Source organism: Carassius carassius, chromosome 3 (genome assembly GCF_963082965.1).
Source record: "Carassius carassius chromosome 3, fCarCar2.1, whole genome shotgun sequence".
Taxonomy (NCBI): domain Eukaryota; kingdom Metazoa; phylum Chordata; class Actinopteri; order Cypriniformes; family Cyprinidae; genus Carassius; species Carassius carassius.
In genome coordinates this window covers 37,239,427-37,525,972 of record NC_081757.1, presented here as the reverse complement: position 1 = coordinate 37,525,972, position 286,546 = coordinate 37,239,427, and the positions used below count along the sequence as shown (strand labels likewise).

Here is a 286,546-nt window from a genome sequence, read left to right as displayed (position 1 = left end):
TTGTGACTTTAATATTTCTAAACTCCCTCTTAAATTGTCAAAATTCCACCAGCAAGTGCTTTTAGCATGGAAAATTTGCTACTCACACAATTTCTCTCCTCCTTCACTGCCTTCATATGGAATAATATCAATATAACGAGTGCCAATAGATCTTTATTTTTAAGAAATTGGTTTAACAGGGATATTAATCATCTGATTAATATGTTTGATAATTTTGGAAATCTTTTAACTTATGAACAATTTATGCGAATCCACAATTTCCCTGTGCATTTTAAGGAATTTAATTTGGTCATTAAAGCTATTCCTCCTACTCTTGTACATCTGGTTAAAAGTCATATTCACTACAACTCTATAGTAAGGACAAAACCAAAATTAATTTTAAACGGTCTTGAACTGATTGGTAAAATATGCAATAACAAGCATATTTACACTATTTTCCAAAAACAAAATAAAATAACACCAAGTGGAAAATGTTTTTGGAACTCTATTATTGATAATATTAATTGGAAGACTGCTTGGTTAATCCCATTTAAATATTGTATTTATAACAAAACTAAAGAAATACATTTAAAAATTTTGCATACCATCTACCCTGTTAAATCAATAATTTCAAGATATTCTGATATTGATGATTTATGTTCTTTTTGTAAAAATGAGAAAGAGGTGTTAACACTTTTGTTTTTTGATTGTAAAATTTCCCAAAAGTTTTGGAAGGAATTGGCAGATTTCATTTTTTCTCTTGTAAACGATAAATACTATTTTTCTTTAAAGGATATTATTATGTACTATGAAAATAATGTAAACAAAGGTCTTGAATACATTGTTAATTTATTCATATTGCTGGCGAAATTCTATATACATAAACAAAAATGTCTAAACTCATCCCCTATATTTAAAGTATTTTTAATTGAATTTGATTGTTTTAGAGTCATGCATGCTTTTGTCTGATCTCGTTTGGACTATTGTAGTTCCTTATATACTGGGATTATCCTAGGTCTTCGTGTCATGGCTTAAAATGGTTCAAAATGCCACAACCAGATATTTAAGTGGTGTTCGTAGCTTGAACATATCGATCGGTGGCCAGTGCATTATAGGGCTGAATTTAAAGCCCTGTTGCTTGTTTTTAAATCCCTAAATGGTCTGGCACCTCTTTTTAAACCAAGATAATTTAAACTTGAATAAGTCGGTCATATGCTTGCAATCCACAGAGATAATTCTCTGTCCTATCCAAGATCAAGACTGAAGCTGAGAGGTGAGTGGAGTTTAAATCTAAGTAAAAAACTAAATTTTTATCCTTGACTTTAAGTCATCATAATACATGAACTTATTTTAACAAAATTACCCTTTTTATTAATTTTTATTTCTGTTAAGTTTTTTTTTTCTTATCTTCTCTTATGTACAGCAGAGTGGTAATCTTTTGTTGTGTTTATTTGTGCTTTATGTATTAATTAATTAATTAATTAAGGTAAGATAAGAACCTAACTTGTTAAAGATTTTTATTCGAATGAAGTCTGTCAGACTTTACAGCTGTGCTCTTTCTAATACTGTTCATGTTAAGTGCCATTTTTCTAGGTGACATTATCATGCTTCAGACATGTTCATAGAAACAGTTATTGAATTTTCTGTAATTGCTAAAGCTTTTGGAGGGGGCTAACACTAAAGTGCATGAGATGCGACTGTATGATGGTGATATGAGAGGGCTCAGGTGTGACATCACAGAAAATAGCATTTAATCTGGCCTGTACATTTCATGCTGATACATTGGCCATCTGTCCATCTGCTGGGAATTGATCCAGCATGATGAAATAAAAATAGTCCATATTCGCTCGCTGCCTTTGTGGGGTTAAAAGTTGTCAGAGTGCTAGTAAAAGGGTAGGCCTATATCATCGTTCCCAGCTCAAAGACGTGGTGAAAGGCCACTTGGTCTAATTTTATTTCTTTCTGCTTAGTGAGCACCTTACAAAATACTGTTCAATAATTCTTCAATGTATGCATCCAGTATTTTTTTTTTATAAATAATAAAATCACTGTAGCTTTGAGAGAGTTGGATGTGTCTAAACACCCAGAGCTTCTTTTTTAAAGAAAACAAGACCTGTGCTTCAGTCCTCATCCCCAGTGGATCTCACTCTCCAATCCTTTCTCCGTTCCTCAATCCATTCCAGCTCTGCCATCCATCGTCCGCTTCAGCTCAAGAATCTGAATGTTCCTCACCCACCCATGCTCCACCTATGCCACCAACTCACTGTAAACATTTGTTTTCTCTGCCAGCAATGGGAGCTGATCCTAGCACAAGGCTGGCCCCAGAAGTGACAAATGCTCCTATCCTGAATTTCCCCTTTTTCTGTTCTGCAATCTACTTTCTGATCTCCAAATGTTCCTGTCTCAGCCTCCACAAGAGGCAAAGGACCAACTCCTTTTCCTTTACACTGTACTTTGCTGCAGAATCGTTCTTTTTTTAAATAGAAGTGGTCTATTCGCAGCCAGCCATGATTTATTTATTCCACTAGCAAAAGTGTCTGATAATAGACACCTTAACTTTAACTATGTTTGTAATCGGCACCATATTACTATCCACCAGCCAGACGATAAACAAACACAGACCATGAGTTAACTTCTGGCCTCATGCCCTCGAACATGCGTCTGATGAAACCATCTATACGTATTTAGTCTAAGGAAGCATAGGTCCATAAAAAGATTATTCTGTCCAAACTTTCTGTCCTACAGTACTGTACCTGCCTGTCAACATATGTATTTGCATACTTCCACACAACCTGTTTGCATAGATGTGATAAGTCATAAGCACATGAGGGCATGAGGTGAGCGGCTCCATGAAAAAACATTTTTTTTTAAACACTGCTATTAATTTCTTTATGTTTAAAGCTTTTTTAATGAGCAAAAAAAAATCACAGAGTGCACCTTTAAGATGTCTGTTCTTAACGTGCTGAGCAGCAAGTTGCAGAGCTTATTCTGGCTGGCTCGGTGTTCAGTGCAGTGAGGTATCTGCCAAGTCTCTGCTCCTATATTTCCCACCAAATGCAGCACCAGGAACTGTAGGAGATAAAAGAGTGTCTGAGAGTCACTGAAGCTTTGTGTGGATTGGGATACCAGTGTTCTGCACTGTAGTACATAACCTTTTTTTATTTTTTATAATTTCCACAGTGGTAACATATTTAATGAAATATACAAATAAAGAGAAGTAGAGCTATTCTCACTCCTACTCTTTTTTTATTACTTAGAGGATGAATTGGATAAAGTTAGAAATTAGACTGAAAACACAATTTTTTCAAGGATTGATTGATTGATTGAATTTTAGTTTTTGCAGTTTTCAGTTCTATTCTTTGATTCTAGCAGGATTTTTTATGGGAGAGAGAGAGAGAGAGAGAGAGAGAGAGAGAGAGAGACTAAAACATGTAGTGCTGGAGGAGGCGGGGCATTCTGCCTTTTGTTGATGCTGCTGCATGAGACTGTATTCACTTCTGCCTGCGGGACGCTGAGAAAGTCTCTTTACGACACTGAAACCTACATCACCTAGAGCTTTTCTATTCATTACTGCAATTTAACTTTCATAGGAACATGGGAATTTGGAAATATACTCTTTATTTTACCACCACAACCTGCCTATGGAGTGGTAAGAAACCTAATGGATATTTAATTATTATCCATAACTTTGTTAAATTATTGGCTTTTTTTCTCTTTTGCTTTATTTAAGTTATTTTAAGTCAGACTGTTCAATAATATTTCCTGCTTACTTGTAAGATTAGTGTTACATGTCTGCTGTATTTGGATTTCAATATTTCAGCTGCTACTGTGTCATCGATTAAAATTGATGTTTTGGTTTGAGGCTTGTTTATTTGAGGATACAGGCCAGAATGCCAATTCAGGTTAATAGGTAAGGACAGTATCGAAATCCGATCAAATGTTAGGTCATTATGTTGGCAGTTGACATTTGCACATGTATGTATACCATCATTTTACATACAAAAAGTACTTTAACATCTATAACATAATATCTTCATTGATGAGTTACATCAAGTTCTCTAAGCTGTTTGCTGTTCAAATCTGGAAAAAGGTTAAAAATAGTTCAAACAGGGAGTTAGATGCATACTTAAGGAAAGTGGTTGAGTCCAATCAGTCAGACTTCCTGGTGGAGATTTAATCGCTGAAACCCAGCAGAAAAGCTGGGTTTCAGATCAATACGCGTACATCCAAATGAGCTGGAACAGCTGCCTCTGTTGATTTGCAAGCGTTTTCCTAAATATCTCATTCACTGCACGCTGGAAGCAGTTCACAGTGCAGAATGACTGGAGGTGAAACTCTGCAACCGTGTAACACTGTTCATTCTCTGACAGTGTCACTTCAGGGAGAGCATCAGAGGAGACTTTACAGAGACTTGATGAAAGACTATAACCCGCTGGAGAGACCTGTGTTCAATGACACACAATCACTCACTGTGTATTTCAGCTTCAGTCTCATGCAGATTATGGATGTGGTAAGTTAATTCAATTATAAAAGATGAAACGCTTAACACACCCTAAAAAAGTATTACCATGAACAATAAATTACAAATACATTTAAATACATTACTTTCAAGGTTTAATAGAAATTATATAACATGAATGAATGTCAGTATATTCGGCTTCACACTTTAACCACATTTAAAAAATAAAAAGTGATTATGAAATGATTAAGAAGGCAGTCTACATTTCAATAATACATTTCAATCTAATTGTAATTAACATGTTTCCTCTTTTTAACAGTATGCTAAAGCATTGTGTCTTAGGGATTACAATTTACCATTAAAACTTGTTTTGGAAGTAGTTCTTTAATCATCTATTCAGTGTTTTCATGAGAATGCATCTTTGTCCATCGACAGGACGAGAAGAATCAAGTGCTTACAACCAACATCTGGTTGCAGCTGGTAAGACACCAACACTTGTCGCTGTCTGACAGACCGCTCACCAGCAATGCAGTTAACGGTCAAGTTCCTTTAATGTGACTCGTAAGACTTCTGTGGGTCTGTTATTAATAGCTGAATGTTAATAACTGTGAAGGTAATGCAATGGATTTGACTCTGCTTCCACGAGAGTCCTTCAAATGCTGTCCTTGGTTAATGCTGTACACCAGCACCAGTGTGCTTATGAAAACCTTATTAACTGCATTTAAAGATCTCAGCAGTCAGGAAATATAAATTGCATATCATTTACAGAACAAAAATTGAATGAATTGTGAATTATAATTCATGTTCCATGTATACAGCTTCATAAAATTTCTCCTCAAAGAAACCTTTGTGTATCTTCTTGTATGTGCATGTAACCTCTTTAGATTCTGATGATTATTTGACATATTTAACGCTTAAAGAAATCTATGTATACAGAGACTGATGTTCAAATTCAAGTTAATATCATGCTTAATTCAGTTTGCACCAAGCATACATAAACTGCCTTGTTATTCCTGACTGACAATGATGAAGTGATCTTCTCTTTATTTTAGTACTGGTATGACTACTATCTTCACTGGAACATGTCTGAATATCCCGGAGTGACGAGTGTACGATTTCCTGACAGTCAGATCTGGAAGCCTGACATCTTACTGTATAACAGGTTTGTTATCTTCACACAGATAGTAATCGATAAACCCATATATATATATATATATATATACATATATATATATATATAGCTTATCAAAAAAAGTGTTCCATAGAAACCAAACATATACCTTTAGAAATTAAAACCCTGTTAGGGAACGATTTTGTAAATTGCCTGGGAAACAAAAGTGCTGGTAACAGTAAATGGACACTGAGTTTGCACTACAACATGGAAAACAAAGGTTTGGCCTAATCTGTCACTGTCTATTGGAAAAGCAGTGAGCAGACGGTAAAGAATCAGCTTCAAGTGAATTTGCCACACAAGATGAAGTGTTTGCCACTATATGTTGAGGTCAAATGAATCAAGTCAGTGAATCTAAAATGCATCTACTGGTATATTTATTTATTGAAGAAGCATTCATTTTGTTAGTGAATCTTGGTTATGTTGGTTTAGCAGCCTGGCCCACTGTGGTCCTTTCTATGTGAATTTCTAAAACTGAATTCTATATTCTCAAACATGCCTCCACTATCTGAATGAGAATGAATTTAGGCAAACACATTTACATAATTGGAACATAAACCTGAGCATGGCACAAGGCAATTTTGATTTGTCATTTCCCTGAAATTCAGTAGTTTCTGCACAGCCATTAGTGGTGCAAAATAATTCAGTGTAGATGAAATGCATTTATTTGTATTGGACTAATCGGAAGTGTTAATGTTCATAAATCATTGTGGTGTTCTTTTTAGTTAAAATGATTCTTGTGTTCCTCACAGTGCTGATGAAAGGTTTGATGCCACGTTTCATACTAATGTGCTGGTGAATTCCTCTGGTGCCTGCCAGTACCTATCACCAGGTACTTTTCAGATGTTTATGATGCCACAAGTCATTTTGCCCACTTGATCTGAAAAAAAAAAAAAAAAAAAAGTATTCTACAAGGAGAAGATTGCTATGAAAGCCTTTTTCAGATCAGAGTAAAAAAAAAAAAACACGTATTATAATCAGACTCTGGACCAAGTCACAGTTGAAAGATAAAGTATAAAATTGCAAAATTAAAATCGCAATTACAAAAAAAGAAAGTCAGAATCTAAATTTAGTCACAGTTTCAATATATAAAGTTGCAATTACTTGGTGAAGGCAGCCAAGTTGAGATGTACTCCACTACTCGATTTATCTCGATAACTGTCCAATTATAGGACACTTCTGGTTGCGGAAGTAAAATTTATATGGCTGACAAATAGGGTATTTATGCAATGGTGTGACAAACTAAAAAGCTTTCCTGTGGCAAGATGCTGCATCAGCATCATTAATATCAGTACAATCCAAAACCACTTTTGTGTTAGCCTACAACATAAAAAAAAATGCATAGTGCACCTTTAAACTCATTTATATTATGCAAAATCAGCAAATATGTTATGCTAATATGGAGAGCTACATATAACTTTTCCTTGTAGGTATGCCTTCCTGACAAACTATTTGATGTGAATGGAGATTTCCCTGAGCAGCATTCACCTCTAATACTGTACATCATTTACTTTTCTCCTCCTGTTTCTTGCTTTGAAAGCTGAAGCAGCCTCTATCCTGAGATAAACATTTCATGAGTGGATGTAGTCCAGGCAGTGAGCTTGCACTAAATTCTTTTTGTAGTGACATTGAAGAGATTGCCTTCTCTTGAACCTCCATAAAGCTTTGTCAGAAGCCTATTATGCTTAATGGCAAAAGAAAGCAATGAAACATAGAGGGAAGATGTATTAAACAATCAATGGTTTGAGCTAAATTACATGCGTATGTCTTTAGTGGCACCTTCAATTTATGTTCGTCTTATTGAAAAGTTCCCCAGATGTTCATTTTCATCACCATTATGGTTTATAGAAATCGAATTTTCTAAGTTCTCTTATATGACAAAGTAATATTACTCATAATTATGATGATTAACGTCAAGTATTTTTTATAGTTGTTAATATAATGACTTTTTAAGGGCTTTATTACTCTCCACTAATACGGTTCCACATCAGTCAGTTCACATTTCTGTTCGCAGGGATATTCAAAAGCACCTGCCACATCGATGTTCGCTGGTTCCCCTTTGATCTTCAGAGGTGTGATTTGAAGTTTGGCTCCTGGACGTATGGGGGATGGTCTCTGGACCTGCAGATGATTGATGCTGACGTCACAGGATATATTGCAAATGGAGAGTGGGACCTTGTGGGTAGGGTGATATACATTACACATTATAATGCGCACTATTAACTCTTATGCTATGCCGAAAAATCCATTACTTAATTTGGTGTTCCTGGTTAAAAGTGTCCAGCCTTTCGAAAATTGCTTGTCAGTCTCTCATAATGCTATATGTTATCACCAAATCTTGTATTCAGACTTTTTGTGACATTTTTTTCAATCACAACAGGTTTTGTATTGCTTTTTTTTTTATCTGATGGTCATATGCCTTATTGATCTGTACTTATGCACCTCAGTTTTGGAGTATAAAAAAAATAAAATAAAAAAAAGAGTAATTTATGGATAACTGAGAAACAGAGGCTCACACTGTAAAAAAATAAAAATAAAAACCTGTGAAAATACTACAGTACAAACCTGTTAAATGGTTAACGGTTATTTCAGTAAACTGACGTTCCCAGAATTCTCGTTGCGTTGCTTTTCAAAATGTTTTTTTAATTAGATGTGTTTTCTTTGAAATAACTATGTTTCTTCTTCATTTTTTCTCATCTGTTATGTTTATTAGGGTTGTATGTTACATATAATGTTGTTTAATGTTTATTGCATTGATGGTATTTAGTGTCTGTGTGAATGACACTGTGCACCTTCTATGTATCTTATTATTTAAAAGCTACTTGTGATGGGCTTTGTTTCATCACACTACTTTCTCATCACCACCTGCTTTTGGTGGTTATCAGTGTATTACAAAGGTACAAAACAGATTTCAGTACTTCAATAAATGGTATATTCACATTATATCAGTTAAATTACGGTATTAAACTGTAAATTTAACGTAAAACCGTTAAACCTAAAATTATGTTACCATATTTTTTACGGTATAATTCAGCTGCCTGTTTTTTACCGTATATTTTACGGATTTTTATTTACAGTGCAGATCAATGAGGCTCAATCATTTCCATAAAGAAATACAAAACCCTTTGCTAACTGAATGGAAAACAAGTGGATAAAAAAAGTAAATATTTGGTAATAATTTAGCATAGCATATTGAGAGATTTGCAAGAAATCTTTTTTGTAGGACAGCCATTTTTGACAAGGACCACCCTGTTTCAGTAAGTTTTATTCCAATGCAATATTCTTAACTAGTATTTTTTGGAAAAGAAAATATTTTCCAAGTCAAAATGATGGAACATACCATGAGGGTTAGAAGAGTCAATCAGTATTTTATTGTTTTAAACACATACAGTATTTTAGTAGACTTCTAGTGTGCTTAAAATCTCAATATATATATATATGTATATATATATATATATATATATATATATATATATATATATATATATATATATATATATATATATATATATATATATATATATATATATATATATATATATATATATGTATACTCATAGATAATATTGTTGAAAGCCCACTTAAAAATAAAAAAGAGAGTACACATTACTGTTTTTTTCATTTACAAAGTGCACTGTGCAATTTTAATACGTTTTATATTAAAATACATTTGAAATCATGCTTAAGTAACCTTTTGTTGGGCTTAATTAAGTATCAGAAACAATACATTCAAATTGCACACAGGTTTTTTATTTCAGTAATAAGTACTTTAGTATGCCGTTCAAAACCCATAAGACCTTTGTTCATCTTCAGAACACAAATATAAAAAAGATATTTTTGATGAAACTCGAAAGTTTTCTGACTCTGCATAGACAGTAACGCAACTGACACATTCAAGGCCCAGAAACTTAGTAAGGACATTATAAAAATAATCCTTGTCACATCAGTGGTTCACCCTTAATGTTATGAAGCTACCAAAATAAATTTTGTGTGCAAAGAAAATAATGGCTTAATTCAACAATTTCTTCTCTTCCATGTCAGTCTTTGATGTGTGTTCACAACAGAACCAGGACACAAGTGTGTGCATTTGCTAGTTATGGCAGTTTTAAGCACAATATATTGTTTTTGCAAACAATGTGAATGAACAGTAACAGTGTTGAATGGTAATTGCACAAAACATAAATTTTCTAACGTTGCCAGTTATATGTTACACAGAGGTTCCAGGTCGGCGGAATGAGAGATTCTATGACTGCTGCAAGGAGCCGTACCCAGATGTGACTTTCACAGTGGTGATGCGGAGACGGACGCTATACTACGGTCTAAATCTGCTTATCCCCTGTGTGCTCATCTCTACTCTGGCCCTGCTGGTCTTCCTGCTGCCTGCTGACTCAGGCGAGAAGATCTCTCTTGGTGAGCTACACACTTAGTGCCTTTGTCATCGTTTTAAAATGCTAATGTTAAATATGATTATAAAGTGATGTCGTTGTAATTTTTATGTTAATAATAGTTAACTGTATTCATTATTGTATTAATTTACATATCTGCATTTAGTTTGAAATGTAATGTTTTCTGTAACTTCCTTGGCTAGAATTGTCTTCTTTTGAGAAAGTGGCAAGACATGGAAGAAAATTGTACACACTTCACCTTTAAAAGGTTATTATGGGAGTTAAGCATGACCAGCCTCTGTCATAACCAGAAGTGCATAAATGTCAAGTTTGCCATTTTAAAAACCATTAATTTTATTTCTCACACCAGCGAACCTCTCCATCCGTCCTTTTTTTTTTTTTTTTTGCTGACTTAGTGAAATATCCCCATTTAAGCCAACATCATATGAAATTCAGTTTGGCACAGGCACACAATATATGCCGAAATCCCTGTAAGCTACTGTAAGTGGCGTGAAGTAAGATTGATAACTTGCCAAAGATCGCCTCAGTGATTAATGCAGTTGGAGAGCTCTGAAGGCCAAATGCCTGCTGGATTTAGAGGATGCTGCCACAGTGAATGAGGGAACGCTCTGGAAGAGACCGAACCTGAAGTCACAGCAGAACACAATTTATTTTATTTTTTCATTTTGTCATTCCTAAATGGTATTAGTGGGATGAGACTGCCAACATTACTTTCCACAGAGTGAGTCATTGGCTGTTCCTCTGTGAGTTACTCAAGATCAATACTCTAAATACCAGCAATTAGCCGTCTTTGTATGATAACGTACACTGAAGTTTCATTTTATATAGCTCTGCTTAATTTTTAATCTAAGTAGTGCACTGAAGGAAGCTATTTTCTGGTAACCAAATTAAGACTTAACCCTGCTTAAGACTTAATAGCTTTTTTGCATTCTCTTTCATCACTTTGACAGTAGCCACTTATGTAGTGGAGACTGGGGCTAGCTGCCACACTTTTTACTCCAAGAGAACATTTCTCATAGTGGGTCAATTTTTGGACAGTAACCACATATTAGATGGATAGAATGTACTGATTTAGTTTGTACTGGTTGTTTGAAACTGACATACTATATTTAATTCAGTCATGAAACTCTAGATGGCTCGAGCTGATACTGTAGCTCCTTTACATGCAAACTGCTAGCAATCACATAATTTACTGTGGGGCACAAGCAGATTGGCCACTGTCAGGGGCGCTGCCAGGAATTTTGGGCCCCATGACAAAAAATCGATCTGGGCCCCCTCTGCATGGATTAAATACTGACACACATTCAGTTTTCACACACCTGTTCACGTTCACTTAATCCATAACCTACTGTACTTACGTAAGATACTCTACAGTCTACACGATAAACATTAGGACTGTTGTGCTGTATGCGCGCTGTAACGGGACGTCTTTTCACCTCATCCCTGCCCCTTCGGGTGCTGAGGCCATTGTTTCAGATCGCTAGTTCGCATTTTGGAAGTCTATCCATTCACTGTTATATTTGCACTACATTGTTACTGTGCAAGTCCTGTTATAATTACTTATTTACTTACCATATTTACTTCAGCATTGCACTAAGTTCATGTTATGTGACACAAATAAAAAGATTTAGAATCGACATTGTTTTCCATCATTTATTCCATCATTTATAATAACAATAGTAATAATACATTTTATTTGTGGGTGCCTTTCATAGCACTCAAGGACACCTTACAGATTAAAACAGTTAGAATACATTTCAAGGAGGCAATACAATAAAAAAACTAGACAATGTAAAGAATAAGAAAAAATAAAATAGAGAAAAAAGAAGCAGTTAAACATGAAGCTGTTTGAAGGTGAAGTTATGTGGGGTAGGCTAAATAACTATTAACTTTAATAACACATGGTTAACTTTAACACATGGTATGCAACATATGCAGTTCATAAGGTTTATGGCATGTTTTATGGTTTCATGACAACACTAGGGCACATATTAGTCAAGGCACAGACACAATCTTGTCAAGGAAAATAATGTCCTCGTCTTCACATGGGAGCACCATGCTCACAGGTATTGTCTCATTTAGTATGGTGTACTTGTTGCGTACACATCCAATCACCCTCTCCACATGGACCCTGAGGTGAGCTATCTGCCTTGTCTCCTCAACATCTTTTGCATCCAACTGGCAGCGTCCTCTTGTGAATGCAGGGACTTTCACTTCTGCACACATAAATCCGACGCTGTCCCTGATGTCAAATCCCCGATCTGCCAACACCAAGTCTCCGGGTAATAATTTATTTAGAAGACCACTGTTCTCAGTCACATGCTTGTCACTGACACGACCTCCCCATCCTTTGGAAATGAAAGAGATAGCTCCCTGTGGTGTAATGCCAATAAGATACTTGAGGGTGTGCCTGTGTTTGTAATGAGATAATGTCTGTGCTCTAGCTTTCAGATTTGATGCTCTCTCAATGTTAATTTCAAAGCAGTCCACAATAACTGAAACACGACTGCCAAAAGCCTCAACAAACTGATGTGGCATACTACCTTGCAAGCAATGTCGCTCAGGCCAGTGCACCAAAGGGCTAAGGTGTGTAAACATTGTAGCTATGGTGTCTCTGAACGTGGTGGAAACAGTCTTTCGGCCTATGCAGAAGATGTGTGCAATGTGCTGGATTGGCAGATTCAGCCTCAGGCGCATCAGAGTTAAGACGAGCATCTGAAAAGGCGAAAGTTTTCGGACAGTCTGTGGCAGGCAAAGAAGAAGCTGCTGCAGCACGCCCATCAAAAAAGCAAAACATGGAAGCCCAGTGTAGTACTTTACCTTCACATCATCATCTTTAAAGAAATGCTCATCCATCTTCTTTTGGGAGAGCTCTTTCTTCAGTATCCTGTTCTCCTTCAGCAAGCGGTTAATTTCAGCACGCCTGTGGCTACAAAAACTGCATTCCTGCTGTTCTCTGTTGGTATCCTCCCGTGACCTCTGTGCAGCTTCATCTGGAGGTGCAGCATCATCCACCTGTGACCTCTGTGCAGCTTGCTGTCTCTTCGTCCTCCGGTTAAAACGCTGTGTGTGTGTTGTTTTGACTTCTGTGTGGCCAAGGTGTAATGATGGTACCCAGTCAGGATGACACTCCAGCATTTCATGGGCTGGTTTGCCTGAAAAAACGTACTCGGTTACTAACGTAACCTCGGTTCTCTCTAGAAGAGGGAACGAGTACTGCCTCTTAGCTAAGACGCTACGGGAAAAGTCTCTTTTCACGAAATACTGAAGCAAAAAATTATCCTTAATTTTTAATTTTTGTAAAGCGCATTTGCAGCAGTACACAGCCATAGGCGAGACGGCTCGCTCGCTCATTGGCTGCTCTGCAGCAAGTGCACAGCCTATCGAGCGCAGGCTGATGCAATATCAGACCAATAAGGGCGATTCGCACCCTTCACGCCACTTCCCGCCGAAATGGGTGTGGCCCAACCCTATAAAAGGCTGACTCACCTGATTTATTTAATTGCCTAAGCGAACCAGAGTGAATCGTACGCACGGCAGAGAACGCAGTACTCGTTCCCTCTTCTAGAGAGAACCGAGGTTACGTTAGTAGCCGAGTACGTTCTCTTACGAGAGTTCTCTCGTACTGCGTCTTAGCTAAGACGCTACGGGAAAAGTCTCTTTTCACGAAATACTGAAGCAAAAAATTATCCTTAATTTTTAATTTTTGTAAAGCGCATTTGCAGCAGTACACAGCCATAGGCGAGACGGCTCGCTCGCTCATTGGCTGCTCTGCAGCAAGTGCACAGCCTATCGAGCGCAGGCTGATGCAATATCAGACCAATAAGGGCGATTCGCACCCTTCACGCCACTTCCCGCCGAAATGGGTGTGGCCCAACCCTATAAAAGGCTGACTCACCTGATTTATTTAATTGCCTAAGCGAACCAGAGTGAATCGTACGCACGGCAGAGAACGCAGTACTCGTTCCCTCTTCTAGAGAGAACCGAGGTTACGTTAGTAGCCGAGTACGTTCTCTTACGAGAGTTCTCTCGTACTGCGTCTTAGCTAAGACGCTACGGGAACCTCATGTAAAACGCTGTGCGCGCAGGGATCACACACCAATAAACCTGAAGCAACGCCCAGGATTTACAGTGCACAGTCGACCGAGGGACTCACAGAGAGTCCAGGACAGGAGAGGAGGGGGAGCCCTCCGTCCCATATCTAGCAGCACCCGTAGACGCGGCAATACAACATCACACAGTCGAGGCAAGGCCTGACCAATGTGGCAATGCGGGTCTTACGCAATACTGCCCATATAACAGTCGGCAGTGCATAATGCTCACGAACTCAGAATCCCCATCAGGGCCCTGATTCGGCTATACCGACAGCAGCCTTGCTTGCAAGGCGGGAACCTCCAGGTTATAGAACCTGATAAATGCAGACGGCGAGGCCCAACCTGCCGCCATACATATATCCTGCAAGGGGATCCCAGTTTTACCACGCCCACGACGAGGCGACGCCCCTCGTGGAGTGTGCTCTGACGCCCAGTGGGCACTGACGGCCCCTGGAAGTGTAAGCTAACGCTATGGCGTCAACTATCCATCTGGATAGAGTCTGTCTTGAAACAGCCATTCCCTTGGAACGTCCACTGAACGAGTCAAACAGCTGCTCGGTCTGTCGAAAGACAGCGGTGCGAGACACATAAGCTCTTAAAACCCTAACAGGGCAAAGAAGACTCGAGTCTCCATCCTCTCCTGACACCGACAGGGCAGACAGGGCAATAACCTGAGCCCGAAACGGCGTGTTGAGGGACTTTGGCACATAACCGTGCCTAGGTTTGAGTATGACCCTTGAGTCATTAGGCCCAAACTCCAAGCACGACTGGCTCACCGAGATCGCGTGCAGGTCACCCACACGCTTCACTGAAGCGAGAGCCAACAAGAATACCGTCTTGAACGCCGCTGGATGCTGGAGGATAATCGATTGGATAGGCTCAAAAGGGGGACCCTTCATGGCCTCCCAAACCGCCGCGAGGTCCCATATAGGGACTGACGGAGGTCTGGGAGGATTCAGCCTCCTAGCTCCTCTAAGGAAGCAGATGACCAAATCGTTCCTTCCTATTGACTGACCGAGCGCTGTTTCAGAAAACGCTGCGATGGCCGCCACATAAACTTTGAGCATGGATGGGGCTCTGCCCTTATCCAACAGCTCCTGTAGGAAGGAGAGAACCTCCGTCACCTCACAACTAAGGGGTGAACATCCCCGAGCTGTACACCAGCTGGAGAACACCGACCACTTCGAGGCATACAGCCGTCGTGTCAACGGAGCTCTAGCCTGAGTGACCACTGAGAGATCAGCGGGTAACCGTTGAGCGCCCACACATGGAGGGACCACAACTCCGGTTGAGGGTGCCAAATCGAGCCCCTGGCCTGCGAGAGGAGGTCCCTCCTCAACGGAACTGGCCACGGGGTGATGTCTGCTAACCGCATCAAATCTGGGAACCATGGTTGGTTCTTCCAAAAAGGTGCTACAAGCAGTATTAAACATCTCATTTTCACTCACCCGTTCTATCACCTGCGGAAGGAGGGAGACGGGAGGGAAAGCATAAAGCGGGCAGCACGGCCATCTCCGTGACAGCGCGCTTTCGTTCTTGGAAAAGAACGCGGGGCAGTGAGCGTTTTCGTGGGACGCGAAGAGGTCAACCTCCGCCCTGCCAAATCTCTCCCACAACAGCCAGACTGTTTGCGGGTGTAGAGACCATTCACCCGTGGGAATGTTGTTTCTGGACAGCCTGTCTGGACCCTGATTCTGTAGCCCAGGCACATGAACTGCCCTCAGCGAGCGCAAGTTGCGCTGAGCCCAAACCAGGAGGCGTTCCGTCAGCCTGTACAGGTTTCGGGACCCGAGACCGCCCTGGCGATTTATGTAGGACACCACAGACATGTTGTCCGAACGGACTAAGACGTGGCGGCCCTTGATTCGGGGACAAAAGCGCGTCAGCGCGTTCTCCACTGCCAGCATTTTCAGACAGTTGATATGTTGGAGCTTTTCCCGTTCTGACCACAGGCCAAAGGACGGTCTGCCCTCGAGCAGCGCTCCCCATCCCGAAGTGGAGGCGTCCGTCGACACCATCTTCACTTTCGAGGAAGTCCCCAGGTTTACACCTGATTGGTACCAGTCGTTTGCTGTCCAGGGTTTCAGGGCTGTAACGCAGCTCTGATTGACCTTGAGACGCAGTCGACCAGATACCCACGCACCGCACGGTACCTGCGCTTTCAGCCAGAACTGCAGGGGGCGCATGCGGAGCAGGCCGAACTGCAGAACTGGAGATGCTGAGGCCATGAGACCCAGCATCCTCTGACATTCTCTGAGCGAAACGGTCGCGCCGCAGCGGAGAGAACTCGTTTCGTTTTTACAGAAGCCACGCGCAGTGTGTGACATAGTGTTTGTGGGCACTGAGGAGTGGGCACGTTTACTATGTGGTGCGCGTGACCGATCTGAGTCGATCTTATAGGTGCGAGCCCTGTGTGCAGGGCTGTGCTTACATGTGGAGATGGGCACTGAGGAGTGGGCATCGTCACTACATTTATAGCACCATCGGCCGTGGCTGGACGAACGTGCACGGGTTTCGTTTTTACAGAAACCATCCTCACATCCATACAGGAACGGGGGTCTCGAGCTGCGTTGCTGAAGCTGTTGTGATAACGGCTTTTGTGTGCAGGCAAGCGGGCAACTGTGCAGGCTTGCGCGTTGCAGAAAACGCTGAGACAGTCACAATTCCTGGAACTGACACAGCGGCGCGCTTGGGTGAGAGCTCGGCCACAGCGGAACTCCTACACCGGCGCTTCGATGAAGCAGCCATCGTGTGTAGTGCAGACGCAGCCTGCTCAGCAGCAGAAAAGATTCGCGCGAGCAGAGGTGACGTCATGCAGCAGGCTATAGATGGCAACACCGCTTTCGTCCGCCGTCCAGCAGAGGGTGGACAAAGGTGCGTCGCTATCGCCTGTTCCACCGGCGGAAGTGACTGGTAGTTCCTGTTTTAGCATCATCCAGTGTGGAGAATGCTAGTGAGACAGACGAATGAGTTCGCGCTGAATATGGAGCGTTCCAAGCCTTTGCCACCTCTTCGTGAAGCTCAGGAAGAAATGAGGCGGGCTTTGAGAAGTACGCACATCCGAAAGGAAACTACCATCCAGCCAGGAACGAGGGGGGGGGCGCTGGTGCAGACCACTCGAGGCAGAGACTCGTCACGGCCAGCGTGAGCACTCGCCTCGGCTCCTTCTCGATGTCAGCTCGTTTGCTGGGCTTCTGAGCAGAAGACGCAAGATCCTCGGAGCTCGCCCAGCCCTCACTGCCCGAAGCTAGCAGAGAGCGCGTGTCCTCTTCCCCCGATGCGGCCCTGAGATCGACCTCCTCGGATGACGCGGCGGCAAACAGCGGGCGCTGCCCATCGGGAAGCGACGCAGGGAAGGCCGGTGAAGCAGGGCGAACCGGCGAGCTCAGTTGAGCTGAAGACTGTTCCGGAATCCGCTGGAAGCTGCGCTTTTACGGCGCCTCAGCGCAGCGGAGAATGCAGGCTCAGAGAAAAAGGCCAAGCGAGTCCTCAGAGTCACCATGGCAACAGCTCGCAGTGAGGGCATCCGCCGCTAGCGAGTGCGAGCGCTGCATGATCTTCACCCAGGCAGGAGACACAGATGACGTACCGGTCTCCCTCGCTGAGTGGGGCTCTGACGAGCCGCAGGAAGGCATCTTAAAAAAGACGCAAGCTCTTTTATGAGTGTGTGTCGCAGGGCGAACACACACACACGCATAAAGAACAGTTGGATATAACAGATCTGAAAGGATATGTGCGCCGGAGAGCGCAGCAGGAACGGCAGTGGAAGGCGGAGAAGGCCAGCAGCTTCAGAAGTGGCTCGTCCCGCTGAGATGCCTATCAGACGCCGATTGCTTCCTTCATGATCCAGCGATGTGTGAGCTTCGCTGAAGAGATGAAAAATCAGGTGAGTCAGCCTTTTCGAGCTCCTTTTATAGGGTTGGGCCACACCCATTTCGGCGGGAAGTGGCGTGAAGGGTGCGAAGCGCCCTTATTGGTCTGATATTGCATCAGCCTGCGCTCGATAGGCTGTGCACTTGCTGCAGAGCAGCCAATGAGCGAGCAAGCCGTCTCGCCTATGGCTGTGTACTGCTGCAAATGTGCTTTACAAAAATTCTAAATTAAGGATAATTTTTTGCTTCAGTATTTCGTGAAAAGAGACTTTTCCCGTAGTGTCTTAGCTAAGACGCAGTACGAGAGAACTCCCATAAGAGAACTAAACAGAATTTCTTAGTATGTGCTTGCAGTTGTCTGAATACCTGCTCATCCAAATAACTCCACACTCAAGTGTAAAGTTGATCGGATGAACGGTTACAGATACATAATGTAACAGTTACATACGTTATAGAGATTCCTTTCTTTATAGCTTAATTTTATAGCTATGCAGCCAGCTAACTTAGTTTTGCAAAGTTATCTAGTTACTCTTTCGTAATTGAAGTTAATGTTACGGTTGTTGTGTTAAGACTTGATTTCCATTGTTTTTTTTTCAAGCGGGAAAGCTGAAAAATTGTACTCCATTTGTTGTACGTTTTCCACGCTGATCGTGAGAACGATTATGACAGTTTACAATGCAACATGCGTTCACCATTCTGTCGTTTTTCTAAACTGAATAAGCCTACTTCTAAAATATACAAATACGCTTCTCCCGTAACCTCCGTGTCCTAAAATCCCACAATGCCTTGCGTTACTGTGATCCGCTCACGTCACGATCCCGCGCTATATACTGACTAGATATCCAAACGGCCCTTATCCGATCGCAATCCAATGACAGGGACGCACATTTTGAAAGACAATAGCCTATATGATGCATTTTGAATGTCCAATAGTCCTCAAATAACATTATACTCCAATATCATCTAATTAACGAAAACGCGACATAAATTTCGTCATAATTTCGTCATCAGATATTATTTTTAGCTGGATCTGCAACTAACAAAACACCGTCACCGATGAGTGCACTAAGGCAGGGCCAAACCATTTCATGCAGATACAGGGGGGTGGTCGGTCAATATGGATGTTTTATTTTTTGGTTAATGGTGATATTTAACTTTTATTGCCAAAATAAGTAAAATCAAAGGCATCATTCATTTTATTATTATTTGAAATATACTCAATGATGATGTTTTATATAGTGTATAATATAATAAAAATTATACAATTAGTTTTTACCTATTTGTCGGGCCCCCTGTCAGTCAGGGGCCCTTGGAATTGTCCTAACTTTTCCCCCCTATATGGCGCCCATGGCCACTGCTGATTTTGTTGCTAATTGCTTGCTCACCATTTAAATAGCCTGATTCAGTGTTCGCTGTAAGCTGGTCCTTTAGAGTTCCTCTTAATCCCTCCACAGTGTTGGGAAGGTTACTTTGGAAATGTAATCGGTTACAGATTACAAGTTACCCTATTTAAAATGTAATAGTAGTGTTACTTTTTAAATTACTTTAATAAAGTAATTTAACTAATTACTTTTGAGTACTTTTTGATTACTTTTCTAAATCTCTAATGAATGTTTATTTGCAAGTGTTAATCATTTTCAAACATTTACACCATGCAGGTTTAACCTTACAGTAGTGCTCAATACTGTCAGATTTTCACCATCCTTCATCACTTGAATTAAGATGATCACATTTGAACACATCCACCACACAATCAGACTTTAGTATTGCCTTTTACTTTGAGATTCATCTGAAGTTCAATGCCAATTTAAAATCAAAAGAAATAGTTTATAGATACTGTTTCTGAACCCAAATATTTGCATAACTACAGGAAACACTGCATCTAACAATGGTTTGGGGATAAATAGTTAATAAAAAAATACAATCATATACATCAACTCAAATACGGTTATCTAATAAGCATGTGTCCTATTCTGCGAACTAAACTCCTGAAACATTGATGTCTTTTTGAAACACTGCTGTCTCTTTGTATATGATATGATGATAGTTTCTCAAAATAAGTCAAATGCTCATGAACTCACAGCAGTTCTAGAGATTATGTTTGTGTTCATATACTTATATATTGAGGCAGCAGAGGCTGAAAACACTGAAAGCTTCAGTTGGTCTAGTGTAGTTAATGAAACTGCATGTCTGCGCCATTCATTTCCACGAAGGGCGGACTGGGGGAAAAAAAATTAGGCTGGGAAATCTCACACTCATACACCAACAACACATTCTGAAACATGGACAACTCTATTTTGTTTATGGAACTGACATGAAAAAGATTTAAATCCTTAGGTTGAGGGACATGCAAAATAATTAAGAGTTCTCTCCTGAACTGCACCTTCACTTCCATTATCCATCCATCCTCTCATGACTTTAATACTGAAGATTTTTATTTGACTTTTACCATGTTTTGTAAGTGCATTTTAGTTTTTTGGCAAACTAATTACCACTTGTATTTATTTTTACTACAAATTCCATGGTTAAGCTCTGGTTAGTGCCATACTATATAGGCTAAATTAATTTCCCTAAGGGTTGTGTTTTTGTCTGCATTAGCTCCCCCTAAACCGATGCTAAAATATGATTATTTGTCTGCGAAATTATTATTGTAACATTACAATAGATAATAATGATGTCGTTTATACAGTATTTTGAGTGAGTGTGAGCAATGAGCTGTTGTTGCTTGACTGAGTAAACAAAGACAAAACTACAAGTATCTTTACAGATGAAACTGACCTGCACTTGAAACCCTGAACAGAAGTGTCGCTTTTCTTCCCCAGCTGTGCTCTTCCACAGTCCACTCCACTCTCTCGAGTCTCGCATTGATTACTCGGAGTCTGATCCAAACCGTTTGGCGGATGCGCGGAGAGCGCGCGAGCCCAACCATTGCCAGTCAACACTAACCGATTCATGATTTATTAGAGATTAAATTATCGAATGGCGGATTCGGAAATATGTACATTCGGCGTGCAATTATACAATAACAATATTAAAATAGCGGGCCAAATCGTCTTCCAGTCCACCGGGAATTGTCCTGGTTCTCCCCAGTCAGCGCCTGGTATCCACAGACACGCAGAACATGCAGGATTCATAGATTGTCGTTTTGCGGCTTAATATTCACAGACACTCCCATATCACGTTTTGATTAAAGTGTACTGACCTACTTTTTGTTTATTCTTCCAAATTGTGGCATATTCCGTCCGCGTTAGGCTGATTTCCATTTTAATGACTGGATTCTACGAACCAGACTGTTTTCGCGTCGCGGAGATTATGGGCTGTATGTGCAATTTGGGAAAGAGATAAGCTGTAGTGGATGTGTGTAAATATTAAAATGTAACCCCCTTTGTAATTGTTATAAATTTCATAAGTAACTGTAATTTAATTACTAATTTTTTCTTAGTAACTGTAACTGATTACAGTTACATTTATTTTGTAATTAAATTACGTAACGCCGTTACATGAAACTAGTTACTCCCCAACACTGTCCCTCCACCTCCTCCAGCTCCACTTCTTACATCCTCACATCAGTGTTTTTGTGTATCTATTGCCAGTAGAATGTCTATTCTAAAACTATTAAGAGTTGTCATGATTGAAACAACAAGCCTGGGTTTCCTCTTTATCTGTTTACAGTTTTATGGTTTCATGTGAAAATGTGTCTGTCACATGTACAATGAGGGAGTTATATATTTGTTTTGATTTTCAGGGATCACAGTCCTCCTCTCTCTGACGGTTTTCATGCTTCTGGTAGCAGAGATAATGCCCGCAACTTCAGACTCTGTGCCTTTAATAGGTAAGGCCAACCTACGATGTACATAATGATGTCAGACGTGTGATCGACTGAATTGAATGAATTGATGTGTTAGAATAATTTGGTCAAACCACTTTGCCTTATAAATCATTGTAAATTAGAACTTTTGTAGTAAAACTTCAAAAACAATTGGGAACTTATGAGAGCTTTAATAACTTACTTGGATTAGTAACTGATACAATCCATCTGAATACAGTCAGTAAAATGAACTTTGCAACATTACCGACCCTATGAAGCTGGAATAATTTAATCCCTTGATGAAAAGAAATTCACTTAATTGTAAATTGTAAATCTTAAACAATTTAGGGGGAACATGGTACAATAATGGTATCAGATGGTATTCAGGTAATACTTTGGGTTATATATACCACAGTATTAAAATTAATGTATGATGCCATTAATATGTTACTAATCTATGGTACAAAGATTTTTGCTTACTTTTTGTTTTACAAACTCCAAAATTTAGTCAAAATACATTTGTGGTAATCGACAGATACTGTCAGTAGATTTTTCTTTTATTTAATCTCAGTGTCTGAAACAAGTTTTATTTTAAGCAAGATTTTCTCTAGGTTGTTAAATGTAATTCTGTCTGTCCTTTGATTAGCTCAGTATTTCGCCACCACCATGGTTATTGTCGGCCTGTCTGTGATAGCCACAGTCTGGGTATTACAATACCACTACCATGACCCGGATGGAGGAAAAATGCCAAAATGGGTGAGGATCTCATTGCTGCTTTTATTTCTTCTTACCATACAAACCCATCTGGCTGAATATAATGGTATTTTGATTACTTCCACTGTTTGGAAAACAGTGTTATTTAGTAGTTGATTTTTCTGTCAGACCCGTGTGGTGCTGTTGAACTGGTGCGCGTGGTTCCTGCGGATGAAGAGGCCTGGTGAGGACAGAGTTCGCTCAGCTTGTCACAATAAGCAGCCGCGCTGCAGCCTCTCCAGCGTGGATCTGAACATCAGCACTGGAGCCGCGCAGTCCACCAATGGAAACCTGCTGTACATCGGCTTCCGTGGAATGGACACTATTCACTATGCCACTTCACCTGATTCAGGGGTGATCTGCAGCCGGCTCGTCGCCTCGGGTGAGGAGGATGTGCTGCTCCCTGGGGCTCAGGCATCTTCCTTTAGTAGCGGCCCTGGAGAAAGTGAACTGTCGAAAATCTTGGATGAAGTTAGGTACATCGCCAAACACTTCCAGGACCAAGACGAGGAGGAGAGTATGTGTAATGAGTGGAAGTTTGCAGCATCTGTCATTGACCGTCTTTGTCTCATGGCCTTTTCTCTGTTCACCATCCTCTGCACCATTGGTATCTTAATGTCTGCCCCTAATTTTGTAGAGGCCATTTCCAAAGATTTCTTTAGCTGAAGCCTTCGCATAGATGTTTGCACTTCTCAGAGCCTCTTAAGTGTCATAATAGATTTCTTTAATAGATTAACTAAAATTTTATTTGAACTAATTGTTCATCTAAAAAAGAGATTCACTTTGTATGGAAATGAGCAGCGTGAACATTTTGCTTAGGTTCTTCTTTAGTATTTCATGCAAGAAATTAATTATACAGACATTAAGATGAGTAAATGATTTATAAATCATGAACCATTCCTTCATGACTGGTCTCAACATATGTTTTTGAGTGTTAGTGTATTAGTGTATGTATAAATTGATGTATTAACTGAAGTGTGCACCGGAGACAGGACTGTAGCCTCATGTGCACTTTATAAAAGCTTATAATTTATTGTTTGTTTTCATAAATGTATCCATTTGCTTTACACACATATGCATCTATGACTTTCTGTATTGTTATATCTGCCATTATGCTTTCTCCATACTTCTCACTGCTGTTATATATAGTCTTTTATTGTGCGTCTTATAACTGCTGGAGAATCAGTCAGTGTATGCGATGATATGAAGGTGGATACCCCCCCACCCTCATTATATTGTATAGTATGATGACAAATAAACATATTTTTGTAGGTTGTTTATGATCTGATTCAAACTTAGAAAATGTGTTAAAATTGTTGTGACTGAAAAACACTACATTAATCACTCAGAAAGTGTTAGGAAAACAATATTGTCCTTTCTGTCTAACTTCATTTAACAACCTGTTCTCAGATCATAAATACCAGAATATTGTTTGACATGTAGAGAGAGTGTAACATCTCCATCTGGTGGCTGGTAATAAAACTGTGTAATATAAGGCACTGCAAAGCCAGGACATGTTGGGGTCATAAATGCTTCACACTATATTACATCACCATATGCCTTTATGAATTTTTAGATGCTATTTTTGAGGCATTTTTCTCTCTCTCTTTTTTCTGGTTCCCTCAGTGTATATCAGCCCAAACTTAAATTATTCATCTTATTATAATCTGGAAAAACAGGTTCCCATTTTAGGTCTCATTTATAGGTTATTTCACTCTAAAGATGATTCAGCAACATAAACTGGTATTTCAGTTAAAAAACAAGATGTTATGCATATTTACATTTATTCATTTGGTACACAGTTTTACGTAAATTAACTCGCAAACTTACAACAGCAATTTGTCATAAGATTTGATTTGTCATACGTTTAAAGTTAGATTAATACAGTAGCTGGGAAATACAGAAGAGAGAATGATGACATGAAACTGTATTACTGACATCACAATTTGTGCTACATGACAGTACTGTACATTGCTGCGTATGTTTTATGCTTATATTTATTTTGGGTGTTTCCTTCCACCTTTATCTGCAGACAAAATTAATGTAGCTGGATGAACCCTAATTCACTGATACAATCTGTAACATTTACTCAGGAAAAGATTGTGATTTATTTTTATTTATTTTTTTGTTTGTTTGTTTGTTTTCATAGCTGTTTAAACTATTCTGTTTTAAAATCAACAGAATTTTGAATAATTGTTATATTAGAAAAAAAAGTAAATGTATTACATTTCCTTTTTAATCCTTTAAAAAAAATTATACGTAAATTATTTTTGTCTACAATTTTTGGTTAGATGCAAAGTAAAAGAATGCTTTAACCTGACTTTTTTTACACCCTTAATATTTACAGATCACAGAGTTTCACTGATGATTCCTCAATAGCCCTGAACCCAGGATAGAGAGGCTGAGTGAATGTGGTCTGTTCTCTGTGGATGAGGGTCATTTTGTCAGAGACTCTATAAAAAGACAGAATTCCTGCACTGTGATCCACATACACTCCTATACAGGAGCTGGGCTCTAGAGGCAGTTTTATCTCTCTGTTATTGTGCAAGAACGAACAGCTCCAGGGATTACAGGAGAGTTTCCAGGACTGACCATTACATCCAAACAAAGATGCATTACCTGTGCCTTTCCTGCTCAAGCTTTTATATGCAACTGATATACCCACACACCTCTTCAACTCAACCTCCCAATAACAGCGTCCACACACTTTCTCTCTACACAACACCTGCTCCCAATGATCAAATCTGTCTGGATGATCAGGATACTTCTGGACTATATTCACGCAAGTAGCCATTCTGTTCCCGTCAGAGAGATGAAGGTTTTTATTCACTGTGTTTGGATCCAGAGTAAACTTGCTGCGATCTAATGGAGGTCCAAAAAAAAAAAAGAAAAAAAAAAAGAAAAGGGAAACACCTTAGGAAATGTTTGTACACATCATACATACACTTATATTGGTGTCAGCAGAATGAATGTGTGCATTTCTGAAGTCACTGGCTTTTCAATGTAAAGTACAAATAAAATAAAAAAATTAATGAAAACAAATTTACTTTTTTAAATTTATATATTACTTAATAAAAATAATTCAACTTAACAGTGAAAAGGGTAAAAGGAAATGCTTAAATAAGGGCATTTCTACCACAAAATTAAAACTATAGTTTTCTATTATCTTATTGTTTCAGTGCAGTGGTGTAACGATGGAGGAGACAACAGAGTGGGGATCCAATTGCAGGCTTTATCAGAAGAACGTGGTGGAAACAGGCAGGGTCAAACATCAGCAAACAATCACATCAAATGGCAAAAGAGTAATCCATGGAACAACAAACAATCGGAGTGAGGAAACAGTCCACGATCAAAACACCAAGGCAAGCCAAAACAAGGAACTCACAGGAAACTACGAAAACATCCAAACATTCAATCACCAGCGATGCGAGCATGTGTGTGTTGTTCTTATAATGGGAGACTGATGAAAGACAGGTGATTGCAATTGATGAGTCTGAGCAAAGGATTATGGGAAATGGAGTCCAGAGTGAAGTGGCAAGAGTTGGGAACGGAGTGCCCTACCAAAGCAGAGCAGACTGAGCAAAAGACCACCCGGGCAGATCAGAAGTCCTCCATGGTAGAGCAGACAGCAGGATCCCACCAGGGCAAAGCAGACGGAGCAGAAGACCACCTGGGTGAAGCAGACAGAGCAGAAGACCTTCGTAGCAGAGCAGAAGACCTCCATGGCAGAGCAGATGGAACAGAAGACCACCACGGTGAAGCAGACAGAGCAGAAGACCTCCGTAGCAGAGCAGAAGACCTCCATGGTGGAGCAGATGGAACAGAAGACCACCACGGTGAAGCAGACAGAGCAGAAGACCTCCGTAGCAGAGCAGAAGACCTCCATGGCGGAGCAGATGGAACAGAAGACCACCACGGTGAAGCAGACAGAGCAGAAGACCACCAGAGCATAGTTGAAGACCACCATAACAGACAAGACTGATCACAATCCCATGGCAGTGATTGGGGACTAGGAAAAACTGAGTCATATCAGACAGACGGTCTCAAGAATAGAGGCAAGGAATACAACAAGTTCATCAATAGTTTCCCTGGTGACCACTGAACGGGCAGAGAGTTCATAAACAGGCTCACTGACCGAAACTGGACAGCCATACATTTCAAAATCAGGCTCTTTGTTAGAAATGAGACAGACATATGGTTCAGAATTTGACTCGTTGAATGAGATAGAATAGGTAGACAGTTAAAAACTGGATGTATTGGCAAAGATAGTGTAAAAAGACTGGATCTAAACTGACAAACAACTCATGGACTGATACTGGGCAGGCATATAGTACTAAATCAGAATTTTTGATGGGATTGGAACAGGTGATTCAACATCAGTCTCACTGAGGGAAATGGGACAGGCAGATAATTCAGAAACAGATTCATGGATTGATTCTGGATAGACTGACAGTTCATAATCTTCTTGACAGTAACTGGCAAGACTGTCACAGCTACAGCCTCTGTAGCCATGATAGGACAGGCAGAGAGTTCACAGACGACCTCCACAGCTGTGACAGGACAGATGGGGAGTTAATTAATGGGCGCCTCAAGAGGTTCTGCAGCATATGCTACCTCCGTAGCATCCGGAAAGGGCATCACTGCCACCTCTGGCAATCCTTCCATGGACGTCGCTGGCTCTGAAACTTTGGTGGTAGTGAACGCAGCCCATACACACCAGAAAGCAATTCCTCATACAGGAAATGCAGCAGACAAGGGGATTACTAATGGGACAGAAGGGTCTGAGAGCGCTGGTTTAGGGTCCTCCAAGCTGGATGCCAGTCTGGGATACTAAAGAACAGTACTTGAGGATCTGGATGCAACAGACAGGACTCTGAGTGAACAAACGAGACGTGACTCAGGGAAATCAGCTGTGAGTCGACTCGACTTGACTAAGGGAGATCAGCTGTGAGTTGACTCGACTTGACTCAGGGAGATCAGTTGTGAGTCGACTCGAATTGACTCAGGGAGATCATCTGTGAGTCGACTCGACTTGACTCCGGGAGATCAGCTGTGAGTCGACTCAGCTTGACTCCGGGAGATCAGCTGTGAGTCGACTCAGCTTGACTGGCAGGCTTGAGGTGAGCAGGCTTTTGAATGGCATCCATTATGGGATGAGACTGATGACAAGATGGGAGCAATCTTGCAAAAGGTTTCTGGATTGGCAGCCATTTTGGGCAGAGACTCTGCTTCTCCCACAGTAAAAGGAACCAAATAATAGCGCATAGTCCATACTTTCCCTCAGACTACCATCAAACTCCCCTCCAGGTAAAAATGATTTAGTTGGTTTACCAGTGGTACCCCCAGAAAATTTAAATAGGGGTGGCCAGATGAGGCCATAGTAAATCTTGGGGTGGCACACCAAAATTAAGAAAAAAATATTAAGGGTTTGTAATATTGACAAAAAATCTGTGATTTCTGTGATTTTATCGATAACGATAAATTTACAATAATTGACTGAGTGTGTTATTGTGCTGATATCTTATTTCTATTGTGATGACAGCTGACTCCTTTTTTTTTTACCTTTATGCCATTCTTTCTAAAAGTGTGCACCATCTTTTAGGTCAAATTCTTGCATTTGGGCTGTTACCAAGCAAATGCAACCAGTATCAACAAAATGTATCTTTGCAATGCAGAGAAAACAGAAGCTGCATCTGAAGTGAAAGTTTTTACACACTGTTTAATGCAGCTCTGAGGGACATGGAATACTTTAACCTGCAGTTACAAATGAATGAATAATGTTTTGATATGTAAAACATAAAACATTGAAAACTGATGTTTGAAATTATAAAAAAATTAAAAGGTACCTTAAATGTGAAATTAAAACCCCTAGTAGGTGGGAGTGAGTCACTGTATATAAGTGAGTCATTGCGATTTAACCAAATCATTTAAACGATTGATTCATTCAGGAAAGAAACACTTTCATGTTGCTTAGAGACACAAAACAGTGACTGTGTTTGGGATGATTTTTGTTTTTAGGAATAGAATAAAAACAGGTATATGTTGCCTAAAACTTAAGTCTCTTAATATTAAATTATTTTTTATTGAACTGTTGTATAAAATCAATATCACATTTGTAATTATGTTTACTTTTGGAGACAAACGTAGCTAACTCTTCATGTGATAGTAACTAACGTTATATGACATTATATAAATTATATAGATCTATAAACTGTATGCCACATATCTTGAAAAATGTGATAATTCTAAATTTCCAGTGAAAGAACGCACTATAAATGCGTATGTGAACCAAAGACTGTATAGATGTGAACAAGTGTAGATCATCACGTAATATGCACGCACTCTGTGTTTTATTTGGGCAGATAATAGATAACAGAAATTATCTATAATTTAGATAATTATCAGATAACAGAAATAGAGCGCCAATCTGCACTCTATTTTGGTGGCTGCATCCGGTGCTGGAATTGTTTTTTTTTTTCAGTTCTTAAACTATTGTGAATTTACATTCAGCATTTAAACTAATACTACCCAGTACCCACTGAAAATCATCCTAGCCGTGGCCACCCCTTGGGGGGCGCCCCTGTGGTTTACGGAGTCCAAAATGGAATAATTCCTTAAATTAAATGTCATCAAAACAGTCACAGTCACAGATGACAACTCATAGAACCGGTGAACATACTCCTCAAGAGATAGGCCTTCTTGACAAAGATGTAATAGTTGGTCTACTGGGTCCATGGTTGGGCTGAGTTGCCAATTAAAGCCGCTAGATCCAGGTATGACTGGTGATTTTGTAACGATGGAGGCGACAACGGAGTGGGGATCCAACTGCAGGCTTTATTAGAAAAACGTGGTCAAAACAGGCAGTGCCAAACACCAGCAAAAATTCACATCCAAGGCAATGGCAAAAGATTAATCCATGGAACAGGCAAAGTTAAAGGCAGGTAGCAAACAATCAGAGTCAAGGAAAAATTCAACGATCAAAACACTAAGGCAAGGCAAAACTAGGAAACTTGGAAAACAGCCAAAAATTCAATCACCAGTTACATGAGTATGTGTGTGTGCTGTTCTTATACGTAGTGTGAGATTGATGAGGCGATGAGAGACAGTTGATTGCAATTGATGATGAGTCCAGGCAGGCAAAGGATTATGGGAAATGGAGTCCAGGGTGAAGTGGCAAGAATTTGGAATGGAGTGCACTCCAAAGGGTTAAGCAAAGCTCACGGGCACTCCAGCATCGTGAAAAGTGGTGTCCATACTTTGCAACAGTAAATATAGACTTTAAATATTAATAAATTATAAAATATTTGTATATTTGTATTCTGTATGGTAATAATTCGTACCTATTTAAAAGTTAACATACAATTTAATTAAATTGTTGTTTAAACAAACAAAAACGTTTTTTATTATATTTTAAGAAAAAGTTGTTCCTCAAATTTATCTCTGGATAAATTTAGCAAAATTGCATGTCTCACATTATAGTAGAGTCTGTGGTATTATGCTGATAACAGATTTGACCTATTTAATATAAATTTGAATTAAATTTTTCAAATTTTCCAATGATCTTGAAGCTCAGCCCCACATTTTTGAAAAGTCTGGATTTGTGCTAATTTTTCTTTAGTGATAATGCCTCCCTTGGTAGAAGTCAATTAAAGGCAAAAATGTGATTAAGCTTCCATTTAACTAAATACAACATATTTAACAAAATTTAAATGCATAGAAAAAAATTGTGTGGTTCAAAAATATGCATGTTTCCAAATCCTGCCTCATGTTTGCTACTCCGTCTGAACAATGACACAATTGCTTTCATTATTATTATTATTATTTATTTTTTCAGGACCAACTATATAAAACATTTATAACAACCCTGGCAGTGATAAATATTATCATTAACTGCTTAGGTTCAATAAAATAATTTGACACAGGCTGAAAAAACTGATAGGAAAATTTAGCCACTAAATGAGAACCACTGGTATATCTTTCTGTGTTTGTATATTTCTATATTAACTTACATTGGAGGAACTCTTCTCTGGTCTTGGGTTCAGGAAAGGAAATTACCTGGATGCAATTCACTATGAAAATCAACAAACAGAACACATTGGTGTGAAATCCACATTAATTTTATAGCAATTGCACTGTGTTTTAAAATATTGAGTGTATTTTAAAGTTTCCAACACAACACACAATCAGTCTTAGACTGATTATCCTTAATAAACCAACGCGTTAACCAATGTTCACCATGTTTACAAGACCTTACCAACATGTAACATCATGTAAATACGCATGAATACTGACCCAATTTGGCTCTGCACATAAATATCTTTATTGATGCTCTGGAAGCTTATTCATTGTGCATGACCTTTACACATTTCTTTACATTTTGATGATAAAACTGAAGAGAAGCTCAACCATTTATATCTAGTCAGTTTTCTTGTGATATCAGTTTTTTATATAAAAATTATTTATTTTATTTAATACATTTATAATATTTAAATTTGGCTGCATTTTCCAAATCATTGTAAACCAATAGTTTCTATGATCTATGACTTTTGATGGTTTTGGGAAATTAAAATGTATACACTAAACATACTATATGAGAAGCAAGTGTCTTATTAAATAAATTTCAAATAAAGAAATACATGTAAAATAAAGAAATAATTTTCAGCTTTGTACTTGCATATTGACCTATTTCTGAGAGTAAATACATCATCCAGTACTTTACCTCTACAAGACATTGTTTCTATCTCCTCTTGGCAGAAATCCTCAAGTTTCTTTCTTAGAAGAGAGACAGATTTTTCTACATTATCATAGGAGAGAAGAGCACTAATTTTGATGTTGGGTGAGTCCGGCAAGACAGAGAGAGACTGGAGACTCTACAGACACACAAACAACAGGATTTTCACATGAAAAGTGTAAAATATCAGTGTAACAAGTTTAAAATTGGTAAATTGTAAAATTTAGTATATTTAGTATATCTAATATCACTTTACTATCTTATTTTGGGTGAATTATCCCCTTAGCATATTGAACAAATTAAAACATATGGGCCATATCCCAGTAAACACTTTATTTTACTTCTGTGTATATTCAATTTAGAAACTAAATGCATAAAAACTTTAAACACCTGATGCCCTGTGCTTACTTCACCAGTTGCCAATCAGTGAGATAATAACAGAACAACATCATGTGGCATCACTTAAGAGAATTATTGACATTACTTTTTTAATATTAGCAAAAGCTTGTGTAATTACAAGACATTATTATTACCAGAGCTCTTGTTACCTGGAGGAAGCAGATGTCCTCAGTATGTGAAAGCTGTTCTAGCTCAGCTTCTTTCTTCCTCAGATCAGCAGTCTTCTGCTCTAGATGCTTCAAGAATTCTTCAGCTCGACTCACTGCAACCTTTTCTTGATCTTTTATCAGCTGAATCACCTCAGACCGACTTCTCTCAATGGAGGTGATTAGCTCTGTAAAAATCCTCTCACTGTCCTTCACTGCTGCCTCAGCAGAGCGCTGTTAGGAGACACATTATCATTAGTCCATTTAGTAAGCTCTTGCTGGGTTAATTAATACTCCACCTGAAAATAATTTTTTTTCATCATTAACTCTCCCTATTGCTGTCCCAGATGACTTTCTTTCTTCTGTGAAACACAGAGATTTTCTGAAAAATAATTAATTTCTGTGAGTCCATATAATGTAAGTGGATAGGTCCCATAAAGGGTTAGTTCACCCAAAACTGAAAATTTGATTTTGTTTCGCTAACCTCTGAACCATCCTAGGTGTATATGACTTTCTTCTTTCAGACGAATCCAGTCGGAGTTATATGAAAAATTTCACAGCAATTTTTTAAATAAACATAAGCATGTTTTTGCTACATCGGTGGTTCCCACCTCATTCAAAAAATCAGTCATCATCCCTGTGCCTAAAAACAATAAACCCTCTTGTCTGAATGACTATCGTCCAGTTGCCCTCACATCAATAGTCATGAAGGTCTTTGAGGGACTGGTTAAAAATGTCATCTGCTCCTCCATACCAGATACTTTGGACCCTCTTCAGTTTGCCTATCGCCCAAACAGATCCACTGATGATGCCATCTCTCACATCCTGCACTCTTCTCTCACACACATTGACAGCAATAACAGGAACTATGTAAGGCTGCTATTTATTGACTATAGCTCAGCTTTTAATACTATAGTCCCCATAAAGCTAGCTTCTAAACTCATAGACCTCGGCCCGAATTCTTCCCTCTGCAACTGGATTCTTGATTTCCTCACCGGCAGACCTCAAGTGGTGAAACTAGGCCAGTACACCTCCAGCTCCATCACCCTGAACATAGGAGCCCCACAGGGCTGTGTCCTGAGTCCCCTGCTCTACTCTCTCTACACACATGACTGCGTGTCTTCGCACAGCTCCACATCCATTATCAAATTTGCTGATGATACTGTGGTTCTAGGCCTCATTCACAACAATAATGAGACCGCATACTTGGATGAGGTAGAGAAATTGACATCATGGTGCCAGGACAACTGTCTCTTTCTGAATGTGAGCAAAACCAAAGAGCTGATTGTGGACTTCAGGAAGAAACAGCAGCAGCCCTATACTCCTCTTATGATCAGCGGGACCCCTGTGGAGAGGGTGAGCAGCTTCAAGTACCTTGGTGTAAACATCTCGGAGGACCTGACTTGGACTACTCACATTCAAACTCAGGTTAATAAAGCCAGGAAAAGACTGTACCATCTGCGACAGCTGAGGAAATTCAGGGTCTCACCAGCAATCCTGAAAACTTTCTATTCTGGGGCTATAGAAAGTGTATTGACTCAGTGCATCTCAGTGTGATATGGGAACAGCTCCAGTCAAGACTGCAAAGCACTGCAGAGAGTTGTGCGCTTAGCTGAGCGCATCTCAGGGTCTGCTCTCCCCTCTCTACAGGACATCTACCTAAAACGCTGCAGAAGTAGAGCTACTAAAATCATCAAGGACTCCATCCACCCTAGTAACCATATTTTCACTTTGCTGCCATCTGGTAAGCGCTATCCGTTGCCTGATGGCAAAAACCGAGAGACTCAGGAGGAGTTTCTTCCCCCAGGCCATCAGGCTCCTAAACTCTTAACCAGCACCTTAACATCCTCATGCCTCCACTTAATGTTCACTTTATCTTTTTCATTTTATTCACTACCTCACATAGACACACTGACAGTGTCACCGTGTTTGCACATTTGCTTCTTGTGTATCTTATATTTAAGACCACAGTAAAATGCATATATGCACATTGTACATCCCTGTACATCTTAATATTTAAGACTACAGTTTACGTTCATGCACATTATTTTGCGTTCTATATTTAATTCTACAATATACATCTTTTTTATATTTTATTCTTATATTTTTATTGTTTACTTTTATTTCATTCTTACATAGCTATATTTATGTATATTTTCATCTGTGTTGTTTTTCTTTAATAATTGCACTGTCCATGGAGCGGACCTGACTCACATTTCACTGCTGGTTATGTATGCTATATATAATTTAGTATGTGACGAATAAAAATCTTGAATCTTGAATCTTAAAGCATGACGTTACCAAATTGTGATACTCATACAAGAAGTGATGCAGAAACATGCTTGTATAACACTTGACAATGTGTTGAAGCAAACACATAATTTATAAATAAACAAATATAAGTATTTTTCCTTACGACCACTTATCATTTAGCTTCTGAACACATTATCAGCTTTGGTTGTATGGATTATGTTGAGTTTGTTTTGCATTGTTTTTAAAACCTCAATTTTAAGAGACCAACTTGAATTATATGGACTCATTGTTTCTTTAAAAATCTGTTTGAGTTCCACAGAAGAAAGAAAGTAATTTACATCTGGGACAGCATGTGTGTGTGTGTATGATGACAGACTTTTTCATTTTTGGGTCAAGTAATAGCCAGCAGTTCTTCTCATAATTAACCTTATGACACTTCACAGCCTCTCTCAGCTCCTGAATCTCTTTCTCTGTCTCCTGGATTTGCTGCTTCAGTCTCTCCTTTAAGTGTTTCTGTGAGACAAAGAAATAACCAGTAAACAATTTGTGTTTTAGTGCCATGGTGCATAAAACCAACAATGGATATATATTTTATTTCTTCGTTTTTTTTTTATTTCTGCGTGTTTTTTCATATTATTAATCTTAGTATCATGCCATGTAAGTGTATGCTATCAACTATTCATATGGTAAAATGTGAAGTATAATGCAGTAATTGCACAGGTCTCGGTTTTACTGATGTCATTTCTGCTTCTAAAATCCATGAGCATTGCCAACAGTATTGGGTCAGATGATTTTTAGACCATGTCAGTGTATAAAGTCAGTTCATACCTCTTGCACTGTCTTCTGTTCTGCAACTGTGACAGCATCATGGGTTTTATGTTCATTCATCATACAGAGCACACAAAGGCACTGTTGATCCGTACGACAATAAACCTCCAAAAGCTTATTATGCTCATGACAAATCATCTCCTGGAGTTGTCCTACGGCATCAGTAATTTTGTGTCGCTTTCCTGAACCTGAACGAAATTCTTCATGATGTTCAAAATGAGTCTGACAGTAAGATTCCAAACACACAAGACAGGACTTGACAGCTTTGCTTTTTCTTCCAGTACAGACGTCACACTCTACATCTCCAGGTTCAGCATAATGCTGAGCAGGAACCACAGTTTGGAGTTTGGGCTTTATCAGTTTCTCCAACATTTCAGCAAGCACCACATTCTTGCCTAACGCAGGTCTTGGACTGAAGGTCTGTCTGCACTGGGGGCAGCTGTAAACCCCTTTATGTTGTTCTCGATCCCAGCAGCCTGTAATGCAGCTCATACAGAAACTGTGTCCACAGCAAAGGGTCACTGGATTCTTCAGTAGATCCAGGCAGATTGGACAGCTGAACTGGTCCTGAGAAATAGCGGCCGCCATATCACTTCATGTAGCATAGCCTACACACAGATTAAGACAAACAATGGCTCAATATCCCTTAAGTTTCGATTTCTCTGAACTGATCCTTTGACACACTGCTTCTGTGTTGAGACAGAGACGTGTGCAAAACGGGGCTGTCTTTAAAGATTTCCGGTAACTGAAGTTATATTTCAGTCAAGTTGACTCAAAATGAGTATTCCTCTGAATATTTGACTAAAGCGGAAAGTAATGTGTACACAATTAGTCTATTTTACAAAAATACAGAAAAAGTATTATTAGAATTAATTTGTTTTTAAACACATTATGTTATATTTTGGAATGACAGGCGTTCATATTTTTCTGTAGGACTAACTAAAATAATGGTAACGGTTTAGATCACAACCCGCAAAGAACCCCGGAGTTGAGCTTCACTTCTCTTAAAGGCACAATATGTAATTTTTCTGCTTTAAAAATAGCAGAAATCACTATATCTATGTTATATATTTTTTTTTAGTTGTGTACTTACATTATCCCAACAGTTTCCACAAACTTTCAAATTCGGAGAAAATTATAGTTTAATTAGAAGACATGGCACGTCTTTCCGTTTTGTCGCCAGTCTATGGCGTCATATAACCTTTGACCCCTCTAGTTTATCTAACTTCCTGCGGAACGCCAAATACAAAGGTGAACAGAATAGTGATGGGAAGTTCGGATCATTTTACCGACTCGGACTTTTGAGTCTCGTTCAGCAAAATGAACGAATCTTTTTTCGAGTCATTTCGTTCATTTCGTTCATTTTAGCAAAATGTAATGAAAATGTTACGTGTTACTTCCCCAACACATCTAGTACTTACGCAAACGTTGATCACACTAAAAACAATACAAAACTAAAATGCTATAAGATACAGAAAAAAAATCATTCTTTACCTGGGTCTTTAGTCTGTGATTAGCTCACCTCACCTCTTATCTGACAAGAAATCCTCGGGTTTAAGTCATTCCTTAATCACGTGACAGCCCCATACGCAAAACGAACGCAGTCTTGAGCCGGAAAGAGAATTGATTAGTTCATCTCATGAGTCTTTCGGGTTTCGGGTCGAGTTTGACTCGTTCCTTAATCACGTGACAGCCCCATACGCATAACTAACGCAGTCTTGAGCCGGAAAGAGAATTGATTAGTTCATCTCATGAGTCTTTCAGGTCTCGGGTCGAGTTTGACTCGTTCCTTAATCACGTGACAGACCCATACGCTATTTCTGACATTTTCTGTCACTGTGTTTTTGTTACTGTTTGTTGAGGATCTGTGGTTTGTTATTGTTTTATAAATAAATAAAACCCTGTTATAAGTAAAATATTGATTAATTTGTCTTTTTGACTGTCTATCGGTAAATAAACACTAGGCTATATAATAATATAATAATCCAAGCTTACAATAAAAAGTATTTATAGACTAGTTTGTTAATTTTTACTCCAATTTTGAGTTTGCTGGTATAATAATTGCTTTTCCTAGGCAGACTTGACATATTGGTGTAATATATCTATAAGAAGATTGCTCAAAAAAGGACATAATGACATATACATTAAAAGCAAATAAAATTTTTAATTTGAATTATTAATGTTAGTTTAAAACATTAAGGTTATGATAACTTCAGCTTTAACAGTTTTAACCCAGCTAAGAGTGAGGAGGATACTTCAGATCCTGGTGTGACTGCCAGTGCAGGGGCCATGTTTTGGGAAGACTTTGACGAGAGGGTAGCAAGCTTGAGGCCTTTCGCTACCTCTTCTAAGACCTCAGATGCTATAAAGGAGATGCACTCTTACCCCGCACATCAGACCCTCTGGCCTGGTGGAGGAGATGTTCACCAGTATACAAAAGCCTTTCTGAAGTCACAAAGACAAGACTTTGCATTGTGGCCACATCTGTGCCATCTGAAAGATTTTTTTCTAAAACTGGGCAGATTATGTCAGATAGAAGAAACAGACTCAGCCCATCCAAGGTCAGGGAGCTTGTTTTGTTTTTAATGCAAACATGCCTTAAAGCAAGTCCTAAAAATATAGCCACAGTGTGTTATTTATTTTAAAGCTTATTTATTTTTCTTTATTTAGAAAAAGACTAGCTTGTTGTGCAATATTTTTGTTGTTGTTGTGATTTTAAAGGTAATTTGTTATTGTTATAAGGCTCTTAATTTTCATATATTTTTATTTAAATGGTTTAAAATTATTTGGGGAATAGTTATCCTCTTTGATATAAAGTTTTTATTTTGGCACAAAAGTGTTATTTATTTTAAAACGTATTCATTTTAAATTATTATATAAAAAAAGCAAATCTTGTTGTGCAATATTTAGTTTTTCTTTTTTTTTTTCTTTTTTTATATTGTACTTTTAAAGTTCATTTGTTAAGGTTATTAGACCCTATGGCTTTATTATCTTTTAATTTTAATTATTTACTTTTTTATTATTTTGATATATTTGGAATAGTTGTCCTCTTTGTTACAAAGCTTTTCTGGCACAAAAATAAACAATAAACAACAATTCAAAAGTATGTACACAGTGTTTTTTAATGTTTATAAAGTGTGTCATATGTTACAAAAGTATGGTACAGACAATCTGATTTAATTATTACTCTAGCCAATGTTGTCACATCACGGGACAAAAGAACGAAAAACCCAAAGAACCGAAAGATGAACTAATCAATTATCTTCCCGGCTCAATACTGCATTCTTTTACTGTCTATGGTTTTAGCGTATGGGTCTGTCACGTGATTAAGGAATGACTCGACCCGAAGACTCATGAGATGAACTAATCAATTCTCTTTCCGGCTCATACTGCATTGATTTTAGCGTTAGGGGCTGTCACGTGATTAAGGAACGAGTCAAAACATCTCGGTTACGTATGTAACCTTGGTTCCCTGAATAGGGAACGAGATGCTACGGTGACGTCACCACGTATGGGAACACCTTCGGTGTGACGAATGTCTGAAGCCCTATACCATCCCGCCAATCTTATTGGCCAAATAGCGCGTGGCACCGCCCAGCATGCGTAAGCATATATATACCTGGTGCCGCGCGCCATTTACCTCAGATTTCATGACGAAGAAGAAAGCTATCAAGGTATGGCACGGCCAGAACCGCAGCATCTCGTTCCCTATTCAGGGAACCAAGGTTACATACGTAACCGAGATGTTCCCTTTCGTAGGTCACTTCGATGCTGCGGTGACGTCACCACGTATGGGAACGCTATACCATCACGCCTGACGTACCTGATAGCTTGGATCCAAGGAAGCATCTGGTCAAGCGGAGAGAACCCGGGAGCCAGGAGCCATCCTCACATCCAGACTGTAAGACCTGATAAAAGTGCTCAGTGAGGACCAGCCTGCCGCAGCACAGATATCATCCATAGAAGATCCACTGAGAAAGGCTTGAGAAGAAGCCACTGCTCTCGTGGAATGACCTTTTACTCCTAAGGGCGAAGCGAGCCCGCGCGCCTCATAGGCCAAGGAAATAGCCTCCACCAGCCAATGGGACATGCGCTGTTTCGTAACTGCATGGCCTTATTCTTATGTCCAAAACAGACAAACAGCTGGTCAGACTCACGCCATGGGGCAGTACGATCCACATAAGTCTTTAACGCTCTCACAGGGCAAAGACTTAGATCCCCAGACTCCGCCGCAGCCGGAGAAAAAGCCTCCAGGACCACCTGCTGAAAGCGAAAGGGATAGATGCGACCTAGGGACATAATTAGGCCTTGGTCGCAACAACACTTCCACAGAGTCTGTGCTATAAAAGTCAGGATTTATCCGGAACAATTCCAAGGGCTCAAACAGATGCCCTGATAAACTATGCAACACAATGGAAAAACCCATGAAGGGACCCGCACGGGGCGGAAAGGCCTCAGCCGTCGCGCACCCTGTATGAACGAGAAACAGTGGAGGACGGCCCACTGAGGCACCATTTATATATTCGTGGTATGCTGAATGGCTGCCACGTAAACCTTAGGGTAGCTGGTGTCACTCCATCCGAAAAACGTTCCTGAAGGAACTCCAGTACTGACGCCACTGGGCAGTAAACTGGATCCATATTATGAGTTTCACACCAGGCCGTAAACAGTCTCCACTTGAAAGCATATAAGCGTCTCGTAGAAGCTGCTCTAGAATTCAGTATAGTCTCTGTAGTTTCAGCAGAAAGACCGGGACATATGAACTCACTCCGCTCAGAGGCCACGCCCACAGATTCCATAGATCTGGCCTCGGGTGCCAAATCAGTCCCTGTGCTTGTGATAATAAATCCTGTCTGAGGGGAATCTCCCATGGAGAGCCCGCTAACAGATTGATCAGATCCACAAACCACGGCTGTGTGTGTGCCACCGCGGAGCCACCAGCAGCAGCTGTTCCACCCTGTCCACCCGTATTCTGCATAATACCGCCGAAATCAGACAGATTGGGGGAAAACGCATACAAACTGGTCCTGGGCCAGTTGTGGGCTAATGCATCCAAGCCCAGGGGTGCTGGAGGGCATAGGGAGAACCAAAGCGGGTAATGCGTAGTCGTGTTTGACGCAAACAATTTCACTTCGCTTCCCCGAAAATCTGCCATAGGAGACTCACCGTTTGGGGGTGCAATCACCACTCCGCTTGCTCCAGAGTCTGCCTGGATACCAAATTCGCTCCAAAGTCCAACGTCCTGGGACATGAACAGCTCGGATCGATAGAATTTAGTTCTGAAAACAAAGAACATGTTTCGCCAGCCTACACAGGGGGCGAGAGAATAATCCTCTTTGATGATTCAGGTATGACACAACCGCTGTGTTGTCTGATCTGAGCAGCACATGACGGCCGATCAGCAGATTCGAGAAATACTGGAGAGCCAGAAAAACAGCCAGTAATTTCAACCTGTTTATGTGCCAACTCCCTTGACAAACAGCTCCCCAGTCGGTCAAAGACGCATCCGTCGTGACAGTCTCTCGGGAAGCGCAAATCCCCAGCCGGACTCCGGTCAGGAGAATTCGGTTGACATACATATTTTTAGCGACATCACACATCGCCGTGTCACCGGAATCGTCCGATGCGGAGACAACGGGGTGAACCATTCCATACGTAAGCCCAGGCTGTTAAATGATTCAGCACAAGATCCCCATGAGAGTGTGCTTGAGTCTGCGATTGCGCTAAACACCAGCTAATCGCCTAAAATAGTTCAAACACGAACGCCCTGGGGCCGCAACGGGGCCAGAGATCCATCCATGCACTTTGAGAAGTACTGATACGCTTTGCTCTCTAAAGCGAATCTGAGGAACTTCCTGAGTGCAAGATTCAGATGGTGTAAATCCAGAATGGGTCGTAATCCGTCAGTGTTTTTTTTTTTTTTTTTTTTTACCACAAAATGACGGCTGTAAAAAACCCCGCCTCCATCTGAGAGGGGTGTACTTCCTCTATAGCCCCTTTGCTCAGCAGAGTTGACATCTCCTGTCGCAGCACCGCTATTTCCATCGGCTTCGCCACCGTGGAAAGAATTCTGCGGAAAGGAGGCGGGCCTTATTGAAACTGAATGGTGTATCCATGACAAATCGTGCGTAACACCGATAGAGAAATGTCGGGCAAGCGTTCACACACGGCCCGAGACCATACTAGCGGTCTCAAAATTTCCACTTCCTGCAACGCTGTCATACATGTTAAAATATCCGGGCACGAAAAGCTTGTGGCGTTCGTGCACAGGGGAAGTGTATGTATAAGAGCTGTTGCGTCTCGTTGTGTATAATCCTGAAACGTGTCCACGGCAGAAATTAGGCCAACAGATGAGTGTCAGGAGTGTCTGAGGGGGTGCTCAAATGATAGCTCAGTTAAATGACGCTCGAGGTGCCCTTGCTGCGAGACAGTCAAATGTTAGAGTGTGGAAACTGCAGTGAGAGGCTTAGATGTGCATTAGCAGTCCAACAGCGCTCTCTGGAGGCGGGCACAGTCCTAAGCAAACATGAAGGAAAAACGCATGCGTCACATTCGCTGCGTTTCGTTGTGTATAATCCTGAAGCGTATCCACGGCAGGATTTAATCCAACAAGATAAACATCGGGCCACGCCGCTAGCGAGAACGCGGCGGCTGTGTGAACCGTCATACGCTGGCCATATTTGCCAGCCTCCGCGCCGTCCCTCAAACTCTGAAGGCTGGATTGTGCAGAGTGTCTGAGGGGGCGCGCGAATGATAGCTCTGTTCAATGCCGCTCGAGGTGCCTTTGCTGCGAGACAGTCAAAGTTAGAGAACATGAAGGAAAAACGCATGCATCAAACTCGCTGCGTTTCGTTGTGTATAATCCTGAAGCGTATCCACGGCAGGATTTAATCCAACAAGATAAACATCGGGCCACACCGCTAGCGAGAACGCGGTGGCTGTGTGAACCGTCATACGCTGGCCATCTTTGCCAGCCTCCGCGCCGTCCCTCAAACTCTGAAGACTGGATTGTGCAGAGTGTCTGAGGGGGCGCGCGAATGATAGCTCAGTTCAATGACGCTCGAGGTGCCCTTGCTGCGAGACAGTCAAAGTTAGAGTAGTGAGAGGGTAGATGTGTATTAGCAGTCTAATTAGCAGTCGTTGTGTATAATCCTGAAGCGTATCCACGGCAGGATTCAATCCAACAAGATAACATCGGGCCAAGCCGCTAGCGAAAACGCGGCGGCTGTGTGAGCCGTAATCCACCATTTGAAGAGCAAAACTGTTGATTAACGCGCTCGAGTGGGGGAGAGCGAGCACATGGAACTCCAGTGCATCACTGTATTCATAGTCAAGCCGCACATATCGCCCCTAACCAACACCTCGTGCGGGGCCTCGGCGACCGCAGAAGCAAAACGGTGGGGGTTAGACGCGAGGCGACTTAAGAAATACACTCCAGAGCGCGGATACTTCCTATTGGCGTTAGTGCACAGGGGAAGTGTATGCATATTTTACTGTAGCCATAGGCTATCAAGGAGAGAACCTGTAGAGAGGCTGCAACGAACCTCTCATAAGTGCCTCCTCGTGATAACCCATCATACGGCTCCTACCTTTCGTTGACTCATCGCGTCCGCGGAGAGGAGTATACTGCTCGTAGATGATCGCTGAGAACGTGAGATAATAGGGCACAGAAGATTCGCTTCGTACTGAAGGAATGAAATCTGAGGTAAATGGCGCGCGGCACCAGGTATATATATGCTTACGCATGCTGGGCGGTGCCACACGCTATTTGGCCAATAAGATTGGCGGGATGGTATAGGGCTTCAGACATTCGTCACACCGAAGGTGTTCCCATACGTGGTGACGTCACCGCAGCATCGAAGTGACCTATGAAAGGGAAACCCGATAGACCCGAACTATGAACTAATCAATTCTCTTTCCGGCTCAAGACTGCATTGACTGACAGGTGGATCACTACTACTAGAACAGAACCTATAGAATAATGCGCATGCGCGACTGAATAAATCACTCCCCGAGACGACTCGTTCTTCCCGAGTCACATTAAAGATTCGTTCAAAATGAACGAATCGTTCAAGAACGACACATCACTAGAACAGAAGCAAAGAAGAGACGAAAAAGAAAAAGTAGTAGCTAGCCTTGATCGAGACTATTATATTTTATATTTATATTGTTTATTTTAGTATTTATACCTCAATCGATAACTTAGTTATGGATCATGATTATGCTTTGCCTGCACGTTCTGTGAAGCGCAAACGTATGGGTGAAATAAATGACCCGAGAAGGTTTTGGGACAAGAGAAGAAACAAGACACGGGTAAATATTGGAGCTGCATTTCCAAGATGGAGAGAGCTTCGTGACAAGCTGAAACTACAGAGAGATGCCGAACTCGCTTGCATTCTAATAAACAGGTATGCATCCATTCAGCTGTATCTATCCGTATATTTTGTGAAACGATGATGTCTTGTGTAAAACGCAGACGGACTAGCTCTCATGTATAGTATAATGTAAATCCATATTTGTTCTATATCGTGCTGGATAAAGTAGCTTCAAATGCAGTTCACTATCTTGTTCGATATCATAGTATAAACGTAATTATAATTATTAACGAAAGGCGACCGTGTTTTTTAACCCTCTGAAGTCATTTTCTCCTGATAACCCCGAAAACAACTTAAATTACACTTTCAGTTTTGATCGTACATATAAGAGCAATGCATCAATTGAATCTGTAAAGGGTCTACTTTTTTTGGATAGAGATATAATAACAACAAAACTTTGTACTCTCATAAAATAAAGATAACAAACAAGGTGTGCTGTCTGCAGCCTTTGTCTGCGCTGATCTTCATTTACAAACACGTCATTAAAATGAACTGTAACTCAGTGAATACTCAACGAAGAGACATGAGAGAGATATCTATAGAAAGCTTGACATGTCTACTTTTAAACAAGTGCCACCGAAAACAGATATTCTGTGACAAAGTAATCCATATGAAAACAACGCGATGTCTGTTTTTCATGTCTCCCTTCATTATATCTAATGTGACCACGCCCCCGCGCTGAACGCTCTTTTCAAATTCAAACTGAAGCGCGCGGCTTGAATACGCCCATAACAGAAGAAAAAGCAGCCAGACTGTTCTTCAAGTTTTTTTTTTTTACTGTTTTTTACTGTTTGCTTCGTGATGAGAGGAATAAGACATAAATCACCCCAAAAAGATGCGATGTGGTTGAGGATTTGAGAAATGGATTTCCTCAGAAGAAAAAGAATGGAGCACTTTATTCAGCAGAGATCATAAACATGCAGTAAGTCTCTTTTTATTTATTTATATACTTGTAACGTTACTAGTTTTCACATATAGTGTAAACATTTTACTAGTTAGACTTTTTCCAAACTATAATTCCTGACTAAATGTATAATCAAGTGAAACATTATGAAGTTTCAATAACAATATAGAATACTATACCATTCAAAAGCTTGATGTAAATAATATAAATGTAACAAATAAATGTAACAAAAATGGTGTTCTTTTAATTTATCCCCCCTAAAAAACCTGAAAAATATTCTCAGCTCTTTTCAACATTAATAATAATAATAATAATGGTAATAATAATAATAACAATAAATGTTTTTTTTGTTTGTTTTTTTTGTAGAAAATAAGATTGTTAAAAGGATTTCTGAAGGATTGGGTGACTTGAGTAATGGTGCAAAAAATTAGTTTTAAAGTCAGCTTTGATTGTTCCTGATAAACTGTTTAACTGCTCCCCAAGTGGATATTAAATTATGTTGTGGGATAATTAAATATATTCTAAATAAACTACAAACATAAAATTATATACATTTATTTTGTTCTCACATTCTTTCTTTTAACACCTCCCTCACAGTGGCACAGCTGACTGAACGGCTCATTATGCAGCTCATTATGCAGGCCTTTTTCTGGGTGTAAATCACAATGATATTCATGATAGTTGACGCCTACTCGCATATGACTTTTACCAACAAAAAGTGTTGGTAAAAGTGTTGGTGAAAATTTAAATCAATATATTGTTTTCTGTAAGTGAGTAAACAAGATGATTTTCACATAATTTAGAAAGAAAAATTCTAGGCTACAAGCTCCAGTTCTCAAAAATCCCGGGAACCATCGTTCTTTATGTGTTTTTTTGCCTTATTCAAGTGTTTTAACATTTTTTGTTTTTCACTAACCATGCATAACATTTTTTTTCTCAAAAACAAAATCATGTACATACATGCTGCTCACATATTATTATAGCCCAGTTTGTGCTGATTACAGTGAGATTAGACTTTAACCATTTAGATATTTATAAGAAAATTTCAGGGCATGACAAAACTTCTCCAGGCCCCAAAAATACCCTTAGACTCCAGAGTGTTAACATATATTACTACTAGCTAGATGGAATATTGATTTGATAGGGGTCTGATAATTCATATATCTCTCTGTTCGAAAAGACGTGATTGTCAAAATACTAAGTTAGAATGAGTGCAGAATGTGGGGAGCGACAGAGCGCGTGTTCCAATGACAACAACTCCCATGAGCCCACGCTCTTTCCAGAGGTCATCAAAGTACGTCTTATGTTATTATTTTGATTGAGTGACCCCTGGTGGCCAAAAATCCCATACTGTACGTTTAACTCTCCTCGTTCATTTTCTATGGTAGCGCTTAACACTCTACGGATGCTATTTGTATTTGTGCCCACACGTAGATGTTGTGGCGCTGTTTCGCCTTTTCCGTGGCGGGGAATTCAAACAGCGGATAATAATGTCAATCATTCGCTTTGAAGGAGAGTTTTACGATCGGAAATTTCTTCAAAAAATTTTTTGTTTAAACAACATACACTGTAATCTACCTTGTATTTATTAACTATAAACTATATTTTTATTTTATTTACCTCAGAGATCAGCGCGATACTCTCACCAAGCAGATAAAGTGAATTATGTGCTTCTTGTAAAAACCACGCAGTAAACCGAATTCTTTATATAATGCAACTGCTTTATTTTATTTTAATATCTTTGTTTTTAAAGTTGAATGTTCATAGATGTCTTGCTTTATCATGTTGAACACAATAAAATCAGGTTAATAGTGTAATATAATATGTAGTGCGTAGTTAATGATTATTCGGTTAATTTAACCATGTGTGCTGTTCTATAAAAACAACGCGTGTGTGTGTGTGTGTGTGTGTAATTTTCAACATTTACTGTGTGGTACAATTTAAAATAACTGTTTCCTATGTTAAATTAACTTTATTCCTGTGATGGAAAGCTGAATTTTCAGCATCGTGTATACTTCAGTCTTCAGTGTGCCATATATGATCCTTGAGAAATCATTATTTATATGATTATTTGCTCACAAAACATTTCTTATTATAATCAATGTTAATATTATCATTTTCACTATAATGATGGAAGCACATTATTTTCTGAAGTATCACGTGATGCTGAAGACTGGAGTAATCATGCTGAAAATTCAGCTTTGCATCACAGGAATAAATTGCAAAGAAAATATATTCAAATGTAAAACAATTCTTTTAAAATTGTAAAAAAAAAACAATGCTACTGTTGCATATATATCCATATAAAAAAAAAAAAAAAAAATATATATATATATATATATATATATATATATATATATATATATATATATATATATATATATATATATATATATATATATATTTATATATATATGTACGTGTGTGTGTGTGTGTGTGTGTACATATAATATTATGAATTATAAAATATATTTGATATACAGGTGCTGGTCATATAATTAGAATATCATCAAAAAGTTACTAATTCCATTCAAAAAGTGAAACTTGTATATTATATTAATTCATTACACACAGAGTGGTATATTTAAATGTTTATTTCTTTTAATTTTGATGTTTATAACTGACAAGTAAGGAAATCCCAAATTCAGTATCTCAGAAAATTAGAATATTGTGAAAAGGTTCAATACTGAAGACACCTGGTGCCACACTCCAATCAGACACAAAAGGTCATTGCAATAGAGGCTGACTGTTCACAGAGCTCTGTGTCCAAGCAAATTAATAGTAATATTCTAATTTTCTGAGATACTGAATTTGGGATTTTGTATTATAATTATATGACCAGCACCTGTATTTTATTTGAATCTATATTTCAGGAATGTTTAGGTGATGCATGCTCTGTCAAGACCCATCCTCCCACAGAGCAGGTCACCCCAAAGACTCATTCCACCATAACATCACACCAGGCACTTTGACAGTGAAGGATCAAAGATCAGAAGTTTCTCTTCTAGATGCAGGTACATAAATTATTCATACAGGCACTAATGTGTGTTACCTGTCTGTCTCATATGTTCACTCAAAGACAAACATTTTAAGTAATCCCTTTTAATCTTCTGTAGAAGTGCTGAGCACCACACCATTGTCCGTAGCTCTGTCCCCGCATTCAGCTTGCACTGGACCCCTCAGAATACGTTGTCTTTGTGTGTTGTTTTTTTTCTGTTCTCCACAAATGTAAATTTAATTATTATTATTATTATTGTAGTTATTGTTGTTGTTTAATCTACAATTTTAAATTATTTCATTTATTTCCATTTGTTAATCAAAATACCATAAGTATTGACCTTGTTTGCACTGTATTTTGGCATGTTTTTTATTGACTTTATTGGCATTGTTATTTTATCTTGCTCAGTTTTGTAAGCACTAAATGTAACTGCTATTATTCAAATCTGTACATAATTATTTAATTAAAAATACTTCAGTCAAATGTTTTTCAGCAGTAAGATTTCTAATGTTTTTTTAAAGAAGTCTCTTCTGCTCACCAAGACTGCCTTTTAAATTTAAAATAGCTGCATTCTATGTGAATATATATAAAACTGTAATTGATTCCTGTGATCAAAGCTGAATTTTCAGCATCATTACTCCAGTCTTCATTGTCACATTATCCTTCAGAAATAATTTGGATATGCTGATCTACTGCTCAAGAAACATTTATTATTATTATTATTATTATGTTGAAAACAGCTTGAGTAGAATCTCAGATTTCTTTCATGAATGGAAAGTTCTGAAAAAAACATTTTAACATTTTCATCATCAACATTTTTCATGTTTATCATCACTTTTGATCAATTTAAAGCATCTTTGCTAAAGAAAATTCTGTAATTTCTTTCCCCAAAAAACATTATAAATTATACTGATTTCAATCTTTTGAATGGTATAATTTATATTGTTAAGAAATCTTTGGATCTTTCTATTCAAAGAATCCTGAATTTTTTTTTTACTCAACTGTTTTAAATATTAATAATAATAATAATAATAATAATAATAATAATAAATGTTTCTTGAATATCAAATCAGCATCTTATGATGATTTCGGAAGATCATGTGATTGGCTCCCAAACTCTGGAATAGCCTTCCTGATAATGTTCGGGGTTCAGACATACTCTCTCTGATTAAATCTAGATTAAAAACGGATTTACATCCCGTGGTAACTAGGATTTACACAAACTCCAGTCTGGATCCTGAACACCTGAGAAGAGATGATGCTGACCATCAGAGGACCCCAGATGATGCTAACCCTGAATCAACAAACAGAACTAACAAATATTGCTACAAGTGTGACTGCATCATATAATAATTATTAATTATTAATAATATTAATAATGCTCATCGTCTGGCTGACTACGTCTTGTATTAATTTTTCTAAAAATCCTGTCATACGTGCACAAACTGACAATCACCACTTATAAGCTATTACTAAATATTGTAGAAACATAATTTTCTGTAAAGTTGCTTTGTAACGATATGTATTGTAAAAAGTGCTATACAAATAAACTTGAATTGAATTGAATTGACACTGAAGACTGGCGTAATGATGATAAAAATTCAGCTTTACTCACAGAGATAAATAACATCTTACAATATATTCAAATAGAAAGTACTCATTGCTTTTGCTGTATTTTAGATCAAAGGCAGGCTTGGTGAGCATTAAAAATCTTACAGTTCAAAAACATTTAACTGGTATTGTAGATTTCTTTCTTTTTCTTTTTTTTTTATTCTGGGTTCTCCACAACTTAAGATTTTATTGTTGTTTTTAAATCTACACATTTACATTGTTTCATTTATTTCCATTTGTTAATTAAAATATCAAAAGTATTGGCCTTGCTAGCACTGTATATGTTAACGTGTTAAGTTTTTTTATTGATATTACATTTTATTGACTTACATTAATATCTTGCTCAGATTTCTATACACTAAATGTTAATAACTGTTACTATTAAACATACATAATTATTTAATGTAAAACATACACTTTTTTTCTGTTCTCCACATCTTTATTTTTATTATATTTGTTGGTTGTTGTTTAATCTATAATTATTTTATATATATTTATTTAATTATTATATATTATGGTTAGTACTATACTATAGTAATTACCTTTTTCATTTTTATAATAAGTATATTATTTTACTATAAAAAATGAAAAACTTGCTACCATTGGACTGGTTTGGATTGCTTTGTTTAGTTTTTTTCTCTACCTCACGTGTCTTCTCTGGTTCCCCAGGTGGCGCTCCTCCCCCGACGATAGAAGAGCTGCTGAAACATCTCACCGAGGTGAGCATCCGCCAGCAGCAAATTATGGAGCACATGGCCTCCCGGCAGGGGGAAATCGAACGTGAGTTGGCCACGCTCCGCCTCGCCACAGCCCCACGAACTCCGCTGCCTGACCCCCATGTCCAAGCAACCCAGCTGCTGCCCAGGATGACTGCCCACGATGACGTGACGATGTACCTTCAGATGTTTGAGACCGTAGCCACACAAGAGGCGTGGCCCAAGGAAGAATAGGCACGCACCGTTGCACCCCAGCTCACGGGAGAGGCTCAGCAAGCGTACTTCGCGCTTCCCCCGGGACTAAGCACCTCCTAAGAGGACCTACGGAAGGAGATCCTGGGACGGATGGGGTTGTCTCCAATCAGCGCTGCCCAGTTGTTCAATGAGTGGACTTTCGACCCACGGCAGCCAGCCCGGGCCCAAGCCGCTAGCCTCCCCCGCCTGGCTCAACACTGGTTGCTGGCCGGGGGTCCCACCGTACACCAGGTAGCGGAGCGCGTCGTGGTCGACCGCCTCCTATTCCACCCGGTATCCTGAGGCCATCCCCCTCCGAAAGGCCACGACGAAGGCCATCGCCCAGGAGCGCTTTCTCCTCTTCAGCAGGGTCGGCATTCCTTCGCAGATCCTGACTGACCAGGGTACCCCCTTTATGTCCCGGATGATGGCGGACGTGTGCAAGTTATTGAAGGTTAAACAGTTTCGCACCACGGTGTACCACCCCCAGACCGACAGGCTCGTCGAGCGATTCAACCAGACCCTGAAGCAGATGCTGCGCCAAGTGGCGGCCGAAGACAAACGGGACTGGGATCAGATGCTCCCCTACGTGCTCTTCGGCGTTCGTAAAAAATTCCTCAGGCCTCTACTGGCTTCACCCACTTCAAACTACTCTTCGGCCGACAGTCCCGCGGTCTGCTCGACGTGGCCCGAGAGGCCTGGGAACAACAGCCGGCAGTACAACGGACCACCATTGAACACGTGCGTGAAATGAGGGAACGGATTGACAGAGTGATGCCCATCGTCCTGGAACACCTCATTAAGGCACAGCAGGCGCAGCAACGACATTACAACCGGGCGGCCCAACCACGGGAGTTCCAGCGAGGAGACCACGTCCTGGTCCTTGTGCCCACAGCTGCCTGCAAATACCTGGCCACCTGGCAGGGCCCCTTTACAGTCACAGAAAAGGCCGGCCCCGTTAGGTACCGTGTGCGGCAGCCCGGTAGAAGAAGGGAGGATCAACTCTACCACATTAATCTGCTGAAGTGCTGGGTCGGGACCGACCCCAGCTCTCCGTCTACGCCAGCTCAACTCCCGTGGTTGTGGATATGGACCCCCAACTTTCCGCCGCCCAGAAGTTGGAGCTGCAGCACCTGGTCAGTCAGTTTACGGATGTGTTCTCCCCCCAGCCTGGGCGGACCCACGTTCTGGAGCATGATGTCTGCACACCACCGGGAACCATCGTCTGGCAGCGGCCCTACCATGTCCCGGAGACTCGGCGACAAGCCATCGAGGAGGGGGTACAGGAGATGCTGAGGTTAGGGGTAATCGAACCATCGTGCAGCCCGTGGTCCAGCCCCATCGTCATGGTTCCGAAGCCCGACGACACCTTCCGCTTCTGTAACGACTTCCGCCACCTAAACGAGGTCTCCGAGTTTGATTGTGTCATCTGGCCCTCGCCAAAGCCAAATTTTTGGGGTATCAGGTGGGTCGCGGCCTGATTAAACCTCAAGAGAAGAAGGTGGCAGCTATCCTCTCCACGCCACGACCCACCTCTAAAACACAGGTACAGGCCTTTTTGGGGTTGGCGGGGTATTACCGCTGCTTTATCCCTAACTTCTCCTCCTTAGCTTCTCCCCTGACAGACCTGGCTAGGAAGGGGCAGCCGGAGAAGGTCCTGTGGAACTCCAAGACGGAAGAAGCCTTCCCTAAGATCAAGACCCACACTGCACTAGCGCACCGACAAGCCAAGACGCTGAGCACAGGGCACCAAACCGCCCCACAGCAATGCCTTTCACCTCCCCTTTTACCAATAAAATCCACCCTTCGGGGGAACTTACCTTCATCCTCGAGTCGTGTCCTACTTCACCCCGCCACAATATATATATATTATATATATATATATATATATATATATTAGGGGTGTAACGGTACATGTTGTCGTACCGGACCGTTTCGGTACAGGGCTTTCGGTACGGTGCTCGTGTGTACCAAATGACCTAATGCAATATTTTGTGTGCGGAACATAGGTACATTTTCGTGTTTCCAAACAAACTTATTAAGTGGCGGAAGTCTCCGCGTTCAGCGGAAATCCCACCCTGCAGCTGATTCTAATGCCGGTGACACACTGGCTGCGTGGCTTGAGCGTGCCGTTTCTGCTGCGTGTGAGTTGTGTGACGGCTGCTTCGTGTTTTCTGTGTCTTTACACACCAGAATCGTGCCTGACGCGACGCTGGCGCGCTGCTGCTACTGTAGGTGACATAATAGAGGGAGACCGCCGACAGACCAGGATCTTGTCTTCACGACAACAATATCTATACTTCATGTTGAGCATAAATATAAAGCCTACTGATAAAGGACCCCGTCAACAGTATTGACGGCAAAATAGACTTTGTTTGACAGGTGCAATATGCCAGTGTGTCACCAGCCTAAGGTTTTCAAAAGGCATCACGCGAGTGTGAACATCATTACAACTAGGAAAAAAACGATTGTAATTCAAACGCAGCTCCCGTCGGCACTTGAACAGACCTTTGCTCTTAATTCCGATCGGTCCAACACAATAACGAAATCTGAGCAGGTCTAAAAACTGAAACTGTTCATGCTGCACTTTACACTTTGGAAAAGTTATATTTTTTAAATATGAGCAGGCCTACAGGCTGGGATTGGTAATGCTGCACTGTAATCATAGTTATTCATTTATATCTTTTTTTATTTTATATATATATTTTATTAAAAAGTATTTAAAAAAAAAAGTGTAAACAAATTGTAAAAAAAGTTTATAGTAATAAACAACCTGCAGTTTAATGTTTGCATTTCTTTCCCTTACTGTACTGAAATGAACCGAACCGTGACTTTAAAACAATTTTAATCAAAAAAAAAAAAAAAAAAAAAAAAAAAAAATATATATATATATATATATATATATATATATATATATCCTACACTTTTACACAGTAAACCAAAATACATTTGTCTGGTCATTAACCCATTTAATGATGTTATCCATGTTTTATTTCTCAATGACATGCAAGCAAACATCCAAATAAAGGATTTCATGAAAAAAAAGGGTATTCACTTCCTTCCTGTTACATGAGGCTTTTAAGTTCCTTCCCCTACTTCCAGGAAGCATGGCGAAGGCAAAACCTCCCAAAAAATTTTATTTTCATATTACTAATAAGTATTTCTTTTACATATAAACATATATATATATCTACATAATCATGAAGGTCTCTAGAATCATCCAAACAAAACAAATCTTGCAGGAGATCTATAGTTTTTTGTATAATTAGTCAAAAGTCCAAGCGGCAACTACAGTTGCCGGTGGGCAAATAACTTTAAATACATATCATGGGGAAATGGGGTATACTTTGTTAACAGGTTATTAAATCAAGGTCATTGGTCTTGTTTAGTGCTTTTTCCTTTCATTATATACCACCTAAAACATAACTTAACCCTTTAACTGACATCTACTGCATACTGTACAGTAGACCTTAATTTGATAGGGAATAAATCTGTCAAAAGGAGAAACTGAGAGCACAGCACTCCTTGTACGAATATGAAAACTGCTTACATAAGAGAAAGTTCACCCAAAAAATGGAAATCATGTCATCTTCAAGTTGCAAACTTATGAGTTTCTTTCTTCTGTTGAGCACAAAAGAAGATATTTTGCAGAATGTTGGTAACCAAACAGTTAAATGTGTAATTCTCTTTCACGTGTACCCTTTTTATTATATAGATGTAATATTTTCTGAATTCTCTTTATTTTTTATTTAACCATTTTTAATTAACTTACTGATACACAATACCCTGTTGGGTCAATTTAATGGCTGCTCTTTGTTTTTCTTAATTTTTAGGTTCATTCTGATCACCCATTCCTGAAACTTCTTATTCAGCCTGTGTATAATATTTATTATTGTGTACAATATTTAATAAAATGCGTTAATAAGTTAAATTTACATTAAGAATTTTACAATTGCAAATTGTATTTTACAACAATTACATACTGCATTATCCCCTACAATACAACTGAGACAGTGCCATCTGAGAGCGTTTGTCCCTCACAATAAAATTTATAGAACTTTGATCATAAAACAAAACATTTAAATATAATCTTATTATGACATATATTCGGGAGATATAAAGTGACAATGTTATTAGTAGAATTCTGCTATAAAGATCATGGATTTACATCAAAAGCTATCAGAATTCCATTTAATTCTGGCCGTTTAAATCAGAAACTGAACCAAACTGTTCTTGTTTATTTTTTTCACAGTTTGGGCCTCTGTGTATGTTTTTTCATACTATATGAGCCATAAATGCCTCATGCATTTATATGACTCAGAATGCAAACATCTTTTTCAGTGGTCCAATAAACCACTCAGCTGAAAATAAATGATTTTCTTACTCTTGTATTAAATGTCAAGATTTACATGCTTAAACATATGTACAACAGGTTTTTAGGAATCAACAACATCACATGAAAATGCACTATTTTATTGCCCATGAATTCTACAGCTTCGAGATTTAATGTTGAGCAAACATTCAATTTGACATAAACATTCTGCCCAGGTCACTGCCTTGAGTCGATTAAGCTGTGAACACATAGTAAGACTGATGAAGACCTGATCACACCACATGTAGACTGAGATATGTTCATAATGCTGTCATCTAAATCCTATTGGAAGAGCTAGGACATGGCAAGTGGCTTGCATATAAATAAATAAAACAATCTTATCTAAATGTACTGAATTAAATCCTGAGCTATAAATATTCAAGATATTTATAACCTATTGAAAGTCATTCCCCTGGTTTAATGTAGAGCGACTGATACATTTGCCCTTATTAGGTGACAAGTGACCACAAGAAGAGTTTTTGTTGATGGAAACAGAGCCTTCAGTGTAATAAACAGGGCTTGACGTCCACATTGACATCAGGTCCTTTCTTCACAGAATGAGAACACTTCCAGTCTTCTGTTCCTAAGTCAGGCTCATTGTTAACACAATCTGAGATGTACTTTGCATGAATACATAAGAGAGTTTTTTTGCATAGTTGCAAGGTGGCCACAGAGAGAGAGAGAGAGCGCCAGCGCTGGACCGACTTCTCTGTAAAGTGCAGTGGTGACCGTCAGTGGTTACCTGTGTGGGCAGACAGACAGCGCTGGTAAATGATCTGTAAGAGCGGAGTGACTGGCGTAAGACAGTGTGGAATTACATTTACCTCTCTCTGAGAGTCAGTGCAGGGTTGTTACTGAGGAAAGAGAGCTGCTGCTCCAGGCTGCAGACACGAAAGGCCAGGTAACACGACGACAGGATGAGCAGGATAATGCTAGGAGACAGAAGTCAGACTTACATCAACAGCTTGATTTTTAAATGGAAATAGAAGACCAGCGCACTGTAGCTATACGTGACTCGCTTGAAACTAGTTAGAGGGATGAGATCACAGAGAGCCTTTATGTGTGTTCAGCTGGACACTAGATGGCAGTGTTGTGAGTTTTTTTGTGATTCATAAAGGGGGAAAGGGAAATTCAACTTAAACATATATGAACACTACAAAGTCTGTGTGGGACCACCTCATTGGTGGGAAAAAAGCTCTCCTTTAATTATTATACACATTTTGTACACATTAAGTTGTTTATGTAATATAGGTTGACAATTGTAAATAGTTTAACTAATATATTGTAATATATTAATATAATATAATTTAATATGATAATAAATTGAATATTAACTATATAATAAATTTAATATTTACAGTATTATATTATATTATATTATATTATATTATATTATATTATATTATATTATATTATATTATATTATATTATATTATAACATAACCCTGGACTACAAAACCATTCATAAGGGTAAATTTTTTGAAACTGAGATTTAACAACTATTGAAAATCTGGAATCTGAAAAAGAAATCCTAAATATTGAGAAAATTGCCTTTAAAGTTGTCCAAATGAAGCTTTATTAATTAGATATGCATATAACTAATCAAAACCTAAAGTGCCCCTATTATGGATTTTTGAAAATGACCTTTCATGTAGTGTGTAACACAGCTCTAAGTGAATTAAAACATCCTGCAAAGTTTGAAATCTAAAAGTGCACCGTGTATAAAGTTGTTGTCTTTCCAAAGAAAGAGTCGACTCCGAGTCATGAAAATGAGTCGTTTTAAAAACTAATTTTGCGCACAGACCCGGGAAAACTTGTACCTCCCCTCCCCTATGTTCTGGCAGATCACTGTGGCAGATCATGTGGAGAAGAGCTGTGCTCTGCTCTGTGAGGGGAAATCCGTTTGGGTACAGTTAGGGTATGCGAAAAACTCCCAACTTATTTTCTCCAGCTACAAAATGGAGGAGAATAGTGTTGGGAGTTTTTAGACATACCCTGTCTTGGACAGTTGTACACAGAGTATGCATGCGCATTGCAGAGCTAGCCAAGACAAGCAAAAAGTGTATACATTTATTTTTTTAAGAAAATGACTGATCGTTAAGTTGGGACAGATACATTTTTTGCAACTGAAGAAAGGGAGAAATCTGGAAATTTATATTCTGAAAGTGGAGGAATTGTTTTAAAAACTGTTGCCGTCATTAACTCTGTAGCCTACTGTAGCATGCAAAATACGTATTTAGTTGTGTGTATTGTGTTCGCTCTGCACAGCCTGTAGGTCTCTGTCTAACATCAATATCTATTTACTGGCTATTGTCTAGAAATGTATGGATGAATAGTAAATGTTTGTCGTTGTTATTAGTTGTAATTCTTATAAAGAATAGAGCAGTCCGTTCGTGTACACACTGGACTGCTTTATCAATACGTTTCTGCATTGGACTAATGCATATATCATGGCTGTTTGGGTGTTTACCACTGAGCTGTGGGCTGAGTAATGGTGATGGGCGTTCTGTTATTGACATGCGCTGCACGCAGTAAACCAATCACATCAGACCAATCACCAGTTTAGGGTCACGCAAAGGATGGGTTTGGAAAGATTTATCATTAAACGAATGGTTTGGGAGTCATTGAGCAAAAAAGGATCAAATAAATGCATATTTTAAGACAATGAAAGTGTTTTTTGACCTTGCATGCATGTCAACCTGTTGTTGGAGACTCCCAAAACCAAAATAGGAACCTTTCATTACTCATAATAGGGGCACTTTAATATCCTAAGGAATTCTGGCATAAAAGAAAAATCTATAATTTTTACCCATACACTGTTGGCTATTGCTACAATAAATGCGTGCTTCTTATGACTGGTTTTGTGGTCCAGGGTCACATATGATACACATAATTGTAAATAGTTTAACTGTAATATATTGTTTTAATAATTAAGGTTCTGAAAACTGATCGTGTTTTTAATGTATTTATAAATACATCCTAATGTATTTGGTGGGGTGTTTGTTTGAATTTGTCGTTACAATCACTATAATCTGCAGGCCACAATTTGTCATCTTAATCTGTTGAGATTGTTGCTTTAAAACATTTCTTCCGGTAACATCTTAGAGTATTTTCTGAAATCAATCAGCAGACTCCACTGGCATGTGCACATGGCACTGTGAGATCCACTGGACAGACAGTTTACATGCATAGCAGTTTATCCCTACTGCACCACATAAACTACATAAATCAGGCCACATGACGATTGGGACGGATTACTGGAACAGGTGGACTGGCAACCAAATACAAATTTGTGAGCCCAAGTAATGAGAAAATCTCCCCTGCCTCTTTATTTGGTCTATTTATAGAGCTTGGGGAAAAAGTTGACTTTTTACTGAAGTACGTTTAAATGTGCATCCTTTTCTTCTTTGATTTTCAATGGAAGTATTTTGACACAGTACCCACACTTCAAATGAAAGGTGATAAAGTGATTTTTAGTGTTCAAAAATGACAGAAACCACTGAATTATGTGTCTTTAAACAACACACCAGTCTCTGTGACCGCATATAAGCACGAGTGAGAGAACAAGCATGACCACATAGTAAGGATTGTCCAGCCAAACTCACAGCAGGATGAAGAATTTCAGAAGCTGGTACTCCATCTGGCCCAGTTCTGGTATCGTCTCCGTCAGGAGGATCTTCTTGGTTTCCAGACTTTGATCTGAAAATGGACAGAGCATTATCACCGGATGATGAAATGCATGACACATTGATTAAAGTCCCCTTAATTGATTTTTACAATTTTTCTAATTCTGTTATAAATGCATAAAATTAGCATATTAACTACATGGAATATTCATAAAATATCTATATTATATGTGATCTACCCATAACCCTTAGCCACAAAAATGGCTTTTAACATTACACAAACAAGCATTTAAATGTATAGCATCTATTAGTCTTAGCAGAGGCTGGTAATGTTTTATCTCTTCTTTCTAAAATCTCCTTCTGGGCTTAATCCTGTATTGCATAATGGACCCGAGCAAACAGGAGCGTTTCCTGCTTCATGTCCACACACACACTGAGAGAACCAAGCACTCACAACATGAGCAGACACATGACGTCAAACTGAAGTGATCAGCTTGTTCCCCAACAGAACAAAATCATTTAATGGACATTTTTTCATTCCATCTGAGAAACATTTGATAAAATGCGCACATTAACTGCCAGTCTGGTCTGAGAAATTAATCTGCTCATGGCTAATGCATTCCCCGCTGCAGAATTTCACCTGGCTTTATCATCAGCAAGCACGGCACAACAATGACCCGATAATGTGCAAACCTGGGGGATTTTATCTCTCATTAGTGGGCAGTATGTTTATTCTTGTAACGTGATCTCATTACACTACATGTTTATTTCAGTAAGTGCTAGTCTAAAATATGCAATACTGAACATTTCTTCACTTCTATCCTATCATTACCCCATCAAAAAAGGCAGTGTGTGTGTGGGAGTATCATACTCAAATAGATTTTGATTGTCTTATTCATATTATATAAATATAAATATATACTGTATATACGCTATTTACATGTTTCTTCTAGGTACTTAAAAAAAAAAAACTTTTAGAACACCATAAAAACATTACTTAGTATTACTATGGCATCATTTTCAAAAATATCTAAATACCTTTTTTAGTCAGTCACTCACCCTCCAGAGGCTTGTCTGTCTGGAAGGGGGCGTCTACGGCACTCAGGCCGGCGGTGGAGTTTCCCAGTAAGTCAGGAAGAGATGAAGCTACAGACACAACTGATGGCTTCCTCCTCCACTTCAACACTGGAGGAAACTCATCTGGTACAGGAAAAGCTTCAGGGACAGGGAACTCATCCTATCCACAATGGAAATAAGGCCACACTAGGATTCACTAAGCAAGAATTGTGCCCAATTTTTTTCATACATCACTTTCATATAAAAATTCATTTACAGCTTGTTGTCATTGGGTGGCAATACTGTGAATGAAAATTGACCAAATGACAGAGACTTAACACACTTAACACAAGAAAAAACACTTTAATTTCACAGTCTAGACTCTCAAACCTACCAGAGATAAAGAGTTGGGTTCCTCCATGTACTGCTTGAGGCTTAAGATCTTCTTCCCATTGACCTGAATGTCAGACAGCAGCATGATAAAAGCCCACTTGTCATTAGGCTAAAACTGTTTACATGTTCTCAACATATTAGCCCAGAGGTACTGTCTAAACTCTCACCTGTAGATGTGTGCAGATGCGTCTCAACACATCATAAACGCTATCTCTGGACAGCAGAGACACAAATACATACTGTGGGTGGAAAGCACACAAACATATTATCATTAGAGTGAAGAAGTTTAAACAGAGACTACAATACAGTACATGGTGGATTTGGAAAGTTCACTTATATGCCTACTAGAAAATCCAGCTACAGATGGTGTTTTTTTTAAACAAGTTGGTTTCAAACTAGTCCAAGCTGGTCTTTAGATGCTTAACGGTGGAACTATGCTGGAAAATCTTGGACCTTCAAAAAAACAGCTAACATGTGTAAAACACAGCTTCTTTATGACCATAAGCTGGTAAAACCTTGTTATTTCAGCACCTTTAACAGCACCTAAACCAGCTTGGACCACACTCTTAAAAATATAGTTTCTAAAAGGGGATTTTCACAGTAATGCCAATATAAAAGAAACATATTGGATTCCCTAAAGGTGGTTTCAGTGAACAGTTCTTACATATAATCTCACTACCAGGAAAAGGATCATATTTTTAGAGAACATTAAGGGTACATGAAAGCCAATCTCATGAGAGGCAGAGGCTTTATGGATAAGTACAAAACAAATGCATCCTTCAAGTGGAGTCGAAAAATTATGAAATTATGTGCACATGAATGACTAAACAAATTCTCTAAAAGACCCAACTTCTGCATGCATGTTCACATGAAAAACATTTGAAAAAGCATGTTTGCATAGGGCACTGCTAGCAGTGGAAAATTTGCTTCCATTAGAAAAAATTTCAGTTAGTTTCATGCAAATGAATTCATTATTCATGTATAAATAATAAAAAAATCAGCCATGTTAATAATGTACAGTATATAGGTGGTGTATAAGAGATGTGGCTGTATTCACTTGCCTATATACCTGCATAAACGATTGCCAGCATTCAAACTTTATGATTTAGTTGTTTCGTATCCTTAACTTTAATGCATAGTAGTGGCTGCAATAACAACTGCCTAGGATTTTACCAGGTGCACTTCAAAGCAGCTATTTATTATTTTTCACAATGGCCATTTTGTTCTGCTTTCACTGTACAGGAAGTAAATGACTGCCTTAAAGAAATCTAGAATTACTGACTATTCACAGGAATTAATACTCAAAGCAATACCCAACAAGACTGCTTTCAACTGCTATATTCCACAAGTTCTTCAGTCACGAAGCCTTTACTGAAAAGAAGTTGAAGGGATAGTTCACCCAAAAATCTAAATTATGTCATTAATAACTTACCCTCATGTCGTTCCAAACAAGTAAGACCTCCATTTATCTTTGGAACACAGTTTAAGATATTTTGGATTTAATCCATGTCCAGAAAGGTAAGAAAAACATCATCAAAGTAGTCCATGTGACATCAGATGGTCAGTTAGAATATTTTGGAGCATTGAAAACACATTTTGGTCCAAAAATAGCAAAAACTATGACTTTATTCAGCATTGTCTTCTCTTCCGTGTCTGTTGTGAGAGAGTTCAAAACAAAGCAGTTTGTCATATAAGGTTCGCAAACGAATCATTCGATGTAACCGGATCTTTTTGAACCAGTTCACCAAATCGAACTGAATCGTTTTAAACGGTTCGTGTCTCTAATACACATGAATCCACAAATGACTTAAGCTGTTAACTTTTTTAATGTGGCTGACACTCCCTCTGAGTTAAAACAAACCAATATCCCGGAGTAATTCATTTACTCAAACAGTACACTGACTGAACTGCTGTGAAGAGAGAACTGAAGATGAAAACGAGGCGAGCCAGATAATGACTCGGTCTTACGAGTTTGGAACAACATGAGGGTAAGTTATTAATGACATAATTTCGCAAATTGGGCGAACTAACCCTTTAATGCTGGGTCCACGGATACAACCAACAGAAAGAAAAATGACACATGAAATGTCAGTGAATTTCCTCTAGAGATTAATAAGAGTAAATGGAAAAGAAATCAAGTCTGCAATCACAAGACCTCAAAATGAATTCAAACATTTGCATTTTGAACTTTCAAGACCAAATAATTTGCGCCATGCTAGTCGTATTTATAGCTGTATTCTCTTGCTATAGTCACTCTAAAAAATGCTGGGTTGTTTTAACCCAACTTTGGGTCAAATATGGACTAACCAACCATTAGGTACAATTTGTAAATGAGATTTTTAACCCAAAAGTTGGGTTAGTCCAAATTTGACCCAAAGTTGGGTTGAAATAAACCAGCATTTGTTTTTGTGTCGATAATCATTTATTGGAATTTCACTGAAAACGTTTTTGTTTTTCTCTGTTTCAGTACTACAGAAATCAAATAAGACACATACTGTGCACAAATTTGCCAAGATCATAGAATCTGCAAACTTTTCAAGAGATTTCGATCTCAAATGTTTCTCATTAGAATTCTACAAGACCAAATTATCTGAGCTATGTTATCCACATTCATTTCAGTCCATTTCTATTTATCACCAAGAAATTCAAGAAGAAACAGAGACATACAATTTGATCTCCATTAAGTTTCCTGAGCTGTGAAAGCGAAATCACTTGATCAAATCACCAAATAATAATTCATAAAGACCATAATATCTGATAACAAATCAGTCCTTTGCCAGTCCTTGTGTAATTGCCAGCCTACTGAATAATGGTCTTCCTTTCTAAACCAGTCATATTTTGCTGACTTGAATCAACAAAACGCCATACATGCTGACAGTTGTGAGATATGCTGACTGAAGACATAGATTCTGATAGTGCCACAGCATATGCTGACTAAGCTTTGTATTTCAATCTCCTGGTCGATAACCTGGAACCTTGTGGAAACGCACCTTCTGACTGCTGTCTGTGGTGATGGCCAAGCCATTGGGAACCAGACCTGCTGTCTTATGTTTCTTCACCAACCGCACAGACGCAACAGGAATGGCCACCTGAGAGGCAAGAGAAAGTGGCAGAAAAAAAGGAAGAAGTTCCTTGTTTCAGAGTCCATCTTAACTTACAAATTCTTGCACACAACATTTTCTCTTACAAGGATGGAAACTGGACCAGCTAAATCTAATTACTAAATAACATGGTGCAGAAAGAAACGATATAATGTTACGCTTAATTCAGCACAACAAACTGCAATGTGGCCTGCAACCAAAAGTACAAAAAAAACACTGATCACAACACAAACACAACAATGATCATTGCTTATGAATTTGTACATTTGTTCTATGTGATTATTACTATTGAGTTTGTTTTGATGCAAAAATTGTACTACCTTAACCAGAAACATGTCTGTTTGTGTTGTTTTCTGGGGCATTCAGACATTTCTGCACTGACCTTTACAATATTTTATATGTAACAGGCACAAAACTTAAAATGTAAAAAGAATTTCAACGGGTTCGTTATTTTTATTTTATTTCATTTTTATACTCTATTACAATATCTATATAATATTTGAATTAACAATTAACTTTCCATGTTTTGCAATCATTATTGTAATTATATATTGTATAATTATATATTCCAAGTATACAGTAACCTGATTTATTATAAAGTACAGTTAAATTGATACTTTCACAATGTACTCGGGTATTTATATACAACCCGAATTCCGGAAAAGTTGGGACGTTTTTTAAATTTGAATAAAATGAAAACTAAAAGACTTTCAAATCACATGAGCCAATATTTTATTCACAATAGAACATAGATAACATAGCAAATGTTTAAACTGAGAAAGTTTACAATTTTATGCACAAAATGAGCTCATTTCAATTTTGATTTCTGCTACAGGTCTCAAAATAGTTGGGACGGGGCATGTTTACCATGGTGTAGCATCTCCTTTTCTTTTCAAAACAGTTTGAAGACGTCTGGGCATTGAGGCTATGAGTTGCTGGAGTTTTGCTGTTGGAATTTGGTCCCATTCTTGCCTTATATAGATTTCCAGCTGCTGAAGAGTTCGTGGTCGTCTTTGACGTATTTTTCGTTTAATGATGCGCCAAATGTTCTCTATAGGTGAAAGATCTGGACTGCAGGCAGGCCAGGTTAGCACCCGGACTCTTCTACGGCGAAGCCATGCTGTTGTTATAGCTGCAGTATGTGGTTTTGCATTGTCCTGCTGAAATAAACAAGGCCTTCCCTGAAATAGACGTTGTTTGGAGGGAAGCATATGTTGCTCTAAAACCTTTATATACCTTTCAGCATTCACAGAGCCTTCCAAAACATGCAAGCTGCCCATACCGTATGCACTTTTGCACCCCCATACCATCAGAGATGCTGGCTTTTGAACTGAACGCTGATAACATGCTGGAAGGTCTCCCTCCTCTTTAGCCCGGAGGACACGGCGTCCGTGATTTCCAACAAGAATGTCAAATTTGGACTCGTCTGACCATAAAACACTATTCCACTTTGAAATAGTCCATTTTAAATGAGCCTTGGCCCACAGGACACGACGGCGCTTCTGGACCATGTTCACATATGGCTTCCTTTTTGCATGATAGAGCTTTAGTTGGCATCTGCTGATGGCACGGTGGATTGTGTTTACCAACAGTGGTTTCTGAAAGTATTCCTGGGCCCATTTAGTAATGTCATTGACACAATCATGCCGATGAGTGATGCAGTGTCGTCTGAGAGCCCGAAGACCACGGGCATCCAATAAAGGTCTCCGGCCTTGTCCCTTACGCACAGAGATTTCTCCAGTTTCTCTGAATCTTTTGATGATGTTATGCACTGTAGATGATGAGATTTGCAAAGCCTTTGCAATTTGACGTTGAGGAACATTGTTTTTAAAGTTTTCCACAATTTTTTTACGCAGTCTTTCACAGATTGGAGAGCCTCTGCCCATCTTTACTTCTGAGAGACTCTGCTTCTCTAAGACAAAGCTTTTATAGCTAAACATGTTACAGACCTGATATCAATTAACTTAATTAATCACTAGATGTTCTCCCAGCTGAATCTTTTCAAAACTGCTTGCTTTTTTAGCCATTTGTTGCCCCCGTGCCAACTTTTTTGAGACCTGTAGCAGGCATTAAATTTTAAATGAGCTAATTAAGTGGATAAAAGTGTAATATTTCTCAGTTTAAACATTTGCTACGTTATCTATGTTCTATTGTGAATAAAATATTGGCTCATGTGATTTGAAATTCCTTTAGTTTTCATTTTATTAAAATTTAAAAAACGTCCCAACTTTTCCGGAATTCGGGTTGTACATGCCTTAGTTCTTTTGCTGCTGTGCAAAAATATAATTTGATATGATGTTCAGATTGCAAATTAAATGTTTAAAAAATTGCTCTATTTTCTACCACAAATGGCACCTTTTTCCTGGGCATGAACTTTCTAGACATGTTTATAATTATCAGCATAGATGTGACGCTCACCTTGATGTCTTTACCAAAGAGGTTGGCGTAGAAACACAGCCAGTTTCGAGAGATGTAGAGTCGGCCTTGTAGCAGGATGTCTCGCAGCAGGGCGCAGGAGTAAACTAAAGGACGGGGCATAAGTGCACTTATACAAGAGATCTGCAAGTCACGCAAGATGATACTGAACAGCATCAAATTCTGACGTCTTGTTTCACTTGAACTAGCCCAAAGCATCTTGATATCAATGTCAGACAGACCGCAACAGCATAATATCACCAAACACCAACATGAAGATGAACATGAAATTAATTTTGGTCCAAGTGACTGAAAATAGGGGTAATTTAATCCTTGAAATAAATGTTTAAGGATTTTAAAACAATTGAAATATATAATATAATATAATATAATATAATATAATATAATATAATATAATATAATATAATATAATATAATATAATATAATATAATATAATATAATATAATATAATATAATATAATATAATCATCAGGTTTAATGCAATCTTGCGTTCATGCGGCTCCAGTGTTGCTATCAAATCTAAAGAAAAAAATCTAAATTAATGTGCATTTATGTACATAAGCATCTTATGGCAGTGTTATGCTGATAAAAAAAAAAAATTCTATAGATTTATTGATTGATTGATATTTAAACTATATTTAATTATAAAATTGTAAAAAGCTATTACATAGTGTTAAATATATTATATAAAATAATTACACTTGTAAATTGATAATATAATATAATATAATAAGAAGCATGATATGAAGCATTTTTAGTAATAGTTCATTATTGGTACATGTATTATTAAATAGTGTTTTCAGACGGTTGCCCATCTCTGTATGTAATGGACATTTTTATTAACATAGCATGTGCACCATTCTGATTTTAAATAAACGAAACTACTTTAAAGCAACTGCAAGATGTTTCTGAGGAAGCTAGATTATCTGATCATTTCACAAGGTCACATTACAAGGAACGGCAAGATGCAGCAAACTATTACGTAAGAGGATGCAGTGGAAGGACAGTGATAAACTTACCTTTCATCAGGAGCTCTTCTTTGGCAACGCTCTGGAAAAGCTTGTGGTACTGCGCATTGTACTTGCTGACGGTCTGTGAGGAAGTAGAGGAAAGAGAAATCAGCTGCTTCGCACAGCTCTTCTGCAGCCTGGCTCTTTCTCGTAGGGGATGTGAGCTCTGCACCAAGCTGAGCATGCTGACACGACACAAACACTCCACACCAACCGAGAGGCAGCCTCGCAGATACCCCGTTCCTCTCCACTGTCCCGGGACACAAGAGCCAACTTAGCTTCGTCCTCTTCCTGTGAGCTAACACAGAATTTCTTCTTACTTCAGAAGCGTCTCTCTCTCTCTTCCTCTCTCTCGCTCTTTTCACTGCCCAATCACAGACATGCAGCAGAAACACCCACTGCACCTTGACGGAAAAACTTGTGGGCTTGTTTCTAGCACATTTGTCTTCACCAGCGCTCTCTCACTCTTGCTTCCTGCAGCTCAGAGTGTTTCAGAGCAGACTGATGCACAACAGATCATTAGGATAATGGATGTTCATTATGTAGATGGGCTGATCCAGTCCAATTTTTAACCCTGCTTTTAACTACACTGTCTGTTATAAGCTGTAATAAAAGCAATGTCTTAATTCTATAACCAAGGCTAGGGGCCTGGAGGTGTGACAGTATCTTTCATTGTGTCACGTCACTTTTACTCAAACATCCTGAGTAGCAAAGCTGTGGTCACAGAATCTACTCTAAAATCTATCAAATTACTCTGTGACAGGCACCAAAATACATTTTTACGATTTTAATTTTAAAATAAATTTATCGTTGGCAAAAATGCTAGTCAAATGTTACTGGAATATGTTCATACACTGACATAAATGTGTAACGCAGTAATCTGCAGTAATTTTACACAAATAGTTATAAAGAATTGAGAAATAACACTGAAATATTATCTTGTAAAACATACTCCAATAATCTTTGTTTTATTTACAACTTCGAAAAAAAACTTGTTTTAAAGAGGTTAATGTGTTGAACGTTACTCTGCTAGGACACATGAGTGACACTTATCCACTAAAAACTCCATGAATGCTAAAACTGTTAGCAAAAATGCTGCGGGTCATTCCTTGTACAGTATGTGGGGTCTTTTCCACCTCATGACAACTAAAGATATGTTTATTGCTCAGAAAAGAGCACTGGATGTATAAAGAGGTTTTGTTTATCAGATCTCAGTCAAATTTTAAGATAATATTTTGTTGTTGTTTATGACCAGAGGTCAAGGTTTAGCTGCCTGCTGAAGTAAGTCCACCATCTGGGAGCAAAACAAATCTTTCTCCAGTTAGCATATTAACGGAAAGCTGTACAGCTCTTCTTTCTTAGTTTTTGCCATGAAACAAAAGCTGAGGACATGGGGAAATACTTAATCTGATAGAAAATGTATTATAATACTTACAAATATGTAATGTATGTTCCAATATACTTTCTTTTTTTATATTTACATCCAGACCTGTTTAAATATGGTTAAGTGTTCAAATGTTTTTCGGGTCACTGTATTTACAGGTTGGACAGAATGATTTTGAACTGTATGTCATCTGGTACTTACAGATCCACGGTAGCATTTCTTGACGTCCTCATATGACAGATCATCTATTAGATGCACCCTGTGATACAGAAAGAAATATGTAAGAGGATCTGGAAAAATATTAACCTGGATATCCAACATGATGCAGTTTAAATGGGAATGTAATGGTAAAAGCACAGTTTGTGAACTAAAAGGGATATTTTCCTCCACAATATGTAATTTAGTTAGGTAAGCATGAAAACAGTCAGGTTAACCTCAGGATGAATTCATGACAGACAAGCTGATGATCCAAATACACTCATGCTCAGGCCCGAGGCAGAGGGCCGTCCCATAACATAAAGCTCATGACTTTGACACACTAATAATGTTTCCAAAGAAGAGCTCAAGACAGTCACGTGACACATGAAATTGATTTGTGCACAAACTGATTTCTGTTAGACATATTGCTAACACTTTCTATAAAGCATGTATTTATAATACAGGGTACTTATAATGTTAAAGCATTATAATTACTTACACATTTGTGGTTAACTTAAAGAGTATGATTATTTGTAACACAATAAATACCTTATTAAATCTAAATAATTCATAATGGATTATAACGATTATCTCATATCTTGACATTATTTAAGATCATTAAAGATTATAAGATGTACTAAATTATTGTGCAGATCTTCAACAAAGGCAATATATGAGACTTACAATCATTTATAAATATCTGAAATATAATCCATTGTAGTTTAAGTGGATGCAACGTGTTAATTGCGTTATAAATCATCATACTCTTAATAGCTAACCACAAATAAGTATATTAAAACTGTTCTTATGCTTATTTATGAGATGATACAACAAACAAGAAACAAGGTTTTTTATAATGCATTATTAATTCATTGTAATAAGAATACCATTGTAATCTATCATAAACATCAATGAGTTTTGTTATTAAACACTTAATCAACCAATGTGCTTACAATTAAACATTCATTTTGGAGTGAGTTATATTTTGACATTACAACAAAACATGTTGTTTTATATAAAAAAAGTCACTGAGATTTTTATGGTGTCTGCAAACAATGACTGACTGTAGTAGATCCTAATGCCATCAATTTTGGCTAGTAGAATTCCTCAATGGCCGGTCTCTTAAAATTTAGCAGCAAAATTGGCTGGTCATTGCCCATTTGTAGAGTTGAGCTTGGTAACTAATGGGTTACAGGTTTGACATGTCAACTTTTGGCTCCACCGATCGTGTGATTTTAAGGGGGACCACAAGTATATCTGTCCAGTGACTAACCGGTTGGGACACCTGGTGTACTTGACCTTTAAAACTACTCTGCTGCAGTGGGAAGGGAACGTCCTGTAAGTTTCACCGGGAACAAAAGTCAACTTCAATGACAATCCAGAATGAAATAATGACAACTAAGGACATCACAGGCTATCAGAAATCAGATTACAAAATGATCAGTCATTCTGGACTCTAACACTCTTTATTGTACGGCCCCTAAGAGAAAGAGCTGTGGGAACACAGGCATGTGTCCAACAGTGCAGCAGAGAGTCCTCTGGCACAAACACACATCTCACTGTGCTGCTGCTGACAGGACAAATGCATCTGTTATGCTTTTACCATCATTCAGCATAACAGGGAACACCGCTACACCCACACTCGTGAACAGAAACATGTTTCTTTTCACACATCATTGTTGCCGAGAAGATAATATTATGTCCCCTTAGGCCGCTGCTGTTATTGCTGCACTGTGCTGCTGTATCCAATAAAAACGAGCATCTGAGTCTATTATAGATGATTCTATATTCCTTTTGTCACCATTTCAACAGAGAAACAATGCCTCATGTAGCGCTGAGTGAGCTGCAAACATTTGCATGCTTTAATTAAATAATAAAACCAAATAGAAATCGCCAGCAGTATCTCAGTAGTGTGTGAAACACAATATGCTGTGTGAAGTGGGGGTTTATTTTAGAGCAAGATGTCATGTGGTTTCCTGTGTGGCAAGCTGGTGGCATTCTACTCACTTAATGTGAAAGAATATGGTGTGCAGAAAATACCAATTGTCTGTACACAGTATGCACCTAAGTCATAGGTCTATTTGTAGTTTTTAAAATGTACTGTCTTTTGCCTTGGATGAAAAAATAAATTGAACATCAGATACACAACAATTGTGTATTTCCCCTCTCTTCATAACTTTTTGCCTTCGTCAGTACATGTCAATGTTATTACAGCCAAAATTACTTACTATATGCACATCCTGAATACTTTAAAGGGGTAGTTCACCCAAAAATGAAAATTATTATTATTTTTTTTTAAACATACCCTTATATGTCTCCATTTAAGAACTGTATGACTTTCCTTCTTCTGTGGAACATAAAATAATATATTTTGAAAACTATTCATGCAGTCGACATAACTAAATCTGTTTGGTTACCAACATTCATCAAAATATCTTATTTTTTTGTTTCACAACATTTTTGGGTGTACTATCCCTTTAATCATGCACATTGAGCTATAATATTAGTGAACTGTAGTATAGTGCTTTAAAATAATCTGTTTACTGTCTTGTACGAACTTATTTTAAAGTTTCAGCCGAGGTCCTGTCTGTTGGCAAATCTGCATATTGTATTTGAGAGCCATGGCCATTGGCTATTGCTCCTGAATATTTAATTAGGTTGGCCTGCAAGCAAGGAAGGCTTATGAGGACTTTAAATATTTATTGTAAATAAATTCATAGCAGTTATAGTTTTTCAGGGCCATATTTTTCATACTCAGAAATGTATTTTGTAGTTCTAATAGTACTTAGGCAAAGAAATCTCACTAACAATTAAAATTCTCAAGCTACCTATTATGTAAATGAGTGTGTTTCTTCATCAGAACAGATTTGGAGTGGAATGGGTCCTGTGAGAATCTTTCAGGGCAACGAATCCTCTGAATTGAATGGGTGCCGTCAGAATGAAAGCTGAAACAGCTGATAAAAACATCACAATAATCCACGAGTAATCAACATGACTCTAGTCCATCAGTTAATATCTTGTAAAATGAAAAGCTGCATGTTTGTAACAAACAAATCCATCATTTAGGTGTTTTAACTATAGCTTCTGGCCAAAATATGAGTCCATAATTCATAATGACGCTTCCTCAGTGAAAAAGACCATTCCCTGTTATTCTTTCACATCATAATCCACCAATATATTTGTTTAGAACTGTTTTTTCTTGTAAGGAACTAGATTATAAAAACACAGCTTTTCACTTCACAAGACGTTAACTGATGAACTGGAGTCGTGTGGATTATTGTGATGTTTTTATCAGTTATTTGAACACTCATTCTGATGGCACCCATTCACTGCAGAGGATTTATTGGTGAGCATATCTACCAGTCAAATGTAATGCTGTATTTCTTCAAATCTGCTCCAATGAAAAACTCATCCCATCATCTTGGATGGTCTGAAGGTGAGTAAATTTACACCATTTTTTTTTTATAGGCTTGGCTCTGGTGTCATGGCATATACAGGCCATCTTTAAAGACAACTGTGTCTAAAATTAAGAACAATTTATTCAGCAGCCTCAAACTACTTTTAAATTCAAGTTTTTCTTTGTTATTTAAGCATAGTTATATAATAATTCCGCTTCCAGATACCTTAAAAATGACAGAAAGATAGAGCGAGAATACAATTGCTGTGTGTTTTGTGCTATCCAGACATGAGTCAGGCGCTCTTATTATGCTAGGCTCAGGCATTGTGTTGACTGCAGCATGTCATGGTTGCAGGCTCATCTTGCCCTGCCTGCGGAGGTGGAGAGTTACCAGACTGGCAGGGTGTCTGTATGCCCTTGGCTGAGGTTCTGCATAGGCAGACTGATTAACAGCCAAACTGCATCTAGAGCCAGAAAGGGAATATGTCCCAGCGGTAGTGTACAGTCAATAATTCATCTAGAAGCAAGTAAAAGGGGACAAAGATCATCAAACTTGGATTTTTACAGAGGAAACACGATACAGCCTTTGCGATACTGAGCTGTTCAGTCATTCTGCCCTGTGGACGTCAGCTCTTTGAACAGAACAGATGACTGTGTGAGCACATGATATAGTGCTCAACTAAACCACATCTGGAAACATTCCTACAATTACACTCCGCCACAGAACAGGCTTATATAAGAAGTGCACTACACATATTATGGAAAGTTCAATACGAATTCTTAAATAAGTGAATCTTAAAGGAATAGTTTAACCAAATTTGATGAAAATGTACACCCCCTCAGGCCATCCAAGATTTAGATGAGGAATTTAGCTTTAAATCACTTTCTCACCAATAAATAATCTGCAGTGAATGGGTGCCGTCCAAACAGCTGGTAAAAACATCACAATATTCCACAATTAATCAGCACAACACTTATCTACCAATTAACCTTTTGTGAATATAAAAGCTGCATATTTTGCTGGCAGAAATAGTCCATAAAATAATAATAATGCTTTCTCCAGTGAAAAAGTCCATCCCAATTGTCCTCTTACTCATATATGTTTAGAACTGTTTTGGAATTTTTTCACAAGTAAACAATGCTTGATGTTTTCATATTTCCCTCCTGATTCAGACAAGATTTTTTTCACTGCATGGAGAAAGCAATACTGTGGAAAGAGGACTCATTTAAAGTTAAAAAGTCTTAAAGGGTTAGTTCACCCGAGAATGAAAATGTGTCCCATCTTCTACTCACCCTCGAAGCATCCTAGGTGTGTGTGACTTTCCTCTTTCAGAATAATCCAATCGGAGTTATATAAAAAATTGTTCTTGCTCTTACAAGCCTTTCAATGGGGATAAGCGGGTGGTTGTTGTCATCAGTTCAGAAGACATAAAAAAAAAACCGCATCTGTAATAAAACGTCCCTCACACAGACCGGGGGGTGAATAAAGACCCTAGAGTAAGGAATCTTTGTTTCCTTTGCTCCCACATTTCCCAGAGGCATGCGCTCGATGCATACATCTTCCATCTTCCTCCTGCACGTCTTACAGTTCCCAACAGTCAGCAGAAGTGAGAAGTGAAGAAGTTTGAAAATCTGGATATTTATCTCACAAAAAAGCATGGATTCACTACAGGGGGCCTTTATTACCCCCCGGAGCCGTGTGAGGGACGTTTTATTACAGATGCGTGCACTTTATTTCATGTCTTCTGAACAGTTCAGAACAAACACCCGCTTACACCCACTGAAAAGCTTGGAAGAGCAAGGATAATATTTAATATAACTCCGATTGGATTATTCTGAAAGAGGAAAGTCACAAACACCTAGGATGCTTCGAGGGTGAACTACCCCTTTAATGATGGATTTGTTTATTACAAACATGCAACTTTTTACCTCACAGGATGTTAAATTGATGAACTGATGGAATCATGTGTATTACTTGTGGATTATTGTGATGTTTTTATCATGTCTTATTTGAACTCTCATTTTGGCGGCACTGCAGAGGATCCATTGGTGAGCAGTTGTTATAAAGCTACATTTATTCACATCTTGCCCCATGAAGAAACAAATTTGGAGGACCTGCAGTTGAATAAATATTCAGCATATCTCATTTTGGGGTGAACTAACCCTTACATTTATGTCAGGTTGGATGAATTTACCATCAGTAATAAGTGTGACCAGATTTTTTACTTGGTACCACATCAATGTTAAGCATACAGTTGAAAGACTGAAGTTTACCATATGTAAACAAAACAGTAAGAGTAGATCATAATAAAATGAGAGCTATCTGTGAACATGCTTTACAGTAAAAATCATATTTCTTATCGTGGCCTAGTCGGGAAAGTCATGGCCTAGTGGTTAGAGAGTTAGACTCCTAACCTTAATGTTGTGGGTTTGAGTCTTGGGCTCGCAATACCACGACTGAGGTGCCCTTGAGGAAGGCACTGAACCCCAACTGCTCCCCATGTGTGCTCCCTCACGGTGTGTGTGTGTGTGCACTTTGGATGGGTTAAATGCAGAGCATGAGTATGGGTCACCATACTTGGCTGTATGTCATGTCACTTATCATAAGATGGTATTATATAGAAAGGACAGCTGATTAAGTAAGTGATTGTATTAAACCTACAGGCTGCAACAATATAATTTTTTTTGTTGTGAATGAATTATATGTTAACAGTCTAAAAGAATAATAAAAAAGATAATTTATCACATATATATATATATATTTATTTATGTCAGCATTTGACCTCCTGTAGTTTGTCTCCATGCCTCTAGAGGTCCCCTGTGTTCCCTTCTGTCTAAGTTCTTCTTTGTCTACTCTTGTTAGCGTTATCCAGGTCACCTGCAGTGTTGCCAGATTTTTGGTTTGGCGGTTTTCAAAAATATAAATTGTATAGGCTAATTGGCTAACAAACAAGCTCAAGTGTGCATATACTACATCCGAACAGTCATCACGTTGTTATAAACTGCAGTGCAGAGGTGCTGATGCTGATGTGAACGTCGCGGCCGTACTTTTAGCCAATCACTAGTGATCTACAGACACACGTGATGATTCATGAGCAATAACAGATCTAATTTTAAATGTATGAACTGTATGAGTGATCATAATGCCTAAATATATGTTACATGGATGGTAAAGAGTGGGAGAGTGTTTTAACACTCAAAACATGAATTACACCTGTTGCGGGAAAGATGACACCAAGACTCTAATATTACTGCAACTCCTAAAATAGAGCACAGTTAAATTATTTAATTTATAACATAATCTATTTATATCTAATCTATATCTAAACGATCTTGTCTTTTATCTTTTAAACAGTACAGATTGGTATATCTTCTTAGTTTTGACTGTGCAAATGTAATGTTCTACAATATGAACTTCACAAAAGACTAAAGCCCCTATTAGGACGGTATTGTTTCTCATGTGGACCGCTGTGAAAATAAATTTACATACCACCTCAGTGATAAACTCATGGATTCGGATGGCGATTATTATTGTTGTTGTTAATTTTCATACAGTATTTATCAATGAATGGCAACACAGTTTTGACTGTTATATGTGTAAATAAACAAGTGTGAAATACCTAATTACGTTGCTTTCCCTATATTGGACACTTATGCATTTAAATTCTGACTGTTGACATTGAAAATGATGCATATGTTTTTTCGAGGGTATCGGTAAATCAATTGTAAATCAATCAAATGTTTTGAAGGTGACTGCTTGCATAACCTATTTTAATCATATTCGGTAATTGCTTTAATGTAGCTATTTGCCACCATTTGATCCATGGGAAATTTATCTAACTTTATTATTTAGTTTTAAGGAGTTAAAATGGCTCTTAACAGTTAAAGTTAAAGTTTTGGGTGGTTTTTTGTTGGAGTGGGCGGGTTTTTGTGAGCTTTTGGGCTGGATATCGTCCATCCAATCTGGCAACACTGGTCACCTGTGCCTTGTTTCTTAGAGTATTTTTTTAGCTGAGTCTTTCCCTTTATTTGACACTTGGTTTTTGAGTCCAGGCTGTGTGCTACCAGCTCTGTATTTACAGGTCCTTCCAAGTCTTTCCATGCTACCCCAAGTATTCCTTGTTATTTGATTTTTCACATGCTCTAGTTTTGTTTTCTCCCCTCGTGGAGTTTTTATTTTCCCTTGTGGTTTTGTTTCCCAATTATCTCTCATGTTATTAATTCATGTTATTAAAGTCTGAGAAGAACTTTTGTTGGATTTTTAGCTTGCAAAGTCCTTTTTTTTTAAACCAACATTGCTTGGAGTACTGCCTTGAGTATTTCAATTGGGTCCAACATCTCAGCCTTTGTGGCCTAGTGGCAGATCTCTCAGCCACCACACCAGAGACCCGAGTTCTAGCTTTTGTTTAGCGTTTACTTAAGACCAGTTAAAGGAAGTGAAGCAAAACCAGATTCTGTAGAAAAGAGTGAAGTGATGTTTCCTTGTGAGAGTGTGTCACTTCTTGCCTTGACCATTTCTTATGACTTCCTGGTCACAAAAGCTCATCTATTTTCTAAATAATTTGTACTGTGTAGGGTCACTGACACTGAAGCATCTTATGACTGTGGGGAAAACCCAAACCTTCCAGGACAGGACATGCAAACAGAAAGACCTTCTGACTCAGCCAGAAGTCGAACCGCAGACACTCTTGCTGTTAGACAACAGTTTTACCAGCTATGCCAAGAAGCCACACACTTTCATCAATCACTAAAATACTTGAAACTTTCAAAATAGTTTAAACCCAGATTATATAAAGGCGAAGTTGAGTCTACCATTACCAGTCAAGTCATAACTTGCCTGAAGTGCATGTCATCATCCTTTGAGGGCTCTGACTGATCGTGAGGCGATAGGAGCCCGACATCCTCAGCCTGATCCTGATGATCACTCATGGTCTTAAGCCTGCAACACCCAGAACAACACATCACACACACTTCTAATGAGCCAACAAGAAAAGTCAGTCTTTTCCCACTGCTATTTCAGGAATACAATTAAAAAGGTGTGATAAATGGACCACTGCTGCACTGAATGTTGCTTGGGCCTCTTCTCTCCCTTGTTATTTTTAATTGGGAAGCTTCATTAGGATGTAGTTTAAGTCATCTGTGTGTGCACTGACAGACTGTTTCCTGTTTTTGAAGGTCACACCATTTGATCCGCTGCTTAATGCACCCCTGGAGAATTAATGCATGCTGCTACGTCACACATATATGCAGCTGGTGTACTGCACCTCCAAATCACTTAACTAGCAGTTATCCTGCTGACATAATGCTAAATGCATCTACAGGACAGAAATGAGAGGAGGGCTTGTTTTTAAAAATACAAAGCGAAATACACAAACAAGAGGATTAAACAGCCAATGCATGATAATTGTAAAGAGATGACAGTTAACAGTTAAACATTAATGTTTCATGGGCTTTAAGGGGTCATATCATACATATTTTGTTATTAATATATTCTTTATTATAATTTAGTTTTTTCATAACCCTTTTTTCACTCTCTCTGTTCCTTAGAATGAAGGGTATTTTGTGCTGCTGTGCCTTAAAAAAAGCTTTCCCTTCACACAGCAAGTTTTGCTGTGTTATATTATACTTTAAAATAATTCTTGGTCACTGAACTCTGATCTGTACTGTATTGAAATCCATGACTTCATAAAAAAAAGCAGATTATGTCATGTAAATAAACCGTGTTTTAGTGATGACATGATATTATGCGTAATTGCAGGGGCCACAGTTAATAATAAAAATTACAAAACGCACAACAAAATTACTGAATCTTAACTCTTAAAAAATAAAATATAAAAATAAAATCAATTTAAAAAAAACAAAATATCAGGAAAATAACACTGATGGAAATTAATAAAATTAAATATTTAAAAATATATATTTTTTATATCAACCTGTAATAACTTATACCTGGTAAAAACAGAAGAAAATAGATATTTAAAAAATAATGAAATTAAAAACACCTGTATCCTGTGCTCACAGATGACTAGAAAATGCATGTAAAGATGTCTTTTTTTTTTTTACTTATAATACAAATATAACAAAATTTAACTCATATATAAAATAGAAGAATCCTGCACACTGCTATTGCTTGCAAATCAATTTTAATGCAACATTTCAGTCATGCGACCTTTATCAGGTATTGTTTTCATAAACAAACTAACAATTTAATTTTAATTGATGATATTAAGTAATATAGGCCTAATTGTATTATTTTCAAATACTATTAGCTTCTGTGGGGGGTCTGGAGTCAAAAAGATTGATAACCACTGATGTACATTATAGTGTACATTATTGGCACACTGATAAACATGTCACAACTACATTTGTGAAGAGATTTCAGGGGAAGCCATGCTTTACGTGTAATCTTAAAAACGATCACCATTGCAGTGCATGCCATACATCTAAACGGCCAATCATGTGTTGCTGTATACATCTGTCTGGTGAAGAGGGGGTGGTTAGCTTCAGCAGATCCTATAGCTCCGGGTTCTGAACGTTTGTTTTTCATATTATGACCTGTTTTATTTGATGATATGAAGCCTTTAATAATGACAGAGCTGTCTTAAATGTGGAAGGTTAATCAGGGCCCTTCTTTCTCGCTATATTAGTGCGTGTTTACTAGGCTGTAACATCACAGGATAATTGCTAATCCATTCAGCCAAATCAACTTTAGCCTACAGGCACAGAAGCCTCTCTTAAAGACACACCGCCATTTTTTTGAAACCTGGCAATGACACGGATTACAAAATTGGCACATGCTGAAAAAAAGGCATGAGTGCTTGACAAGGAAGCAGTATTGCACATGTTTTGCAACTCTTCAGATACAATAAGCCACAAGCCATAGTAACTAAAGTGCTCAAAAATGAAATAAAAAACAATAAAAGAACTGCTGTAATTTGTTCATGTTAATGGTTTACAACGGGCAATGACGGGAGGTTGGCTGTATTTGTGTAAAGGGCCCTCAGGGGGGTTCACAGCAATAACAGAGAGGCAGCTGTACTGCAGGAGGCTAATGGGCCCTTTCTCATCTACATCTGCAGGCTGTAACTGCACCGCAGGCAGTTGACACACAAGAGAGCTTTCTGATGGATCCTTTGCAAGCCATCCACATTGTATTTTTAAGTTTTTTTTTTTTTAGTAACAGTCAACAGTTAAACTTTCATTTTGACAATGCTGGAGCCTGGAACACCTTCAAAAACATTTAGCTTCCTCTGCCCTTATAAACATGATCATATTTTCTCTCAAAATACCCATGGTACTGCATTTATTGTTATTACTGTAAAATCATAAATTGGGTCACCTTATTTATGATTTTGGTATTCTGGCAAAAAAAAAAAAAAAAGGTTATTTCTTGAAACACTGAACTGTCATATCTCATCTGGTGACATATCACTGTAAAGAACTGAGCAGATTCTCCCTGGGAGTGACCTACATTACCGTCTTAACTCAGTCTTAGCTCCTGGGGGCCTGCTCCACTGGCCTTTCCATTTATAAACGTTTATACAAAATTTGTATAGAGTGGATATGCTTCGACTAGTTAAAATGACTTGCAGAATGAAAATAATTCTGTTTAGTGTTTGGTACAGTCTAAAAGGGGGGAAATGTATGGTGTTTCATTGTAGAGTAAATCTGACTTGGTGTACACAGACGAGACTTAAATTAAAACTGGTGTGATGTATAAGTTAATTAGACTAAATCCATTTTATAGCAGCCTAGACTTCTAAAACCACTAAAGCAACGCTTCCGAGCAAATTCCAAATGTAACACTTTAACTAACATAGTGTCAAATTATTTGTTAATAATAATATATATAAAAAAGGCCATAAATCGCGTGTTGTTTACGAATGCCAAGCAACGTGGCAACTTGGCACATTAACATAGCTAAAAATAATTAACGTAATTAGTGTGCAGTCACAGATTTGCGTAGTGTTTTGATATTTATTTTTATATTTGACAACGGCTTGTATGTGGCTCAGACTGGAACTAAAATTAGGATTTACTCAGGTGGAATGAGGTCAGTGCAAATCAATGTGAATTTATCGTCAGACAATTAAATCACATTGATCAAAATTATCACCAAAAATCAAACTAATACGTATGCATCGATCTAACAAAATCCAATGAGCCATCCGAGCCTGTGCGCGCGCAAACAATATTTTGTGAATGTGAATACAAAACAGGAGACGTCACTACGTTCGCCAATATAGTGAGTTGAGGTTAGTTGACACGTACCTGACGGACAGGAAATATCCAAACCCTCGCTCGACGTATCCCATAGAGTTGTGTCAGTGTAACGAAAAAGCCATCATTAGCGGTGTTATAATAGTCTGAGCTCATAAAGAGTCATAAGTCTGATGATAGTGAGCGTTATGTAGAGTGATGTCTTATGAGAGCCGTAGCGTCAGCATTATATCACTCGCGCTGTTATTAGGAAGCTTCAGGAAATCTCGCCGGATTTACTGCTCGGTATGAACGCACACACCTACATTATACAGACTGACTGACTTCATGAAGCATTCATTTTCCTAGTCCAGCCACATTCGACAAGGGCTGACAAATAAATACAGGCGCATATGTAACGAAAAGTTTCATGTAACTTAGCTTACTATCAAAGACAACAAAAATTTTAAAAAGAGGGATATTTCATTTAGATCTTAAGTTTAGATTAAAAACCAAGATGTACATGAACAAATGTACATAAAAGATTGTGTAAATTGAGATGTTCACAGAGATCAAAACCAAAGTGAAATTGCAAAAAATTTGAAGTACAGCCTGATGTGTTTGAGCATGAATGCAAATTACACAGAGATCAGTTGAGCTTTTAATATCTTAAAGTTCAGCATTAATAAAAGATACATTTATAGGCCAACAACCAGTACACATACTATTATGCATCTGAGCAACAGATTAATTGAAAAACCAGAAGACTCTTAAGACATTGCACTGTGGCCTCACCGTTCACGGGTGCGACAGGTCCTGATGCTGTGACCATGGGGGCGTCTCTGTGGCTCAGGCCCCTCCGCCGAACTGGCTGCGTATATAGTGCATCCCATGAAATCCCAGATGTCCAATGCAGACTTGCTTAGCAGCAAGAAGAAAAGTCTACTTCCATGCCCTTGCAGGATATCTGAGGAAAAGTCATTGCCTCAGCATCTCCCTGCCTCCCTCCCCTCCCCCTCCCAGCAGCCATAATCAGATTTTACATTCACACTCCACAAAATCATCCCCGCATAATCTCCACTTCTGCATCACGTTGCACATAAACGTGCCTTTTTTGTTAGAGACAAAACACTTTACACAAGCTGAAAGGGCTTTATGGTTCATACTGTGCAAATACTCAGATGATTCAAAACAATGACCCTTTCAGACATTTCATTGTTGTCATATGACAGTCTAACAGCATTAGAGATAGTGAATTAAAATGCTAGGGATTTTGAATTTCATGCATCCAAGATATTAAACGGTGAAGCTTTTCCATTATTTCCAGCAACTGAAGAAAAAAGGCCTGCATATTTCATGGAAAATAATAATAAAAATACAAGTCAATGAAAATTCTGCAGTGCACATACAATTTTCTAGTGTTTCATTGACTAACCTTCATTGCATAACCTCTATAAAATGCTTTTTAAAAACCATTATCCAAAATTAATGAACAGTTGAGAAAAATTATTAAGATTTATATAGAAGGAATGAATAGATAATCGGAAATAACACATTTAAAAAGACAAAAAAACATTGATACAGTGGAAGTGGGTGTCCTCTAGTGGTAACTGGATCTTACAGTGTTCAGTATGATCATTTACCTGGAAAAAGGTCTTATGCAATACATAAAATGATAAGATAACAAAAACCATTTTTGTCAAATCTAAAATGAAAAGATGTTTTAGTGATTATAAGAAGAGAGCCACGCAAGGACAGATGTGATTGTCTCATAAAAAGATTTATTTGATTTTTTTTGCCTCAATGTACAAAGGCAAGTTACAGTATTGTATAAAAAAAAATGTGGTAATGTACACTTTACATAAGAGAAACAGTCCAAAAAAAAAAAAAAAAAGAACAGGAGGAATTGGGTGATACAGCCAAAATATATATAAAAAAAATCCAAACAAAGCCATTTAAAAAAATGTAAACATTCTTTAAGTACCAGGGCCTGATACTTGGGGATAAATTGTCTTTTGAGAAACACTTGGGATGAAGCTCATCGTGTAAATGACGCTAAGAATGCATTAGTGCACTGCATCCCCTTTCCAACAAATCACAGCATGTCAACTGAGCACCATTTGAAATTAGCACTGACAATTTTCATGATCTGTATTGAGAATCTCTCTTAACGGCCAAAAACCATGGTATTAAAAATGTTCCAAACTCTAGACAATTCATAAAGTTGTTCTGTGCGGCTCAAACATCCCAATGTACCTAATATCAAATGGCATATTGATGAATATATTAGATGTGTAACTTAAAGCTCATTTCTCTCAGTATTCAGTGTACCGTGGTGCTTTACTGCTGCTGTTGCTTTTTTTCATTGTGACTTTACACACGAGAGGGAGTGCATGAGCCAACGTAATCCTCCAAACACCTGTCTTTCGTCTCTCATTCCAAAAGAGCCTGTTAAAATCTACCTGCTCCAATCACTTCGTGTGAAAATATGACCTAAAATCAGCAGCAGGCGATCAGGAGAGCGGTGTCTAATTGAGATTTTGGATTGAGAGACTCCCAAGCCTCATTTAAGAGTTTAATGGACCTAGTGAATGTTTAAAAACCAGCAAGCATTGTGACAGCAAGCCAATACGAAGCTATGGAAGGTAAAGCAGAGGACAACATTGAAGAGGAAAAGAAAAACACACCCTAGCGACAGATATCAAAACAAAAAGATATCAGATGGTTTCTTGATTGCATTTAAAAGAGTTCCTCTGTACATCATATACAGACATCACATAGTGTGTGTGCAACAGTGTTTGGTGCGAAACCAAAGTTTGCTTTGCCTGAGGAGACACTGTTTAAAGTCACATTTCTAGTGCTTTAGTACACCATGCTGGACGACACATGAAATACACAGAGCATGATGGGCTATGATAGCATGTTCGGGTCAAACTCTCACTTGGTTTCATAAAACACGCTGGAGTTACCACAGCACTTCCACAATAAGTGTTCAGGGATAGAGCGGCCCCATGCAAGAACTTCAGAACAATTAGAACAAAACTACTGGGCCTCTGGTGTCACGCACCCCATAGCGCTGCAGCAAAACGGCCAGCACGTTAAGCGTCTCTCTAAAAGATCTTACTATAACTGTCACGTTAACAAACATCCATTTTTTAAGAACCATAGCGATAAATCGGAAATTCTGTTCGCGATGAGGTAAGGTAGCCAAGATGGGAATGAGGATATTCGGTTTCAAGTTGAAGGATAACCAAGTGGAATCGAAGAGAATTCCCTGGAGTAAACAAACCTCGGCCACTGACTGTAACGGAACAGTGCTCGCTGAAATTATATATGTCGCAAATGAATCTGGAAGTGAAACGTCTCACTGAAAGCAGTTGTGTGAGGGCAGTCATGCGTCGTAAACACTTTCCTTGATTTGCTTGTTCACGAGAGGCTGGATGGTAATGCTTAAAAACAGCATGATGTGACCAGAACATAGTACAGTTGAACTTTTTTTTTTGATTAATTATTAAAAGTAAATTGATGTCATGCTATTTAGAAGGAACCATTCTGATGATAGTAAAGAGAGAAATGGAAAAAGGAAAAAAGAGAGCAGTCTTGAGGCATTTGGCTATGAGAACCTTTTAGGAACCACTGGCAGAAAGACAAGAGTTATGAGACAATGCTAGATAATATCTGCAGCTTTCACTGGTGGTGTCTAGAAAACAACAATTTAAAAACCGTGGGTCAAACTGATTTTTTTTTTTTCAGTGAGGATGTCAACTAAAATAAAAAAGGGAAACAACTTTAGTTATCTCAGTGTGATAAAACAATTTTCAGTCTTTGTGTTCTTATGTCCCCTCGAGCCCTTGCCTCTTGTCCAGCCACAGACTGCATCGGGTGAGTGGAATGACAGTCCCTGCTTTTCATCATCCCTCACTAGTTCACAGGCATAGTTCAGTGGCCAGCTGGGCTTTGAGCAGGGAAGGATGGCTTTGAACCTGGTCTCACAGTCTGTAGTGGGGTACGAGGTACAGATACTAGGAAAACATCAATCTGCCACACATTCCGGCAAAAAAACTATAGCAACACCATTCAACTGATGTCTAAATGAACTCCATATACTTCCCCATGTGATCCAGTCACATGATTATTTGTGAAGAAGGGCGAGACAATCAGGTTTCCCTAAAGACAGAAAGAAAACGCAAGAACACACTGGTTATAATAAAGAATATGGTATGAAATCTCTTATTTCGTTAACTTTTGTAAATGCAAATATAGTCTTATACTTTAAATATGCACATATACATAAACTAAGAAAACAATTATATAATGTTATAAATACAAACATTGTTTTCATAATATATCACTTTTTATCTTCCTGATGTTATTACAAGTTTCTCCACCAGAGAACACTATAGGCTTCTAAAGGGAAGTTGCTTTCCTAAAAACACTAGTAGTCTCAATCTAAGGGGCCTTAAATAATCATAATGCTCTAAAACAGATGGCAGTCTACAAAACCTTTAGAGAGAAGGGCCTCAAAGCAAGTGGAACAATTATAAGCTTGTGTATCAAAAAAAGCTTTTAGATTACTCTATATGAAAGCAGAAATGGGGATATGCTTTCAACTACTATGGTCATATTTCACTGCGATTTATGTTATTCACTCTCTGTTTGGCCACAAACCAAATCTCCTCTCCCTGATCTTTGATTTCTCTTACCATTCTCACCTCCGTGCTGGTGGGTACATGGAAGGGGCTGAGGCTTGCTGACTGGCAACAATCGCTGACGATGAAAGGCCTGAAATTAAGGAAAGATGTTGTTTACTCTCAGTTTTCTTTGTGGAATTGGCAGAGCTTTAGAGCAATAATATATTTTTTTATTTTTTTCCCTAAACACATCAGACAAGGCATTTGAAATCTCATTAAGAGATGCCTGGTTCACATTATACCCCCCAAAACAATCTTTAACAAAATCTAATTCTAATTAGTCTAATACAGAAAACAATTAATAGGAATGTCAATATTAAGATAATGTAATAATGCACAATATTACTTTATAATTATAAAATAAAAGTTTAATGTAATTAAATTATGAATTTCTGTCAACAATTTGTGATTAAATATGACATCATGTGCAGCCATCTGAATTAAAAAAAATTTTTTTTATAAGTGAGTGTGTAAAAGTAGTAGACTGCTGACCTGTGGCATAAGACAGATCGTACTGTCCGGCTACAAGAGAATAGCCTAGGTGGTGATGGGGTGGCATTATGCGTTGAGAAGGAGATGAACGAGGTCGATCTATTTCTCTCTCCCTCTCTCTCTCTCTCTCTCTTTCCCGTTCTCGGTCGCCTCCTCCTCGCTCCCTTTCATGGGAAGGCTTGTCGGCAACAGTGGGTGATTTGCTCTTGTACTGGTTGGCATGTTGGTGTAGTATGTCCAAGGCTTTGGATTCTGAAGCTGACTTGATGCTGACTGTGGGGCTGGAGCGAGATTTCTCTCCCTCCTCTCCACTGCTCACTTTACTGCCATAAGGGGAGAAAGGGTATCCCGCTGGCAGATAGGACCCTAAAGATTAGAAGACCATACTGGTTTTCTACTTTAAAGGAGTGCTATTATGCACTTTTTATGCACAAGGCTCAAAACATGCTTTATACAAGTACATGAATGCCAACACTTCTAGCCACACAAGCTGGAATTTACATATCGTTGTGTTCCAAAATGCAATTAATAAAGCAGTGACACTATGTGTCACATTTTCAGTGTTGCCACAAGGGGCACTATCATCATTAGTGGCCAGTTTTCTTTTTTAGTCAACCAAAAGAGGACATTCTTGCGGAGCTATTTAAACTGGCCACATGTCTATAACTAGTTACCCGAGTAAAAACAACACTAGATTAACAAGCAGCAATATTTAAGTAACTGTTACTGACACAATAATGCAATATAAGATGTAATCCTTTATGTAACTTGGATAGAGTATGTTGTTGTCCAATTCATGCAAACCAATTTTTGCACAACAAAGTTTACTAGTAAGTGGGCACTTTGGTTTTTAAGAATAGTATGCTAATATTTTTTTCTGAACATCACGACTAAGATGTGATTATTAGTCTTACCTGGGTAGTTGTGCATCATGACAGAGGACATGCCTCTGTATCCAGGATGGTTGGGATCGTAGCTTTGCCCAAAAGGATATCCATGCATGTAATGCAGGTAGGGTTGGTGCTGTGCTAATGGGGAGGTGAAAGACATGTGAGCATTGGGCCGGGAATCTTTCCCACCGCTTCGCTGGTCCTCAGAGCTGGAAGGACACAAACCATCAGTTACATCTTTACTATCTTCTCTGGAGCTGCTGTCTTTTGGCCTTGGCCTGTCATCTTTGCCTTTTCGGTCACGCTCGCGGTCTCTGTCCTCATCTGGTGGTCTTTGACTGTCAGGGTACTGAAAACAGAAAGACATTAAAGTTAAGGTTTTGAGAGGTAATAAATTTACCTTTAATAAATTGAGTTTTTCTATTAAATTTTAACTTTTTGGTGAATTATTCTCCAGCTTGCAAACTGTGCAGTCGTTCAAGAATCACGTTTGCCTCACCTGTCTATACCACATGGCTTGCTCCATACCCAGCCTGGCAGACTCCACACTTGCCTTTGAGTCATCCTTTCCATGATGGCCAGCTTCACTGAGCTTCATTTTAAGCCCCTCAGCCGGCTGTGACTGCAGCTTGGTCTCCTCCCCTTTAGGGATGATGACTGACTTGGCAGGTTCGGAGGAAGCGTCTCTCTGTTTGCCAGGGGCCTGTGGCTTTCCCAGGTCTGAAAGGCTGGGGGCTTTTGTTAGGCCAGGAGGAACAGGGCCCTTATGTTTCCAGTCCTCCTTCAGAGAGGCTTCCCTGTCCTTTACTCCTGAGTCAGGCTTTTTCTCAGCAGACCTATGCTGCTCAGATATGAGTCTTTGCCTTTCCTCATACTGCTGCCTGTAGGTTGGATTAGTGTTCATGAGGTGGTTGTGATAAACCTGATCTGAATATCCATATGGGGGAACGTAGTATTGGTTGTAGTAGAGTGGCTGCATGTACATATTAGAGCGCTGCTGAATGACAGAGGCTTGCTGCTGGTGTGGCTGGCTTGAAGCAACCTCAGCTTTGCGCTCATCCTGCACGTCCACCTTCATCTTCTCCTCTGGCGATTCTTGCTCATCTTCCTTCTTCAGTTTCAAAGCTTGCCCTTCTGGCAGAGGCCCACTAGCAGTGGCACCGCCAGGGCTAGAGTGAGTGTAACTGGGGGAGTAGTAGTTGTCATAGCTAGCATAATATGCAGATTCCTTAGAGGATGCCTGAGAGGGAAATAGCGCCTTCTTCGCACCTTCCCTTCCTGACTGATCTTCTGCTTTACCTTTGACCCCTTCCATTTTGCCTTCACCATCTTCCCCAGCATCAGATATGTCAGAGTATGCAGGGCTGTTTGTCTTTACCGAGGAGCTATCAGCCCCATTCTGGGAGACGGCGTGAAGGGGAGTGAGAGGCTGTCCACTGCTATCCACACGACTGGCCACCCCGATGGATGGACTGGGAGCATTATCTGTGAAGCTGTATATCTTATCTGCCTCTGCCTTTATGCTAGCAAGGCGGCTTTGATGAGGGTCTGAGGAGCCATTGAGATAACCCTCACTCCTGCTTCCTGGGTCAGAGGACTCAGAGTATGGGCTTTTCCCCTCTTCAGTTTTCCCACTCTTTCCTGGGAGCTTGGGACTGTCTGCATCCTTGCCCAAATCTTTCTTTTTCTTGTCCTTTTTCTTTTTGTCCTTGGAGCTGCTCAAAGCTGGATTAATTGGCGACGAGTCCCCAGTTACGCTCAACTTAGATTGAATGCCTTTTAGCTGGGGACTCTTGGGGATGCCCTGCAACATGTTGGCCAACCCTGGAGGATGGCTGGGGCTTCCACCACTAAATGGTGTTGGCTGCAAAGAGTACATCTGCTGAGAAGGTAGGGATGGAGCCATGGGTCTGGAAGACTTTATGTTCTTCTGGGACTGCTTGTCAGACTTGACATTGCTGCTTGGCTTTTTGGACTTCCTGTCATCCATGCCGTCATTGCTAGCCTCATCAGCAGTGACGCAAGGCCCGTCCTCACAACCCTCCATAGGTGTGCCACAAACATCTGTTTCAGCATCACCATTCTTTTTCTTTGACTTGGACCCAAACTTTCCAGGAGATGGGGATGGACTCTGAGCATCAAAACCTCTTCCTTTTGGTGTGACAGAACGTGCTGGGGAGAGAGAGCCTTTCTGTGTAATCGAAGCTCCATTGCAACTTCCTGGCTCTGGGTGGAGAGAGGATTCTTCCCCGTATTCGCTGTCCCCGTCCATGTCCAACTTAATATCATCATCATTATGAGCACGAGCCTGATGGTACTTCAGGCCATTGATGTGCTTGTACTTCTTGTTGCAATTGGGATGCGGGCAGTCAATCAGTATAGGTGAGGGACAGGTTCGGTCTAAAGGAGGAGGAAGGGACTCAGTTTTGATGATGGGAATTGGGAGTGCATAGGTGGTCACTCCACCATTTGAATTTGTGCGCATACGCTTGTTGCCTTTAGAATCCTCAGAGCTAGAGTTGGGCTCCATGTCTGAAGCAGGCTTGTTCTTGCGCTTACTGGCTGAGGAGGGACTAGCCTTTATGTCCTCTGTGTTGTTATTGGGCGGAGTCCTGCGCTCAGAGGGGTTTTGGCTTACACGCCGACCCTTGCTGTTGGAACTTGCTCTGGTCTTGTTGTTGTTGCTGCCTTTATTATCAGACGAGTTGCTGTTCTCGGTGACTGGGATGTTACTATTGGGTCGCATTCTTTTACCACGGCCACGTCCATTTCTCATTTCTAGGTCACTTGTGGGAGACTCGCAGAACCTTAAAGAAAAATAAAGATTGTCAAGTTTTTCCCAATTACCATAATAATAATAATTTGGCAGTATTATTTAGATTAGATTAAAGGATGTCAAGTGTCTTTAAAAATAAGCTTTTAATAATGTGGTACTAAGAAGAGGGGGCTGACAAGCAGAGACTAGTAACCTAGGGAGGAATATTTGATTTGATATTTTAAAGCGCTTCACGTGCCTTGGGGGAGCCCAGTCATGACGGGTACAATCCAAAAGTGTTCCGACGTATGTTTTGTTCCGCCAAGTAACATTTACCACCAACATACCTGTAAAACATAAAGAGGACACTTACTATAATGCAAGCATATCTCCATTATCTATACAGAGACTCAATGACACAGTAATACAGTAGAGTTATAATGTCATGAGCACTACTCATCTGGTTGCTTCTCCACCTCATTACCAATATTCCAAACACTGTTTTTGCAGTTCCACAATTCCCATTTAAATATTGCAAACAGAGGTTTTCTAAGGCTAGCACAGAGTGTGCTGTTTTTGGGAGGAAAATGTTTGATGGTGTCCTCCATCTGACTTTGCAGTGCTGTGAGCCACCTCTGCAAATGGTTCAACAATCGTGTGAAAACAGCTGAAGCAAATGAAAATGCTTGTATCTGGCAGTGATTCAGAGGTTTCGCTGCAGAGAGCAGACAGGTAAGTGCTGGATGATTCTGTGATTTTGCACTACCATAATAGCAAGCAAAATCAATAACACATTACAATAATATGCCCTTAATAGGCAATGAAATTCAGAATAATATTGTGTACCACTGATAAGGCTTCAGTCACGCTAATAAATTAAAAACAAGCTTCTACGTTGTTAAAAATTTGTGAGTATACTGAAACTTCATTATACTACTTAGTATACTAAATTAATTTTTTTTTTATAAAAATTAAATTAACAAAAAGATTATTCTGTAGAATATTGCTTTTTAAGAATGAGTGTCTTTTAGTCATAGTTTTTATTTATTAAATAAATAATACGCCTAAATATTGTTTTCCACCAAACATCATAGTGTGGACCTTCAAATGTGAGAGCTGAATTCATGAACGTTCCTTTGAAAAATGTCAGTGGAGGTCAGTCGAAGAGCACATTAGCGGGGGCCCCTTCCTATTTCACTTGCAGTCATTAGCTTTTCTCCGGCCACCTGTCTGAACCCAGGCTAAATGAGGCTAAATGGCTGGTATTTCACCTCTGATGCCCTTCAGTAGCCAAAGTGGAACAAGCAGAAGCTTGACATGTGAATATACATTGATTTGTCATGATTGTTTTTTTTTTTTTTAGCTGGACAGGAGACCAGCTTAACCCAACTAAGACCAGAAAAATATCTTAGGCTGGTTAAAGTCCCCCCCCCCCCCCCCCCCATCAAGTAAGGATAAAACAATTACAAATATAACATATGGTTCATTATGAAAATATGATGGTTCATGGCTGATGTTACACAACTAAAGCCTAGTGATATTTTAAAAACAAGGGAGTTTCCATCCACAAATATTCAATTTCAATAAGAAATACATCACCACACGAAAAAAAAAAAAAAGCTGCACTTGTTTTAAGATTACATGGGTTCTTTAAAAAACCACGAGTCTGAAATCATCAGGAGGCAGGTTAGATTGAATTAAGATGCACTTTATTAGAGCAAAATCCAAGAATAGCCAAGTACGCAAATTCAAAGAGAAAAGGTAATGATGAAATTAACTATGTTGTCCTTTAAAGGTGCCATAGAATGCACTGATACAATATTTTAAATTGTTCTCTGATGTCCCCAGAGTGTAAATGTGAAGTTCTATCTCAAATTACCACAGATAATTTTTTATAGCTTGCTGAAATTGCCACTTTTAGGGTATGAGCCCAAACGTGCTGTTTTTTTGTGTTTGTCCCCTTTAAATGAAAATGTCTAGTAGTCTAGTAGCACGTGAAGGCAGCATTAGTACAAACAAGCAGAGACAATGGTAGCTTTAGCAACATTAGCCTTAAAGAGAGCCCATAAGCTCTTTTGGAAAACAAAATATGCGACGTGATGCTTACTTTGTCTGCACATGAAGCGTTGGTATCAATCCCTCTTTCAGAAGCAATCTTTGCACAACTCCAACGCTGAATTGGCCCTCTTTTGTATGGCAGTCTGGCGTAAAATGTTAGCACAAACGTTTAGGCCTTTCAGTTTTTTTCTGGAACATGTCCTTCGAAAATTAAATGTAACCACTGTGTCCTCAGTGGCCTATGGAGACTCCTATGTTTGTTGGTGCATCCCAACACACAACACTTTTAATGGCACTTTGGCACTGACATTGTATCTCCAGCAGCTACAGCCAGAAAACAGTAATGGCAGACTGCTATTTCTCAATTTAAGGGCTGTGTATATGTTAATAGGGAAGAAAGCCTTGCAAATGGGCGGGATGTTCCCCGACTATAACATCATAGTTGTGAGAAATCTGGAACTGTTAGTGTGGAGAGACTGATTTATTAGGATTATAAAAAAATGAGTAGGTGGATTTTTACCATTATAGGCTGGTTGTTTTCACACACTGCGGCTACACAACTGTGTTCAAACACCTTATAAAAGTGATTTTTGCATTCTATGGCACCTTAAAACCAACAAACAGCTAATTCAGGCAATAAAACAACACATTGATCGAATAACTTGTTGAGGTGGCCCTGGAAAGAGGGTTGAATCAGGATACGGGCATATGAGCCTTGCTGTTTGCTGGCATCAAACTCTTCATAGTCTGTGGGTGAGGGCTTTCTGGGCTCTACTTCAAGAGCAATAAACTTTCAGAAGATTTAGGGCTGACATTTGGAGGCATCAGCATGAACGGCTTGTGAGAGTAGATGCCACACCAACACGACCCTGGTCTGCTTCCAGCGTCCTGCAGAGGGGATTTGTGTCAGAGTGATGCCTAGAAATATTGCTTCAATCTGCCTCTGACGGTTTCATCATGAACTGAGAGCTGTCTGCCCTTAACCTCCTACCATTGTGGGATTCACGGACTGGGCTGAAACATGAGCAAGTCAATATGTCCATCTGCAAATAAAAGGTTGCAGTACACTAGATAAGATTTCCACACTGGGCTTTGGCTGAAATAAAGCACGTCACTGCTGATTTGAGGAAGTCGTGAGAGGACACTGCGACTCAGCAACAACTTCATTTGCAATAAGTCATGGAAGATGGATGCTGTGTTCTAAAGCTCAGCGAGCTTCCTAGGCAACATTTGTTGTTTTACTAGGTGCACTCCTGACACAAATGCAACTCTAAATTATGCTCCCCTACAAGATGCCTTGCTTTAAGCCAAATACTAATGCATCTTTAATGGAGGCAACAAATTATGTGATGCAAAGAATTAACATATCTAAGATGGAGGATTGAGTCTGGGGAACGGTAAAGTATTTTATTAATTACGTGAAAGTATTGATTACTATGTGCAATAAATCATTTTTAAAGCACAATCATTTTTGTTGTTTTTGCTTGTTTGTTTTTAGGCTACTGGGTCCTTGGCTTAGAACCAAGATAAATTCAAACCAGAAATGGTACAAAGAGGAGACTGATCACTCAGAGAACAATGAATATGAGATAACATAGTACAGCTGCTACATAAATTGAAGTCCCGGCAATTGTATTTGATAGTTTATTTAATCCAGTACATGCCAACTTGAAAGCCATGTGATGAGCTAAAGAAGATAAATCTATGATCCCATTGTTGTCCGACTTTATTACGGATTCATAATATGCTATAGAAATACAACCTTGCAATCTTCAGTTCAATTGAGTTAGAGATGAACATGTCTGCCTATTGCCTACATAGAAAACAGGTTTTGAACAAAGCTGGAAAATCAATATATTGCTTTAGGATTTATTGTTTGAACTGTTACAGGCTACATACACTATGATTAGTGATAGATAAATAGCATGGCAGTATTGTGGGGATTCTAGATATAGGCCAGCAGCTCTGCATATTTTAGGTGTTTCATTTCTAACCACTTTGGATCTTAGAGCAGTCTTCTAACAAGTTAATGAGTTAAATTAGGTGCGCTAAATAAGGACGATCCAAAATAAGAAATGCACTGGCAGCCACTGTAATGATTCCAAACAAGCCAACTGAGTCCTCAATCCTTCAAGTAATGCTGGAAAGATCGCATTTAAGAATTCAATGCATGTGATTGTCACCACAAAGTTGTACAATTCTTAAAAAATGTTTTAAGCCCTGCGTTCCCAACTTCCGAGTCATGTCAGTGAGCAAACATGTTGGATGCAATGGATGCAGCATCTGTATTAATGGTAAATTTGTTAAAAAGAAATTTGTTTTTCCATTTGAAATAAAACAAACTGGCATATACCAAATACCACTGAATTGAACAACCATAAGGGAATATGTTAAATTTACAGCACGTTCATACATTTAATAAAAATGAAGCAAAAACACACCTGATGTGTATTTATTCATCTTTTTCTGGAGTAAAAAAAAAAATCTACATCACCATCTGACTCTGATCTAAGTTATTAGAAAACACCTGTTGTCGTAATTACGTAAAAACTCTTGAGTACTTGAACACAGCAATAGATATTTACCAACCTGCAATGTCGACTCTATCACATTTATAACTTTTAACAAACCTCAAAACCTTCATCATCAGATTTGATTTGATTAGAGTTGTATTTGAACTCTGCAGTAAGGCAGATCATTGGCCATAGAGATTCAAAACCAAAATAAACAACACATTAGCAGCGATAGGACTTGGGAAGTGTGGGTGGACTGTCTGCAACGTCTTTAAGGTGCAGCACAGTGGAAAGACATCTCAAAGTGGTTGAGAGATGTGTTCTCTGCCACGGGATCTAGCTGCTCTACTTTCCACCCACACAAAGTGTCACCATGATACAGATCTGTCCAACACTCCGATGAGAAAAAATAACCGATCAAAAAGGAGAAATGCACACCAGTGGAACCATCCAAAAAAGTGTGAGAGAGGGTGAAGAAAACACCTGCACACCAATGGTTCCCTGTGTAAGAGCAGATGATTGGAGCCCTGTGTTTGGGAGCCATCCTGCATAAATTGAGCTGATGTTGTGAAAGTGTGGCACTGGTTGGGCAAGGCTGTGAATGGCCACATAAACGGTCTTGTTTTTCTTTCCCTCTTGACCCTTCAACTACATTCCCTCTCCATGTCAGACACACACACACACACACACACACAAACACACACACAAACACAAACACTCACACACAAACACACACACACACACAAGAGTGGCCACAGAGGAGCAGGGTGCATCAGACACACTGTGCCCATGGCAAGAGGAATAGAAAACACTTAGACAGCCAATGTGCTCTGAATGTTGATGAGGCAGCCCTTTATATGGCGGCACTGGGAGGATGGCAGCAGGCAAAGTGTGGGCGGTACATACTCAACTGCCTACCCATAGCATAGATATGCTCTCATTTAGGGATTTGAGGGAGATTTTTCCTTTTCATGCTCAACAATCAAGACTGAGGATGTGGAGAGCAAAACACACTGACATTTCTGCAGTGGGCTATGATTAACTAGGATTAAAATAAATAATAATAATAATAATAATAAACAGAATCTGGACAACGTCTGCAACGTCTTTAAGAGAGTGCAGCACAGTGGAAAGACATCTCAAAGTGGTTGAGAGATGTGTTCTCTGCCACGGGATTCAAGCATTCAGAAATCACACAAAATAAAAATAAGCAGTTTCACTATAATAGAACCATGGTTAATTTTGGTAAGGGCTGTGATGTCCACATGTTTTTTGTTTAAACATTTAAAGAGGCTGAGGCATTCCTATTGCAATTAGGTGACCAAAAATGTCAAATTAAGTGGACATTTGAATTCAATGTTTGGTCAATTTTAAACAAGGATTTGATCATCCTGTAAGTGTAACAACAGCAATTATCAGGCCTTTGGTGCCATTTGCAAATTGTTTATTTTGTATTAGCCATATGGTTTGTATGAAACCATATGATTATAATAATTAACTAATCATTATTGTCTAATTGTTTTTATATAATACATTTTAAATCTAGAATATTAAGTCAGATGCGTTGTTGGTGGTGGTGAAATTATTACTGACATTAAAACACATTACTAACGTCAACAGTCAAAAAAGTATCACAGGATTATGAATGTTATTACCTGAAAGAGATGCACGGGCATCATCTTGGCCTTTTGTATAATTTTTTTTCTCTGCGCCAGACTGCGCTGATGTCTTTTCTCTGATATAGCCTAGTTGTCCATTAATTTTGATGATCATTTTTATTCAGCCGCAAACATGAGGTGAGAGCGGGCGCAGATCCTGAATGGCATGTCACGTGTGCTAATACTGCGTACTGCGTTCATTATAAAATACATATATATATATAATATATTAATGCTTAGATTTATATTTATGTATATGTTAATATTAGTATAGAGCAAAAGTTTTGAGCAACTGGGATGGTGTGAACTGTGTACTCTGCGAATAGGGAGCTGCGGTACTGAACCTACTACAGGATTTAATACAAGAACACAAAAAGATGATGGAATAACTGACTGACCTCGAGTGGTGGTCCAGAAGGAATAACTTGCACATTTTTGGAGTGCCAGAGGATGCAGAGAAGGAGTCTGTTATTCAGTTTGTTGAAGAACTCATCCAGAAGGAACTCAACATTGACACAGACTGTCAAATTCAGCAGGCGCACAGGGCTCTGGCACCGAAGCCTAAAGCAGATCAAACCCCGAGGGGTGAAGAAGAAAATAATCACACTCAAAGAGTGGAGAGTTTTCTTCGATCATGATTACCCTTTGGCTGTGGTTCAGCAATGCAAGTCGTATGTTAAAGCCAAGACAATCCTGAAAGAAGCGGGGATACTCTTTCAGACCCCATTTACTAAGATGATGGTCCACCGGGATAATGGAATAAAAAATGTACAACGAAGCGAAAGAAGTGGAAGAACATCTGCATGATAGAGGATATAAAGTGGCGGATTCCGAAGATGCAGATGGCCCCACAACGTTACTGGAATGACTCAAGGCAAGGAAAACTGTGAAAGAAACAAATTAATTTTAATCTTTAAATTACGCAAACCCCCCAAAAAAATCTAATTAAATATGATCCAAAAGATACTGAAAGCATTTTTAAGAATTACTATAAATATATAAAAATAACTATATAAACAGACCTCTGTAATGGAGAGAAAAAAAGTTCTAGAGCTCCTTAATACATTAGATATTGGTGGTATATAAAATAAAAGCGTAACTGCTGTTCCACTGTGGAATTACAACAAGCCATGGGCAAACTAAAGTCAGGCAAAGCACCAGGAAGTGATGGATTCCCTTCAGACTGGTACAGAATTTTTAATAAAGAACTGATGCTATTGCTAAGGGACACATTCAACTGGGTCATAAAAGAAGGTAAAATTCCTCCGCTATAATTCCGTAATCCCGAAGGGAAATAAAGAAAGGGATCACTGTCAAAATTATAGACCTGTATCACTCCTTAATACAGATTACAAAATTGATAGTTCTATTTAAGCATCCAGAATACAATTGTTCTTACCAGATTTGATAGATTAGGACCAAAAGGTTTGCTAAAGGTTGAAAGATGATTTTCTCAGAACCGATCCGAATCCGAAAAATTCTGAGTATCGGCCAATACCGATCCAATCAGATACCAGTTTTTTTAATCAATGTAGAATTTCTATACTTCTCTGTGTTGACCTGATCATCGCTCTTTTGTGTGTTATACACAATCTACTTCATATAAAAAACTTCATTTTAATGAAAAAAAAAAAAAAAAATTATATATATATATATATATATATATATATATATATATATATATATATATATATATATATATATATATATATATATATATATATATATAATCATAATCTATGACAAAAATACTATTATAAACTATTTTAGTTGATAGTTCAGCAGAAAATGATCAGGGGTGAAAAATCACGGGTGCACAATAATTTTATAAAAATCTAGTGAAATACTTTATTTACAAATAAAAGTGAATACGTATAAAATCTGGTAAACTGTACACATTGGTTTTTGTATTGCTATAAAATACATTAATGTAAAAAAAGTATATACATTTATATAGAAATATAAAAAAGGCACCAGAGCGCTTATGCACATCCTGTGCACAGAATGATGAGCTTGAAACAACACGGAGTCACAGTGTGCAGGCAGCGCAGCCCTCCGAGTCCGAGTTTTTTCAACTCGGAGAGAGTGTTAGACACGTTAAAAATGTGAATAATTTAAGTAATTTGTGGATTAACGCTTACAGGAGAGGGTTAAAACGATTCAGTCCGATTTGGTGAACTGGTTCAACCGGTTCACTAAGAAGAGCCGGTTAAATCCAACGATTAGTTCGCGATCCGGACATCACTAGTACAAAGGGAAGAGATATTGATACGTAGTGTATTAAATCTGTGCATTAGTTTGAGCCTTTTCTTTGAACAGTTTTAAACCTCAGTTACTGTGCGCTCTTGAAGAGAGTTTCATCGTTTTGACTGTAGTAACGAACGAGACACAGTTTGTTTGCTGAACGGAGGAAGACAGACACCCGCAGTGGAAATTAAAGTTTATGTTAACTTGATTGATAATAATGACTTCAATATTAATCCTTGCCTCACACTGAACTATGGAACAGCTTCAGAACACTTGAAATGTGTTGGTGCTTTATAATGCTTTTGTGTATACATGTATGCATTATAAATATATGAATTAAAAAAATATATATATTTGTAGTAGATAAGAACACTTTTCTGTGGCATGCTATTTAAAAGATACGAACATTTCATTTATCTTTTCACATATTAGAGGCTATTACACTAAAAACAACCTGTAAGTTTCAGAACTCCAAACCTTCTCATAAGCCTAAAAACATTATTTTGGAGCCAGTCTGCTAAAACAACAGGTTGTGGAATTTACAACTCCATGATGTAAAATTTTGGCTTAACACCAACTCCGCAGAAGATCAACTCCAACTTCTACATCACTGCCTGTTTAGCCCTGCCCTCTAATTTGCGTGTTTCCAAGAGAGGCGAACGCACAGGTCTACGCAGAAACCAAATGATAAAGATGTCTCTGAAGACAAGACGACGCTGTGCAGTGCCAAACTGTTGAAAAACAAAGTCTTTGCCTTATTTCTGATCCAAATGCAAGGAAAGAGCTAAATGAACTTCATTTTTAATGAAGATCTAGACCCTGTCGGTAAGAACTTGGTCCTTTGTTTGCTTCATTTTACGGTTTACTTAATTTTACCATTTACAAACAAGGAACAATTCGACGCAGGATTTTCAGAAAGATTGAAACTAAGAGACGATGCTGTGCCGACTGTATTGGATCTGACAGTAAACACAAGTGTGAGTAACTGTTTTTATTAGGTGATCACTATTGGCGCTTGACAGTTCTTTGAATAAATAGCAAAACAATTTCACTTGAATAATGACCAGTAATGTGAACTTAAATAGATGGCTTAGCAAAACAGACAGACTCCTGAACCCATCATGTTCCAAACACAGACTCGAAACAGTTTTTGTTTCCCCAGGACTTCAAACTGGACCATCTCAGTAACTGTGTTGTTCTTCCATCAGAAAAACATGCTGGAGGTTGACAAATAGGACACTTTAAACATCTAATTCTGTGAATAGCATTTTGATTCAAGAAACAAAAATCATTTTCTGCTTCTCTTAATTGGTTCCTTCATTGCTTTGCTTTTTTTTGAACTAATGAACAACTAAAATGGGGTGTTAACAGTTCTATGAATCTTTGACCCAATTCAGTTTTTTTTCATGTTTGGATCTCCTTTTTATCCACTCAAACATTGTGACAACAAAGTTACTTGTATGCCAACAAAATATGATTGACTTGTTTTTCATCATTCCGCTTGGAAACTCTGTTTCTGTGTTGATACAATGAGCTCTGAGGAACAACAAATCACTGTGGCAAGTTAGTATCCAGAAATTTGTTGGAGTGAACTAGATATCTATGAGCATAAATACAGTATTTCAAGTTAAGTCTTAAAATGTAATATTTCTGAATGGACACAAATTCAGATCTATGGAAATCTACACAATTGTTTTCTTTACAACCAACCATGACCACTATGTAGGAATTTATTATTAATTTATTTTCCCTTGTGTATTTATTATCCCTGGCTTGGCTGTTTAACGTGTCAATCAGAATGCCTCTTCCTCTTAACAACGTTGGCCATTGGCCAGACTTTTTCAAATGTTCAATCAAAAGTCTTGTCTACTGAACATCTGTTACCTCAGCTTATATCACAAGCTCTTACCGCAGTATATTTTCTTACCGTCCTCAGTTTCTTGCCACACAATGCCCTCCAGGTTGACGCTGGTGCCCGGCTCGCAGGGTCCCAGGCACTCTGGCTCAGTGGACAGGGCCACATCAGATGTGTTGACGGCCACCGAGCGCGTTCGCACCATTAGCTGCTCACAAGGTGAGGCGATGTCACTGTTTCCCATAGAGGCGAGGAGGTGAAGCGGCGGTGGGGCTGGGGTGGAGACCGGAGACTCCATCTGAAGAAAAACAGCAAGAAAAAGACAAAAACAAGGAAGATAAGAGCTGGTTGATCTCTGACAGAAAATATATTCTGGAGAATATCTGCACATGCCCTTAAGGTGGACTCCCTAGCCTATTTTATGAAGGTGGAGTCCCTAGCCTATTTTATGAAGGCTGTTACAGAGAGCTCCTGACCTGCACCCTGCTGGACAGTGGAGCTCATTAAGAGCCAGTGATGTTTTGAGCTACTTAAGCCTCACTCCAGGGAAACAGGGCCCACACAGCATGCTCACTGACACCACATCATCTCACCGAGTGAACACAGGCTTGTTTATTCAATTAAGAGCCTGTAGCTGTGCGGTCAGGCGCTCGAATTGACCCTACCTGCATTCAGGGGCCATGATGGACCCCAGCCAGGAAAACAGACAGAAATAGTCCAGTATGAATAGGGCATGCTGGTTCACATGGCAGAAAAAGTTCACTTGGTGGCCATCGTGGTATTTTCCTATGAGGGATCTGTCACCTACTTAAAGGAGTAGTTCACTTCCAGAACAAAAATTTACAGCTAATGCACTTCAGTCTTCTATGATGCTCGTGAGTTTGAACTTCCAAAATGCAGTTTCAATGCAGATCCCAGCCAAAGAAGAAGGGTCTTATCTTGTGAAACCATCATTCATTTTCATTAAAAATAAAAATGTATATATATTTTCTAACCTCAGATACTAATTTTGCGTAGCTCTGCATTGCAAATGCGTGTTCTGTGCAGTCCCGTTCGAAACAGTTAGGGTATGTCAAAAAACTTCCATGTCAATTTCTCCTCCAACTTCAAAGTCGTCCTACATCAATGCAGAAGTACCGACTCAGTGTTAACAAAGTGAACATGGAAAGAAGGTAAAACAGCGATGTAGGACGTTTTAGGGTGATTTTGAAATTGGAAGAGAAAATTAGATACGAGTTTTTGACATACCCTAACTGTCATGAAACCAGAATGCACTTTTCAGACAGACAAGATGAGTGTTTGAGGTTAAAAAGTAATTAAAATTGTAAAAAGAAAAAAAGAAAATGACATTGTTTTGCTAGCCGATTCTTCCTCGGCTGGGATCGTTTAGAGCCGTTTGAAGCTGCATTTTAACTTCATTTTAGAAGTTCAAACTCGTGGCCACAATAGAAGTCCATTATATGGAGTAAATTCCTGAAATGTTTTCCTTAAAAAAACTAATTTCTTTACTACTGGAAGTGAACTATGCCTTTAAACTGTCTCTGAGGCCATGCACTAGTATTATTATTTTGATAATTTGTGTAAAATCATTCAGTCAATTATTATTGCATTTCTTTTTGTTACCACTAATGTCGCTTTTAATGGAAAAGGAAAAGGAATGAGATGATCCAATGATATTCAACCATGATTTATGAACAATGCATAAAATAGTTTTGGGCGATATGGCCATTTTTCAGATCGTCATATCGTCAGCCCATGAGATCGACGATACATGATATTATCGTGCATGGGTTGAGCAAGAGAGAGACTCTTTGTTCTTGTCATAGCATAACTATTTGGTGTTTTAAACCGAGCAGGTGCGTGAGAGAGAGCCTATGGAATCACAAATAATCAAAAAATATACTTTCAAACATACTGATAAATAGTTCATATATAGTCGGACACAACTCTCATATCGTGCGTCCTGTGACAAATCTGCCACATCTGCGCACGGAAGTTATCAGTGTAAATGTTCTGCAAAATCAAATCAACGGTGAAAATCAATAGTATATTTCTTTTGAAGTCCATCAGTTTAACACTAATATTGGACATAAATGAACACGTTAAATATAAAGTATTCAAAACGGGTAAGTTCATATATTTGGAGTAAAGTTGAATTGAACTGATGCATCAGTCATACAGCGCTCCGGACTGACGCACTGCCACAGAAACATGAATGAGATGCATTCTGACATAACTGTGACATTAAACTCCGTTAGTGAGGGCTCGTTAAAATAGTGCACATATATAGGCCGTTCAGATTACTTGATAAAGTGCAATGAATTACCTTATATCTGCAGTCGATGTATGTCTGTTTGTGGATGAAGACTTTGTAACAGCCAAAACCATGTATTTTGCATGCTTCACATTATAGTGCGGTGTTCATGAAAATAATAACAAGGCGGCAGAGCGAACTTAGCATCCATAGTGGTTCTCAAGTCTTTCTACCTCATCTCCACATAGTGTGTGTTATTATTATTATTTAATACATTAATAGGAGAATGAGCCTAATACTGTCTTGACTACTGACAGAGACATCTGCTTTCGTCGATATCTCTGACAATCGTCGATATACGATACTATTGTCCATTGGCACAACCCTAGCATAAAAACATGTAAAATTCAATGGAGAAAAAAAACACCATAAAAAAAAAAAAAAAAGTAATCAAAAATATGTAGAATGTATTTTGCAATGCCTTTTAATTAATCCTAAAATACTTTATTATGTAATATGTGATGACCCTGGACCACAAAACTTAAGTAGCAAGGGGATATTTATAGCAATAGCCAACAATACATTGTACAGGACAAAATTATTGATTTTTCTTTTATGCCATGAATCATTAGGATATAAGTAAAGATCATGTTCTATGAAGATATTTAGTACATTTCCTACCATAAATGTATAAATAAATAATGTATTAGTAATATGCATTGCTAAGAACTTCATCTGGACAACTTAAAAGACAAATTTCTCAGTATTTAGATTGTTTTTGCCCCCTCAGATTAAATAAAACCCTATATCAATGAAAAGCTTATTTATTCAGCTTACAGATGTATGTACAGTGGGGAAAACATTTATTTGATCCCCTGCTGATTTTGTAAGTTTGCCCACTAACAAAGAAATGAAGGGTCTGTAATTTTTATGGTAGGTTTATTTTAACGTAAAGAGACAAAACACCAACCAAAAATCCAGAAAAAAAAAACTATATAAAGGTTAGAAATTGATTTCCATTTCAGTGAGTGAAATAAGTATTTGATCCCCTACCAACCAAGAAGAATTCTGGCTTTCACAGATTGGTTATGTGCTCATGTGGAGCACAGATTAGTCTTGTCACTTTAATAAGTTACTCTTAATGTCAGCTCATTAGGTGTATAAGATAACTGTCCACACAATCTGTATCTTCCATTCCAACCTCTCCCACCACCAGGGATGGAAATTAGCACCCGCCACCAGCCAAATGCAGGCGTTGTTCCCAGTACAATGTTTGCAGCTGAAGTTAGTGCTGCTGGCGGAGTGATATATTGGTTGGTTATTTACAGTCCGTTTTATAGCACGTGCTCATGATATACAAGATCGCGTGAAGAGTTGAATTTGTTATCGCGCACAAATTTCCGCATACTGTCACGTCTCTGTCAAACCCCGGTAAGTTCATTCTCCTCCAGCATTCTGCAACATTTTAGATTATAAGTTTGTGATATCTTATTGTTTTTAACAGCATAATAAGCAAACTAACAAACAGTATTATCGGTCGCGTGTCTAATAACTGCTGTCCGGGGGATGCATTTTATTTCCAGTCTTCAAGTACTTTTTCAGAAGTTAGCTCTGTGGCTAGTAAGTTGTTACGCTGGTCATTTTTTTTTGGTGAAACAACATTGTATCGCTACACATGTTTGACAGCTCTGGTATGAAGAGACGCGTAAAAACGAGGTATCAAAAACGTTTGTTGACGGCATAAAATTTTGCAAGCTGAGATTTCTTTCAGTGATACAGTGTTGAACAGGGGACTTTTCCCCACTTGTTCCCTCAACCACAAAAAAAATAAAAATAAAAATAAAATACACATATACTGGTGAATCCTTTCCTTTGGAATTAAATATAACATTATTAATGCATAAAAAAAACTGTTTAGAATATCGCAAAAATGTTTCTGTGCATTAAAAAAAGTTCAGTGAAATGTATCATCCGGTTGGGCTACGGAGTTGAGAGAATAAGCGTAAAGAGAGTAAATCTTGTTGTATTAATTTTCACATGCAGTTACACATTGTTGGGTAAAAACAAGAAAGTGGCTGGTAAAAACAGTGTGGCTGTTAGATTTTGAAATCCACCAGACACAGTGGCCAGTGGACAAAAACGTTAACAACAAGAAGCTTGGTGAGGAGGACAATGACGCGAAACATACCACCAAGGCAACAATGGAGAGGCTCAAGAAAGCATGGAGTGTCCTAACCAGACTCCAGACCTCAATCCTATAGAAAATCTGTGGAGGAAGCTGAAACTGTGAGTTGCAAAACGACAGCCAAGAAACCTTAAGGATTGAGAGTAGATCAAAACCCCTTTGAGGTGTGTGCAAACCTGTTGACCAACTACAAAAAAAAAACATCTTACTTCTGTGCTTGCCAACAAGGGTTTCTGCATGTACCAAGTCGTGTTTTGTTAGGGGATCAAATATTTAATTCACTCACTAAAATGAAAATCAGTTTCTAACCTTTATATATAATGTGTTTTTTCTGGATTTATTGGTTGGTATTCTGTCTCTATACGTTAAAATAAACCTACCAAAAAACAGACCCTTCATTTTTTTTGTAAGTGGACAAACTTACAATATCAACAGGGAAAGAAAAAACATTTCCCCCACTGTATAAATCTCAATTTAAAAAAATTTACCTTCATGACTGGTTTTGTGGTCCAGGGTCATACATATATTTCCTTCTAAATAAAAAAGAAAGCGTGTTGCACTTCTATGCAATGAAAAAATACACAGGCAAGGAAAAAATAAAAGATGATTGCATGTATTTATAACCAGGGTTCATCAACATCAGGGTGTGTGTGCCACCACTGGCACGTGGAAGAGTAAACACTGGTGCACAAACCAAAATGGAGACTGAGAGGGGAATATTACATGATTGTAATTATATTTAGTTGTTTACTTTAGAAACGCTGAAGTCAGGGTCCAAAATTAACAGGTGCTATACAGCAAATGAGAGGCTTTTGTGAGTAAATCCAACATCACATGTGAATAAAAAATTACATGATTCAAGTCGAAAGTATACAAACCGCCTACTAGAGAAAAGATCCGCCACCACGTGTTTTCCTCCAGGACTCCATGTGAAATATTCCTCACATGAAGTCACCAAATATGAGGAAGAAATCACAGTGCAAACCAAAAACTGATGCACACTGCAGTGGGTCACAAAAGTAAATGTTTATTTGGGAAAAATAGTGCCACTTACATTTACAATAGTGTTGCTTTAATGCGGATGGGAAAGTATTTTTAGAGATTTGGAGTCAGAAGATTTTTTTTTTTTTTTTTTTAAAGAAAAACTTATTTAGCAAGAAAAAAAATCTGTTTTATTTTATTTTTTTATTTTCTTATTTTTTTATTTTTTATTTTATGCCAAAAATCATTAGGAAAATAAGTAATTAAAGATCATGTTCCGTGAAGATATTTTGTACATTTCCTACTATAAATATTAGATTAGTAATATGCATTGCTAAGAACTTTGGATAACTTAAATGGCAATTTTTTTTTTGCACCTTCAGATTCCAAATTTTCTAATATTAGTATCTCAGCTAAATATTGTCCTATCATAGCAAACAATAGATCAATGAAAAGCTAAAAAAAAGACTGGTTTTGTTGTCCAGGTTCACAAACATTTTCGAGCAATCTTGTTCAATGTGACTTCTTTTAAAAGCAAAACAAAACAACAGACAACCTTAAACTTTCAAATGTTAATGTATTTACTAAATATAAGGCCTTATGTGTTATACCGTATCAATGGTGATTGAACTTCCTGTTAAAACGGTTCCCAAACCTGATCTAAATGGAGGACCCTCATTACGAGGAAGATCATGTGAAAAAATGTAAAGCGTGTTTGAATTGTGCCTAATGACCTGTTATTGCTTGTGATTGAGATGATAACAGGTTCAGAAGCTCCACGACTGTTTTTACCTCCTGCATGAAACATCACACCAGTGAGAGAAGCTCATGTCATCTGAACCGCCTGCTGATTTATGATTATGCGTGACTCGCCAGTGTAGAAGATGGTGCGCTGACACAACAGACGAGCAAACATCCAGCTGTCAGCTCTCCCAGAAAAAACACAGACATGCTCAAACACACTACAGGCCGTTCAAATATACTAACAGCCCTAATATCCACCGTACCACTGTACATCAGCGAGCACATTCATGACTTTTAATAGTGACCAATAATGAGGAGCACATCACACAGACCACTGATACTGACACATGAGCCTTTAGAATGTAAAAAAAAGAAAAACGTCCAAGTGGTTTTGATGCCAAGTGCCACAAACTGGCTGTATTGCCAGCAGATCTTTGGCAGAAAACAACTGTCATGTGTATTCAGAGAAGGGTAGGAAAAAAGACCCTTAAATGGAATAAAAAAATCAAGTTCTTCATCTTAATCTTTTCCTGAGATGAGAATTCAATGCGATTTATAAATCTTGCCCAAAACGTCATTAATTTTTGTTAAGCACAGATGCTTTTAATACTCTTGCAAAACACCAACATAACAGAAAATACCCCGAAACTCTTAAAATGATGATAAAGAGCTTATTCTTTAGCAGGCGGCACACCCACGGGCCGCCCACAGTCCGTTTGCTGAGCGTCTAAAGCATTTATACTTATAAACCTGGAATGTACTTTCCTGATCTTATAAGCTTTAATCTGATTGTTATTGGTACACAGTGTATTTTTCAGTACACTTGGAAACAGTTCGACTTCTGAGGAAAAAAATAATCACTGGATTTGTCAAAGTTTATCATGTTTTCATGTCATTAAATCTTTAAATTATACCTTTTTTTTATAAGTTCATCTGATATCGATTTCAAATAGAGATCTATTTCCCATGAAACAAAGCAAACTGTGGTTGGTAGCCTTGTGTTCTGGTCAGACAGTGCCTTAGTGTTAAATGAATGGTTGACACGAAAATGAGCTGCAATGTGAGGAAGACTGAATATATGTTACCTAAACTCTGTAATTCTAAGTAGTCGTTGACCACTAAGATCTGAAATAAAAATATTTATAATGATTAAATGACAGAAATTAAGATTAACAAGTGAAACTGGTTGAATATTGACAACTACTGAATGATTAAAATGCATACATCATTATTCCATAAATCACAAAGCATTAATGGCTGATATTTAATTCTACATAACATTTTTACATTCTGTGTAAAAAAAAATTAAAGCATAAAAATGAAAAATAATATAATTAAAAACTGAATTAAGAAATACAATTATTATTAACTATTTAAAATGAAACAATATAAATAAAAGCTATATTTGTATAAGTGAGTTTAGTTTTAACAACATTATGTTTGAAAGCATGAAAAGCAAATATGTTTTAAAATCTGCTAAATATGTGTAAGAAAATATTTAGTGATTTAAAGTGGTCATCGGATGCAAAATTCACTTTTACATGTTGTTTGAACATAAATGTGTGTTGGTAGTGTGTGTACACATCCACTCAATAATGATGAAAATCCACCCAGTATTTATTTTTTTAATAGCCATAAATGATTACCCATTTCTCAAATCAAGCCATTCTCAGATGCTTGGCTGTGTGACATCACACAGACTAAGGCCCCTCCCACAATTGTTGATTGACACTGGTGTTTAACCATAGACCCACCCTGAGTGAGTTGTCATCAGTCCGCCATTGTTTCGACGCTGGAGCAGATGTAAATAAGAATGGCTCCAAAGAGATTGAGGTGTTCTGTTGTTGAATATGATAAAGAACATAGCAGTCGTCATTTAGAAGGTCTTGGAAGGAAATTAACAAAATGGGTTGCGGTTAAAAGAGCTGTTTTGGCAAGGTAAAATTGGTGTTGTTTTACCATTGCGAAATTTTAACCAAAGCATGTTTTAGACTTTTCATTAAGAACCTAAATACTAATATAAACTTGTGGAAAATGGGCATTTTAAGCAAGCATTAGATGATAAGAAAAGGTAATCAACATGTAAAAATACATAGAAATGAGCATAGTCAATACTGTTTGAGTTAGATCCTTGATATTGTATTAAATGCAATAAGAAAACGATGAACTAATACAAGTGTATTAGTTCAGTCTGGCAGTCTGTCACCAAGTCTAAAACCAATTAAACTTACAAAAATGAAGATAAAACTGTAACTGATGAACTCTCTTTTTCAAGAGGTTATCAGATCTCATACAACCCTTACAATGCGATCAAGAGTCCACACTGGCTACATTTGCCTATCCGAGGCCAAACTACGAGCCAGTTCCGCAAGAGTGGAAGTACACTCAGGCCTGAAGAATGCAAAAGCAAGCTGAAGCCATGCATACTTAAGAGTTCAAAGCTCAACTCTATTTCACTCACAGAGAAACCAATAACTTCACTAAGCCAGGAAAAAGTGAAGCGGCCACAGGAGATGAGACGAAACTTTACAGCAGTTGCCAGATGAAACAGCTTAATATTCAGCCGTCTGTGGAGATGCACAAAACAAACAGGGTCTAAAAAGAGAATCATCCTCAGGTCCCTCGTTGACATCTTTACAAACAATGAGATAAGATTATATCATCACCCTTCCAAGTAACAGAAAACAGTGTTTCTGCATCCCTGTTTACAGCGTTTGGCTTAATAACCAGCACTGCTAGAGATCCAAAAGCAGGGAGCCCAAATACATCAAAACCACAAAAGCAGAGACTTGTTCTTGCCTAATTAAAAAACAATAATCGCCCCTCCCCTTTATCCATACACTGATGCCTAGCCTTCCATTAGAGCTACAAATATAGAAGTGATTTTTATAAACAATGAAGATGTTTTCGCAGGCAGAGAAAAAGCCTGCAGAAAGCCTGTGGAGCCTGATGTCTGGCTTATTCGCCTGTTGCTATAAGGACAGAATCTGCATTCCCAGAAGACATCCTTAGAAAAAAATAATAGGGGGGAATAAAACAATTGCCTTTCATGACTCCAAACACAAAACAGCGAGAATCAATCTGAGAATGATAGCAATGCCTGGGGGTGAAACGGTGAGATGGAATCGATGGAGCCTAATAAACAGGCAATCAGCACGCACGCATGATGGGCTCTGTAACGTCCTTGACCCATCAATCTACTGGAAAGCTATGTAGCTCAAATGGAATATCTCAAGCCGATTTCCCACCTGGTTCAATTACTTTGCTCCAAACTTGAGTTTGAAAAAGAATCAATACGAAGAATAAAAGCTACTTGAAGACAAACAATAAGACATAAATAGTTAAATTACACATGACTGTGGTCTGTTACTGCACAAAAGGTCTGACTGCTTTCATTTCAACATGAACTATATGCTAGATGAGTGGTTTTCAAATACTTTGATGCCCACAAAATACGATGAACCCCCTTGCAAAAGGACATTAGGATGTAACAGTACACAAATTTGACGGTTCAGTATGTAGCTCGGTTTTGTCGTCAAGGTTTGATATGATTTCAGTACAGAAGGGGGGAAAGCTAAAGTTTTTTTTAAACCAGTGGTTTTCCGAACAAGTTGCTCTTTCTTTAAATAAATTCAATTGTAATGAACATTTTCTTAGGAACAAAAATATTCCTCAGCTTATGCCATAAACTATAGGGAGCCTTTTAATATTATCAATTTACAAAATCTAATTACTATTCATTTTTAAATGTAATAATTAACACTCAACTAAAAAAAATAATGTATGCAAAGTGAATTGCACAAAACACAGTTTTTAAATTAACTTCTAAATGACAACATTTCTATTTGTTGCTGAAATATAGGCTATTCATAGGCTACAGTGGCTGTCATAACCTTTTCATAACGGATTCATTTAAACATAGGCTACATTAAATAATTAAGGTCCCCCGTAGTGAAAATCAAGCTTTTTTGTGTGTTGTGCTGTGCTGTTTTCAATTTGGGACAAATCATGTGCCAATCCATTAATCAACACCCACTGCTGAGTATTTTCTCCTTAAAACTGTTTCTTAAAGGCTGTCCCAGAAACGCGGTTCGAAACGGCCCTCGGTTTGATACGTCACAAAATTCAATAACCAATCATGTCAAGGGATAGATTGCTATCATTAGCATATCCCTCTCTTCATTTATACAAACGTGGCACGCATAGAGATCGCATGAAAAATATACCAATTGGATTACCACCCCAAAAAACAAAATAAAACAGAACAAAAACCCATGAAGCCATAGTTTAAAGTGAATTTAGAACCGCTAACCACCAGTGTTAAAGTAGCCCAGAGTCAGACCCACCTCTCCCGCATTGGCGTCTGCACTTCACGCATATGTGTAGGGCTGGGCGATATATCGAATATTAGCGATAATATCGGAATAATTTTGACGACGATGTACAATTTGAATATATCGGGAATATCGAATATTTCAAATTCAAGCATACTTTCCCAAAAGAACGCGCCAAATGTCCAAAAAAGGAACCTGTAACTGCTGACTGCTCTACGCCCCTCTACTACGAGAGCTGTAATGATAGCGGTTGCCAGATAACAAGAGTTTAAATCTCCGAATCAGTGCTCCACTGTTACAAGGATACATTTTCTGCCCGGTGTTTGCTTATTTTAAGCAATCTGGCAACCATGCGCACGTGCTCACTCCTCATTGCGGAAGAGCCGCCGACGATAATCTGAAAACACTAACAAGCTGTAATTGAGCGATCTAATGAAAGCGTCGTTCAGCCGGTCTGTGTTCTGTCGTGAGATCTCAACTGTATTGTTTGCGTTTGTGATCGCAAAATAAATGCACTTACTCGACCGCTGATGTTTGAATAGAGAAACATAGGCTATGGCCATTTGGAATTACTATTGGGGAATTTCACTGATATGTTTACCAGTTTCCATAATATAGACAGAGAAAATGCAAAAGTCTTTGGTATTCATTTATATATATTTATATATTTTGACAGTTGACAGACTTGTGTTCTTAGCTTAAAAACTTGTTAAAAAAAATTAAAATAAAATACTTATCCCAGTTGCATAGTTTAAATTGTGAATTGCATGCACTAAAAAGCTGACAGAATGCACTTTCTGTAACTGTTACTTAATGTGCACTGCTTCAGTTACATATAGGCCTACATGTATTCATTTAATAAAAAGCAGTAAGTGATCTCTTGGTCTAGATTTTTTAACTGCTTAAATTAGCTGTTTAATCTAAATGTTTTTTTTTTTTTAATGGGCAAAAGAAAATCATGTTTTATTTTTTATTATTTAAATGCAAATGCAAACATATCGAGATATATATCGAATATCGTAAAAAATTTGACAATATCGAGATATCTTTTTTTTTTGTATATCGCCCAGCCCTACATATGTGTGTGTAAAAGCACAAAGAAACAAAGTTTTATCAGTCATTATCCATGGATCAGGAGGCCCTGGCTGGTGTGACTGAGTGGAGGCGGGGCTAATTTGCATATTCATAGATCTGCGTGTAGTAAATGAGGCAAGGTTGTAGCTAATAAAGCAATAATAAGGCATGAGGAAATTATTTTCACAAGAAAAAACATTTATAAGGAGTCATATGATGTTGCTAAAAATAACATTATTTTATGTATTTGGTGTAATGAAATATGTTTGTGCGGGTTAAGGTTTAAAAAATATATATATATATATATATACGCCGTTATGCAAATCTTCCCACACAGTGATGCAGACTTGTGGGGGTGTGTTTAAACTAACTTTTATAAAGAATATCTCTTTGGGTTTGAGACTTTAGTCTTTGCAACTTTAGGGATCTTATGTATTCACAAACAGCTTGTAACACTCCAAAGAGAAAGGAAAACTTGAAATCGCATCATATGTCCCCTTTAAATATGTAATTTTCATGATCAAAGATGAGTTTTATGGGATAACATCTTTGACTACATGGGGACTTTAAGACATCATTAACAGGTAAAATAAATATAATGAAGTAGCGTATAGTCTAATATTTTGCAAAATGCTCTTCTTTGGTCTTAATTTCTCTAGCAAATAACAAGCTGTACACTGATGTGAAGCTGCTTTATTGACGTCTTTCCGCAGTTGAAACACTGATTGAGCGATTACATGAGATGTTCATTCATATTCATTTCCAGTAAAAAGTGATAGTAAAGAGGAAGGAATGATCATGTTCACTGGCGCTCCGCGCTGCCATCAGAACTGACCCCATTTACACTGCACACGTCTGCAACACGTTACAGCTCTGATATGACCACCGGAGCTGATTGTGGCCAATCTAGAATTAAGTAGTAATAAATAGAGCTGAAACAACGAATCGATTTAATCGATAAAAATCGATTATTAAAATAGTTGTCAACTAATTTAGTCATCGATTCGTTGCTAAATAACTTTTATTTGCCGTAAGCGGCTCATTTCGTGCATATTTCAAATCTGCGGTGACCAAAGTGTGGCAGTAATGAGCCACCGGAGGTTTTACTCAGCCAGTACAGCAGGAGAAGTACCGAATAGCCAATAGCTGGCCTCGTTTTATGTCACGTGCTTCCCGAACAGCGTCTCTGCAGCATTTAGCGTGATGTGGGAGACTGGGAGTACTTTACTTTGAGCCTTCAAAAAAGAAGAGTAACCTGTAAACTCTGCACTACTGAACTGTTTAAGGGGACGTTCACATATCGCGTCTTTTGCGCGCTCAAGTTCGTTATTTCCAACACCGCACCGCATCGAGTTAAAAACATCTCAACTTTTCAGAATGCTGCAAGCGCATCGCGGGTCATGTGACAAGAACTAACCAATCAGCTTCATCCTTTCCCGTAACAACGTTAAAAGCTCAGTCAAGATGAAAGGAACAGCTGATCATAGTTGTATATGGATTTCCATTTTGAAATAAATTTAGTAGCAGAGCTACTGCAAGCGATTTTTTGAGCTGCAAATCCATTTATCCTTTGCTGAAATTTCCGCATCTTCAAGGAGAGAGCACGTCATGGTTGCTTATCAAAGGCAGACGCCTCAGGGGCGCTTCTGCCCGAGCACTTTGGAAAGAAGGAGAAAGCGGCGCGCCTAGCGTTTTCCAAGCGTTTTTAGGCACGATATGTGAACGGCCCCTAAGACTTTTATTTGTGCAGATTCTCCAGTACAATGTTGTTTGCAAATGTTTAGTCGTAAAAGCTGATAACATTGCTTTTTAACAGTTAACATTTAAAGCTTTACAAACATGTTCTGTGATCATTTTGTCGTTTACCAGTTCAAAATTCAGTCGTGCAGCCTAATTATGACTGAATGAGAGAGGTAAATGTTTAAAGATATTTGAAATGCACTTTTTTTTCTAAGTATTCACTGCTCTTTTTCACACAGCAGGTTTTTTGTGTGTGACTGTCCAATTTTTTTTCTGGACAACCTTCTGATGGATTTTACTTTAAATTGTGAGTTCCATTCAGGTTTCATGCCACTGGCACTTTATTCGAAGGATTGTTTACAATTTCACAGCAAAAGCTATAAAGCTGTTTCCCAGTAAATAATAAAATACAATGCACTGCAATTTTATTCTGTTTTATCCTTATTCTTCGTGAAAATATGTTCTGAAAGATTCCTTAATAAGCTTCATTCGGGATGTTAAACTACTTTAGGAGCTCTAAGGACTGCCATGGTGAAAACATTATTTGAAATCTCCTTGTGAAATTTGCTAGAGTATGGGTCAGTGTTCTGATTGCAGAAGAGTTCGACAAAGGATTACGAACACAATAAAACAACTCCAGGTATATTTTTGATTAGGATATGACAGTGCAAAATGGTTAAAATCTCTTAAAAATCTATGCTGAAGGATAAAGACCATTTATTAATAATTTACTTGGGGAAAAAATGGAAAAAACTAAAATATAAGTACATAAACCGATTAATCGATTAATCGTAAAAAATAATCGACAGATTAATCGATTATCAAAATAATCGTTAGTTGCAGCCCTAGTAATAAAGTTCATGAATGTCTGTAAAAAAAAAAAAAAAATAATAATCTCAAGTTCAAATAACTTCAGTCCTAATAATATATTTAAAGGTTTTAAAATGTGCTCCCTATTATCATTTTTCCCTACAGAATCTGGTACCAATTGGTAGCTCAAGTGTTTTTTTTTCAGTGTTTTCCAAAATTGGGTGAGTATCAAAGGTTCCCATCTACACATTACACTAAACAGCTTTCACAAAGACCAAAAACCCAACTCTGATGTCAAACAGACTTTAGTGTGAAACTGCCCTGCACAAAAACATGAAGAAAAGAGTCAGTTAAACCGAACCACAGCTGAATACAACTGCTCTGCTCTGATAGCAGCTGGACTGGGGCTCTGAGGCAGTAATCTGTCAGCTTTACTTAACTGCTTCTGTGCTTTCCAAGATAACAGATGACCTACGCTGATCAACTGAGCTTAAGCTTATTTCAAGCACTAAAACAGTATGTTGTCCATCAGCATGCCTTCATATGTCCTTTTGGTTCTCTGAATTGATGGCTAGATAAATGCTTTTAAAGTTGAAGGCCGGTGCTTTAAAATCAGACATTGTTGAACAGCTCTATGGAAGTTCTTTACTGACCTGGACAAGGTAAATTTGTTTTTCATCACAATAAAAGATGCAACTACACGCATGAAAAAAGGGGAACTAGATCTACACAAAAGACTAGACTGAGTGTAAAATGTAATTGAACAGTGATTTGTAAGTCATGTCAAATTCAATGCTCATGCCGCAAGATGTGAAACAACAGTTAATGCATAAAAATGCATAACCAATTCATACGCATTTTACAAGGGGGCTAATTTGTAAGATTTTGTATGATTTGTCTTGTCCCCAGTGACGGGTAGGTTTAGGGGTTGGGTTAGGAATACATAATTTGTACAAATTCATATGAATTGTGCAACTCCTAAAATACATACGATTTAGCACAAATCATAGGAATTTGTATGATTTAGGTCATTAGAATTTGTATGAGTTAGCCACCTCGTAAAATATGTATGAATTGTGTGAGATCAGGCTAGAATAAAACAAAATTATACCAAAATAAAACAAGACAACTACTACCACAATCTACCGAACATTTCCTTGCAGTACACCTTCATGCATTGAAAATGTGGTTGGATGGTGGACAGGCTTCTGCACAGCAGGTGTTTTGAGCGCCATTCTTTCAACATGGCTTGGTCGTGTCTTCCCATCCTCCATTCTGCCTCATTTGGCCTCCTCCATGCAGCTGGTTAGCTTGGGCTCATGCCCAGTATTGTTTACGGACCTGTGGGAGGCTGGAGGGGAAGAGGAAAGGCCCCTGAGTTGAGCGAGAGTGGCGACATGCATTCCTCTTAGCTGCCAGATAAAATGGATGCCTAAGAGAGGAATGGCAGCAGCAAAAACGAAAAGCTTCATAGAAGCACTGCAGATGATTCTAATAAATATTAAAAATCAAAATTTGTTGGAAAGTATTGGAGTACTTTTACAAGGAAACACCACTTTAGTCTTTCTATTTCAGACTTTAATTCAATGTTACTTGTTTTTTCTTTGCAATTATTTGCACAATTTACTATCAATTTCTGAGTGAAAACATTTTTTTTATTTCCAGTGTAGAAGATGGACAATGACTTTCAGCCAATGTCAGTGTGAACATCTTTACATTTAACATTATGTTTCCGTCAGCAGGAACATGCCCAGATTTTAATGCTGTCAAATTTGTACTGAGAAAGCATAATGCCAAAGTGTCCACATAAGTGGTCGACCAATATATTGCCAAGGCCGATATATCGGCCGATATTTGGCATTTTGCAAATATCGGCATCAGTCGCTAAGTATTTTCTGCTTGGCCGATGTGTTCGAGGTGGGACTTTTATTTGACAACACTGTGAATGGCAGCACCTAAGCACAGTGCACACATTCTCCCTCTTGATTGTCGTTGTCGTTAACAGTTCTGTCTAATACGGATAAAATTCTGTCTAATAATCAGATAGAATGATTAAACAAAGGAATTAATGTATACAAAAAGTATTATAATGATTGGTTTTATATTATTAGTAATAGGCAAACATTATAATACTTTCTAGTTTGCCGCCAGCATTAAGCAAATATGCATTTGTATCATTTAAACAAACCTTTGAATGACTAATGAACATTTAGTATCACAAACCTTGCTAACTTAGTCGAATCCAGCTGTTAGATCTTGTGAAGTGTGCATTTTTATCCAGCATGATCGCGTGTTCTCTGCGTGACAGTCGGTCCATGTGAATTGAATGCTTTAAACTATAAACTTGTGATTTCAAATTATGCTGCACTTTATGCATTTGCCCACTGTCATATTCATGTCATTTTCACTGTGTGCTGTATGTAAAATGAGTGTTACCCTGGCTTTATTTGAAAAATATGATTCCCAATGCACACAAACTTCCCAAATACTGAGTGCCCTGTTGGTTAAAGTGTTTACTTCATTTTTATTATATTTTTATTTAATATTTATGAAAAATACCTTGTCATCTAAAGTGTTTATTTTGCACATTTATTTTTTAATCCATTGTCAAACGATAAAAAATTTCTAAAATAGTAATAAAAAATGTAAAAAAAAATAAAATAAATTGTATTAGGTTTATATCAGCTATCGGACCCCCGCTTTCCAAGATATCGGTATCGGCTGTCAAAAAAAACAACAACAACAACAAAAAAACACAATATCGGTCAACCACTACTCCACAAACTATGGAATAGGCAAATTAATCACTAGGTAATTTTTAGGTCAGTTTTTACATCTTCTAATCCTAAAAAATACATTTAAATTTTTTTTTTCACATTTTGTATAGATTCATACAACCATTGACTACCTTATTCATTAATTTAACTGTATGAAATCTGCGCTAATACATAAATCAAAATATTAACACAAAAAGGCTGAAGATCAGTTTCTTAAAAGGACTGCAGTTCATTCTAAGCGTCTGATGATGTGGAACCTTTCAGGACTGTTAGAATAACAGACAGCACACATGCTTTACGATCTTGTCATCTAGTGGCAACATTTTCTGTGAATAAAAATTCAGCTTGTTGTTCCAGATACAGGAGATCCAGCTAATTTCATGTTGTTTTGAGTGCTCCGTCAAACCACAACTCGCTTTCTTTTCTAAAATGCAAAAAGGGAGGCTGGAAAAAAAAAATAAAAGATCCAGATGTCAAGCCAAGCACTAATAATATGTAACAGATCAGAGAATGAGTGTGATAAAGAGTAAAACAGACGTGGAGGACGGGGTAGCAGAGCAAATTCTTTACCCTCCTCCATAATAGCACCTCCTGGTGTGAGTCATTCACTAACAACAGTATCTATTACAATAATAATCCACATTCTTTTCAAGGTCACCCTCTCTGGAAAAGGCTGGTTTGAGAGGAAATAAGCTCAGAAACACAGTCTCTTTAACACTGTGCTTGGTCATACACCTTTTCACAACAAATGCAAAAGTGCAACACGACTTGGTGCTGGGTGCCAAAATCAACATGAACTAGAACTTTGGCCCACAATCCTGGAGAAAAACAAGTCTATTTATAATTTATTTTCCTAAATGCCCATTGTTATGATCCTTTTACGTTTGTTATCCTTTATTAAGTCATGTTAAAGCAGTCTTTTTACAACATTATTTTAATTTGTTTTTGTTGGTCTTTAAATTATTTTTAAACTTTTAATCTTCAACTATAAAATATCCATAATAGAAATACATTGCACAACATTTACAACTACGATTATCAAAACAAAGTTAAACAGAAACAATTAAATTTACTTTGTAAAGTCATTGCCATGCATAATTTCCACCACAAACAATTTTGCCACCAGTTAAAAAAAAAATAGTTGTTTAAAAATACATAAAATGCTAAAAATAAAGAGTTTTATAAAATGGGATTTATGTTTCCTTTCGATTGCACCAAAAGTTCTTTATAGTGGAAAAGGTTCTTTAGATGTTTTAAATGGCATTCAGACAATAAAAAACATGGTTCTTTCAAGAACACTGTTCACTTAAAGGTTCTTTGGTGAACCTAAAATGGTTCTTCTGTGGCACTCTGAAAATCCTCTTCACTTGTAAGAGTGAAGATTCTTTATAGTGGAAAAAGTGTTTTTTAGATTATTCAAATGTTATTCAAATAAGGGAAAAAAGTTATTTGAAGAAATGTTTACTCAAAGTTTCTTTGGGGAAGTAAAAAAAAAATTCTATGACATCAGTGCAAACCCTTCTATAAAATCAGCCTGAGCAAGACAAGGTATGTTTAAAGTGTCATTTTAAAAACCATAATTTCGACAACAGAATGCTTTCAAAAACAATACACCATTTGAGATGTGGTGAGAGTTTACGATTTTCAGAAAAAATTTCATCTTCTATTCATTTTATGAGCTCACATCTCAAGAGTTGTGATGAGATTGAAGTAAAACAAGTCAAAAAATGATTTAGGAACTGGAATTATGTCACTAGGATACACACACAATAAACATCTTATTACAAATTCCCAGAGTACAACAGAGCACTTTGACAGAACCAAAACAATGTTTTAAATACCCACTTACAAGACAAGTTGTTTTTCATACTGCTAGATTTCCCTGGAGCACCACAAGCCAACTATTTATGGAAGTAATGCATTCTGCTGCTTCCTCTAAACAGAGGAAAGACTCTATGTGGGTGGTACTCCATCTAACAGATACAACATATATACAGACCCATGGGAGGAACAGCTTTTTCACAATTCTCTGACCTCTGAGCTGAACTTGGGTGTAGTAAACTGAACAAAAGATGTTGACTGGTGACTACAATGGGAAAAACAACTAGTCACCCACAAACCTTTATTCAGAGCTGGCTCTCAAGACGCTATTATAAATGTCAAAATATATAAAATATATATATGCTGTGTATAAATGTCATGCAAAACACCTTGAGTTGAGAAGATTAGTTTTTTACTACAACACTTTGTTGGTATTTTGTACTTAAGGCAATGGTTCTCACATAATAGTGTAGAAATTTGCTGAAGGGTCACTTGAAATTTGATAAATGATATTAAAGCTGAAACTGCTGGAGCGCTGTTCTGAATGACAGCCTCTCCATTAATAACAAAATCAAAATAAACCTGAATTCAGCCCCCCCAAAAAATGTATACATTTTTTTGCATGCTTAGAAAAATGTCAGTTTAAGTTAGTCAATTTAACATAACTTGGTAGTAATAATATAGTGCAACTAGAGAATAAAACAACAGAGGGTTTGTGCTATTGGGTGAATGGTGCTATAGGGTGACTCGGAGAAGACTAATTGTTGAATAAAGCTGTTATTTTAGTTTTATTTGCGCACAAAAAGTATTCTCATAGCTTTAAAGTTAAACCCCTGATGTCACATGGATTATTTTACAGATCTCTCTAGATAATAACGTAATAACAAATACAACTTTATTCAACAATGAGTGATTGAACGACATAAGTGTAATTACAGAATTTCCATTTTTGTGTAAATCCTTTTTAATTAAATTATACATAAAATTGGATTACTAAAAGGTTTATCAAGCTTTACAGAAATTAAAAATTTTTAAGCTTTCAATTAATATTTAATTCTAATTTAGGCTTAGTTTCTGAGATGACTCCTTTTTAAGTTTTAAACTGTAGAATGCAGGATTATCACATGACCTACAATTTGTCATGCTCCCATAGTGATGAAAACATTGCAAAGTTTCCCTACAGGAAGCAAATCCCACAGGGATCGCATCTCGTGATATGATCAGTGAAAAACCCCAGCCATCCTCCCATGGTGAAACTGAAGATTTCATTGAATGAAAGTTTACCACACATTTTTTTTTTTTTTTTTTTTAAGTTTAGAGATAGAGACATTACATTCTGGGATACAGTGGCTAAGAAATATTGCCAAGCCAAAGTATAAGCAAAAGTCAAGCTAAATTTTTGGTCTCCTAGGTATTGGTCTACGTTATTATCTAGAGACATCATCTTTAACACTATGGCTACCATTATAGTGCACACCCAGTGAAATGAGGTTGTTTTTACTCTCCTGCAGCAGCCGCCATTCAAACAAGGGCATGTAGTCTATAGATTGTACAGCTGTTTCTAATAAAGTGACCGTCAGATCACTATCTTTATAGAACCACTTCACCATCTTCAAAGTATCAATTCCAAAGCACTTCTACACTACAGGTTAACACAGCCCTGTAAAGTCTAACAAATGGGTAAATTTGACAATGAAAATAAAAAATTACTCCAGTGTCATGTCATTTTTTTCAAGATTTTAATAGCTGCATTTAAATGCTATCTTATCTGCTACCTTCCCAATCAGATTCAGAAGAATCTGTGTATCTGTTGTGGTTCATGTTTACATATGCCTTATGCATATGCATTTATTATATTATGTCTTCAAAATTTTTGCTAAACCCTAAAAAGCCAATTGTTTCTAAAAACCTGTGTACTACAGCCTAGCATCTGGTGATGAGGATGAACATAAGAATAAGTCATTAACAATCATTAGAAATTCAGCATTTAGTCTCAAAACAAACCATTCACGTCGTCTCTAATCAATGAGGGCAATTATTGGCATGAGAACGGTTCAGCTATAATAATGCACCACACACGCTTAAGATCAATATTCTTATCAGCATCATCTATAGTACAGATCTTCTGCTCCTTTGGATCAAACCCTTTTAAGGGGCCCTATCCACATGTGAAAGTCAATACAAACAGCTAATACATTTAAAGGGATGGTTCACCCAAAAAGAAACAACATTTAATTATTTCCATGTGTTTCCATGTTTTCTTTTCTTCCATGGAACATATGTAAGAAAATGGGCATTCTGCAAAATAACGGTTTTATTTTCCACCCAGAGAGAAAAAAAAGGTTAAATAAGGTAACTTAAACATCAATCATGATATCACACATAAAATCTGGAGTGGCTAACCAGACGAACATGATTTACAAATAAAATATTTTTATCAGTGCGTATGGATCCTTACAGCTGGTTATATTTACACCACAGATAAAATGGCACAAAACTGTTTCGGGCCAGACGCCGTAAACACAATGGCCATGTCTTCTAATTTCAACTCCTTTGATCGGATATTTATTGACCCTTATGATGAAACCAAGCTCACAGTTTTGGAGTAAAGCCCACAACTGTTAGCAGTTTAGCAGCCACAGTCTGAATGCTCTGCTGAGCTTTTATAGTCGTGAGGGAAAACCAAACACAGACATTAACATAGACAACAAACTGCATTAGTCTCAAGTTGGAACCTTTATTAGCCCATCATAATATTGTAAAGCTGCACCAGGGGCGTAGGCAGTGGACGGGCACAGGCCGTTTGTAAGTGATAACTTGTAAATACATAGGCCTAGTCACCAGTGGCTACCTCAGACTAAACTTCACTCGCAATTTAATATTTATGGTCACAAAGTTAGGGATGCATCGTTCCGATACTCAGGATCAGTACTGGCTCCGATACTGGCATTTTCTGTGGATCGGGTATCGGTCAGATGAGACCGATCCAAATCCAATATTGTGCATATACTATTCTGTTTTATTGTTGAGCTCCACGAAAGGCACAACAACATTATAAAGCACCAACACGTTTTCGTGGACACATTTCAAGTGTTCTGAAACTGTTCCATAGTTCAATGTGAGGTACAGATTAATATTGAAATCATTAAATTCAAGTTCACACAAACTCTTCTTTCGCTGTGGGTGTCTGTCATCCTATGTTCAGCAATCAAACTGCATCCTGCATTTGGTTACTACTAGGCTAGGGTATCGAGTATCGATTGGAAACGGGACTAGCTTTGTGATTTTCCCGGAATCGTTCAAAAGTTTAAATTTCGATTCCTAGTCTGCCGACCGGAAGAAGAAGAAACCGCTGAACACCAACAAAGAAGCGTACACTGGAAGTGTTGGCATAATCGAGCAAGTCGAACATGGATAGAATGTGTCAGCGGTCCTAAGTGTGTTTCACTTTCCTAAACAGAACGAAATCTCGGTAAAATGCAACATTTGCATTAAGATTGTCATAGGGGGGTGCACGTCGAACATGATAATGCACCACCGAGTTCATGGAGTAAAAAAAAATATATGACCCGTCTTTGATGCGCTGCGCTGACCGTCCTCCGCTGCCTCTTTGTTCTCCTATTTATGCGTTCAAGCTTCTTCCACACCCAGCGAACGTGTTTTCTCTACAGCAGGAGATAATGAAGTTATCTGTCCAGAACGCTCACGCATCCAGCCTGAGAAGGCAGATATGATCATTTTCCTAAACAAGAACTGTTTCTGATTTTATACTGTACCTGCTGCTAATCTATACTGGGTTTTACAAGTTGTTTCTTATTGTAGGACCCTATGATTTCCGTGATGCAGAAAACTCAGACGGAATCGCGGAATCCAGTCATAAAAACGGAATTTACAGTTTAACGCGGAATGTCACCAAATTTGCCAAGTTTTGAATGAATTAATCAAAATTTGGTCATTGCACTTACATAAAATAGCGATATGGACTAGTATCTGTAAATATTAAGCCGGAAAATTCTATTTAAATATGAATCCTGCATGTTCTGTGTGTCTGTGTTAATGAATGGCGCAGAAGCGCATCTTCATTCATCACACACGGAAGCACGCGTGACGCTCGTGGTGATTTCAGAGTCTGTCGTCTCTCTAAATAAGTAAAAAAAAAAAAAAAGTAAAAAGAAAAAAGTTAAAAGTTCATAGAATTAAAATTGATGAAAACGGTCAGACTATTTCCTTCAGAAAGACCGTTGGTTAGCTAGATCATTTAAAATATCCTAAATTTTTCTTGACCATGCCTCTTAAAAGAATCGGAATCGAGAATCGTTAGGAACCGGAATCGAAACAAGGAATCGAAATCGGAATTGTTCAAATTCAAACGATACCCAACCCTTGTTACTACAGTGAAAACGATGAAACTCTCTTCAAGAGCGCTCAGTAACTCAGGTTTAAAACTGTTCAAACAAAGGCTCAATATACTAACGCACAGATTTAATACACTACGTATCAATATCTCTTCCCTTTGTACTAGTGATGTCCGGATCGCGAACTAATCGTTGGATTAAACCAGTTCTTCTTAGTGAACCGGTTGAACCAGTTCACCAAATCGGACTGAATCATTTGAAATGGTTTGCATCTCCAGTAGGCATTAATCCACAAATTACTTAAGTTATTCACTATTTTAACGTGTCTGACACTCCCTCAGAGTCAAAATAAACCAATATCCTGGAGTAATTCATTTACTCAAACAGTACACTGTTTTATTCGCTTTTATTTAAATAAAATATATCACTAGAGTTTATAAAATTATTGTGCACCTGTGATTTTTCTAGAATCTAGTGTATCTTTATTTACTAACCTAATTTATACAATTATTTGTAATCGATTATGAATATATATTTTTTCATTTGTTGTTTAATTAAAATGAAGTTGTTTGTATCACACAAAAGAGTCATGATCCGGTCAACACAGAGAAGTATAGAAATTCTACATTGTTTAAAAAATAAAAACTGTGCTGGTATCTGATTGGATCGGTATCGGCAGATACTCCGAATTTTCAGTATCAGATCGGATCGGTTCAGAAAAAATGGTATCGCTGCATCCCTAGTTTTAGTCAAAGTTAAGAGCGCTGTATCAAATCTTCTAGTTGTGATTAATTGTATATGGTATTATCACTATACTGAAATTTAGTTGCGAAAAAGTGTTGTCATAATACAGTATAACTGGTTTAATAACTTTTTTCTTATAACCAAAAGAACTAAACATTCAAATGCATTCAAAAATCGGAATAATTTGTAATGAATACTTATTCAAAATATTTTGAAGTGCCCACGATAACAATATCATGCATGTTCATTATCGTGATACACTGCATTACCGAATACAGGGCACATCCCTAATTTAAGGCTGCATTGTGAAACCCAATTTTTCACTAAGCAACAACTCCAAAAGCAATGTCTATTAATTATACGTTACACATTTTTTTAAGGTACTCACAGTAATACATCTTAACAGTAGATACTAGAGTTGCAAAGGTGTAACATACTAATTGTTTGGCTTGTATAGTTTTAGTGTCATGGTTTCATTATGATTCAGTATGTGCTATGCTACGGGATAAAAATACAGTCATATAGGCAAAAATAAATAAGAAAATAAGAACAAATAATCTAACAGCACATACAAATACAAGAGAGACACTGTTTGATTTTTTTAACGAGAACCGTTTCACCCCTAGTGGATACATAGTTTCGCAGAATTATGTGGATGAGCTCAGTGTTCAGAGCAAAGAGAGGGGTGGCATCCAGAGCTGTGGTCATGGCTGACATTGATTATGGGAACATGGGATTATGGGTATATGAGCCTTTCATCTCACATGTGCACTCTGCACCCCTGAAGCAGCAAAACATACTTCACCACACGTTCTCTCCACATAAAACATCCGTAGCATTACATGATATAATGAGTAACTGAGACTGTGGGGGGGGGGGGGGGGGCACTAACCTCAGCACTAGGGGTATAACGATTATTATTCAATATATTTTGCTACTTTTTTGGGTGAGTTGGGGCCAGGTTAGAATGCTTGGTTGAGTGCATCAAACAAGACTACGAGGAAGAAGTGCTTCATGTTTTGTAGTAAGTAAAGTCATTCATAAATAACTATACAAATTGACAGCAATGCATATTTACATTAACTTATAAATTTCTGAAATAAACATAATACATACTACTGTTGCACTTATCTGTACATAGTAAATGCAGTTATATTTTCAGCGGACGGGGGGTGTGCCCGAAGTTTGAATCCATATTGAGAAAGGCACAGAAAAGGTTTGCTAACTGCTTCCTGTTATATTACAGTACATCAAATTTCACTTACCAAATAAACAAAGTAGGAGAGATGACTGAGGACGATGGCAATGATTTGTAGATTTGAGCACCACTGACAAAACATCTAATCTTGTAAAATGTGTGTTAAGTATTGCTGCTCCATGCGCAAATATTTTGCGCAGCTTGTCAGTGAACAACGGCTCTGTGTAGTTAATGCTGATCCATGTGAAATTGCGCAGGTGATGGAGATTTACCGCTGATTACAGAACCGGCTTTACTGACAAGATGCGCATTAAATATCACATGCGATTTATCGTGTAGTCCTATGAAAAAGTGCATTTTTCGAACCACTTAGTAGGGCTGGCCTAAAAAAAATCCTAGATTTTTTCACAAAAAATACGATTTACGATTTAATTTGACACATCCACCCACCCACCCACTTCAAATCAATATTCAGGTGACAAAGAAATTGTTAAAAAGTCAGAACTAAGCCAAAAAGACAAGATGGCAGGCCCTGCCATTGTGAACAGTGAAAACTTTACATGACATAATTAAAATCTAACATAACATTCTTATCATACTGGACACAGTTTGTAAAACTGTCAGAGGTCTTCACTATTTTTTTTTTCATGGGAGCTGCACTGATAGAGTCAATCAGAGAGCCACTTTTACCACAAAGTAGGGCTGCACGATAAATATCGTACGATAATTAATGCGCATCTCGTCAGTAAAGCCGGTTATCTAATCAGCGGTAAATTCCATTAGGTGTGTGATTTCACATAGAGCAGCTGTTACTTCACGGAGCTGTTGTTAACTGACTAGCTGCGCAAATAAACGCTGATAATGAAGGTGGATTTGCGCAGCTAGTCAGTCAGTCATAGTCTCTATGGCAAACGCACGGGGGGAGGGTTGGACCAATTTGGAACTACGGAAGCGCTGAGTGGAGCGTCGGCGGACGTTAAAAATAAAACCAATTTTCATTCAAACAAATCGATGTAAACTAAATATTCGAGTTAATAGATAAAATCGATTTATCACCAAGCCCTATCACTAAGCATGAAAACATGTTCTAGTACACCCCCAAAACAAAATCAAGACTTTGTAAAAGAGCATAATAGGAACCCTTTAAAGGAACAAACTTAATATTTCAGATTCAATCACACCATCATAATTACCAGAACTGACTTTTATGCAACATTTAATGCCAATATAATTAAATGTGTAAACTGAAAACTAAAGCAGCACTAGACACAGCCTGGATTGTCTCCTGCACAAAGCAATGCTAAACCATTCTGTCGCTGAAATCTTCAACAATACCCTCTAATCTTCTTAAAAGGATCTTTCCAGCGACACTAACCTCATTAGTGAAAGAGTAACTTGACACACAATGCCAGTACACAAAGATGTTAAACTCACCACAAGACTAAGCAACACTGAATGGCATCTATTTACACATTCTGCGGCACATGAAAGATGTAAGAATGCGATCTTGTGTTTTTGTTGATCAAACAATAATGTTCCACTTTTTATAGCAGCCCAAGGGCTTAAAGTATGGTGCTTGTCAAAATGAAAGAACTGCCATTACAATGAGATTCACGATGGTCCAATGCCTACCCCCACAACACTGGGTTATTTTATACAACAGCTGTTTTTGCTAAAGGAGAAGGCTTAATAATTTTCATTTCGGCAAAACAATGCGCTGCACATGCTATGCATTATGTAAAGTTTTCTACAAAGATTACAGCCAATCATTGCAAGTTGCCATCCTCATTCTGAACCGTAGGAGCGGTTTAAACTATCAGACCACATACCTTAAACAAACACATCGCGATTCATAATATGCATCCTAAGCAGTCAGCCAAAGTAGGATTAGTGCATCTCAAACATAATGCATAATCCATGCCAAAAGATTCCGGCATGATGAACTGTTTGCAGTGGATTTTTCAAAGTGTGCTTCAGGCTAGGATTGTCCACGAAACCAGACAGTACTATACAGCATTCTTTTAACTGTGACAAATCCAAGGCTGATGCAGCAACAGTTTTACTAAAGATGCACAATATAATGGAACCATATTGATCAATCAGCAGTATTAGTGATTTGTATTGACATCAGTATTGGCATTGAATAGTGAACAATTAAATGTATATGCTTGTTTCTATTAATTTAAACTAATTTAATAAAATATGAAATAATATTTTACAATTAAACGAAGATAAACAGCTAATTGGCATTGGCCAGAATGTTTCTTTTGAAAGTGTGGTTCATCTCAAATTTGGAACCAACAATTAATGGCATATTCTTTGCAATTTTGACATTTCAACTGTTATGGTGGTCTTGTGTCCCAATTAATACTTTATTCTTTAAGTATTGCAAGCATGTGAACTGTGCAGCAGCCCTGATTTCTTCAGCAGTCCTCTTTCGCCTCAGTGGAACTGCGGGAGCGCTGACAAGCTCCTTAGTGTGTAGGAAGTTAAAGACTTCATCCACTTACAATGCAACCCCCACCTCCTCATTCATTTAGCCAGGTCATTTGCTCCCCCTTCTTCTTCCTCTGGCCCTCGAGTGGCCTTTTTTTCTCAGCAGATCCGAGCAGAGCACCTTCCAACCTCTCGGAAAGCTACAAGCAGACTTCACTGCTGGCATTTAACACATGATCTCTCCTCACCTCTGTTTGGAAGCACTGCGGCAACTTGAGGCATTCAACAGTTTTCTCTCATTTAGTCATTCCTTCCCTCATTTATCGGTCTCTGTTTGTTTATCCCCCTCTGTTCTGCCCTCTAGCTTTCTCTCTGCTCACATGGAGAGGTGAAATGAGGCATGCTGGAAATTTGCTGGCTGACAATGGAGGACAGCTGCTCTCACTGCTCAAGCCTTTCATGAGCTGAATTAGCAGTGCGAGCTAGCCGTGTTCCCTTCCCCCACCCTTGCTGCTGGCTTTAACACCCATCCAGACATACTAGAAGTCGCCATGTACAAAGCTGAGGGAAAAGCACCACGAAAAGGCTTTGTTTCTCAGATCTGCCATTGCTTTAATGGCTAACATTTTGCTACCTTGTATTCTTTAATCAATTACTTTTGCATGCTGTATCATGAGTCAAATGAAAACTGAACATTTTAAAATGCTATCAAAAAACATGTTTTTGCAGCACCCTGTCTATTACAAAAAATAAAATAAAAACAGAGGTTGACCGACTGGATTTTGCAGATACTAAAAATGAAGGTGTGGAAAACATCAGAAAATCTATTAATCAGTCAACAGTTTATAAAATATATTGAACGTACAAGATATTCAGTTGTCTTTCCTTAAAAGTGGCCTAAAGAAGCCAAAATTACATGAAATACCAGTGTAAAAACAACTGTCACAACATAAAATGTAGAGATCTCAGATGAAGAATCAGTACTAATTTATTATACAAATCATTTCATACTATTTTGAGTTTTAAACATTGTAATTACTTAATATCCACTTGACACGAGGGGAAAGTGTCATGTGATTTCGAACAAACACTGGGAAGCAAAGATCTATTTTGTACTGACTTGCTTCAAAGACGAGCACTATGGAAATCTGGGGAAAGTAAAGGATTTGGCTTTGATTTAAAGCATTTGGGTCATCAATATAACATTTAGGCTACTCTTTAACAATCTGAAAATATAGTTACAGACCTGATCAACCACAGATTTATCTTGTCACAGCATCTCATTAAAAAGATAAAAAACCTTAGGGAGTGACCTTAAAATAGGCTTTTAAACCATTTTTAAAAGTCACAGGGTAGGCTCTTACCATGACTGACATTTCAGTGTTGGCCAACCTACGTAACGAAGCACAACAGTAGCAAACATAATCCTGAAATGAATATGACAACCCACAGCTGTACTTTTAGTCGAACAGTATGCACTTGCAAAAAGTTACATTATTAGGATTCATACAGATAAAAGGCCAATGTTAAAGTGACAAACAAACAATGGCATCACTCAGTTTCTTCAGATCTGAAACTGGATTTGAAGCTTTAATTGGAATTTCCTTCCCAATTTTAATGATCCCCAGAAGCAGAGAATCTGTTCTGTTCTGATTAAAAGCTTGTATACATGCAGTTAAATAACCTTCTTCCAGCCCTTCCCCCCACTGAAAGTTTAGGCCAGTGGGGTTAGGAGGGTCCGAGCGCTTTCCCTATTCCTCAGACACATCTTTGGCTCCTGGGATTAAGTGACATGGACAGTCAAACCAGGCCTAAACTTCCCTCTATTCATAAATTGAACGACAGGAAGAAAAAGAAAAAAAAAATTGTAATGCAATAGTGTTAGTTAGGGGTGTGCGATATGATGATTTTTTATCGTGGAGGATAAAAAATGTCTCCAAGATCTGCTTTTAAAGAAATATCGTAGTATGGTGCTACAGCGCACATTCTATCAGCAGCAGTTCTGGCGCCTCCGTAGAATTACTCTCTCGTTATTTGCATGTGCTTTTAAATGTTTCATTCGTGTGCTGGTCTGACCTGTGCTTTTTCTGAGCACCGCCCCGAAGCACGCGTGCTAAGCCTGTCAAACAGCGCATGATTATTGAACTAAGTTATCTTTTGCGCTAATCCTGTCAAAACACAAGGTTTACATGTAGAGTTAGTTGGTTAGCCTATGTCTAAAATGAAAGTAAACAGTTGAGAGAAAAATTTATACGTGCCTGTATATTAGATGCGAGCAGGTCTTAAAGGGACAGTAGGCCTATTAAACATGTGATAAACGTGATAGAATAGTGAAATTCCAAAAAAAAAAAAAAAAAAAAAGGTGATATATTTTTTTGCATATTGCCCACACTAATACTGCTTAAATGCTGTTTTTTTTACACAAACTATGATAATTTATTTAATCCTTCAAAAATATATATATTTTTATTAAATGCCAGAGCTGCACTATTATGACAAAATCATGATTGTCGATTATTCCCTTGAAATTGTAATTGCAATTATTAATTACGATTATCACAATTTACATTGAATGATGTTTATACCATTGTTTGATGCAACTGCATGCCGTATTTTTATATGAAAATAAACAAGCTGAAAACACTCAAACTGAAACCTTTTCTATAATATGAAGCCTCAAATGTTGACTATACATTGGTTTCTTCTTAAATAAAAAAAAAGGTAAACTTTGAATGGTATTATAGGGTTATACTAAAACTAATATTAAAATAATGGGAAAACCCCTTAAGATAACATGTAGAAAGAAAAAGCATCTTAAGCGCACAGAATAACATAAGTGGACTTTGAACAATTAATTGCCGTTTTGAACGAATAATTGTGTACATAATTGAGGCATCCATAATTATAACTGCGATTAGAAATTCTATTAATTGTGCAGCCCTAGCCAGAGCCACAACCTAGTGGTTAAATACCCATAATGCTTATTTGCATAATGCAATTTTGAATCTGGCTCACAACATTTACTCAGTTTGTTCCCTACTCTTCTGCATATAATTTCCAATCCGGTCTTTACTATCTGATTCATAAAAGCAGCAAAATGTAAATAAAAAAGCACATGCAATGCAAAGAAACCCTGACTGCAGAGGAAACTTGCTTACTTGCATTCAGGCGACTAAGTCATTAATATTAACTCCCATTATCAATACTTCAATAACACAATTTCCATTAGCTGCTAAACGGTTCAAATTCAGAAGCCTTCCGTGCTTACCTTTTCATTTTTCACCTTCTTCAAAGCTCTGCATTCCCCGTCAAGCTCCTCTGGCTCTAATTTAATAGCTAACGGAGAGACAATTCCAACAGTTTCCAGAGCGTTATTCCCAAGCTGCTCTGTCACAGCCATGTCTGCATTTTGTGTACTGTCAAAGGGCGTGCTGCGTGTGCCTCCAAACGCCTGAGCATTCGCTACTATCTCCTTCTCAATTGCCACGACAGCAACTGGTCCGCTTTCGCTTTTTTCTTTCTTGTTTTTCCCGCTCGATACTTCCTTCTCCTTTTTGCTGTTGGGCACGCCACGTGAGGCCTTGGCGCCCTTCTCGACACTTTTGCCAGGAGCAGAGTTGCCGCCTCCTGAACTACCTGTCGCACCTGTAACCTCCCCTTGGGTCCGTCCCTGATGGTCCTTTTTTGCTCCATCTGCAGCTGGAGACTTGCTGCTATTGTCTTTAGAATTTTTGTTGCGTTTCGATTTCGATTTCCCCTCTTTGCCCTGAGGGGCGCTCACTGGGCTCACAAACTTGATATTGTCTGGCAGAGCCGCTACTGCACTTGGTGGAGCTGCCATTCCCCCTCCGTCCTTGGTGCCAGACATCTCTAGTTTGTCCTTCTCTAGGTCAGCGTCAAGGTCGATAATCAGATTTCCAACCCCGATATCCCACTCATCACCGCTGTCGTAAGTGTCCACCGCATTCGAGTCCACACCTTTCCCGCCTGCAGTGCCACCACTTAGGGACATTTTAGTGCCAGCGGCCCAGGTTTGTCACAGTAACGTCTGATTCCTCAGACTGCCAGGGTGTGGGGAGAAGGAGAACAGTAGCCTCAACGTATTGATGTCAACTTCCCAGTCACCCACATTTTGCCCTAGAGGAGAGACATAGAAAAGGGATTATCTGGCTTGAAATTGCAGTCTGAAAATGTAACGGGTAGCGATGAAAATGCAGCATGACACAAGGACTTGACTTACCACCCAAGAGCAAATATAAAATGCAATAACATTTTCCAGTTTGTTAAATAGTGTACATAACCTTCTTTACATAGTACACAAGTTGAGTAAAATAAAATCATGAGAGTTATAGTGTCTTAACCAGATGCAATCCATTTTTTCCTTCAACAGAAAGGCTTGTTTTCTTGCTAGGGCTGCATAATATACGTAATATCGTGTTCACTATTGAAGGCCATTCATTTGCGATTATGAACGTGTTATTGCGTAGCTTGTCAGTGATCTACAGCTCTGTGTATTAAATGCAACTCTATCTGAAAGCATGTGATGGAGAGTTACTACTTAATTGCTTTACTGACGAGATGCACATGTTATTGGCAATGCGATTTATCATGCAGCCCTATTTCTTGCCATTATTTTAAGTTACACAGTACTTTCCAAATCAAATTTCAGAAACACTTTATTTTACAGTCCTCTTATGCATGCATATGCTGTGTACATATTATAGCAATAACTGGGTGATAACTAGGTTCTAACCATAAACCTTAAATTAACCTATGTTAAGTGCATGTAGTTTTCTTACATTACTCAGTACTTTCTTGATTAACACTACACTGTAAGTGCAAGTACAGTAAAATAAATTGCACCCCACACTTCAACTTACGTAAATAATTTGTGTTGCTGTGGTATCTGGTGAAGAAACATTTGCAAAAGATTTTCTAAACAACACTTATGGTAGAAACAATACTCAAATATTTATGCTGTTTCATATGACTATTTATTCAGATACAAATATGCAGAGTCCTGTCATTAAAAAAAGTACATAAAGTTGAAAATGTAAACTTTGATTATGAAGATGTCTCTCTCACACACACACACAAATGTATGTTAAATGCAACATTTTTCATTTATTAGTACAGTGATAACCTATATTGGGACTGTTATATTGGCCAGGGGTGCATTTCCCAAATAGCATCGTTAGCTATCGTTAGTTTTTTAGTTACACTGATCTCTATTGGTAACATTGGAACTTGCAATAATAGTTGCATTTGGGAAACACACGCCAGGGTAATTATTCTTTACTTTGCCATTTTAAGATTTCCAATTGGAATTTTCATCTTTTGCCATTTCCAAAATGATGCCAGCAGATAATAAACATTGTTAAGGTTTTTCTTTTTTCTCTTTTTTTTTTCATTTCATAAGCATTGCAATGTATTGGCCAGTGGCCTGCTCTCTAGATATCTCAGCCATCGCAAACCCTATTACCACTTTACCACTACTTTAGGCATTAACAAACGTCTATAAACTTGCAGACAAAAGCTAGATGTTACACTCTAGCAAGCAGGCTTAGATAACAATGGTAAACATTTTTGCAAAGCCATTTGCTTCTAAACAGAACACGAACGTATGAAATTATAAGCATTTTAACTATATTTTGTGCCAAAGAGCATGTGTCTGTTGACATTGGGCTTAATTCAAAGCCGGATGTCTGTAAACTAATTACGGCAGCCATTCTTTTTCACAGGTCATCTCTGCTTAGCAAGGATACGTCCAAATAAGCTCACACAAGTCAAAGGAGCACGCACTTTGACCTCTGACAGTGTAAATAATTAACACTCAAGTCTGCAGGGGCTAAGGGGCTCGGGGCTGCAAACAAGGGCTGGAAAGCAACGGCCACAGTTTTCTAATAAAAATAAGACCGCAGCCTTACACTAAATCTGTAAGAATATGATTAACTCATAGTCTATCCATGTTTGAAATGCTTCACCAAGCTTAACAGTAGATCAGTTCAGCGAGGAGAGGGCTTTGTTCAATAAGCTGGAGCTTGTATCAGCCTTTCATTTAGGTTTTCACAAGTCTCTGATCATCACAAAAGCCACAGAGTGGAATTGAATGCTACTAATATAGTTTCAGACAATGAAATTCCCCAATCAAGCATCTCACATGAATTGACTGTGCTTCTAGTTTGAATGCCTAGTTGATATTGATATTAAGAAAATCATAGCTTCCATATCACACAAAATTTTTAAATCCTCCTGAATTTAGTGAATATAGATTGACAGTCCTGATGGAGATGATTCTATTGCCCTTTTAATAAGGATTTGGTTTCTACTGCAACAGAGCCATGGGATTCTCTGCAACTATGCCTCGTAAATGACAACAGCCCACCAAGAACAAGAAACAAAACCTTGTATTGATTGTTGGCCCCTTCATTGATGAGCCATCATCTGATGACCATGCACGCTCTACATAATCCCAGATTATCATTCTTTCACAGTGGGTAGATCTAAAGGCTGCAGATGTTCTGCTAGAAAAAGTCAAAGGGGTCAAAGTCAGTTTGTAACATCTGTAGCTAACCTGTGCACCACGGTTTCATGTGAAAAGCCTGTCTGATCCCTTTAAAAGTCCAGGAGATGTACAGCTTATTCAATACGCTTTTTAAACATGTCATCACAGAATGAATGTTTTGGGATCACAATATGTAATATGCATATTGATATTTGTTTTTCTGTTGTAAAATCATGTAAAATAGTGAACAGGGGAACTTATTTAGAAAATACAGCCATTATTGTCAAGTATGTAAATTTAAGAGGTAAAATTCAAAAATTAAAATACAGTACAGATCCGTGTAAAGAGGCTTTCTTTCTTACTTCATTTATACAAGAAAGAATGAGATATCATTTATATTTGTGCACCAATTAGGGCTGCACGATAAATCGCATACGATATTTACTACTTATATTGTTCGTAAAGCCGGTTCTGTAATCAGCGGTAAATCTCCATCACATGCGCGCTTTCACATGGAGCAACAGTAACTACACAGAGCTGTTGTTCACTGACAAGTTGCGCAAAAACACAATCATATTTTGTAAATGTTTTGCGCAGCTTGTCAGTGAACAACGCCGTTGTGTAGTAAGTGTTGCTCCATGTGAAAGCGCGCAGGTGATGGAGATTTACCGCAGTACAGAACAAGTTACTGACTAGATGCGTATTAAATATCGCATGCGATTTATCGTGCAGCCCTAGCACTGATGCAAAAATATAGCAATAGTAATAAATAGTTATATTTCACTAAAACATTTTAAAGCATTTTTAACATTTCTGAAAGATAACACTAATACGATGTTTAGAACAGATTTATTATAAAAGTTTATTGGAACTAATTCTAGAAAGAATCAAGTTCTAACATAAGATATTAAAACACAAACTCATATTAAAAGACAAGCTGTCTTTAGGAAACTTAGTGGCGTCACACTTGTGCTGACAAATTTTATATGGCTGATAAAATATTATTAGTATTATTAGGGGTGGGAGAAAAAAATTGATTCTCTGATGCATCGCGATTCTCTCTTCAACGATTCTGAAATGTTCAGAATCGATTCTAAGCTTGTTTATTTTTCCCCCATATGGCACATGTGCGCATTCAATGCACATAATTTGCACTGTGAGACACATGCACATATCTTGACAATCTGTGCTTCCACCCGCCGTGTTTTATTTTTGATATGCTTAAATTTATGTCATTTGGAATAAAGTACTATTAGATGCACGAAGCTCGCACACTGACAGACGTTCACGTGTGCTTCTTGTTTGTTGTCCAGAAGCTCAGTTTCTGCTGCGGTTAAATGCACTTTCACTTTCAAATACTTTTATACAAAATTGATGTACACACAGTCAGTTATGTTTTCAGAGCCTGACAAAACATCAGATATCGAAATAGATCTGTGCGTGAATGCAGCCTGTTAAAGCGGCCAATTTCTATGATCTCATCATTAATAATCAACTGGCAATAATGCTTAGGAAAAAAAGAAAAATCCTCAACTATTGTCTGTAAACTTTGGACACTTAAAGAACACTTATTTTAAATAAGTAATTGTTTTTTTTTTAAATAGCCTGCTGTGCTTGTATAATAATAATAATAATAATAATAATAATAATAATAATAATAATGATGAAAAGTGAATTTTGCACAAAATAAATTTTATATAAAATTTATATGAAAATGTAGCCATGTGCAGTAATATTGAAAACTAAAAATATGACGCAAAGTGATATTGAGTTGATAATGATAATCATAACTGAATAGAATTAAACCAGTGAAGATTCAGATCCTAAATTTTTTAGGTTGGCAGTTCTGACATAAAAAAGCATATAACTGCAATTTTAAGATGTAAAGTTGTTAATATGTATTTGCACAGCAGAAGAATTAATTGGGGGAAAAAATTAGATCAAGAACCATTTTGGAATTGGATCTTGATTCCCAGAATCGGAATTGGATCGGATCATGAAGTGCCTGAAGATTCCCACCCCTAATAGATGAACAGGTTGTATGACAACATTGTGATGCATCGATGCAACATTAATCGTAACTTAATCGAATCGTGGGCCTCTGAATCGTAATCGTATTGAATCGTGAGATACCCATAGATTCCCACCCCTAAGTATTATCATCCCTATTGATGTTACACAAAAAAATCCTGACAGATTAACATTCATCTGCATTAGAAAGATAACTTAAAGGCAGAATCTAACAAAAGTGCTTAACAGACAACTTGTAGCGGCAATAAAGATTAAATGCTGAACTGAATGATGTGCATAGCTTGAGTGGTAACAACAGTAAATTCATAATAAGTGTATAGATCTTTCTAAGCATTCACAGACATTACAGAGCTACAGCAATATCCCTCTCTTCCAGCTGTACGCTCCCATCTGCCCAGACCTATTGATTTCTCTGGACTATCCTAACACAGGATCAGAGAACTTTCAATATCAAAGCTTGTTTGTGGTAGGAGCACTACAATATATGAACTAAAAAAAAACATAGCTGTCTAGACCAAAGCTAAACCAAAAGCTTTTTTAAGTGTAAAGTATAGACAGTAAACATCTAGCTCTGGCCTGCAGACAAATCTCAAGACACAAAACAGCTAAAGAGAGAGAGTGAGGAAAAAAAACCTGTCTGAGACACAGGTAATAGATTTGCCCTCCGGCTGACTGCCAACTCCTCTACACACAAGTACTCTACTCTACTGATAAAAGCAAATCATACTGAAAGTACATATTTGCCTGTGTTTGGTGTTAAGAAAACCCTTACAAAAATATTGCAATGTTTTTTGGACATGGTGTTATGGGATGAAGTTCCATAGTATTACTATCTAATAATATCAGAGTACAACAACGTAATGGCAGATGATGTGTGGCCAATATAATCAACCTATATAAATGTGCGTGCTATCCTGTATAAACAAAATCTGTCACCGAAGGAGGAAACTGTAAGTCAAGTTCAGACTCATTAAATTATTTCTGAAACATCTTCAGCATATGTCAGCACCAATGCTTCATTTCATTTCATTACACTTCTTTCTAAGATCAAATGAACTCTGGGCTCTCTTCTCAAAGCTGATTATTTTCCTTACGCTATATACAATGATTTTTCTGTTTTCTAAATGTTGTCTTCACTTGATATATATTTGATATCTGTGCGGATTCTTTAAATAGATACATTAGGGCAAATGCATTTCAGTTCCATTCTCATACACTTAGTAGTGCACAATAGTTCAACTAGGAACCATGGGACTGAATAAACCAAGATGTTATTAACATACCAATGTATTCAAATGGCCAAGAATGTCAAGAATGTCAAAGTATGTAAAAGAATAACATAGTACTTATATCAGGGTTTATGTGGGTTTTATGAAGAGAATTACAATTAAAACCTTTAAGACCAATTAAAGAAAATTTAAGGGGGAAAAAAATTGATGGAACACAGTAAGTAAATATGATAATTAAATAAGTAAGCAAATGTCTTGTACTAGCAGTGCTTCGATGTTTGAAAATACAACATCCAGCAGATATCCATTATTTATTTTTAATCAGACTGGAAAATAGTGATGTTCTTCATCAGTATTTGTTTCTTGTTTTCTGTTGCAAATGTCTAAAGATTTCTAAATGGATACATTTACATAAAAAACTAAATAAGTCTTGTTTTATAAGATTTTGATCAAAATTTTAAAAAGTTTATGATTAAAACACGAGCAAACATCTGTCAATGTCAGCTTAATTTACAGTAAATCTTGTTCGGTTTCTCAGAAAAAAAGACTTTGCATGTTCAGTCTGCATTTAAACTAAATGTATGTTGATTTAAGAACAGGAGCAGTGCATCTAACTTTTAAAGCCATTACTTTATGAAATTAAAGGGGAGGTCTAATGCAGATTCATGCATTCAGAGTAATTTACATTATTAAAGAGCTGGATTCTCATGACAAACATGTCCAAAGTTTAAAAAAATTATTTGAACAGAGTAATTCTGGGCCAAATACACACTTCTGGGTTTCTTACAAGTTTCGGAAAGCTTTTTTAGATCGTGGCTCGTTACGTAATGAAGGGAGGAACTCCTTATATGGGCATTTCTCCCAGAAGAGCGTGTCCACGCACACACATCATCCAGAATGAGAACAAGAGTGTGCCTATCTATGGATGCCAACTGCCGTAAAACTCCAACGAAGAAGAAGAGCGTGCCTATCAACGAAATTAATTTGGCAGCGCTGCACGGGACTCGCTCAGGGAGAATGTCTCCAAAGGGAAAGATCACCTTGTTCAACTTCCCGAAGAACCCAGCGTTAAAAAAAACAGTGGATGCAGATTGTTTTTTTCGGGGTAGCAAAGGAGATTTGCAAGTGTGTTTGTTGATGAATGTTTTAGAAACAAGGCCCAGTTCGACGCTGAATTTGCACATCATTTAATACTGAAAAATGAAGCGGTGCCTTCTATAAAAGATCCTGGTCATGATTCAGAACTCCTGAAAGTAAGTTAAACTGCATCAAAAGTCTCTGTTTTGTTGGCAATAAACACTCAAGTGCTCGTCACTCTTTAGCTCCGCCCATGACCCTCCTCCGGGGGTGCTCAGATGTTTTCATAAAGAACCGGAAAGCTGGATCTTTCTTTTAACATGAGATTGGGTGAAACTGTGAGTGTTAGGTCACCTTTAAGACCTTTTATATCTTAATTTCTGGAAGGGCAAATTAAGACTTAATATCTGTTTAAGACCCGAAGAAACCCTGTAAAATGGCACACCCACAACAATCGTGGTACTACAAATGTTTCAAAATGTCCAATTCCGAACTATATATGGTGACATTGAAATGTATTTCCCATTAGCCTGCATCAACAAATCCTTTTTAATTTACCTTAAAGATAACTACTGTTTCTGACAAGGATGAGTGTAAAACATTGAAGATTAGCCACAGAGTTTATAATCCCCATCATAAAGCGAACACATTTGGCCTCAACTCAATCAACACAGTGATAAAACTAGCAGAATTATGGCTTGATACATTTATTTTGAACCAGTGGGAAAATCAAGCAAGCAGATAAGAGGAGTAATAAAGATGATATCAGATGTTAATACCACGGTACTTTGACATTCATTATTTACATTTCAAGTACTCCAAGTCACGTCAAATGATACTATAATACTTGTTCAAAATCATGGTATTCTCCACAAAAACCATGACATAATCATGGTACCTTGTCTAAAAAGGGGCTGCTCTGAAGATGTGTGGCTACTGAAGGTTGTCTCTTATAGGACTCCATATAGTGAGTTCTGTGATTGGAACAGTGATTCACTATGAATCTGCTGATACTCACACATCCTGTGACATTCATAACAGACTCGAGCTCTTCCACAGAGAACTGCAACTCCAGCATAAACAACCCAGTGCACAGTCGGAGTGTTTATTGACTCCATAACCCGTGTATTTCCTTATTTCGCGCAGGGGGGAAATAATATTACTGGTGTAATCGAGTAAGCTGGAACTCGTTGTTCGATTCGCCGCACCTAACGCGCGGTTCAAACGCATTGGTCCGCGTTGCTCTTGAGGAAATGACTCGCTAAGGTGGTCAAAGCATGTGTGAGCCATGACAACCAACCGAGCTAAGCTAAGCTAACGGGCTAAAGCACCTTCAGTCTCCATCTGCACCAATAAAACACCACCCCCTACCCACACACACACACACACACACACACACACACACACACACACAAAAGAAATGCATTAATCCCAGCGCCACTTACCCCACTCGCGAACCCCAATCCAGAGAACACTTATGTACATTCCATAGAGAAAGGTGGGAATGGCTCTGGATTTGCGTACGGAATTCCAAAAATGATCCCAAAGCAGTGCACTTCCAAACACATCCAGCAACTAGAGAAAGGGAAGGCCAGCAGCCATCACACTCCTAAAGATCCCTTTCAGAAATGGAAACACTGCCTTGAAACTGGCATCGCAGGATCTAAATCTCAAAACGTTCTTCAAATAGGTCTTTCTTAAACTCCAGGACGATATATCCAACATCTCGGCACGTCCATTTTCACGTATTCATTCATTTTTTCCTTGAGTTGAGTCCTAGATCCCTCGCTCCTTTCAGTAAGGGAGATACAATGTAACTAAAGGGCAGGAGGAGGAGGAAGCGCCATGAAATCCAGGAGAATGATCCGCATGGATTGAACCCTGCGCGCGCGGTGCGTGATAAGACGCGGAAGCTGGATCGACGTTCCATTCCACCGCTGCCAGACATTCTTTCTGAAGCTTCCCACGTGAATGTATGCGTTGAGAGTCCAACGCATTTGAATTGCATTCAGAAACTTGGTGTCTTTTCTGCCTCAACTTATTTACCTCTAATCTCCAGATCCTGTTTTTACATGGCTTGATGGCAACCGTTTATATGTCATTAAAATGGAATGATAAACTGTTTGTACAATTTCAGACACATTTCAATTAGATGTATAAAAACAGTGTGAAAAAATCCCAAGTAGTTTAATTTTGGTTTCATTTATGTTTTTTTGCAGTTCATTTATAATTAATGAGTCTTTCGGTGATTTAATTATCAGCAGTGCCTTAGTCACAAATGTGTATATAATATTGGAATGAATGACATAAACATACTTGAGAGTTGTAATCATGTAACTCTTCATCATATTCCATTAATCAATTATGAACAGTCTAGGTCTGTTTATCTGAGTTGAAACAAACTAATGGATAAAAATAGATACTAATAACAGTTGTCATCACTTATTCTAAGATTACATTTTAATAACTGTAAAACAGAGTGTCTTTTAGGGTTACTTTAAGAAATTAATTTGTCTGCTTAATTATGGTTGATAAATATACATTTGATCAGGCAGTGCTTTTTAACATTATAATAAATGATCAAATCAGGTTATTTTAGTGTTGAGATACTATTGCATATTTTAATTTTAATATTTTAATATCTATAGTTGAGGATCATTTTAAAAATTATACGAAATACGAAATTTTTCCTTTGCAACTTGATGAAACAATAAGTGCATTAAATGTTTTTATTTACTTATTTATATGGTTTCAGTTTTTGTTCACAATGTAGTTCTCCTGGCTGACTTTTGAACATAAAAACCTTAAAACATTTATGCAAACTCTATTGCTACATTGCTATCTCACAACTAGTTCATATGAGGTGCCTCATATGAATTCGTATGACCTCACTCGTTCAATTTTGTACGATTTGTATAGACCCCAGTGACGGGTAGGTTTAGGGGAAGGGTTAGGGTTAGGTTACTCGTAAAAGACATACGATTTAGCAAAAAACATACAAATTTGTATGAGTGAGGTCATACAAATTCATACTAGTTATCCACTCTGTCAAATACGTATGAATTGCCGTGGGATCGGGTTGCTAGTTATGTTTATGTTTCATAGGAAATGAGCAGCATGATCATTTTTGCTACATATCTTTTTTCAGAAAGGGGGAAAATGATACAAATTTGAACTGATATGAGGGTAGTCTCGCCTAGCCAGACTAAGGCCAAGGCCAGCCAATGAGGCCATTTGACTGACATGTCAAACAACCAATCACAGTTCATTTCATTCAGCGTCACATTTTGGGGCGTGGAAATGTTGCCACAATTACAGGCCGGTGTGTAAAACTCACGGACATATTTTAAAGATTCTATGCCGCGAACTTTAAATATTTGACATACTTTTGAACATCCAGCGTTTAGTTGATCCTGATAAACTCTTGTCGTCGCAGTTGTAAACACGGCAGCTTTCTTCTTTTGTGAGGGAATTTAGTACCACAATATCTTTGTTTCCAGGAGGAACGTTAAAGAACACGACACACACGTCTCGTGGAAATCCTGTATAATTCAACCAATCCAATGACGACTTTCACACTCCTGAAGTGTTTCCACTTTTGTGTCCCATATGCAATAGACGTTTAGCCAATAGTCCGTGGGCGTGGCATCTGAGGCTGAGACTAATATGAGGGTGAAATAGTTATGTTCGCATTTACATTTTGGATGAACAATAGTCCGTGGGCGTGGCATCTGAGGCTGAGACTAATATGAGGGTGAAATAGTTATGTTCGCATTTACATTTTGGATGAACAGTCAACAGAGTTAAATTATCAAACACATTTGGTAGTACAGTAACATTGCTGGTGAGTGATTTATCTGTAATGTTTTTGCTTTCAGTTGGAACATGATGACTGACAGCATTGCTTTTGACATTATTGAAAGGGATTAATCATTTTTAAAGACACTAAGGGCATATACTTAGCACTTAATGACTCAATTTGCTACTGTGCAGTAGACTGACAAACCCATGCATATCAGTTTAAGTGTTAAATATAGCAAATAAACACTTACATTCCATGCATCTTTAACACTCAAATATTTCTTAATAATGTAAAAATGCTATTTGTTGATGTGCGGCTAGGCTATTACCCATTTACTATTTCCACAGCTCAGTGAACACTGGAAAGCTCCTCTAAACAATGCTAGTTTCCAACTGGCTGATAACAGACAAGCAGCTCCAGGTTTCATCATAAACTCAGCCGTGGGGAGAGATTTTTCACTCTATTTCTGGGTGCCTGGGTGGCAGCGTCGTGTCTGTAGCTACAGGTATGCTCATTTGCACTTTCTTTTATTCAGGGTTAACAGAGTCAGGCCTGTCAAACAGTGGTAAGAAAAGGAAATGCCTACAAGGAAAGTGCTGACTGAAAACAGGAAGACCAGCTGCTGACATTCCTTCTACAATCTAAGCCTCTTTTAAAATGCCCCCTAATTTAAATGCAAAAACATAAGCTTTTCATAAGATAATTAGCACCTTCACACTTGAATCATGCTTTTAATAGCTCATACTGTTTGTTTAAACAAATGCAGAATTTTTTTTTTCAATACTTCATAATATTTTCGTTTTATTGGTAATCATTTTTCATTTATAAATCTCAAGCATCGGCCGTGCATCGAAGACCACTGCTGACAACGGCTCTGTGAAACTGAATTTTGGAAGCTCTTCAGCACTCCTCAGAAAATGTCTTTTGTACTTTGGCACAAAGGAGTGCCCAGTACCCCATAGGTGGTTAAGATGACCGAGTTTGATTAGCTGCTCTCTAGCTTTAGGCAAGGGAGGGTTTTTAAAAGGTTTAATCTTAAACTCAAACAGTATTTGTATTTTGGACTATTAATTGCACATTACAATATGATGAAAAAATAAAGAAGTGATCAAAATGACAGACATGCTGTAAAAGGGTGGCTCTTACAAAAATCTTAAAGTAAGGTAACATTTCGGTTTCAAAATATATACTGCATTACAAAAAATTATGCCTATTTGTACATTGTGACAGTATTTTCATGACAATTAAGTACATTCCTCTCTCAGTCATTAGTAGACTACAGTGAAATATAAAATATAATAAATAAATCTGCATTTCAATCTATCATAGTAATATAATTGTGTTTTTTGGTACCTTGGAGTACCATGCAAAAACACCAGTATGTTTCTTAATATAATTTTAAAGGGGTGCATGTACAAGAACAACAACAAATGGCCTAATACAGACCTTTTTGGCACTCCATACTTTACTTACATGATTTTCTGTGGAAGATATACGATTTTTCACCATTATATTAAATTAATGATAATGTGTATTTTGAATTTTGATTTTTTTTTTCACATGGCAGGAATTGACTTATTTTAATTCATATTTGTGAGATTTACCAAAAAAGATTCACACAACATGAACCCAAATAAAAAAAGCAATCCCAGAAAAGTCTATATATTCAACAGACTGCAGATGCTAGCTGATCATTTATCATGCTGATGTATTTACCCTTGTTGAAATGCGTAGAAAGACCAATGCCCCGTTTTGCACAAGAAGAGGAAAATGCATGCTCAATACATGTCAGGCTACTTTAATGCCTTTCCCATCGTGCAATCTACCATTAATGGAGCCAGTCATTTGCTCTTTCTGGTGCAGAGATGCTTGTGTCACAAAGAGTCCACTCAATCACTTTGAGAGCAGCAGGCCCAAAACCTGAGAGGCTCTGGCTTTGACAGCCATTGTGGCCCAAATAACAAGAGCAGCTCCAATATGAGCTCTCCAGCACAATTGCCTCTTTAGTAAGCAGAAAATTCCATGCTCAGCCAACCGGTTCAGGTTCAGACCATCGACTTTATGGGCTGGAAATCCAATTGAAATTAAAAGGGAGCTGGTTAATTATACAGCATTATTATACGCAAAATAACCCAAAAGACTAAATTGTAACAAATAAATTATATTTTAAAATGCTTTCCAACTGAAATGTATTAAAGAACCATTCCACAAGTAGTCTTTAGCCTTTTATTGCAGAAAAAGCAATAACATTTAATCAGGGAATGATTGTGCATTTGCTGTGCTACTGATGTCACCATTAGTCCCATATGTGACATGGTGATTCCCGCTGCTGCATGACACAACCAACATGAGGCTTCCAAAGGGACTCTCCGTTTCTCATCTCTTGATCACCATGGCTTTAGGTCACGCTGGCTGCATTAAACACTTCTTGGCACTTTGGTGGCTCTGGCTCTCCGGTTTCCCTGTGTGAGAGAATGGGGAGGGGTGAGGTTAATGGGGATTCAAGTCCAAGTGACCTTTTCAAAGCTCCGTCAAACAACGAAAAGCTGCCCTGCTGAGGTGAGGGCTGGGATCAGGAAGAGAGAATTTATGAATCTGTTTACACACACATTCACACTTCCAACACCCTTTTCACACTTTCTCATCATACATAGAGGGATTGCAGTGCTGTAAATGTCACCCTAACACATGATTACTCAGGGACAGGTTTAAATCTAGATGATGCGTTGACAGAATAGCCCATCTGTTGCATGAGAAGAGCAAGAAACTCTGGGAGTACGGATTCACAACCAACTAGCATTTAGAAAACAGCTCTGAGAGCTATAATTTTCTTCCTAGAATGATGTGCAACAGAATTTATGTCATTTGTTACCGAGAAGAAAGTAAAAAGTTGTACTGTTGTACAATGTATGGTAGTACCATCTGTATGGATGTCAATAGATTAAAAAATTCCACCATGTCTAATCTTTTATTTTATTTTTTTAATCTTTCCAAATGTCTTTTCTCTCCAAATGCAGTTCTAATGCATTCTGTTAATCTTGTAAGAAAATAAATATGTAAAAAGATGATTTACTGATGCTGCAACACTGTTTCACTCATAATAGGTATGTCATATTTGTTGAGCTTCGATAAATAACTTTTAACATATAATAACTGAGATGAGAAGAAAGCAATTTTATTCTTAAATTATGTGAAAGTGTACCTGCATCAAAAAATAGCATTAAACATTTAATTATTCTAAATTTTACAGTAAAATTACTTATTTATCCTAAATATACTAAAATGTATTTGAAATACATTTATTTCATGCTAAATATACAACAATTACATTTACATGTTTGCAGTGTTGGGGGTAATGCATTACAAGTAACGCGAGTTATGTAATCAGATTACTTTTTTCAAGTAACTAGTAAAGTAACATTACTTTTTAATTTACAAGAAAATATCTGAGTTACTTTTTCAAAAAAGTAACGCCAGTTACTTTGTATTCCCATTTTTTGACTGACAAGCCTCCTGTTCACATATTGGGAGAAATCGGAAGTATGGAGGCGTTGTGTGCGATGTGTGAACATGATGTTACTGTAGTTCTAGACTAAATGTGAATGTGCATTAATTCATCCCACTCACAAAAAAACAAAAAACAAAACAGATTTAGTATCCATCAACATTAATCAAAACAGTGAAATGCAAACTCAGAATATGACGCAAACCTGCAATAACTAAATATATTAAATAACACAAATGTATCTATTCCCATTTTATTAAGTGTCTTTGCTGCTGACCTTTAATGATCCAGTTCAACCATACTAATAATTAAAAAATGACTTTAGATAAACTAACAATTGTGCTTCATTGTTTTTTTTTTATTGCTGAAAAGTGTTGAACCTTCTTCTCCTGTGTTCTACTGTACAGACGTGAATTTACTTTTCCTTCAGCCTGAGGTTTATTCATTACACTTTTTGGTGTGAAAGGGCTTTTACATTTGCTATAAATAGAACTTCTTCTATTAAAAACAATCAATGTAACATTACTTTCCATAAAAAGTAACTAAGTAACGTATTTAGTTACTTTTTTAGGGAGTAACGCAATATTGTAAGGCATTACTTTTAAAAGTAACTTTCCCCAACACTGCATGTTTGTGTACTTTACAAAAATACCCTACAAAAATCTGATCAACTAATTTTGTACTTAATGCACTTTAATTAAAGATTTGGTTAAGTCTGTGCTAAAGTGGAACTACCGAAAGTTTACTTTAGGTACACTTTAAATATTCTGTATTTAAAGACTGCTGTTATTCAAAGATCATACAATCCTCATCAGCAGTGACATTAAAACACAGTTTAGGCTTAATATTAAGAAATACTACTTTTAAGAAATAAAAGTAGTACTCCAAATAAAGTTTAATTATTTTTTATATCAGTAAGTCTCAAGCGATATGTCAGTAAATATGTTAATAGATTTGAACTATTTAAATTAAATTAATTTTAAAAATGTACATTTAAATTTATGCATTTAGCAGATGCTTTTATCCAAAGCGACATTTACATTGCATTCAGGCTAACAATTTTCTCCTAACGCGTTCTCTGGGATTCGAACCCCCAACCTTGCGCTTGCTAACAATGCTCTACCACTTGAGCTACAGGAACACATATTTAGTATGAAATAAATGGATGTTTAAATAATTATTATATCTTTTTTTTTTACTAGGGCAAGAACTTAAAGGAACAAGAAATCTCAATTTCATGCTAATATGACAAGCTAATATGATCTGTGGGCTAGGTTGTTCTGACAGATTCTTCAGGGGTGATATTTTGTGATTCCTCATGCTGTATTACCTTGGCTAAGAGCTGCCTGCACAAGGCTCTGAGCAGTCTTGACTTCTGAAACTGGAGCCACTCAATCGATAGGAAAGGAGAAGATGCTGATGTGGCTGGCATCAGCATCTCTATTCTGCGGGAAAGCAAAGACTTTCAATTTCACCCTTGATCTTAGCTGGCTGCTTTTTCAGATGTACAGCGGTAGCATCTGTCAACCTCTGACTGCAAAATCTGGCTGACTTCAAATAGCTCTGACCAATATTTGAGTCACGTAACATGGCATACACTAAAGCCAGCTTATCAGTTGTAGTCTTTTTGTTTGACTCTAGCAAAGCAAAAACCTGTAAACAATCTTTCAGAACATGTATCTGAATGCTATTTCAAAGCAAGCTGTCACAATGCACAGATCAGGTCAACAACAAAGAGAAAGTTTTTTGAAATCAGTCAAGACTTTTCTAAGATAATTTTTTATAAAAACTTTAAATGATATATATACACATTATATACTCTATGTAATTACAGACATGTCACAGCACAAACACATTTCAACAGTAATATTTTACAGTTATTATTATTTTACAGTGTTCCTGTAGCTCAATTGGTAGAGCACTGCGTTATCAAGCGCAAGTTTGGGGGTCCGATTCCCCGGGAACACATGACAGGTAAAAATTGATAGCCTGAATGCACTGTAAGTCACTTTGGATAAAAACGTCTGCTAAATGCATAAATTTAATTTTACATTTTAATTTAACAGTAGATGCACCTCTGGTTGCTTTGAGAGGCTGAGTCCCATTATTCTGCACTGGCTGGTGAGGCAACTTCTAAGAGACCAGACATCGATCTAGCAATATAATTTCCCATTGATTGCTCTGGTTGGGGGCTGCTTTGAAGCAGTTTATTACCCATACTGCAGCAAGGGAGCCAGCCCAATAATAGGTGCGGTGCATTGCTGGAACTCCATCATCCAATACACCTGATTTTTCTCAAGGAATGAACTTATGCAATCTTCCCAACTTACAGGACTACATATATTCTAGGAAAATACTCTCACATAGAACCCCACTGGTCTCATTCAAATAATTTACACTGTTTGTTGGAGATTTAAAAATGGATTAGATTTTTTTTTTTTTGCAAGTAAATTGTAATGACTCCACTGGAATGTAAAACAAAAGATCTGAAAATTAAAATCATCTTCTCATCTCCATGTTAAAAAGAAAAATTTAAATAAAATACCATAAAAATGGTCTGTACAACTTGTGCACTATGTCCTTAATTCTTATTTAAAGTCATAGAATAGATTTGTGAGAGAAAAGACTGAAATTTAAATAGTTACACCCTAATAATCATGTAAGTTAAGTATGGAGTGCAACAAGGCTCTGTCTCTGGCCCTTTGTTGTTCCCAGATGTAATATTACAAGGAAACATGATTCTAGCTTTTACGGTTGATGAAACTCAGCTTTATAATTTCTCCAGACTACATGCAATATCAGTTAGCTGATTGTATTTAAAAGATTGTAATTACTGGATGGCCCATAATTTTCTAGACAATGCAGAATTTTTATTTTATGGTAAACTGTCTCTTTAATCTCATTAAAGCATTGATTACATTTAATGGTGTTTCACTTAGGTTTCCACAGTAGACTGCAAGTGCCAGAAATCCAATGGTATTAAAATGTTCAAGATGGATTTCATTGTTATAGATTCCCAAAGGAACAGTACAGGGGAAAACATTCTCTAGTTTTTGTTGTATTCAATCATATCTGTTCATGAAAAGGTTGTTTGTCTTGTAGCCATGGGCAGTGATGGGTGGGTGGAGGGACATCAACACATGCACTCAGTAGGGGTAATAAACAGACAGCTGGAGTGTTGTGATCTAGCTCTAGAGGTATCATCCATGTTATTGAGTTAAGTTGAGATTGAATAAATGACTAGAAGTAATAATGTAATAAAGATAGACAGGTTATATTTTGTTGTTCTATATGTGATATTGTGCCAAGTCAAAGTCTAAGAAAACCAATCAAATTAAATTATTATTACACTATTAAATTCAGGATCTGTCAAACTCTAAAGGTCTCAATCATGGATAACGCAGAGCAGAGTCAAGGGAAAATCACATCACTGTCTGGGGAAATCCAGCTCATTTTTCCAATCTAACTCGAAGTACCTTAATGATTAGAGCATGTCATGAATGCTCACAGACACTTACAGCTCCCTCAGTGCAGTAGATTCAATGCACTCAAGGCTCCTGGAAAGAAAGAGAGACTCTCAGCTGGTTTACTTGTATATAATTTACTGAACTGCTTCCCTTGCTGCAGCATTGGACAAAAAGAAGAAAAAATAAATAAAAGAAAACATGAAAAAAAAAAGTATGAACACATTGTCCAAATTAGCAAAATACAAAACGAACATGCAAAAGGTGAGGAATAAATAGAATTTTATGAAGGCAGGCAGAATTCTGTGGACATTAAGAACTTTCTGCTTAATGTACTAAAATACAGTAAAATTAGTTTGTCCATGATCAAAATATCGAAAAATATCTACCCCCCCCCCAAAAACAAACAAACAAACAAACAAACAAACAAACAAACATTCAAGAATCAGGCAACATGCTGAACATTGTGAAAGATAATTTTAACATCTGCAAAGCTTTCTGTGGTGACAGATTCATTAAGGCCTGTGTATGAGAGTTAAAGCAGAGAGAAGCACGTTCCATAAAATTCAGTGCATTTTCTCCATTTTAGATGCAAACCCACACACAGAGACCAGGGGTCTCATTTATAAAACTATGCGTAGGATCTTTACTAAAAGTTTACGTGCGCCCAAAAGCCAAAAATGGCGTACGCCAAAAAATATTCCGATTTATAAAACCGTGCGTACGCACACCTGTAAGCAAAGTTCCCTTTATAAATCACAGATCACCCGCAGATGTGCGTATGTGAACCAGCCTCATATCCCGCCCTGTACACGCCCATTTTTAACCATAAATAGTCAATGCAAATCACCTCATGATTGCTGATCAGCATGTAAATGAGAGTGGAATCCCATATATACCTGGAAAACTGGCATGCGACCCGCCAATTAATTAATCCAAGAAAGTGAAAACGTGCATTTCTGTTAGCCTAATTTTAATAATGGCGACAGGTGAGAAAAGAGGAAAAAAACGTAATTTCTCAGATACTGAGATTGAAACACTTGTAGGGGAGGTGGAGGCTCGGAAAACTGTGTTATTTGGTGGCCACAGCAGTGGGGTCACTAATAAAAAGAAGAAGTGCGAGTAGCAAAGTATTGCTTCTGCCGTCAATTGTGTCAGTGGGACAGAACGGACAGTTGCAGAATTAAAAGGAAAAATGGTCCGACCTGAAGGTAAACAAATTTTTTTTTTACCAACATATTACATTTGTGTTTTATTAGGCTATATACCTATATAAATAGCAATATTGATTTTCAAAAAGTTTTATTTACATGTGCTTACAGTATGCAAAATATGTGAAATAAAGATTCTCATTCATTCAAGGTGGAGGCAAAGAGAAAACTGTCCTCCCACCGCCAGAGCGTGGCTGCAACTGGTGGGGGCCCATGTACAGCTGATCTCACATCAGTGGACAGCAAAATCGCGGCTATAATTGGGGAGGTCAGCGTGTGTGGTATTGTGTCGGAAAAGGAGGGAGACACTGACGTGACTGAAACCACAGAGGAGCAAGGTTAAACCGATTTTTAATCATTAACGCTGTACATTTGAGTGTGTGGGGTGATAAATGGATAAATGTTGCCAATTGTTTGTCCTCCAGTCCTTCCGGAGTCTGAAGCTGTAAATGAACAGGAGGTTCAGGGTGAGGGGTTCTCAGATGCAGATGCACAGCGTCCGGCTCAAAGCAGTGCCCCTTCTGCGTCTGGCACGTCCAAAAGTGGTCGGGTACTCACTGACGCAGTCCTGCAGTTACAGCGAGAGACAATAAACGCTGTCAACAGGGTTGCAGATGAGCTACGGCAGATGAGAGAAGTGATGCAAGAAATTGCACAATCATTAAAAGATGCAGTTAAAACATGAACCTTGAGTTTTGTCTTTCTTTACAAACGCCGCATGACATCCTCACGGATTCTTGCACCTCGTTGATATCCCTCTTGTCGGCCAGGGGGCTGTGGCTCGGGGTCGTAATGCTGGGGTAGAGGGAGATCAGGAGGGAGAGGAATACCGTTTCTCAGTGCTATATTGTGCAAAACACCACACGCCCTGACAATCTTGCACACTTTTGCTGGATGGTATAAAAGTCTGCCACCCGAGGCATCCAGAGCACGCCATCTGCATTTCAGGATGCCGATGGCACGCTCCACAACTGCGCGGGCACGAGAGTGGACCTCGTTATAATGAGTTTCCTCTGCGCTCTGCGGGTTTAAAAATGGGGTGAGGAGCCAGCGTCTCAGGGGGTAGCCACTGTCGCCTGCAGGTTATAATTATATTAAAAACAAAATTGTTACAGTTTCTACTTTTTAATATTGTTAAACTCACCAAGAAGCCAGCCATCACGTACTGCGCCTGCATTTAGTCTGTTCCCTACACTGCTATGTGTCAAGATAAAGGAATCATGTGTTGAACCAGGCCAGCGTGCCACAATGTTTGTGAGGGTCATGTTGGAGTCACATATGATTTGCACATTAATAGAATGCACATGCTTTCTATTAACATAAGCAAATTCATTTTCAGATGGTGCCCTTATAGCAACATGAGTGCAGTCAATTGCGCCGATTACATTTGGGAAACCAGACATTGCTGCAAATTGCGTTTTAATTTCGGCCTGTTCTCGCACAGTGTAGGGGAACCTGATGTATCGACTAACCATATTAAGTATACCATTTAAAACGACAGATATTATGGCACTCAGGGACGGCTGTGATATACCAGACCTATAGGGTGAGATGATAGATTCCAATAGAATTATTTCATATACAAAAAGGTCTTAGAGACAAATTTGAGGATTACTTATAGTTTTTTTATATTATTAATTTACCTGTCTGCCAATTCCCGCTGGAAACAGCCGGTTGCCAAGAACCCCAGAGTGGTGAGGACTTGTATTTGGACTGGGATGGCATGGTTCCGGCGTGTTGCCCTCTCTAATACTGGACCCAATTCAGCACATAGATCCAAGAGCACAGCTCTAGGGAATCTAAATCGGCTTATTAGCCAGTCATCATCATGGGCCAGGAAATCATCATGGTCCCTGAAAACTCGTTCTCTCCTTATTCTGCCATTAGCGTAATCCTCCAACAGTGCCAGGAGTGCCATCATGAAGCATTACATACCCGGGTCACCGGAGAATTTATATGTTTCTAGCAAATAGACTGATCGTTAACACCTTGACAAAATCACTTAATTAATTTGTGGGCGAAAATTTAAGACGAAAATGTTATAGTGAACACATGCTTCTTGACGGTTTTGTAATGAACACCGTAATAGTTAGGACCGATGATGAGTAGCGATTGTGCTTCATGACTGTATTTGCAGACTTTGACATTTTATGATATAGGCTATGTACATTAAGGAAAATATTTCCTTTTTACACTGTGTTCTGCAGTTCTCTAATAAAAGGGTATTTCATGCTATTCTGTAGGCTATCACATGTATCGCGCCATGTCCTCCTGTGCTCCCGTTGTGGACAATGTGACTGTAAGGCAGCGCTGATTATTATTTTATTTTACTTTTAATACATTTTGAATTACGTTTGGATTTTACTAGATGTATATAGCCTAAAACAATCGGCACAAATAACACTGTTGGATTTAATCTTCATGATAATGTGGATATAACGTATGAAATGGAGTGAAAATTAAATGTCATTCATTCTTATAATCGTTCTTCTCACATTTATTTTCTACAATCTAACTTCAGTTCACGACCTCACCATCGGTGTCGCCAATTCCCTTTGTCTCCAGAATGTGCGTACGCACGGCTCAAAGTTTGCTTAAAGGTGCGCACATTCTCCTGTCAAGTTTGTTTTTTATAGATCACAACCTTTGCGTGGGAACTGGCGTACGTACGTTTCCAGCCCCGTTTTGTGCGTACGCACGCTTTATAAATGAGGCCCCAGGACAGGTATTTTCCAGACACATGAAGAGAAAGACAAAGAAAAAGACAACTGATGAAAAGAAAGACACATCTAAGTCCTATGAGCGGCCAGGAAGCTCCAGACCAAGAGAAAAATCTTCCAGCCACCAGGGTTGCCCATATTAATGGGCCAAACAGAGAAAACGGATTAATCCTGCAGTCATTAATAATTCCTGTAACTGTTCCCTCCGAGGCAATTAATCACCTCCCCTCTCTGTCAGCGCAAGAGCCTGGGGCTAAGCAAAGATTCAGGGCTACTGCTAGAGCCTTGACTAAACTCATTCTCAATCACAGCGATACTCACTCATATCCCTAAAGCATTGTAGACATTATAAGCAGAATCTACCCAGATAATGTACAAAACATATCTATCTGTCTATCTAAAAAAGACAAAAGAGACATGATCACATTCATTTCAATGGAAAGCTGGCGATTTCCGGCGACATTAGTGAGAGCGGGCGCTGGCGATGGATTGGTGTTTTCAGCGAAGCGACAAAGTTTAGAATCCTTCAACTTAATGCAAATTGTTGGTATTACCAACAAAGACCAACAATGTTCAAAAACATGACAGTCCCACAGACTTTTTAATTTTTTTTTAACAAGCTACAGATACAACTGTATATTTTATTAAAGCTTTCTCTATTTAGGATGATCCTGTAACACACCACGAGTCAAAACTTCATCCAGATGAGAAAATCTCACAACTATGCGTCAGTTTTCATTTATACTTTTGGGTCGCTGTCCACGTTGACGTGCAGTACACATGCAAACCGCTAGTCTGCAATGTCCACGCGCATGTTGCTGGTGTAACCTGCAGTACCACCACAAAAGCCGAAGAAAAAGCAGCACGTCAGCGAAGCATAATAGCAGTGACGGCGGCAAATAAATATCAAATAATTAAATCATTATTTAAAACTATAAAAAGGAGACAACAATGGAACAAGAGAAGATGGCATTCTTTCAATCTCCACAAGGACTTGTACCACGGCAGATCAACATTGTTGGTCATGGAGAACTAGTGATGTATAATGCTGTGTAGTATAATAAATGATAAGACACTCATTTTTTGCTTTGTTTTATTTTATAAAAGAAGGTGTAGCATTAAAATATATTAAAGTGCACATAAGCACTCACAAAACTCAAGTACATATGGAGGGAGCGCTTGCGGTCTGCATAGAATTGAAGCGCTGTTAGATTTTTGGAGAGGTGCACATCAGGCTGCAGCATACTACACATAGCCTACGGCGTACGTTTGACGCAGAAGTATAAATTGGGCTTAACTCACTAAAGTCTATGGAAGAGAGATCAGGCAGATTGTCTGAGCAAACAATATAGCACAATTAGTCACAGAGCTCTTTACGTGAGATATGATGGCTCCATTATCATTCATTAATGAGAAACACTTGAGTACATGACTGCTCCCCCACACTCAAACACTGCTGAGCTCTCCGTTCCACTTCTCTCCTGTGAGGGGGAGGCAGGGCAAAAAAAAATCTTCATTAGCAGAGCAGTGGCAAAAGAAAGCGGATGAGATAAAGGAGAGAGAAACTGAAGGGGGGAATAAATTAAAGCTGATCCAATGCTTTGTTTTTTGAGGCACTGAGATTTGCATATATGTGCAGCAGTGCAGAGGGAGAAATGTGTCAGCACTGACAGCTTCCTGAGAATCTTTAAGCTTGAGGTGGGTGCCCCTCTTTCTCTCCCAGAGACTGCAGGAGCTCTGCTAATAGCCGCTTGGGGGTCAGGACCAGTGCCTTTGTGCTGAGCCCTCCTATGGCAACCCAGCAAAGCATTTTTAACGGTCAGCTCAAGTGCAAAGCTGCTCTCTGGGGGGAGGGAGAGTTGAACCTTCCCTGCTGCAAGGGCAAATGGAGACGTGTGTGTGTGTGTGTGTGTGTGTGGGGGGGGGGGGGGAGGTGGCTAGTACAGAACTAGACTAAGAGAACAAAAAAAGATGGTAAAACATAGGCAAAAATCACACACTGGACATATCTTAACTGGCGTATATTAATATTTAATTTGATGCGAGGCTTCAAAAGCTCTTCCAAGCTTTCCTGAGATTTTTGTCCTCTGGGTGTATGCCAAATTTTCATTATATTTTGACCAATTTGTCTTTCCAAAAAAACTGCAGACTAAGGTAGACAGTGTTCTGTGCATCAACAGCAAATAAAGCAGCTGTTTGCCCAGATGAAAAGACCAGTTTAGGCATGGTTTATCCAGGTATGGTGGTTGTGGACCAACATAATAATGTTCACCAGCAAACAGTGGCTGGTGACGTTGGTCAATCAGCATACACTCTTAAAAGTAAAGTTTCCAAAAGGTTTCACAGTGTGAAGTGTGAAGAATATTATAGTAATCTATAGAACCCTTTTCAACTATTAAGAACCTTTTGCACTTTTGAAAGGTGCCATGGATTATTAAGAGCATAAAAGTTGGTTAACAAAGGATATTTATGTGGTGAAGCTAGTTAAGAAGCTTGGTGAGGACAGTGATCATGTCAGGCTACACATAGCAAATAAGGACTCTAAAGATGGGTCATACAGTTGTGGGGGTTGAGGTGATCCTCAGGCATCTCTATGGAGCCTGACCTAGCTGTATCTCGTGCTTGTGATTCGTTGATTCTACTGGTCTTTTCAGCAGGGAAGGGATCCAAACCTTTCCCCAAAATAATAGTTTGAATAGACAAGCACAGTATTCATCAGCAGACACACTCCTATACCAGTCTCATGAGATATAGCCAAGTGCACACATAGCCTCTTGCAAACACATGGATCTAAACCCATCATCATGCATGCAAAATCCATCATGGTTTGTGCTCTGTTACAGTTTGAGACGTCAGAGCGAATGGCTCTCTGGGAGAAATCATCCCCACTAACTACCAGGGGTCCTCTTCTTGTTGCCATGAGTGAGTCACAAATCAAAAACCAGCAGGAGAGGTTTTTCCGAACATTTCTCCAACTGTTCATCTTCCTGCAGTTATTTCTGTTGAGCATGAAAAACGACAGTAAAATAAACAGAACAACTGCACAGATTTTGCACTAGAAGTTAATAAACTAGATTTTTACAGTTACTTAAAGGGCAAGTTAACTCAAAAGTCTCAAGGCATTCTAGGTGTATATGACTTTCTTCTTTCAGACAAATCCAATCAGAGATATAATAATAATTGTGTTTGATCTTCCAAGCTGTTTAATGGCAGTCAGCAGGTGTGACAGTTCATCAGTCCAAAAGAAGAAAAATAAAGCGCATGCATCCATAATAAAAAGTGCCTCGCATGGCTCCAGGGGGGTAAACCAAGGCCTCCTGTGGCGAATCAATGCGTTTTTGTAAGAGAAATATCCATATTTAAAACATAATCAATTAAATCTAGCTTGTGCTTACTGTTGTACATCGAAGCAGTTCCGGGCGGATGATTTAGGATGGCAGCGTTGTGCATACGCCACTCAGAAGTTTTTACTTGTTTGTAACTTCTGATTCACGCAAAATGCAAACAGTTTGAACTCTCCTAAGCGCGTCCTCTTGGGCGCGTTCTCAAGCAAGCACGTGAGGCGTCTTCTTCTTCTGGCTTTATGGCAGATCATAGATCCGCAGGATTTGTTGCACAGATTTTTGCTTTGTGTCTTTATACATCAATGTATTGTCACGAGGCGCAGGGTTTAATTTGGTTTTGTTTGTGTGTTTTTTTGTTTGTTTTATTGTATGTGTTAGCTGCGATTCCCATTCACATCAATTATAAGACTTAGAGACTGCAACGGTTTGTGTTAAAAAAAAATCTCAGTTCGTGTTCTACTGAAGAAACAAAGTCACCTACATCTTGGATGCCCTGGGGGTAAGCAGATAAACATCAAATTTTCATTTTTGGGTGAACTAATCTTTTAAAGTGATTATTACATTTTGAATATAGATATTTTTCTTACAAAAACACATAAATTCACTATAGGAGGCCTTTGTTCACCCCCAGGAGCCGTGCAAGGCACTTTTTATTATGGATGGATGCACTTTATTTAATCCCTTTTGGACTGATGAACTGTAACTCCCACTGACTGCCATTAAACAGCCTGGAAGATCAAAGTCAATTTTTTCTATAGCTCAGATTGGATTTGTCTGAAAGAAGGAAGTCATATACGCCTAGGATGGCTTGAGGGTGAGTAAATAATAGGCTAATTTTCAATTTTGGGTGAACTATCCCTTTAAGTAGTAATAGACCATGAAATACATGATACTGTGGTGTTGTGGGTGGTTTTTAGCATGTTGTTATACAGTTGCTACAGTTTTCAGTAAATTGCTAGGGTGTTCTGCTTGATTATTAATGTGGAACAATGCTGCTGCTAGAGTGTTTGCGTGATGGAAAAACTCCAGATAACCCTGGGTCCCTCCTTCTATAAAAGGTAATGGGATCTTTACACCTGTTTGTTTATCCACAAGGTAAAAATTCTAAGCCAGACTGCTTACAAATGCAGGAGCACACCTCTTCTCAACAAGGTACGTGATTTAAGGCATAAATTAATGTCTGTTGCACAAACAGAATGAGTTATGAACCAAAGTTTAACAGCTAGATTTAGGGATATGAACAAACCCCTAATCCCCCATAAGAGCAATAGCAATAGTCCTGCTTGCCTTCGAAAACACCACTAATTAAGTTAACAGCGAGCACTTGAACAATCAATTACCCGCAGTGTAATGGCAAGAAATCGCATTATAGTGCCTGTTAAAGACTATAGCTCCTTTGATAAGACCTTGAGAAAGGTAACATAAGCAGAATTTATAGCCCCCTGCCTTGTGGGCTGAGCACAGAACAGGAGTAGGACAGGAAGCAGTTAATGGTCTGCTTGTGCTGGCTCTTTGGCATGCTGGAGAGAGAGTGACATTGATCCACCAGCTCCCGTCCATCCGTCTCCCTGACAGAGGTAACAGGATTGTTAATAAAAATGGAAATTGAGCTGCACTACCCCCTCACATACAGACACACACACTTTCTTGTCTCTGACCATATCCAGGGCTTGCACTCAACTGGCTTGCTCTGCCTGACATCTCCCTGCAGAGACTAAGCACTGGTTGCATTCATTACCATGGCTGAGACTCTATTTAAGTGCGAGCCAGAGACTGAACACACACACACACTCAGCTATATTACCTGGCAGTGGGGGAGGAACTGATAAACGGTTGGTTGTCACGACATGTATTAAAACATTTAAGGTTAACAATTCATTACAGCAGGAAAATGACACAACTCAATTATGCATCACTAACACTACATAGGGTTAAAATCGTTTTTTTTTTTTTTTTAAATGGCTGATGCTGATATCCAGAAAGGATTAGTAAGATTAGAAAAGCTCCAGGTTCAAAATCTGAAAGCACTGACACTGCTTCTATTTTTTTTTATCTGTGTATGGTTTGGTGGAAAGTGGAAAGTAATAGGCTTATACAAAAATCAGTTCTGCATTAGCTGTTTAGCTGCATTTTTGCAGCAAATTACCAAAGCGGATCCATGTCTTTTTGGCTACATTCACACTGCGAGCCTTATAGCTCAATTCTGATTTTTTCCTCAGATCCGATTTTTTTGTATAGCTGTTCACATTGTTTAAAATGTGGCCAATATCAGATTTCCAGTGTGAACAGAATCTGGATTCTGAACTACAACAAATTCTGCCCAATACTTTCTCAAAACTACTCCAAAACTAGCCTAATCATGTTCAGGGAGGTAAACATCACGTTAGTGGGGTCACATCAACCCACGAAGTTGAAAAACATCCTGCGACAACAGAGGAGAAAGTAGCGCAATTCCAATGGGGTAAAAGTGGATTTGGCAACACTTGTGCAGCCTGTGATTCAGAAGTAAACACAGAGGATATAAAGTAAGCGATTATGCGTTTATTTATAGTGTGATCTGCTACAGGCAATATGAAAAAAATAAAGATTTTTGAAACTTTTATGATACAAGCCCTCATGTTTTGTTTGTAGAGTTGTCACTGTAATACACATGAGTTCTGACACATCACACTTCCACTGATTACCTACCGCTACTGTCTTGACAACTTTGGGTATGTAAAATCTTTGAAGTGTCTCCTATCAGCGCGGAATTATGACGAATGTCGATCTAGAGTGACAAAAGCCGCATTAAATCCGACATGACCATTCACACTTCGGTTGCATCGCAAAACACCTGACATGGATCAGATTTAGTACCACATATGGAGGTGGCACAAATCAGAATTGAAAAGATCAGATTCTATGCAGTTTGTGCTTTTCACACCGTCATGACAAAAACAGATCTGAGTCGCATGTGAGCAAAAAAAAAAAACATTTGCCTGCAGTGTGAACATAGCCTTTCATTTGGAACTTTCAGGAGGAAAGACAGACCACAGCACTCAATGCAAAACTTAGCAATGCCTGTATTTATATATAGGTACAGAGGAAGGGATTTTTGCCATAAATGGTGATTTTTGCAAAAATAAGACAATGATTATGAATGCACAGTATATTTGTGACATCATTGCCTTCATGGCGTGAGATGCTGAAAAACATTCAAATCTCCTAAAGATGTCTATCTGCATATGTCCAAATACGACATTTTCAAATAAACCATTAGAGCCACTTTACTGATGTCTAATCAATGTTTTATTTATTCACCACGTTAATGTTTTTGTATAATAATATCTTTGAACTATCTTCATTTGGTGCCTTTTCTAAGCAAAAATATTCAATCATTTTGCTTTACTGATTGGAATATAACAATTAATTCAACTGCAATGTAAACTTTGATAGACAGACCTAGTAACTACTATTTTCTACTAACCTTGCAGAGTTTTGTTCATGATTTTCAAGGATTAGATGATGTCAAATGGTTTATGTTTGGACTGGGCTAACTGGAGTAGCTTCATCTTTGACATCAACAACAAACGATACCAGAAGCTCTCTTAAATGTCCTTTTCAAAGACGCATTATAAAACAATTAATTGCATTTTATTGTTTAATTGTTTTGCCCTGCAGTGTGCAGCCCTAAAGAACAGACCTGCTATCAACTGTAGGGTCATGATCCACCAGATGAGAAGTCGTTCTCATCTGGTGAATCAAGACCCTACAGTTGATTGTAGGTTAGTATACCCCATAACTCGGAGATAACTTAAAGATTATAAATCAGCTACCAGTATAGGACGCATACACAAAAAAAAAAACAACACTTATGTTTGTGGTTTAAATTCACTACTAATTCAAGGCACAGGAAAGCAGCAATGGATGATATATATATTGGTTGTTTGTTTATGAGGGTGAGATCAAGGATAGATGATTTTAGCCCACGGAGCCAGTGTAAATGTGGACTTGCACAGAAACTGGGTCAGTTTGGCTCCACGAAGGCTGAGCGCACAGACAGTGGAATTAAACGCTTTTGATAATCATCAAAATGGGTTCTCGGGTTGGAAGGTTATGTGTTGAGTGTTAAGGAATTGACTGGCATGGTAACTCTGGACACAGTACAGAGATAGAAGCTGATGGAGTATACTCCAGAAGCTCAGCTGGTTTGCCGGAGTGCAGGGAATAATAAACAGAGAGACGCAAGGCAGAAAGAGCTCAGCAGACTGAGTGCTGCCTCATTGAGCAGCTCTGGAAACCTGCCAGTCTAACGCCACAAAGCATTAATACACGCAGAGTCCAACGGAGGAGTATATCGCACACCTCTACACAGCCACTGCTGTACAAGTTAACGTGTCAGGAGCAATTATGAGTGCACTCTGTGATGTACGGTTTCTATTTAAACACACAGAGCTATGGAAGCACAAAAAAAGAAAAAAAAAAGAAAAGCTATTTTGTCTTGTTTTCCAGTAAAAATATCCAAACAGCCAGTAAAAATATCTAAAATGATTAAAATATCTAAATCATCCTTGAATTTCTTATCTTGATGGCAAATGGATTTTTGCCATTTAAGCATAAATCTAACAATTTTGTGAGGTTAAACAAAGAAACACTGTTTCCTATACCCACTGGCTCTTGGATTGTAGCTTTCTTGAGCATCAGTAAATGTTTTCCACCCTTGTAATAGCAGTGTAGGAGTCCCTGAATTGTCCTCAGTGGGAAAACATGGATTTTTGCTTCTGGAAAAGGTTCAAATATGCAGAAGATGCTGGAAAACCAAAGAATGCGCTGGACTACTGAAGAATAGTGAATTACAGTAGTGAATTAGGGAACAGTGAATTAAGAATTATCTCTGAAGAATAGTGGGGCAGTTCAATGGTTTAGAACAAACAAGTGACTCATAAACAAACAAAAAAAAAAGTGTTAAAATTATTAACATAACATTAATTATTTTACAGATTCTGCAACTGTTCTTTATAAATGTATGACTGCAGCTGTATATACATATTCTTAAATATATAAATAATTATACCTAAGCATACGTATAATACATTTGTATCTCCGGTGCCACCACAGTGAACTAGAAAAAAGACTTTTCCAAGCAGTTTTATCCTCCTCTCCTTCCACCACTTCCTTGCAATTCACACCATTTAACAAAGAAAAATTTGAGACATTAGGGAAATAAAATGGAAAATGGTGAAATAAAATGGGCAGTGAATGTCAATTCACATTCATAAGGGTGAAATGGGCTTATAAATGAAACATTACCACATGTATTTCTTATTTCTGAGACATTATGGGAAGCAGAACAATGGCAACAACAACATCAGACATGTCAGAAATCCTCACTGGTGCTTCCCCAGACTCTTCAAAAAAATGCACAATTCCACAATTGCTGTTCTCAAAGTGTGAATCTTATAGCTGGAGAAACACAAAGCCTGTGGGGACTCAGTATAAACATGAGCACTCAGGGCCTCTTCAGCTCACAGAGAACTAGTCCATACATGGGGAGACAGGAGCGAGGGCCCCTCCCCCACTCGCTATATGCCACAAAGACGACTACATAGCTGGCTGCTATGTTGGGGGTGAGCAGATCAGACTGCAGATTATCCTGCTGAGAGAGGTCTGGGCTCAGCCGAGGTGGCTACAGACAGCTCTCCGAGTGCAAATTCACTTCTTTCAAAAGCACAACAACAAGCTCAACAAGAGCTATGGAGATTAAAACAAGCTCAACACAAAGCCGGAGCTAGCTGTGGGAAGCACTGAAATGTAAAACAAAGAGTCATTCTAAGCACTGTGTGATTTCGCCATGGTTTTTATCAGCACACTTGCAAGGGCACTGGCACAAATATTGTAGATAAGATAAAGATCTGATAATTACCATGAGGAAGTGTGTGTTTGTGTGTAACCTTAGTCATCGAGACTGGGAAACATCAATAGGAAATGACTAATTATCAAATGATCTTTCTTTTATAGTGGAATGGTTGTGATGCAGTTAGTAAATTGTAAATTACTAATTGTGGGCTCCAAGTACACATTTTACTGCAATTATGATCTTTGTTAAAACAAACAAAAATGGCTTATAAACAAATCGAAATGTTGCCTTGTCTTTTAAATGATAAAGTTTGAGTTTTTAGAACTACACTTCTAGCAGAATTAACTTCTAGTAATCGTTGATCAGGTTTAACTGCACAGAGAATGTCTGCATATAATTCTAAAACTTGTATACTAAGATGAGAATGACATTAAAGTCTGTAAAATATAATTTTGAAACTGAATATTTACATTTGTTTCATGTCTCATAGACTTCCACTGTAAGCGCACAAAACAATTTTTGTTTGTTTTTAAGCACAGAGTGATCAAAATTTGGAATCCGATTGAAACAGTGCTTTTCTATTATATTTTTCATGCCAGCTGTGACATTTCAGCCACAATTTCTTGTAGGTTGAAATTTTTTTTTTTAAACAATTTGGACCATGTTTCCAGAACAGCACACATGCAAGCTGTTAATACCAGAGTACAAGCAACTTAAAGGTCATAGTGGAAACAAACAATTGAAGCACTATAATAACGTGTTTAAGGCCAGGAAAAAATCATGTCACTATCTGAATGGCTAAATAGTTTAGGGCCAACATGCGTAGGATTATTTTTCAGCAGTGATCCATTTTCTTTTGTTGTTTTTCTCTGATACTATAGACCTTAATGTGTTTTAAACAGGAAATCCAGCTTGAAGGTGAACAGCTGATGCACTGCAGTAGAGAAGCAGCAGCTTTTTCCTCCAGAGACAAGCATGAGTGCATTTCCAAATATAACCAAAAAGCTCTCTAATTACTGCAGTCACGATCTGGGGCTGGATCTTCAGTTCAAAACACTGTTTGATTGCTTAACAAGGAAATCTTTTCAGTCTCCTCTGCCACGCTTCAATTATGAGTCTGATTCAAATGGAAAAGCACGTCCAGTTGCTTTCAAGTACTGGAGAAATTCTACCAGACAGTTTGAAAAATAATTTCTCTTTGATTGTGAAAGCCCAATTAGAGAAAGGGAATGCCTGCCATGCCGGTCTTGTTTGCAGCAGCCTTTTGGGGAAATTCCAGCCATATCGCAAGTCTCTCAAAGCAACACATTCCTCTTTCAGCTCAGGCAGTGGCTGCTGTCCAGGTAAAAGAGAGGTAGTAAACATTAAAGATGACTAACACCAGTGCGGACTCTTTTTAAAGCTCCCCAAGTGATGCCAGATTCACAGTGACAAGTGGGACATTCAGCAAGAGTTAATAATCAGCTATGCTCCCAAAAAAAGATAATAATATTACATATTTTAATCAGGCAGGACGTGACAGTTTCCAGTGAAAAACACATTTTTCCATCTATACTCAAAGAGGAATACAGCATTGCTGTGGTTGGTTAGAACAAACTCATTTTAACATGAAAGATTTAGTCACTTCCAATCTAGTCATAATTCATACAAGATGGGAAAATTGTATGAAAACAAAAATATAAGCTGCAAACCTGAACCTAACCATTACAGTAAAAAAAGAGTCATATTTTTCTCCATCTTGTACAAATTTCATTGTTACACATAAACAGACATTTTAAATGTATTTACTGTACATTTGCACTATTTATGTGTGGAAGATACCAAAATGTAAGTATTTGTTCACAAAAAATCGTTAGAATAGTGTCAATCCAATGCACTATTATCATGCATTTATTTTTGTTATTTTTAAAAACTTGAACACTACCTACAAAATTAAACCCCCTTATGAAGTAGTTTGTGCAGATGCATAATAGGGTTAGTCCAACAGACGATGCCATCGTCCATCACCGATGGCTGGTAGACATCACGATGTTGTGCCAGCATCGTGATACCCCGTCCCTTTTTGAATACACGATTGCTTTTTTTTCACTATCACTTTAGAGATTTGCGATCGCACATTCTCTATTTTTACTATGGAGCAGCAGTACTTACCACACATTTTACAAGATTATGTTTGTCAGTATTACTGAGGATCTGCAAATCATTCGACATCATCCTCAATCTCTCCTTACACCGTGTCTACACCAGACGCGAAAGTTGTTGTGTGACGCTGTGCCACATCAGCTAATGACTAGACACTGGACACAACAAAGGGACCATTGAAAATCATTTGAAATTTGTGTCAGCATGTCTTAAATAGAATGCAGCAACAGTTTACTGTCATAGATTTGTGGTGTTATGCCATGCCGTGATACATAATGAATCTCTATTATACATCAGTGGTTCTATAGTATTATGTCGCACTGCGCCGCTCACATCCGGTGTAGACACGGTATTAGGAATCATTAGTTGCGTTCTCTTATAAGTAGCGCTGGGTAAAAAAATAGATTTTTCGATTAATCGTTTTTAAAATGTGGTTGATTCAAAATCGATTCTCAAAGGCCATGAATCGATTTTTTTTTCATATTTATTTCCGCAGACATTGAACATAAGATTAGCGTTAATCTAATTACAAATCTTCTCCACTAGATATCACCCTCTTATGTGCCTTGTGCGATGTTACCAACGAACCTGTCATTCATTCATTCATTCAGTGTTTAAAGCAGTGGTTCTCAACCCGCGGCCCGTCACGAATTCAAATGCGGCCCACCATATGCTGAACACACACACACACACACTTTTGCAACTCACTTGAAGTTCAAGCAAATGGAAACACCATATACTATGCAGCAATCATCCTTAATTGAAGGAATGTGGCAAAACATCTCTGGAGAGAACCTCATTATTAAATTCGAAAGTGCTTTCCATATTTGGATCAACATAGGCTACATTTGTGAACGTACATTTTTTGCAATGTCGCGCGTCAAGTCATGCTCCAGTGCGCGTCTTATAGACTGCATCTTAAAGCCTCTTATACTTTCTGTGTCCGCCAGTCCGCTATGGACTGCTAGGTAGGCGTGACGTAAAAATCGCCATCGGAGAGCAGAGGCTCTGAGCAGACAACAGCGCGGACATGTGCGTGTGGTCAGTAGTGTTCAAAAGCACAATTGCACATGTTCAGGCAGTGTGAAGAAGCCAATTGCCAATCAAACCTGTGCAATCCGTCAATAAAGAATATAAAGACAGCGATGTGCAATGATTCTGGGCAATTGTTTGTTCACATGTTTGTTGCAAAACGGACCATCAGCGTGCGCTTTCGGAAGTATAAATGGAAGAAGTCCACATCAGCACTGGCCGTGTCGGCGTCCGGATTGCTCATCCGGAAAGTATAACACAGGCTTTACAATCGCAACTTCATTGTGATGTAGCCGAATTTCACAAAATTGTTCAGCTCCCGACAGAATCAGGTGTAGTAGAATTATTTATTTATTTCAATGAATCTAATCGATTAGATATCATAATATTTAGGCTATAATATTATAAATCAGGTTGGTTTGTATTGGTGACATAATGTGCGAGCGGCCCGCGAGACTTGTACTTGGACCATAATGCGGCCCAGTGGGAAAAAAGGTTGAGAACCATTGGCTTAAAGGGTTTCAGGTGCTTTGTCGACGTTGATGCCACCTTCACATAAAAAGTCAGAGGTGTGGAAGCATTTTAGATTTCATAAGCAAGACGACGACGATAGTGTTGTGGACAAGAACAAAGCATTTTTCATCTTGCATCAAACTTGTATTTATTTAACATAATTGTATGCATTTGAAAATTACAGATGGGTTCTGTTCTAATGTACCCAAGTGTACCTAAAATAAAAGAGTTTAATATACAGGTTTGTGGCTCTTAATTTCTTTTTATTAATTACCCAATTGTAAACTTATGTTCACTGTTCTTTTTTATACATAAAGTATTTGTATTAAATCTATATTCATTGACTTGAATCGAGAATCGAGTATAGAAAATAGAGCTTATCTTTGCCCGAACCCGACGGGACCCGATCGGACTTCATTTCGATTCAGGCTTCATTTATATCATTTTACACAGGCTCTGGCTTGTGCGGTAAATGAACGGTCATGTAATGTGTTTCGATTAGCGTGAGAAAGATGCAAAAATGTATGCTGAGTAGTTGAAACGGAGGCTTGCCTCTGACGATTACGTTTTTGGTAGCACCAGCAACTAAAGCAAAGTCTGAGGTTTGGAAAAGTTTTGACCTTGTTTATAATGAGAATCCTCGAATGAGCCAGAGGGTTATATTGCTGGACGCTCCATCAGTGAGCGCAGCAACGCTCTGAAGCCATCTACAGTGGATTCAATCATTTTCATCCACAAAAACACCTAGGCCTTACCTAATCTTGGTGAGTAAATGTTTTTCAAATAATAACTAAATATTAATTGAGTCTTAAATGCATAATGTAGACAGAGTAGGCTATACAAGCTAATGTTGGCATTATTATTTTATTATGTCAGCAGCTATGGCGAAGCAAATCCGGCAGAGCCTTTATCTTAATTAATTTCGTTATTGCCAAATACCCATCTTAATTTAGAATTTATCTTAATTAAATTTAAGAAAGAATTGTTTTTATTGGGGCGTTGGCCTATTACATTCTAAATGAGCCTATACCTAGGGCTATTTATAGAGTGCCGAGATATTATGATGTTACAGAGGACTTATTTTATTTCTTTGCTCAAACTTCCAAGTGGTCTATTACGTTAGTCATGTATAAATTAGGTTAAAACATGTATAAATGACTAATTCCTGACAAAAGGCAAAAGAGCTGTGTGCTACATTTGAATAATGTCGGGTTGTAAATGGGTTCGGGCTTTTAAAAAGCTGTCAATCAAAATGTACTTGTCGGGCTCGGGCTGGGCTTAACTTTTAAGGCCCGATTACAGCTCTAATATAAAATCGAATCGAGAATCGAAATTGAAAATCGAATCGATTTGAGAGCTTGTGAATCGAAATCGAATCGATCTGGAACATCTGAATCGATACCCAGCCCTACTTATAAGTATTCATGCTTTGGGCACACCTCCCCAAATACACATCCCACCCTACCCCCTGTACTTCATCCAAGCATGCTAACATCATTGAGATAATCAATTAGGTCAATGGAACTGTTGGAATATCAACATTTACGAAAGGGCATTCAGAAAAGGTATGAGGATCCCTTACTGGGATATATGGCACAAAAATGTCAAATTTAACTATTCTTATTCAAAAGGAAGCAGAGAGGCATTTTTATTTATATCAAGTTTCAGTGTTTAACTGTACGGTGGGTGGCAGTCAGAACACCCAGACATGAATCTAGATATTCTACTAATTTCCATGTTGGAGCTTGTCAACAAAACTAAAAGCATGTTTTCTGTACATAATACAGAGCTGCTGCTGTTGGCAAGTCAGGGCAAGGGAGTGACTCTCACTGCATGCTGAGTGCACTTGCAGCAGTAGCCAGGGCACCTAGCCTACATGTGGTGGGGAATGTGAGAGAAGAGCACAACAGAGCATTGAGGACTCTCTGAAATCTCTTTCACACTCAACAGAACAGAAATGTAGCATGAAGGAAAGCCATGTGTGATGCACCAATGCTCTGGCCTTTTATATGAACTCCAGCAAGTTTTATTACAATTGTGATCTCTGACAGCCAAGCAAATGTGTAACTATTTGTCACAGAATGTCTTGGACAGATTCTTGGTATAAAGATACTGAAGTTAATTGAGAGCTACTTAATACCAGCAGTAAGCATACGTCTACACATAACATTAAATATTCACAGCAATTCTGTGTTTTACACAAAATATGCAAGTCAAATGTTTTTTCCAACAATCTACAACCGCGTACATCAAGTTGTGTTGACCTATAGTAGTATTGTACTTCTCCAGTTAGACCTGCACAATGAGAAAATGGTCAAGGGATAACCCTGCCTTTGTTTTTAAGCCACTTAAGGAGTAATGCAGCATGAATAGGGTAACACCCACTGATTTGAAGTGGTTACAACAAAGCTTTCATTTAAGGTGTTGTGCTTGGCAACCTAGTGTGTAAGGCATGTTGTGATAGGGCTGTGGAGAGCATGGAACAACAATGAAAAACAGTTAGACAGTGTCTGGGTATATTGCACAATTCACATTCAATATATTTTGTATATATAAAATACATTCAATCATACTCTATAGCACTTTTGAGCCAATTCATCTGTCATTTGGTAGAAGTTGCTCGAATTAGAAAAATGCCAGAAAGGACAAATTGCACAACATGGCCTCAACCTTAAAAAACCATTAAGAAAATGGCTTCATTTAAAAGGGAAACAACTCAAACTAAATACAGCTTCATTTGCAACAAAAATCGAATTTAAGCCTACCATAAGGCATTGATTTGGAACTCAAGAAACACTTAGAAACCAAAATGGTCAATTTTCCTATTAAACCTCTGCAGTTATTCGTTGTATTAATACAATGTTTTTAAAACAATAATTCTTTAAGAACAAATGTTGTAGACAACAGTTTGAATAGACATCCAATATTCCAATTAGTCCAAGTCAACAACCAACAACCATCAAGGCAACTGAAGGAAAAACTAGGCAAGAATATTTAGGAATCAAAGAAAAAAAAAATAAAAAGGTTATTATGGAAGTTTAAATTTAGCACTAGTATAATTGTAAGATATAAAATAGCATTTATGAGATGGAAGCCCTACTGCAAGACACAGTCACACAAACAGATGTAAAATATAATTTATGTGTTTTTTAGATATTTGATCTTTTTTTTTTAGAGAAAAGCTTCTTTCAAACAAAGGTGCTCATGCAACACTTAAAGATGGAAGGTGCAAATGAGCAACAACAGTAACCAGAGACCAGCAACTCGACTTTCATCTATGCACAAAGTCTTTCCATTTACTCCCACCATCTTCCTCTCTCACTCATGCATTAATTTTTTAAGAGCTTAAATGGCCATCTTGGCAGAGGCTGAGAGTACAGAGTCAAGGATTCCTACTTCCAGTAAGAAAAGTAGTAGATGTGTTTGTCGACAGAAGAGCCTGTAAAAACACGCTTGACAACACCAAACGGAAACCTTGTAATCTTTGTCATCATATGGTGTGGACTCCAGTACTCCCACTCTGTTGCCAGTGCTCTATTGCAGTTGGATGTTGTGTAAATTAGGATTAAATTAAGATAAAGAAGAGGGCTCTTTGCCTCATATCATTATTCATACGTGCTGTAGTGGGAAAATTAAACCTCAGACAGCATGAGAAACATGGGAGCAGCAGGCAGCCCGCACATAGACAAAATCTCCATCGCTCTTCTCTGAGGACTTGGGCTCTCTAAGCAGAGCAGTCATTACTGGTAACAAATGGAAAGCAACATCATGCCAGACTACTACAGATCTGCCTCTCAGGACTACTGGCATTCTGTCAGGGGAGACATTAAGGGTGCACTTTCATTTTTTTCAGTGCTGAAATACTTTTCCAGTGTAATGAGTGGAGACAGCTAAAAGCAAGCCATTTGTAGACTCTGGAGCTTTCCTGCTGTGAGGCTGGATGGTTTCGAGGGATCCAACATGTCAAGGCATGAGTTTAAGCCAGGATAAACAGTATCTCTGAAAAACTAAAGATGAGGAAGAGACTGGAAGGACTAATGGAATTAATATTTTGTGCAATACCACTTGGTTCCACTAGGTTTAGTTTAATGTTTATTTGCGATTTGCCAATTTGATACTCTATCAGGTCTAATACAGACCATTTTTGACATACTGGGTATTAGATGGGACTAAGCCAAATCTGTAAAAAAATTTGGCTCAAATCATCTCAAAATTTGAATATCATGGAAAAGGCATTTATTTTTGGTAATTTTATTTTAAAAAGCAAACTGTCTTATATTCTAGATTAATTGCACACAAAACACTGAAATATTTCAAGAGTTGTTTTGTTTTAAACAATTAAAAAAAATTTGAATATTCCATTTGGAGCTTAATTAGTTTGATTAATTTTGAGTACTGGGTACCTCTTGGGCTAGTTTAGAGCATGCAACCACAATTATGGGAAAGACTACTGACTTGACAGTTGTCCAGAAGGCAAGGCAAGTTTATTTATATAGCACATTTCGTACACAATGGTAATTCAAAGTGCTTTACATAAAAGAAAGTAAAATAGTAATGAAGAAAAATAATAACAAGAATAAAACAAGCAATTTTAAAACTTTTAAAATTATTAAAACTGTACTTATTTAAAATGAATTTAAAACAGTAAGAAAATGATTTTAAATAAAATTAAATAAAAAAAATAGTGAAAATATATATTGCAATCAGTTCGGACGTTGCACAGTGCTCATTTAATAAATGCACAGCTAAACAGATGAGTTTTAAGTCTAGTTTTAAATGTGACCAGTGTTTTAGCACATCTGATCAAGACAATCATCAACACCCTCCACAAGGAGGGTAAGCCAGAGAAGTTCATTGCTAAAAGGGCTGGCTGTTCACAGAGTGCTGTATCAAAATATATTCGTAGAAAGTTGAATGGAAGGAAAAAGTGTGGTAGGAAAAGGTGCTCAAGCAACAGGGATGACCACAGCCTTGGGAAGATTGTCAGGAAACGCTGATTCAAGAAGTTGGGAGAGCTTCATAAGGAGTGGACTGAAGCCGGAGTCAGCGCATCAGGAGTCACCACACACAGACGTCTTCTGGAAAAGGGCTACAGCTGTCACTTTCCTAGAACCAAGCCACTGCTGAACCAGAAAAAAAAATGCATTCCACCTGGGGTAAGGAGAAAAAGAACTGGACTGTTGCTCAGTGGTCCAAAGTTCTCTTTTCAGATGAAAGTAAATTTAGCATTTCAGTGATGATTTGGGGAGCTGTGACGTCTGCTGGTGTTGGTCCATTGTGTTTTATCAAGTTCAAAGTCAATGCAGCCATCTACCAGGAGGTTTTGGAGCACTTTATGCTTTCGAGCTTTATGGAGATGCTGATTTCATTTTGCAGCAGGACTTTAGCACCTGCCCACAGTGCCAAAACCACTTACAAGTGATTTGATGACCATGATATTACTGTGCTTGATTGGCCAGCCACCTGATCCTAACAGAGCATCTAAAGGGTATTGTGAAGGGGAAGATAAGTAAAATCTGACAAACAATACAGTGGAGCTGAATGCTGCTTTCAAAGCAACCTGGGCTTCAATAACGCTTCAGCAGTGCTACAGACTGATCGTCTCCATGCCACACAGCACTGAAGCAGTAATTTGTGCTAAAGGAGCCCCAACCAAGTATTGAAAGCATAATTAAACCTACTTTGGAGATCTTGAACATTTCTGTTTTATAAATCTTTTTTTGATTGATCTTGGAGAAAATATTCACATTTTTTGAGATGCAACTGTATGACTTTCTTCTTTCGGACTAATCCACTAAGAGTTAATTAAAAAATGGTCTTTGATCTTTCAAGCGGTTTGATGCCACTCAGCGGTTTATGCACTGCATCAGTCCAAGAGAAGCTTAATAAAAAGCGCATCCATTAAAAAAATAAAATAAAACGTGTCTCACATGGCTCCGGGGGGTGAACAAGGGCCTTCTGTAGCGAATCGATGCGTTTTAAGAAAAATATTCATATTCAAAACGTAATAATCACTTTATGGTAGCTTGCACTGACAGTTGTTCACAGAAGCAGTTCTGGGGTGGATGACGTTATGAGGTCGGCACTGTGCATGCGCTGGTGAATCTTGTGAAAACCAATGTTTGGTAACAGGAGCAAAGGAAGCAAAGTTTCCTTACTTTAGCAAAGGAAAACCAGCCTCCTCTTGGCTTATTTCGAAATCCTCAGACATTCTTCTTTACAAATCCTAATTTTTTACTCAATTAGTGACTGTGGTTTTGTTTTGATCTGTCCCCTGCGTTTCTGCATGCGTCACTTCGGAGCAGGGCATGCGCAAAACTGACCTCATACGTCATCCGCAGATGCAATGCAACACCCGCTGAGTGGCATCAAACAGTTTGAAAGATCAAAGTCCATTTTTTTAATAACTCAGGCTGGATTATTCTGAAAGAAGAAAGTCATATACACCTAGGATGACTTCAGGACGAGTAATTTATGGCCTAATTTTCATTTTTGGGTGAACTTACCCTTTAATATAGCTTTATTTGAGAAACAGACAGTATGTTAGGTTCTTAAATTGAAGTTCACAGAACTGTTTCCACCATTGCAGCAGTCAAGTCATTCTCCATTCAACATTTAAACAGCATGTTGCATTCAGTTATGACAGTCAACACAGTAAAACTCTTTTCAAGATGTTCCATTATATGCATTATCTTAACATAAAGGGCTTCTTTAAAAAAATAATAATAATATTGGTGATCCTAAATGGTGTATTTTTTAAACAAAGCATTTACCAGATGTAGCAGAAAGTGGTCTATACTCACTCTCTTAATTTTTATTTTATTTTAATTTTATTTATTTTGCATGTGCCTGGAATGGACTGCATTAACTGGTGGGTCTACTAGGTGGAAACCCCCAGATCTGTGCCACTGCTTTTAAAACTAGTCGAAGATGTTGAAAACAACATAAAACAAACAAGCAAACTATGTTTAAATAACTGAATCTGCGTCTCGCTGCATAATTTATTTCATGCTAGGCTGAACTATGTTTGAAATGAGAGCTACATCTTTTTCAATTCGTAGCCAAATACCAACCGCATTCTTGGATCACCGCTTGAGTGCACAGAACCTTCAAAGGCTTACTTGCTGTTTTTTTTCTGGCACTGTCAAACAGTCTCCCCCATTCCCTTTTCACATACACATTTTTTATGTGTTTATGTAGTACTCTTTTTAAAAGCTAGCAAGCCTTCTTAGTAGAGCTGAAACAACGAATCGATTTAATCGATTAAAATCGATTATTAAAATAGTTGTCAACTAATTTAGTCATCGATTCGTTGCTAAATAACTTTTATTTGCCGTAAGCGGCTCATTTCGTGCATATTTCAAATCTGCGGTGACCAAAGTGTGGCAGTAATGAGCCACCGGAGGTTTTACTCAGCCAGTACAACAGGAGAAGTAGCGAATAGCCAATAGCTGGCCTTGTTTTATGTCACGTGCTTCCCGAGCAGCGTCTCTGCGGCCATAGACATCATATGATGTCTATGTCTGCAGCATTCAGCGTGATGTGGGAGTACTTTACATTGAGCCTTTAAAAAAAAGAAGAGTAACCTGTAAACTCTGCACTACTGAACTGTTTAAGGGGACGTTCACATATCGCGTCTTTTGCACGCTCAAGTTCGTTATTTCCAACACCGCACCGCATCGAGTTAAAAACATTTAAACTTTTCAGAATGCCGCAACCGCACCGCGGGTCATGTGACAAGAACTAACCAATCAGCTTCATCCTTTCCCGTAACAACGTTAAAAGCTCAGTCAAGATGAAAGGAACAGCTGATCATAGTTGTATATGGATTTCCATTTTGAAATAAATTTAGTAGCAGAGCTACTGCAAGCGATTTTTTATGAGCTACAAATCCATTTATCCTTTGCTGAAATTTCCGCGTCTTCAAGGAGAGAGCAAGGAGGTTGCTTAGCAAAGGCAGACGCCTCAGGGGCGCTTCTGCGCGAGCACTTTGGAAAGAAGCGTTTTAGGCGCGATATGTGAACGGCCCCTAAGACTTTCATTTGTGCAGATTCTCCAGTACAATGTTGTTTGCAAATGTTTAGTCGTAAAAGCTGTTGTTCCATTCAGGTTTCATGCCATTGGCACTTTTTTTGAAGGATTGTTTACAATTTCACAGCAAAAGCTATAAAGCTGTTTCCCAGTAAATAATAAAATACAATGCACTGCAATTTTATTCTGTTTTATCCTTATTCTTCGTGAAAATATGTTCTGAAAGATTCCTTAATAAGCTTCGTTCGGGATGTTAAACTACTTTAGGAGCTCTAAGGACTGCCACGGTGAAAACATTATTTGAAATCTCCTTGTGAAATTTGCTAGAGTATGGGTCAGTGTTCTGATTGCAGAAGAGTTCAACAAAAGAATTACTAACACAATAAAACAACTCCAGGTATATTTTTGATGAGGATATGACATATATAATCTCTTAAATCTATGCTGAATGATAAAGACCATTTATTAATAATTTACTTGGGGAAAAAATGGAAAAAACTAAAATATAAGTACATAAACCGATTAATCGTAAAAATAATCGACAGATTAATCGATTATCAAAATAATCGTTAGTTGCAGCCCTACTTCTTAGCACTGAAGGATTGTGACACAGACACAGATATACAATCATATAAAACCACTTGCTGATATTTTGATCACACAGCATGATACAAGTGAACAACACTGTGTGGGAGCCTGGAAAAGTAGTCAGCAATTAAACTCTTAAACTCTATTCCACATGGCCTCGAGGACACCTCTAAAAACGGACTACATTTGTTTTCAGTTACTAAGAAACATTAACAGATCTTATTCAGTGTAAATGCCACGTTTAATGTGACATGAATGAAAACAAGGCTGTGAGGAACAGAAGTAGGAATATGAATATGAAGAGTCCATTTAGTGGGTTATGTGGTCTTAAAGGGGTCATCGGATCCCCATTTTCCACAAGATAATATGATTCTTCAATTTAGGGTCTTAATGAAAAGTCTAAAACATACTTGTTAACATTTCTCAATGGCAGTGTAAAACATCACCCTTTTTACCCTGTTAATGTGAGTTTACACAAAAGATGTATGAGCTGAAGCTTGCAAAAGAAAATGACCTGCCACATCCCAACGCCGTCTCTACACTGGATGCATCAAATAATGCATCAGAAATAGAAAGCTTTCACTGTCACATTATCTTTCAGAAACCATGCTGATTGTTGCTTAAGAAATGTTTCTTCTTCTTCTTATTATTATTATTGATATTATAGCTGGCACACCACACTGACAAAAAATAAATAAATAAATAAAATTGACTACAACAAATATATACATCAGTACAGCACTAAAACAGTAACCATTTTGAAAATGAGGAGCATATGCATCCCATTTTTATACATCTCTAGTTCCAGAAAAGTTGTGATGTTTTGTGAAATGCCATAAAATCAAGAATTTGTTGTTTGTTCTCTTTAACCTTTATTTAATTGAATTGAAGTACAAAAGAAATGTTCCAATGTTTTTACTGGCCAACTTAATTTTATTTTGTAAATAAACATTTTGAGCCATGATACAGCTTTGCTTGCAAAGACTGAGAAGCTCCTTTTATACACAAACATGATGCCCTCACCTATTACCAATCTACCTGCTGTTTCAAAAATTGTGTTATTTTATAATATAATTTTATATAATATAATTTTGCCTCTGTCCCAACTTTTTTTGAAGTGTGTTGCAGACTTCAAAATAAAAATGTGTGTTTATTTACAGTTGGTCAATGAAAACTTTGGAAATATTTTTATTTTTTATTTTTATTTCAATTAAAAAAAGTTAAATAGAATGAACAAAATCACAGATTTGATCATTTTACAAAACGTCCCAACTTTTCTAGAATTAGGGTTATATTTTGAAATATTCTCACAAAAATTATGAAATATAGTAAAGTAGGGTTTACATTTCTTCCATTTGCATGTGTAAATGTGGTATGTACCCACCAAAAAAAACCATGTCCACTATGTCAGAAAAAAAGGGAATTCAATAAATTCTCAAAATAACAGGATCTTTTCTAAAACTATAGTGGGTGGGCCTCTGTCTATGTGACATAACACAGACAAGTATCTGAGAATGGCTTGATATGAGCAAGGGGAATTATTTAATGAGTTAAAAAAAAAGAAATTGATAAAAAAAAAAAAAAAAAAAACACTGGGTGGATCATTATAGGGTGGATGTGTACACAGACTGCAAACACATATTTCAGTTCAAACAACTTGTAAAAGTGCATATAGCATCCGATGACCCCTTTAAAGATACCATGAAATAACTTTTTTAGCTTTGTGCTAATGCTAACAATTTAAAATCTTTCAACATTTGCACTAGTGTACACAATACAACCCATTAAAAGGAGACTCATTTTCATTTCTGCTTATTTCTAAAGTACAAACTCAGTCAACCCAACAGTCTCCCGAAAACACTGATTCACTGTGAACATGAAAATGTTACGTCTTATGTGCATTCGATTGCAAAAACAGGGTGGTGTGTAGTAGCTTATACTGGACGGTGTCTGGCTCGAGCCTCGTAAGGAACTAGCCATGAACTGACATCACTGTGTCCTTGTAAGCCACTTAACCCAAGGTCTCTTTAGGGGGATTGTCCCTGTAATAATATAGGGACACCATGATTGTGCCAAGTAGGTTCGTGGAAAAGCATTAGGTTAGGGGAGTGAAAATTCAACATGCTTTTCCAGCCTTTCTCTACTTCCAATGAATTCAACAAGCTGTGTGGATTGTTGGGGACCTTCGTTCATCTTCAGAACACAGATTAAGATATTTTTGATGCATTCAGAGAGCTCTCTGACCCTCCCATAGACAGCAAGGATCCTTACACAATCAAGGCTCAGAAACATAGCAAGGAGATCATTAAAATAAACCATGTGATATCATTGGTTCAACCATAACTTTACGAAGCTAAGAAAATACTTTTTATGCGCAAAGAAAACAAAAATAATGACTTAATTCAATAATTAGTCTCCTCGGTGTCACCCTTTTGGAGAGCATCACATACACTACCATTCAAAAGTTTAGGATCAGTACAATTTTTCATATTTTTTTCCCCAAAGTTTCTTGTGCTCATCAAGGCTGTATTCATTTGACCAAAAATATAGAAAAAAAAACTGTTATTTTGTGAACCATTATTGCAATTTAAAATAAGAGTTTCTATTTTAATATACTTTAAAGGCAGGGTAGGTAAAAAAAAAAATGTATAAAAAACTTTTTTTCCAAATTTGTTTAAACTATTTATTTATCAATACATAATTAAAAAGTACTCTGAAAAAGAAAGTATAAAAATCGAGTGTCTGTAGACCTCTCACGACTGTTTTAAAGACAGCTCATTATTTCCATTCACTCCACCCCCTCCCTTCTGATTATTTATCGTCTCTACTAAGGCTCGCTAAGTAATGTCAGGTTAGCTATATTATGCAGCTACGTGTGCTAATGACACATGCTTCATGAAAAAATAAACAAAAAAATATGTATGATCAAAATACAAAAAGAAAGATTTACCTGTCCAGCAGAAATAAAGCCATCAAGGAGTCCCTTTTCAGCCCCTTGAGTTCCCTCAGTTCTCGCCATCGCTGGAAAGCCACGACGATATTAACTCGCGTTTTATTTCTTTGTTTATCCAAAGACTTTTTGTTCATTGCCTTTTCTTGTACTGTTACTATCTTCCTTTTTTTGCCTGGTTTGCCTTCACTAACTGCATAGGCTGGTACTTGTGAATTTTGCTTGCTGTTTCTCTGCCATTGTTTTGGTATTCCTAGGATCCGTGCCTGTTGATTTCCTCAAATCAAACGTGCATGCGCAAGTGGGCAGGTCATGTGTGGCAAAAGGGTGGTTGCCATGGTTGCGAGAGAGTGACAGTCGCCTAAGCCAATCCTATGTTTCGTCCCGAAATGGAAATAATGAGCTGTGTTTAATACAGATTAAACGGTCTAGAGTCACTCGATTTTTATACTCTTTTTATCAGAGTACTTACATTTTAATTATGAATTGATATATATAGAAAGTTTAAACAAATTTGGAAGAAAGTTGTTTATACATTACCTACCCTGCCTTTAAAATATAATTTATTCCTGTAATGCGAAGCTGAATTTTCAACATCATTATTCCAGTCTTCATTGTCACACGATCCTTCAGAAATCATTCTGATATGCTGATTTATTATAAAATTTTGTAAACCGTTTTGCTTCTTAATATTTTTTTGGGACCTGTGATAATTTGTTTCAGAATTTTTTGATAAATAGTTAAAGAGAACAGTGTTTATTAAAAATAGAAATTGTGTGTTACAACAACATACCCTAAACTTTTAAATATTACAGTAGTGTAAGTAAATTTTTTCTTTCTCTCTTTTTTTTTTAAGAATTTTTTTTTTATTCCACAAGGATGTGTTTAATGGATTAAAAGTGATAGTAAAGACTAATATTGTTAGAAAATATTTATGTTTTGAATAAATGCTGCTCTTTTTAACTTTTTATTAATAAAAGAAAAGAAAAAAGTATTACAGGTTCCAAAAAAATATTTAGCAGCACAACTAGACTAGAGTAATGGCTGATGAAAATGTAAAACCTGCATAACAGAAATAAATCATTCTTTAAAGTATATAAAAATAGGAAACCAATATAAGAAATTGCAATAATATTTCACAATATTACTGTTTTTTTTCGGTATTTTTTTATCAAATAAATACAGCCTTGATGAGCATAAGAGTCTCCATTAAAAACATAAAAAATCTTACTGATCCCAAACTTTTGAAAGGTAGTGTACGTAAACAACGTATGCTCTTCTGTGCCAGCAGCACTGTATGCGGATACGCCGTTCACCTTTTCCCTGTTTGCGGATCACTGTCACTGCTTTGAGTTTAAAGGGCAAATAGGGGGGAGGGAGCCCTTCTCCCAGCACTGAAGTCCCCTTGTTCACTGCAAGCTTCTCCTTCACATTAGTGAAGCAGCCAGTTCCCGGCTGCCCATTAGCTGTGTGACAGATCTGTAATAAACACAGCCTGTCACCTCTGAAGCCTGCTGCACATTTCCTGGGTAATATATAACCCCCCAATACACATTCCCTTCCCCCACTGCAGGGCTCAATAGACCTGAAACCCGTCGAGCATCCCAGCAGCTGCTGAAGCAAGAAATTCCACCGCACCCAGACAGCCCTGGAAAATACATGAATATATAAAAGGAGTCCATGAATAAATCAAAACCTTTTTTAGTTTCCCTATGGAAGAGAATGAAAAAGATAGTGGAGAAACGACGGGAAAAAGAAACAAGGGCACTGCAGGGAGTAAAGGAAGGGCGATAAGAGTAGAAGTTGTCAATAAGCTGATGGCGTACTATAGCCCCTCGGTAAGGTATAGCTAGTGGGTGGTGAGGTAACTGGTGGGTGATTTTGCACACTTTTCTGAACCGATTGTGTGGGACAATCTGGAAATAAACTTACAGAATGGTTTTAATATGGTAAAAAGTGTTAAAGGAGCTGAGAAATCTGAGTGGGTAGTAACTAGATATCCATGTGAGCAACAGTATTTCACTTTGTTCAGTCTGTGAAATGGTCCAGGGGTTCCCAAATTTGTAAGGAAAAAAAACATATATCAGTCCTTTTTTCATTAACTGAAATAAAACAAACAGCAAAGACTGCGAGTCAGTTTATTTTAGTTGGAATCAACTTTTGTGAAAAAATTAAACAAACTACAATTGGATGTTTTGTATTCTAGTCAGACAATATCCTTTTGCTCAAAGTGGGCAGTAGTTCTAACCAGAATAAACTGCCAAGTAAACCAGACATTATGCCAGTAGTCAGAGAGCAGGCTATAAGTCTCCAGAAGCACAAAAAGGTCACCTTTTTATTAAAATATATCTTTATTTGGTTAATCCAGACAAAAGTGGTTTCTTTTGAGGAAATAAACAGATCATCTACTTCAAGTCTGTACTTCAGCAAAGCAGTTCAGCACAGCATGCTTAGAAACTGAGCTGCATATTACGATTGCATGCAGCCTGCAAGGCATGCTTGTTTGGATAATGAAACCGTATTGATTCGAATAAAGCAAGAAGAGAGAGACAACCTTTAGCCTTTAAAAGGCTAGCATGTAACAGAATCACTGATGTGAGCTTGCAATATTCACACATGGCTGAAGCCACTCGTCAGAATATCTCTGATAGCTCGATGTAGCGAGGATGACCTTCAGTGAGGAGATGAAGTGACAGGATAAAAGATTTCTGGAGCCTGATGAACAGAAACCTCAGCACCCACACAGCTTTAATACAGTCATTTTAATTAGCGAATGGAAATTTCCTTGTAATGGAATGACAGAGTCCAAATTTCCAACATCTAAATGTCAGCAATTCCAGCAACAATGAGGGTAGATGGATGGCGTTCTATTATACAAGTCAGTTTTCCATAATAGCTTCATTCTCCAAGACAGCAAGCATTTTTTTGTGATTGCTAATCCATACATCAACACGCGATTGGGATGATAGGGTGCAGAAAAAGTGTGGAAAAAAGGTTATTTACACCCAAACATTCTTATCCATAGGTTAAATTGGACCACAACACACCACGCCGGAGCTCAGCTCCATCTCCTTCAGCACCAAATATTATTATTCCACTTGAATTATTATAATCTCCTGGTAAATACATGGCATATGAGGCTGAATAATTAGCAAGTCTACACAGAGACACCCAGGCTACATGGAATTATCAGACGTCATAATGCATTAATCTCTGCGTTCTCTGGTTCAGCACCCCGCACACCATCGACGTTACCATGGAAACCCGCGAACGGCTTCGCGAAAATCGCAAAGCAAAGAGGACACGGAGACCGACAGACAAGACAGATCAGGATACTTATGTTATAAAAAAATAATCTCATCTCAGATTCTGTAAATTTTATTTCAAAATTCAAGCAATAAATACCATTTTGGCGCTTGTAAATGTGACCGATCCCTATAGCGTCACGTGAATGAATGATCTCTAGCTAATGAACAATTTTAAATACAGTTGTAGTTATGATAAATTAAACGCATTATATATCTGGGCTGATTAGGTGAGTTTTATTTTTTTATTTATTTATGTTTTTGTCTTGAGATCTTGTGTAGCCTACCTAATATTTATCCAAATGAGTCAATATTGAATCAAATCACAAGCACTGAACTGAATTGAAATCATAAAATGTGTGTCAAGCAATAAAAAAAATTAGCTGTATGTAAACAATATAAACTGTTGTTACTAAACCTAATACAATTCTGTTTAGTTACTAAAATGTTCAGATTTTTTTTTTTACACCAATTTGATATTTAAAAATAAAATATTTAAAAAGTATATAATTATCTAATATGATTAATTCAAAACATTAAATGCTAAATGGTGGTTATATATAGGCCTATCTAGCATTACAAAAAAAAAAAATTGTCAGAAGGTCATCTCGCAGTGACTGAAAGGTGCATGTATGACGGGCTTGCAAGTAAAAAAAACCTCAGAGGGTTTTGTTGTCAATTTGGGACTAATGTTGGATGCTCTAGAAGAGCTTAAAGACTCGTCTGAAGCATTACAACACAGAGAAATTCGTTTCTCAGAAGGTTTAAAAAAAGTTAAACTGTAGGCTGATGTTTTCTTAGCAATGATGGAGACACCAGGCCCTCATTACCAGATCGCCTGTCAGGCTGTTCAAGATGGTGTTTTTAAGGGGGTTCCATTGAAAACTGGTGGGAGACAAATAAAAATCAACCACAAAAAGTTTCTCATCCACTCAGTTGTAGCATGCAGTTCAGGATGGTCCCAGAGCATGAGCTGGAGCTTTCTGATCAAATAAATGTGTTGTCACCTGACACCTGGTCCTCTCTAGTGACACTGCTGTATGGAGAAGAATTGAGGCAGCTGTGTGATAGTCAGGCAATGAACTACTGTAGTGTCAAACAAGGTTTCAGGGACTACAAGGAAAACCCAAACATGGCAATTAAAGAGGGTCTTCTGAAATTAAAACACAGTAGATGGCTGTGAGCACAGCTGAATGTGAAAGGGGATTTTCAGCAATGAATATTATTGTTTCACCACTGAGAAATCAGCTGAAGATTGTCAATGTGTCCTCTTTGATGTTCGTAAAGTTAGTGTTCCACCACTAGAGTTGTGCAACCCAACTAAGTTTGTTAGGAAGTGGGTGATGACAAGGAGGTCAGCAGACCATGCTGCCTGTAGACAAAGACCGCATAAACCAGAGGAGCCTGCATTTACTCCTATTTGGAAGCTGATGAATGCATGAATTGTAGTATGTGAATAAGTAAATGTGATGTATTTAAAGTGTAAACGGTTATGTCTGCACACGTCACACATCTGCACGTGTTGTTCGGGAGTGGAGTAATTACCTCCTGTGTTGGTGCGATTAAATCAAATATAACAAACTGCCAAAGAAATTTGTCCTGATTCTCTTAAATCAACATAGTTTTATTGATAAAAAGATGTTTACATATAAGTGCGCCAAGGTCAGACTGGAAATGACATTAGTAGAGTCACGCGACAAATGCGTAAGGGAAGCAGCACCTGTGTTGAAAACTGGAAGAAAGTGGGCGGCAAAGAAAGCTGTGCAAGATGCAAAGGCTGCCCTTCGAATTGGTGATATCATTGGGCAAGTTCAGCATGGAAGAGGGGGTCTTGGTCTCAGTTCAGCTCCTCCTACATGGCACAAGGCAGTCCCAGCTCAAAGGAGGAAGTTGGTAGTCAACGAGGTGCAAAAGCAGGAGGAGAGGATGAGGTGTGTAAAGGCCATTTCCCAGGCCAAGCAGGGAGAATGGATGAGGTGGGAGAGTGTGGAACAACGCAAGATTGGCTGGCAAGACCTATGGTCAATGGAACAGAGCAGGATCAGTTTCCTCATCAGGTCAACATATGATGTTCTCCCATCACCACAGAACCTAAACATCTGGGTAGGAGAGGATCCCTCATGTCCTTTGTGTTCATCACCTGCAACATTAAGGCATATTTTGACAGGATGTAAGGTGGCTCTTAGCCAAGGACGGTTTACTTGGCGCCATGACCAGGTGCTGCGATGTTTGGCCTTAGCATTGGAAGACAAGCGTAACATGACCAATAAGTTGCCACCTGTTCCATCAAAACATTACACCCAAAAGACAACATTCCTACGCCCAGGAGAGCAACCACCAAGAAAAGGTGTTAAAACCAATTCTCGCCCAGGACAACTGGAAGCTGCTAGAGACTGGAAAATGCTGGCAGATGTTGGTCAAGGGCTTATTTTTCCACCTGAGATTGCCACCACTAACCTTCGACCAGATATTGTCTTGTGGTCTGGATCAGCACGCCTCGTTCACCTGATAGAGTTAACAGTGCCATGGGAGGATGCTGTAGATGAGGCGTATGAGAGGAAGAAACTGCGGTATGCTCAACTAGCCACTGAAGCGGAACAGCGAGGATGGAGAGTCCGGGTTTACCCAGTGGAAGTGGGTTGTCGAGGATTTGTGGCACACTCTACAACCCGGTTTCTCAGAGACGTCGGATTCAGCGGCCAAGAGTTGCGTCGCACAGTGAAGAACTTAGCTGAAGCAGCAGAGAGGAGCAGCAACTGGCTGTGGTTGAGACGAAAAGATTCTGGCTGGGGATCTCAAGCACAATAGAAAGAAAGAAACGCTGATGTACAGGAAAGTAAGCTGGGCTGAGTTGAGTGGGGGACGGAGGGGGGTGATGCTGGGACGCCAGCATCACCGTCGAGCCCTCTTGAGGTGTCGTGGGCTAGTCGACGAAACACTGAGGATGGAAGGTGCCCACTTGAAGACCCCAGAGATGTACCCTACTTAGCTCAATCCAGACAGTTGTCATGGTGATGCGCTGGGGAGGCCGCAATATGGTTGATCCCGGAGCCAGCGTCGCAGCCGTTGTGTGTGCTGATGCGCCAGGGAGGCAAAATAAGCTGATCCCTGGAGCCAGCATTACACTTCAGCCGTCAATACCAAACAGAAGGATATCTAGCATCATATGGAAGGAAACATAAATGGATGGAGACACATATGGATCACATTAGTTTACTGTAAAGCTACGTCTTAGTTGGTGCTTATCTTGGCGAGAGCCAAGTTCAAATCAGCATGAAGTTTTAACATCTACTCTCGTGTAATGGAAATCATGTCAACCAATATTTTCAAACATGTTCAATTTCATACGTTTTCCGAGGGTGAAATCCGTTGCCTGCTTGTTAGCATTAAAGGTAAAACGTATTTATCTTTGTTTGAATAACTACTCAACCTTACACATTAATACTGTAAAAATAGCCACTTTAGTGTAAAACACTGTCTTTTTATGGCACGATTTTTAATGACCACCGTAAATAAGGGCTCCCCCTCCCTACAAAAGCCAATTTAACCACTGCTCTGATCTAATTTAATATCACATTTTGGAGCATAAATCTTATTACTTCAAAAATTCAGCTGTGATTTGCATTAAAAAAAAATCATAATTTCTGATGTTTTATTTTACACACGGAGTTAAAATAAGCATTTTGGCTCACAAGCCTTTTTCAGAGCGTAAGGACCAAAAGGGTGACATCTTGACCATAATGTTGGATAAACCATAGAATACACAGGGAAGGTAAAGACCAGGACATCGCTGTGGTGCCTACTTACTCTTCACTGCTCTCCCAGCTTATCAGTCCATATCTCCTCCCCCATTCAACCTGTGAGGAGTTCACAGAGGTCGGCTCTCCTGAGAGCTGTGGTCGCTTAGGACAGAATGAAAATGAATGGGAAACGGTGGCTAGACACAAGGTCAAAATGGATATAAAATTCTCCATTACAATATAAAAAGGTGGTGGAGAAATAAGGGAGCTTCGACTGTCAGAGGGAAAGATTGCTTTTGAGGGCCTGGCTTTTTGCTTCCTTTTTGTGAAAACAAAAGACCCCGAACAGTTAGCCCCCTATGCTCTTGTAAAAGCAATCACCCATGCTTGTCAGAGATGCTTTCCACCCAAGAATTCATGCATTTACTCTCATTGAAGTTGTATAATTAATTGATAAATTTTATTTGCAGGTTAAACGGAAAAGAATGTGTAAATGTGATTAAGGAGGAACCGTCACGCAGATACTATCAAAGTGTGAAATGCTTCCAGTCTGTACTGTGAAGACCACTGTTGACAGACGAGCTGCTGTGAAGAATGCCTTGGAAAACGTCACTAAACCATCTCCATTAAGAGCAGAGATTTCCTGTGAACATTACGGTGGATGAAAAACAATGCATTCATATAGGCATATTTGCAGGTCAAAGTTCTTTTCTTTCATCATATAGGTCTTATGCTGTCTGGTGACAAAACTTGGGTCGTGTGACTGGAACAAGGAGCTCTAGCATGCTTAAAAGAGAGCTAACATTCATCCGTTAGCAATCCCATTTATCTCAATGGCACTTGCTCAGCTGGACCAGGACCTCCCAGAAGTACACGGCCATGAGGTCTCCTTTTTTGGGGGGGGGGGGGGGGTGCTGAACACCAACACTGTAATGGCAATGTACCACTCTAAAGCTTCCCAAATCCTTTCATCAAACCCAGGGAAAAGGACCAGCTGGAGTGCATTTTAGGGTTGGGCAATGTCTTCAAATTTGGCATCGGACGATGTCTACAGTGGAACATGGCAATGGACGATGACATCAGTTGGGGCTAGTGGGGATGGGGAGGCGGTATGGGGTTGGTGGGGTTTAGGGGGGATTGGGGGAGGTGTGCATAAAACGTGCACCTTTATAAGGGAAAACAACTAACGATTCCTAACACCGTGTCTACAGCGGATGCGAGTAACACGGCGCGACAAAATACTATAGAACCATTGATCTATAATAGAGATTCATTATATACAGATCAGTCAATAGAACTCATTATAATCTTTGATGCGGTCTACACTGGATGCGGTGCGGCATGACACCACAAATCCCAGTACAAACACCACAAACAGTAAACTGCTGCTGCGTTCTATTTATGACATGCTGACACAAATTTCTAATGATTTTCAACGGTCCCTTTGTCATGTCCAGTGTAGACAGTCTTTAGCTGAAGTGGCACAGCACCACAAGACAACTTTTGCATCTGGTGTAGACTCTGTGTAAGGAAAGATGACTGAGGACGATGGCAAAAGATTTCCAGATCCTCAGTACCACTGACAAACATATAATCTTGTAAAATGTGTGGTACTGCCGCTCCATAGTATAAACGTGTGATCGCAAATCTCGAAAGTGATAGTGAAACTAAAAAGCGATAATACATTCAAAAAGGGGTGGGGGGGGCATCACAATGCCGGTGCAACATCGTGATGTCTATCAGCCATCGGCAATGGACGATGACATCATCTATCGGCCCAACCGTAGTACATTTGCTTTTATTCAGACCTACATCTATTTGTTTCATATTGTAAGAATAATTTTACGTTAACCGACTTTAATACACTATGGTAGGATTTCAAGCTATCAACAGTATAGTTTCCACAGTATTACCATGGGTTTCCATAGTATATTTGTCTTACTGGCATTGCCTAGTAAAAAATGTGATCCAACATTTGAAAATAGGTCTGCATAAATCAAATGAATAACACCTTGATCATGCCAAAAGGAACCAAAGCTTAATGATGATAGTGAGGACAACAATAAGCATTAACTGATAAGGACAACCAGAAGAGAAGAAAATAATGATCGTGTTTCCAAGGGACATTTCCACCAACACTGTACATAATCTTGCATGTGGAGTAAACAAACATCCCCACAATTACAGCATTAGATGTGCAACATCATAGCTCCGTTTCAAAAGCTAGCGAGCTGCCTCGATTCCTACTGTCTAGATGGGAAAAATAGTTTCTTAAGGAGTTTTGCATTGTGCACTTTGGTAAACTCAAAGTACAAAAATTACAAGATTTATGCATTTGAATTATCTAACAAATTTATATTTTCACCAGGCTTTCTTTAGTGCAGTAATGATACACAGTGATATACAGTAATGTACAAGAGAGTACATTAGATGGTTCTCAAAAACATTTGATTTAAAACGTTACATATCTTTTGCTTCGATGTACCAACATTCCTTGTGCAAATATTGTATAATATACATAACTGGATATAATTAAACATTTTAAAATAAATGCCTTGAATAAGAATCAAAATACTTCTGCACAGTACCGTGTGTGATATTGCCTTAGAATTTGGTTAAAAAGTGTCTTATTGGGAGCATAATGAAGCTGCATACCTTTGTGTGTGTGTGTGTGTGTGTGTGTGGTGGCCTATATGATGCTTAAAATTGCTGCCCCCATGGGCTGCTCACTAGGTTTATTGCATATGTTTAAATGTGCATCTGAGAGTGTAGAAAGGGTGAACAACTAAAGCCCTCACATGAAAAGAGGCAGACAGGACTTACAAATCTTGTGTTTCCCTTTCATGGGAAATTTCACCACCAACTCCTGGGGGTTGGAGCAAATGAAGACAAATGAAGAAGTCGACTCCTCGCCAATCTGGGGATACTGAAAAGAGAGAGAGGAAACAATGAGCTGTTTTCAGTCACTTGGTTACCACACACAGAAAGCACAGAGGCTTTGAAAGGCTTCTTTTCCTCGTAATTGATAGGCAGCACACAGGAGAGCCGAAATTGACTGGCACTTTCATAAGAAAGGTGACATCTATCTAATCTGTCAGGGGAAGGCACAGGTCATCTTATCTCCTGATTGATTGATTGTATCACGGCATTCAAGAAGCACAAGCTTTTCACAACACTATTTCCTCCCCCACACTAAAATCTGCAAAAAGAGCTTGACACAATCAGGGCTTTTAAGAGTGCTGCAGATATGAGGTCCCTCTGCATACTTGAGCTGTCTCGCAGGAGATGTGGATAAATTCAGCCACTGCTAGATTAACTTACACTCGTGTTGTGATATGCCCACATATCTGATTGAAATGCTTGTTGGGAAATGTCGCTTCAAGATCAGCAGATGAGAGATTGACAAGTACCTTGAACGTTTTTGTATGTAAGGTTTAATGTGGAAATGTTTACCTTACATTAAACATTTCAAATGTATAAAATATGAGGCAAAATATCTGTTTTTATTTGTTAGCGTTCAAAAATTATTTTAAGTTTTCTTATAGCATTTTACTAACTAGGGATGCACCGATACCATTACTGGATAGCATGTGATAAGTGCCATATTCAGACAAAGAAACACAGACAACAGAACAAGAGAGCAGAATGGAGTTATTAGAGATTAAGGTTGTCTACGTAGGATATCTATGCAATGAATATAATGTTAAACATTCAGTATTAACACCTGTATAGCTGATGTGCAAAAACAAGTAAAATAATGCACAAATTACTTTAATTGTAGGGAGGAAGATAGAGAGAGAGAGAAAGAGAGAGCGCACGCACTTCTGTTGTGTGTTCTTTGATGTTCACTCAGCACACGCATTTGGATTAAAACTAAAATCATAAAAAAAAAAAGACAATTTATAGGGGCATTCACTATAAACAATTTATTTTCAACAGGCATTCATGACTTTCTGGCGAAAGTGAATCTAGCAGCCTGTGTGTAATGCACTAGGCAGTACGTTACTACTGTCCCTCTCGTTCTGCAACCGTACAAATACATGCACACATTGCGCATCTTTTGCTTGCTTGAGTGTTTCTGCATTATATGAGTGGCTCTGGGATATAAATCGCAGCACGTTTCAGATTAAAAAAACTAAACAAAAAACACTTCTATTTATGAAAATATTACAGGAGATTTATAACGAGTGGTTCCTTGCATTACTACATCAAAGCACGTGATTACAGCACTAAGCCGCTGCAATGGAGCAGCTCTAATGTTGTTAAATTACAGATGAACAGAGCAAAAAAATTAACAAAGAAAGTAACAACTTGTAAAATATATTTTAAAGGGCATAATTAAGTGTGAAAATAACCAAAGGATATGCAGTAAAACCAAAAATTATTGAGAGACCAGATATAATTTTTTATATTTTTTTTTATTAGTGTTTACTCTAGTTCATTTATGCAAAATAAAGTAAACTGTGACAAATTATACCCAAAAATTCTTCAAACAGTGAACTACCACTAAAACTGCAAAAAATTTGGGACCAAAAATTCAGACCAAGTCTGGGGAAAAAAACTGAAGTTCAGGTTTGCATGAAGCTGGATGACAGCATGCCCAGGAGACTACAGGCAGTCATTAAGGCTAAGGGTTGCCCGACTAAGTATTGATAGTTGTGTAAATACTGTCATACTAACAGCGGTCTGAATAATTTTTGGTTGATTGTAATCCATTACATACCTTTATATCAAAGTTATCTAACATTATCAAGATGATTTTGTTCTGACACAGTTTAACTACAGTATGATGTGAAATGTTGAAGGTGTCTGAATAAATTTTGGTTTGACTATTTAATAAATTAAGTTAACCAGCTAACATTATACACACTCTTTTGGTTTCTGTACACAATATTTAATTTTACAAATGCAATAAAAATATTGGTACTCCGTTTCGGCAAGTACCAAAAATAAAAGTATCGGTATCGGGCGAGTACTGGAAAAAGTAGTATAGGTGCATCCCTTTTAATAACCTTTCTTCAGTTCAATTTAACAGTCTTGCAGTGTGACAAAGAGATAAAAATATTTTATAGTATACACAAATTCAAAACTCTGCTTGAACATGTCAATAGAATTAGGCTAAATTGTGTAAAACATGCCCTTGTCAAAAACCAGTTAACTGTTAATTAATGCCAACATTATTTTATGGTGCATTAACAGTTTTTTTTATTATTATTATTTTGAAAGTCTGTTGCTCACTGGCTCTGAATACACATACAGACAAACCACGGGTCATAAGAGATGTGGGCTGTTGATCAGTACTGGCTTGGGATGGGCGTCATCCCATGTCTCAACCAATTAGAGCATTTGGAGAGCCTAAGACTGCAGCAGCACTCACATGAAAATTATACACTCCCAATAAAATGATTTAGGCTAAGCAACAACATTCACAAACCATTTTTTTCTGTTATTTTAAAAAAAAAAAAAAAAAAGAATGCAACGCGCTTGTAGTCACGATTTCATAAGTGGGAAATAGGAAGTTTCCGACAGCAAGTGAAGACAGCAGAGAAGTGCTCTCGATAAGCACAGTGAAGTGTATCACTTACAAACTTTGTGGTTTATTATTTTGAGTTGGGGTTTTGGGATGCGGTAACACACAGCCCTCTCACAATATATTGCTTTACAGATCTATCAGTTTCCGCCAAAATCAGCATTATATCTGGCCAGTATTGAAAAGTACATTAAGCAAAATGTGTCATTCGCAGAGTTATTAGGTTATGTTTTCTCCCTTTTTTTCCCAAACTGCGACAAGCGCCAGTCTCCCTTTCTTGCAGAATGCGATTTATCCACTCAACCAATCACAGCACACCATTCCAAGCACTGTAAACAGTAACAACCAATCACAGCGCACCATTCCACACACTCTAGAAAGTAATGCTGTGCTTTGAATAGACTCTGCATCTTAGTTTTACTCCTCTACTTTGTACTTTGTGATCAACAAACAAAGGCTGCACGATAAATCGCATGTGATTGTCATCCAAATCTCATCAGTAAAGTTGGTTCTATGACTAATAGTACCGGTAAATCTCAATCACGTGCTTTTAGGTGGAGCAACATTTAATACAGAGCCGTAGATCACTGACAAGCTGCGCTAGATCGCGTTCATTATTAATTGCATTTGGTTATGAACGTGATATTGTGTAGCTTGTCAGTGTAAGTGTTTTTATTAATGCCATTTAGGTTTTTGTTAATAGAGCCCATAGCATTAGTCAACTAAACGAATGTAACATGGCAAAGATGAATGCACTTTTGAAACTTGAATGTAAGGGAAATGTCATTTTGGAATCTCTGTGGTCTGTGATAGTTGTTCATGTTCTTGATCATGATGAAATTTTATTTTATTGCTGTAATTAATAGCATTAACAAGATGAACCATTTAATTCATTTCGGAAGTGATGACTGATGGATGTATTTTTTGTCCAGTGCCTGTATAAGTATTGATTATGATATAATATAATTAGTATTGACCAAGTTCAGAGGCTGTCATATGTGGATCAACTTGCTAAATTGTGTATTTTCATCAGTTTCAAAATGAAAAAGAACTTTCATATGGATTTACTGCATTTTGAGAAAGAAATAAGTGTTGGAATGTATATCATATTGGATGCATTCTCTCATTATCTAAGGGACCGCGCCTAATTTACTAGTTGGTGTCATTGTCATTGTGTTTTTGAACCTGGTTTTTAACATTGTGATTAGGGCTGGGCGATATATCGAATATTAGCGATAACATCGGAATAATTTTGACAACGATGTACAATTTGAATATATCGGGAATATCGAATATTTCAAATTCAAGCATACTTTCCCAAAAGAACGCGCCGAATGTCCAAAAAAGGAACCTGTAACTGCTGACTGCTCTACGCCCCTCTACTACGAGAGCTTTAATGATAGCGGTTGCCAGATAACAAGAGTTTAAATCTCCCAATCAGAGCTCCACTGTTACAAGGATACATTTTCTGCCCGGTGTTTGCTTATTTTAAGCAATCTGGCAACCATGCGCACGTGCTCACTCCTCATTGCAGAAGAGCCGCTGACGATAATCTGAAAACACTAACAAGCTGGAATTGAGCAATCTAATGAAAGCGTCGTTCAGCCGGTCTGTGTTCTGTCGTGAGATCTCAACTGTATTGTTTGCGTTTGTGATCGCAAAATAAATGCACTTACTCGACCGCTGATGTTTGAATAGAGAAACATAGGCTATGGCCATTTGGAATTACTATTGGGGAATTTCACTGATATGTTTACCAGTTTCCATAATATAGACAGAGAATGCAAATGTCTTTGGTATTCATTTATATTTATTTATATATAAGAAATAGCTATGTGCTTCAGCAACTAGCTCCCCATCTAAGAGGGTTTTTAGTGTCAGTAGGACCATAGTTTCATGCCACAGAGCTTCTCTTAAAACCACAGACAGTTGACAGACTTGTGTTCTTAGCTTAAACTTGTTAATTTTTTTAATAAAATACTTATCCCAGTTGCATAGTTTAAATTGTGAATTGCATGCACTAAAAAGAAGAATGCACTTTCTGTAACTGTTACCTAATTTGCACTGCTTCAGTTACATATAGGCCTACATGTATTCATTTAATAAAAAGCAGTAAGTGATCTCTTGGTCTAGATTTAACTACTTAAATTAGCTGTTTAATCTAAATAGTTTTTTTTTTTTTAATGGGCAAAAGAAAATCATGTTTTATTTTTTATTATTTAAATGCAAATGCAAACAGAGATATATATCGAATATCGTAAAAATTGACAATATCGAGATATCTTTTTTTTTTTTTGTATATCGCCCAGCCCTAATTGTGATTGCAAAATCTCCTTTTAGACTCAAAGGACAAATCTCTTATTTGAAAATTCAATAAATGATACACTGGCCATTGTGGGTAACAAATTTATCTACAAATAGCAAAGGTGTTTGTTTAACTACATTTCTCATTAGCGAGCTCGTAGTGTTTCTGTTTTTGTAATCATGCAGCTTCTCAGTATCAAAGCTATTTTATTGATTAGCAGCAGAAATCTCGCATTATGATTTAATGTTGTGCCTCTTTTGGGAGGTTCTTTGTTTGCCTAAACATGTATTAAAACTAATTAGAACACATAATACTGGCTGAAAATTTATAATATATATTATTTATAAAACAAATATGAAATCGCTTTAAGTATAATCTTGAATAAAAATAAAATTTTAATAAAACGAAAATCTTGAATCTTCATGAAGGAAATAAACGGCAGGATTTTTACCCATGTGGAACCAACTGAATTGTGAAAACAGCGTTCTCTATACCAGAATAGAGCAAAGTCAAATAAGAATTTGCCAAATTGCATCAAAATAGTGTACTATTAGAATACGTATTTGTTTTGCTATTAGTTAACATTATGCAATAGTTTGTATGGCCTAAATGACATTGGCAAAAACACAATGCTATGGCTGGGCGATATGATCATATATATTACATATAAAGTGTCTGTCGCCAGAGATTTTGCTATTTCTTTTTTTATATTGAGCAATGCATATAAATGTAGGGCATGCTTGATGTTAAAAATGGTTAAGCACAATAAGCCGCAAAAAAGAATGTACATCCTCTTGTCAGCGTCAGCCAACAAAAAAAATCCAAATCAGTCAAATTTCTGTTCTGTTCTTATTTTTAAAAACAAAAATAAAGCAACAACAACAACAACAAAAGCTATATCATGATATATGACTTTGTGACAAAAAGTTACTCATGTTACATGAAATAAGATTTTGGTCATACCTTACCTTAAGTCATTTCAGAGGGGGAGTGTGACAAGTGGAGCGGGGCCGAGGGATGTGGGAACACGAGCGAGACCGGTGGAGTGATTGGGAAATCAGCGACACCTGCGACCCACCACGGTCTCGAGTCCCACAGTGGAGATGGAAGGATATAAAACTCCATAATCATCGGGAAGAAGGAGGCGGGAACCGGCGGACAATCTAATGAAAGCCTTCAATAACAAAATAAACAAAAAACAGCGCATCAGCCCCTCGCGAACGACTGATGCGCACAAATAAAAAGCAAACATAAACTAAAGCCCAGGCCTGGTCCTCTCTCGTCCTTCACTGTCGTCGCTCCAGTTTTATATCCTTCCATCTCCACTGTGGGACTCGAGACCGGTGGTGGGTTGCAGGTGTCGCTGATTTCCCAATCACTCCACCGGCCTCGCTCGTGTTCCCACATCCCTCGGCCCCGCCCCACTCGTCACAGGGAGTGATTCATAGAGATAATTATCTTGTTTTCTTTGGAGAAATGTGCACTGATAAATTGTGCACAATGAAACCTCGTACATGTATTAAAGTAAATTTGATTTTATGTTGGAAAGTCTCACAAAAACATGTTTTTAAAAGAATTTCAATGGGAGAAGTAACTGCAGAGTGCAAAGATTAGCATGTGGGCTAAGACTCATTTAAAAGGATGACAGATTGCATGATGGGCCGGTGGGAGGATTACTGAACAAAAGACTAACAGCACTATTCCTTAATAGCTTCCTTCAATGCTCTGCCTCAGTCTTCTTATTTGTAAGACAACCTTCATAAAGCCTCTATATATGTATCTCAAATTAAACAGTGAATAAAAGCAAGAGAGGAGGTGCTTTGTTTGATGGAGGAACTAATCTCAAATTCAAGCCAACTGCCTTAACAAAAAGAAGCCTATAGTCACAATGGAAGAGATATATATGGCTAATGTTCAGAATCTAATAATCTCGATCAAAGAATGAATCAAAAACGTTTCCCTTTCATCCTTCCATGGCTAATTAGGATTTAATGCTGCTGAAATGTACTGGCCAGCTCTCCCCTCCCCCGCGTGACAGTTTCAATTCCTGACTAATTGAAAAGGCATGTCACATTCATATCCATCCACTGAATAAGGGCTTGCATTCAAAAGCTTCAGGTGTATCACTGAGATAAGATACAATCTCAACATCAGACATTAAAGTAATATTGTGGGTTAATTATAACATAAGCTCTTTGGGATGCAGATGTACTGTAGGTTACTGGCCATTAGAAAGTAGAGTAGGCTTGTTCTGTTCATAGGTTTCAAATTTCCGTTTCGCAAGTCTAGGTTTTAAAGCAGATTTTTTTTTTTGAGTTTATAAGCTTAGCACTTTAGGTTAATTAACTTGTGGTTATGCAATATTAATTTTTTAACATTTCTAAAATATGGCAAATGGTGACAGTGTTTAGGAAACATGTTTGGTTAGGAATCATCCATTATATTTGCAATTACAAAATATATCAGCTTTTAAGTAATTCTGCTATTATTTACCAACCCTCACCATTCCATAAGTCTCTGCACCATATTACGTCAATATTAGCCTTCTGATGTTATATAATAGTTTAGTAACAGACCACAATTTCAAGTCATTATCCACCGAAAGTTTCTACATCTGCCCCTGATATTCACGCCATTCACGTTTTGAGTCAACTGCAAAATTGTAATTTAATTTAATCTGGTTCAAACACAGATAATAAAAATTCCTCAAGTTTCTCAACTCACTGACCCAGATGATCGGGACGCAGTAATGAAAAGCTCAATGGATCTGAAAATTATCTGAGAATAATGATTTTAATTTTGGTTTGTTCATCACACAAAGCTATTTTATAGCTTCAGGAGCTGGGAACATGCACAAGTCATGTGAGCTACTTATACTATTATGTTATGTTATGCCCCCCCCCCCCCTTTTTCAAGCCTGAAAACTCCCCATTCATTGTTACTGTATGGAAAAGATTAACTAGTACAACGTTCAAAACTTCTTTTGAGTATAATGAAAGAAAGAAAGTCAAATAGCTTTGGGGCAATACAAAGGTGAATAATTAAGCACAGAATTTATATTTTTGGTGACCTATTGATTTAAAGGTACAGGTTATAGGACCTGCCACTAGAGGGCGCACTACCAAAACAATACCAATCGCGTGGTTTGATGACGCTAAGAAGGAGCGTGGAATGATGGGATTTGTTGTCTTCTACCCAACCACTGATGGCCATCAATCAGATGGAAAGATAAATCATGGATTTAATTGATTACTGTTTAGTCAGATTATATGAAAACAATTACCAATTGGTCAACAAATATATACACTCGTGTACATAGTAACATAGTAAATATATACGATCGGACTACGGATCAGACGCGATGCCCCACGTTTGGCATGTACGCCCCATAATACTAATCTTGTTGATCGTTATAATAGCATAAGTTTTCTGTAAAGATTCGAATCAAAACAACTCACCTGTCGAGTAAAATACAAGCGAGCTCGGCATCTCTTTCTAGTTGAAGTTTGTCGGGAAGCTCTCTCCATCTAGAAAATGCAACACCGATATTGATCCTCGCTCTTTCTGTCCTCTTGTCCCAAACTCTTCTTGGGTCGTTTGGTTGGCCCATACGCTTACGTTTATTGTCGCGATCGGCGTTACAGGAAACACAGGAGAGGGAACCAATTGTAGGTAAGTGATTTATTTAAGGGGTAATCCAAAGGGGTAAACAGTCCAGGCAGGGTCAAAACCAGAATATCCAAACATAACAGAAACAAGACATGAAGACAAGGCAAAGCAAGGCAAGAAGCGACGGACATGAATTAACTCTCAAACATTAAACAAGGACTCCGTAACACAGACTCAGACAGACCGGGTATAAATACACAGAAGGATAATGAGGGAACAGGAGACAGGTGGGGAACAATCAATTACTAAACAGGAGGAAGGTGACCAAATAAGGGAACAGGAAGTGATAAGGAGACAGACACCGTGAGAAAGGAGGACACCTAGTGGAAACCCAGGGAACACAACCCAGACACTGTGACATTTATGGGATCTGTCCTTGTCGACAGAACCAGCGGCAGACGGTAAACAGTAATTATGTTCCATAAATAAGTAACACAATCCACCATAAAACGTGCAAGAAGAAGTAAAAAAGGAACTGCTTGAAGCAAGCTAGTGGTTTGCTGGACGTTAGACACTACTTCCGCATTTGTCCACGATACTGTTGTCATGTGGTTTCTACATCAGTAAAGGTGGTAACAAAGGGTAACTAATGTCATTGACAGGCGACTGCACTGCCCCGTGTCACTGTTTAGAATGGGAATTTTCTCATGATTTCCAAGTAGTTGAAAACATTAGAAATGTTGTTAGTAATCAGCTGGACAAAATATATAACACTAGCCCAGTGGTTTTTGGATATTTTACTGCAAATATCTTACAAATTGTACCTTTAAGTGTTATGGTTATTCATTTCAAACAGTGTGACAGTAGCATATTGTTTCTGCTTTTTGGTTCTGGATGATTGCCAGCTAAGCTTCCACTGCAAGAGTAATATTGTACACACATTTTCTCTGCTTTTAAAAAATTGAGGAATGAGTAGATAATACCTTCTTGCGGCAACTGACATCATGCCACAAATGCTGTCAACTGAGCTTAAATTGTATTTAACCCACAAAAACTCCTTTAAAACGGAAAACATAATGTAAAAGTCCTTCAACGAAGAGCATTTTAGACAGCTCACACCATGTCCAAATCTATTCCAAAACACTCAACTAGCAGAGTGCAAAATGTGTGCGCAGCCACAAATATCTGCTGACAGGGTGCCAGGTAAGTGGAAAGACTTAATTTTTTTTCTCCAGGCTTGGATCCTGCCAGTGTGTCCCAGCTTTAAGCAGTGTAATGAGAGATTCATATTGTCCAGTGCAGAGGAGGGAAGCAAAGGCTGAGCAGCCCTTGCCAGGGAAAATTATAAAATTAGTGAGCAGGCAGAGCACACCATAGCCTATAAAGCCACCCCATGTCACCAAACAAAGACAGCATGGTGCTTTAACTAGCCAATGGAGCAATGAATCTGAGACTGGTTGTCTGCTCACCACTGCAAAGCAACAGCCTTTCAGCCGATGTCCGCAATTAGATGGCCGAGGCAGGCAATCTCCTGCACTGTAGCGCAGTGGTAATAAGGCTGGCCCGCTTGGCTGCACTCAATCTCGGCCAAATAAAAAGGCTTCACTGGCACAGACGCCCTGACACAAGAGAAGCACTACACTGTAAAAAATAATTCTGTGGCTTAGTAAATATTACAGAAATTTTTAACTTTATTAACTTAATAAAATCTCTGAATATCGTGTACTTGATTGTTTGAGTTAAACATACCAAAATAATTGAGTAAAAATCCAACAGTTCATTTTATCTAAAATTTACAGATATATTTAAGTTGTTTTCAATAAAATTATTTAGTATTTGACTAACCAATTATTTATTTATAATATACTTAATATATTTGTGAAATTTCTATCAAAATATTTGAGAATGTTGAATTAAACTGATCTGTTTCAAGAAACAAAAATATTACTTAATTCAAATCAATATTATTAATATATTTAACAGACTTTTAAAATTTGAGTAAGTTTACTCAATTAAAACAATGCACCCCTCCCCCACCCTCTGACGTGACGACAACTCGACGGTTGGTTGAGTCAGTGAGTGCAGACAGTTTGAACTCTCCAGTCTCCAGACAACAGCTCTCTTCTCAGCGTCGCAGATTTGGTGCATTTCCTCTGTGAAATTCAGGTTTGTGTATGTTTTATTTTATCTATAAAATCTTTACTGTGCTTTAAATCATATTTAATGCAAAACAACAAACAGAGGCGTAATTCGACACCTAAACGAGAGTCGCGCCTGTCTTTTTGCATGATTGAAACGCTTTGCATAAACACATGACTTCATTCCTAATGATAATAAATATAATTATTATCATTTGGATGATAAAATGTCCTCAGAACTGTCACTGTTTGTTTATTGGCAGGTTATGTCAGTCACTCGTAGTATCTATCGGCTGTGAGTGAAACGCAGGACGGCGGTATGAAGTTCAAAGTTCACCCGCAGAGGCGAGTCCGTCTCCGGCACGAGGACCAGCCCTGATCCGGTGGATATTGGGTTGATTTGATTACACTTGAATTAGGCTACCTGAATTTTTAAATATTTAATTTTTACTTATAAAATGTTTGTTAAATGAGTTTAAATGTAGGCAATATTGTATACAGTGTAAAATGTGCTGTATTGCTGTACTCATTGACAATAAAGGCCAATGTCATGTATACTGGTCAGGGGCGTCATGCATTCATGATTTTTGAGGGGGCACATTTGGGCGTGTCTTTTTATTCAAAACAATTCCAAACATGCTTAATATATCAGGAAATATCTCGTTTCTCAAATATGTGTAGGTAAACGCATTTTGCACCTTTATAGATTGTTATTTGATCATAATATGGAAATGTAGTGTAATCTATTAACTACACATAAAAACCCGACTTTTTACTATGCCATATCATGCCATAAAATATTTTTAATACGACTGAATTTACATTTAATGTAAATTTTAATAACAATATTGTAAGTTACTTATTTTAACACTTTCATTTTACAGAGAGTAAAGAACATTTACATTATCAAAAAAATTTTTCATTCAGTCTAGCCAGAGTTCAGGCACTCTCAAAAACTCCCATTAAAATCACTGAATCACTTTACATTATGAAACGAATATCTTACTTACATTCGTACGCACATCTGCACTTTTTGTTGTTTCAGATGAGAGAATTCGCTAAATAATTCAGTCAGCAAGCAAGTGAACAAAACACTGCGTTTCAGTGATGACTCTTCTGGACGTCTCTGATAGGCCATTGCATCCATAAGCGCAACAGAATCGTTTCTGATTGGTTATCATGAAGCATTGTACGAACGCGTCTGTCTCTGGCTCAGCACCAGCCAGCGAATGCAGATTTGAATTTAGCATTTTATGCCGTGCACTGAACGATCTAATCTCACCGCTGTGATTGTATCAAATATATAAAAAAATATTATTCGGCAATTTTTTTTTTTTTTGTCGTTTAGAAGCTGCATTTAAAATCCACTTGGCTCAGAAAACTTCGAATGGGCATGACGCCTCTGATACTGGTGGTTGTGTGGAGTACTATTTTACAAAAGGTTTAGAGAAAATAAAAAGTTAATATTACTCATTAATAAAAACAGTTAATATTACTCATAAATATTGTTTTTAAATGTTTAAATGTTCAATTATTTCTACTCAATTTTATTTGTTAATGTACCAGATGCAGTTACTCAGATTTACTTATTTTTTTTACTTGCATTTACTCAATTCATACAGTATATTTCATTGATTTCACAGCTTTAAAATTTACTCATTTTTTTTGAGTGTAAAAATGTTTCACCAATAAAATTGAGTAAATAATAGTTAAACTTTTTACAGTGTAAGGAAGAGGTCCTTAAAAAGAAAAAGGGAATCGAGAAAAAGGCAGGCTGTCAGGATCACTGCTTTCATGCTCTATTTCAACATTTTTCAATGTATGACACTAGCATAAGACCAACTCTCAGTGGAAAATAAAAACCTCAGCAGCCTTTTCAAAAAACAAATCGAGGGAGAAAAAAAGCATGTAAACCCCTGCAAGCCAAACACCATCTGGGAGCTATAGTGAGAAAAATGCCTGAGCAACATTCCAGCTAACAGTGAATAAACAATGAAATACTAAGAAGAAAGAACAGCTCTTACTGCTATTATACCTCAATGAAACTGATGGACATTCTTGACAGGCTGATTAATTGGCCGATATTGTTCTTAATAAAAATGTTAGCTCTCTCTCGTCAAAACCGACAGCTTGTCAACTGATAGCAAACATTTTTTGCAGTGAATTTTGATAAAATAGTGTGTAATATAAGTGTTAATTAATGCAATGTTTAAAACAGTTGTTAACTACAAAAAGAAATGGGGGAATGCACAATAAAAGTGGATATATCTACTATATCCACTAACTTTGTGTGGTGAACAGACCCAACTTTAAGTCATCATTGTTCAAAGAGGTGGGAATTGTTAGTGACCTTAATGGTGCTTTTTTATATATATCTTTTATACATAGTCACTATATACGGACATTGTATGGAAGATACAATAATAATATTTAAAAAAAAAATTATAATAATGTTCATGAAGAAAACACATACATAAAGAGAGGTTTGACAGTACACTTAATTATATAAAAAATTTTTTGCATGGGTCTTCCCATTATACAGTGTTGTTTTAACCACGTCATGCCTGGAACTTCTTTGTGGGCGAAATGCAATTTTAAACTGAGTTTCCCCTCTAGAATAGGACAATATCATTTATATTGATATACTTTGTTGCTGCAAACACACATGAAAAATAACTAAGGACACAGCGTGAGATGCTGCTGGAAAACTGCAAGATCCAAGTTGTCTTATACATGAAACATGCTTTATATTAAGTGATTAAAGCCAACTCACAAACCTCTCATGCCCTACTGTAAGATGAGTGTTGTTACAAATTGAGTGTTGTTTGCATTTAAGCTGGGGTTTTCATCATCTCAACATCTTATGGTTGCACACATGCAGAGCATGTTATCATATTTTTCTAGCTAAATTGTAAAATAGTTTTTCTTAACCAATTAACTAAGATAAACTGGCAGATAAACTAAAAACAGGGTTTTTTTTTTAAACTTTGTTTAAAGTGTGATTATCTAATTTAAAAAAAGCACACATTTTGAGGATTAAATGTGCGGTCACATACCAGCAAAATATTGTTGGCAAAAATGTCCACTGTCTATCGTCAATAGTATAGCAATGCATGAAGGACTGCTCACAAGTCCCTTTTAAAATAAACAGCTTTCTGTTGATTTGTCTAACTTAGGAAAATATTTCACTCTCACACACAATTCCTATTCCTAAAATTCGTTATGAGATCACTGTTTGTTGCCTGTAAAAAAAATTGTTGAACAGTGATAAATGTGACCCTAACTTAAAGGGGTCATTAACCGAGAAATCAAAATTCCTTTGCTCTTTTGACACATAAGAGGTCATTGTGCTATAAAAACATAACTCAAAACGTTCTTGTTAGTCTAAAAACAGCTTATATTGAAGCCAGTCTGCCAAAATTACAAGTTGTTAATAAGAGTGCTCCGATCAGGATTTTTGAGGCCGATCACAGAAAGCAGTATCCGCCGATACAATCACTGATACCGATCTTTTTAAAGCCTTCTTTTTATCTGTACGTAAGGAAGAGTTACGCCAGGTTCACACATACTCCATTTGCAGTGTATGCAGTCCATTTATGGTACATAAACGGTGCAGAACCAGCACTGACAGTGCTTCCACACAGGAGTCCACTACTGATCAGTGGCTGTTGACCACAAACAAAACATTTATCCATTATTTTAATTTCAAATCCAAACACGGTTACTGAGAATGCTTTTTCAGCATTCTGATTCTTTTTTTTACACATTACAGTATACAGTCTTTCATAGATGTGTTTAAACCCAATAAACATAAGAAACACATTATTCAATGCTTTTTACTTTTGCATTTAGGCCTACTTCTAGATTGATATATTGTGCCCTATTTTAACAGTCTAAACGCAAAGTGTACAGGGCACGGCGCACATGCACTCAGGGCGTGTCCAAATACACTTTTTCTATTTTTAACAGAAAAACGGTCCATGCGCTGGGGCACATTTTTGGAATGGGTTGTCCCTATTCTCTTAATAAGTAATGGACGTGACGTTCAATAAACCAATCAGAGTGTCATCTCCCATTCTCTTTAAGAGGTGATGCGCTCGTGCCATGGCGGATCGCTATTTACATGGCGGAATTTGTTGGCGGAAAAGCTGGACGCTTCTCAAGCAAAGAAACAGATCTGCTCGTGCGCGAAGTTAAAGGTTTCTTTGCTTGATCATCTACGGGACAAGCAGGAATCCACCAAAGCTTCCCGAGGTGAAGAAGGCATGAAGTAGAATTTCATTCATCATTATAAGTAGTAATAGGCTGAATTGCAAATAGGTAGCCTAATTCTAATACACGCAATGACTATCCATCATTACATTTTTATATTTATGTAGCCTACACAATAATATTCTTTTACACTGTAATCCTTTTGTTTTTAATATTTGGCATGTTTGTGCGAATGGCACCAGACTAAAACTAGCAAACACACTTGCCCTGTGCCTTGCATCGCATTGCGCCGGGTGTATGATAAGGTCCATTAAGTAGCCTAAGCAAATGGCAAAACAATTAAACTACTTTTATTACGTTATCACAAAACTTACAATTGACAGAAACAGTCAGGTCTACTGCCTTTTATTTTGCATTTAATTCTTTATTACAAGCAATCCTCTGGTTCATGAAGAATTTTTTTTACGACCTCCAGGAGTGCCAAATATTATTGCCCTGTTTATCTAAAAGTGCTCTTTTCCTTTAAACCTAGCCAAAACCTAGTTCAACCGATATTGTTTTTTTGACAGCCGATGCCAATATCTTGGAAAGCAGGGTGGCCAATAGCCGATATAAAGCCGATGTGTGTATGCGTGTGTGTGTTTGTGTGTGTGTGTGTGTGTATGTGTGTGTTTGTGTGTGTGCATGTATATATATATATATATATATATATATATATATATATATATATATATATATATATATATATACACACACACAAACACACACACACATATTTATTTATTCATATTTAAGATATTTGAAATCATTTGACAATGGATTAAACAATAAATGTGTAAAATAAACATACTTATACCTCAGATGACAAAGTACTGTTCACAAATAAATAAATATTAATAAAAAATATAATCAAAAAGGAAGTAACCACTGTAACCAATAGGGCAAAAGTTTGTGTGCATTTGGAATCATATTTTTTGAAATAAAGCCAGTGCAACACACTGAAATTTTATATACTGCACACAGTGAAAATGAGAAATATGACAGTGGGTGAATGCACAAAGCGCAGGATAATTTGTAAACATGAGTTTAAAGTTTAAAGCATTCAATTCACACGGACTGAACATCCTGCAGAGATCATGCTGGATAAAAATGCACACTTCACAAGATCTCACAGTCGAATTTGACTAAGTTTGCAAGGTTTGTGAAATTAAATATTCATTAGTAATTCAAAGATTTGTTTAAATTAAATAAATACATATTTGCTAAATGCTGATGGCAAACGAGAAAGTATTATAATGTTTGCCTTTATATTACTAATAATATAAATGCAGTCGTTATAATACTTTTTGTATACAGTAATTCCTTTATTCAACTGTTCTATCTGATTATTAGACAGACTTCTATTCATATTAGATTTCTATTCGTATTCGTATTAAAAGTCCCACCTTGAACACATCGGCCAAGCAGAAAATTTATTGGCCGATGCCGATATTTGAAAAATGGCAAATATCGGTCGATATATCGGCCTTGCCGATATATTGGTCAACTACTACTGCATACGCACTGCAAACGGAGTAATGTGAACCTGGCATTATGTGTGCACACGGTCTCTGGATAAATCACTGGCAAGGATTAAAAAGAAATACAATTTATAAACTTTAGTGACAAACGACAATGCCTTGATTGTGCAAGTAACAGTTCCTGTGACAACTGTGCAGCGTACAGCTCACTTTAAGTGCAGACGCGATGTGATTTTAAGCCATTTGCACATTTTGAGAGAAAAAGAGAGAGCGGTGTTTTCTGAGATCACCCTTTATAGAGACTGCTGATAAAATATCCCAAAGAGATTATCGGCCGATAGTGATCAGTAGCCAATCAATCTGAGCACCCAAGTTGTGAAATGTGCCATTTTATGTCATAACAGTGTGGCTAAACACCACCTCGACAGAAAATCAATGCCTGCTTCTACATCGCTACCTGTTGAGCACCGCCCACTGATTCACACATTTAGTTGGTAAATGACAAAAGTGGTAAACGCAGGTTTATGCAGAAACCAATTGAGAAACTTTATTTGATGAACTTTGTTTTTAATGAAGTTCCAGAGCGTGTAAGTAAGAACTTGGTCTTTCACTTCATTTTACCAGATTTGTTTATAAAAAAGGCACAATTAGACGCAGGATTTTCAGAAATATTGAAACTAAAAGATGATGCTGTGCCAACTATATTGGATCCTATGTCACACCACATTAGTGTGAGTAACTGTTTTTATAATGTGATCACTATTGCTTTGTATGTTATTACAGATTGTTTGTACTGACTATTTATCTATTTTAACCTAAAACACAGCAGTGTCCATTTTTGAAGGATGTAGGCTGTCCAACATACACAACTGTAAGCCAATAATATCAGTGGGCATTTACTTCTAAGTCTACAATCTGCCATGTCTATTCAAACAGAGCATTTAGATGAGGTGGGACAAAACAGGACAGAAAATAGCCTATTACTTCTAAAGATGTTTTTTGCTGTAAAAATCTTGATAACATAAGTGATAATCAGAGAACAGTACAAAATAATAAATAAACGACTCTTTTGTGACTAAATACAAGGTAACTAGATTTTTTTATTATTTCTAATCATGCACTTAATAGTGAATCTGTATTAAAAGCTATCTCAGCCAATGGAATTGCTTTGGGGTCCAAGGGGGTCAAGTCTTCGTAGAGAAATAGGATCTTGCACTACATTGGAGAAAAAACTGCTGATATTTTGCAGAAATCTGAATGTGGTTTTCTCATGTTGTCAGGTTTTAATAAAGAGATGATTTTTGAGTTTTTTTGTGAACACTAATGATGAGGCTCAAGATAATTAGATCTGGAAAGCTGAAACCACAGTAGGCATACGCTATTCCAGACAAACGGAAACTTTTGAAATGCAGTTATTTATATTTATGGCAGACAGAGCTGCTCTCACTCCAGTAGAAGAGCTCTGCAGTGATTAATATTTAAACATACTCCTTCACACACAAACAAAACTGGTGTCAAGTTGGAGCACAAATTAACTATACAGCACTGTCCAACACTGCCACTAGTGTTTTTACATAATTTATGTCTCAGCCACAAGAAAATTCATGTCCAGCTATTACCGATTCACAGGCTGCCACTGTGTCAATCAAGCTGATTGTAAATGCTTGCCTTAATGCATACTGAACAGGTAATGTTCTTCTCAGAGTAAAAAGCACAAAACTTCCAGGAGCAGCTGGGCAGCAGCCTGCGGGGGTAAAAACCATCATTGAAATGCAAAAAAAGTGTCACTGAAACAGGCTCCCGCTGAAAACGCATAAGCAAAATAAAACACTAGCATGCTTCCAATGGAGCCAGAGCTGGCCAAATTACAGGTTCTACATTAGCATTCGACAGACCTTCACTTACCAAAAATCATGGCTTAGGGAATTAAAAAAAAAAAAAGCAGTTTCACAAGATGATGATAGATTTTATGAGGTCATATATTATGGTGGTAAGATTTATGTAGTCTAAACGTTTTGCTCAGTTTCAGGACCCTGAGCTTTGCCTATGACCTCACCTTTGAGAACAAACCACAAGCAATGAAAAAAAAAGGTTGCCTAAGAGTCGACCAGACGCTGATTTAGACACAACAAGCCCACTATGTTAATATTCTCAAAGCGATTTCTGTCAGGGAGCAATGTTAAATTTAAAGTGGTGCTCAATAACGCTTAAAGTAAGATATTTATGTTAACATACAGTAAAAGCTTGTTTACTACATTTGATGCTATGCATACTTGATATAATGCATAAAAGTTGTTGAGGAGTACTTGAGCATATGGAAGTGACAACAATGACCAATCAGTAAAGCACAAAAATGTAATACCTTTACAGCAACTTAATCAACTTAAAAATTTTTGTCTTTTAGTTTTGGGTCACAACAAAGCTTAATGTCTGTTCTGAGTTGGGAGGGCAACTACCGTATTTTTCGGACTATAAGTCGCACCTGAGTATAAGTCGCATCAGTCCAAAAATACGTCATGATGAGGGAAAAAACATGTATAAGTCGCACTGGACTATAAGTCGCATTTAAGTCGCATTTATTTAGAACCAAGAACCAAGAGAAAACATTACCGTCTACAGCCATGAGAGGGCGCTCTATGTCTTCAGTGTAGACTACAGGAGCACTGAGCAGCATAGAGCGCCCTCTCGCGGCTGGAGACGGTAATGTTTTCTCTTAGTTCATTTCTCTTGGTTAATTTCTCTCGGTTCATGTCAAATTAATTTTGATAAATAAGTCGCACCTGACTATAAGTCGCAAGACCAGCCAAACTATGAAAAAAAGTGCAACTTATAGTCCGGAAAATATGGTATATTTAAGTTGACTTTCAATTCACAGCATTCAATATTTTTGAGAAGATTAGGTATAATTTGCATTCCAAAAAGTGTCAAAATGCAACTCATTGTGCAACTTGGGTCACTACAGGAAGCTGTCGAGGCAAGAGTGTAAAGAGAATCTTTATACAATACAACAATAGCTAAATGTGTGAACAGAAACCAGAAACAGACCTTTTTTTTTTTGGAACAGACATTTAATTGTCATTATAGCTTCCTTGAGTACAGAGGTTTGATCAACTATGTTTGCAATGCATTGGGCAAGCATTCATATCAGGATTTGTATACTTGCGTACAGAGCCAGACAGTAACGGAGTACATTTACTTGAGTACAGTACTTAAGTACAATTTTGAGGGATCTGTACTTTACTCGAGTATCATTTTTGGGGAGTACTCATGACTTTACTCAAGTACATTTGAGAAGCAAATATTGTACGCTTTGCTCCGCTACATTTTTATCCATAACCGTAAGTACCCGTTACTTCATCGGCCCCGTCCACACGAAGACGGAGTTTACCCCAATCCAATCTTTTTTTCCTCGTCTCAAGAAATATCCGCGTCTACACAAAACCGCAAAACAATGTAGTACACATGCCAGACCAGCATGTGGCGCTGTAATTCTGCCACAGAGATACACTTAAAACGAAGAAGAAGACATGACCTATGCTCATAAACCTTGTGCGTGGTACACAAACAAACATGGAACAATACATTTATTAATCTGTGTTAATGTTACTTAATAAAAAGACAATCATTCAGTGTTTGTTCATGTTTTTGTTGCTGTTACGTGACGTCTGATTAGGGGCGAGACGTGGGCTGATGACGTCATCGTTTCAGAAAATATACAGATTTGCTGTCCAGAACATGGAACAATACATTTATTAATCTGTGTTAATGTCAGTTAATAAAAAGACAATCGTTCAGTGTTTGTTCATGTTTTTGTTGCTGTCACGTGACGTCTGATTAGGGGCGAGACGTGGGCTGATGACGTCATCGTTTCAGAAAACATACTGATTCGCTGTCCAGACGAAAACGCAAATAAGGCGGATCCGTGGGGACGAAACGACTATCTGATAAAAAATTTGTGCGTATTCACAGAAACATGTTTCTTTGTGGATGGAAAAAAGGAAAAAAGAAAAAATATCAGAAACCCTCAATATGTTTTTTCCCTCTCAAACGTGATTGGATTGTGCAGGCGCCACTGATTGGGACAGCCTATCAGCAATCACATTCAGCTTTCCGCCAAAGACTTCATGACAGTACGTACACACACACACACACACACACACACACACACACACACACACACACACAGAGTTGTCACACATAGATTGTGTATGTGAGAATGGTGTTCATTCAGCTGAAACTATTTTCTTCTGCCTTTGCCTGTATGTCAACGTGAGAGGAAGGGGCTTAATACGGTCACTCAAATGAGCTGAATAATTTTTTTCCTTCTTTGTTTACTGACCTAAACACAGCTGATTAGCTGATTTTCTTTAATCATTATTATTTTCTCTTCTATGCTGCGTGTATAACACAGTCAGGTTCAGAGGTGTGTCAGAACATTGCTATATTGCCTTCTTTGCTGATTTAGGTTTATTGATTTGATTGATGAAAAAACTGAGAAACTCACATGTACACACAATTGTTAGCTGAATTTTCTTTCTGATATTACACATTAATGTAAGCTGAGCATTTGCTTTGATGTTCTTGGGTATGCGATGTGTTTAACACAGCAGTCAGGTTCAAATGTGGGTGCAAAAAATCCATTAAAACTCTAGCAGAGGTTGGTCAGAGCGTTGCCATTGTGCTATTGCATTGTGGGCAAGTGAGAAATGTTAAATAAAGAAACATAGATGAAAATGACTTGATTTTACTTTCAATTCCTTTTACATTCTCCAAGGTATTAACATAAACATAACTTTTTTCATAACTCCATGTAGGACGTTTCTGTACATAAATGTAAACACTGTGGCAGTAGTAATGCAATATTTAGAAAATGTACTCTTGTACTCTTGATACTCAAGTACTTTTAAAAACAAGTACTTCAGTACTTTTACTTAAGTACACAACTGACTGTAGTACTTGTACTTGAGTAAAATTTAGCAAGGGGTATCTGTACTTTTACTCAAGTAATAAAGCTGTGTACTCTGTCCGCCTCTGCTTGAGTATGTAAAAAAAAATTATGCAATGCTTGTTAGTGAAGCAAGGTTCTGTGATCAAACATCTGCGATGTTTGATGCATGTTGCTTTTTCAAATCCAAATTATAAGCGGCTCAATCATTTACTACTGAAGAATTTACTACTGATCACTAGAGATGTTCCGATACCCTTTTTCTCTTCCCGATACCGATTCCGATACCTGGGCTCAGGGTATCGGCCGATACCGAGTACTGATCCGATACCTGGGTGTGTATCTGTATATACAGCTGTATATACTACTAGCCCTGTGTAAATTTCTAGAATTATTTTATCGTGTGCTCCAGACTTATCCCTTGATAAAACATGAACAAATACATGGTTAACTACTGTATTTATTACAGTATTTTTATTATCTGACATGAATTTGACAGTAATATTATTTAATTTCTTAAGCGAAAAAGAACTTCAAATGCAGCCAAAAATCTAACACCACAAACTAAAAAAGGTATTTTAGTATTTTAGTTTTACAATATTAGTATATAAAAAACTGCAACAAATAAGTCTAGGAATATAAAAAATTCTATATTAATCAAATAATCTCTTTACAACAAAACAAGTAAAAAACAAGCAACTGTCTAGGCATAATTATTATTATTAATAGAGACGTATTATTACTACATAGAGACGTAGCTAAATCTACTGTAGGCTACAACAGTAGCTTAATATATTGTCAATTTACTTGCCATGAAGATCTTTGAGTGTCTGTGTTTATGATATGACAGTTTTCTCAAATGAAACGTTAAATTCTCATGAAGTGACGGTTTATGCGTTCATGTCCTCATATAGTGACACACAACATAGACTACAAAACAGCGAGCTGCCGTGCATCTGCGCCCGTCTCCCACAGAGATGTAGACTTTGCAGGAGTAATATTTAAATAGTATTTTGCAGTTTAATATTCACAGACACTAGTATATATATATTTGGCTACAGTCTGGAGCCCTGCGCTTAGACTAACACGGAAGCGACTGAACGCAGCTGCGGGTAACGAATATACTCAAACTTACTACCGGTTCTACAGAGACGCTGGTATCATCACATTTTAAAATTTTCAGCATCGTTTTGGTAGTGAAGTGCCAGTACTTGTGGCATCCCTAGTCGCCGTTTTACTGTCTGGTTGGTCCAGTCTGAAATACTGCTAAACAGCGGACATACTGCTAACCACTGATCTGTAATATAGAAGCGGCTTCACTGTCTGTTGGCAGTTTAGAACGCGATGAGCGATCCAGTCATATATAGATCAGTGCATCTAACGCGTTTTCATTTCTTCTTCGCTGCTCTAAACAGGGGTTGCTTGTGGCATTACAGCACATCGTCCTGTGTTTGCAATGCATTCTGAGCAGCGAAGAAGAACCGTGCAGCGGTTAGGCAAAGCTAGCGTTCATAACTAGGTCTTGAAAATGGTATCGGATCGGTATATGGGTTCATGTACTCGCCGATGCCGATGCCAGAATTTGTTGTTGTATCGGAGATATTTCCGATACTAGTATCGGAATCGGAACAACTCTACTGATCACAAGCCATACCTCACTGACAAGCTGCACATAACAGCTTTCATGATTTCATAAATTGCACTAAACTTAACAATTTAATTGCAATTTCATTTTGATTTCGATTAATTCTGTAGCTCTACTGTATTGCTGCTACATCTTGTGAAGTGCCATCAGCAGGGTCCGCCTGGACTCTGGATGTCCAAATTATTTAGCCTCTAGCTTCATGTTCACGTTTGAATGTGTAGCCTGTGCATGTGACTCTTTGGTGAGCCCTCTAAGTGATGTAGACAGAACGTGGTCCATTAACTTCCATCTCATCCCAAGGTCTCAGCTGATTTAACTGTCAGTGTCCAGAGAAATCAAAACCACCAAAATGGACATGCCTATTAGCTTTGAACTCAAACGCTGCAAAGAGCACATGTGGAACTCTATCTTTCTTTCAAGTAATGATAGCTACTAAACTGCAAGCATAGCAAACCTCATGGCTCTGAGAGAGTTTGACATCGAAACCCAATAAAAATCACAACTTGGTTTTTCTCAAGAGTGTTATTAAAGGGTAGGCTTTCCATCTAGATCAAAGCTTAGCTGTTAAACTTAATGCACTTCTGAAATAAATCTTATCAGCCCCACAAATCTCGCCTTATCTGTCAACATGGACCAAGTCTAGAACTTGTAAATGACAACAGTCCAATGAGCAAACTTTTCTTCATAGGTCCGCACCCAGAGGTCTTGACATGAAGTAAGAGATATGTTTATAAGCATGTCAGTAAGTAGACTTGAATGTTTGCTTTGATTGAGGTTCTGGACCTCAGCCCATCCATGTCTGCTGGAAGCCGTTGCCCTGCTGTGAACTTCCAGTTGCTCCCACAAAGTCCCATAAGAGGGAGACTAACTAACCACAAGAGGATGCCTTTCATCCAGATCCCCCCTGGCTCTATCGACACCTCATTAAACAGACCTAGAGAAATGGCGAATCGGAAAGAGCAAGGAGGGTTCAGTCACAACATGATCATCTGAACAGGGAAATAGAAGAACAAGCACTAGTTCTGCAGGGCAGTTCATTAGGGAATTCCTTAAAATAAGAAGGTGTTTTTTTGAGAAACAGTGCTTAAGAGGGTGCAACATCCCTTCCCGTAAAAGGTGCAGCCCTGACAAGAAACAGGATGAAGGATGAAAGCAGCACCACGTCTTTGATCCATTGGGGTGGGGTTGGCTTAGAGGGACATGCGTTTCCAGAATAACACAGCCGAGTTTGTACATTCTGACCCACGACACCCTCAGTGTGTCTTTCTGCTCAGCCTGTCAGGAAGACAGATGCCTATGGAGCAGCACTGCAGTATATGGCTGACGAGGTGAGCTCTGCACATCCTGTGTCTTTCTCTGACTGACAGCTTCTGGCTCACAACCGAGGGCCGGCTGGGATAAGGGAGGAGAACGTCAGATGCATTAATGTTGCCTCAATTCAGTAGCTGTGGTGCAGGCTGACACCTGCCATTACTGCTGGGACTGGGACAGGGCCACAATTCTTGAACAGACCCAGCAGGGCACCTGCTGGACTCCACACGACCTCCATTCATGAGGGCAAGTGGAAAAACAACCCCTCACTGACCATAACGAAGATCTTTAAGAACAAATAATTTGGCCAACTGAAACATTGATGTAGGATAAAGCACCATCAACTGCGGTTAACAGTGATCTAAATTAAAAGGCGTAGATTAATTATGTTAATAAAAGCTTTGTCCAAGATAACAGGCAAGGGCTGTTTTCGGGCAATCTGAATGTCCCTATAATTGATAAAAACATCAGGTTTTTACTTATTTAAATATTACGTATTTAAGTTCATCTTCTAAGACGCTTTATGAATGTTCTGAAAAACCTAGTGGAGCTAGTGTTACAGTAGACTATATGACAACGCAATCAAGCATGATAAGATGCAAAAAAAAATTAATTCACAACTGACGTGCTGTCTGTGAAGAAGCTCTCTGTTAACACAGGCATCCAACATGCATGCAGAAAGCCACTTCAGACAATGGGGAACAGACAAAAATCTAAATGTCTTTTTTTTTTTTTTTTTGGGCAAGTGACTTTGTAAACACAGTCTTAAATTATTTAAACAGTTCTAAATGACCATATTGAGTTGTGAGACAACCAGGGCTGCCCCCAATAGCCGACTAATCATTAGTCGATCAGAAGAAGCTTGGTCGACCAAAATTTTATTAGTAGCAGAAAAAAAAACATTTCCACAAGCGAAGTCGCACAGTTCGTGACTAACAGATTGTTAACGGCTAGTCTAATGGTAATACAGTACATCGGGCAAGACATCCAAATGCTACGACCCGCCATAAAGCAGGAAGAGGAAGACGCCTCACTGACTGATAAACAGCAGATAGCAGATAAATATCATGCGTTTTATACCATATCAGTTTAAACTTCTGATACACGGTTTTCTAAACACACACACCCGAAGCACTCGGACAGAAAGCGGTTGTCACAGCATGCGAGTACTAAACTAAGTTCTCATTCACACACAAGTTTACGATAAAAACACACTTGTTACAAAAACAGTCGGTTAGGTCTATGAGGTAAAAAGCTGGGATAGAAATCATATTTTTATATTAGATCTATGTGGCAGCAGCATAATATACAGTAAATAAATCAATAAATGCACTGCTCTTTTGTCTCCTCTGAGGCTGGGACCCTAAATAGTGTTCTTTGCTTGTCAGTACAACCAAAGGCAGAACACTTAACATGTTTTGCTCAAACTTTCGCCATGAAATGAGAACTAGTATACCGTTGTCGCTTGTGAAATCAAAATGATGGCGCCATTGGGTGGAAACTTATTAAGATTAAGGGGCGGTAATATTATAATGAGATCCCTTTGCAACATCATTAGGGGAGAAAAATAAGAATTTTAAGATATGTCACCTTTAAATTATACTCTCTTCAAGGGAAAAATGCATTTAATAGAGACATCAGTAACAGTATTACAGTATTGGTTTCAAGCACGCTGGCCTTCATAAAAAGGTCAATAAAAGTTCATAAAAGTTAATGCGGAAGCAGCTCTGGTGGATAATGCAGGACGTATGCACAGCGCACGAGCCTCTGAGATATGCTAGTCTCGCGAGTTTGTTAACAGAAGCAAAGGAAGCAAAGTTTCCTTAATTTGCTTATATCTAAATCCTCCAACATTTTTCTTTACAAATCCTCATTTTGTGCTTCTAATTCATGAACAGGATTTTGTTCTCTTTCCGTGTTCATCACTAATCATGCTACACAGACGTATTGCGTCATCCACCGGAATGGCTTCTGTTTATGACAGTTAGATGAAGTGAGAGAGAAGTGTTTACTACATTTGAAATATGGATATTTTTCTTACAAAAAAACACATGGATTTGCTACAGGAGGCTTTATTTTTACCCACTTTATTATGGAAACATACACTTTATTTGACGTCTTTTGGACTGTTCAACAGAAACATCTGCCGACTACCTATGCTAATGCTTGGAATAGCAAGGATAATTCTGATTGGATTCATCTGAAAGAATAAAGCCATATACACCTAGGATGCCTCAAGAGTGAATAAAGCACAGGCTAATTTTCATTTTTGGGTGAACTAACCCTTTAATAATAAGCTACTGCATAATAGAATGCCATTAAACACATTTTAATTATGCTATCTTTATGTTGTTTCTACATTAACTTAGAGATTCAATGTGAAATTATGGCTGTATATAATATTAATATGTGATTAACCGTGCTTATTAGTTAATTTTTTATCAATTGACAGCACTTGAATTTACAATTTCTACGTAAATAGCATGAAATATTTGTAATAATTTTTTTTTTTTTTTTTTGATGTCACACACCGATTGGATTGATGGTGATGAACCGCTTCAAGTCGAACAAGCCTAATGATTCAATGAACCATTCATAAAGAACCATTTACTTCACTCCTGAATGAATCAGCCATTTGAACGAATCAAACAAATTAATAAATGACTCAATGACTTAATCATTAAGACATTTACCACAACCTACTGCCAGTTTTAGTTTATTAGAGTATAATTTCATTAAATAAATAATTTCATTTTTCCATAATAATAATTATGGAAATATGAGTAAAATTAAATTAGTAAAATAAATTATTAAAGGTATAGTTCACCCAACCAAAAATGACAAACAAAATATTTCTTGCTGAAGCTACTTTTTGTAATGTCTGTTTTATGCTTTACACAACAATGACTTTAAATTATCTTTTGGGAGTAATTACTCAGCCAAATTTGATGTACGATTAATTTGCGATTAATTCAGTTAATTAATCGCCACATTATCTAATTTATTATATTAAAAAATGTAGTCGCTTACCAGCCCTAATTGGTCACACTAAACAAAAATACATTGAAAAAACTGAAATACTCCCCATGTCCAATATTTGGACAGTTGAGCCAAATTTACATCAGGTCCAGTTGGGATGTTCAAACTAATATATTCATTTCCAAATATATTAATTTGTATTACACAGATTAAAATAAAATAAAATAGATTAAAAAACAGAGGAAAGTAAACCATAGCAATTTTCATTTTTGGGTGAACATTTTATTTCCAAATATTTTAAAATAAGCCTTACTTATTACTAGGGTTGGGTATCGATTGGGTTTTATTCGATACCGGTGCCATTTCAAAACTTTTAAAACAGTACCGGTGCCTAAACGGTGCCTGAATCAATACTTCTATAAAAAAAAAAAAAAAAAGCCTAAAAAGGATAACATTAAAGTACATAAGATTTAAAATAAATCTAGCTTTCACACACTCATTGGATGCTCTCATTTCCCAAGCTTCCCTTACTCTAAGACTAATAAATATATTTCACGATCTGGGTCATTATTTAATACAACACCACACATAATGTTTTTACTATATCTCTGTCAATCTCTCTGATATTTAGTTAAAATGAGTGCTGTCTGACACTGTCTTCTTCTGTGAATGACTGTATGGCCATTATTTATAAAGTAGCAACAATGTCGTTTGTAAAGTACAGTCAAGGCACATTAGTATTTTCACCCCAAAAAAGGTTTTTAAGCCAGTTATTTATATCGTTTGCTTTAGTATGTCAGTAGGAAATACATTTCCAAACATTCATTTTGCCATTAATTTTAATAATAATCTGGTGAGATTGTTGAATGCACAAGCAGTCTGACAACAGACTGCCTAAGACTAAGACTTTTGCACAGTAGTGTATATATAATGTATAATTAAGTATATGTGTTCATATGTGTTAAGGGCTGAAGGAAACAGCTGTGGTGTGATCAGCGGTGAACAGAGCAAAAACTTTACAGTAGATGAGAAATCGATTGCTCCCTTATGACCTTTTGTAAACTGTATTTATGACAAAGAACTGCACAGATACAGATATTCTAACAATCTATCGATAAACATCTTGTGTCCTCTGTGTCTGTTTGAGTCCGCTCGCGCTGCTCCGTCGCGGTCTGCGGACTGAAGAGTGCGCTGAAAGACGTGGAGGAGACCGGTCTGACGCCATTTTCATATGAAATTTTAGTGGACTAACTAAGACAATCGCGAATTTGTGTACAGTTTATGGAGCTAAATGCTATATCCCCGCTAAAAAAGCCTAGCGACGCCCATGCTTCGTGTGTATATTTCGGAGAACCAGGACAAATATTTCAATCGATCTCTCAGGCATTAAGAGGCACCGAAATGAGGCACCGAAATCTGCGTTCTGAATCGGTTCGGTGCATACCTGTTCCATAGGTACCGGTGCTATATTGGTACCGGGTTTCGGTACCCAACCCTACTTATTACCCCCCCAGCCCCCATCCCCCCAAAAAAGGTTCTTCCATAAAGGAGCTATTAACCGAATCACTGAGAGACTACAATTGTTAATAGGAATCATAACAATGACCATTAAGTATCCAAATATTTCCCATCCTTCCAGAAGAGTGCTGTAGTCATAAGTCTGTCTGAGCTTGTCATTCAGTATGTTCAGACTCTACTGGCCACATTCTACACAGTGCTGCACAGTCACATACGCTCTGACCTCTCCTGCCAAGCACTGAGAGGGAGGGGGCTTCAAAGCACCTCTTCACACAGCAGATAATGAAGGCAGCTACTGGAGAAATTAAATTCCTAACAACCACATGCTTACATACTGACAGGGAAAAACAATGTCTGCGGGTGGGAGGAGAGGTAGGGCAATAGAGAAAGAGAGAGAGAGAGAGAGAGAGAGAGAGAGAGAGAGAGAGAGAGAAAGAGAAAGAGAGAATAAGATAGCGCCTCAGTTTGGCTCAGATACAGTTCAGCCACTCTTGGCATCTCTCCCACTGAAGGAAGGCTTTTCAGCATATAAATATCACATTACCACACAAGGAAACACAGGCCTCAGCTGGCCTTCTAACTTGCACTAACGAAGGCTGCCGCCCCCTGCCAACCAGCCACTGTCTTCTTATAAGAGGCAGCTTAACTGTTTTGTTCTGCATCTCAATAGACAAAGCACCTTTTCCAAATAACAACTAGGGCTAATAGATTAAAATAATCCCAATTAATAGCATGATTTTCTGCAGTTAACACGATTAACCTCTCATTTTGTGTTTGCTGAAATGTCTCAGCAAATATACACATATATACATATATGTATATATGTAAAAGGAGAATGCATGTGTGTGAAAGCAAAAAAAAAAATATGTATGTGTAAGGAGAATGTATGTGTGTAAAGCAAGAATATATGTATGTGAAAGGAGAATGTAAGTGTGTGAGAGAGAGTAGAAATGTATGTATGTGTAAGGAGAGTGTATGTGTGTGAGAGTAGAAATGTATGTATGTGAAAGGGGAATGTATGAATGTATGAATTATGGCTTATATGGCCCCCCATAGTTTTCTTTACAATATATATATATATATATATATATATATATATATATATATATATATATATATATATATTTATATTTCACCTTTGAATAAATAGGTCCTCAAAATAGGACACAATTTCTTGCTACAGTGTTATTATAATTAAACTCTACAGTGAAAATAAGAGAAAATTATAATTACTAAAAATAAAAAAAGCTCTGTAACAAATTAATATACAGTGCAATTAGATATAGTTTGATATCATGCCAAATACAGCAAGAACATCTACAGATCGAACATAAAAAGCTGCATTTCAACCTATTCTGTCATGCCATACTGAGCCAATCTACAGCATAAACAACTAATATTCAAACTAATAAAGCAATGTAGAGCCCATAGATTTACATACACACACTGTGACTGCAAATGATGGAGTACTACAACAATACCACGGCTTCTCTCTGGCTGGACAACCTGCCCATGCACACTTAATACAGATCAATATAACTCTCAGCTACAGTGGAGGGGAAATTGGTTCTTTTTCACTGCTCATATCTGGCTGACTAAAAAAGTGCCATGTTGACAGCCAAATGGAGGTGTCTGTAATCATCCTGAAATGGCAGCCTACAAAACAGCACTGGACAGACAGACAGACAGACATTAAGGGGGTCTGTCTGTTCAAGGTTTAGATCAATACAATTAAACTGAACAGAATATGAGATTAAGGAAATGAATGGCTACAGAGGGCTTATCATTTGTTGTACTGGACTGAATTCTAGAGATGCACCGGTAGACTGGCCATAAATCGGAACCGGACGTTTTTTGCCTGAAATACGTGATCGGCGATCAGCCGGTTTTTGGTCTTTTTCCGGCCAATTTTTCCGGAAGTGCGCCCGCGTGCACAGACTACATTTTAATCATACGCTATGTCAATTGTGTGAAAGTATTTCGAAATCTGTGCGCAGGACATGGGCAGCGGTTCAGCACTGGAAGTGCAGAGCTACACGTCTGACGCCCGTTTCACACATACTCCGTCTGCAGTGCGTATGCGTTGCATATTTTTTTACGCACCCATGTTAAAGGATTCCAGTGTTCACACTGCACGTGGTTGCGGTCCGTCACTGCGTTTCAGGAGTGGTGCGTCTGCAGCAGTGCAGCGATCGTTTACGTACTGAGTCTATTTTTGCAGTGCTGCATGCGCTGAATTAAAGTGACAGCGCATTGTTTGCAGTAAAAATGAACATGGATTGACACGGAAATGCAGTCATTTCACAATAAATGTATACCGTATTTTCCGGACTATAAGTCGCACTTTTTTTCATAGTTTGGCTGGTCCTGCGAATTATAGTCAGGTGCGACTTATTTATCAAAATTAATTTGACATGAACCGAGAGAAATGAACCAAGAGAAATGAACCAATAGAAAACATTACCGTCTACAGCCGCGAGAGGGCGCTCTATGCTGCTCATTTTCCTGTAGTCTACACTGAAGACATTGAGCGTCCTCTCGTGGCTGTAGACGGTAATGTTTTCTCTTGGTTCTAAATAAATGCGACTTATAGTCCAGTGCGACTTATATATGTTTTTTTCCTCATCATGACGTATTTTTGGACTGATGCGACTTATACTCAGGTGCGACTTATAGTCCGAAAAATACGGTACTAATTAAAGCCTACTGTGTTTCACACGCAACACATGGGTTTTGGCTAGATTTAAAACAAGAAAAAGAGCATTTTTAGAGAAACAAGGCAACATTATATATGCACTTTTATAGAGGTAGAAAAACAAAGTTATTTAAGACCCGTTGGATTGCGTGTAATAAAGATTTAAATGCAAAAGGCACGAGAGTCGACTGTTTCTGTCAGTGGTGAGTTTTAATTTTAAATGTTTGTGATATCCTAACAAGAAAAGTAGGCTAACGTTGTGTTATATGTGTTGCAGCTTGTTTCAGCAACTTATTATAAAAACCTAGCAGTCAAATGCATGAGTAATACGTTGTTTATATTTGAATTTAAGCATGTCTATGAAAGATTGTTACTCTACTGTGATGAAAGAGTATCACAATGCTGAAAAAGCTTTTTGATGTGGTTTTTTTTTTTGTTTTATTTACATGATTTGATATCAAAATAATGTACAAATGTTGTGTTTTGTGGCTTAAACAGCCGCGGATCAGTAGCGGACTGCAAATGCGGTCTGTGTGAAAGCACAATGAGTCCGTGCTGCTTCAGCACCACATACGTAATGCACATGGACTACGCACTGCAGACGGATTATATGTGAAACAGGCGTGAGGCACAGACAGCAGGAAGCGAACAGCCGTTTGTGTACTGATGCACAAATAAGAGCGTACTGTACCTGTTCCACAAGCGGAGACAGTGATGTTCAGCTCAACTTCTCACATGTCGGATGAGAAACGAAACGGACTAAACTGTGACAAAACTGGAATGTTTTTTTTTTTTTTTTGTAAAGTAGAACTTGCAAACGTCAGTTCTGTATAGGATGATTATTTTTATTTTACCTTAAAATTACATAGACTTAATTTGATTTAAAAAACACCTGCTGTAGCACACTGAAAAAAAGTGTTTCATTCATCCAATTAAAAAATTTGAGGGTAATGGTTCACATCTATATTTTTTTTTTAACTTGAGACAATAGTTATTTATTTTTCATTGGTTCCAGTAAAAAAAAACATAGATGTGAATCATCACCCTATTTTTTTTTTAATTGGATGAATGAAACACTTTGCATCTTTGTTTAATTCGCACCAACATTATTTGATTTTAACATTTTGGAATAATGTACTTATATAGCATACTTTTATTTAGTCTTACTGGTAAATACCTTTTTTTTATTTAAAACCAAATGTAAAAACTAAAATACTGAATGCTGATTAAGAAACATCTTATTGAATGTGTGTTGATTGTGTTGTTTGGACTGTAGAACTATGCAGTTGTTGCCTTTAATTTCACATGGTTACAGTTAAATCTTTTCATTTAAGGCCAGTTCTATGTAGTTTCAACCCAATTCAAAAACAAAAGCTAAATGCTGATGCCTGTATCATCTATGTTTGTATTGAATGTAGGCCACTTACTGTGCAGTTACTGCCGTTAATTTTAGATGGTTATGATCTTTGTTTTCAATAGCTAAAAGCCAGTTTGGCTAATTAAATACCAAATAAACATCTTGTTTATGCACACTTTCCTTCTTTCTTGTTTGTTGCTTAAAGAAAAAAAAAAAAAAAAAAAAACAGAAATCGGTATCAGAATCGGCCAGTTTGCTTGTAAAAAATCGGAATCGGCCATAAAAAAATCATGATCCGTGCATCCCTACTGAATTCCAAGGTTTTAGTCAACAGTTTATACTTGAAAGCATGCTAAAAACCTTAAGAATACATGTGCAGTTAAAATAAAGATTAATTTTCTATTCCTAAGTTTCATGTGAAACTTGCAAAAGGTTAAATTCATGTGAGACTGCTGATTTGCCAGAAAACTTTAGTTATGCTCCACCTAAAGCTAATAAATTTGTTCTTTTTTATCTTTGATGTAAGTACAGTTATGTGAGTCTAGAATATTTACGCTTCACTAAACTTTGATGAACAGCACTCCGATCCGCAAACAAACAGATAAAGAAGAGGAGGATGATGACGGTCCAGCGCATAACGTTACAAAGAGAAAGGTTTGTAGTTTTAGTTTCCACATTCTTATTTTACTGAATGTAATTACTTCAAGGGTGTTAGAGTGAAGAGGATTTGTTTGTACTATTAGTATTATAATTCTACAGAAGAATGTTCTTTTCAAATAATCTCAGTTAAATATATAAGCTAACGTTAGTTCAAGTCAAGTCAAGTCTGCTTTATTGTCAATTCTTAGTTCAGTGGTGCCTGGGGCAGAAGAGGGGAGGGGGGGCAAGTCCAGGAGGGAGTTCAACTTCCTGACAGCCTGGTGGATGAAGCTGTCCTTCAGTCTGCTGGTCCTGGCCTGGAGACTCCGCAGTCTCCTCCCTGATGGCAGCAGGCTGAAGAAGCTGTGTGATGGGTGGGTGGGATCACCTGCGATGCAGAGGGCTTTGCGAGTGAGACGGTTTCCGTAAATGTGCCGGAGGGAGGGGAGAGAGACACCAATGATCTTCTCAGCTGCTCTCATTATGCGTTGCAGAGTATTTCGGAAGGACGCGTTGCAGGCGCCATACCACTCAGTGATGCAGCTTGACAGGATGCTCTCGATGGTGCCTCTGTAGAAAGTGTACATGATGGGGGGTGGGGCTCTGGCTCTCCTTAGTTTGCAGAGGAAGTAGAGACGCTGTTGTGATTTCTTGGCCAGTGCTGCTGTGTTTTCAGTCCAGGAGAGGTCCTCTGTTATGTGCACACCCAGGAACTTGGTGCTGCTCACTCTCTCCACAGTTGCACCATTGATGGTCAGAGGAACGTGCTGAGTGTGCACATTCTTGAAGTCAACAACAATCTCCTTCGTCTTCTCCACATTCAGAGAGAGATTGTTGTTCCTGCACAACCCGGCCAGGCAGCTCACCTCGCTCCTGTAGTTTGTCTCACCTTTGTTGCTAAAGAGACCCACCACAGTCGTGTCATCTGCAAACTTAATGAAGAGGTTGGAGTTGTGTGATGGTGTGCAGTCATGGGTCAGTAGAGTGAAGAGAAGGGGGCACAGCACACATCCTTGGGGGGCCCCAGTGTTCAGTGTGATGGTGCTGGATGTGTTGCTGCCGACCCGTACTGCCTGAGGTCTTCCAGTGAGAAAGTCCAACAGCCAGTTACACAGCGAAGTGTCGAGTCCCAGCTGGACCAGTTTGTAAATGAGCTGTTGAGGGATGATTGTGTTGAATGCTGAACTGAAGTCTATGAACAGCATTCTGACATATGAGTCCTTTTTGTCCAGATGTGTGCGTTCTGAGTGGACGGCAGTGGAGATGGCATCATCGGTCGACCGGTTGGAGCGATATGCAAACTGGAAGTGGTCCAGGGAGGGGGGGGGGGGCAGACTTGATGTGGTGCATGACTAGCCGTTCAAAGCACTTCATGAGGATGGGAGTAAGTGCAACAGGACGGTAGTCATTGAAGCAGGATGGGGATGGCTTCTTCGGAACTGGAATGATGGTGGTAGTTTCGAAACATGTGGGAACAACAGCCTGACTCAGTGAGATGTTGAAAATGTCTGTGAAGACATCAGTGAGTTCTGCTGCACAGTCTCTCAGTACACGTCCAGGGATGTTGTCAGGACCCGGAGCTTTGCGTGCATTGATCCTGCTGAAGGATCTCCTCACGCTGTCTGGGGTCAGCGTCATCACCTGGTCGCCGGGAGGTGGAGTCTTCTGTGCAGAGGTGCTGTTTCATTGCTCAAAGCGAGCGAAGAAGGTGTTCAGCTCGCTCAGCAGAGAGATGTTGCCGTCACAGGTCCGTGGTGGGGGCTTGTAGTCCGTAATGGTCTGTATCCCCTGCCACAGGTTCCTAGTGTCTCTGCTGTCGCTGCTTTGATGGGCTATCCTCCTGAAAGTGCTGTCTCTTAGCCTCTCTGATGCCGCAGGACAGGTTGGCCCTGGCTGTTCTCAGGTCCACCTCATCTCCAGCTCTGAAGGCAGCGTTGCGCATCTTCAGGAGTCTGTAGACCTCCCCTGTCATCCACGGCTTCTGATTGGCCCGGACAGTGATGGATTTTATGACTGTTACATCATCAATACACTTGTTGATGTAGGCAGTGACAGTCTCTGAGTACTCCTGGAGGTCAGTGGTGTTATTGCATGTGGCAGCCTCCTTAAACATGTCCCAGTCAGTTGTGTTGAAGCAGTCTTGAAGAACCTCTGATGATCCTTCTGGCCACACTTTAATCTGTTTTTGAACTGTTTTGGCGATTTTAATGAGTGGTCTGTATGCAGGCATTAGCAATGACAGTGATTTGATCTGAGGCTCCGAGGTGGGGGAGGGCTTTGTAAGCTCCTCTCTGTGTGGTGTAAACAAAGTCCAAAATGTTATTACCTCGTGGTGGAAAGTTAATGTGTTGGTGTATTTTTGGAAACACACTCTTTAAGTCAGCGTGGTTGAAATCCCCAGCTATGATGAGAAAAGCATCTGGGTGTGCTGTCTGCTGCTCACTGATGTGCTGGTACAGTTCATTAAGTGCGTCGTTCCTGTTGCTGTTGATCCGGGGAATGTAAACCGAAATGAGCAGTATAGCAGTATATTCCCTCAGCAGATAGAACGCACTTAATAATCATAAACTCCACCAGGGGTGAGCAGTGTTTACAGATCACAACAGTATCGCGGCACCACGCGTCATTGATGTAAACACAAAGCCCGCCGCCGCGGGTTTTTCCCCCGCGACGAGAGCTCTGTCCATTTGATAGCATGTTGGTAGCTGAATAGCGCCGTCTGGAACGCTGTTGCTGAGCCATGTTTCCGTGAACACAAAAACACAACAGTCTCTTACAGTCCTCTGTGTTGAACGTAGTAATCGAATGTAGTACAGTTTATTGTCCAACGAGCATACGTTAGCCAGTACGATGGTGGGGATAGATGGCTTATGTGGGTTAGCCGTTAGCCTAGCCTGGATACCTCCACGCTTACCCCTCTTCTGCTTCCTCTCACACCGCTTGTGGCGCCTCCGCTGTGGAGATGCAGTTGTGGGGGTCGGTGATGGTGTAGGCCTCCGTGGCAAACCGAGATCCCGCAGCTGTTCCGCGTGCGCAGAGTTTAACTGTAAAAATGCGACTCTGCCGACATCGAGCAGAAACTCGCGACTGTATGCGCGCTTACAGACAGGTAAACGCGATGACGACATACAAAAACACTGTGACTCACAAAACAAAAAACAAAAAACACAAAAACACCGTTCTGTCGGGACAGAGAGAAGCCGCTGCGTGTGGACGCGCCACCATCTTGGATCATTAGTTGCAGTGATTTTTACAATGACAATGTACTACAATCAAATTTATATGCATCAATATGTCTGAGATCATTTGCAGTAGCTGTGTCTTCCTTTTACAGTTGCTATATAAGCAGACTTATATGTACAGGTGCTCACCACTACCAAAACACATGTAACTGACTACAACAGAACATAGATTTACAGATTTTGCTACTTCACTTATCATGTAGAGACATATAGGAATAACTGAATATTTATCTTTAACCTATGTTTTGCAGTAACCAAGAAAAGTGTAATTGCAGAAAAAATGGCAGACGTTCCTCCTCAGACACCTGTGAAGACTGAGCAGTGCTTGGAGTCAGACAGTGAACATCATCTTCATTTATACTTCTCTAAATGTTCCTACCAAGGAACAATTAGCGTCTATGAGAGCACTTACGTTCGAATATAACAAACGTCTGAAGCGATAAGAGAAACATACAAATGTGCAGAGCAGGGGGGATGCGAGAACCGCTGCACTAGGAGAATCGATTCAGGCTGTAGTAGCGCTATTTGACAGTTAAGAGCGGACACGCCCCCAGCGTTTGAAAGCAGAGGATACCGCCCATTTTTTCAATATTTGAACACTTATTTTATTTACTTGCCAGATTTTTAAGGTGGTTAATAATAATTTTTCTGTGTGACAAACTCGGAACAGATATTAAATATTGCCTTTACATGGACTTTAATGTTACCTGTTTTGTCAATGTTAAAAATGTTTTTAATATATAAATATGTTCGTACGACAGGTTTTTACTCAAGTCTTTATCACTTTATTGAAATTAAGCAAAACAAAACGACAAATGTTTATTTTCACAAGCAGTCTCGTTCTTGTAAAGGCTTCTAGTAAGCGGTCTCTTGCTCAATTAGGCAACAAAAATGTAGGTAAATGACACCTTTGGCCATTCTGTTGGGTCGTTTGTCCAGTAGCAGATGCCGTACGGACAGTCTGATCCAATACAGCTCAGTTTTTATGCATATGTTGCTCTGTCAAGCAGCAGAAATTATTTTATGTAGGCCACTTTGAGTCAACACCATTCTCTTTAGTGATGGGTCATTCTTGAACGATTCATTCATTTTGAATGAATCTTTAATGTGACTCAAGTCTTTTCGGGGAGTGATTCGTTCAGTCGCGCATACACAAAATTCTGTAGTTTCTGTACTGGAATTAGTCTAGTAGTTCACCTGTTTCAGTCAGTGCAGTCTTGAGTAGGAAAGAGAATTGATCGGTGGCGGTTTCTCCATTAGGGCGATTGGGCTACGCACCACCATCTGTCAAACTTAGAATTGCCCCCAGTGCTCCCATAAATTTCCATACAAAGATAATTTTTTTCGAACTGCAGGCACTACAATACAATGAGTTCCGGGAAGGCTAGCTCTAACGTGCTTTCGTCATCGTGTGTAACCTTAACTTGTTCAACGACCATACAGTCTATGGCAAAGACTGGTGGGAAAAGTGACATCCAATAATATTTAAAAACAATTTTGAATTTTATCATCAAGAAAAAAATGAAAAACTACTTTAATATCTTTATCAAATGTAAAAAACAAACAAACAAACAAAAAAAGAGATGGGGACTGCTATGCCTTTGTCAACTCAAATTCAGTTGTCAGCTAAACTTGATCGACATCACGGCGAACGTTACCTGAACGCAGATTAATTCTGTAGTGTCACTGAAAGAAATACCATTCATTCGTCATAGCAATAAGGATAAAATGGCAATTAAAGAATTAGGATCACGAAGACCAAATTAAACATCAAAAAAGTATCTACAAAGGGCGGGAGGTCGTATAAACGAGGATTTTCGAGGACTTGGTATGAGCGGAGAAAAAGGCTAGCAGAGAAGTAGCTGTTGCTTTATTCTGCTAATTTACCGCAGCATTTTGTTCCATCCCGAGAGCGTGGCAGACATCGCATGGACAACTACAGGTGTCAACGAAATGCAGCATCTCACAGAGAAGGTGTAAAAAACACGAAAGAGCAAAGATCCATATGGGTAGTAGGGAGCAGTGTAAGCTAAGTGAGCAATGTAATATAAGTGAGTAATTTAAGTAAGCAGTGTAATGTAAGTGAGTAATGTGATATAAGTGAGCAGTTTAATACAAATGAGCAGTGTAATATAAGTGAGTTGTGTAACAGTGATTTATGTGACTTCAATTATTTCTTATTAAACTGAAATCGAAGTTAAAAAAAATATTTTTTTTTTGAAAAACCACATCCTGGTGCATATAAACGCATATAAAAACCTAAGGAGAGCAAGAGATTGATCCCTAATGTCAGCTTATGTCAGTTAATACTATAGTAGTTCAGTTCTAGCTGTTCTAACCTATCATCATTAATCATGCAAACATTTGCCCCCCCTGAGAGAATGGATTTTCGAGTCGTTCGTTTATCATGTGACAGACCCATAAGCTTTAACCTATGCAGTCTGAGCCAGAAAGAGACTTAACCAACTCTTTATTACCTTTGTTACAACATTCAGTGTATAGAAAATAACCATCATGACAGAAATTCACACATTTATAAACTGTAAGAAGTGAAAAGATACAATTTGAGACCAGACCCGCAGTAACCGTAAGTGTAAATAATGATGATGATAATGTCTAGGCACTAGGGCTGGGCGATATATCGAATATTAGCAATAATATCTAAATAATTTTAATGACGATGTAAATATTTTGACGCGAATTGAGCGTCTGGCGTGAATGGTGCTTTTGTGCATTTACGCATTTGAGGCGAATTCGCGTCTGACGCCAGAGTTGAAAATTTTTAATTTTGGCTTCAATTCGCGCCACGTTAACCAATTAGGAGCCTGCTCAGGAGTCACTCATTCAACATGGAGAAATGACTGATGTTGTCAGTGATCAGTCAACCGGAACTTTACACAAGCATCATACACAAGTTCATATTTCAGGAATAAAAAGGACCTCGCTTGGAAGAGTGCGTTATAAATACACATTTAACTTTTGAGTCACGTTTATTGACCCGCTGCCTTCCCGCTGTTTTTTTACAACTATTTTCCCCCTAATATAGCCTACAACTACTTTTCGCTACCAAGATATTGTGTTTATTCAGAGGATGTGTGCAGGAAAAATGGGAAAAGCCCCGAAAAGTCGATCAACATCAGCCATCTTGCAAACAGACAACCGACTAGCACTTGCCCCTTCCACAAGAAGCGGATTTAGCCTCAGACGCGCTTCAATTTCCCTTCAAACTCTTGCTTTCTACACGCGTCTATTTCTCTCTAGACGCACGAATGCATTCAAAATGTTCAAGCGGCAAACTAGATGCGGTAGACGCGAATTTGACGCTCTATTCGCATTTAATGCTGTGTTCACACCAAACACGAATAGAGCGTCAAATTCGCGTCTACCGCGTCTAGTTTGCCGCTTGAACATTTTGAATGCCTTCGTGCGTCTAGAGAGAAATAGAAAGCAAGAGAAAGCAAGAGTTTGAAGCAAAATTGACGTGCGTCTGAGGCAAAATCCGCTTCTTGTGGGAAGGGCAAGTGCTAGGCGGTTGTCTGTTTGCAAAGGTCCGAGTCGGTAAAATGATCCGAACTTCCTATCACTAAAGCTTTTCCAATGAGGGGGAAAGGACGGTTTTCTCCCACGCAGACTCCGCCCACACGTGACGTGATAAGATTAGTGCACGTTGCTTTCGATAATCCTCTGCTAAATGACTAAACGTAAATGCATTCATGTCCTGCATTAATCAGTGTGTAAATGCATCTAAATGCCATTTCAGATGCAGCTTCTGCAGTTCCTTAGAATTTTGTTGATTGATACTTTCATTTGCTTGATAACAGCCCAAATGTCTTATTATAATTGGCTGATTAAATATACAAATTTAACTCAAATGATAATGCACACTTTAAAAAAATGGCTTTAAGGTAAAAAACATTACCATAAAAGGTAAAATTCTATTTAAACTTACTGGAAAATATTAATTTCTGTCACTGCTGTGAACTGACCACCATATAAAATATGAAGAATATAAAACATTTTAGGATCAGCTGTCCACTGTAGTCATCAAGATATCAGCACAGTAACACTGTGTCAAATTATTATAGATAAAATCCCAGAAAATAGAAATATATTTTTTTGTCAATATCGCACACCCCTAGCTGTCAGCCATTCCGTACAATTGGCAGAGCTGAATGTAGAATTTAACACTGCATACACCATCCTAACCTTCGCCTAAGAAGCTTAAGAAGAGCTTAACTTTAGGTTGTTTACAAAAGAAATCTGTCAGGGTTTCTTTTTATTTTCTCTCTTCTTCAGCCCTTTTTTTCCATCACAGTAGCGGAAAGCAGTGACTGAGCGACTGACAGCTAATTTTAACCAATCTAAAATCTGCATTAAAGTTAAGAACGTAAGGATAAAATCTGTTAATATATAATTTGTAGCTGCAATACTCATACATTTTTTGTGAGTGCTCCTAACTTTTTGAATAATTTCATTAATTTCGAGCCCTGTAAATGAAAAGTCACTAACTTCCAAAACTGTGGTGAGATATTCTTGGCATTAAACAACCAAAACAAAAATCTAACAAATATGAACGGCACAGCTCTATGTTTTTGTGACAAGTGTTTTGCTGAGACTGGCTAATGTATGATGTTACAAGCGGTATGGTGGTTCGCTTTCTTTGCCACAAATATGCTGGTAAATATGGCTGGTAAATTCCCAGCTGTATCATGACCATTACATTTTCAGCTAAATGTTCATTTTAAACCAAAAAAGTCAAAAGTTTTTAAGAGTCAAAAGTTTTTAAAAACTCACCAATGCTGCATTTATTTGATCAAAAAGTAATAGTCAATCATTATAAAAATGAAAATGAACCATTTTCAATTTTACATTACATTACATTTATTCATTTAGCAGACACTTTTATCCAAAGCGACTTACAGATGAGGACAGTGGAAGCAATCAAAAACAACAAAAAGAGCAATGATATATAAGTGCTATAACAAGTCTCAGTTAGGTTAACACAGTACACATAGCATGGGATTTTAAATAATATAATATAAAGAAAACAGATAGAATAAAAAAAGAATAGAGCAAGCTAGTGTTAGAGGTCTTTACACATACACACACACACACACACACACATACAATTGCATAATTAATGAAAAGAAAATAGAATATTAAAAGATTAGAAAGGTAGTTAGATTTTTTTAAAGAATAGAATTAGAATAGTGAGTGTTAAAGTTAGAGGGTCAAATAAAGATGGAAGAGATGTGTTTTAAGCCGATTCTTGAAGATGGCTAAGGACTCAGCTGTCCGGATAGAGTTGGGGAGGTCATTCCACCAGGAGGGAACATTTAATTTAAAAGTCAGTAAAAGTGACTTTGTGCTTCTTTGGGATGGCACAATCAAGCGATGCTCACTTGCAGAACGCAAGCTTCTAGAGGGCACATAAGTCTGAAGTAACAAATTTAGGTAAATGGGTGCAGAGCCAGTGGTAGTTTATAAATAATTTAATAATTTTGGTAGTTTATTATTTATTTAATTATTTTAATACATTTTAAAATATAATTTATTCATTTATACATTTTCAGAAGACAAAATTTCAGTTTTCAGTGTCATACAATCCTTCAGAAATCCTAATATTCTGACTTGGCGCCGAATTATTATTGGCGCTCAATTAATAATAAAAATGGTTTTCGTATTATATGTTCAAAACTGTTTTTTTCACAGTCAGGATTCTTTGATTATCAGAACGTTCAAAAGAATTGCATTTATTTAAAATAGCAAACTTTTAAAACATTTTATGTGTCATTTAGGACTAATTTAATGTCCGAGCTGAATAAAAGTAGTATTTTCTTCTTTTTTATATACCTATCCCAAACTTGGATTGTAGTGTATCATGGTTTTTACAAAATGTGAAGCAGCAGAATCTTTTTCAACATTATTAATAAACTAATTATTAATATGTTTCTTAAGCAGCAAATCAGCATATATTATAATGTTTTTTGAAGGATCATGTGACACTGACGACTGGAGTAATGGCTGCTGAAAATTTAGTTTAGTTATCTAAATTTAAATTGTAATAATAGGTTATTACACAATATTATAGTTTTACTGTTTTGATGTTTGATCAAATAAATACAGCCTTTGTGTGCATAAGAGACGTCTCTCAAAAAACATTTTTAAGTGAAAGTGAAAGTGACGTGACACAGCCAAGTATGGTGACCCATACTCCGAATTCATGCTCTGCATTTAACCCATCCAAAGTGCACACACACAGCAGTGAACACACACCCAGAGCAGTGGGCAGTCATTTATGCTGCGGCGCCTGGGGAGGAGTTGGGGGTTCAGTGCCTTGCTCAAGGGCACCTCAGTCGTGGTATTGCCGGCCCGAGATTCGAACCCACAACCCTAGGGTTAGGGTTAAAATATCCTAATTATTCCAAACTTTTGACCTGTAGTGTAGATTATCAAAAATCAATCTTGCTTCTAAGCTTCACAGCCAAAAAAGTATGTTTTAACGTAACATGAGATTTGAACTCTTACATTAGATGCCTAAAGGTGCCTGAATGAAATCTGTGGCTCAGCCGCATAATTTATGTCTCAATCTCCAAAATAAACCGGGACAGGCATGGAGCAGATGACTGTGCCTTCCCAGTAACCCTGAGAGTGGGGGGGTCGTTGATCAATATCTCAATGCACTCTAATACTGCAAGACTGTTACAATGCCTCCAAACAGATGGGCCATGGTGTATGTGTCTGTGAAAACCTACCCCCGCCACCTCTTCCCTCCCTCCAGGCTGCCCACTGCTGCTCCAAAGCAAGCCTTTTTTCTTTGAGTGGGAGGGGGAACAAACTACAGCCGGAGAGGGCCACATAGCCCACACTAATTCTCTTTCAGAGGGGGTGGAGGATGACAGGATGGAGGGATCCACACTTCTCGTTCAGGCTTTTATGGGAAGCTTTATTTACGCCCAGGCTCTCTCTCTCGTCCTCGCTCTCTCAACCCCCATTCCACCTCGTCCTTCATCCCAGGCTGGATTTATGGCCTCCGAGCTGTGAGCACTCAAACAGAGGATGAAAAGGCGCTCAGACTGCATGTATCTCAAACACAGGCTTTTTTGACACTCCAAAAGATCAGCACTGAAAAGCCAGAGAAAACAGCCACTGAGCAAACAGGACAAACGCAAGAAAGAGGATTCCGAGCAGATTCCGCTCTCGCTGTTATTGCCATAGCACGAGCCCGAGGGCAGGAAAAGCAGACGGGGAGCGACACGCTTGTCTTGGTGGTAACAATTGTCCGATGACTGGGAAAAAGTCGATCAGAGCCCTCTCTCCATAAATCACCCTCTGAGTGATCTAAAGGAGAGCAATTACATTTCATCAGTGCTATTTATACATCAGCGGAAAACGAGTGTGCATAATTTAGATACCAGTGTCTGTGTCAATATCTCATTAAAGCTAATGAGACTAAGAGGGTGTGGGAACGCTGGCGGTGGCAGTCACAGATGTTTGCGCTGTCAATTTCATCTCCAAATAAAACCGCAAGACAAAAGAGGGGCTCTCCAGCTCATGCTCTGAGATTAATACTTTCACACAATCCATAAGACCTACAAATAATGACACAATAACCACGCTACACTAAAGAATATTAGATTAATTTATCAAGCAAACAAATTAAGACTTGTGTAGCTGGACTATCAGCATGCTGTCTGGTCCATTTTGTAGTTTGTTGCACCCAAGAACCTTACACTTAGACAAGAAGAGGCCCTCTTACCAATAAGTGACCAGTGTTTGCTATAGAGATTAAAGGAATAGTTCACCTACATACATGGATGAGAATTTACTCATCCAGTACATATAGGAGTTTGTTTCTTCATTGGAACAGATTTTGAGAAATTTAGCATTATGTCACTTGTTTACCAATTGGTCTTATGCAGTGAATGCAGTGCCATCAGAATGATATTCCAAACAGCTGATAAAAACATCAAAATAATCCACACGAATTCAGTTTATGAAATAACATCTTCTGAAGTGAAAAGCTTTTGTTTGTAATAAAACACATTCATCATTAAAGGGTTAGTTCAAAGGCCTCCTGTAGCGAATCGATGCGTTTTTGTAAGAAAAATATCCAAAATTAAAACATAAGTCACTTTATTGTAGCTTGCGCTCACTGTTGTAAACGGAAGCAGTTCCAGGTGGATGACATATGAGTTCGGCTTTGCGCAAGCGCAGCTTAAAAGTGATGCACGCGGAAGCGCAGGGGAAAAATCTAAACAAAACAACGGTCACTAATTAAAAGTACAAAACAAAGATTTATAGAGAAGAATGTCGGAGGATTTCGCTATAAGCCAAGAGGAGACTGGTTCTCCTTTGCTAAAGTAAGGAAACTTTGCTTCCTTTGCTCCTGTTAAGAAACGTTGGTTTTCATGAGCAGTGTTTGGAATAATAGGTAACAATGTTATTTTTTCAGTAACGAGGTAATCTAACTAATTACTTTTCCCGTCGTTACAACGCCGTTAACATTACTGGACGTTAAATGCGGTGCGTTACTATGCATTGATTTAATAAACTATGTAATCCGAACGCACCCCTGGCTCACACAGCTAGTGAGGTGGTGGGTTAATAACGAGATAAGCGATTATGATTGGCTAGGGCAGAGGCATGTGTTTCATGGTAGCCAATCAGAGCCAGTGTTTTAACACACATGATAAAACTCTTGCTGTCTGTTGACGTGCAATAAATATCGAAAGTTATGTACGAACACCTGTCTGTTCTACTCATTTCAACTGAATTGTGAAAACTGCAAAAGAAAAAAAAAATACAAATTCTTTGACATAGCAACTTTTTTTTTAACGGTAACGCAAATAGTTACCTCCACAGAACTGCATCTGTGAACAACTGTTGGCACAAGCTAAATTAAAGTAATTACTACATTTTGAATATGGACATTTTTCTATCAAAAATTCACTACAGGAGGCCTTTGTTCACCCCACAGAGGTGTGTGAGACACTTTTTTATTGTTTATTCGAATTTCAAATTAATAAATATAACTTCATAAAACATTCAATAAATTAAATGATATCATTTACAAAATGACAAAAGCTTTAATTTAAAAAAATAAAATAAATAAAAAATAAAAATAAAATCAAGGAATCACATTTGAATCAGGTATAACCATAGGTGAAAATATAAACTCCTGTCCTGAATCATTATTTAATTCATATTTAGTTTCATGAACACTGCATTATAACTGACTGGGGTAAAAAAATATGTAAAAAATTATGCACATTGCTTCCTGAAATTAGCATAAAGCCTGAAAACTAGTTTCTGCAGCTGAAACTATTACGATTAGTATGAATAGTATGAGCTAACCAGGAATGATGTAAATGTTCAGTTCGTAAAAACAAGTTGTAATCCTCATATAATCATATACATTTTGCAGAGATAAACGTAAAAATACAAACTATTTAAAAAAATTAAAAAAATTTAGCCAAAATGATTGTTTTAAACCCAGAACATTAAATGACCATGGGCATCAGTCTAGCCATATGACAGTTTCCTTCACCTCTCTGTGCAAATTCATTCTGTGCATGGTGGATTTGTCAAGAGGTGTTTGTTTTTTGAAAAGCCCTGAGGTAGACAGATTCTCTCGGGTTAAAGCAGACAGAGTGGCTGAGGCATGCCGACATTTAACTGGATAAAAGAGAAAAGATTAGAGCCCTCTGAGCTGCAATAGACTTCATTGATTTATAATTAATCAAGGACAGAGCCGGGTCGTGAAATTGCACCTGGACATAATCCTTTTAAATCCTCTGCTTGACATCATAGAAACTAGGAAAATAGATGCTCGCTTCAAACATGCAGCTATCAATAGTAAAAGTGTGCAATATGAAAGTAATTGCAGGACATGAATTGGATTCTCAGGCTTTGCTTCAGTGTAGCAGCAGTCAAAATGGCAGTAATGGGTTGCTGAGGTTGAGGAGCTGATGGTGAATTGCTCCCTCTGCAGGTTGTGTTGAGAGCAAAACACCGTTTACTATAAAAAATTAAAAATAAACACTGACTAGTAAAAACAAGAAGCAAATCATTGCTCAGGGAGGCACATGGAGAACAGTGTGATTTTAGTATCATTGAGATAGAATAGTTTTTATTCAGATTTTATTTTATTTCATTACTTTTTAAGCTCTGGCAATATTTGTCATTTGTTTTTGTCAATATCTTTTTTTAATAGTTTTATTAATTAAAAAAGGTTTAAAATATTATTTTAGCAACTAGCTAAAATAAAATACTTTTTTTCTTTTGTTTTTCCATTTTATTTTAGACAACGATTAGGATTAGGAATTCCCATTCATTTTTCAGCCAATCACCTGAACTGTAAATGCAATGCAACCAATTGGCAACACTTAAAAAACTACTTCATGCTTTTAAGTGCATAAATATAATTTATAATTATATAAATAATCGCTGCATATATGATATTCAATACACTTTCTAAATGAACAAAACAAAAATGTATTGAGATATTTTTTGTATATATAACAAATACAGTTTAATGGTTCCAGAAAAAAAAAACTCAAGTACAATATAGTTTTTATAATTATTATTTAAATTCTGCGTGCAAAAAACCCATTTACTTAAAGCTCAGCAGGGGCTAAATGGACCATACACTAACTAGCTGAACTTTGACCCCTTTGTTTTTCTAGGCTCGGAACTAAAATGGCCCTTATGAAGGGCAAGTATGTCATTTGATACGTCCAGACCCAACTTCCTGTTTCAAAGAGCAATTCATAAAAATGTATGTTCAACAGTGTATTTAAACTAATACCAAATTCTTTTAGGAAGGAAAAAAATAAAATAAAATAAAAATCTTGCATGTTTTCCTGAGCAAGCAAAAACACTGCAAGCATCCAGTTTTTGGGGGAAATGTGCTGAATAGTCATTAAATAACATTACAAAGCAGAAATCCTCATGGACCTAAAAACTGGTGTCATTCTTCTGATGTACAAGACATCATTCCTTATTTTATCTTTTTTATTTATTTTGACGCAAAATATGACTCTGACATTGTCTATGTAAGATGAAAAGTGAACCGCAGCAGAGGACAGCTCATCTCAATGGCAGACGCTGCTGCAGCAGCAGCAATTACACCTCTATTACAGGGAGCCTGCCATGCAGGGAGAACAGGAAATGAGACAGGAAGTGTGCTGTAGGCTACAGCAGAAGACAGCAGGGGAAGCAGACACAGACAGAGAGAGGAATGTGCTTGTACGCCAGAATACTGCTGTGTGCTGCTCAGTTCAAGTGCACTGTGAGCATTGAATTTTGTGCTGGAGGGATGGAGGGAGTTAGAGGAGAGGCTAAATAGTATGTTGTCATGGGGTACAGTAAAGACTGGAAAACACAAAAACTTTTGCACCTATTTGCAGTCTGGAGAAGCAGCCATTAGTTGATGAAAGTCAAGCCAGTCTGCAGATTTTTAGAAGTCCGAGCTGAAAGATTTCACATATAACTTCTTTAAGTCTTTGATAGTTGTATTGTGACAATTTAACAGCCTTGGTAGTTTAATATCTTAGATTATGAACAGACATTGTACCATCCTTCTATAACACCAATATGAGACAGATATTTTCAGATTTCTGAGGTACTGAGGGAAAGTGCTTCTGACGTCAGTTGAGTGGTCATATCTTTTATCATGTGTTGCAGTGTGTCTGGGTTAATGATTTAAGCACAATATGCCATGCTTGTTTACAAAAACAAGCTCAGAGCACTTTAAGGGAAATAGAGTGTTTTGTATGAATGAATACCAGGAGGGACAGCAAAAGCCACTGACCTGTTCCATGAATTGCTCCTGAGAGAGACAATCTGTGACGTTCACGCAGCCCAGCAGACAGCCTGTGGGATACTCCGTAGGAAACTTGGGCTCTGGATTGTGAAATAAGTTAAACATAAGGTGAAATTACAAAAGGCACTACAGTCTAGACATGCCTGATGGGATCATTTAAGTTTAACAGCTTTAGTATTACTGCCATGTACTTGAAGACATTAAACACACCTTCTTTGTAAATGTGGTGGTACATGGCCTGTACCTCTGCAATCTCTTGAGGATTGGTCAGTTAGCAGCAGCAGTAATCCACAGGCGCCCCCTATGGGATGTGTACCACGTTCTGCCTTCTACTGTACACAAACAAGAAACAGAGAGGAAATGGAAAACGTTCAGATGCACTGTTCATCTCAAATGTAATTTTTTTAAGTTGACTTTAGCTTACTTTAATAATGCACGATATACAGCCAATATACAGTTTTCAGCCAATATCAGTGATATACATTTATTTTAATAGTAACTGTATTAAAAAAAAGTTTACAGAAAAACCTTAAGATTTTTTATATCAGTCATAACATGAAAATAATTATTGTAATTTATACTGTCCAGTTTTAAAGTCAACTTTTAATTAAATTATGTTTTTTTTTTATGCTGTTCACTTTATTTAAAAAATTCAGTTTGATTTAACACCACTGTATCAGTTTTCAATCATTTAAAAATAATTGCATCATGTTAAATTGACTCAAAACATTTACTTTCTGGCTTAACTCAATGTTTTCATTTTTAAAAACTATACCTAAAACTCAAAACTGATTTTACACTTCACATCAAGCTTTGCACGGGTCTGGATTGGGTTATTTTAGAATAGAATATAGTGTTATTTTATGCATATTTTTTAGCAAGATGAGAAATTGGGGAGACATGTTAATATTTAAAGTTCTATTAATAATAATAATTTGTTACATTTATATAGCACATTTCTGGGTGTCTAGGAATCTCCTCAACCACACCCAGTTTGCAGCATCCACCAGGATGATGTGACGGCAGCCATATTGCACCAGAACACCCACCACACACCAGCTTACTGGTGGAGAGAAGACAGAGTGATGAAGCCAATCAGTGTATGGGGATGGTTAGGAGGCCATGATGGTCAGAGGCCAATAGGGAAATTTGGCCAGGATGCCAGGGTTACACCTCTCCTCTTTTCGAAGTACATCCTAGGTTTTTTAGTGACCACAAAGAGTAAGGACCTCGGTTTAAGGTATCATCCAAAGGATGTTGGTATTTTAAAAGAGTTTGTTATGTTGCTTTTTTGGGGGAGTTGGGTGAAGTGTTGAGTACATGCTTGGGTTGAGGACAGGCTAACAAGAACTCAGGTTTTCTTAATAAAAAGTGTTAAGCCTGGCTCACTCTACAGGAGTTTTAACCTAATTTAGCCCTGATTTTCCCCGACCGAGAATCTGAGCCAAAATCTTGTCGAGCCCCTCGATCGGTCCCAATGTTCGGTGTGGAATATCTAATGTGAGGCATTCACAGATCGAATCTTGCACCCACCAATCTGCTAGCACACAAATAGGGGCCACCCTGATCAAATCAAACAATGTTTGATATTTGGAATTTAAATTTGTTTGATGACGGCTATGATTACGTCAGTACTTTCACAATAGGATGCGCGAACGCAAAACAGCTGCTTTATGGCTCTGCTGGATAGTGGAGATGGAGGAAGCTGGTTCTTGAAGTTTTGTAGTAACACAACTGTTTGAATAAAGTGTTGAAAACATATCAAAACCATGAGGAGAAAGTGCTGGGGTGAAATAATCTCTGTTTTGAATGTACCTGCTGAGTGCAGAAAGCTGTTAGCATGCTAGCTAACATATGTAAACATCACTGAAATATCACTGACAATCTGCTGTCTGATATCACGTGAGGCGCTCCCTCTGGCATGATAATCTTGTAGTGTGTCCTGCGCCGTGATTTTCAAATCTTGTAGTGTGTGAAATGTTTAACATTTGAGAGAAGATAATCTGAAAAAAAGATTCTCCTAGTGTGTGCTGCAACCAGATTTCATAATTGGTTAGTATTTTAAAACTCCTGTAGCGTGGGCCCGGCTTTAAAGTGCTAGAGTGGGATGGGAATGCTAGAGATGTAATAAGTACCATCTTTAGATGAAAAGTAATATTTAGCTTGTATTATCACCTGATTTAACATCTGACTTTAGTTTAATGGCTGGAACTAATAAATTGCTCAAATGCTTTATGTGTGATGAACTAAAGCAAATCGAGTAAACTCAACTAAAATAACACCTGTTCAAATACACATTGTGTGTGTGTGTGTGTGTGTGTAGCGAAACAACTGCGACTTGCAATTTCTTTTCAGATGCAGGTGTTATAATTGAAGAAAATTTTCAAATTTTAGAGAAAATTGTATGGACCCCCCTGAGCAAGGGATGACATAATTTATGTCTTTATGGGGTCTTCAAGTGAACTGTACCTTTTTATGCCCTTAACAAGCAGTGAAGCCCATGGCTGTTGCATGCTGAGACACCAGCCACCATCTGAGATCTCCTGCAGCTCTTTGTCCTGCAGTCGGAACCTGATGCACTCACTTTCCTGTGTCCCACTTACAGTCTTGGATGAAGACTTACACGAGGTGCCACTACCAGACACGTCAACCCACTAACATAACATAAACATATAGACACAGAGAAACTCAAATACAATTGTCATTAACTTCCTTGCATTTAAGATTCTCTTTTGATAAAAATTATAAGGTGTTGAGAAGCAACTTATTTGCACCCACCTCTGGTGCAGCCTGCATGATGTTGGGGTTGACGAGCCTCTCTGAGGTGCTGTCGATCAGCAGGAACAGAATGTTTTGGTGTCTATATATATACACACACACACATATATACATATATATACACACACACACACACACACATATATATATATATATATATATATATATATATATATATATACATACAAAGGCTGTACTGGAAAAAATAAGTAAAAAATAAATTTAAATAAAATTACAGAGGAGCCTCCTTACTTCTGGTATTACGGAGGAATAGCCTTCCTGATAATGTTCAGGGTTCAGACACACTCTCTCTGTTTAAATCTAGATTAAAAACGCATCTCTTTCGCCAAGCATTCGAATAATGTATCTCTTAAATTGTGAGTGTAGTTGCATCTGCATTTTTATTCTTTAGCTTGGGTTAAACTAATTTTACTTTGTTGGATCAGCAGCTATGCTAATGATGTCTCTATTTTGTTTCTATGTTTTGCCACGGGATTTACATCCCGTGGTAACTAGGATTTACACAAGCTCCAGTCTGGATCCAGAACACCTGAGAAGAGATGATGCTGACCCTCAGAGGACCCCAGATGATCCTAACCTTGAATCAACAAACAGAACTAACAATTATTGCTACATGTGTGACTGCATCCTATAATTACTATTAATTAATAATATTGATAGTTCATCATCTAGCTGACGACGTCTTGTATTATTATTATTTTTATTTTTCTAAAATCCTGTCAAACGTGCACAAACTACTAGCTACTACTAAATATTGTAGAAACATAATTTTCTGTAAAGTTGCTTTGTAACGATTTGTATTGTAAAAAGCGCTATACAAATAAACTTGAATTGAATTGAATTGAATTGAGTCAAATTCTCCCCTTCATCCAGCACTCGTCTCGCTGCAAAGTTTAGTTTGATCTTGCCGTCTTTGCGGGAGGCGTGTCGAAGCTCCCGGAGTTCCTCCTCTTGCTTGCGTAATGCCTCTCTCTCACCTGGAGAAAGCCACTGGTTGGAATCCGTTGCAAAATAATCGGATTCATCATCCAAGTGATGTGTTCTCTTAACACTAAAAAAAAAAGATAAAGAGTTCAAATTATGTAAAAGTCCAACTGAAGTTTTGTGTGCATTATACTTCAGATGGTTCATGGGCATTTCTGTGGCTAAAATGAATCTAACACTGGCAATTACAGCAATAGGTTAACAGCAGTGTATTTGAACAGCAACACCTGTTCTTTTCAAACTCCAGAAGTTTGTCTTTGTGTTTTACAGCTTTTTCCAGACCAGCTTTCATCTTGGCCTCTTGATGGGGGAGATACTCCCACACAGTTTTCTCTAGAGCCAAAGGCTGTCACACAAATGCTACCAGTCAGGGAAAAACAAACACAACCACCTCATTTCTTACCTGCCATGAGTTTTTTACGGAGCTTTTGACTTTTGTTGGAGTCCGGCAGCAGTATTTCTTGCTCCTCTGTAGTACAAACCTGAATTATGTGTTAAACAGTGTTGATAAAGGCTTCTTAAAGAGTAGTCCATCATTTTCATAATCAAATTTGCAGTTTTCGATCTGTATGGGTCTTTCCATGGCCCAGGCAAATATCTGTAGTCAATACTGAAATGATTTATCTTTTATGTTTAAAAAAAAGAAGAAGAAAAAAGTCTGATGTTCACCAGTGCTACATTTATTTGATAAAAAATTCAGTCAGAAACAAAAACATTGTGAAGAATTATTATAATTTAAAACAACTTTTTTCAACTTAGAATATCTATGCTTATTTTTGTGAAAACCATTAAACGGTGTCTTTTTTCAGGATTCAGTGATGAACAGAAACAGAAATCAAATTAATGAGTGATTGTTGCACAAACGTATGAGAAGTATCTATTTTTTTTTAAATGGTGATCCCGTTTTTTTAACAAATAGTGTATATTGTAAATATTACAATATACTTAACATTTTATTGTTCTATAATTATTCTATATGAATCCTGTCAAGATATATATATATATATATATATATATATATAAAACAAAAACATAAAAATACATTAACATGACTTATCTGTATTTTAATTTGGAAATGACTACTGGCAATCATCATGTGGGAACATCTAGACATTAGCCAAATAATTAGCTTGGCCAACATATGGGTCTTTCACAAACAGACTGTCCTGATTTGTAAGTGGACAAAGCTCAGCAGACTGCGGCAGAACAAACAAGGGCCAGAGCCTTCTTGAGCTCAGCTCAGCTCAGACAGTTGTTGATGAGTCTGTGTTTCTGAGCCAGACACTCGCAGGGTTGACGGCGAGGCAGCAGAACAGCCAGCTTATCTCCACCCTCTTTAGCATACAGATTCACAAACTTGCTCTTCTTCTTCATTGAGCTTGAGCAGCTGTTCTCTTGTGCCTGACAAATGAAGTAAATCCCTCTGTAATTCTTCCCACCTAGTTAAACCGGATATATTTTATGAATTACTTTTAGATATTAAAAGGAGTCGGCAACTATTTATTAATACATATTATTTAACTGTTAATCATGATGATAGATATGGTAACCCATATATTATCCTTAATTCTTAACAACATCTGTATTCACATTAAAAAGCGCGCACTCACAGATAAGACATGAATAGAACACGTTAATATGGGTTTAAACTAAACTCATTTGAGCTTTGCCAGTTTAAACATTTTAGAGCCAAAGGATGCGAGCTTGCACGCGCAGTGAGAAGATTTGTGCGTGTCCTCATCTGAAGCGTGAAAACTTCATGCCTCAGAACGAGCGCAAATATTAAGCTCTCTCTGAAGTATTGTGTTTAACTGGACAAATTCAGACAAAAATTATGTCCAAATCACTCACTGCTCTTAATTGAAAAGCTTTTGAAACTTTAATAAAGAAGAATCTTTAATTTATACAGTCCAATATACAGGCTGTTTTACATTTGATTACTTTATTCCAGTGGTCTCCAACGTGGTGCCCGCGGGCACCTGGTAGCCCGCGTGGAGTCTCTGAGTCGCCCGTCGAGCACGTTCTATAAATAGCCTGAATTGTAATCTTTCTTTTTTTTTATGATAATGGCATAAAATGAGAAAATAACTATTGGTGACATTTCATATACCATTAAAACATAATAAAATAATTCAATAATTCAAAAAAAAATAGAATCGGCACGTCCCAATTACAAGACACCACCCCCCAGCACTGTGGAAAATCAACGACTGGCAGACGATCTGAACGAGTTTTACTGCAGGTTTGAAAGAACACCCATCACCTGCCCTGAACACCTCTCCACACAACCGTTCACACCAATAACAACTCCTGCAACCAACCCTGAATGCCTCTCCAAACAAACGTTCACACCATTCACAGCTCCTGCAACCAACCCTGAATGCCTCTCCACACAACCATTCACACCATTAACAGCTCCTGCAACCCATCCTGATCACCTCTCCAATCAACCGCTCTCACCATTCACAACTCCTGCAACCAACCCTGAATGCCTCTCCAAACAACTGTTCACACCACTCACAACTCCTGCAACCCACCCTGAACACCTCTCCAATCAAGCGCTCTCACCATTCACACCTCCTGCATCCCCCCTCTCCCCCACACCTGCAATACAGATCAGCGAGGATGCGGTGCACCAGGTCTTCAGGAAGCAGAAAAGGAAAAAAGCACCAGGCCCAGATTGTGTTACACCAGCCTGTCTGAAATCCTGTGCTGACCAGCTGGCCCCCATCTTCACAAAGATCTTCAACAGATCGCTGGAGCTGTGCGAAGTCCCTTCATGCTTCAAACGCTCCACCATCATCCCCATCCCAAAGAAATCCAAAATTACAGGACTAAATGACTACAGGCCTGTGGCTCTAACGTCTGTAGTCATGAAGTCATTTGAAAAACTGGTGCTGGCCCACCTGAAGGACATCACTGGACCCTTGCTGGATCCTCTTCAGTTTGCCTACAGAGCAAACAGGTCTGTGGACGATGCAGTAAACATCGGACTGCATTATGTTCTGCAACACCTAGACAGACCGGGGACCTATGTGAGGATCCTGTTTGTGGACTTCAGCTCTGCCTTCAACACGATCATCCCAAACCTCCTCCTGCCCAAACTAACTCAGCTCTCCGTGCCCACCTCCGTCTGTCAGTGGATCAACAGCTTCCTGACAGACAGGCAGCAGCTAGTGAGGCTGGGAAAATACACATCCAGCACCCGTACAATCAGCACCGGAGCTCCCCAGGGCTGTGTTCTCTCCCCACTGCTCTTCTCCCTGTACACTAATGACTGCACATCTAAGGACCCCTCTGTCAAGCTCCTGAAGTTTGCAGATGACACCACACTCATCGGCCTCATTCAGGACGGTGACGAGTCTGCTTACAGACAGGAGGTTAAAGAGCTGGCTGTCTGGTGCAGTCTCAACAACCTGGAGCTTAACACGCTCAAAACAGTGGAGATGATCGTGGACTTCAGGAGAAACCCCCCTGCACTCCCCCCACTCACCATCATGAACAGCACTGTGTCTGCAGTGGAGTCATTCAGGTTCCTGGGCACCACTATCTCTCAGGACCTGAAGTGGGACATTCACATTGACTCCATTGTGAAAAAGGCCCAGCAGAGGTTGTACTTCCTTCGCCAGCTGAGGAAGTTTAACCTGCCACAGGATCTGCTGAAACAGTTCTACTCCACCATCATCGAATCCATCCTCTGCACTTCAGTAACTGTCTGGTTCAGCTCAGCTTCCAAATCGGACCTCAGAAGACTACAGAGGGTAGTCCGGACTGCTGAGCGAATTATCGGTAAAACCCTCCCATCTATTCAAGAACTGTACTTATCCAGAGTGAGCAAAAGGGCTGTTAAAATCACTCTGGACCCCTCACATCCAGCACACTCCCTCTTTGAACTGTTGCCATCTGGTCGACGCTACAGAGCACTGAGCACCAGAACGACCAGACACAGGAACAGTTTCTTCCCTCAGGCAATCCATCTTATGAACAGCTGATAATAACTGTGGGACACACTACACTATTTATATTTATATACACTACACTTTTTATCCAACACACATACTTAGCGTACACGTAAATCTTTTGCACATAATATACATGTACATACATGGAACACACTATACTACTTATATTTATATTTATATACACATACACTTATTTATCCAAACACACATACTTAGCGTACAGTTACAATTTTTCCACATAATATACATGTACATACATAAATGCTCTTTTTAATATACCTGCCATACATTGTCAATTTGTATATTGTCAATCCTTACCCACCTATTTGTATTTTTTTGTATTTTTTATTCCTTATTGTGTTTTTTGTTCTGTCGCTGTTATGTTGCACTGCGGAGCTCTGTCACGAAAACAAATTCCTCGTATGTGTGAACATACCTGGCAATAAAGCTCATTCTGATTCTGATTCTGATTCTCTCTATCTCTCTCTTTCTGCGTCTCGTGCGCGCACCTCTCTCTCTCTCTCTCGCTCTTCGTCTCGCGCGCGCGCACCTCTCTGTCTCTCTCTCTCGCTCTGCGTCTCGTGCGCGCACCTCTCTTGTTCTCTCTGCGTATCGCGCGGCAGAGGAGCAGCGTTTTAATTTAGTTAAACACAGATATTATGTTGCTTTTCTAATTTTACATGCAAGTATGTAAATTATATCATTCAGTCACTATTTCATATTTATGCCGTTGTTCTTTCTCCCTTTCCCCCCGTGACTTTGTCTATATCGCGAATATAAGACGACCCCCCATTTTTTAGGACAAAAAAGCCTATTTTTAGGACAGAAAAACTACGGTAATTATATATTCAATAGTCATATTTAACAATATTAGTAATATTGTTAAATATGACTATTGAATATATAATTACCGTAGTTTTTTTGTCCTAAAAATATAGGCTTTTTGTTGTTATACAACAACAAACTGTAATATTATATTACAGTTTGTTGTTGTATTTTTCAAAACTTGAAACTGTGTGTGTGTGTGTGTGTGCGTGTGTGTGTGCCTATATCAAACAAGTAGCCCTCAAGACTATTTTATCCCTTCAGGGAGCCCTCACTCACAAAAAGGTTGGAGACCCCTGCTTTATTCAATTTCGGTACCTAAAAACGAATGCTAGAAAATCACTGTTTATTTTTGTATCTTTACTCTATTGTATTTATTTGTGCTGTTGCTTGTAGTTGGATTGAAGATTCGTATTATTTTATTTTTATTAGAAAGTATAGTTTTTCCTTAACCCTTGTGCATTATTTAAATTCACTACCCTTTCGTTATGTTCGGGATGAAAACTCAATTAAACCGCTGTAAAAATGTATCAGATAAATGAATTAATTTTTTTTTTTTGCATAAATATCATGATCTGATCAAAACTACTAAATGTTTTTAAAAAAAATCCAAGATTTTAACTCTTTAATTGCCAAGTTCATAAATTATGTCACTGATTTGGGGGAAAAAAACAAACAAAATGAGTTATTTTCAATAGAAACGTAATTGTGGCTGGATTTTTTTTTTTTATACTTTTTATAACAGTCTTGGGCATGTCAAAGATTAGTAGCAACACTGGCTTTGATGCATTTTTAGTTTTTGTGCAGCATTAGATTTAATTTTTTTTCTCCCTCATTTATTGTTGGTAGCTGTTTTTGCCCCATTGACTTCCATTATAATGACATTTTTTGATTGCAAAGCCATGACACCATATAATCATGCATTCTTGATTGTTTGTTGTTTTCCCTGTTGGGAAGAGGTAAAATTTTTATTTTTACAGTTGATCACTAGGTGGGTCCATTAACCCTTTAGATAGGCCTGTGCAAAAAAAAGGCTTAGTTTCTGGCTTGTATATGGAGTTATATGGAGTATAACAGCAAAGTATAGTGTTTGTGTGTGTGTGTGTGTGTGTGTGAGATTCTTGATTGTTTGTCGTTTTCCCTGTTGGGACGAGGTACATATTTTATTTTTACAGTTGATCACTAGGTGGGACCATTAACCCTTTAGATAGGCCTGTGCAAAAAAAGGCTGTTTCTGGCTTGTATATGGAGTTATATGGAGTATAACAGCAAAGTATAGTGTTTGTGTGTGTGTGTGTGTGTGTGAGATTCTTGATTGTCAGGGGTGGACTTTACCATTAGGCAAAGGTCGGCAATTGCCTTGGGCCCCGAGCTACCTAGGGGCCCCCAAAATGCCCCATTAACTTGCTTAAAGATTTTTTTTTTTTACTTCGTGCAAAATATATATTTCTAAAACTCAATTTGCGAAAAATGGCATCAAATCATTAGTGTCGCAGACAGGAGGGCCCCCCCCCCACCTCACTACATGGGACTATTCCATTATTTCACTTACTGCGCATCTGCGAAAGTGACAAGGCTGTAATGCGCCCAAAAACTGACGAAGAAGAAGTGATTGACAGTGATAGACAGAGTGTACAGAGAGAGAGTGTCGACAGTAAAAATGAAGCGAAGCTACCCAAGCGGTGCTGGAAAAAGGAAGAAACGGGAGGAAAGCAAAAAGTTTTTAGCAAAATTGCCGAAGGTAACAAACTTTTTTGTGATGCCCGGCCCTGCTGACAATGACAACAACGCTAACACCATCACGACTGTTAGCACTGCTGCTAGCGTGGAGGAGCTACCCGTTGCCGCCGGCGCCGACAGTGCTAGTCCAGGCTGCTCAAGCGATATTGCTGCTAACGTTACATGCACGGCAATTTTACAGGATGAGGAGGATCCTTCAACTGCAGCTGCAGGTAACAAAACATCCGCGTTCACTTTCAGTGACAGTGATAATAATGATGACGACGTCTATGACGAAAAAGACGACAATTCCATTTCCAATGAACAACTAATGAGTACTAGCAGTCATTCTGACCAATGTGTTACACTTGAACTTGAAGATGATGACCCAGCACTCTGGCCAAAACATCTCACTGACAAAGAGCGCTGCTCAATAGTGCAGAGAGGCCCAGTTCAGAGCAAGGATAGAATTTATCCTAAAAATCAAGAGGGCAGAAGATTTACAAACAGCAATTATTACCTGCAAATGAAGAATGGAGACAAAATAAAGAGGTCCTGGCTCGTGTACAGTGAAAAAAATGTGTTTTGTGCTTTTGTTGCCGCTTGTTTGGTAACCGAGAAAAGGCCACTCAGCTAAGTGCAGATGGGTTTAATTACTGGAAAAATCTTTCTGCACACTTGAGACAGCATGAGAGGTCTGCAGAACACATCACAAACATGGATGCTTGGCGCAGAAAGAGAAGAGAAGAGAAGAGAAGAGAAGAGAAGAGAAGAGAAGAGAAGAAAAAGACAGGCAAAGACCAAAGGGAGAAGAAGAAAAAGATAGGCAAAGACTAAAGAGAGAAGAAGAAAAAGACAGGCAAAGACCAAAGAGAGAAGAAGAAAAAGACAGGCAAAGACCAAAGAGAGAAGAAGAAAAAGATAGGCAAAGACCAAAGAGAGAAGAAGAAAAAGACAGGCAAAGACCAAAGAGAGAAGAAGAGAAAGACAGGCAAAGACCAAAGAGAGAAGAAGAAAAAGATAGGCAAAGACCAAAGAGAGAAGAAGAAAAAGATAGGCAAAGACCAAAGAGAGAAGAAAAAAAAGATAGGCAAAGACCAAAGAGAGAAGAAGAAAAAGACAGGCAAAGACCAAAGAGAGAAGAAGAAAAAGATAGGCAAAGACCAAAGAGAGAAGAAGAAAAAGACAGGCAAAGACCAAAGAGAGAAGAAGAAAAAGATAGGCAAAGACCAAAGAGAGAAGAAGAAAAAGATAGGCAAAGACCAAAGAGAGAAGAAGAAAAAGATAGGCAAAGACCAAAGAGAGAAGAAGAAAAAGACAGGCAAAGACCAAAGAGAGAAGAAGAAAAAGATAGGCAAAGACCAAAGAGAGAAGAAGAAAAAGACAGGCAAAGACCAAAGAGAGAAGAAGAAAAAGATAGGCAAAGACCAAAGAGAGAAGAAGAAAAAGACAGGCAAAGACCAAAGAGAGAAGAAGAGAAAGACAGGCAAAGACCAAAGAGAGAAGAAGAAAAAGACAGGCAAAGACCAAAGAGAGAAGAAAAAAAAGATAGGCAAAGACCAAAGAGAGAAGAAGAAAAAGACAGGCAAAGACCAAAGAGAGAAGAAGAAAAAGACAGGCAAAGACCAAAGAGAGAAGAAGAAAAAGACAGGCAAAGACCAAAGAGAGAAGAAGAAAAAGACAGGCAAAGACCAAAGAGAGAAGAAGAAAAAGATAGGCAAAGACCAAAGAGAGAAGAAAAAAAAGATAGGCAAAGACCAAAGAGAGAAGAAAAAAAAGATAGGCAAAGACCAAAGAGAGAAGAAGAAAAAGACAGGCAAAGACCAAAGAGAGAAGAAGAAAAAGACAGGCAAAGACCAAAGAGAGAAGAAGAAAAAGACAGGCAAAGACCAAAGAGAGAAGAAAAAAAAGATAGGCAAAGACCAAAGAGAGAAGAAGAAAAAGACAGGCAAAGACCAAAGAGAGAAGAAGAAAAAGACAGGCAAAGACCAAAGAGAGAAGAAGAAAAAGATAGGCAAAGACCAAAGAGAGAAGAAAAAAAAGATAGGCAAAGACCAAAGAGAGAAGAAGAAAAAGACAGGCAAAGACCAAAGAGAGAAGAAGAAAAAGACAGGCAAAGACCAAAGAGAGAAGAAGAAATAGATAGGCAAAGACCAAAGAGAGAAGACGAGAAAGATGCAAAAACAGAGACAAGGGAAATGAAGAAATGGTCAGAAAAAAAGGGAGAGCAGGAGAAAGTCAGTGAAAGAAAAAAAGGTAAACATTTTAAAAGGTAATTTATTTTTACTAAAATGATGTCTCCATAATTGATCACTTATTGTCTTGTGTGTTTCTTCTCACTTTAGTAACACAAGACAGAAGTCCAAAAACAACATGTAGCAGCAAGCAGATCCATATAGAAGATACTATCAGAACAACCAAGGTAAATGACAACCAATGACAGCTCTTCCCTGTGTAAATAGACAATACATATTATTGTACAGAGAAATTTTTATGTGAATGCAATTTTACAGAGGATACATCTGTTAAACAGAATGTTGTTCTGTTTTTTTTTCTTCTTCTTTTCTTACAGATACAACTCCAGATGTCTATACATCATTGCTGTGTGAAGACTGCTGAAGAGAAGTAACAAGTAGGGCTTTTTTTTTTTTTTTTGAAAATAAGGATTTACAAAAGGAGGGAAACAAGAGATGTAGAGGGCCCCATGTCTGTGTTTGCCTTGGGCCCCAAAATGTCTAAATCCGCCCCTGTTGATTGTTGGTGGTTTTCCCTATTGGGAAGAGGTAACATGTTATTTTTACAGTTGATCACTAGGTGGGACCATTAACCCTTTAGATAAGCCTGTGCAAAAAAAGCTTAGTTTCTGACTTGTATATGGAGCTATATTATGGAAGCGTATGGGTAGCAATATTCAATTTGGGATGTAATATGCAAAATGACAATACAATATGTAAAATGACAATGCATTTCTGTATATACATTTACATTTTCCAATACATTTGTGCAATGTTTGGTGCAAAATGAAAATGAAAATTAAATTACATAATTTTCATTTGCCATTTGATACACCAGATTTAATATGTAAAATGAAAACTAATTTTAACGCTTTATAAGTTGCAAAATGAAAATGAAAATGTATTACAGAAATTATTAGATATGTATAACATGTTCAAGCAAAAACTGTGGCAAAATTATCATTTAAATGCTATTTTTCTTAAATGCATTAACACTCACAGTCAAGACACTTACGATTGCATTTTCATTCAGTGTCCCGCAATGAATGTAGCAAAATTCAATGTGCACATTGAAAATGCATTCCGAGCCGATCACGTGTCCGCCCCCTTCCGCCATGTCAATCACTGCGTGAACAAGGCGGGGCTTGCAGAAGGTCAGAGACTCAAATCTCAAGAAGAGGATTAAAGTGAGAGAACATGGACAAGACAGTTGGTCCATGTACGTTTTGATCATTTCGGTTTATGGCTTCAATATTTCATTCGCACTTGTGGGCGGAGCTGAAATGCTGCTTTCATCTGATTGGTCGAATCACTCCACCTTCAACTCGGTCTTTTCATTCTTTCAGGCAGAATAAGAGTCAGTGTGAGTGAAGCACTGTAATGTCTGAAACCACCGCTCACTGTTAATTAGCATAATATTTGAATCAGATGTAGCTGGGCACATAATTCGTGCTGCTGAGACCTGCAAATTATTTCTAGGTTGTAGTATTGTATGAATATTGTCCCACTGATAAATACAGTGCAAATAGTTCTCTCTCTTTGGATAAAAGTGAAGTGGAAATAAAAATCAATAATAGACTGAACAGTTCCATGTCTGTAACATTTACCACTCTCATCTTTTAAGTCATAAGGCACTAGGTATGTGTTTGTGACATTAATAAATAATTGTAAAAATTAATATAGTTACATTTCTGAAATAAAAATAGTAAAATTAGCTCTATGCTGCTCAGTGCTCCTGTAGCCTACCCCAGAGCGCCCTCTCGCGGCTGTAGACGTTAATGTTTTCTCTTGGTTCTGAATAAATGTGACTTAATAGTCCAGTGGAACTTATATATGTTTTTTTCCTCGTCATGACGTATTTTTGGACTGATGCAACTTATACTTAGGTGCAAATTATAGTCCGAAAAATACGGGTAACATTATTATTATTATTTATTATGAGAGTAATTGACACAGACTAGAACTTTAATGTTTCACCAAATTCAGCTCAGATCTTCAGACTCGTCTGACTCGTGTTGCTGTATAACTGGCCAGACTTACCATCCCAAAAAATCCTATTTAATTTTATTTCATAAATTTAACTATATTTATTTCCACTTCACTGTTATCCAAGGAGACAGAACTATTTGCACTGTTTTTATCAGTGGGACAATATTTATACAATACTATAACCTAGAAATAATTTAACGGGGTCTCTTGCAAGTCGCAGCAGCACAAATTATGTGCCCAGCTACATCTGATTCAAATATTATGCTAATTAACAGTGAGCGGCGGTTTCAGACATTACAGTGCTTCACTTGCACGGACTCTTATTCTGCCTGAAAGAAGGAAAAGACCGAGCTGAAGGTGGAGCGATTCGACCAATCAGATGAAAGGAGCGCTTCAGCTCCGCCCACAAGTGCGATGAAATATTGAAGCCATAAACCGAAATGATCAAAACGTACATGGACCAACTGTCTTGTCCATGTTCTCTCACTTGAATCCTCTTCTTGAGATTTGAGTCTCTTGACCTTCTGCAAGCCCCGCCTTGTTCATACAGTGATTGACATGGCGGGAGGGGGAGGGCACGTGATCGGCTCGGAATGCATTTTCAATGTGCACATTGAATTTTGCTACATTCATTGCGGGACACTGAATGAAAATGCAATCGTAAGTGTCTTGACTGTGAGTGTTAATGTAAAAAAACGATATAAATACTTTTCGTTTTCTTACACAAACCGTCGTTTCGTGTCTTAGGTCATCAATGTGTACTTACGATGGGGAATTGTTTAATTTGGACTCCTGTGCATGCTCTTTGAGGTGGTGACCATAGACCTCCATTATATGAGTCACAGACAAGAACGGTTTGACCTAAAAATATCAAAATGGGAAATACTGCGGAAACAAAGAAACCTACATCTTGGATGCCCTTGAGGTAAGCTAAAACATACCAAAACTTAATTTGAAAGTGAACTATCCCTTTAAGAAATCCAGTTTGCTTACAAAATTAACAGTACCCACCTGATCCACACAATCCTCCATTTGAGGAAGTGGAAACGTGTCAGGTTTAGTAATAGCATTCAGCTTACGGTAATCAATACAAAATCTGTAAGTAAGATCTGGCTTCTTCACCAACAAACATGGTGAAGCCCAACTGGAGCAAGAAGGAACAGCGATCTCATTCTCCAGCATATACTGACCTTCAGATTCTAATACTTTCCTCTTGGTGATAGGAAACCTGTAAAAATGCTGACGATAGGACGCGCATCTCCCACATCCACATCATGCTGGATCAGATGCGTACGAGTTGGCACATCTGCAAACAAACTAGGAAAATCAACTTTGTCAATTCTGACCTCTGCACATCAGATAGATGTGAGAACAAAACATCCAGATTTTGAAGGGTCTCTAAATTCTGGGGAAGCAAAACAGTCTTCAGGGAAAATCACATCCTGCCCTCCCTCTACAGAAAAAGGCTGATCATCATTAAGAGAGGCACTAGAAACTGTGACAACTGGACTAACTGGTTGGGTTTCAGAATTACAAGAATGATAAGGCTTAAGTAAATTCACATGAAAACACGGCTTTGCGTCTGGTCAATCTGGAGTTGCAATTTGATCGTTTTCAGTGTTTCCCACAGAATTAGATTCTATTTGCGGTGGTGTGGTGTTTGGGGACTGGGGACCGTTGACCAGGGGGTGGGGTGGGGTGGGGGGGGGGGTTTAGTAAAATATATATATATATATATATATATATATATATATATATATATATATATATATATATATATATATATATATATCATAAATATATCATATATATACGGGAAGTGAACTGAGGACCACGGTCGGAGACAATGTCCTCGGGGATGCCAAACAGACGAAATACAGGATTGAGTAGTTCCTCCGCAGTCTGCATGGGAGTAGGTAGACCCTTAAGGGGGATGAAACGACAGGACTTGGAGAAGCGATCCACGACCGACAGTACTGTGGTAAATCCCTGAGATGGAGGGAAATCTGTTACGAAATCCACAGCGATGTGGGACTACGGGCGTTGAGGAACTGGAAGTGGCTGTAAGAGACCTCCATTTCTCCAGGGCAGCCTTCATGGCTAGAACCTCCTGGTCACCCACATCATAATTGCGCTCCGCCAAGCTTAACTTGCGGGAGTAAAAGGCACAGGGAAACATTCTCGCGGGGTTACCGTGACGTTGGGACAGGATCGCACCCACTCCAGTGTTCGAGGCGTCAACCTCCACGACGAACTCCCTCTCCGGGTCTGGATGATGGAGGATGGGTGCGGCAGTTAATCTCTCTTTCAGCTGATTAAACGCTGCAGTGCACTCAGAAGACCACCGGAAGCGCTTCCCGCCCTGGAGAAGAGATGTGAGAGGAGCCACAATGAGACTGAAGTTACGAATAAACCTACGATAAAGGTTGGCGAACCCCAGAAATAGCTGTAATTCTTTCACAGAAGAAGGTTGAGGCCAGTCCACCACGGCTTTGACCTTGCTGTCATCCATGAGAACCCCCTCAGCGCTGATGACATATCCCAGGAAGGTGATGCGAGTCTGATGAAACTCGCACTTCTGAGTTTTGGATTGATTCTCAATCAAACGTTTGAGCACTGCACGCACGTCCCGTACATGAGCTTCGAGGGTCTCTGAAAAAATCAAGATATCATCAATATAAACAATAACCCTCTGATTCAGCATGTCCCGGAAGACCTCATTAACGAAAGACTGGAACACAGAGGTCTGTAATGACAAAGTAGAGGCAGTCAGATCCATCTGCAGAACTTTATTGAAGCAGGTAACGAAACAAGGATGCACTGAAAACACCAAGGAAACACGAAGCAACATGCAGCGTGGCAAAACAACACTTCTCAAAGAAACAAAGAACTAGGCAGTCCAGATAAAGGGTGGATAATGATTAACAGGTGGATATGATGATGCTGATGGAAAAACCAGACAGGGCTGGGAACTAATGAAAGCAGGGGGGAAAGATGGGAATTGCAGTTCTAGAACTCAGGTGACAAGGAGCGAATGAGACCGGAGAGAGGTGAAGGCGCGCGCTCAGTGACAGGCGCGCGCTCCGTGACACTATTGAGATTGTACCCTAGTCTGTGCAGTACATTTATTTAAATTTGAATGTTAAAAGTTCATATTGCTCATGTTCTATTCTGTATTGTTAATATAAATCATACACTCTCCAAATAAAAAGGTTGAATTTTATGCATGCAACAGCCTATTACTAGCAGTCCCTTATGACAATGAACCATGGTAAAGTGAACATAGTTCAACTATAGTATTTGTAGATTTCCTTGGTTACCACTACAGTAAACATATATTTTAACCATGTGTGAACAAAAATATAACCTAGTAAGTTGCAATTAAGGCTTATTGCATTTACATTTTACATTTACATTTAATCATTTTGCAGGTGCTTTTATCTAAAGCGACTTACAGATGAGAACAATAGAAGAAGTCAGGTCACACGTGAGAGTGATTTTGAACTTCTTTGGGATGGCACCACAAGGCGTTGTTCACTTGCAGAGCGCAAACTTCTATAGGGCACATAAGATTTAACCAGTGAGTTTAGGTATGTTGGTGCCGTGCCAGTGGTCGTCTTGTAGGCAAGCATCAGTACCTTGAACTTGATGCGAGCGGCTACTGGTAGCCAGTGTAACCTGATGAGGAGAGGAGTACCGTGAGCTTTTTTTGGCTCATTGAAGACAACCCTTGTACATGCATTTTTACATTATTGAATGTTAAAATGCATTTCAAATATAAAGTTAAGTAAGTATTATTACCCATTGTACTCATAAGAATTAAATACATTTCATAATCTAAAAGTTCAGTTTAGAAGTATCATATTGGTATTGATATTGACGATACTGGCCATTAAAATTATCGGTATAATATCGAAAGCAAAATATGTGGTATCGCCCATCCCTAATGTGTGCACACTCTTGACTTCAAAAATAGGCGAGGCATATATCTTTAGTAAAACAGTGTGGAGAGAGAGGAGGGGACTGATGATTTCAACCGACTGTCGGAGGCCAGTGTAAAAAGAAGATACGTAAAAACTCAACCGAGAGTTCAGCCCTTGTGCGCTGTTTGGTGCGTACGGCAAGCGTGATTTTTACCAAGTACAACATGTTCCTGGATCAACATCCTTGTTGATCCTGGAACAATATTCCAATCAACCAATCAGAAATGAGATATAACTTTTCAAGAAATATCTGTTTTAGGCTTACAATCAGGGTTAGGTGCTTCTAGACTCTTGTTAAACAGCTATCATTTCCCACTGATTTCAGGAATAAATTATGGTTAGGGATTGGGTTAAGTCTATATTTTTGGAAAATAATGTTGATCCAGGATCATCAAAAGATGTTGATCCAGGAACCTGTCTTACTTGGCAAAATCACGGCGGCCCGGTGCGTACAGTGTGCATGCAGAGGCGCATCTATAGCCCTTAAACACCGAATTGAGTTTTGTCTCTTCTTGCTCTTGAAATGACAAATACATACAAAACTGTCACCTCGAAAGTATCCACAAAAATACTTTCGGTTTTGTCGGTTTTGTCCTAAGTGAAAGTAAAGAGAGAAAGTAGCGAGAGAAATAGAATGAAGTAGCACTGTAAGATTACATTTGTTTCAATGCATTATTGTGAAAGCGATTGCGTGTGAATGTTATGTAGTTAGCTACCTGTTTAAATCATACTTTAACCCGAAAATATTCACAGGAACAGACAACTCTTTGAGAACTAGCCTTTAACTTCCCGCTCGTCTATTGCCGTCATTATAATCTTCTGATTTGAGATATCCATCTGAGCTATAGCTAAATATATTTAACATGTGAATTCTTGCTAAATATGCAGTTATATTAGGGACCGTTGGCATGAATTGTACTCGTGATGGAGCGGTGATGGAGCGGTGGTGGAGCGCTCTTGGAGCGAGTGAAAACTACGACATTCCGACTTTTAAAAACTCCGCTCCTCGCTCCACTCACATTCTCTGTTTTCCAGCATGTTCTGCATATTGAACCCTTTCCAGCTTTGGCTTCCATCTTTTCACAGTAGGGGAGTGCTGACCAACTATTACCAAAGCTGCAAACTTTCACTGATGCTCAAGAAGGAAATACAATGCATTAAGGGTGTGTTCACACTTGTAGTTCAGTTGGTTTGGTTCATTTGGTCCAGGTCCACTTTGAATTCACATTGGCATTTTTGACAGAAAACCTAAAAAACAGCGAACCTTAAGGCACAGTGATACCTTCACAACCTGATTGGTCGGCTTGAATGATGTAGACTATTGAGAGTGAGGAGATGTCGTCACAGTACAGAGCCCCTCCCCTCGATATAACCCTCTCCGCAATGTTTGCAGGATACCGGTGGCAAAACATGATTGTTTGCGCGTGTTGTTAACTCGGTAGTAGAGGAGGTTATCGCAATTCCATAATGTTTTCCCATGCCTGGAAGTTACTGCTGCGTTAAAATCTGCTCCAGTACCTCACATGATACATGTGGAAAACATAGGAACAATGGAATACAGTTTTTTAGGTTACCGAAATGAACACAGCATCAGTCTGCATCCTCGTCTAAATCTCATACACCTTGCATTCACACTGTTAATGGCTTTAATCTAACTAGGACATTTACATCTTGCAATCACACATTTAACTACCCTAGCTAACCCAGAACTGGTTTGTCCACTTCATTTTGGCGTCACTTTGACAGCGAATAACTTTACATCTGAGGCGTTTAAAGACTCCATTTGTCCATTCATTATTTCTAAAGAAACACGAAAATGTTTAAAAGGCTCCATTACCTTGTATCTTACGTTGTGGCCCGTAGAAGCAGTTTTTGTAAAAATAGGCTAACAATTGCATCATAACCTGCGACTCTTTGTCGCACAGTAGAGAAATTACCGTATGGACAGGAGGAGATAATTAATCAGAATACTTACCAAAATCTGCTCCTGTTCACGCTCGCCGTCTCTGCAAGATTCGATGGGTGATTCAGATTTCTCTTGGCACAGCTATTAGAAGACTAACAATTGTCAGACAGGATGCTCACGTGACATCTACGTCATCAAGCTCAGTTTGAGTCTGCACAGTTCGCTCGACCCCCAGGAAGTGCGTGCTTCTAATTGACTTCACTTGTCTCCGTTAAATCCAATGGGGTCGCTGTGTCCATTTCTTTTACTGTCTATGCTCAGACCCCGCCCAAATCAACCCGAATCGGCAAGTGACTCCTCACTCTCAATACATCATGGCAGAATTCACTGAACACCCCAAACAAAAGGTTCTGCAGAAGTATGATGTCAAAGAACCCATTAACCGATCGTCTGCTCAGCGCAGATTTGAGTCGAACACACCTAATGCCGTCTGCTGGATATAATTTTATTCTCACCACCTGCAAACTCACAAGGAGCTCATAAAAGGCACTCTATCTCAGTGTTGCTCCACGTTTGCCTTCTGCGCATTTTGTTTTTGGTTACACCATGTTGTCAAATCATGTCGCATCTTGTCATTACTTCCTGTTTTTGGTTCGTTTAGAAATATTTGGTCCGTGTTGCATTCGTAATTTCACTCGAACTACACCAGAGTTCGTTTGGAAGCGGACTAAGGGTGCTTTCACATCTCTAGTCCGGTTCATTTGGTCCAAACCAAGGGCAAACAAGTATACATTGTAGCATTTTTCCACTTTAAAGGGAAGTCGTGGCCTGGTGGTCAGAGAATCGGACTCCCAATCGAAGGGTTGTGGGTTCGAGTCCCGGGCCGGCAGGAATTGTGGGTGGGGGGAGTGCATGTACAGTTCTCTCACCACCTTCAATACCACGACTTAGGTGCCCTTGAGCAAGGCATCGAACCCCCAACTGCTCCCCGGGCGCCGCAGCATAAATGGCTGCCCACTGCTCAGTGTGTGTGTGTGTGTTCACTGCTCTGTGTGTGTGCACTTCGGATGGGTTAAATGCAGAGCACAAATTCTGAGTATGGGTCACCATACTTGGCTGAATGTCACTTCACTTCATTTTTCAGCTTTTTTGGTTCCTTTTCACACCACACTGATTGCTTTGGTCCGAACCAGTTGAAACGAACCAAAATGCAGTCACATGACAACATCCACATCACTCATTGGCCATGCATATTTCCCAAACTGCTTTTTGATTGGTCAGAATTTACGTGCAGGAAAATTCCAACATAAGAGGAAAAGCCAGCAAAAAATATGGAGACAACACAACTATGGAGAGACTACTGCACGGGCTGGTTTTGTCCCTGGCCATAATCTATTACATTGTTTGTATACACCACAATATGCAAACAATAAATTTCTATAATGAAGCGCGGATGCAGCTTGAAAACAACATTGTAATGCACTGCAAACAGCGAGCGGGCATCGCTCGTAACTTCAAGTGGAGGTGTGCATTAATTCAATTAATTCCCATACTTGGCTGAATGTCACTTCACTTTCACTTAAAAAAAAGAAAAAAAAAAAAAAAAAAAAAAAAAAAAAAAAAAAAAGGGGAAGTCGTGGCCTAATGGTTAGAGAGTCGGACTCCCAATCGAAAGGTTGTGAGTTCGAGTCCCGGGCCGGCAGGAATTGTGGGTGGGGGGAGTGCATGTACAGTTCTCTCTCCACCTTCAATACCACGACTTAGGTGCCCTTGAGCAAGGCATCGAACCCCCAACTGCTCCCCGGGCGCCGCAGCATAAATGGCTGCCCACTGCTCCGGGTGTGTGCTCACAGTGTGTGTGTGTGTGCACACACAAATTCTGAGTATGGGTCACCATACTTGGCTGAATGTCACTTCACTTTCTTCTTAACTCTGACATGCTCATGGTCATTAGACCAAATTTCTATGGGGCTCCGCACCTCCTCACTAATCCAAGTTTGTCCACAAGCTGCCATATTAAAGTGCAAACTGTCAACAAACACTTACTCATCCCATAATGCACAGCGCAGCTGACTACGGCAGCTGGTTTAGTCCAAAAATTATCAGTAATTTTTGCAGTTGGGTCTGTTCGAGGTCGTTCTCACCACAAACGAACCGCTCCAGAGTTCGTTTGTAAGCATACCGAGACCACCTCTTCAAGCACCTGCCCAAACGAACCGCACCAAAGAGGGAAACAAACTCTGGTACGATTCAACCGAACTAAATGAGGCAGGTGTGAAAGCACCCTAAGAACCATATCTTTTTAGCGGTTTCAGTTCGCTTGTTTGGTGCACCTCAGGGTTTGGATGGCAGCTTTCACACTTGGGGTGTATTCACACCAGGAAAGTCCACTAGTTCCAATAGTATGTTCCTGCACAACCGGAGGCTGCAGATTCAGGACCGCAGATCTAGGACCGCAGTTCTAGGACCCTAGTTTTTCGTGACAGCGCCACCTACCGTACTGGACGATATAGCGATGGCTGCAGTTTCAGGACCGCAGTTCTAGTACCCTGTTGGTTTAGTTTGCAGTCACGTTACTTTTTATATAGCATGAATATATTAATCTCAGTAGTATTTGTTTTTAAATGTAATTTTTGATTCAAAATGCAGCAGAGGTTAATTACTAAGTGTGCTTTGAGTCACAATTTAACATTTTAACATGGATTTACAAAAAATATAAATGAAACATCAATTTTGTAAAATTGATGTACTGTATATCAATTTTAAAACAATTGTAAAAAATGAAGAACCTTAAAAGTCTTACTCTCTTGAATTATACGGTATATTGATTAACCTCCTTAAGGTGAATTAGCTCATTATCAGGTAAGTTAAAGTTGGAATCAGCGTATGGAGTCACTAAATTACAGCTGATATTTTAAAAGTTGTTGAGGGGCAAGACAAGACACAAGAATGATTCAAGAATGTTTATATATATATATATATATATATATATATATATATATATATATATATATATATATATATATATATATATATATACAGGGTTCGAAATGACTTGGGACTCTTGGGGGGTCCCCAAAAATTTTATTAATTAGCAAATAAATGTATGATCAAAAAAGAGAGAGGTAATCGAAGCCCTCGCCCTGCTGCAAATATCTAGATACTTACATCCCCTGCCCACCCATATAGACACAGAGTAAAATGAAATTCTGAAAAACTATCTATCACTTCTTCTTGCTTTACTCCTTCCAATACTTCCCGAAAACAATTTCACCTGATGATTTGAGTAGCTCTTTTTGTAAAGTTCTAGGATGATTGGAGTAATTTTGTAGGGCAGGCCTAGTGCCTCTGCATAGAAAATAATAAACAAAATACAAGCATATATAAATGCAATAGAACAAAAATACATGTGAAATAAAGCAGTGCTTTTGGTTTTTCAGGTAAATTAACTGTATTTAGTTACAGAAATCGAATAATCAAATGTAAAATAACACTGCATACAATGTATACATTAAATATGATTCATATAATTAATACAGTTCATCTTTAGCTACAAAAGTATATTTTCTCTTTCTCTTTTGTCGTTTGATAAACTTTGGTGACACAAACAGCTGCAGGTATATTGGGTTGCTGTCCCTTTAAGACGAATGCATGTATCTAATACCGGTAATGACAAGCATTTGTTTTCTTTCTCTTACTGCGTTTACGGGGAAACTCGTTGAGACGGGCACTTTGACTTATTTTTTCGAACACATCGTTCATTTTTTTTCGTTCAAAAACCGATAAGAAAGACAAGGGAATTCGGTGTTCACGAACTTCTGTCTGCGACTGCGTGGCTCTGTGCGCCGACAGACCAGTCTACATTTGGATGTTTAACATAAATATATAGCCTACAGATAGGCTACAGCAAAGACAACGTCAGCAGTATTGACGGCAAAATAGGCTACAGCATATTTCGTTCTGTATTGACAGGGAGTTTTTTAAAGCAGAATTTGATGAAGTTGCAGATACCATAGAGAGTAAAAGAAACACTAGGCGGGAGGCGCCGAAAAGCGCGCTGTTTTTGCATCCCTGATATCTGCAATTTCCCCCAACAGCCATGTTATCACATAAGCACAATTTACTTTTGAAAAAAGTCGGTGATCTTTCCTTTTCCTATTTTCCTCTCCATGTGCAGGATTCCAAATTAAGAAAAATAATATTAGCTTCCTAGATTGCTTAACAAGCTCTCATGTGCAGTCATGCTCAAATGACATTCACTTTAATCAACTCACAGACTTGAATTAAGTCCTGGTTATCTTTCGTAATCACTGACTGGACAAGTAACGTTAGGTTGTTAAGATAGCTTTGAATAACTAGTCTAGCTGCTAGGTCTGCTGTTAGCTGGCAGAACATTTGGCTTCATACACATAATTTACAGCTAGCAAGAAACGTTGACAAACGTACTCTTCTACATTACACTGAGTATCTCTAGTTAATGCAACTATTGATATGGAAACTCGAACTCCTAATATTTTACTATAAGCAATTATGGAGATATAAACACAATCGAAGCACTTACAGGATTTTCATTCAGGATTTCACTTTTTGGTGTCTCTTTTTGCCGCGTTCATCTAGTATGTGTCTACGCGGGAGCACCACAACAATCTGTCACGCTGTAAGGAACTCACTCGGCTAATAGCTGCACTGATTGCTGCCTAGCGCTAGAAAATCAATTAATTATCGTTATAAATACAAAACGTCACTGAAACCTATAATTTTCACAATCATTTTTAATGTTAAAATATATTTGTCAGGGATTCTTATGGGGGGTCCCTAACGACTTATGTAGGGTCCGGGACCCCCCCAGACCCCCCTCATTTCGAACCCTGTATATATGTCATTTTTGCGACAACATCACAACAGCGCCAAAGTGAACCCCTTTTCCATCAGTTGCTGCATGGACAGAATGGCTGTAGGCTTCAACTCTAGAGAAAGAGAGAGCGAGAGACAGAGAGAGAGATAAATAAGAAACATTTGTTTAACATATTCAACTGGAATATATATATATATATATATACAAAAAGTGAAAGTCCTTGCAGCATGTGATGCATCTCTTCAATTCGGGCAGACAGGGATCTCCCTTTTTGGATTGTTATATATATCTTGAAAAAGAGAGAGCCTACTTTTTAGAATATTTTGAGATGATGAAAATATCCCTAGTGCCTTTTTTAATCATCTGTCCTACAATGAGCCTATCCAAATCAATAAAATCACTTCATATTGGCCATGCAGAACATGACAGAAACTAACACATATGATATCAGTGGACGACTGTACTGTATGTGGAGTAGACCTGCAGATTAGGCTAAATTGTAACAAGCTATTAAAATTGCCAAAAGCCTCATTCATCATTGCAAAACAATGCAAAAACAACAGGCTAACATACTGCAACTAGGCAGTCAGTGCAGTTTAAGATATTTTATACATAAATATGGTAAAACAACGACTATTAAACCAGTATTCACACTAATACATTAGGCTGCAGGTAAATCTTACAAACCTTACATCAACCATGCTCTTGTCATCTGATAAGTTTAATTAATGTGCAGGCAAGATTCACTTATAATACTTCGTCATTAAAACTCAACAAGGATTTATGAAATCATGGCCACGAATTAACGTCGTAGTAGCTCACAAATTCTTAATTTGGTGGGAATTAATTATTAATTCATAGTTAGCAGTTCTCACTATGTAAACTTCGCACCGTTTAAACGTTATAAAATAAAACTTAATTAAATATCAGTACTCACCGTCTGATTGCTGTCCACGTCGTCCATCTTTAATTAGTGTTGATCCAGTACGGTAGGTGGCGCTGTCACAAAAAATCTAGGGTCCTAAAGCTGCGGTCCAAGAGTTGCGGTCCTGAAACTGCAGCCTCCGGTTGTGCACATAGACAGTAAAAGAGGTTGTGCAGGAATACCCTTCTCACTAGTTCAGTTGGTTTGATCCAGACCAAATACAATGTTGAATAATTTTTTTTCTTTGTGTGTGTGTGTGTGTGTGTGTGTGTTGTGCGGTTTGCTTTCGACACTGTTTTTTTTTTTTTGCAAGTTAACTAAATATTGTAAACAAAACCACACGTGTGCTAAGTCATACATTCATTGGACAGAAATTCTGATTTTCTGTAATCAGCTTAAAACGCAATATGAAGACACTTATTAACATCAGAATAGACAATGCCATCTATACGATGTTGTAACAAGGATTTTGCGTAGACAAAAAAGTGCTGCGAGACGACAGAACACCGGCGGAGAAGGCATGCTCTTTTGTGCGCCTACCATGGCATACTGACTGCTGTCCGCGTCCTCCGCGCATGTTCCACTTTCCCAGAAGAGATTGCTGCATTAAAAGTCAGAGTAAGTCAATAACGTGTGTAATGTTAGAAGTATGAAGCATATCTTCTGTGGATCTACGCTTACCTCCGAAAGCACAAAAGTGTCGAATAAACGTTTAAAAGAATCAGAATACAAGATGGGTCAGTCAGAGAGCGGACATGTTGCGTCGAAAGACTCTGAAATCAGATCAGACGCAGTAAGTTAATAAATTCTTTATTTTGTTATATGGAATTGATGACCAGTTTGCTGCATTACTTTTACGAGCCCGACATGCTCAATTAAGATTAATAAGAAATATCCTACACAGAAACCAGCGACCTAATGTCAGGATTTTTGTGGAATAATACATTAAATTTAGGTTTGTTTTCACCATACCCTGTCGAGGCTACTCCCAGAAATGATGTGTAGGGTGGAACTGTGTATCTTTTGGTCGCTCGGTATTCACTGCCACTATAGGCTATGGATGGGCACAAGCGGGACATTTCTTTAAATTTCTCCATTTGTGGTCTGAAAAAGAAAGAAAGGCATACAGTATTAACAACACAAGGGTGACTAAATTATGACACATATTTGGGTGAACAGGAAGTTTCAAACGTTTCACACGGGCTACTTTTACCAGTACCGATAAATGTGCAACATTTACGCAAATTATAAGCTATGTTATGTAATATAATATCTCATTAAAGTAGCTCACACTGCAACATTTTCCTCGACATATCGCGATCAATTTAGGGACAGTGTTGCCAGATTGAATGGACGATTTCCAGCCCAAAAGCTCACAAAAACCCGCCCACTCCAACAAAAAACCGCCCAAAACTTTAACTAACAAAATAATGTGATACAACATGTAAGTCAAAGGTGTTAAGAGCCATTTTAACTCCTTAAAACTAAATAATAACGTTAGATAAATTTCCATGTATCAAATGGTGGCCGAATATGATTAAAATAGGTTATGCAAGCAGTCACCGTCAAAACATTTGACTGATTTACAATTGATTTACCGATACCCTCGAAAAAACATATGCATCATTTTCAATGTCAACAGTCAGAATTTAAATGCATAAGTGTCCAATATAAGTGATAGGAAAAAGCAACGTAATTACGTATTTCACACTTGTTTATGCACACATATAACAATCAAAACTGTGTTGCCATTCATTGATAAATACTGTATGAAAATTAACAACAACAATAATAACCGCCATCCGAATCCATGAGTTTATCACTGAGGTGGTATGTAAATTTATTTTCACAGCGGTCCACATGAGAAACAATACCGCCCTAATAGGGGCTTTAGTCTTTTGTGAAGTTCATATTGTAGAACATTACATTTGCACAGTCAAAACTAAGAAGATATACCAATCTGTACTGTTTAAAAGATAAAAGACAAGATTGTTTAGATATAGATTAGAGATAAATAGATTGTTATAATTAAATAATATAGCGTGCTCTATTTTAGGAGTTGCAGTAATATTCCCTCAACATGTGTAATTCACGTTTTGAGTGTTAAAACACTCTCCCACTCTTTACCATGTAACATATTTAGCATTATGATCACTCATACAGTTCATACATTTAAAATTAGATCTGTTATTGCTCATGAATCATCACGTGTGTCTGTAGATCACTAGTGATTGGCTAAAAGTACGGCCGCAACGTTCACATCTGCATCAGCACCTCTGCACTGCAGTTTATAACAACGTGATGACTGTTCGGATGTAGTATATGCACACTTGAGCTTGTTTGTTAGCCAATTAGCCTATACAATTTATATTTTTGAAAACCGCCAAACTGACCCCAAACCAGCCCAAATTTTGTCCACCCGCCCGAGACAATTTTTACCCGCAAAATCAAATTCAAAACCGCCCAATTGGGCGGGAAGCCGCCCAATCTGGCAACACTGTTTAGGGGCACTCATGAATGCTGTTTTTTTGGTACGTAGTAGCTGATGACGATCAATCATGTCCCACAGCTAGATTCCTATACACTGTAAAAAAAAAAAAATGTGAATGACTGTCTAAGGCTGCCTAACAAAAACCCTAAAATTTATGTAAAATGTCCTAATTTAAGTAGTGCAAAAAAACTATCTTTTTTTTTTTTTTTACAGAAAAACAATGTTATTTTAAAGATATTACCCAAAATATTTGGATAAAACACCTTAACTGTAAAAAGAAAATCTACTTTAAATTAAGTAAAGATTAAACAGAAAAGCTGTTGTTTAACAGGTATTTTCTGTATTATTAATAACAGACATTTGCAATGTAAAACATGCACCTCCGGCAATCAATCAAAAAAACCTCACAAACTCACAGAAACACTTCTGTTCCCAACAGAACATTAACACTAACATAACTCTAGATCTCAGAATCTTTACTAATTACAAACAAGTTTGCCCTTATTTCTATCACATAAAATACATTTACAAGTTTAGATGTAGATTTTTTACCAAAAATAATAAAGTGTGATGTCACCATCATGGTGGTCAATGTTTGCTTTAATTGGGCTCTTGACCCTTGTCTTTCTTCATTAGATCTTTCTCTGTAGTAATGCATGTTGTGTTGTAAAGCAGTGAGCAGCTATTAGCTGTTTTTATATGATGAGAGTCAACAGGTGCTGGCCTGATTGCTTTCAAAATTATTCTCTGCTTTGCATTATGTTTATATGTTTAGACTTAGAATAATCATCCCCATGAAACTACAGCTTGCAGGGAAAGTACTGCACTATTAGTTATGAATAAATTATAAATCTGTGGTATGTAATGCTTATAAATAGAGGTAAACTGATAGTGGATTTTGCAGATCATGATAGCTAGGTTGGACCACACTGGCCAAGACCGATTAATTAATTCCGTTATTTCCGTTTGAATTTTTCTGGATTCTGTTTTTTTTTTATTTTTCTCCACTCCGCTTTAATAGTTAAAGTTTATTAATTAAAAAGCAAGTCTAATTAATTAAAACTTATACATTGAAACGTATACATTTTCTCATCAATTTAATAAAAGTTTAACAAAAACTACGTTTAGGGCCCTGTGAAGTTTTTATTTTTTCTCACCGTATTTTTTATTGTTACCAAATTCTGTGTTTTAGCATGTCTAATTATTTGAATCCATAAAACATATAGTGTTTGTACTATTAAAATTAAAACATGGAAGAAAAGTTGTGTGAGAAAAATAGACCAGACTTTTATTTTGACAGGTTGCCGTGAATACCTTTACAGTTCTGTGTATGTGATATGAGGCTAGTTTTACTCAAATCAAACAGTCAGAAGCTCATGAAAGCTCTCTCAGAGCAGTTCTGGAGATGTTGTTCATGTGTTTACGTCCTCATTTAGAGAGACGACAGAAGCTGAAATTACCACCAGCATCACATGTGCTTCAGTATAAATGAAACCTCACGTCTGCGCCATTCATTAAAGGGATCCCCAGGTATTAAGACATGTATTGCTTAATATATCGTAAATTATATCTCTTATTGAAATATGTAATAGAAAACCCACGAAAGATGTATTTAAAAAAATCATATAGTTTTATACATATTTTGGACTATGGCGGCGCAATCATTCTGATGACGTCAAATGGTTGCACTCTGTGAACTATTGCAGCTACCTCCCAGCTAACAATTTTTGGTTCCCAGAACGTTCCTGTAACGTTAGTGTTTGGTTCTCAAAACGTTCTCAGAATGTTAGTTTTTGGTTCCCAGAATGTAATTTTTTAATAGTTTGTTTATGGTTAGCCAGGAAAGTTTTCTTAACATTCCCAGAACATTCGTTTTTGGTTCCCAAAACATTATTCTAACATTCCCTTAACATTAGCTTTTGGTTTCCATAACGCTTTTATAACGTTCCCTTAACCTCAGTATTCATCGAGCACGCTCGTGACCCAGTATAGTAATAGCAGCATGGAAATGATCTGTATGGACGCCTAATCAGTATTATAAAAACCACATCTTGTTTTTATCTGTTAAGTAATAATCTGAGCACATCAACCATCATATGTAAGATTAAATAAAATTAAATCTGTTCATTAATATGAAAGATTACGGATACCCAGATTTTACATTCCTTCAGCATCAAATAAAAATGACTTCAACACTTTACGGTTCATAAAATAAGACATTTATTCACACACACACACACACACACACGCGCACACACACATGTGTGTGTGTGAGTGTGTGAATAAATGTAATACATATATTAGGGATCTAACGATTACTGGTTTGACGATAAATCACGATAAAATTCCCCACGGTTAGTACTACCGTTTCATCTTTTTATTATCATTGAATCCGTATTAGATTACCACGATTTGAACAACTGCTGATAAATGAATACTGTCCAGCATAAAGAATAGTTTTCAGTAACAGTCTCAGGTGCGCACAGCAGAGTAGTTTCATTTTGAGGCAAAACAAGGCGGAAAAGCTGGGAGGTTGTAAAAGAGTGCTGAGGGAATTATTCAGATGAATATATTAATTTATCAATTATATGAATGTACCTTTGAAGGTTTTGACTGTTCTCAGAAACGATTTGATGGCATTTTGCTTTCATCTTTTTTCCATGCATGTAATAGCTTACCTAAAACAGCGGTTCTCAAATCCCATCCTTGCGTCCCCTGCTCTGCACTGTTAGTATGTTCCATTTATGGCTTCAGACATTAGTTCTATTCAAACGCAAGTGCCCTGTGAAGTGGACATCACAGTATATAACGCCATGATTCCATTTCGAAGCGAACGTACTGTAGGCTATCCATTCAAAGTGCATTGAGGTGTGCGTGACAGAGTATGTGAGCGGAGCGACGTGATTTTGTCTTGAGCTATGAGCGGATTTTCTGAAAGTCAGAGCGTTGAGGTTTTCGCTTGCTCTGAGTCTTTTTCAAGCATAGTGAAATAAGTTCTTGCACGGTGCTCACTTCTAACGAGCTGATGATCTGAATCAGGTGTGTTAACAAAGAGAAATATGTGAAATATGCAGAGCTGGGGGCGTGAAGACTGGAATTGAGAACTGCTGACCTAAAGGAAGTGTTCTTAATAGCGATGCTGTTGTGATTACGGAGGTTTATTAAGTAATTATAATTTTGACTTATATATTTTTTTTATTTAAAGGCTGAAATGTGAGGTTTACCTTTTTATAAAAAAATTTCAAAGTTTAATTTGAACATTTACATTACATTTAACCCCCCGCTAGGAGATGCGGAGATCGGGTCCAGAACATTCTTGCAGTGCAGTCGACCTCAGTCCTCATAGTTTTTTTCTTGATGCCTTCCATCATCACCTTAGTAGTGTTCATGAAACTCATCAGTTCATACATCGCGATTTGGACTTCAATTTGAAGAAGGCTGACCCCAAGTGCTGTAATTACAGCATGGAAGAACTTCTCAGCTCCGTTCCACATCCTGTGTTTCCTCCTATCGAGTTGGTTGTATAGTTTTGCTGCAGTGGTCGGATGGTTTGTTTCCTAACAGCTCAAGTCCCTCGCTGTCATCCGTTGGCCCAAACTGAGCTCATATCACCCCCACACAGTTATGTTGCTGCGTGTTCAGCTCCCATACACCACCGTATGTTTGTTCACCTAAGTCAGCCAGACATCCCCCTTGGCACGGGGCAGCTGGTCAATCACTTTATTGTGCTGTAGCCCTCTGGTGGCGCTCGAACCTTCCTGCAGTGAGTTGCATGTAGCCACGTAGCTCCTTCTGCCACTTTAACCTCAGTTATGTGTGTTATCAGCAAGACCTGATATCATGCAAGACTCGTTCCGCTGGCTTGGGCAGAGCATCCTTGACCTGCTAAGCTATCTGAGAGGGAACAAGAGACAACTTTCTACTACACTGTAGCATGTCATCTTCACACAAGGCTGTAGAGGACAGTGGTTGTGGTTCTCGTCCTACTCCATTGGAAGTTGGCCTGCCAAACAAAATTTTAAATGGACTCAAGTTATACTTTGTTCTTTTTCTCATTCTCATATACATTAACACAATGGGGAGTGCTTTTACCCAAGAACGTCCTGTCTGCTCACAACACTTCATTAATTTGTTCTTTAATGTCACATCTGGCTGATATTTTCATTTGCAAAAGGTGTGCTATTATCACTCGTATAATATATTATCAAATCGCTGATTTGGCAGACATGGTCTGTCTTCAGTACTCGGCCTGTTTTCAGTTTGCACTTGGCCTTCACCCATTGTTTCTTGTCCTCTGCTGTGGCAAAAGCTTGCATAGCTGTAAGATAATCAGAAGGGAGTGTGAATTAATCATTGTTAAATGTTACACAGGTAAAAGAAGGTTCTGTTCTCATAGCTGTGTCCTTCGCCGTGGTATCAGCTTACTTGTTACCTTCAATCACCAAATCATAACTTTTGGAATGTGTGACACATTTGCAGGTAGCGATTAACTTTGGCAGCAAAATTGCTTCTAACAATGCTGCTATTTTATCATGGTTTAAATCAGGCTTACCATTAGACTTTAGAAATTTCCTGTGTTTCCACAATGCCCCAAAATCATGACAAACCCCAAAAGAGTAACAATAATTTGTGTAAATGGTAACTGTTTGTGAACACAGTTCTATTCAGCCCAGCCACTTGAATCATGGGGAAAGCTCTGACATGCTCTCCTTTTTCCTCCAGTTTCTTCTTGTTCAGGCTGTCCGGCTGCAGTGTCACTCTCTCATGAGCTTTAGATCTGGTGCTGACTTGGAGTATTTCATCATTCTGATGACGTTGCTGGTTGCAGAGCAGACGGTTTGGATCATAATGATGCTGTCGAAGTTGTGCTTGTCTTTCGTCGGGCGGCAAGGACTGCGGTGCAGATGCTCTGTAGGATGGAGGCAGCTGTGGTGGTTGAATCTGGTGCTGCCGTGGAATTTTTCAATAGGGGTGAAGCCAGGAGTCCAAATCAAAGTCCACTTTGGCATACCGCAGTTCTCTTACGAGAGCTCTCTCGTACTGCGTCTTAGCTAAGACGCTACGGGAAAAGTCTCTTTTCACGAAATACTGAAGCAAAAAATTATCCTTAATTTTGTATTTTTGTAAAGCGCATTTGCAGCAGTACACAGCCATAGGCGAGACGGCTCGTTCGCTCATTGGCTTGTTCTGCGGCAACTGCACAGCCTATCGAGCGCGGGCTGATGCAACATCAGACCAATAAGGGCGCTTCGCGCCCTTCTTGCCACTTCCCGCCGAAACGGGTGTGGCCCAACCTATAAAAGGAGCTCGAAAAGGCTGACTCACCTGATTTATTTCATCGCCGAAGCGAACCAGAGTGAATCGTGCGCACGGCAGAGAACGCAGTACTCGTTCGCTCTTCTAGAGAGAACCGAGGTTACGTTTAGTAACCGAGTACGTTCTCTTACGAGAGCTCTCTCGTACTGCGTCTTAGCTAAGACGCTACGGGAACCCAATGTAAAACACCGTGCGCGCAGGGATCACACACCAATAAACCATTAAAAAAGTTAACAGCTTAAGTCATTTGTGGATTTATGCGTATTAGAGATGCGAACCATTTCAAACGATTCAGTTTGATTTGGTGAACTGGTCCAAAAAGATCCGGTTACATCGAATGATTCATTCGCGAACCGGATATCACAAACTGCTTTGTTTTGAACTCTCTCACAACAGACACGGAAGAGAAGTCAATGCTGAATAAAGTTGTAGTTTTTGCTAGTTTTGAACCAAAATGTATTTTCGATGCTTCAAAAATTCTAACTGATCCTCTGATGTCACATGGACTACTTTGATGATGTTTTTCTTACCTTTCTGGACATGGACAGTATACCGTACACACAGCTTCAATGGAGGGACTGGGAGCTCTCGGACTAAATCTAAAATATCTTAAACTGTTCTGAAGATAAATGGAGGTCTTACTGGTTTGGAACGACATGTGGGTGAGTTATTAATAACATAATTTTCATTTTTGGGTGAACATCCTAATGATTTTTGGCATAAAAGAAAAATCTATAATTTTGACCCATACGATGTTTTTGGCTATTGCTAAAAAATATATCCCCGCAACTTAAGACTGTTTTTGTGGTCCAGGGTCACATATTGGATTTATTCATTAGGTCTTAAAGTGGCAGCAGCATAATAGCTGTCTGTGTCCTTAACACTAGAGGTGCCAGGGGTCCCTGTATACCTAAAATTGCCAGCAGTAAATTTTACCCATGCACAACAACTGTTTTTATATGGCTAAAGAACATATTATTTCACTGTATAATGAATATATTAAGATATGATTATAAAATCATATTAGATACTGTATTAACCTAAAGGTTAAGTGACTAAAATAGCCTATAGACAATAATAATTATGCCCCTTCTTTCTTTCTTCAAACATAACAGGAGAAATGTTGAAAAATGTCTGTATAATGGCAGTGTGATCAGCCTCATTCCTTAAAAAAGATATATAAAATATCGTGGCTCTGTGGTAATTAATTATCTATTCGAGGAATTGCAATTTGAATACAAGTTTTGAGTAAACAGATAAAAACAGTGTCTGTCAGCAATATTTTGAATACAAGTTTTGAGTAAACAGATAAAAACAGTGTCTGTCAGCAATATTTCATAATCTAGACATATAATACTTGAGATGTAAAATGTACTATGTACTGTTTTATTTTGTAACTTTCCTGACAATGTATACGGATTTGTATATTAATTTTTTCCACAAAATGTGTTGTGCTTCAGGCCACTGGGATCATATCCCACCTTGTGGTGCTTTTCTGACCCGGCCCCTTCCACCTTACTTTTGTAGCTTTAACAAAAATATTTAGATTTAATTTGAACAGTCAAGTGACAATTGATTACATTTCTGTACCATTTCTTATTTCTATTAGATAGATATAATCAAACAAACAAAGAAAAGAAATTAAAAAAAAAATATTTTCCCCCTCCCCCATTTCTCAAAAAAAAAATTTTATTTATTTTCTATTACAGACAGTTTATTTGTCTTTATTAAACTTGAGGACGTTTAACTCGCATTAATTTGGCAAATATACATTTTTGCTCTGATATCGAGAATTGTGATCATTGTCGTCGTTGATTTTTGTACCCTAAGCAGAAAGTGTCTTTGGATGTAGTTCTAGTTGTCAGCTAGGGTCCTACATTCAACAGTATCTTTATTGGAACAGAATACATCTATAGTATAATAAAGCTTTGTGATGTGATCTCCTAAAGACATATTAGAATTCATTAGAATTCCTTACCTGAAGGTCACTTTTGTGCCTGTTACATTTAGGAATGTAAAAAAATCACTCTAGAAAACACTACCTCTCTGCAGCTGGACAGATTTCCACACTACTGTTAGTAACCCGTATTCCAGCCCATCCCCCTCCATGAGTGAAATGGATAAACCGAACCCCAGGTCCATAATTCCTAAAAACGTAGCTAATCTGAAACAAAGCAGAACAAACACAGGACAGTTAAGATTTGACTAGTAGCTTGATTACAGGGGAATAACTGGACTGTCAGTGTTATTCTACTTACTTGACACCATGGATAATCGCTCCCACTTTGAAAGAAAATTTTATAAGGATGATAGGTACTGATGGGATTCTTCTCCTGATCAAGCAAATCTACAGACAACTGATACTGACTTCCATAATCCGAGAGTGGGGTATACCTGCAGATAAGACATCAAATAAATGTGGCTCGGTTCAAAAATTGTGTTTTCATTAGAATATGATTTAACACTGGTACTGCCTTTTTATAGGGATAGTTCATCTTAAAATGAAAACTGTTATCGTTTAAACTCACTCATGTCATTCCAAACCTGTGTGACTTTCGGCCTTCTGCAGAACATGAAAGAAAATGTTTTGAAAGTTGATTGATTGTGTTGATTAGACTCAGTTAATTTCTATTATATGGACAAAAAAGAAGAAAAAATAAACAAAAAAACAACACTGAGACATTTTTTCAAAGTATCTTCTTTTGTACAAAGTAATCACACAGGTTTAAAATGCCATGAACAAGGGAGTAGATAACGACATAATCTACCATCTAGGATACTGTGGGAGTTTTAGTGAATGCTCACCAGTCTGATATTTTGATATGAGGTCGCAGTTGATCCATGAAAGCATCACTGTAGCCTTCTTTCTTCAGATCAATCAGCTGCTCCTTAAAACATTGACTGAGGACAAAGTTAAGTTGGGTGATTCACGTGTGGATTGGTTTGGTATTGGATTTATCTTCATATTAGAACATCGACTGAAATAAAATGAGCTCAAAACTTTCTTGAAAGATCTAAAATATCAAACATACTTATTAGATGTTACAAAACATTTGGTGACTGTGTTGTCTGGCAACGGTATTCTGTTCAACTCTGTTGCCCAGTGGTCAGCTCCATTCTGTACAATCTCCCATCCTTGAAGTCCATCTAATAAACACGTCAGAGAAGAGACACCAGTTGCAAAATTCATTATAGTGACACATAGGGCTCTATAATACACCCAGCACAATGCGACGCAAGGCGCAGCGCAAGTCTGTTTGCTAGTTTCAGTCCGGCGCCGTTCGCATTTTCCTGTCCAGCACCACGTCATTTATTTAGCAAATGCATTTGCGCTCATTTTTGCGCCCATGGCCGTGCTGGTCTAAAAAACGAGGTGTGTTCAGGCGCATTGCTGGCGCATTGCTATTTTAAAGAGATAGTTCCCTTTCAAATAAAATTTTGGTATGTTTTAGCTTACCTCAAGGACATCCAAGATGCAGGTTTCTTTGTTTCCGCAGTATTTCCCATTTTGATATTTTTAGGTCAAACCGTTCTTGTCTGTGACTCATATAATGGAGGTCTATGGTCACCACCTCAAAGAGCATGCACAGAGGAGTCCAAATTAAACAATTCCCCATCATAAGTACAGATTGATGACCAAAGACACGAAACGAGCGGTTTGTGTAAGAAAACGAACAGTATTTATATTGTTTTTACCTCTTGTACACAACCACATCCAACTGATCTGAGTGCGCGAGTGCTTCTTGATGTGACGTGCGCACGCGCGCTCTGGCTTAGTCATAGACAGTAAAAGAAATGGACACAGCGACCCCATTGGATTCAACGGAGAAAAATTAAGTCAATTAGAAGCACGCACTTCCTGGGGGTCGAGCGTACTGCGCAGACTCAAACTGAGCTTGATGACGTAGATGTCACGTGAGCAACCTGTAAGTCTTCTAACCGCTGTGCCAAGAGAAATCTGAATCACCCACCGAATCTTGCAGAGAAGGCGAGCGTAAACAGGAGCAAATTTTGGTAAGTATTCTGATTAATTATCTCCCTTGACTTCATGCCTCCACGTCCCCCCGATTGACTCATAGACAGTTAAAGATTGCCTGCGAGCTTCTCCTACTGTCCATACGGTAATTTCTCTCCTGTGCGATAGTGAGTCGCTGGTTATGACGCAATCGTTAGCCTATTTTTTACAAAAACTGCTTCTACGGGACCATAACGAAAGATACAAGGTAATGGAGCCTTTTATACATTTTCGTGTTTCTTTAGAAATAATCAATGGACAAATGGAGTCTTTAAACGCCTCATATGTAAAGTTATTCGCTGTCAAAGTGACGCCAAAATGAATGGGAGTCAATGGAATGCTAACAGCAGGTGGGGGTCCGCTAGCCAATGGCGGCGCCCAGGGGTGCTTCAAAAAAATATGAAACCCTGCCCCCCTGGGCTTAGTCTGCGCAAGCACAGAAAGCGCCCGAAGTGATCTCTCGCCGGAAGTGATCTCTTTACTGTTTACCACACGATACACCACCAATCTGCACTGTCTGAAATATAATGCAGTAATTGTAATTAATTAATTTGTTTATAATGAACCCTATAATCGTTGCGATTATAATAAAAATACAACACATTACTCACTGGCATTGGACGTCGCCTCCAGTTTATACGTGGCAAACTAAACACAATGTGCAAAACACTGCGTCTCAACAGCGGAGAAAACTCAGGATCTTCAGTCAGACAGGTGTGTGATGCAATACTGTCAATGTCCTCGTCGTCGTCTTGTAGTTGTTCCATTCATGACAACATATGCTCTCCACTTCTATTGGCAACTCACAACACTTGCTACTAAAACACCACCAATTTTGAAGAGATCTCTGTCTCTCTGAGGCTTGAAGACATGCTGCTGCAGCAGATCGCTCCTGAGTACTTGATCTGTGTATTCTGGTTCAAATAAATATGGTTGTGAAAAAAATTAAACGTTGTCTATGGATATATTGAAATCGTCTTCCATTGCAATTTCCTGTACGTCTAAATATGTTTAGATCTTCAGAGTGAAAGGTAACACTTCCGAAATCTCTGTGTAAACCATAGACAGTAGTGTAAACAATGAGTGACGTTCATGCACGAGAGATCACTTCCGGCACTTTCCGCGCTTGCGCAGACTAAGCCAGAGCGCGCGCTTACGTCACATCAGGAAGCACTCGCGCACTCAGATCAGTTGGATGTGGTTGTGTACAAGAGGTTAAAACTATATAAATACTGTTCGTTTTCTTACGCAGCTCGTTTCGTGTCTTAGGTCATCAATGTGTACTTACGATGGGGAATTGGTTAATTTGAACTCCTCTGTGCATGCTCTTTGAGGTGGTGACCATAGACTTCCATTATATGAAAGTGATGGGAAGTTCGATTCTTTTCCGCGAACCGGTTCATTCGGACAGTTCGATTCAATAAACCGGTTGAAAAAAACGGTTCACCAGTTCTTTTACGCTCGACGTAATGACGTCATTGGCGATGACGTAAGGGCATCACATTAAAAAACCTTTAGAGTTCTTAATTATTGTCCAACTTCCCTTAAACCCCCTTTGGCCTATACATAATCTACAATATACAGATTAGAAACATTCATCTTAAAAAAATAATAATAATAATAAAAAAATTTATATAGATCTTTTAATTACACTTTCCGAAATACTTTACACGCATGCGCAGTAGCATCAGTTCATCGGTTCTCAAATCGGACGCGTCCGAAAGAAACGGTTTTCGGTTCAGTGTACTGGTGATCCGAAAACCGATGCAACCGGTTCTTGACTCGAGAACGAGAACTGCTCCAGCAGTGAGCGTATTCGTTCGTCATCTGGCTCGGCTCGGTGTTCATCTTCAGTTCGGTCTTCACAGCAGTTCAGTCAGTGTACTGTTTGAGTAAATGAATTACTCTGGGATATTGGTTTATTCTGACTCAGAGGGAGTGTCAGTCATGTTAAAAAAGTTAACAGCTTAAGTTATTTGTGGATTAATGCTTATTGGAGACGTGAACCGTTTCAAACGATTCAGTTCGATTTGGTGAACTGGTTCAACCTGGTTAAATTGAACGATTCGTTCACGAATCGGACATCACTATTATATGAGGCACAGACAAGAACGGTTTGACCTAAAAATATCAAAATTGGAAATACTGCGGAAACAAAGAAACCTACATCTTGGATGCCCTTGAGGTAAGCTAAAACGTATCAAAATTTAATTTCAAATTGAACCATCACTTTAAGGAGCTGAAAATAGACTAAGCCATAGACCAACTCAAACCTGGGGTGTGTTCCAGAAAGCAGGGTTAATTTACCGTGAAATAAATCCTGAACTCTCGGTTGATTAACCCCAAACCTTGCTTACTCGAGGTATGTGGTTCCAAAAATGTGTCCGGGAGTAAGTTCATTCAACTCAGAGCATGTTCCTGATTAAGATTCAAGACATTCTCAACAGAGCGACGAATCGATGAGTCACTATATAAATGGACACTAAGAAAAAGCGTGCCAAGCTGTTTCTTTCTTCTACTTTTGTTTATTAGTTGTTTACATGCTTAGTGCATATTGCCACCTAATTGAAGGCAGTGCAATCATTTTTATTTTTTTCCATTTAATCTTTAATCCTTGAGAATGTGAATTATATTGTTTGTTTTATGCTAATTATATATTAAGCCATATCAGATATGTATTTTGATTTAGAATTTAGACATTATAGAAAATGCCGATCCATGTGTGAGATTATATAACATGTAATAAATAAATAAATATATATAAGTTAAATATTACCTTGTCATAGTGTTTTATAATTTATACAGATAACTCTTATATATGCCAATAAAAGAAATAATCATATTAGAATAATATATTACCTTATTTATTAGCCTAATTATATTAGCGCTTCCTTATATATATATAATAGGCTGTATTACATATTGTAATATTATATGATGTTGTGCGCTACCTGTCACGCCCACTGAAGGCTCGCTGAAGTGAACTAACCCTGGAACAGAAGCTGCTAAGGAGCAGGTTAGGTTTAGAGAGTGAATTGCTATGACAACTAACATACCCTGAAAGTTACCTCTGTTTTTGGGAGCGAAAGTTGAGGTTATCCGCTTATTTACTCTTAAACATACCCAGGTATGTCACATAACCTGCTTTCTGGAATACCCCCCTGGTCTAAAGTCTGCTGCAATGTTTTTTCTTTGTTATTTAAAGAGCATAAATGCTGCTTATTAAACACAGGGACACACAGCAACACACAAACATGCCAAATATAAAAAATTAAAGGATGCATAAGATTTTTTTGTAGGCTAAAATCTATCTATCTATCTATCTATCTATCTATCTATCTATCTATCTATATATATATATATATATTAATATAAATAAAAGCCTACATGTTATAATGGATAGTCATCGCATGTATCAGAATTAGGCTATCTATTTGCTCGCACACGAGCAGTTCCGTTTCATCTCGGAGATGCGTTCTGTTTTTGCGCTTGCCAAATTCCGCCGTGTAAATAGCAAATCCATCATGGCACGAGTGCAACTGGCTCTTAAAGGGAATGGACGATGAGACTCTGATTGGTTTATTGCAAGTTACACCCAAAAAACACCCATTTACTCATTAAGAGAATAGAGACAACCCGTTTAGACCATACACCCGAGCGCGCCAAAAGTGGATTTGGACACGCCCTGAGTGCACCTGCGCCGTGCGCTTTACACTTTGTGTTTAGATCATTAAAATGGGGCCTTTATTGTACAATCCTAATTATGCGTCCTACCATCAGCTCTGGGATTCTTGAGCAGGTTACGTCTGAACTTAGATAGAAAGTAAAACTGGCGCCAGTCCTCTGGGGGTCTGGAAGCATCATTCGGCTGGAGCGCCTCTCTCCGACAGCGCTCTCTCCAGTGTGCAGCACTGTCCACCAGCTCGTTCCACTCATGACACACCAACCGACAGACTTGGACCACCTGATGTGCTGGCAGGTTCAGTAAGATCTCCTCAACCACAGCCAGAGGAACAGCTGACTGCTGACCTGAACACTGACAGAGGAAAAAAAGTTTGCCTTTCAGTTCTAATCGCTGTAAAACATAAAAAAATTAATCCAAATTTAACAGAAAATAACTTTGATTTTTTTTTTTATGGTTATTTTCTTTTATTTAAATTGTAGTCAAAACTCTGTAAAATTATCAACAGCATCTGTAAATTAAAAAATTGGCTGTTATTTTAAATATGACATGAACATTACAGTAATTCACATTTTTTTTATACAGAAGTAGTACTATATTTTTTATACAGTGTTTCTTTGTTTTCTTAAATTACATACAAATGTATGTAAAATTACATAATCAGCAAAAAACTCTAAAATGGCTGGCAGCCAAAAAAAAGGTAGCCACAAAAAACATAATGGTAACTACAAAAAATTCAGCATTATAGAAACTCTTTTAAATTTCAAACATAACAGCATTAAACACTAACAGGTCTTTCCCTTTCCCAATGAAAACAAATAAATCACTTAACATTTCAACATTTATTCTCCTTATCTAGTCCTATGCAAAGCATGATGGGAACTAGAACTGCCTGCCTGCCAAAAAAAGGAAAAGAAAAATGGCCAAGACTGGCAGAAGAGGCTGCCAAACAAAAATCATACAATTATAGTAAAATACCCTAGTTATTTTACCAAACACCATCACCTTAAAAAAAAAAATAATAATAATAAAATGGTCAAATGAATGGCAGCAGCTGCCAAACAAAATAAAACAAACAAACAACAACAACAACAACAAAATTTACAATTGAAGTATATCCTAATTTGGTTAAACCACAGAGGTAGTTAGTCCAGGGGTCAGAAAGTAAAAGTCCTGCCAAATGTTTATTCCACCCATGAACTCAGCAGCTGATTGGGAACCAACCCTGCGTCTCAATGTTCATACTATCCATCTTAAATAGTATGTGAGATTAGAATTAGTGTGTCCCAAATCATAGTATGTTGAAAATAGTATGCCAAAAGACCCTGGATGGTCTACTATTTCAGGTTGATTTTGGAAGAGTGGATCTGTGCACACTCTAATAACTAAAATTGCCCATATTCCATTGCGCTTTGGTGAAGGATTCGGTCCAGAACTACAAACACAAATAAAACGCGTTAGAAAAACTACAAACGTGGCAGATGCGCATGATCAACGGTTAGGTAGAAAGGTTTACAAAAAGGGGTTTGAGTTAGAGGTCTTCACGGGTCCAAAAATTTGTGCCCGAACCCGAAAGAGACCCGTAATGTACTACACCGAACCGACCCGGACCCGTCTAATATTTCAAAAGCTGGACCCGGACCCGTGTAGATCCGAGAAATGCCTACCTGGACCCGACCCGGACCCGTATATTATTTGAAAGCTGGACCCGAACCCGTCGTGAAGACACAGACCCGACTGGACCCGATTGTCACATATTCCACTTTAAATTGCTATTACAAGTCAATAAACATGTTGCGGAAAAAAACCTATATCTTAATTTAAGGAGCCGTAGTCTCTCGTCCTTGTACCTGACTGCCTGTGATGCATTATAATCCTCAGACAAGAAAGTTATCTATGTCATTCCGCTCGTTATTCCAAGTCCAAGCTTAATCCACTCATTATTTCAGCTTCAAAGTTCCACTTGATGTCACGGTGACAGACATGTACATGTACATTCTGACTCGAGTTAACTCGCATAATAACTTCGACTGTTTGCCTTTTTGAACTATAATAACGAACGCTCCTTCAGTGCCATGGCCGCTTACGCTATCATCTCTGTGCTCTCTGCTCTGCGTCGAGTCTGAATCTGACCACTAAAACTTTGAGATTAAACGGTTTATTTATATTAGTATAAAAATGGGAGAAAATGTAAAGCGCGGTTTGTCCCTCACTGGTTGCCATAGAAACATGACACGCGCTCGAGACTGCACATGCGTGTTAGCTGGATCATCCTAAAATATGATTTAACGCAATTTGAGCGTCATAGAAAACATTCATGTGACAGTTCACCTCCGATTTTGTTGCTGATTTGAAATATATTAAATATGAGTGTGTCAAGTCTGCAATTATTACCATGCATGCACTTGCATTCTGCGCTGTTTTTTTTGTTTTTTTTGTTTCTCACTCTGTTCTTTTCCTAATTTTACAAGTTGCAAGTTACAAAAAACACAAGCAGTGTCTGATCACGGCCAGGTGTTCTCCGAGTCCGATGACTCCGATCGCATGGGTATTATACACAATGTTAAACAGACCCGGGACCCGAAGTAATAGATTCGGACCCGACCCGGACCCGGCTGATCATTTAAAATATAGACCCGGACCCGTACGGGTCCCGGGTCGGGTCCCGGGTCGACGGGTCTCGGGTGCACTGCGAAGACCTCTAGTTTGAGTTACTAATAATCAACATTTAACCTGTTAGTGTTCCTGTAGCTCAATTGGTAGAGCATTGCGTTAACAAGCGCAAGGTGGGGGGTTTGATTCCCTGGGAACACATGATAGGTAAAAACTGATAGCCTGAATGCACTGTAAGTCGCTTTGGATAAAAGCGTCTGCTAAATGCATTAATTTAATTTAATTTAACCTGGTAAAAAAATATAAATTTATTGTTATCCGTGTTAGATTCATCTGCAACAGAAATGAGAACTTTTATAAACATTCATTTGGTCGTTAACTTTTAAATGCATCAAGCAGAAAGTGTTCTCCACATGAAAGACCCATGACTGGCAGAGCTACTTATTTTCTCTCCAGTACTGTAGGAAGTTGAATCAAATGAAATGAGGAGGATGTTAACTGTGACAAGATGATTGACAGGCCAGTTAATAGTGACAGGGTGCAGTCCTTTCAAGACACAATTGTATGACTTTATTATATGTCCCAAAGCTTGCCTACTCTTCTACTACATCCTCAAAAGTGTGTACTTTTTCTTCATCAAAAGGGTACATACTTTTAAGAGCATAGTATAAGCAGGCGCACTGAGATGCAGACTAAGTCATTCCTTTGAAATCACAAGTAAAGTCGAGTTCAGACGGCATGATTTTAGCACTGTTTTTGGCTTGCCGACACGTTTTGAGAAATCGCAGACAAATGCCAAAAATCACAGGCAAATCGGTGCTCGTTCACGTGAGTGACAATCACGCAGTGTGAATAAGCAAAGACGTGATCTGAGAGAATTGACGAGTCGATTCAAAATCATGCTGTGTGAAAAGTGTTCTGACTGAAAACCAGGGGAGGAAAGAGTACTGAAAATTTGTACTTAAGTACAAGTACTGTTACATTGATGAAAAAATACTCAATTACAAGTAAAAGTACTGCTGTCAAAAACAGTACTTAAGTAAAAGTAAAAAGTATTCCTATCAAAAAATACTCAGAGTATTTTCAGCCACAGTTTTGTGTCTCTGAGCAACATTAAAGTGTTTTGTTCCTGAATTAATCAACCGTTTAAATGATTCGGTTCAATCGCAATGACTCACTTATTAACAGTGACTTGCTGCAACCTATTGGCGGTTTTAATTTCACATTTTTGGTACCTTTTCATTTTAAAAATAATTTCAAACATCAGTTTTCAATGTTTTATCTTTAAAATATCAAAACTAGAGCTGTAGCTATCGAATATTTTAGTAATCAAGTATTCTACCAAAAATTCCATCGATTAATCGAGTAATCGGATAAAATGTGTTTTTGCTTAATTAAAGTGCAATATTAATTATGCAAGAGAAAATAAGACTCCTGGGTCTCTTAAAATTAACAACTAAGTTTCCTTTTTTAGAAAAAAGGAATGCAATAGAATGCAATAGAATGCAATGCATACATCAAAAATAAACATTTAATTATTACCCATTGTTTCTCTGTCTGTACTTGTACTGTGTGAACAATGACAATAAAGTTGACAGATGAATTAAGTGCATTTAAGTGCCATTCAGTTGGGGTTTTAAATAAAGCATTTTCTGAGATGCACATTAAACATTAAACTCATAAAACATTGTTTTAATGCATCTTTTAATTATTGAAAATTAACTTAACTTTTTGGTAAACAAATGGGATTTACTATTAAAAATAAAACATGGAAGAAATGTTGTGTGATTAAACCTTAAAAAAATAATAATGTTAGATTTTTTTTAGTAGTAGTAGGCTATGTACATTCTGCTGAACAATAGTCTTTAACCGGACTTTTATTTTGACGGGTTGGCGTACCTTTTCAGTTCTGTGTATGTGATGTGACGCTAGTTTTACTCAAATCAAATGGTCAAATGCTCATGAAGTGGCTGTCAGAGCAGTTCTGGAGATTTTGTTCATGTGTTCACATCCTCATTTAGTGAGACAGCAGATGCTAAGGATGGCTGAAGCGAAACAGTCGTTCCGAAGCTTTGCAAGATCCCGAAGCGCAGATGTGTCGAAACACTGATCCGAAGCGTGATTCGAAACACCCATGTCACGTGACTATGACCAAACGAAGCCTCGAAGTGTTTCACTAATTGTTTCATCAGGTGTGGTCCGCCGAATCAGCGTTTGATTGGAACGGTCGGGAACAGACCACACAATCGCACATCTGTATAAAAGTGAAATAAACGCATTTTGACCTCGTGGGTTTTTGTGAGAGGAGTTTGACTTTGAGATAGCGGATTTTTGGTGATATAGTGACATAGTGCGATTTGATTAGTTATAGGCAATTTAGACTTACATTTAAATTTACACAACACATTGACTGAGAGGCTAGAGACAGACAGAGTATACATATAGTGACACATTAATGGATACATAGATATAAATATATATAGACAGCTAGATTAATAGATATATACATATATAGATAGATTACAGATACATATATAAATACATATATTATAGATAGATACATATATAGATAGATTATAGATACATATATAAATACATATATTATAGATAGATACATATATAGATACATAGATTATAGATACATATCTAGATACATAGATCGATTCATATATAGATAGATAGATTTGGATAGATAGATAAAATGGAAGCTCCCCAGAAGAGATGCCGTACATCTGTGGTGTGGGAGCATTTCCATTTAGAAACCCCAAATAAAGTGAGATGTGTGTATTGTGATCGGCAGCTAGCCTACTGCAACAATACATCATCCATGATGCGCCATTTGAGGAGCACTCATCCTGCCATTTTGCAGGGTGCAGAGGATGGCATTCCCCCTGTACCTAGGCCTGCTACTGACACTGCTGGGCCATCTAAGCAAGGTATGCATTGTTTGGGATATAATTATAATTGAAATATAATTACAACCTTTTGGGACACTGTTTATAAAGTTTATAAGTTATATAAAGCACTGATTATAAACACTGGAAGGTTTCCAAATAATGAACCAGTAGGCTATACATCTATAATAGATGTGCACTAATTGAAGCTGTATTTTTCCAATGTATTTGTCTGAAAGTATGTTTTGTCTTCTCTTTTAAAAGTCAGACAGAGGGAATTGGATGAGGCTCTTATAAACATGGTGGTGAAGGATCTGCAGCCCTTCACCATCGTGGACGATGAGGGATTCAGGGCATTTGTGAACAAGCTTGATCCAAGCTATGTCCTCCCATCCCGGAAGGTGCTTAAAATAATGGTCAGCAAAAAGTACAACAAAGCCAAGGAGAAGACAATGGAGGACCTACAAAAGGCAGAATTTGTTAGCCTTACAGCTGACATGTGGTCCTCCGTTAATATGGATGGATATCTTGGTGTGACTTGCCATTACATAACACCAGAGGCAAAAATGGCAACTGTTGTACTGGGTGTAAGGAGGTTTTACCAAACCCACACAGCCCAGCATCTCATGGAGGCTAAAGCCTTGCTAATGCCTGAGTGGGGAATAACCTCCAAAGTTCAGTGCATGGTGACTGACAATGCATCTAACATGATCCTAAGTGCCCAGCTACTCCACCTTCGCCATGTCCCATGTTTTGCTCATACTTTAAATTTGATTGTGAAAAAGGCACTAGATCAAACCCCAGTCATCAATGAAATACGCCAGAAGGCCAGAAAGATAGTGGGGTTGTTCAGATCCAGCTGCAAAGCAAAGGACAAGCTTGTGGAGATGCAGAGCTTGATGGGAAGACCAACTCTGAAACTGATACAGGAGGTTGACACGAGATGGAACAGCACGTTTGACATGCTACAGCGCTTGTATGACCAACGTGAACCAGTGGCTGCTGCACTTTCCAACTTAAACAATGATACTGCTCCCCTGACAAGTATTGATTATGACATTATTGAACAATCATTGTCAATACTGCAACCATTCAAACTCGCAACAACAGAGATGTCAGAGGAAAAGAGAGTGTCTGCTTCAAAACTTATACCACTGTACAGGATGTTGCAGCACAAGCTTGCACAGAAAAAAGGAAATGCAACGCAGGAATCAACTGTTCAATTAGGTAGGCCACAATGACCATACTACCCATGTGATTGGCCATAACTGTCATATTATTGTCATTATTATAAATATGTGTTTCTCCTGTTTTGGCTCATAGGCTCACATCTGCAAGAAGGTCTGCACTCCAGATGTGGAGGTTATGAGAGTTTTAGAGCCTTGGCACAGGCTACACTGCTGGACCCAAGGTTCAAAAATGTGGCATTTGGAAATGCTGCCAAAGCCCAGGAAGCTGAAAAGCATATCACACTGGAGTGTGCTTCACTGATGCGTTCAAACACAAATCCTGGTGAGCAGTTTCAGTCTGTGTTATGTTATGTAATCTGAATCATGTAATATAATATATCCTTCATATATGCCGCCAGTTTAGGATTTGTTACTAATTGCTGTTTTCATTTTTATTCAGACCCAGAAATGTCAACATCACACCCATCATCATCATCATCACCATCAACATCAACACCAGTAGAAACACAGGACAGTTTATGGGAACTTTTTGATATTCGCATCCATCAAACCAAGATGATACACAATGCTACAGCTGATGCCACAGTGGAAGTGAAAAAATACATCAACGATGCGTATTTGCCCAGAACTCATGATCCACTAACTTACTGGAAAGAGAGAGCAGTAATCTTTCCTCATTTGTATGTCCTTGCAAAAAAATATCTTTGTATGCCAGCAACAAGTGTCCCTTGTGAGAGGATTTTTTCAAAGGCTGGAGAAATTATCTGTAAAAAAAAAGAAGTAGGCTAAGTCCTTCCACAGCAGATAAATTAATATTTTTGAATAAAAATCTCTAAAAAAGTGAGACATTGTGGCTTGATTTCTTTTATTAATATTCATTTTTCATGACCAAAATAACATTATGCACAGTGAGGAGCCTATAGGTTACAAGCTTCACATATTAGAACATTATAATAATAAAAAAACAACACATTTTTTTAATGGCTCGTCAAGGTTGTTTCAGATCAACACCTGCAAGTGACCACTAGGTGTCACCGTTGAGACGGGTGTCGGATTGATTCGAAGCCTCGAAACAATATGGCACATTTGGTTCAACTGTTTCATTGGTTCACGAGGCCTCGATTTTGCCATCACTAGCAGATGCTGACATCACCGCGAGCATCACGCGTGCTTCAGTTGCTTCTGCTCCATTCATCATAGGGCCCTAGTTGTGGTATGCCAGCTCTATCTTGCAATGGACACACGCCACGACGTTCTCTTTACGTTTGCCCACGCCCTCAAATCAAAACACTGCTGACTCCTTGCAGTATGCGATTGTGGACGCAGCGCTTGTGTCTCCTTCCGCTTTTTGGGTGACGTAAACGCGTTGTGTCACATTAAAAAAAAAATCATTGCCAAAGAACCTGATGTGAGATTTAATATAAATTAAAAGAGGCTTCGAGGCAGAGGATTTTGCCTCGATAATTTTTTGTAATCGAGTAACTCGAGGAATCGTTTCAGCCCTAATCAAAACATTATTTATCCATTTATAACTGCAGGTTAAAATATTCCATGTTCCACAGAGCTGTAAAAACATCTAAATGGCACTTCAGATGCTGCTTCTGTTTTCTCTGCATGGCAAAGATCAATTTTGCTGATACTGATTGCATTTGCTTGGTAACAGCCCAAATGCAAGTATTTGACCTAAAAGATATTGCACACTTTTAGAAACAATGGTTTAAAGGTAAAAATAAAAAAATCAGGAGTCAGCTGTCAGCACAATTAGAAATAAGACATCAGCACAATAACACTCAGCAAAATAGTCTAATTATCGTTATCGATAAAATCACAGAAATCACAGAGATATAACTTTTTGTCTATATTGCAAACCCTTAATTTTTTTCTTTATTTTAATGTGCCACCCCAAAATTTACTGTGGCCTCATCTGGCCACCCCTGTTAAAATTTTCTGGGGGCGCCACTGCAAGTTACTAGTGTCATGGCTTTGCCTGGCTCCTTCTCCTGCCTGTGTGCTGCGTCTGTCTCTTACAGGTGAGCTGGGCGCAGGTGTTTGGAGTTGTGCTAATTAGTTCCTGATCTGGGCCTTTAAAGACGCTGTAGATGAGACCGGGAAAAGGGGGGACTGCCGCTGTTCCGTCTCTCCCGCAACGACTTTTTGATTTTGTTTTGCTTATTCACTGCACCTCACTATACTGATTGCTTACACTTTTATTTTTTAAAGCCATCTTCATTACTGACTGTAGCAAAAATTTGTTAAATTCTATTTACGTAATAAATCTAGAATCTATTGCTATTCCACGTGTGGTCTTTCCCTACTCTGTTGCTTGCTTTGAGCCAGGCTTCAGATCGATTGGTAAATATGTGTTTTTTTTGTTGCAGTTCTCAATTGAGTTTGAGTAGTTAATAGTGTTTGTTGTTGAACACACTTAGTATTGTAGGTCGTTTTGATTAACGTGCCTAATTTGTTGACTGTATTTGGATCCTATAGGTGATCCTGCACAGTAAGTTTGTTTGGGCATTTAACGCATGGTAAATTAGTGGGAAAGACACATGCGGATTGGTTTAATTGGATTGAGATTTTTTTTTGCATTATGTCGGTGCGGGAGACCAAATAGATAATTTTTTGGTTTGTTTGTGCCTGGGGTTGTTCAAATACAGCCAGGTTAAAGTATTGGGGGTGGTTCATTGTTGGATAGGTGCGGGCCTTCGCTGAGTTTGCCAGACAAAAAAAAAAAAGGGGTAATTGATGTATCCATTGGAGCTTTGCGAACCCCTGTTAAGCGCTTACCGCTTGTTTGTTATTTTAGTTATTTGTTTTTGTGCTATATCCTGGGCGGAGGGCACAGTCGTGGATGCCTGCTTTAACGGCATTTTTGTCGGGGAAGTTAGGTGCCACTGATATCGTGTATTAAAGATCTCTGTTCTAGGGATATGCATGAAGTGGATCGATGTGTGCAGGGCAGCTCCGTTAGTTTTTTTTTGTCTTGTAGCTGCAGTGTGGTGGCCGTACTTAAATTGATAAAGGTGCTCATTTTAAAATTATGGTTTAAGGGTTAAACCAAAACGGCAGAGGAAATAAATGGATACTTTGGATAGATTTTTCGCTGCTCCATCAGACCAGGTTTTAGATGCGTTGACTAAGGAGCAGTTGTGTGAAGTCCGTGAACATTATAATTTTGAATTGGGCTTGAAAAAAAAAAAAAGGCGAAATTGTCGCAGATAAGGCAGGTGGTTAGAACTAAACTGGCTGAAAGAAAAATTCTCCCATCAATGGCCTCAGTGGATGAGTTTGAGCCTGAAGGTGCTTCAACGCCACGGGCAAGTTTGGGTGAGTCTCGCAGTAATTTTGGTCTTCCCTTTGAACAACAAAAAGAGCTGTTAGAAATGCAGCAAAGAGAGCATGAAGTTGAACGTTGAGAAGAGAGAGAAGCTGAACGTCAACTAGAATATACTAAAATTAAAAGTGATCGAGAAATTACTTTAGAACGTTTTAGGTTGATTGCAGAAGAGAAAATTATTGGTGATACCTTTGGCAATGTCCCGATTGGACCAGCGCGCACCTCTGATATCTCTAATATGGCCAGATTGCTACCAAGGTTTAATGAGAGAGATCCGGATGTGTTCTTTTCACTGTTTGAAAGCGTGGTAGATGATCGTGGTTTGAGTTATCCTGAACGAATGTTGTTACTCCAGAGTGTTCTAGTTGGAAAAGCGCCGGAGGCGTTTATTGCTTTATCGGTGCCTGAAAGAAAGGTTTATAAAAGCGTGAAAAATGCTGTGCTTAAATTGAGTTAGTTCCAGAAGCATATAGGCCGTGATTTTGAAATTGGAAGAAGGGAGAAAAGCAGACTTATACAGAGCTAGTAAGCAGGGGTGTCGGACTAGGGGTAAAACCAGTACTGATTACCAGGGCCCCAAAGGAAGAGAGGGCCCTTGAAAAGTCTGGAATATATATTTACGGGAGGGGCATTAGGCCTGTCTATGCATAGGGCCAGGGATCTTGTGCAGCGTCCCTGCTAGTAAGAGAGCTGAATTGTCATTTCAATCGTTGGTGTTGCAGTAGGCGTCTCTATCTTTGAAGAATTGTGTAATTTAATTGTTTTAGAGCCATTCAGAAACATCCTCCCTGATCAAATCGCAGTATAT

The 286,546-nt window shown here is 38.2% G+C and overlaps 5 protein-coding genes and 1 pseudogene across 11 annotated transcripts; 1 reads left to right on the top strand and 5 right to left on the bottom strand.

The window, feature by feature from the left end:
* Positions 1–3,458: 3,458 nt before the first annotated feature.
* On the top strand, positions 3,459–23,872 carry LOC132115157 (neuronal acetylcholine receptor subunit alpha-7-like). Its single transcript, XM_059523558.1, has 10 exons — positions 3,459–3,628; positions 4,350–4,489; positions 4,874–4,918; positions 5,491–5,600; positions 6,362–6,441; positions 7,624–7,791; positions 9,825–10,019; positions 21,727–21,813; positions 22,436–22,545; positions 22,672–23,872. Exons 1-10 carry the CDS (start codon positions 3,574–3,576, stop codon positions 23,206–23,208), a joined length of 1,527 nt encoding a protein of 508 aa, XP_059379541.1. The 5' UTR covers positions 3,459–3,573; the 3' UTR covers positions 23,209–23,872.
* A 902-nt stretch (positions 23,873–24,774) lies between these two features.
* Positions 24,775–35,569, bottom strand: LOC132126149 (tripartite motif-containing protein 16-like protein). Of its 2 annotated transcripts, none has more exons than XM_059537250.1 (6): positions 34,900–35,569; positions 34,498–34,584; positions 31,822–32,052; positions 31,262–31,412; positions 30,552–30,611; positions 24,775–25,404 (listed from the first exon to the last, which is right to left on the bottom strand). In XM_059537250.1, the coding sequence occupies exons 1-6, from the start codon at positions 35,485–35,487 to the stop codon at positions 24,884–24,886; spliced, it is 1,638 nt and encodes a 545-aa protein (XP_059393233.1). In that variant the 5' UTR covers positions 35,488–35,569; the 3' UTR covers positions 24,775–24,883. The 2 variants fall into 2 exon arrangements, with proteins under 2 accessions (XP_059393233.1, XP_059393243.1); XM_059537260.1 differs by lacking the exon at positions 24,775–25,404 and adding an exon at positions 29,238–29,374.
* Positions 35,570–54,194: 18,625 nt separating this feature from the next.
* Positions 54,195–79,883, bottom strand: LOC132126133 (GRAM domain-containing protein 2A-like). Of its 5 annotated transcripts, none has more exons than XM_059537207.1 (12): positions 79,706–79,876; positions 75,549–75,650; positions 67,318–67,375; positions 65,742–65,814; positions 64,704–64,807; positions 62,175–62,273; positions 59,352–59,423; positions 59,186–59,248; positions 58,795–58,972; positions 57,715–57,808; positions 54,934–55,041; positions 54,195–54,851 (listed from the first exon to the last, which is right to left on the bottom strand). In XM_059537207.1, exons 1-12 carry the CDS (start codon positions 79,801–79,803, stop codon positions 54,848–54,850), a joined length of 1,053 nt encoding a protein of 350 aa, XP_059393190.1. In that variant the 5' UTR covers positions 79,804–79,876; the 3' UTR covers positions 54,195–54,847. The 5 variants fall into 5 exon arrangements, 4 of the variants coding, with proteins under 4 accessions (XP_059393190.1, XP_059393208.1, XP_059393217.1 ...); XM_059537225.1 differs by lacking the exon at positions 79,706–79,876 and adding an exon at positions 78,983–79,217; XM_059537218.1 differs by lacking the exon at positions 54,195–54,851 and having other exon boundaries at positions 54,930–55,041; positions 79,706–79,878.
* A 788-nt stretch (positions 79,884–80,671) lies between these two features.
* On the bottom strand, positions 80,672–138,366 carry LOC132126122 (zinc finger protein 609-like). Of its 2 annotated transcripts, none has more exons than XM_059537185.1 (9): positions 137,810–138,366; positions 128,791–129,659; positions 98,142–98,367; positions 87,998–88,085; positions 85,483–87,790; positions 85,008–85,332; positions 84,094–84,459; positions 83,623–83,692; positions 80,672–83,077 (listed from the first exon to the last, which is right to left on the bottom strand). In XM_059537185.1, exons 2-9 carry the CDS (start codon positions 129,532–129,534, stop codon positions 83,068–83,070), a joined length of 4,137 nt encoding a protein of 1,378 aa, XP_059393168.1. In that variant the 5' UTR covers positions 129,535–129,659; positions 137,810–138,366; the 3' UTR covers positions 80,672–83,067. The 2 variants fall into 2 exon arrangements, with proteins under 2 accessions (XP_059393168.1, XP_059393177.1); XM_059537194.1 differs by having other exon boundaries at positions 83,614–83,692; positions 137,810–138,364.
* Positions 138,367–142,378: 4,012 nt separating this feature from the next.
* Positions 142,379–244,148, bottom strand: LOC132113138 (activating signal cointegrator 1-like; annotated as a pseudogene).
* Positions 244,149–269,775: 25,627 nt separating this feature from the next.
* LOC132113127 (F-box only protein 44-like) lies at positions 269,776–276,706 on the bottom strand. The gene is made up of 6 exons (XM_059520957.1): positions 276,683–276,706; positions 275,797–276,097; positions 271,040–271,154; positions 270,813–270,908; positions 270,266–270,401; positions 269,776–270,171 (listed from the first exon to the last, which is right to left on the bottom strand). Exons 1-6 carry the CDS (start codon positions 276,704–276,706, stop codon positions 270,046–270,048), a joined length of 798 nt encoding a protein of 265 aa, XP_059376940.1. The 3' UTR covers positions 269,776–270,045.
* Positions 276,707–286,546: the final 9,840 nt, after the last annotated feature.

What these genes read in the sequence shown, in the direction of transcription:
- LOC132115157 (XM_059523558.1), top strand. Translation starts at nt 3,574, where the DNA reads ATGGGAATTTGGAAATATACTCTTTATTTTACCACCACAACCTGCCTA. An exon ending in TCATGCAGATTATGGATGTG is followed by an intron (nt 4,490 to 4,873) that starts GTAAGTTAATTC and finishes GTCCATCGACAG; the next exon opens with GACGAGAAGAATCAAGTGCT. An exon ending in CTGCCAGTACCTATCACCAG is followed by an intron (nt 6,442 to 7,623) that starts GTACTTTTCAGA and finishes TTCTGTTCGCAG; the next exon opens with GGATATTCAAAAGCACCTGC.
- LOC132126149 (XM_059537250.1), bottom strand. Translation starts at nt 35,487, where the DNA reads ATGGCGGCCGCTATTTCTCAGGACCAGTTCAGCTGTCCAATCTGCCTG. An exon ending in AGGCTGTGAAGTGTCATAAG is followed by an intron (nt 32,053 to 34,497) that starts GTTAATTATGAG and finishes GTCTCCTAACAG; the next exon opens with CGCTCTGCTGAGGCAGCAGT. An exon ending in AGGACATCTGCTTCCTCCAG is followed by an intron (nt 31,413 to 31,821) that starts GTAACAAGAGCT and finishes GTGTGTCTGTAG; the next exon opens with AGTCTCCAGTCTCTCTCTGT.
- LOC132126133 (XM_059537218.1), bottom strand. Translation starts at nt 79,803, where the DNA reads ATGGGATGCACTATATACGCAGCCAGTTCGGCGGAGGGGCCTGAGCCA. An exon ending in AGAAATGCTACCGTGGATCT is followed by an intron (nt 65,815 to 67,317) that starts GTAAGTACCAGA and finishes ACTTCCTCACAG; the next exon opens with ACCGTCAGCAAGTACAATGC. An exon ending in CTGAAATTCTTCATCCTGCT is followed by an intron (nt 55,042 to 57,714) that starts GTGAGTTTGGCT and finishes TCTGTCTCCTAG; the next exon opens with CATTATCCTGCTCATCCTGT.
- LOC132126122 (XM_059537185.1), bottom strand. Translation starts at nt 129,534, where the DNA reads ATGTCCCTAAGTGGTGGCACTGCAGGCGGGAAAGGTGTGGACTCGAAT. An exon ending in AGAAGGTGAAAAATGAAAAG is followed by an intron (nt 98,368 to 128,790) that starts GTAAGCACGGAA and finishes GTTTTTCTTCAG; the next exon opens with ATGGAGTCTCCGGTCTCCAC. An exon ending in CATGATGCACAACTACCCAG is followed by an intron (nt 84,460 to 85,007) that starts GTAAGACTAATA and finishes TCTAATCTTTAG; the next exon opens with GGTCCTATCTGCCAGCGGGA.
- LOC132113127 (XM_059520957.1), bottom strand. Translation starts at nt 276,706, where the DNA reads ATGGTGTTTGGTAAAATAACTAGG. An exon ending in TGTTTGGTAAAATAACTAGG is followed by an intron (nt 276,098 to 276,682) that starts GTATTTTACTAT and finishes TATGTTTTACAG; the next exon opens with CGATTAGAACTGAAAGGCAA. An exon ending in CATATCAAAATATCAGACTG is followed by an intron (nt 270,402 to 270,812) that starts GTGAGCATTCAC and finishes TCTTATCTGCAG; the next exon opens with GTATACCCCACTCTCGGATT.